General features: G+C 41.6%; 6 protein-coding genes across 21 annotated transcripts; 5 read left to right on the forward strand and 1 right to left on the reverse strand.

The window, feature by feature from the left end:
- Nucleotides 1–2,272: 2,272 nt before the first annotated feature.
- COL9A2 (collagen type IX alpha 2 chain) lies at nucleotides 2,273–137,418 on the reverse strand. Of its 5 annotated transcripts, XM_049878899.1 has the most exons (35): nucleotides 136,981–137,418; nucleotides 131,422–131,500; nucleotides 122,337–122,413; nucleotides 18,307–18,930; nucleotides 16,895–16,969; nucleotides 15,591–15,626; nucleotides 15,441–15,503; nucleotides 14,317–14,370; nucleotides 14,158–14,193; nucleotides 14,037–14,060; nucleotides 13,674–13,727; nucleotides 13,264–13,317; nucleotides 13,118–13,165; nucleotides 12,825–12,881; nucleotides 12,687–12,740; nucleotides 12,291–12,344; nucleotides 11,848–11,901; nucleotides 11,666–11,719; nucleotides 11,487–11,540; nucleotides 9,947–10,000; nucleotides 9,496–9,549; nucleotides 9,218–9,271; nucleotides 8,122–8,166; nucleotides 7,714–7,767; nucleotides 7,065–7,118; nucleotides 6,729–6,782; nucleotides 6,571–6,642; nucleotides 6,246–6,281; nucleotides 6,070–6,114; nucleotides 5,955–5,987; nucleotides 5,615–5,761; nucleotides 5,250–5,304; nucleotides 4,708–4,896; nucleotides 3,502–3,579; nucleotides 2,273–3,049 (listed from the first exon to the last, which is right to left on the reverse strand). In XM_049878899.1, the coding sequence occupies exons 4-35, from the start codon at nucleotides 18,376–18,378 to the stop codon at nucleotides 2,850–2,852; spliced, it is 2,067 nt and encodes a 688-aa protein (XP_049734856.1). In that variant the 5' UTR covers nucleotides 18,379–18,930; nucleotides 122,337–122,413; nucleotides 131,422–131,500; nucleotides 136,981–137,418; the 3' UTR covers nucleotides 2,273–2,849. The 5 variants fall into 5 exon arrangements, with proteins under 5 accessions (XP_049734856.1, XP_049734855.1, XP_049734857.1 ...); XM_049878898.1 differs by lacking the exon at nucleotides 131,422–131,500; XM_049878900.1 differs by lacking the exons at nucleotides 122,337–122,413; nucleotides 131,422–131,500; nucleotides 136,981–137,418 and adding an exon at nucleotides 19,173–19,321 and having other exon boundaries at nucleotides 18,307–18,627; nucleotides 18,772–18,930.
- On the forward strand, nucleotides 49,908–105,811 carry SMAP2 (small ArfGAP2). Of its 2 annotated transcripts, none has more exons than XM_049878912.1 (10): nucleotides 49,908–50,429; nucleotides 86,356–86,489; nucleotides 88,033–88,118; nucleotides 89,116–89,194; nucleotides 95,928–96,014; nucleotides 97,090–97,171; nucleotides 98,238–98,347; nucleotides 99,148–99,313; nucleotides 99,751–100,070; nucleotides 104,431–105,811. In XM_049878912.1, the coding sequence occupies exons 1-10, from the start codon at nucleotides 50,327–50,329 to the stop codon at nucleotides 104,554–104,556; spliced, it is 1,293 nt and encodes a 430-aa protein (XP_049734869.1). In that variant the 5' UTR covers nucleotides 49,908–50,326; the 3' UTR covers nucleotides 104,557–105,811. The 2 variants fall into 2 exon arrangements, with proteins under 2 accessions (XP_049734869.1, XP_049734870.1); XM_049878913.1 differs by lacking the exon at nucleotides 49,908–50,429 and adding an exon at nucleotides 74,552–75,355.
- On the forward strand, nucleotides 137,384–160,290 carry ZFP69B (ZFP69 zinc finger protein B). Of its 4 annotated transcripts, none has more exons than XM_049878905.1 (6): nucleotides 137,385–137,521; nucleotides 138,901–139,198; nucleotides 141,397–141,482; nucleotides 146,440–146,566; nucleotides 146,827–146,922; nucleotides 154,246–160,285. In XM_049878905.1, the coding sequence occupies exons 2-6, from the start codon at nucleotides 139,075–139,077 to the stop codon at nucleotides 155,403–155,405; spliced, it is 1,593 nt and encodes a 530-aa protein (XP_049734862.1). In that variant the 5' UTR covers nucleotides 137,385–137,521; nucleotides 138,901–139,074; the 3' UTR covers nucleotides 155,406–160,285. The 4 variants fall into 4 exon arrangements, with proteins under 4 accessions (XP_049734863.1, XP_049734862.1, XP_049734861.1 ...); XM_049878904.1 differs by having other exon boundaries at nucleotides 137,385–137,512; XM_049878906.1 differs by lacking the exon at nucleotides 138,901–139,198 and having other exon boundaries at nucleotides 137,384–137,512; nucleotides 154,246–160,288.
- A 16,784-nt stretch (nucleotides 160,291–177,074) lies between these two features.
- Nucleotides 177,075–195,792, forward strand: ZFP69 (ZFP69 zinc finger protein). Its single transcript, XM_049878903.1, has 6 exons — nucleotides 177,075–177,856; nucleotides 179,398–179,821; nucleotides 181,192–181,277; nucleotides 183,202–183,328; nucleotides 183,652–183,747; nucleotides 194,539–195,792. The coding sequence occupies exons 2-6, from the start codon at nucleotides 179,662–179,664 to the stop codon at nucleotides 195,675–195,677; spliced, it is 1,608 nt and encodes a 535-aa protein (XP_049734860.1). The 5' UTR covers nucleotides 177,075–177,856; nucleotides 179,398–179,661; the 3' UTR covers nucleotides 195,678–195,792.
- An 18,614-nt stretch (nucleotides 195,793–214,406) lies between these two features.
- On the forward strand, nucleotides 214,407–225,305 carry EXO5 (exonuclease 5). The gene is made up of 2 exons (XM_049878923.1): nucleotides 214,407–214,497; nucleotides 218,146–225,305. The coding sequence occupies exon 2, from the start codon at nucleotides 218,176–218,178 to the stop codon at nucleotides 219,307–219,309; it is 1,134 nt and encodes a 377-aa protein (XP_049734880.1). The 5' UTR covers nucleotides 214,407–214,497; nucleotides 218,146–218,175; the 3' UTR covers nucleotides 219,310–225,305.
- Nucleotides 214,411–242,818, forward strand: ZNF684 (zinc finger protein 684). 8 transcript variants are annotated; one of them, XM_049878917.1, is made up of 6 exons: nucleotides 226,849–227,196; nucleotides 229,318–229,577; nucleotides 232,653–232,691; nucleotides 236,496–236,622; nucleotides 238,690–238,785; nucleotides 240,734–242,818. In XM_049878917.1, the coding sequence occupies exons 3-6, from the start codon at nucleotides 232,677–232,679 to the stop codon at nucleotides 241,627–241,629; spliced, it is 1,134 nt and encodes a 377-aa protein (XP_049734874.1). In that variant the 5' UTR covers nucleotides 226,849–227,196; nucleotides 229,318–229,577; nucleotides 232,653–232,676; the 3' UTR covers nucleotides 241,630–242,818. The 8 variants fall into 8 exon arrangements, with proteins under 8 accessions (XP_049734873.1, XP_049734871.1, XP_049734874.1 ...); XM_049878922.1 differs by lacking the exon at nucleotides 229,318–229,577 and adding an exon at nucleotides 233,078–233,301 and having other exon boundaries at nucleotides 226,850–227,208; XM_049878920.1 differs by lacking the exon at nucleotides 229,318–229,577 and adding an exon at nucleotides 233,078–233,301 and having other exon boundaries at nucleotides 226,850–227,196.
- Nucleotides 242,819–254,669: the final 11,851 nt, after the last annotated feature.

A 254,669-nucleotide genomic window follows, 5' to 3' on the forward strand; every position in this document is an offset into this window, starting at 1 on the left:
GCCTGAATTTCTGGCAGTTCCCTGTCGATATACTGCTGCAGCCGTTTTTGAATGATCTTCAGCAAAATTTTGCTTGCGTGTGATATTAATGATATTCTATAATTTCCACATTCGGTTGGATCACCTTTCTTGGGAATAGGCATAAATATGGATCTCTTCCAGTCAGTTGGCCAGGAAGCTGTCTTCCATATTTCTTGGCATAGACGAGTGAGCCCCTCCAGCGCTACATCTGTTTCTTGAAACATCTCAATTGATATTTCATCAGTTCCCGCACGTGTCTGTCGGTTTGTCGTACTGTGGGGGCTTGTGTGTTGCTGTGATGCTGGAAGCTATGCCACCAGTATTCAGATACCAGCAGGGTCACCCATGGAGGACAGGTTTCAGTTGAGCTTCCAGACAAAGACAGACTAGAAAGAAGGACCCAGCAGTCCACTTCTGAAAAGCATTAGCCGGTGAAAACCTTAGGAATAACAGCCCTTTCTCTTAAGCATCCTAAATTCCCTTTTTCCTAATTGCAAGCAGGAGATTTGGGTTCCTACTTCATTTTTCGCACACTAAATTTTTGTTTTCCAAGGTCCGGTTGTCATGGGATGGGGTCCCCATTCTTGGGGGTAGAGGGAATAACCAGAATGCTCCAGGCCATCTTGGGACATGCCTCAGCTACACACAAGCTGAGACCAAATCCCTTCCTTCCTGGTTTGATGATTGGTGGGGCCTTCCTTTGAGTATCCTGAACACATTATTCGTCCATTTACTGAATATTGAGCACCTACTATGTGCCAGTGAAGGAGCCCTGGTGATGCAGTGGTTAAGAGCTTGGCTGCTAACCAAAAGGGCAGCAGTTCGAACCCACCAGCTGCTCCACAAGACAATAACTTGGCAGTCTGCTTCCGTAAAGATTTACAGCCTTGGAAACCCTATGGGGCGGTTCTACTCTGTCCTACAGCATCACTGAGTCAGAACTGACTCCTTGGCAATGGGTTGGGTTGGGTTTGGTATGTGCCAGGCACTGTTTTAAGTGCTGGAGAAAAGAGCGACAAGCAAGAGAACCCAAATTTCTGCCCTCATGGAACTTACATTCTAGTGTATGTTGAATAGTGGCGAGTGCTAGAAAGAAAGAATAAGGCAAGGGCAGGGGACCTGAAGTGAGCGGGAATGAGGAGGTGACTTTTGAGTAAAGACCTGAAGCAAGGTCATTGGCCATGATGGTGTTGGGGAGGAGTATTCCAAGCCCGCTGTGTGGCATGGCATGTTCAGGAGCAGCTTGTAGGGAGTGTTATCAAAGCACAAAGGTGAGGTTAGAAAAGCTTATGGGAGCCGTGTCGATCACAGTACACACCCGAGTTTTCCTGAGTGAAATTCACCCACCAGGAAGTCCTAGAAGGACTACCAGGACTACTCCAGGGGGGCTGGGGCTAGCAGAGTGCTTCATGTGGGGCAACAAATTCATGGGTCAGAGGTGCCTGCCATACCCTTCCCTGCTGCTGCTGCCACCGCTGCCTTAGCCCCCATGGAGCGGCCTACCTGACCGGCAGAGCTATGTGGCTGGGAGCCCCTAGGGGGTACAGATCTGATCAGAGCCAGCTTTACATCTGCCCTAGATGCACCCTTAGTGGATGTTGCTGAATGAATGTCATTTCTGCTCTTATCATCCACGTCCATGTCTGGTTTTCTCACTAGCCTGGGTACCCTTGGATGGCAAGGGCCAGGTCTTCCAGTCTTTCACCACCAGCTCCTGCCCCAGGGCCAGCACACAGTAGGTACTGAAACTCAGAGGACCTCTCAGGTGCCAGGCCCTGGCAAGACATTGAGTTGTGTAGTGGTTAAGTGCTACAGCTGCTAGCCAAAAGGTTGGCAGTTCGAATCCACCAGGCCCTCCTTGGAAACTCTATACGGCAGTTCTAGTCTGTCCTATAGGGTTGCTATGAGTTGGAATTGACTCTACGGCAATGGGTTTGGTTTATTTTTGGTACACCGCTGGGTGCTTGCCACAGTTGTACAAAGACTCAGAAGGGATTTGCCCAAAGTTACCCAGCAGGTCACTGTCCTGACTCCATCCCCGGGTCCTTCCTACAGATGTTCCTCAAACATGCCAGGCCATGCCATCTGAATGCTTACAACTCAGGATGTGCCCAGAAGGTGCCCCACACCCTACCCTCCCCTGCTGGAGCCCCTGACCATCCTGCCCAGGCAATGGAGACCCAAGACCAACCTCCCACCCTCAAACCACAAGAAATTAAGCCCAACAATTCACATCTTTGTTTGTACCCAAGTTGGGGGCTTTTATTTATAGAATTGCCTGGGTGGAACCAGGGAAGGGGGGCCAAGAAGGTAGTGCCAGAAAGAGAAGGGAGATGGGTGTTTAAATACTCAGATGGGAGGTAGGGAAGAAGTAGTGAAGCTGGCTTAAAGATGGCCTCCTCAGGGTAGATACCCATCAGCAGTCCCCCAGTAAGTCTAGGGGGTGGGGGTAGAGTCAGGAACTGGCAGAGACCTCAGTCCACCTGCCCCGAGAACAAGATGGTCAGTGGGAGAATGGTGCAGATTAAGGAGACATTTGGTAACATCTGAGTGGTGTTCTGTGAAGGAAAGCCACCTATTCTTCTCTTCGGAGCTTCAACTCTCCAGCAACACTTGCCCTGTCTGTTGGCCTCACCTGTTCACTCTGATGCCTTCCTTTCCCTTTCCCCATGTTTTAGAATGTTCTTTTCCTCAGGACTCCTGGGTCATAGACAGAAGGTCCTAGGAAAACTAGTTTCCTGGGCTGCAGGGTGGGGTGCACGTCCACCCAGAGGGGATCTAGTCCTTTCCGCCCAGGATGCCCACCGGGCTCTCTCCCGGCCTGATGCTCATGGCCCTTTGATGGATCCTGGCTCCGTAAGGCGGGCAGAGGCATAGGCTGAGGCTCCGAGGCAGGCTGCAGGTTCACAGAAGCCAGGCAGCCCCACGGGGCCCGGCAAGCCAGGGCGGCCTGCCTCTCCTGGAGCCCCTGGGGATCCTCGGTCTCCGTCCTTGCCGTTGATTGCCTGGCCAGGTCGACCAGGGAGGCCTGTGTAAGGGAGGAGGTCAAGACGTCAGGGTTTCCTCCAGTCTCTGCCCCAGAATTCTTAAGTCTCATGTTTCAGGTGGGGAAAATGAGGCCAAGGACACCATAGGAAGAAGGGATTCTGCCCCAGCCACGAGAGATTTCTGCGAAAGTCCTGTCTGATTGTCCATTAGTCCCAACTCCTACTCAGTGAGCCTTGGGAGCAAATGCCCCTTCCTTCCCCTCCATGAAGGAGATCCTAGTGCATCCCAGGAAGTTCTCAGAACCCCAGTTGTCCAGTTCCCAGTCCAATCTCACCCCAAGGCTCGTGGGTGCCCCAGAGGGATACAAAAGCTGGCTATCTGGGACTGAGATGGCTGAGAGTGCGGCCCCCATGAAGTGACCCAGGTGACCACGGGTCATTAGATCCTAGAGCTGAGGGGCAGAACTGTAGCTGGGCAGGGGTAAGGTCTTACCTGGGATCCCTGGTGGCCCAGGCATCCCGGGGTGCCCGCGTCCCACGTCTCCCTGATCACCTTTCTCTCCACGTTTTCCTGCAGAGAAAGAAAGGAGCCTTAGTTTTTCAAAACTGGAAGATGATTTTCCTACTTTGTTTGCTATTTAATTTCTATCACACACATACACAGAGCAATTATTCCTGTTTTTGCTAGTTTATAATAGAGGAAAGTTGGAAATGATCTTGTAGGACTGGCTAAATAAATAAAGCCCCAGACGTTGGATGGAAGACCCTGCAGCTGTTAACGGTTCTTACAGGAAAGTGTCTGACAATAATACCAGTCCAAACCACTTGCCATCGAGTCAACTCCGACTCATGGCAACCCCATGTGTGTCAGAGTAGGACTGTGCTCCACAGGGTTTTCAATGGCTGCTTTTTTGGAAGCACACTGCCAGGCCTTTCTTCTGAGTTGCCTCTAGGTGGGCTTGAACCTCCAACCTTTCAGTTAGCAGCCAAGCGCATTAATTGCACCATCTAGCAACTCCAAATAATAATAAAACCAAAACCAAGCCCATTGCCATTGAGTCAATTCCGACTCATAATAACCTTACAGGACAGAGTTGAACTGCTCCGTAGGGTCTCCAAGGAGCAGCAGGTGGATTGGAACTGCTGACCTTTTGGTTAGCAGCCAAGCTCTTAACCACTGTACCACCAGGGCTCCCCAAATACTAATAGCTAGCATTTATTATGTGCCAAGCAGTGAACTAAGAACTTCATGGAAATCACCTCTAAATAGAATCACCAATACGATGCTATGAGGTCGGTACTACTAACACCCCCATCTTACACATGATAAATCTAAGGCCCAGGGAGATTAACAGGTAACTTGTCCAAGGTCCACAAGGACAAAGTGGCAGCTCTGTGACTCCAGAACCTGCCCTCTTCACCACTTCACTAACCTGCCTCCCCTCCTCTAGAGCATGGAAAGATGTTTATGAGGTACCACTAAGTTAAACAACAAAACGAACAACGTTTGTGAGAAAACAGTATGTTCATTTCTGGCAATTTGCCACTGGGCAAGAAAGCCCATGAGTTTTTTCTTGAAAACCTGACTGAGGGGAAAGGAATAGTGAAGGGCAAAGGGAAACAGGAGGCTGAGCAGTCAGCCGGCCTGAAGCCCCTGCCGGGCCCCCACTCCACCCCCACCACACAACAGCACACTCACCCTTGGGTCCCGTGTTGCCGATCTGACCCACGGCTCCCACGATGCCAGGAATTCCCCGGGGGCCAGGGTGCCCGTGGCGTCCCTGTTTGCCTGGGTACCCAGGAGGTCCTGGGGGTCCTGGGGGACCCATCATTCCTGCTGCACCCAGGGCTTCTCGCTTGGCACTCACAGCCACCTCTGCTAATTGCTCTAGAGGGAAGGAGGAAAGGAGGGAGGTGGAGAGGTGACGGGTCTCACCTCGAAGTCATACTGGGGGAGACAGAGCACCCTGATGGCTCCTGACCCCTCGGTTTGCAGATAGAAAAGCCTCTCGTTTATTTAGCTTCCCCCTTCCTCAAGCCCTGCCTTTCTGAAGTCAGAGGTCCAGAGGGGGCTGAGATTTATTCATGGTCCCGTAGCTGCTTGGAGGCAGAGCTGGGATGAGCACCCAGGACTCCTGACTCTCCTGCCAGGAGACAACAAGGCAACAGGGAGGGGCTCCTGCAGGGTGGAGATGCCCTGAGATGGGCTGGCGGGGAGGGGGGTGCTGCCTCTACCCTCACCTTGCAGCATCTTCAGCACCACATCCACGATGTGCTGGTCACTGGTATCTCGGCCCTGAGAGCGGAAGGGCCTTTCAGGAAAAAAGCAAGCCCTGGGCTGCCGGGGCTGACCGCTCCTGCACCCTGTGACTCCCTCCTCCTGCCATCTGGAAAGTCAGAGAGCAGGCTCCTCACATGAAGTACTTTCCAGTATCTGACTGAAATCCTTGCTGCCCCCATACCTGTCCTCTCTGCCGATCTGGGGCTTGGAAGCAACCTCAGACAGCCAGCCAGCTTCAGGGAAATCCCAGCCTTTGGGGGATAAGCAGCGCCCCCCAAGACATTTCCTGCCTAGGAGAACTCCCCTTCCCGGAGGGCCAACTCACCGCCACGCCCTGTCTCCCGGGCAGCCCGGGTATGCCTCTGTCTCCAGCCAGTCCTCGAGGGCCGGGGAGCCCTGGGTAGCCCTGGGGCCCTGGGGCGCCCGCATCCCCGCTGGGCCCAGGGTAGCCGGGTTCTCCGCGGACTCCTTGCTGCCAGGGGGCGGGAGTGGATGCAGAAGAGATGAGAAGACACTCAGGCGGGAAAAGTGTGGGTGGAGGTGGAGGAAAAAGAGACGCCCCGGAGTGGGTGTGGGAGCCGTGGCGTCTGGGGAGTAGGAGGGGCCAGGGCAGCGCAAAGGGAAGGGGCGAGGAGGACCATGGCGACAGGACGGGCTGGACTCACCTGTCCCTTGGGCCCTGGTTCGCCAGATTCCCCCTACAGACACAAGGAGCCACAGTCACGAAGTTGTAGGGCCCAGAGCCAACCCGCCCGACCCGCCCTCACGCAGCCCGCTCACCTTCTCGCCTTTCTCTCCAGGGAGACCGGCCACACCCGGATCGCCCTGCGGAGAGAGAGCCACGGTCAGCGGCGCAGCGCGGCGGGGCGGGGACTTGGGGAAGGGGCGCGGCCACCCGCCCGGAGGCTCGGACCCCCGGAGGCATTGGCGCGCGGCAGGGGAGGGGCTGTACTCACCACGCTGCCGCGGGGCCCGGTCTTCCCTGGGGAGCCCTGCAGAAAAGCGGAGTGAAGGGCGTGGAGAGCTCCTTCTCCAGGGAGGGGCAGGGTTCAGGGGTCTCCCGCACCCCGGCCACACCCCCCTCTCCAGCTCTGGCCTCGACCACGCAGAGGGTCATTTGTTCCTCAGATTTGGAACGTTCAAGGGGTTAACTGAGCTCCAAGACCCCCTCCACCCTGCTCCACCTTTCCCACCTCCCTGTCCTCCCCACTCCCCCACCTTCCCATTCTCCCCCTCCCCCACCCCAGGCTCTGAGGCACTCTTTCCAGCCCCATTTGATACCTTTTCTCCCTTGATGCCTGGCAAGCCTTGGGGCCCTGGTATTCCAGGAGACCCCTGCTCTCCTTTGGGGCCCTGAGGAGAAAAGAAACCAGAGGGGATAAATCAAATGAGGTGCCCAGGTATGCTCCCCACCCCTACCTCCACTGTCCTAAACTCACCTGTCGACCTTGAGGACCTGGCTGCCCCACTGGCCCCCTCTCACCCTGGTCACCCTGAGATGGAAAGAGAGTCATGCCCAGGTTATCAGCTGGGGCAGCCAGGCCCCAGACCCTCCATGGTGTCCTCCATTCCTGCTGTCACTAGCATGAGGGTCTTTTGCTCCACTTCACAGACCAGCAAACTGAGGCTCAGGCTGGGGAGGCCTGACGTGGACTAGGAGGGACTGAGCAGTTGCTGGAGCCAATGAGAGGACCCAGATCTCAGATTCAGCAGTGCCAGCTGTTACAAAGTCCCCCAGGAAGGGACCACTTACCTTCTGTGGTCCAGGTACTTACCTTCTGTCCCATGATGCCCCGGGGACCAATTTCTCCTTGAGGCCCTGGCTCTCCCTGGGGCACAGAGAAACTGGGGGTAAACAGTAGTCCTGTCAGGACCCTCCCTTCCACACCTGCCTAGTCCCTGTCCACTCTTGGGTCTCAGCCTTCCTTGACCCCATGTTACATGGTCTTGGATCCCTGTACTTTTCCTTCAAGACACACAGAAAATTTTAATTAGTTGTTATGTGATCATTTATTTAATGTCTGTTTCTCCCACTCAAGTGTAAGCTCCATGTGAGTAGGAGACTATGTCTATCTCAGTATCTAACACAGTTGTGGCTATTTGGTGAATGTTTATAGAATGCATAAATGAATGAATGATTCTGTTGGATTCTCAGCCCCAGTCAGCTTGGCCATCTGGGTAGGCCACACCCCAGGACAGAACCAGCCCCAACTTCACCACATTGTACACAGGGAAACACAGGCTCAGAGAGGAGAGGGGACCATCCCTGGGTTAGTGCAGAGCCCAGACTGGCACCCAGGGCACCTTCCAGGCTGGGGCTCTAGCCCCATGACCTCGCCCTGACCATGTGCTGAGGGAACCACTCAGGGTCCTCAGGCCTAGGATGGCCAAAGCCCTGTGTCAGTAGAGTGGGCAGTCACTTACCTCTTTCCCAGGGGGACCAGAGAATCCAGGGAGGCCCTGTTGGCCTGGCTCACCCTACAGGAAAACAAAGTTATAAAGTCATTCTGGGTGGCCCTGTCAGGCCATTGGCCTTGGGGAAGCACAATGGACCCTAAACAGACTTTAGAACCAACTGAGCTGGGGAAGGGCAGAGGGCATTCTTGTTCATGGCTTCTGGGTTCTACTGATTTTCCATGCGTTCAGTCTCCAATGAGCTGAGTTTGCAGAAGGTTTGGGGTTATTAGGCCCAGGGGGCTCTGTCCAGGCTGAATCACCGAGCCTTAAATGAAGCCTGGGGCTTGCAGTCTTTAGGCCATGCCCCTGGTCCCCGCCCCCAGGCTCCCTTGCTCAAATGGGACCAATTCTGCCCCCAGCTTGGAGTCACCTCACCTTGTCTCCAGGGCCCCCTTTTGTCCCAGGCTGGCCTGGCACACCCTGCAAAAAGAAGTTGACATCAGTTTCTGTTCTAGCATGGGGTCCTCATGCATTGGCTGCTTTGCCTCCCATCCCCAATCCACATTTCCCCACCCTGTGGGAGCTGAATAGCAGAAGGCCTAGCCATTGCATCATGAAGTTGACTGTACCCTCCACCCCTGGCCTCCAGAGCCCAGGTGGGAGAGGAGCAGGGTCAAGGGAGACCTGCCTACCAGGACCTGTGATCTGTGGGGAAAAGATGAGCAAATGTGCTCATAGTCACCCAGGCTCACCCATGCACACATGAGTGCATCCAGGGACACAAGTCTGCACATGAGCATATAAGCAAGCTTTGGCCACTCAGTGCTCCTGGCAGGGAGGGAGAGAGGACTCCCATGCTGGATTCTTAGAAGGTGGGATAGAGATGGATCTGAAGTGTGAGAAGGCACAGAGACAGGGGAAGGCCATTTCAAGCAGAGAGATCAGCAAAGACAAAAGCTTGGAGGCAGAAAAGCCAAGGTACTTTTTGGCAGTGTGGAGAAGGGAGAAGACCTAGAGGGGCAGAGACTGTTGAAGCAGGAGGGGTAAGCTGGGGTCAGATTTAGGTAGTCCTTGAATACAAAGATGAGCTGTAAGGACAAAGATGGCATATGTCTTGTTCATAAATATTTCCCTATCACTTAAAGTACCTCAGGTACTCAATAACTATCAAATGACTGAACTGAATGACTTCTTTTTGCTGGAGGCAATGGGGAGCTTTGGAAGGTGTTTTAGCAGGGAAATGGTCACAGATTCCCATTAGGCGGCGTGGAGGGTTGGGATGACCAAAGAGAAGGCTGAAGCAATTATCCCAAGGATGAGGTTTAAACCAGGCAGGGACTGCAGAGGTGGTGATGAGGCCTGGGCTGGAGACAGGGACTATAGAAAGAATTCTGGGCGTGTGGATTTTAACCTCATCAGCTACTCATGCCATCGTGGGCAGGAGGGAAACAGAGTGCCTGGCCTCTCAGAGGCCAGGGAAGGGAAGCAACTTGTCTGTAAGGCCAGACCTGTGACTTCACCAGATACTCACCGCTAGACCCTGGTGACCTGGGTTTCCTGGCCGCCCCGCCTGTCCTACACTGCCCTGGAGGGACAAACAGTCAGAAGCCCAAATTACAGTTCCAGTCAGAGGGCCTATGGCTTCCACTCAAATGTAGGTAGGGAAGCTGAGGCCTGTCATGGGAAACAGGAAACCCCTGAGGATCCAAGGCTCCCGGGCCTATAGGAGCAGTGTGATGGGGCTCATGGTCCTGAGTTGGGTGGGGTCCTGACCTTTACCCCAATCCCACCACCAACCCCCACTCCTACCTTCATGCCAGGTGTGCCTGGCGTCCCATCCTTGCCATCGATGCCTGGGGGACCCTGATCAGGAGGAAAGTTCAGGAAAACTCATAATGGGAAGATGTCTGAGGTCAAGCCACCTACCCACGTCCCTCGGTGATAGTCTGGTCATCTTGGGAAGTCCCACCAGTCAACTAGGTAAGGGGAGCTGAAGTGGAAGGGGGGCCGCAGGGGGATGAGCCATGGTCCTTCCATTGTGTGGGTGATAAGTTCCCCAGACTGATGCAAGCTTCTGTTCCCATACATCATCACCCCTATTTTACAAGTGAAGAAACTGAAGCACAGAAAGGCAAAGGCATTTACCAAGGTTACAGAGTCAACCCGTCTGCAGCAGATTCCCAGGTCCCTCTTAGAGGTGGTTTCAACAAAGCTGACTGGGCCCTGCCCTCAGTCTGGTGGCCCTGGGCCTGGCACTTACGGTTGCTCCTTTCGGGCCTGTTATTCCCTGGGGTCCTTGAACACCTTGGCTGCCCTGCAAAGTAGATAGAGATCAGGTCGCGTTCGGGACACTGAGCCCCTGTCTGGCTGTTCAGAGAGGAGAAAAGCCGAGCAGAGTGACCTCTGGGTTTCAGGGTCCCTCTCCATAGTCCACACTGTGCAAGGGCTGGAGGAAAGGGGCCCAGAAGTACACTTTATATCCTGGAACCAGCAGGAGAGAGTAGAGGTAAGCTGGGCTGGGCTGGCCTGGGGGCAGGGGCAGGGGTGGGAGCCAGCATTCCCTGAGACCCCAGCCAATGCCTGAGCCCCACTCAGGTCAAGAGAGATAACAACCAAGCACAATGTGCAGACTTCGTTTGAGTCTTGATTTGAGCAAGAACTGTACAAAGATATTTTTTGAGATAATTGGGGAAAAAAATGAACCCAGGTGGTTTATTGTTAAGTGCTGTTGGGTTGATTTTGACTCATAGCAACCCCACGTGACAGAGTAGAACTGTCCTACAGGATTTTCTTGGCTGTGGTCTTTACGGAAGCAGATCACCAGGTCTTCTTCCCTTGGAGCCACTAAGTGGGTCTGAACCCTCAACCTTTTGATTAAGAGTGGAGCGCTTAACTGTTTGTGACACCAAACTAAAAAAAACAAACCCGTTACCATGGAGTCGATTCTGTCTCACAGTGACCCTATAGGACAGAGTAGAACTGCCCCATAGAGGTTCTAAGGAGCACCTGGTGGGTTTGAACTGCCAACCTTTTGGTTAGCAGCCGCAGCTCTTAAACAGTACGCCACTAGGGTTTTTGTTTGCAACACCAGGGCTCCTAAATGTTGGTTATTAGATGATGATAAGAAATAACTTAATCTGTTAGCTGTGATAATAATATTGTGATTATGTTAGAAAAATTCCTTATTTTTTAGATACACATACAGAAGTATCTAGGAGTGAAATGATATTAAGGATTTGCCTAAAATATCAGAACAAAACAATAACAACAAAGTGAAGGAAGGAAGGGAACGAAGGGATGAATGAAGTGAGGATGGCAAAATGTTAATGCTGGATTCTAGGAGACAGGTATATAAGGAATCATTAGGTTGTTCTCTCTACTTTTGTTTATGTCTAAAAACTTGCATAATAAGGAGCTAAACCCTAATAATAAAAATTAAATAAAGAGTTAAGAGAACTGGGATTCAGACCAAATCCCATTAACCTCATGAATAATTTGCTGGAATGTCATTGTCTGGCCCCAGTGACCGTGGGACCAGATCCCATGGCTTCTCCCAAATCTGAATTTGGTCCACAGCAGGCTAGGCTCAGAGGAACAGAGGCTGTCGGCTCAGCCTGAGTGTTGGTACGGACACTTCCCCTGCAGCAGTCCCCAACACACAGACACACAGGGTCACTCTCTCTATCTCTCTCTCTCACATACACACACACACACACACACACACACACACACGAAGGAGTCAAGTCCTGCCCAGTACTCCCCAGGGACCCTGACTGGACACAGAGTGGCTGAGGACTCACCACATCACCTTTCTCCCCGGCTCGGCCTGGGGGCCCCCGTGGTCCCTCCTCACCCTGGCAAGAAGGACAAACAGGAACCCAGGTTACCTGAGCTCAGGGAGAGCTGCACTCACTTTGCAGCCCCAGGAGCCCAGGCTGGAGGAGGTGGGTGTGGGTGGACCGGGCAGGAGCAGACTTACTGGGGACCCGGCGGCGCCAATGGAGCCCACCATGCCTTTGTACCCATGAGGACCCTGAGCAGATGAAAGGGTTGCAGGTCAGTTCTGGCTGCACCCCAGAGGCCAAGTGATCTCTAATCCCAGACAAGTGACAAGTGACCCTAGAGGTCAAGGCAGCTCTTGCAGGACACCCCCAGACTCACCGTCTCTCCCTTAGCTCCTGCCATGCCTGGGTAGCCCCTGATGCCCGGAGGACCCTGTCAAGACAGAAAAGTGACAGCAATGGCAATTAGAAGGCCCACTTCATGATGTTTCTCTAACACCCCCTCCCCCGATCTTCACAACACCCCTCTGAGGCAGGCAGCACCATCCCTATTCACAGATGGGATACTGAGGCTCAGAGCTGGGATGGGCTCGACAGGATCATGCAAAGTGACAGTGGCAGAACCTGAACCTCAGCTGGGTCTTCTGGCTGACAGCCTTGGTCCTGTCCCCTCATTTCTGACAGTCACCCCCTCTGTCCCCACCCAGAGACACTCCCAACTGGGCGCAAGAGTTTCTTCTACAAGGTAAAGCAAGGAAATGACACCATAAGGACATCCAGGAAGAGGGAAGAGGTGGGCCTCGGTGGGGAGGTGCTCCTTACCGGAGGTCCAGGAATGCCTTGTTCTCCAGAGGCACCCACATCTCCCTTGGGACCCTAAGGGACAGCAATAAGCTGTCAGACAGGCAGGCAGACGGAGAGACAGATATACAGGCAACCAAACATACCATCCTCCTTCCCCACCAAAAGCAGACAGGAAGGATGCTTAGAACTACACAGTCTCATTTAAAAAAAAAAAAAAATAGTGAAATTGAGGCTCAGCAAGGACAAGAGGCTTTCCTGGCACATTGACCTGGAACATAGGCCTCCTGACTCCCAGCTCAAGGCTCTGTCTCCAGTGACCCGCAGGAGAAGGCACAGGGATAAACGAGGGGGAGACCCCTTTAGGACCCTCTCCACATAACATGTCCCTCCCATGGCCCTCGCCGGCACACTCACCGGCTTCCCCTGGCGGCCAGGATCACCCAGAAGCCCGCGTTTGCCCGGATGCCCCTGGAGGAAATGAGAGCGCTCAGGGTGAGGCCCACTCCCAGTCACCTGCTCCACCCTCCCAAGACTTGGGCCAGGAGCTCTCACCTTCACTCCCTGCAGCCCTTGGGGGCCTTTCACACCCGCAGGACAGTTGGTTGGACACTGGAAAGAAAACCCCACAGGTCCTGTGGTCACTGGCCTGCCCCAGGCTGGGAGGGCAGTGCTCCCAGCACCCCTTCTCCTGCAGCTGCCCCCATCCCCCCATCTTGCCAACTCCTGAACTCTCCTCTCACCCAACCTGGAGGAACCCATCCCACTACCCTATCTCCATGACCACCCCTCTCCAACGGATCCAGCCCTCCCTGTACCAGCCCCGCACTAGGCCCCCCACCTCTCACCAGGAAATCAGCGCTGCCTTCGAGACCTGGGACAGTTCCTGGGCGGCCCTGAGTGGACATGTACAAAGATGGGGCCTGATGCAACCCTTCCCCACCCAGGCTTGCACCAAGGACCCTTCTCCTTCCCCAGGTCTGAGGACACATACCGGTTTGCCAGGGGGCCCTGGAGGTCCTGATGGTCCCTCTGGTCCAGGATCCCCCTGGAAGCAGGAGAGGCCCAAATCATACCCCGCTCCAGCCCTGCCAGGGTCACTCCAGCCCCCACCTCCAGTTCCTGCCACTGCCCTGCCCACCCTGCCCTCCAGGACACCTCCTGAGAACCAGAGTCTTGAGGAAATCAAGGCCTGATTGACAGGGGATGACCCCACCTCTTGGCCTCCCTGAAAAACTTGCTACAGGGTGGACTTAGCAGGTGGGGCTTCTGCACCAGAGATGGAGGAGCTTCCTGGTGGCCAGAAGCAGGCCCAGGAACACCCTGGAGCGAGACCACCCCAGCCTGCCAGCTCGGAGGAGGAAGGCAAGAAGCAGTGTGAGCAGAGGGGTGGCTGGGTCTCACCTTGGGGCCTGGGATTCCAATCTCACCAGGGAGGCCAATAGGTCCAGGTGGTCCCTGGAGAGCAGAGACCTCAATGACTGAGATGCCTCAGAGGGAGGGTCAGCCCATGCCAGACCTGAAGGAATGGGCACCAAAGGGCACCAAAGCTCCCTTCTCCACTTTTACTTTGTGACCAGTCCCCAAGAGATTGAGGCTTTAAGGACCAGAGATTTCCAGAGCCAATGGATAGGTCCAGAGTGGGCTGGCCCAGTGTCTCTGGCCAGTCTGACACCATCACAGCATGCTGCTCCCCACCATGACAGACATTCTGTCCCTTCCTTCCCTGGGAGTCCCTGGGACCCTGCCCCATCCCTGACGACTTACAGGAGGTCCAGTGAAGCCAGGGCCCTGGAACAGAAGGGAAGGGGATTAGGTTCATGGCTCCCTCCCCAGACCTTCCCTTACCTACAAAGGGTCCCTTGAAGCTCTTGTGGGGTATACTCACCGGCAGGCCAGGGGGACCTGGGAGCCCGGGTTGGCCCTGCAGGAGCAATGGGAGAGGCTCAGAAGGTAGGGTCTCCTGGGTCCCTGCTCCTCTTTACTGCAGCCCCTCCTGATCTCTGGCCCTAGAATGACCAGGCTGAGGCCCCGGCTGGCCACTTACCTTGACTCCAGGGATCCCCAGGGGCCCAGGCTCGCCCTTGGCTCCAGTTAAACCCTGTGGAAGGAGTAGGTAGGGTCAATGAGGGGCAAATCTGCTCTCTGACCCACGGGGCAGGGCAAGTCCAGGGGCCTTTTCTGGTTGGGCCCAGGCTCCCTTTCACCACGCTTCATGCAGGTCTAGGTGCCTCAACACCATCCCTTCCCTTCCATCAGTTCCCACAGTAACATGGGAAGCAGGACAGGCTTATCATCTCTTGAAAGATGAGATACCAAGGCTCAGAGACTTGCCATAGCCCAACCTTCAGACCCCCCAGTTTAGGAGTCTACAAGACCTAGATGTAGATCAGTCTGCCCTTGGAAACTTTCTGAGCCTTAGTTTTCTCATCTGCAAAATGGGCTAATCCTGCTTACCTCTCTGAGTGGATGTGAGAACCAGTGTGCTAGTGGAAAGCAATGTGTTTTGTAAACTTTGCAGGGTGCGGATGAGTTTGGAAGGGCTCTGGTGTCTGGTCACAGCTCTGGCCTCACCTCCTGGGTCAGCATGGCACATGCAACTCATGGAGGCCTTTGCCTCTTACCATCTTTCAGTGACTGACCCTGGTGTATCCCCCTAATCAGATGACTGTCCCAATGCCCCTGGAATTGGCTGTGGCCACAAACCCATGACCTTGAAAGCCCCAGGGACCTCTGCAGTATCAGCCAAATGATGTTTCTCTCTTGGGTTGTGCCTTGGGTAAGGGATGGGGGATAAGAGAGTGGGAGGAGAGGAGAGAGACCTTGAGGATGGGCATAAGGGAAGCCCCACTCAGAGTATCCAGTCTGATACTTGGAAGCCAGATATGTGACCTTGAGTCCTGACTGCTGCAGATGAGCAGGACATCCCTGCACCCTGCAGAAACCAGAAGCCCTCACTTGACCCCCATTTGCATGTGATTCAATGTTCCTGAGGGTATTGTGAGGTTCCAGTTAGGCTATAGGTTATATGAAGTGAGGGGGGCTCACAGCTGTGGATGATCCTCCATTCTGCTGCCCAGCTCTGAACAGATCAGCAAAGATGCCAGAACTCAGGCTCTGAAAGTCAGTGGGTGGAGCCCTAACCTGCACTCCCAGCACTCTGGTACTCACATCAATCCCAGGCTTCCCATCCGGCCCATCTGGCCCGGGTTTGCCAGGCTCCCCCTTAGGTCCCTTGAAAAGAGAGACGGGGCAATCATTAGCAAGAAGAGAGCAAGAACTGAAAGGGTCATAGGTCAAAGGGGAAAAAAAAGCACTCACCGGAGGACCAGGTTTTCCAGGGGGCCCCTTGTCACCCTGCAAGATAAGAGTTGGTGAGACAGCATTCTATGCCTCATGCTACCCCAAATGGGCACACAAAGGCCCTGGCTGTCCAGTCTCAACTGCCCCTCTCCTCACTCTGTCCTCTTTTCTGTCTTGGGTCCCCTCAGCCTTGCACTTTTTAGGAAAATATCCCCTTTTCCCTCATAAAGTCATAGGTGGATTGAGACTAACCCCAGCCAGGTTGAAGAAGATGAAATCGACATGTAAGTGGGTTTTAGATACCTGATGCTGGTGAGGTATTAGTTATGACACCTCCAAATGGGACTGTGGGCTCCAAGTTACCCCCAAGAGCTGTTGCCTCTTGAATTTAGGCAAGTGTGGGAAAAAACTTGGGGCTTTCAGAGGCACTTGAAGAGGAGGTGGCTGAGGTAGATTGTGGGTCAGGAAAGCAAGGGGCTGGGGCAAGGTCCAAGGACCAAGGGGCCTGTGAGAAGGCTTGGGGTTTGGGGCCCTGTGAAGGGGTTTGAGGGCTTATGAGGGGGCTTGTGAGAAGGCATGGAGTTTGGGGGCCTGTGAAGCGGCAGATTCAATCTCTTCCCAAGCTGGAAGAACCTGTCCCCCCACTGATAAAGGCCCCTTGGTGGAGGACAGGCAGGGCCTGTGGAGTCAGATCCACCCCAGAGAAGCCTCCAGGCATTTCAGAGCCTACAGTGGCCAGAGAGTCCGGTCCGGGCTCAGCCCCAGCGTCCTATGTTTGGGGGATGGGGGAATAGAAGTTGAATAGAAGTCTGTCCAGGCGGGTAAACATAGAGCTGACCTCCTGCGGAAGCCTCCAGAATGAAGTATTTAACCCTCACCATGCTATCGGGAAAGAAAAAAAAGCAAAGCGAAGAGACAAGAGTCTGGCCCCAGCTGGTCAGTGGTCTGGCCAAGGCTCCCGAGCTACCTGAAGAGACGTCCAGGCCTGCCAGGGACAGGGAAAGGAATTAAGCCGTCTCCACCTCGAAGGGAAGGGAGAGGAGGAGACGGGGATAAGGACACAGTGTGAGCTGTGGCGGGCAGGCAGAACAGCAGCTCCTTGTCGGCCGGAGGCTGTAAGGAGCTCTGCAGCTCAGGGATGGTTTGAGGTTTTTACCGAACAAACAGGCTGCTTGTGGTGCGGGCCGGTGCCGCCTACTGGCGACAGGGGGCACTGCGCCTCCAGCCCCCTATCCTTTAATCCCACCCCCAAACCCACCGCTCACAAAGCTGCCCTTTGTCCGCGGTCGCCCTCCCCCTGCGGTAGGAGGTTTCAGACTCACGTCGATGCCATCGGATCCAGGCACTCCCGGCGGTCCCGGGGGGCCCGGGGGGCCCGGCTCTCCCGGCGGACCTCTCTGAAAACACACACAGTGGTGCAACTCTCAGTGCTGGGAACGGGACGGCCTAGGGCCTGCAGGCGACTCGGGAGCTGGATCCCAGGGGTGCACCTCCTCCGAAGACAGGAAGGTCCGCACAGGGCTGCGAACTCTCCTTACTGAGAACCTAGTGCGTTCCGGGTGCTGCGCTAAGCCATCATGACATACTTCTCTTATTGAACACTCAGAACTCTGGGGCGGATACTATCAGGAGCCCCAGTACGCAGTTGAGGAAACAGGCTCAGGAAGATTAAAGGGCCCATTATGGTCACAGAGGAGTCCCTGAGTTAACGGTTAACGCCCTCCGCTGCTAACTAAATCTCAAGAGGCGCTTTGGAAGGCAGGACTGGCATCTGCTTCTGAAAAATCAGCCACTGAAAATCCTATGAAGCACAGCTCTACCCTGACACACACGAGGGGTCGCCATGAGTCTGCGACAGGCTTCATGGCAACTGGAACTGGAGCCGGTCACGGAGAGTAAGTGGTGGAGCCGAGATTCAGTCCTGGTCTGCCCCACTCCTTCCACTTTACCATGTTGCCCCTTACAGGGAATACATGGAGAGATTGATCGTTCAGACAAATCACAAATGGAGAGAAGGTGGTGCCCAGTATCATCAGCGAATGGTAGTCTTATTCCCGTTTTTAGACAAACATGAGGTATAGATGGTCAGTAGGGCCACCTTTCTTCTCCCACCCTGTCCCTCTTCCACTCGGTGCGGTAAAGGCCTGGGAAAGTGGGGTTGCGCAGTGGAGGGACCACAGGGTGGGGAAACCAGTGCTATTTTCCCATTCAGAGCACCCCTCCCCAGCACCACTCCTCAGCCGTCCCTTGGGAAGTTGTCCCACCCGCGCTCGCGTCGCGTCGCGTAGTCCTAGAAAGTCAGACGCCGGCTCGCGCCCTTGAAAGAGGCGGCTGCGAGCAGGAGCGGCGCCTGGCCGGAGCCGACGCCCCGGGGAGGCGGCGGGGGCGGAGGCTCGGGAGCCCGATGAATGGGCAGCATTGTCTCCCCCGCCACCTGGGCTCTCCTGTTTGCCAGGACCGGGAGCCAGCTCCTGCCCCATGCGGCCTGTCCCGGGCAAGGCCGAGCATCTCCGGACAGGGTCCCTCTGGCTCCCCGGCTCACCAACCTCCTTTCACAGAGCTGTGTACCATAGATGTCCCCACAGAGGGGACCTGAACAGCAGGACTGTCGCAAGCTGTTCCCTCGGATTAGAAGGTGTCACTAGAGAGTAGGAGACAGGCAGAGCCCTTCACCAGACTCCTGGGTCCTGACTCTGCCTCCTGGACACCGGCACGGGGTGGCCGCGGGACTTACGATTTGTGCCAGGGCGAGTCCGAGCACCTGGAGTAGAACAAGGAGGCTGCGGGTGGTGGCCGCACCGGCCATGGCGGGTCCGAGGGACGACGGTGCCCGGTCCACGCACGCACCGACGGGCAGAGGCTGCGGCGCCGGCTGCTCTGGGACGCGGCGGGCAGGGCCTCCCGAATATGCCGCAGGGCGGGGCGGGGGACTGTCACCTGAGAGGGTCCGAGGGAGAGAGGCCGCCCTCCGCCCAGCTCCGCCCAGCTCCGTCCAGCTGCCAGCGCCCACCCTCCATCCTCTCCCTGAGCTTCCTGGAGGCCCCCGCCTGGAAGTCTGAGGGGCGATAGGGGTGCCAGATGGAAAGCATCGTACAGTTTCTTTGTGAGGAGGCAGAGCGCGGTCCGAGGTTCGCCTCTGGGCCTGACTTCCAGGGCCCAGCACCTTCACTCCACCCTCAGCCCGCGCCCCACCACTTACCCCACTTCTTCAGACACCTCAGCCTGCGAGCCCCAGCCTGAATCCGTCCAGTCTCCTCCAGGGCCCAGGCGGAGCGGGCCTCAGGTTCTGCAGACCTTGTAGCGGGCTGTGCCCAGCCGCCATGCACCTTCCTTCTCTCCTCACAGGCACCTTCCCTCTCTACATATAAACACACACTCAGGCCTCTTCCATATTAAAAGAAACCGAAGCCCTTCCTGGATGGGAGGTGCTATGAACACCGTGTCCTACTCTCCCTTCACTGCCATACTCTTTAGGGGAGTTATCTGCACCCCACCTCTAAACTTCCTCACCTCCCTGCTTCTGCCCCAGTTGGGAGATGAGTCATCGGTGAGCCCCAATCCCTCTTCTGTCCTCCTGGCAGGAGGCTGGGGTACCTCTACCTGTCCTTGGCCATTTCCTCTTTAAAGTCATCTTCCACTATCTTGCCCCTCTCTTCTATTGTCAGTTCTTCTCTGCAGCTCCTTAAGCTCTGGTGTCTCTAGGATTGGGTCTTTTGCTCAGCTTCTGAGTGATCTCCTCCATGTTCATAGCGACAACCACCAGCTTATTGGCCAGAGTTTCCCAAACCTACCTGTCCAGTCTAGCCTCTCTCTGTATTTGCTCACCTGTCCTTTCATTCATTTAAGCAATATTGGTAAAGTACTTTGAAATCTGACTCTGTGACCAAAACCAAGAAACCAAACCTGTGGATTCCAACTCACAGTGGCCTTATAGGACAGAGTAGAACTGCCCCACAGAGTTTCCAAGGCTGTAACATTTACGGAAGCATCCCGATGGGTGGCTGGTGGGTTCAAACTGTCAACATTTCCTTAGCAGCTGAACTTTTTTAGTCATTTTGTCACCAGGGCTCCTACTCTGTGATGACAGGGACCTAAAACTATTTAAGTCTTAATTTCCTCTTTTGTAAAATGAAATATAATAGTAACACTTATTTTATAGGTGTGTGTGTGTGTGTGTGTGTGTGTGTGTGTGTGTGTGTGTGTGTGTGTGTGTGTGTGTGTGTGTGGACTGAATGAGATACTGCCTAACCCAGCATCACCACATAGTAAGTGCTGGATAAATTTTACTTCCATTGTGATTTATTGAGGACCCTCTGTTTACCAGGCCTGTGCCCAGTGGGGAAAGCTGGCCACAAGCAGATCTGCCAAAACAGTTAAGGAGACCAGGCTCTGGAATCTAGAAAAGTGCAGCCTCATTGGGCAGGTTAGCAAAGGGCCCTGGGCTTTGAAAGGTGATCCCGGAACCGAGTTTGGAGGAAAGGGCTAGAGAGAACTTAATTGCTCTGCCTAATAGAGTGAGAAAATATTTATTCCTCTTCTATTTTCTGAGGTTGTGTAGGATTAATATTATTTCTTCCTTAAATGTCTGATAGATTTATCAGTAAATCCACCGAGTTTTTTTTGGGGGGGGAATTACAAATTCAATTTTTAAAATAGATATAAGGATTCATATTTTCTATTTCTTCTTGAGTGAATTTTGATAGTTGGTGTCTTTCAAATAATTAATCTATTTCATGTTATTAAAATTTATTGGCATAAGATATTGGTAATATTCCCTTATTAGCCTTTAATTTTTGTAATGTTTCCTCCATCATTTCTGATATTGGTTATTAGTATCCTCTCTCTTTTCTTCTTTATAAGTTTAGCTAGGGAGTTAATAATTTTATTGACTTTGTTAAAGAACTAACTTGGTTTCACTGATTTTACTTTCCATTTTCTATTTCATTGTTTCTGTCCTTACCTTTACTATTTCCCTCCTACTCACTTAAACTGCTTTTCTTTTTCTACCTTCTTAAGGCTGATGCTTAGATCATTGATTTCAGAGCTTTCTTTCTTTCTAATATAAGCATTTTAAAGCTATAAATATCCCTATAAGCACTGCTTTAGCTGCATTCCACAAATATTGATATGCTATGATTTCATCATCTTTCAGTTAAAATTTCTCATTTTTTTGTAAATTTTTCTTTGATTCATCAGTTATTTAGAAATATGTTGTTTAATTTCTGAACATACGGGAATTTTCAGATATTTTTCTGCTATTGATTTCTAGTTTTATATTCTGGTAGTCAGAGAACAAACTGTAGGATTTCAGTTCTTTCAAATTTATTTAGACTTGTTTTATGGCCTAACATATGATCCATCTTGGAAAATGTTGCATGTACATATACTCTGCTGTTGTTAGGAGGAGTGTTCTATAAATGTCTTTTTTTTTTTTCCTTTAAAAAAAATTTATTTATTGTGCCTTAGGTGAAAGTTTACAAATCAAGCCAGTCTCTCACACAAAAAGCCATACACACCCCACCATGCACTCCCAGCTTCTCTCCCCTTAATGAGACAGCACATTCCTCCTCTCCACCCTGTATTTCCCGTGTCCAGTCAACCAGCTTCTGTCCCCCTCTTCCTTCTCATCTCAGCACCAGACAGGAGTCACCCACATAGCCTCATGTGTCTACCTGAGCCACGAAGTTCACTCCTCAACAGCATCATTGTCTATCTCACAGTCCAGGCCAATCCTTGTCTGTAGCATGGTTCTGTCGGGTATGGTTCCAACCTTGGGCTATCAAAGGGCCCAGGGACCATGACCATCAAGGTCCCCCTGGTCTCAGTCAGACCATTAAGCCTGGTCTTTTTACAAGAATTTAAGATCTGCATCCCACTGATACCCTGCTCCTTTGGGGATTCTCTGTTGTGTTCCCATCAGGGCAGTGATCAGTTGTAGCCAAGAACCATCTAGTTCTTCTGACCTCAGGCTGATGTAATCTCTGGTTTATGTGGCCCTTTCTGTCTCTTGGGCTCTTATTTACCTTGTGTCTTTGGTGTTCTTTATTCTCCTTTGCTCCAGGTGGGTTGAGACCAATTTACACATCTTAGATGGCCGCTTGGTAGTGTTTAAGACCCCAGACACCTCTCACCAAATTGGAATGCAGAAAGTTTTCTTAATACATTTTGTTATGCCAGTTGACCCAGATGTGTCCTGAAACCATGGTCCCCAGACCCCTGTCCCTGCTACTCTGGCCTTTGAAGCACTTGGTTGTATTCAGGAAACTTCTTTGCTTTTGGTTTAGTCCAGTTGTACTGATTATCCCTGTGTTATGTGTTGTGTTGCCATTTCCTTCACCTAAAAAAAATTTTGTCTACTATCTGGTTAGTGAATATCCCTCTCCCTCCCTCCCCACCCTCGTAACCATCAAATAATATTTTACTCTGTGTTTAAACTTTATTTAGAGTTCTTATAATAGTGGTCTCATACAATATTTTTCCTTTTGCAATTGACTAATTTCACTCAGCGTAATGCCTTCCAGATTCCTCCTTGTTATGAAATGTTTCACAGATTCATCGTTGTTCTTAATCCTTGCATAGTATTCCACTGTGTGAATATACCATAATTTATTTATCCATTCATCCATTGATGGACACCTTGGTTGCTTCCATCTTTTTGCTATTGTGAACAGTGCCGCAATGAACATGGGTGTGCATATATCTGTTTATGTGAAGGCTGTTATTTCTTTAGGGTGTATTCCAAGGAATGGAATTGCTGGATTGTATGGAAAAAAAATTTTTTTTTTTTATGGTAGTTCTATTTCTAGCTTTTTTTTTTTATATATAACTTTTATTAAGCTTCAAGTGAACGTTTACAAATCCAATCAGTCTGTCACATATAAGTTTACATACATCTCACTCCCTACTCCCACTTGCTCTCCCCCTCTTGAGTCAGCCCTTTCAGTCTCTCCTTTCTTGACAATTTTGCCGGCTTTATTTCTAGCTTTTTAAGGAAGTGCCAAATTGATTTCCAAAGTGGCTGTACCATTTTACATTCCCACCAGGAGTGTATAATTTTTCCAGTCTCTCCACAACCTCTCCAGAATTTATTATTTTGTGTTTTTTTTTGGATTAATGTCAGCCTTGTTGGGGAGAGATGGAATCTCATTGTAGTTTTGATTTGCATTTCTCTAATAACTGATGATCGTGAACATTTCCTCATGTATCTGTTAGCAGCCTGAATATCTTCTTTGGTCCCTGTTCATATCTTTTGCCCATTTTTTAATTGGTTATTGGTTATTTGCTTTTTTGTTGTTGAGTTTTTGCAGTATCATGTAGATTTAAGAGATCAGATGCTGATCAGAAATGTCATAGCTAAAAACTTTTTCCCAATCTGTAGGTAATCGTTTTACTCTTTTGGTGAAGTCTTTGGATGAGCATAGGTGTTTGACTTTTAGGAGCTCCCAGTTATCTGGTTTCTCTTCTGGTGTTTGTACATTGTTAGTAATGTTTTGTATACTGTTGATGCTATGTATTAGGGCTCCTAGCATTGTCCCTATTTTTTCTTCCATGATCTTTGTTGTTTTAGATTTTATATTTAGGTCTTTGATCCATTTTGAGTTGGTTTTCGTGCATGGAGTGAGGTATGGGTCTTGTTTCATTTTTTTGCAGATGGATATCCAGTTATGCCAGCACCATTTGTTGAAGAGGCTATCTTTTCCCCATTTAACTGACTTTGGACCTTTGTCAAATATTAGCTGCTCATATGTGGATGGATTTATGTCTGGATCTCAATTCTTTTCCATTGGTTATAAATGTCATTTAGAACAAACTGGTTTGTGGAGTTATTATAATTATCTATGTTTTGGGACCTTTTTCTAACTGATTCTAGCAATTATTGAAATATATATCTTTAGTTGTGAATTTGTATATTTTTCCCTTTAGTTCTGCTAAGTTTTGCTTCATGTACTTTGAAGCATTGTTATTAGGTACATGCAACTTTAGGGTTGCTATGTTGTCTTGTTACCATTATGAAATGTGCCTCCTTATCGCTGGTAACATTCCTCATTCTGAAGTTTATTTTGTGTGATATTAGTATCACCACTCAAGTTTTCTTATGATTAATGTTTGCAAGTGTCTTAGTGCTACTATAATAGAAATGCCACAAATAGGTGGCTTTAACAAACAGAAATTTATTTTTTCACAGTTTAAGAGACTAGAAGTCAGAATTCAGGGTGCCAGCTCTGGGGGAAGGCTCTGTCAGCTTGTCTTTGTCTCTTTTCAGCTTCTCTTCTTCAGTTCCTTGGTGATCTCCACGTGGCATCAGTCTTTCTCCATTTGTGCTTCCTTGCTTCTCTGCCTAATCAGCTCCTTTTATGTCTCAAAAGTGATTGATTTTAAGACATATGTTGTCCTGATATGGTCTCATTAATATAACACAGGAAATCTTATCCCCAAAAGGGATTGCATCCACATGTATAAAACCAAAAAAAAACAAACCACTGCCATTGAGCTGATTCAGACTCATAGTGACACTATAGGACAGACTAGGACTGCCCCATACAGTTTCCAAGGAGTGCATGGTGCATCGGAACTGCTGACCTCTTGGTTAGCAGCCGTAGCTCTTAACAACTACACCACCAGGGTTTCCTCCACAAGTGTAGGGATGAGGATTTACAGCACATATCTTTGGGGGACACAATTCAATCCATTAACAGCACGGTATACCTTTCTCTATACTTTTGCTTCTAACCTACTTGAAGCTTTATATTTAAAGTGAATTTCTCATAGAATGTAATTGGATCTTGCTTTTTGACCCAGACTGACAATCACTGCTTCTTAATTGAGGTATTCAGACCGTTTATATTTAATGTAATTATTGGTATGGTTAGATTTCAGCCTACCATCTTGCTATTTATTTTATACAGTATGTTCTTTGTTCCTGTTTCTTGATTTCCTGCTCTCTTTTGGATTAATTGGTAATGATTACATTTTATCCTCACTAATTATCTCCACCCCTTACTTTATCATTTTACTGATTATTCTAGGTTTTAAAATATTTATTTCTAATTTACCAGAGTCTCCCTTCACATAATATTATACCACCTCATGTGCAATGTTTGAACCTTACAACAGAATATTTCCATTTCCCTCCCTATCTTCTGTCCTATTGTTTATACAGTTTTCTTCTACATATGTTTAAATGCCTTTTAAGGCAAAAACACATTGCTATTGGTTTTGCTTTAAACAATCAGTTATCTTTAAAAGAAATTCAAAGTTGAGATAGAAAATGTCTTTTCTATGTATGTACATATTTACCCTTTCTGGTACCTTTCATTAGTTTATGCAGATTTAAATTTACATCTAGTGTCATTTTTCTTTTGTGTGATGGACTTTTTTATACATGTCTTATAGGTCTGTTGGTGATAAATTGCCTCAAGATTTGTTGGTCTGAAAAAGTTTTCATTTCACCTTAATTTTTGAAAGATAGTTGTTCTGGGCACAGAATTAGAGGTTGAATTTTTTCCCAGCAGTTTTTTCTAGCAGTGTTGCCTTGTGGTATGCATAGTTTGGGATGAGAATTATGCAGTAATTATCATCTTTGTCCTTCTGTATGTTATGTACATTTTTTTCTCTGACTTCTCTTAAGATTTTGTCTTTATTATTGGTTTTCAGCAATTTCATTATGATATGCCTTGGTGTGGTTTTCTTTGTGTTCATCCTGGTGTGGTTCCTTGAACTTTTGGCATCCATGACTTTATAGTTTTTATCAGATTTAAGAACTACATGGCCATTACTTTTCTATCCATCCCTTCCTCTCCTCTCCTTCCTGGACTCCAGTTACATGTGTTAAAACTCTTGTTATTATCCTACAGGTCATTGGAGGTTCTGTTTATTTATTTATTTTATGGTGCTTTAGGTGAAAGTTTATGGCTCAAGTTAATATCTCATACAAAAATTTATACACATATTGTTTTGTGACATTAGTTGCAATCCCCACAATATGACAGCACACTCCCCCTTTCCACCCTGGGTTACCTGTGTTCATTCAACCAGTTCCTGTCCCTTCCTGCCTTCTCATCCTGCCTCCAGACAGGAATCACCCTTGTGGTCTCATGTATGTGATTGAACTAAGAAGCACACTCCTCATGCGTATTATTTTTTGTTTTATAGTCCTGTCTAATCTTTGTCTGAAGAGTGGGCTTTGGGAATGATTTCAGTTCTGGGTTAACAGAGCATCTGGAGGCCATAATTTTGGGGGTTCCTCCAGTCTCTGTCAGAGCATTAAATCTGGTCTTTTTACGTGAATTTGAGTTCTGCTCCACACTTTTCTCCTGCTCTGTCCAGGACTCTCTGATGTGTTCCCTGTCAGGGTGATCATTGGTGGTAGCCGGCCACCATCTAGTTCTGGTTTCAGGCTGATGGAGTCTCTGGTTTATGTGGACCCTTAGTTTCTTGGGCTAATATTTTCCTTGTGTCTTTGATGTTTTTCATTCTCCTTTGCTCTAAGTGGGATGGGACCAATAGATGAATCTCAGATGGCTGCTTGTAATTTTTTAAGACCCCAGATGCCACTCACTGCAGTGGGGTGCAGATCATTTTCTTAATAAACTTTATTATGCCAGTTGACCGAGATGTTCCCCAAAACTTTGGTCCCCAGGCCCCAGCCCCAGCTATTCTGTCCCTCACAGTGTTTGGATATGTCCAGAAAACTTCTTAGCTTTTGCTTTGGTCCAGTTGTGCTGACTTCCCCTGTATCGTGTGTTGTCCTTGCCCTTATCAAAGTTGATCCTTGTCTACTATTTGGTTAGTGAATTCCCCTTCTCCTCCATCCCCACCCTCGTAACCATCAAATAATGCTTTTTTCTGTGTTTAAACCTTTTCTTAAGTTCTTAAAATGGTCTCGTTCAATATTTGTCCTTTTGTGACTAATTTCACTCAGCATAGTGTCCTTCAGATTCATCCATGTTGTGAGATATTTCTTGGATTCATCATTGTTCTTCATGGTTGCATAGTATTTCATTTTTTTTTTTTTTATGTACCATAATTTGTTTATCCATTCATCTATTGATGGGCACCTAGGTTGTTTCCATCTTTTTGCTATTGTGAACAATGCTGCAATGAACATGGGTATGTATATGTCTATTTGTGTGACAGTTCTTATTTCTCTAAGATATATTTCTAGGAGTGGGATTGCTGGATCGTGTGGTACTTCTATTTCTAGCTTTTAGGGAAGCACCAAGTTGTTTTCCAGAGTGGTCGTTATTTTTATTTTTTCATTAAACCTTTTATTTTAAGATAATTATAGATTCACATGCAGTTTTAAGAAATAATACAGAGAGATTCCATGTACACTTTACCCAGTTTCCCCCAATAGTAACACTTTCAAAGCTACAGTACAATATCACAACCAGGATATTGATATCAACACAGTTAAGATACAGAATATTTTCATCACCAAAAGGATCCCTCATGTTTTCTGTTTATAACTACACCACTTCTCTCCCATCTTTGTCCCTTCTTAATTCCTGACAACCACTAAATCTGTTTTCCATTTCTATAATTTTGTCATTTTAGAATGCTATATAAATGGAATCATATAGTATGTAAACTTTTGGGATTGGCTTTTTTTCATGCAATGCAATTCTCTGGAGACTCATCCATATTGTCGAGTATATCAATAGTTCATTGCTTTTTCTTGCTGAGTGGTATTCTTTGAATGTACCACAGTTTGTTTAACCATTCACCCATTGAAGAATGTCTGGGTTACATTGGGTGAAAAAATGAGGAATTTCAGGAGTGATTTAGAAATGGTAAAAAAAGAACCAAATGGAAATCTTAGAAATAAAAAATAGAATATTTGAAAGAAAAGTTTTATTGTATGTATTGACAGAAGATTGGACACTAGTGAAGAAGAAAATCCGTAAGTGTAAAGATAAGTTCATAGGAATAATCCAAACTGATGCAAAAGTTTTTGGCTACTGCAAATAAAGCTGTTATAAACATTTGTGTATAGGTTTTTGCATGAACTTAAGTTTTCATTTCTTGGAATAAATGCCCAGGAGTGGAATTACTGGGTGTATGACAGTGGCATGTTTAGTTTTTTAGAGAAAATTCCAAACTGTTTTCCAGAATGGCTGTACCGTTTTACATTTCCAGAGACAATGTATGAGTTATCCATTTGGGAGACTAATTCCTCCCACTTTATTCGTCTTTTTCAAAATTGTTTTAGCTATTCTATTTCTGTTGCCTTTCCATATACATTTTAGGATAATCTTGTCTACATTTACAAAAACCGAGAGGAATTGTGTTAAGCTGATAAACTTTCTTAACTTATCTAGAGATTATGTGTACCACCTTGTGTATAATGTAAGAACCTTACAACAGTATAATTCCACTAACACCCTTTGTGTTCATCGTGCTGGTTTATGTGACCCTTTCTGTCTCTTGGCTCATAATTACCTTGTGTCCTTGGTGTGCTTCATTCTTCTTTGCTCCAGGTGGGTTGAGACCAACCGATGCATCTTAGATGGCTGCTTGCATTTAAGACCCCAAATGCTCCAAAGTGGGATCCAGAATGTTTTCTTAATAGATTTTATTATGCCAATTGACTTAGATGTTCCCTGAAACCATGTTCCTCAAACCCCCGCCCCTGCTACTCTGAGCTTCAAAGAATTCAGTTTATTCAGGAAACGTCTTTGCTTTTGGTTTTCTTTCAATCTTTTGTGCTCATTTTTATTCCAATCTTTTTTTTTTTTTTTCACCTTGTGCATCAGTTTGGATTATTCCTATGAATTTATCTTCACATTTACGGATTTTTTTCTTCACTTGTGTCTGATCTTCTGTCAATACATATAATAAAACTTTTATTTCAAATATTCTATTTTTTATTTCTAAGATTTTCATTTGGTTCTTTTTTTTTACCATTTCTAAATCACTCCTGAAATTCCTTGTTTTTTTTCACACAATGTAACCATCTTTTTCTGTACAGTTTTAAACATATTTCTCAGTTATTTTAAAGTCCTTGCCTGCTGATTCTGATGCCCGGGTTGTCTATGGCTCTGCTTCTACTGCCTTATTTTTCTCTTGGCTATAGATCACATTTCATGTTTTGCACATATGGTAGTTTTTATTGTATACTGGACATGAGTGATATAGAGATTTCCAATTCTATTATATTCCTTTGAAGAGTGTTGATTTTTTTTTTTTTTTTAGCCAGAAGTTAAATTACTGATGGATCACCCCGAATTTGTGAACACTTGGTTTATTTTTTGATAAGATAGGTTCTCCTTTTGGTTTTGCTCCTAATGCTAGAGTATATCCCTTAGTCTTAGCATTTGGCTTTTCTTCTAGTATGTGCTCTTCTGGGGCTTTACTGGAAAGTCCTGGCATTTACCAAGCCCTTCTAACTTGGCAGAATTTGAACGCCACACTGTCTTCCTTGCAGTGGGCAGCAGCTAAAATCTTTGTTCAATTCTTTCATTCTTCCAGCTATTGGCTTCCCCCTGAGCTATTGGGAGTCCTGTCTGTGCATGTGCAGTTCAGGGTTTAGCTGAGCATTTGAGGGGAGTTTTACGTAGATTTGAGGACATCTCTTTTTGTTGGTCTTTTATTTCTGGGATTTTTCTCTCAATTTTCAGCCACTGTAGCAACCCTGAACTCTGTCCTCTGTTTCGTCAGATCAGAAGACTCTGGGTTTCTGGGTGAATTTTAGCTGCCCCGTACTGTGAAGACTGAGAAGTACCCTCTGTGGAAAAACCATAGAAATGTGGATAATATCTGGTTTGATTCCCTTATTGTAAATGCTGGGTCCTTCCTCCAATTTATGCTTGCTTTTGGCCACTTTCCTATGCCTTCATTCAGTTTTCTGTTACATATTTAACCAGAGTTTATAATCGTTGTCTATGAGAAGGTTGCTGAGATACAATCTTCTCTGTCACTAGCAGAACTGAAACTCAGTCCACTTTATGAATTTAACAAATATTTAGCAAGCACCTGCTTTGTACTAGGTATGTATAACATTGAACAGGTATATACAGCCGCTGCCTTCATAGTGCTCACACTCGGGAGTGAGGGTTCAGGTAAGAAGGAAGTGTGTTAAGGGCTGTAATGGGGGAAACTTGGGGGACTATGAGGATCAATATAATTGACGTCAACTCTCTAAGAGATCATATTTGCAGGCCTTGTCTCAGAAATCCTTAACTAAAAAGCCCCCTTGAGCTTTTCCTTCATCCCTTTTTTCTTCCTTTCTTTCTCCCTCCTTTCTTTCCTTCTTTCTTACCAAAATACTCACTGAGCATTTTCTCAGTACCCAGGCTCTGTTCTGTATACTATAATTGATTAGCCAACACCCTTAAAGACTCTACCTCCTGAAAGTGTTTCCAGGATCAACATGCTAGATTAGCCCAACATTTAAATTTTTCACTTCACAAGCATTTCTTGAGGATCTCTTATGTGTCAGGTGTGTGATAGGCCTGTGTGAGGAAATAATTAAATGAGATAACTATGAAAAGGGTAGCTAGGAACTACTATTTATTAATAACAATGTTTATAATTTATATATTCATCTATTTATATTATTGTTGTTGTTAGTTTATGACGAATTGGCTGACTTGTGGTGACCTTGTATATAACGGAATGAAATGTTGTCTGTTCCTGCACCATCTTCCTGATCATTGGTATGTTTGAGTCCATTGCTGTGGCTATTGTGTCAACCCACCTCATTGAGGATTTTCATTGACCCTCTACTTTACCAGACATAATCTCTTTTTCTAGAAAATCTATATTATTACTATACTTATTATAAAAACCAGAAAACCGAACCCATTGCCATTGAGTCAATTCTGATTCATAGCGAACCTATAGGACAGAGTACAACTGCTCCATAGGGTTTCCAAGCAATGCCTGGTAGTCAAACTGCCAACCTTTTGGTTAGCAGCCATAGTTCTTAACCACTACGCCACCAGGGTTTCCATACTTATTATATATATATATTAATATATATTAAGTGCTCACTATATGACAGATACTGTCCCAAGCGTGTTATGCACATTTTGTCATTAAATACTCACAACCACTCAATGAAGTAGGTAGCATGATTATTTACATTTAATGTACAAGAAGACTTAAAGGAAGTGATTTTCCCAAGGACATGGTTTCTGCTACATAGTAGGTACAAGTAATGTGCATTTCCTCCCTGTCCCACTAAGACCACAGCACAGCAACACTATGCACAACAAGCAGTTGGGGCTCTGCATAAAATTGGATGACAGAGGTGGGCAGTGGGGCTGAAATACAGCCCCATCCCTGCCACAGGTTTTTATTTTGCTCGTTCTAGCCCTCCTTGGTCAAAGACCATGGCCTTCAATGTGGGTTACACCTAAACATAAAGAAAGAAAAAATCCTCACAACTGGATCCATAAGCAACATCATGATAAATGGAGAAAAGACTGAAGTTGTCAAGGATTTCATTTTGCTTGGATCCACAATCAACACCCATGGAAACAGCAATCAAGAAATCAAAAGACGCATTGCGCTGGACAAATCTACTGCAAAAGATCTCTTTAAAGTGTTGAAAAGCAAAGATGTCACCTTGAAGACTAAGGTGCACTTGACCCAAGCCATGGTGTTTTCAGTCGCAGCTGAACAATGAATAACGAAGACGGAAGAATTGAATTGTGGTGTTGGCGAAGAATATTGAATATACCAAGGACTGCCAAAAGAACGAATGCATCTGTCTTGGAAGAACTACAACCAGAATGCTCCTTAGAAGCAAGGATGGCGAGACTACTTGTCACATACTTTGGACATGTTACCAGGAGGGATCAGTCCCTGGAGAAGGACATCATACTTGGTAAAGTAGAGGGTCAGAGAAAAAGAAGAAGGCCCTCAAGGAGACGGATTGACACAGTGGCTGCAACAATCAGCTTGAGCATAACAACGATTGTGAGGATGGCGCAGGACTGGGCAGTGTTTCGTTCTGTTGTGATAAGGTCACTATGAGTGGGAACCAACTCAACAGCACCTAACAACAGCCCTTCTTGGAGGAGAGTTCTTAGAATCTTCTATTTGACTTGAGGCCCCAGCTACTCCATCTTACACTCCTCAGACATCTAATCTAACCTTGCAACCTCTTGATCCTTTCCTCCCGACTCTAATAAGGAGGGGTGGGCAGTGAGGGGAGGAGCGAAAGGCCAGGCTCCCTTCCCCACCCTTCCTCAAACAGTCCGACTCCTTCAAATCAGCCCTAAAGCAAACTGCTTAGGTCTCTGGCGCCACCTAGTGGCTCTCTGCCACAACGCACCATGCTGACATCTTGACAAATTGAGTGAAGCTCTTCTGTTTTCCGGGTAGCAGGGAGATAAAGGAGCAGTGGTGGCGCAGCGGTTGAAAGCCCGGCCGCTCACCAAAAGGTTGGCGGTTAGACCCCATCAACCGCTCTGTGGGAGAAAAAATGGCAGTTCTTTGTCCTAGACAGTCGCTCTGAGTAGGAATCAACTCCACAGCACACAACAGCAGTTGGGAGATGAAGTGTGGAGAGGCGCTTAAAGCAGTGTGGGAACTCAGTGAGGGAGAGGTCATGGCTTCTGGGGAATTAGGGTTTAGGAGGTGGATTTCGTTAGGCCTGGATCCCGATTCTGCCACATACAAGCTGTGTGACCTCCGGAAAGTCACTTTCCTCTTTCAGCCTCTTTTGTCAGATGGGGAGAATACCAGTGTTTCCTGATGCCTGTGAAGTAGTTAACACCATGATCAGTACCTATAAACGCTGGATGAAGGACAAGCTGAATTTGGATATTTATTTATGGTAGAGAGGAACTATGTAAGCAAAGGCAGGGGCAGAGGAGAATATTGGGAAAACAGTTAGGTAACCGATGGATCCCTCTTTCCTGCTGGGGAAGGGGAGGCCCAGCTGATCAGTCCCATGGAGCAAGGTGCAGGGGGTAGGTGTCTCTTAACCATAACATCAACTAAATGAGCTAGAACTCCTTTCTAGGAGCCAGCTACCCAGTCCAGGCTGAGTCCCAGTCCTAAGCACGTTTGTTCACCTGTACTCTGACTGGGCAGAAAATGCGAACCTTTGGCTCCCGACTGATGGATGCCTCCTTCTCCAGAATAAAAATGGCATGGCAGGGGCATCTGACCTCCTCCTCTAACTTCACAAGGGGGAAAGGAGAATGAAGATCAACAGCTCAACACTGATTCCTGTGAGGCAGAGGTCTGACAGGCCTCCACCCTCCAGCCTTTTTACAATTTCTAACACCAACCATCCCTTCCACAGCAGTCTCTATCTCTGCTGTGTTCAATTCGTTGCGATAGCCACACAGAACTCTCAGACCATACTCACAGTTATGGGATTTATTAGGGAAGTAACAGGTTTAGGAACACTCAGTATACCATATTCAGGTTTAGGAACACTCAGTACACCATTCTTCCATCAGGACAGCCTCTTCTCAGCCATGTCCACAGGTACACCTCTCTCTGACTCCTCGGTCTCTCTCCTGCTCTGGCAAGGGTTACAAAACTCTTTTAGCTCTGGCAATAAGTGCCCTGAGGCACCCACTCTGCCAGTAAGCCCTGGCCCGAAGGGGCTCAGCTCTAGCTCCATGGGTCAACAAACCTAGCTCCATCAAGTGCCTGGAAGCACTCTACTCTGCCAGGGAGCCTGCTGCCCAAAGGCACTCAGCTTTCTCACTCTGTGAGCCAGGAAGCCCACTGCGTCATCCTCTGCCGGTGTTCCTGCCTCTGCTGCTGCAGTTTCTCACCATCTTCCATATTACAACTCTTTCTCTCGGTCTGATTCCAGGAGCTTGTCAATGCAGGGATCCCAGGTCCAAAGGACATGCTCCACTGCTGGCTCTTTTTTCTTGGTAGTGGTTAAATCCTCCTTCCTGCCTCGGGGATGGATGAAGCCTAGCGGGATGGCAAAATTGACCAATCCCCTCTTTAGGGTTCCATATACCTTATTTGCATGGTCTCACCCGCACAAGGGTGCCATGTACCTTATTAGTAAGCTATCCAATCTCCTTGGTGGGCCACGAGCATCTCATTTGCACAATCCCATCCAGTCCTTTGGTGGGAACTATAAGACTATAGTGAGCAAGGCCATATAAAAGCGATCCACTGCACCACATCTAGCTAGAACAGATCTCCTCCAAACCTCTCCAAATTGCCCAATTTTAACCCTGACTCTTTCTGACCCTTCATTCCTTCTGTCTGATTCTTTCCCAGTCCTGGTGCAACATTGATAAACTACAATGCTGGCTTCTATAATGCTATACTCTCTTGGCTTTCCTCTTATCTCTCTAGCTGTTCTTTTTCAGGCTCCTTTGTGAGTTTCTTTTCTCTGCACATCCCTCATTTAGCACTACACAAGGTCCTGTCCTTTTCTTTTTACTCTCCATGCTCTTCCTGGGCCATCTTACCCACACCAGTGACTTTACCTTTCACCTATATGCTTCCCCCAGAGCCTCAACCCTCCTTATCCAACTGCCTTTTGGACGTTCCGTAGGTACCACCAACTCCACATGTCTAAAATTAACTTATCTTCTTGCCCCCAAACCTGCTTGTCTGTCTTCCTGTATGGCCCACACACCCAATGGCACCACCCTTTGCCCTATTGCTTAAGCCAAAACTATAGGTGTCAGCTTTGACTCTTCCCTCTTTCCTCCCCGAGGACTATTGTCACCACATGCCAATGACTAATTCTCATATATGTTTATCTAAATCCATTCACTTCTCTCAATTCCTGATGCAACAACCTTACTCAGGATACCATACTCTTTTGCTTGGATTATTGCAACTGCGCCTAATTTGACTCCTTGCTTCCAGTTTTGCTTTCAGATTTGCCATCTGCATTCCCTTCTGGAGGTTCTAGGGGAGAGCCCATTTCCTTGCTCCCTCTGGCTTCCCAAGGCTTCCCACATTCTTGGCTCATGGTCCCCTTCCTCTGTCTTCAAAGCCAGCAACATTGCATTTCTCTGATCATTCTTCCATACTACATTCTCCCTCTGTTTCTCTCTTCTGCCTGCCTCTTCCACTTTTAAGGACCCTTGTGATTACATTGGGCCCACTCAGTTAATCTATACACACACACACACACAATTTGCTTTTCTTCAATATATCAGCGTATCATAGACTTCTTTCCTGATCAGTACATAAAGATCTCCCTCTTTTTAATATCTGCATCTGTTGTGTATTATAATGTTAGAACCACATCCCAGGAATGAAGGACATTTATGTTGTTTCCAACTTTTTGTATTTATCAAAATCTTAGCAACCAAATCCAAGTTTGTTTTTGCTGAGTGTATCCCCTCACACCGTCACTATCCTGCCTTCTAAAGAAAGCTTTGCCCTTTCCCAGGCTTTGTGTTTCAGAATCAGGAACAGGTAGAGAGAGAGGGCAGGTGAGGCAGGAGGAGAGGGGAACCAAAGTTAGAGCCTCGTATTTGGAGATTTGGCCAAGGAGAGGGCTGTAAGGAGCCTGGAAGGACCTCGAGGAGTCCTGCTGTGGCCCTTGAACTGGCTTCCCTTCAGTGCTATGTGAGACATACAAGTAAAGATTGGAATTCATTTTTGCTGACATTTAATTTTGACAGCTGAACTGTGCGTCTTTGAATGTGACTCCAAGTAGACACTGGGCTGCTTGAGGGCCCCAGAATATATTAGGATTCCACAAACAATACCACTGAATACTACATTATTTCTGTAGGATAGATGACCAGAAGAGGAGTTGCATGGTCCAATGATATGTATGTTTGAATGCGACTCCAAAAATTTATCAAATCATTTTCCAAAATGCTTGTATCAATTTGTACTCCCACCTACAGTTTATGAGATGGGCCATTTTTCTACACCCTCACCAACACCAGACGTTATCTTTCATGTGTTTGTTTCTGTCCTAGGCAAAAAACTTGTGACAGCCAATTAATTTACTTCCCTTTATTATTAGGAGAAACCCTGGTGGCGTAGTGGTTAAGTGCCATGGCTGCTAACCAAAGGGTCGGCAGTGTGAATCTGCCAGGCGCTCCTTGGAAACTCTATGGGGCAGTTCTACTCTGTCCTATAGGGTCACTATGAGTCGGAATCAAGTTGACGGCACTGGGTTAGGTTTTTTGGGGGGGTTTTATTATTAGAACGGTTGTGTAAGATATTTTGATTACACCATTTTGATCTAGTTGACATTTTCACTCTGTTTATGAATGTTGTTTTTTGCCTTTGAGTAGGCTCTGACTCATGGCGACCTTACATATAACAGAATGAAATGTTGCCAGATCCTGTGCCATTTCCGCGGTCTTTGATATGTTTGAGCCCATTATTGCGGCTGTTATGTCAATCCATCTCATTGAGGGTTCTCCCATTTTCACTGACCATCTGCTTTAACAAACATGATGTCCTTTTCTAACGTATGGTCTTTCCTCATGATTTGTCTAAAGCAAGCAAGATGAAATCTCACCATCCTCACTTCTAACGAGCATCCTGGCCATGCTTCCTTCAAGGTGAATTTGTTCATTCTTCTGGCAGTCCATGGTTATATTAAATATTCTTTGCCAGCACTACAGTGCAAATGCATCATTTCTTCTGTCTTCCTTTTTTGTTGCCCAGCTCCTGTATGCGTATGAGGTGATGTTTATGAGTACAAATGTTTTAATCAGAATTATACTAAGTGTTTTATAGACTTAATGCCTTAAACGCCTCCAGTGTTCTAATGAGCTGGCCAAAACTATACGCCAAGCAAAGGAGCTAGGTTGAGAAATCAGCTCTCCTGAATCCCAGGGCCATGCTCTTTCCACTGTGTAGCTGGGCCACCACTGCAGGAAGCTGCTGTGTAAGAACAGAAAGCCTCCTCAGACAGCATGGGCTTATTTCACATCATTCTTTTTGGGTTCCGTGTTTCCTTTTAAACTTATCTGAAATAATTAGTTATGCAACCATTCCATTCCATCCCATTGCTTATTTATTTTGTAAATATTTATTGAGTGCTCACTGCTGAGTCCACAGAAATGAACAGAACACATGTAATCCTCTGGGAGTTCACAGTCTGGTGGTGGGGCAGACAGTTAAGTAAATAGGCAGTTTGGAGCCCTGGTGGCTCAGTGGTTAAGAGCTCAGCTGCTAACCAAAAGGTCAGCAGTTCGAATCCACCAGGTGCTCTTTGAAAACCCTATGGGGCAGTTCTACTCTGTCCTATAGGGTCGGTATGAATTGGAATCGACTCGACAGCAACAGGGTTTTAAGTTCAGTGGTAAGACGGGAGGATTACGCAGTGCTGGGGACCATAGAGGGGTTTGGTTTACCCTGACTGGGGCAAAGGGGTCAGGGAAGGTAGAAGGAGAAAGTGACATTTGGGCTGCAACTTATAGATAAGCAGAAACACTTTGGACTAATTCCAATTGGTGTTTTGGGCAGACCATTAATTTGGCACTCACTTAAGTTTTAAATACTCATCAAAATTATTTAGAGGAGAGAATGAATACTACATAAGAGATTGGAGAAGAACACCTGCTGGGTTATTACTCTCTTCTCCATTATCCTAAGCAATTCAATTCTGGCCCCAAACTTGCAAAACAAAAGCCCTGCTATTGGCTAGACTCAGCCAACCTCTTTAGAAAACAGTCGCATCGCTATCAGTAGTTACTTGAGCGATCTCACACCCTCCATCCCCACCCAACAGTTATGTAGAGTATTCTCGAGAGGCTTTTTTTTTTTTTTTTAATTAAATAATTTTCACGTTTTCAGGGTTTGCTCTTGTGATTTGGGGTCTAGATCTGTGTTGGAGCTAGCCATGTGAAGAGAAGGGATAAAGTGGGGACGAGGAGTATAGGGAAGGCACAGTCTTCCAGGCTCGGGAAGCAGCAAATAGAGGCCTAAAGGAAGGAGAATCCTGTCCCTTAGAAGAACTGAAGTTGGGTCTGGCTGGAGGGTAAATCGGAGAAAAGCGATGCTTTTCTCTTTTCCCTTATATAGTACATCAGAAAAATAATCTTTAAACCTGTTATATCTATCACATGTCATACTTTTCAAGTCACTTTATCTGTTGGTGTCCACAGGAATATGCACTGAGAAGCTGGATGGTGTCAATGCAATTGGTCTCCCTGCCCACACCCTCCACGCCCACATAAATGTGTTATTTAACCAGTTTCCTGTTTTTTCAAAAATATGAATAATGTCCTGAGGAAAATTACCACACATAATTCTTTGTGGCTTTATTGCATCGTTTCCTTTGTATAGTGCTAGAATGGAATCTCAAAGGTAAAGTGTATACTTTTTGAAGGCATTTAATATACTGCTGTTGTTGTTAGGTGCCATTGAGTTGATTTCAGCTCCTAATGACCCCACGTGACAGAGTAGAACTACCCCATAGGCTTTTCTAGGCTGTGATCTTTACAGGTGCAGGTTGTCAGCTGTTTTTCCTGCAGAGCCACTGAGTGGTTTCGAACCGCCAAGCTTTCAGTTAGTAGTCAAGTGTTTAACTGTTGTGCCACCAGAGCTCCTGTTAATATACTGGTGGGGGGGTGCAATCAGTTAAGCGCTTGTTTCCTAGCCTTGAAAACCCTAAGGAGCACAATGCTCCTCTGACACACGTCGGGGGTTGCCACGAGTCAGAATCGACTCTAAAACAACTAACAACAAGAGATGATTTTCCAGGGAAAAAATTTTTAAGCCAGTTTATACTTCTAACAACAGCAAGTGAAAATGCACAGTTCCCCACATTCTCAAAAACACAGGGTGTTATAATTAAGCCTCTCTTGCTGATTTGATAAGCTTTTTTAAAATCTCATTTCAATATGCATGTGTTTCATTACTAATTAGCTTAAACACTTTTCTCATGTTTATTAGCCATTTATACTTTTTCTGGGAGTTTTCTTCAGATAATTCTTTGTCCATTTTTCTATTGGAGGACGTTTTTATTAATTCATATGAATTACTTAAATATTCAGAATATTAACAGTAACATATTTGTGTACATAACAGGTAAATATTTTTCTAGCCTATTGTGTTATTTCAAATATAGTTTTTTTTTTTTTTTACATATAGATTTAAATTTTGTGTGTGTGATTTCTTCTATGGCTTTTACTCTTAAAAAACTCTGTGGTGATATCCTATAAATTGTCACCGATTTTTTTCAAATTCATTTTGGTGTGTTTAAAATTTTTCAGTATTATAAATAGTGCTTAAAATATATCCTTGTACTCAACTATACCTATTGCCTCAGGATAAATTCCTGAAAGTGGAATCACGGTGACAACGCGTTATGGATGGAATTGTGTCCCCTCTAAATATAGGTAGTAGATTCTAACTCCTGTTACCTGTGGTTATAGTCCCATTTGGGAATGGGTTGTCTTTGCTATGTTAATGAAGCAGGATTAGTGTAGGGTCGGTCTTAAATCAACCTCTTTCGAGATATAAAAGAGATTAAACAAGCCAGCAAGCAGAGATAGGGGAAGACAGGTGCCAGGCCACATGAAGATCGCAGAGGAAGAAGCTGCAAAGAGACAAGGACCTTCCTTCCTCCAGAGCCAACAGAGAGAGAAAGTCTTCCCCCGGAGCCAGCTCCCTGAATTTGGACTTCTAGCCTCCTAAACTGTGAGAAAATGAATTTGTGGTTGTTAAAGCCATCCACTTTCGGTCTTTCCGTTACAGCAGCACTAGATGACTAAGACACAAGGAGTACGCAATACTCTAAGGCATGTAATACGTAATATACATTGCTGAATTTTTCTCCAGAATTGGGTTAACAAGCTACATGCCACCCCTCCCCAGCAGTCTAGAAGATTACTTGTTTTGTAGTTCCCAGCCCAAATGTGGTCATCGGCATTTAAAAATTTTTGCCAACATAATAGGTAAAAAGTAGTATTTTATTGTTCTGTTAATTTGTATTTCTTTGATTTCTAGTGAGAATAAATGCTTTTCATATGATTATTTACCATTTTTGTTTTTCTTTTGTTAAAGTGCCTGCTCATATCATCTGCCCTGTTTTCCTATTGGGATATTTTTAATTAAATTCTTCCACAATTGCATTTCTGTGCATTTTTCTGAGATTACTATTTTTGCTTTTTGTTGCTGATGTTGTTGCTATGTTATTTAACGCATAACATTTTGTGATTTTCTGTGATAAAACCACAGTCAAAAAATAGCCTGCTGTTCATAGTTAATAATGATGGTGCTACTTGTTAAGCATCTACGATATGCCAGACACTTCTCATATTTTGTTGTTGTTGTTGTTGGGTGCCATCAAGTTGGTTCCAACTTATAGCAACCCTGTGTACAACAGAATGAAACACTGCCCGGTCCTGAGCCATCCTCACAATCATTGCTATGTTTGAACCCATTGTTGCAGCCACTGTGTCAATCATCTCATTGAGGGTCTCCTTCTTTTTTGCTGACCACCTACTTTACCAAGCATGATGTCCTTCTCCAGGGACTGGTCCCTTCTAGTAATGTAACCAAAGTACATGAGACAAAGTCTCACCATCTTCGTTTCTAAGGAGCATTCTGGCTGCACTTCTTCCAAGACAAATTTGTCTCATATATTACTTCTATTTTCATGACCACCCTTTTATTACCGTGTTACAGATGAGGAAACTAAGGCACATAGATATTAAGTATCTTGCCCAAGGTCATGCAGTTAGTGGCAGAGTTTTTATTATTTTATTCATTATGACAACTTGTATGATATTTTCTCTGCAACCCAAGATCATTTTTCCATCCTTTCAGAGGTCACTTCCATCTAGTATATTTGGAAAGAAGGGTTTTTTTTTCCCTCTTATTTTCTTCCACCATCCCCCTGCCCCCCACCCGCAACAGTTACCTCTTAGCATCATGAGTCTTTTTATGGTCCCTAAAGCTCTGTGGCCTCTTGCCATTAGCTGCCCCCAGGGATTTCTGCAAATGTTTCCCTGAGGCCAATGGTATTTCCTCTCAAGGGCTCCAGCAGCACTAAATGCCAAACACTGGGCAAAGTACGTTCCCTGCACTGAACATTTGGATCAAATTAGCTCTAATTGCTCTCCTAACAGGCTTTCCTTTCCACACTAGCAGCCTTCTAGTGTCCAGGGTCCCACCCTCTGTCTCTCAGGGCAAATGTGTGTCCTAAGCCACTGATAGATTTATCCACTTGGGATCAGACAAATGGGGATTGAGTCCATTGGTGCCTCAAAAGGGCATCACACTAATGGGTGTGTTGGTGCTGGATGCTGGTGAGGGTAGGTGTTCACGGGATACTAACAGGATGGATCTTAGTGCTCCTTGGTGCAGACAATGTAGTACACTCACTTGGTGGAGGCTGGATGGTTTGTTGCTATGGACTCCATTGGCATGATTTCTGTGTTCTAGCCCTGGACAGTGTTCATTTACTCCAGGAGAAGCTGAGGGATCTCTGGGTCGGGATTTGTGCCCCTTCACACCATCCCTCCAGGTCCAGACCTTTGACCCAGACCCCACTGCCTTCTCTCCTTACCTCACATTCCTTGTATCCCCCCACCATCCCACCCTGGGTATCCCCGCAGTCTCCTGGGGCAGGAAGCTGTACTCTAGCTCTCATATCTCATTTTAAATACTACATTTCTTGGAGAATTCACCCCTAATTCTCCCTGAGGCTAATGAACTTGACAATCACCCAAAATGAATAGGATGTCTCAGAGGATGAAAAGCAGATTGGGGTAAAACATTGCTCTCAGGAAAGAGGGTCTGAAAGAAAAAGGAAGAAGGAAAAAGGGTCACACAGATATTCTGCTTACTCCCAAGTCTGGGGGAGCCCAGAGCAGTGGGGCACAGCCTAGAAACATTTTAAGTGCCCTTTAGAGAAGTACCTTGTTCAACATGGTATCTCCGAAGCAGTTGTTTGGAAATGACAGAGGGGCTGGTGAGTCAGATAGAAGGCAAGGATTGTTTCCTACTGTTCTACAGAGTCAAGGTTGGGGAGTGAAGCAGTAAAAATTTCTTCTGGGCCCAGAGAAATCCATCAAAGTTTGCTGGGGTGTAGGTCTGCTGTCCAGTGCTCCTCAGCTCTCTCATAGGCTGTGGGGTGAACCTCCCACCAGTGAAGGGGAGCAGGTGTGGGGTCATGGAATCCTCAGTGACAGGAAACTGTGGAGTGGCTGCCCAACTGGATGCTCTGAGTTGGTTGAATGGACCACATGATGAAGCCAACAGTTACACATCGCCAGTGCCAGAGACTAGGCCAGGTGAGCCAGCAGAGAAGAGGCCACTAATTTCCCAGGCCATGGCCTTCAGCAGGAGTCAGTGTGGCACCCAAATAGGATGAGCTTTACCTCAGGGTATGCCAGCATCAGAAGCAGAGGACCCACTACACCTTGTTGGAGATCAGCAAAGGATGAAGAGGTCAGCGTATAAACCTGAGGTCCCTACCTCATGACCCCGTGAGAAAGTGACCCGAAGAAGTTTAGGACTCAGTGAGGACTTCAAGAACAGAAGAAACTAGGCTGGCAAAGACGAGTGACACATCTGTTTCCTGGTAGGAAACAAATCCAAGAGGAAGATTCTATATTGATGCAACACTGAATTTATTTGGGCCACTTCCTGTCCAGGCACTAGTTGTGTGATATATTTGGGTAAGTAGGGCCCAAACCAGCTGAATCAAGAGAAATTCCTACCTTAATCAAGGGCCCTAACAAAGTTGCCTGAAGGTCTATTGAGTCTACCTGGATGGATATTTCAGATATGGGGCACCTAAAGGGCTTCATAAACTCAGGAATTAACTGAAAAGAACCGAAAAACACCGTTAGTGAACAGGTTTAGCCCTGTGAAGAGCACATCTGTATCTTCTTCTAAAATAAGCATTTTTCATTCAGTGTGATTTTTAGAAAGTAAGCTGTCTTTAAATTAAGAAAAATAAGTGATAATATTCTACCCGACTGTACTTGCTCACTCATTACAAATAAAATCGTAAAGCTCCAGAGTTGAGATTTTTTCTAAAGATTCAAACTTGGGAACAAGTCCCAACTGTCCTAATCTTTACCAGGAATCCCTGTGAGAAATTGTAAACAAGAAGTTCCCTTTTGCTTGTCCCACTAGCCTTGGAAAAATTCACTCCTGTTCCATTTTCTGGGACCTCCCTTGGGATGCCACTCTGCTTTGATGGAGAGTTGGTGGATCTCTCTTCACAGATGTCCTGTTGCCTTCTTTCTCATCATTTGGGGCTGGTGACAGAAAGCAGGAATATAAGGCTATTGGAGAGAAATGGGACACTGACACTTGACAAGTGTTCACACACCGGAGGGATACTTTTTTTCCTGGCATTTGTTGGAGATTGTCCATTGTAGAGATTTCCTGGTAAACGGCTCTGGACAGAGAGTTGGAACCCTGATTTTGTCTGAGCTCTGTCCTTTTCTATTTAACCTGGATCTAAAGTCGGGTCCAAGTTAATCGATTCTTTCAATTGATACCTTCAATCGATACATTGAAATGTGGTGTTGGTGACAGTATTAAATATACCATGGGCTTCCAGAAGAACAAACAAATCAGTTATAGGAGAAATACAACCAGAAATTCCTTAGAAGCAAGGATGGTGAGACTTCAACTCAATTACTTTGGACATGTCATCAGGAAAGACCAATCACTAGAAAAGGATATCATGTTTAGTAGAGGGCCAAGGAAAATTAAGGAAATCCTCAGTGAGACGGGTTGACGCAATAGCCGAAACAATGGACTCAAACACACCAATGATTACGAAGATGGCTAAGGACCAGGCGGTATTTCATTCTGTCATACAGAAGGTCGCCATGAGCGAGCCCCAACTCCACAGCAACTAACAGCAGCGAGAGTCTGGTGTGAGTCTGGTTTTGTCCTGGTGATGAATACAAAATTTAATGACCAACTGAATGAGGTGATTCTTAAGCTTTTTTTGGGTTATATACATCTTTTCCAATCCAAAGTTCTGTCCCCAGAAAAGTTCACATACCCACACATCTATGAAATTTGTCATTTTCAAAGGGTTGACAAGATGCTGGAGTCCAATTTGTAGACCCAGGTTAAGATGCCCTCCAAGCTTTAATAATACTTGGGACCGTGTGAGTCCCACCTTCTCAGCCCAGGACACAAGGCCCTTGGTGACCTGGCCCTTTGCGCCCTCTCCAGCTTCCTTCCTCTCCTAATACTCACCAACATACCCTCTCCAACAACTCGCAGTTCCCCTTTCTCATTTCTGCACTTTTGTGCAAACTAATCTTTCTGCCTGGAATGTTCCACTCCTTGATTGCCTGAAAGCTGACCCAACTTTCTTAGGGCAGAGCTAAGCAGTTCTTTTTTGTGTGATTTGCACCAAAACAGGCATTCCGATGGGCTGATAGGCTCATTGTATCAAAGTAGCCACAATGTTAAATCTTCATGTCAAAATGTAAAAACATATTTTCTTTATGCCAGTGTTGCAGGACAAGGATTTCTGTCCTCTCTTCCCTCCTTATCCCTTCCTGTGCTCATTCCTGATGGAAAAGGATTCTTTGAGCATGATGAAATATTGTCAGAACCATTCTACAATATTACCAAGGGGCAGACAATATTACCAAGAATGAGGGGCATAAGTCTTGTACAGTCTTCCATCTAAATAATCTAAAAGTTCTAGGCTACTTTAATAGATAAACGTCAAGATCTTCCCTGGCACTCCCGGGATAGAGTCAGGAATGATGTGGTCATGACCCTGACCACCATGGAGCCTGTGACAGCCATTGTCTGCTCTGCTGACTGCTCACAGCTCCCTTCTCTCCTGCTGCCTCTCAGCCTTAAGGCTGGGCAGCCAGATGCATGCTTTCCTGGCGTCCTTTTTAGTTAGGGTTGGGCCCTGTGACCCAGTTCTGGCTAAGGAGTTGTAAGAGGAAGTCTGCTGGGAGCTTCTGGGAAAACACTTTTTTTTAAAATTGTGTTTTAGGAGACAGTTTACAAAGTAAATTATTTTCTCATTAAACAATTAATGCACATATTGCTTTGTGACATTGATTGCCAATCCCACAATGTGTCAACAATCTCCCCTTATAGACCTGGTGTTCCCCATTTCCATTCATCCAGCTTTCCTGTCCCCTCCTGCATTCTTATCTTTGCTTTTGGGCTAGTGTGCCCATTTATTCTCTATATATGGTTGAACTACGTGTGTCATTGTTTGTTTTATAGACCTGCCTAATCTTTGGCTGAAGGGTAAACTTCAGGAGTGACTTCAGTACTGAGCTACAAGGTGTCCAGGGAGCCTCAGGTTTTCTCCAGCCTCTGTCAGAACAGTAAGTCTGGTCTTTTTTCGTGATTTTGAATTTTGTTCTGTATTTTTCTCCAGCTCTGTCCAGGACCCTCTAATGTGATCCCCGTTGGGAAAACTTTTCCTTTCCAGATGAAAGGAACAGTCAGGTTTGCGAACCCTCTTTTTCCCCTCTTCCTATTTTGAAAGAGGCTACGGTGACCATCTTGTGACCATGAGGTGATTAGCATGAGCAGTGATTCTCAAATCACCTGGAGGGCTTCTTAAAACCCAGATTCTTGGTCCCTAGTCCCCCAAGATTCTGATTCAATAGGTCTGGTGTGGGCCTGAGAATTTGCCTGTCTTATAAGTTGCCAGGTGATGCTGATGCTGCTGGTCTGGGGACCAGACTTTGAGAACCACTGAACATAAAGATGAAAATCTGACAGGCTGAGGATGATATAAAATGTCTGGGTGCTGATGGTCTTGTCAAGCAGCTGAATCCATGTAAGCAACCGTCCTACCTCTGGATTTCTTGTTCTTTGAGGAAATAAACCACTATTTGTTGAAGCCACAGTTAGTTGGATTTCATATGACTTACATTAAAAATAATTCTGAATTTACAGAGAACTGGATTCAGGGGAGTGGGGAGGGCAAAAGGGGAGGAAAGACCGAAGGAATGCTTGCCTGAGGCTGACTTAGTATGGAGTAAAAACTGCCTCAAAAGAAAGCGTTTTGCATCATTTCCTAGAGCAACTATAGCCAACATCCATTTCTATGGGTGTTGGTTGATAATAGTAAGATTGTATGTTTTTATATTAAGTTATATTTGAATTTTATCAAAGTAAAACTTTTACATGGTTGTAAAAGTCAAATAGTTCTACAAGGTTTATAATGACAAACAGTAAGCCCTGCCTCACCCCTTCTCACTCTGGCCCCCTTCCTCTGAGATAACCGCTTTCAACTCTTGTAGCTATTTCTTCTGGAATTTACAAGTTTACCTCTGTACTTCTAAATGATGTGCTTAATATTACTATTATTTACCTTTGCAGCTTTGCTTCTTTCCTTGCAACTGTTGAAGATGAAGATTTAGATTTCTTTAAAGACACCCCCACACATACTTCGTCTCCCACATTTTCCCAATACACTTAAATGACAATCTTTTTTGTTAAATTAGTGTTCAATGTTTATAATATCATGACTTTAAATGTTATTCAGGCGGTAGTGGTGGTTTAGAAACAGTGGTGGCGTAGTGGTTAAGTGCTACGGCTGCTAACCAAAAGGTCAGCAGTTCAAATCCACCAGGTGCTCCTTGGAAACTCTATAGGGCAGCTCTACTCTGTCCTATAGAGTCACTATGAGTCAGAATCAACTTGACGGCACTGGGTTTGGTTTTTGGTTTGGTGGTGGTTCAGGTAGAATTTTCGCCTTCTAAAATTTTTTTTTTATATATGGGAGACCTGGGTTCAACTCCTGGCCAGTGCACCTCAGTGCAGCCACCTCCCACCTGTCAGTAGAGGCTTACGTGTTACTGACACAGGTTTCAGTGGCGCTTTCAGACTAAGACAGACTGGTGAAAAAGTGATGATGATCTCCTTCTTAAAATCACCAGCAGAAACCCTGTGGATCACATTGGTCGGATCCCGCTGTACATGGGGTTGCCATGAGCTGGAGGTGGCCAGGTGGCAGCTAACAACAACAAGTGTTACGCACAGCTGATTCTTGTATTCATTTATTCCATTATTTTCTGGTTAAACTTTTTGTTTTCCTTGGAACCAATAATTGCTCTCATTTTTATTTGCTTAATAATCTATGATTTATCTATGAATCTATGATTAACTCATTCCCAGTTCTCTGCCAGAAGAGAATTCCTTCTTAAGAAGGTCTAACACATCAGCTGATCTACAAACTTCATTTTTTCTTGGCACTTTCCACTCTAAAACTTCTCTCCTCCTGCTCCAATCTGTACCAGGCATTCTGCTGCATAACGGTCATCCTGGAATTTCCCTTCACCATCATGCTGGGAATAGCCTTTATCTTTCTCCTGTGTTGAGTACCCTGTCTTCTGGATTTTTGTGTTTTCCCCTTTCTTGATTTACTGCCTCATTTTTGACAAAATGCACACGGGAGGTGAGTTGGTCAGGGTTCCGACAGGAAGCACATGGTCAATGCGAAAGAGGCAACTGAAGAGAGTTTAATGAAGGTACCATTTTACAAAGCATAGGTAGGGTTAAAGAAAATCAGCAAGGGACATTAAATAGAAAGCGGTTATCTCCAAAGTCTAAAAGGGCAAAGGGAGAGAGTATTATCAGAACCTGGTAAGAACCGTAGCTGTAGGAGATGGCCACCAACAGGCACTCTGGCTGTCACTTGAGGAATGCAGTGGCTTAGCCAGGCAGGGAGTGAGCAGAGGAAATAAATAACTCAACCTCTCTCTCCTCCTGCTCTCTGATTTCCTGCTTGTGCCTCCCATTGGCTGAATCCAACCAGAAGCCAATATGCAGGGGAGTCAAGCTGATACCTTCCATAGAAGTTGGCTCCCTGGGCACAGAACAGGGTGGAGAGCGGTGGGCAGTAGATTTTAGGATCTTGTGTTTTTCCCCAGAGTTCTGCTATTTCCAGATGATATGCTTTGTTGGGGGCAATTTTCTATCATTATGCTATGGGGAACCCTGGACTAGGACCTGCCCAGGTATACTTGCGCAGTCTCTCCTACACTCTGAAAATGTAGAAAATGCTGATACAGGTGCCCACTCTTCTGCATCATTACATTGTTGTAATTTGATCGTTCATGAATGATTCCTGGTCATTATTATATACCTGTGGACATGCAGGAGTCGTTAGGTGGTACAGTTAATACACTCAGCTGCTAACCGAAATGTTGGTAGTTTGAGTTGACCCAAAGGTACTTTGGAAGAAAGGTCTGGCGAGCTACTTCTGAAAAATCAGCCATTGAAAACCCTATGGAGCACAGTTCTACTCTGACACACAAGTTCCTCAGGTCCCTGGAATTGGGCCTGAGCCCCTATGGTTAGAGGAAGAGATTCAAAAGCCGACCAAGCTGTCTTCAAGAAAGACTTTATGAGATTTCACAGGTACTTCTAATATTATCATCATTCCCATTTTATAGATGAAATAAATGAGGAAGAGAGAGGTTAAGTAACCTGCTCAAAGTCACACAGAAGTAAGTGGTAGAGCTGAGGATTTAAACCCAGTCATTCTGGCTCCATAGTCTGTGTGCTTAACCAGAAGACTATGGTGTTTCTTACTAAATGCAAAAATTTGAGAAGCACTGTCATAGGTGAGGAAACCCTGGTGGAGTAATGGTTAAGTGGTATGGCTGCGAACCAAAGGGTCCGCAGTTTGAATCTGCCAGGGGTTCCCTGGAAACTCTATGGGGCAGTTCTACTCTGTCCTATAGGGTCGCTATGAGTCGGAATCGACTCGACGGCACTGGGTTTGGTCATAGGTGACAGAGAGCCACTGAAGGATTTTAAGCAGAAGAGCGTGAGTCAATTAGCTTTGTTATTTAGGAAGTTCTCCTAACAATGGTGACAGTGCAAGGGATCAATTTAACTAGGATTAGACTAAGACAGGATTTGCACAGTAAAGGTGTTAAGATGAGGAGGACTTGAACTAAGGTACAATCACCACAATTAACTGGGTAATCTTGAGCCTCTGTTTCATCAACTGACAAACACATATGGTGATGTCTATCTTGATGGGTTATTCTGAGGATCACAGCAGATGACATAAGCAAACTCCCTGACAACATTAAGGCTCTACAACCACAGAGATCTAGGTCAAAATCCCAGCTTTGCTACTTACTAGATGAGAGTGTTGTTTAGTAATACTTTAAAGTTTCAGTTTGCTCATTTATAATATGGGCGTTAAGGTAAGAAAAACTATTACAAACTGGTTGCAGGTTGGGACAATTAGCTTAGGAGGAAGGCAAAGTTCCTCTAGAGAAAGAACTAATATTTTGTTTAGGCAAAACACCTTAATGAACTTGTGTGTTTAGGAAAGGCAAGTCTCTTTGGGAATAGATAGAAAGGGAGAGGTCTAGGTGGAGAAGAATGAAATTGTTCTGCTTAATAAAGTAATAGAAAATTTTAGCTTTCCTCTGATGAGATAGAGATTTTGACATAATCCTGATCTTGGGAGAAAGTAGAGAGATGGAGAAGAGAGATTTACAAGAGGCAAGAAAATTCTGAGCATCCAATCTTGCCAGTTTCTATGATCCATTCTTTCCATGGCAGCCAGAGTGATCTTACAAAACTGAAAATTTGATCATGTTGTTCTCCCCTCTTCCAGTACAGTGCCTGTTACTGAGAAGTTTCTTGGTAACAATTTGCTGAGTGAATGAACAAATGAATGTATGAGCCATTTGGGAGATAGATCACTAAGGAAAAGGACAGCCACTGAGAAATTCTCTATAGGAGGGGTGGATTTGGACAATTATGTTTGATATTCATTTTTAAATAGTTGCCTATTCTGTGCTATGCTGTAATCTCCTCCCGCCCCCTAACCTTTAGTAAAGGCCTTTTACACAAAACTGCACTTTTACGGAGGGAATTTAAGGAAAGAAAGAATCTAGAACCAGGCAAAACAATGTCCAAAAATGGCAGTAGCCCAAGAGGAAAGCTGATGAATAGGGGGACTCAAAATTCAGTGGGAGCAGGCATTTTAAGTGAGAGGTGACCAGAATCCTCTGAAATTTGGGGAAGGGTGTGACGTTCCCCTTATTCTGAGTTAGAGGCTTAGTCCCTTCTAAATGGAAGAATAAGCTGGAGGGTTTTAGGGTACATAAGGATGATACATCAGGTTACATAAGGATGATAAGTATTTAACTCATAAAGTTGTAAGGATTAATTGGGGAAAATCGTGTAAAGCGCTTAGCAGAGTGCCTGGCACAAAGTAGGAGCTCAAAAAATGTTAGTTGTTCTCCCTCACTTTCTTCTACTCCCTGTGCTCCCTTTCTACCAGGCTCCATTCATTCTTTTCCAAGGACATTCAGGGGGCGTGTCCACTCTTCCCTCCGCCCCCCGTCAGTCCCCGCCCCTCACTCCTCCCGGGATTGGTTCCTGAGAGGCGGAGTCCAGGGAAGAGCCCAGTGCGAAGCGGTGGGGGCGGGGCGCATGCGCGGGCTGGGCTGGGTGGAGGTGGAGGGGAAGAGCTGCCGGAAGTAGGCGGCGGAGGTGGTGGCAGAGCAGGCGACAGCTGCCAGGGAAACCGAGGCGCGGGACCCACAGCCCGCGGATAGGCAGGTCGGGGGGCCATCTCTGTGCCCTGCACTCAGGAGCACCTAGAGCGCCCTTTGCCTGGGCTGAGGGGCCCTGGTCCAGCAGCCGCCTCTGGACCCTGGCCTTTCCTTAAGCCGCCAGGGGGCGCCGCGCTGAGGGGCTGTAGAGTGGGGGTCCGGAGGAGCTGACCAAAGAAGGGACTCCGGACCGGGTCTGAGGAGAGAGCTCTCCCCCGCTCAGGAGGTGCCCCTGGGCGGGGGACAGAGAGTTCTTACACCCGGACTGAGGCAGGGGCATTTGGGGGCGAGGAGGGCGCATAGCCCTCTGCCTCCTCCACCGGCACCCTGGCCATGACAGGCAAGTCGGTGAAGGACGTGGATCGGTACCAGGCGGTCCTGGCCAACCTGCTGCTGGAAGAGGATAACAAGTTTTGTGCAGACTGCCAGTCTAAAGGTAGCGCATCTCTCCCGGCGGGCGAGGGGTCCAGCTTCCGGGCCGCGCCGTGGGGGCGGCCTGTGTAGGGAGGGGGCTTCTGGAGCTTAGGCCGCCCAAATCCTCTTTAAATAGTAGCGTGCTCCTCTTGCTGATGAGCTGCTCGGTTGTCTGCAGCTCGGCGACTGGCGTGGGAAGAGGCTGCGAGGGCGAGAGAGGGGGCGGGGTGGTGGTGGCGGTGGTGGCGGCGTGGTGTGTGCCGGCGAGAATGTCAGTATTTCAGGGCTCTGAATGAGTTCTGTCAGTTCAAAGGTAGCTCAGAGCTCTCGGCCGCTCACTTGCAAACCTGGTGATGAACTGCAATGTGTGTGTGTGTGTGTGCCGCGCGCGCGCGCGCGTGTGTGTGAGTGTGTGTGTGTGTGTGTATGTGTGGGGGGGGTGGAGGGAAGTGAGATGACGAGGACAAAAACTGCTTAAATGATCTTTAAAGGTGGCGATTGTTGCTGCCTTGCTCTTTGGTTAGCAGCTACTTCTGTCATTGACAGAGGGCTCAGATGCCTTTCTCCCTGGATGTGTCGGTGGGAAACTGCCTCATGCAGTGACACAGTGCGGATTTCTTAGACAGCCTAGCCCTGGCTGTGGAGTGCGTTGGAGAGGCCTAATGCGTGTGTGGTGGTGGAAACTAGTAGATTTGGACTGTAGTGCAGGATCCCTTCTATCAGTGAAGAGAAAGAAGCAAGAGATGCACTGAATTTGTTGCTTCGTGATGGTTACACTTCTAAAGGTGAAATGTGTTCATTGGAAATTGGAAGAACCATTTAGCCTTTGTTTTCTGTACCCTGGAAGATTCATGGTTTGATACAATGAAAAATAAATACGATAGGGAAACTTGATTATTGATGAAATGTTTGCACTCGAAATTTAGAGATACAAGCTTTGATAAATATTTCGTTGCCTATTTTCTCTCTGAATTCTTTGGTATAAAATTGGAGAGTTGGAAAAATTCTTTTCCCTTTGGCTGAGGAGAAAGAGTTATGTTTTGGGGACTATTATTATTTTGGAAACCCTGGTGGCATAGTGTTTAAGTGCTGCGGCTGCTAAGCAAGAAGTCAGCAGTTCGAATCCACCAGGCGCTCCTTGGAAACCGTAAGGGGCCGTTCTACTCTGTCCTGTAGGGTCACTATGAGTCGGAATCAACTTGATGGCCATGGGTTTTTGTTATTTTACTTTTGTTCATAATGCAGTGGCTTTGCCAGTGTTGTTTGCCATACATCATATTGGGCATATAGTATAAAACAAAGATTCAAATGTATTTCTATTTATCTGTATTGAGAAAGGAGATATATACTTGATGCTTTCATATAAATACCTTTTATTTTAGAAAAATAATGTTATGTGAGGAGAACAGGGGAATGATACATCAATGCAGGCACCGAGTACTGTGTTTTAGTGACCTCTACCAATATATATATATTTTTTTACCAATAGGTACCAATAGGTAAATGGCATGTGGTCCATTGGGAAAGCAAGTCTCTATGAGTTCTTTCCAGAATTTTTGCATTAGCGAGAATTCATTTTAAAAAGTACTTTAGAGTCAGTTTATATTGAGCAGATTAATTTCCTAGAGTTGATTCTTGTTAGATCTTGTAGATCTATTGGAAGACCCGTTTTAAAGATTTGGAGTGCACATGCTTTACTCATAGTCCCTATGTCCTCAAGTTGACAGTTATAGTGAAGCAACCTATTGGAGTGAACATTGGTGCATTTGGGAAGTCAGAGGCCATTCTGATGATTAATGACACCCCCCTCCCCATTTCTCATACCACTCTCATGCTTACTCATATTCTAATAAAATCTAGCATGTGGGAGAGAGAGGTTGATTCACCACTTCCTCCAGATTTTCCATTCCTCTTTATCAATAGCATTACCCAGGTAATGAGACCTCAGTTAATTCTTAGTGAGAACTAGTAGCTGCTGACTGTAAACTTTACTCAGTTCATTTATCGTTAACTGCTGTCCTGGTTCCTGAAACAATTCCTTTTCAAAAGTTAGTTTTAAATTTTAGCTTGCTGGCTTCAGTTACTTGGCCATTGTATTACAAATGAGACGACAATGTGTGAGTGATCTCTCAATTCAGTTAAATAAGACAGTTGGTGAAGTCTCCATTTGTCTAGTTATGAGTTATCTAGCCCCTTCCTCCACTCTTTCAAACCCTCTCACTCATCCCTGCTCCCCACCTTTTTTCTAATTTTTGTTGTTGCAGTGATCATGTGAACAGCTATCAGATCATGGAAGTAAAAACTGTTGGCTAAAATGAGGTTTAGGTTTGAGTTTTTTATCTGTATATGTCATGCCCTTTATTACTTAGATAACTGAGATCTAACTGTATAGAACCTGCTGAGTGATTGTTAATCCATTAGTATTAACTCAGATGGTGTACCCCTGGACTACAGACCTGTGGGCAGGTATTTTTATAAAGTTCTAAAATAACTTTTCGACAGTGACTCTTCTTTAAAAATCTTATATTTAAGAGTGATTTTTTCTTTATTAATCGGTGCAGTGGTTAAGAGTTATGGCTGCTAACCAAACAGGTTGGCAGTTCAAATCCACCAGCAGCATCTTGAAAACCTTATGGGGCAGTTCTACTCTGTTCTAAAGGGTCTCTCGCTATGAGTCTGAATAGACTCAGTGGAAATGGGTTTGGTTTTGGTTTTTAATTTGAACATCAGAATAGAGAACAAACATGTATTCTCTTTATGGTTAGAAGTTTTGTTGATTCTGGGGTTTTTAATTCTCTTTTTTTTTTTTTTTTGGAGCACAGTCACCAGTTTCTGGGACATCTGAGCCATTAGAGTGATTCTAGTGTAGGAACGAAAGCTGCTTTGATACTGCCCTTTTAAAAATGCTGTCACTTGCGCTAGGCCCACAGATGGTATTTCTTCATCACCCGAAGCCCTCAAGTTAATGTGGCCTTTGAGGTAAACTTTTGGACTGATTTAACTAGTGATAGAATAGAGGATAAATATATTAAAAATTCTAGAAATGTCAGCCTGACTCTGGCTAGTTAACATCAAATTCCATTTTTGGGTAGACCCTTAGTGGGGTCATACTGGTCCAAGATTTGGTATTTAGCTCTGCAGTTCCAGATTTTATCAGTGTACCTAAAATAACTCATAAACAACCTCTTCAGAGACTGTAGCTTAAACTAGACATTATCTTATTTACCATGAAGGGATCTACTTTTCTAATGACCTGAATACTTGTGTCCACTATTGGGATACTCCTTTCTCGCTATCAATGTTTGTTAGAAATTGAGAGCAGTTTAATAAGCAAACAATTAGAATAGAAGAAATTTGATGGTCTTGAACTGTAAACCACCACGTGGAATTCTTGAGTCTGACAGGAACTTTGTAATAATTGTTTACCTGTCACCTATTCTACTACATCCTGTCTCTGACATGTTTCACGTCAAATTACCTAACCTCTGCCTTTGTTCCAACCCCCATTATATATATTTTTTTAATTTAAACTTACTTTTTGATAAGATAGTACTTTCATGTGTTTCAAAATTTAAAAGGTCCTGTCTTGGTTATCTAGTGCTGCTACAACAGAAATACCACAGGTGCGTGGCTTTAACAAACAGAAAGTAATTTTCTCACAGTTTAGGAGGCTAGAAGTCCAAATTCAGGGTGCTGGCTCTAGGGGAAGGCTTTTTCTGTCAGCTCTGTAGGAAGGTCCTTGTCTTTTTTCAGCTTCTGTTCCTCAGTTCCTTGGAGATCTCAGTGTGTCTTGGAATCCATTTTACCCCATCTCTCTTCTGCTCACATGTTTAATCTCTTTTATATCTCAAAAGAGATTGATTTCAAATACATCCTACACTAATCCTACCTCATTAACATGACAAAGACAACCCATTTCCAAATGGGATTCTAACCACAGGCATAGGGATTAGGATTTACAACACATACTTTGGGCGGACATAATTCAATCCATAACAGGTCCAAAAGGGAATATGCACGGTGAAAAGTTGTCAGCCACCATTTCCCTTCCCTGGAAGTAACTAATAGTAGTATTTTTTACTTTTAGGAGATAATCTATGCGTAGACAAACAACTACATTTAAATATATTCCTTTACAGTGCTTTTATGCAAATAGTAGCATACTAACCATAGTTCTTGATACATGGTGTTTTCAGTCAACAGTATAACATGGACAGCATGAAGATTCCCTCTCCATGTGCGTTGAAGAGCTTTTTCATTCTTTCAAGATGTTTTCTAAGGCTATATATACCCAGGCTATCTTAATTAAGTTCAAAGATGAATATTAAGATGAAGTTAAGTGATTTGGAATATATCTGTTCTCTTTAGGGCATCTGGGAAAGTATCCTAGGCCCGTACATAGCACACATAAGCCCATCTTTCAGGTGGCAAGGAAACAGAGTAGTGGGAGGGTCTGTAGACTCGATGTTGGAATATCCAATTAAACTCTTTTACTCTACTTATTGTAGCTGTGTGACCTTCAGTACACGACTTAACTTTCCCAGCTTAATCTTCCTGGTTTGAAAAATCAAAGTGCCTTGTACACTAATCCATTGCTGTGGAGTTGATTCCGACTCATAGTGACCCTATAGGACAGAGTGGAACTACCCCATCGGGTTTCCGAGGAGCAGCTGGCGGATTCGAAATGCTGACCTCTTTGGTTAGCAGCCAGGCTCTTAACCACTGTGTCACCAGGGATCCTTGTAAACTAAAAGTATTATACAAATGTAAGCATTATAATTACCATTCCTGATTTCATTTATTTTATCTTGGTTTTATTAGTTTCACTTTCTTACTTGGGTTCTAATTTAATTCAGAGTGACTCTCTGAAGGTAACAAAATCTTTAATGCTGTAAGGTTTTCATATTTCCTTTTGGTATTACCATAACTTGCTTATGTAATGGATGGAGACCTGGATGGTTAAGATGCCTAGTTGAGGGGGATGGGAGACTGGCATCGTCGCTGTTTTTCTTATATAGAAAGTTGGTAAAACTAGTTTGTTGTTTTATAGAAAATTGATAAAATAAATTGACTCAACAGTTCAGAGCCTTGCTTTCCAAATGAATTCCAAGTCAACTTAAGTTAAAAAAAACCCACTTTATTCCCTTGAGTCCTCTGATTACTGAAAGGCACACTTGGAATGACTCACTCAGTAATTCCCTAGTCTTTAAGCCAAAACCATTTCCTTTATAAGGGGGTTCTGGCATTTTTGCAGGTGTTCTTCATAGTACCCTTGAGGATGGTCTCTGGATGTTTGCTGACTTCCCAAACTTGTGTGAAATGTTAGATCAGGGAATTTCTTTGTATAGAAATTTTCTAATCGTAGTACTGAATTTTAACCCCTGTAAATTGATATCTAGCTTTGCTTTACATTTGTTTTCTGTCAATAGCTAGATCATTGCTTGTTAAATATCATTCCTTGGAACAGGAACCTTCCTATCAATTTTTAATTATTTTAGCTGTATTTTTGGCACCTTTTGAGAGGTAAAAAAAAAAAATGCCGTCAGAACATAAGGAGTTCTCCTTCTATTTCTAGTTGTTAAAGGCCTTTTCGAACCAAGATCAAATAACTTTCTGAGGTTTTACGGCTAATGCACCTTAACTCTGACAGTTGTGGTGAGTTTGACACAGTTTTACCGAAGCTAATTTATCAAAGTCCCCATTAGGATGCTTTTTAATATCAGTGTGTTAAGCCCGCTACCTGGGCGATACTTTCCTATTCATTCTCCTTGTGTTTAAATATAATCTTGTAGCAGCTGGAGAGAGAATATAAAAGGCCATATCCCTTAGGGAGAACTCTTTACAAGTCTGAGATCCCATGGTACTTATATTGAGAAAATGTTTCTTGAGCACCTACTTTGTGTCAGATACTATACCAGGGTATTGTTGTTGTTGTTGTTGTTAGGTGCCATCAAGTTGGTTCCAACTCATAGCAACCCTGTGTACAATAGAACAAAACACTGCCCGGTCCTGCGCCATCCTTATAATTGTTGTTATGCTTGAGCCCGTTCTTGCAGCCACCGTGTCAGTCCATCTCACTGAGGCTCCTCTTCTTTTTTACTGACCCTCTACCAAGCATGATGTCCTTCTCCAGGGTCTTGTCTCTCCTGATAACATGCCCAAAGTACGTAAGATGAAGCCTTGCCATCCTTTCTTCTAAATAGCATTCTGGCTGTACTTCTTCCAAGATAGATTTGTTCATTCTTCTGGAAGTCCATGGTATATTCAGTATTCTTTGCCAAACACCATATTTCAGATGCTTCAATTCTTCTTCCATCTTCCTTTTTCATTGTCCAGCTTTCACATGCATATGAAGTGATTGAAAATATCAGGGCTTGGGTTCTGTGCACCTTAGTCCTCAAGGTGACATATTTGTTTTTGAACACTTTAAAGAGGTCTTTTGCAGAAGATCTGCCCAATGTAATACGTTTTTTGATTTCTTAATTGTTGCTCCCATGGACCTGTACCAGGATATACAGATTAAAAGATAGAGTCCTTGGCCTCAAGGATTTTACAGTCTAGTGGGGAAGCAGATGTGTAAACAGATAAATGGTGCAGTGTAATAATTATCATTATGGCATTGTATACAGGGAGAAAGGAAAGCATTGAAGAAGGCCAAAAATCTGGCTTTGGAAGTCATGGCTTTAAAGAGACAATTAGGCTGTGTCTTAAAGGGTGAGTGTAAGTTTGCCAAATAAATTTAGGGCACTTTGCATTCTAGGCAGAGGAAATAGAAGGAGCCGAGGCTCCAAGGCGAGCTGTATTGTGTGTGTGTGTGTGTGTGTATGAAGGGGAGGGCAGGGGATTCTTTAGTATATTTTGACGACGTATTGGAGAGTGGTGAGAGGTAAGGTTTGACAGGTAGACAGGAGCCAATGAGGTCAAAGTCCTAGCTGTGCAGTTGACTTGCTCTGCAGCATGGAGATTAGAAATATGCATTATGCTTTAGAGTCCTGTTGTGTAAGAAGCTCATAGCATTGGAGGCCCACCAGCTACTCAAGTGGAATTATAATTATTGCAGACATGAAATGCTTCCTAATTGTTGAACAGTAAGAAAGGCCTGAGTACTGTGCCCACAAGACCGTCAGGGAAATATATTAAAAAACGTTCGTGGGTAAACTAAATTATCTTAGAAAAGCCTAGTGAAATGCCAGCAATAGATTTATGTCATTTCTGGAGTTAATGGCATTAATTTCTGAGGCTGATCATGCTCTTATGCTCAAGCAGGCCATCATTTTGAACATTTGATGCATGTTCTTAGTTGCTCAGTGCTTAGGATCACACACAGGTAGTTGGAGCCACATCTTTCGATACACTTTTCAGCAAACATATTGTTTCCGTGTAAAGCAGAAAACAACTTTCTTTCTGCATTTTTCATCTGATGTCATTATGGTATGTAGGTGGCAGCTTTCTTGGGCACAGTTATCTATATCACTATTTGCCACATGAGTCATTGTTTGGTTTTGTTCTTCTACCTGAAAATTCCATCTTGGAAATAATGTCATGCAGTTGGTGACTGCAACCCTTCACTCATTATAAATATCGCAGCTGCTTTGTATGTTATGTTGATGGATTCTTCCTGTGCCATAGAGAAGGGATAAAATTACATTGAGCCAGACTCAATGCCTCCAAATAATATCCCCCATGAAGAAGATACCAACCAAGAATTTGCATAAAACACACATATGTTCTACATTTTAAGGGTATAATGCCTAACTTTTGTTATTTTGGCTGCTTAAATCCTCATCACAGTTGTACTTCTTTTTGAGCAAGTGACCAGTTTAAGTAGATAATAACTTTGAAGAAGGTTTGTATTGATCCCTGGAGTGTGATAGTTCAGCATACCACATTGAAAAGGTAGGAACCAAGTGTGTGTAGAGTGGAACGCCTTAGGATTCACTCTTCCCTAATTCCTCTATTGTTAAAGCAGTCTTCTTGTATCAGTTAATTTTTTGGATCGTACTTTGCCACAATTGACATGTCCGCTAGAGTACAAGTTCCATGAGGGCAGGGGTTGGTGCTTGTTTTTGTTCACTACAGTATTCTCAGCACCTAGAACAGTGTTTGGCACAGGGCAGACTCTCAGTCTGTATTTGTTTGAATGAATGAATTTTCTCATCTGTAAATCTTTGGCTTCTTATTAGAAGAAATCTTTTACAGAGTACCTGAATAATTGTTTAATTCTTAGGAAAGCTATTAGTTTTCTGAAAAATAAGTTTTAAAATATGTTTTGAAGGCTATACCAGTCAGGGACTAGTCAGGGAAATAGAAACCACTGTAGGTCTTACAAGCAGATAGAATTTAATATAGGGAATAGCTTACATAGGTGATGTAAGAACTGAGAAGCTAACTGGGGACTGGTGAGGCAACCCAGAGATTAGCAACACCTGGGAGCTGCTATGCCCCCAAGGACCGTAGAAAGTGCTGGCGTCATCAGAGGCCAGAAGCCTGAGACATCTGATGTGAGCCAGAATAATGGAAAGACAAGCCGTCTGGGTAACAGCTGGATCCTAGGCAGAGTAAGAGAGGGAGCGTTACCCTGGCTTCCCTCCGCCCCTCCGCCCCCGCTTTATCCCCGCCAGTGCCTCCCATTGACTTATGCAGAAGTCAGTTCGCAAGGGAGCCTGGGAAATGTAGTTCCCTGTGATACAAAGAAAAGCAAGGCTAGATCTGAGCACAAACAGGCAAAGGCACAGAAGTACTTACAAAATCTCCAGGATATAATTCTTTCCCCTTATAATAGTTGTTTTGGACAAGAGATAAGAGGGTTTTTCTGGCAGATACAACCTCACGTGCTTCTAAAAGATCTTAACTGTTGCTGAAACAATAATTAGTCCTAGGAAGTAATATAACAATTCAGTTGTAGCCTATATAATTAGGGTGTGTGACTAGGCAAATTGCCTTCTGTTGTACCTACGCTTGACTGTTGGCTGCTGCCAGGAGTGATTTATCATTTGGTTACTCAGAAAATAAGTTCCCACCCTGTCAATTCTGGGAAGCCTGAGGCATGATATATCTACCCTGTCCCTCCTACGTCTGGACAACTCGAGTCAGTGACACATAAGATGTACCAAGAGAATTTTGACAATTGCAGCCTTAAGACATGATACAGATTAGTCTTTGCTTAATCGTTAGAGTAACTGTGGTAGAGCTAATATTCCTTGTGCCACACACCATTTTAATGCATTTAACACTCTTCACCCCCCACAACTTCACATAGGCTGTCACTAGGCAAGCGAGGTGAGATCACTGGATCTATTTTTTTCTACACTGGACCTGAGAAGTATTACGTGTTTTAAGGGATGTTGCTGCTGCTCAGCTTAAAGACAGAGCTTCCCAGGTTGTTTCAAGTAGTTTTCTTGACTATAAAAATGTTTAATGAGTTATATGGTATAAGTTCAGCACTTCTGGAATTGCTTTTTTTGTCAATCAGGTCATCTGCATTTGGGCCCTTGCTACATTAATGGAACGGAACTAGGCCAGCAGAGGTTTTAGTGGAGTGTGACTATGTTTGTTTTCAGGCTATTTTCTGTGAAGGCCACAGATAAAGAACTCTCATTGAGCAAAGTTATAAACTGTAAAAATAGCCGAGTTTTCATTGTTTTTCTCTTTTCCCCCCAAATTAACTTCTTGGCAAGTTATATTTATGTATCTGTGAAGCTACATTTCACAGATGTAATTAAAATGTCATTTGGTATTTCAAAAAGTATATCAGACTGCTTCCCAGAGTACCAGTTCTTTTTAACCAGTGTATTTCAACTTAAGAGGTACATCTATGCATTTTTGAAGCCTCATATTTAATGGTAATATTCCACTACTATATTTGACGCTTCCCTTTCCCAAACTTTCTTCTTCCCTACCCTACTCTTCTGGATCCTGTATTTCCTCACAGGCTTTGTGGATGCCGGTCCATTGATGGCTGAATAGCAGGTCTCCCCTCAGTGGAAAACCCCAGAGATAAGCCAAATCCACCTTCAGCTGTGGCCATCCATCAGCGTAAGGTCTCCCTGGTGGTTGTCTTCAGTTCGTCCAACTCTTTCCTCCACGCTCATCTCCCTCATGTGTGACTGAAACTTGCTCTGACATCCCACCCTTGTAACATTTCAGTAGGTAGTAATAGGATTTTATTTATTGTTGTTTCTTTTCAATTTCAGTTAATGTTAAGTAATTGTCTGACTGTTTTTTATTGGCCATAACCTTCTTTCCCCCAAATTTGTGTATTTCGTATAGGTATTCTGGTTTGCTTTTCATTACACATAGGATACAGTTTATTTAGAAAGTACTGGCTTTCATAAGCCCACTTGGAGAATGCTTTGTTAACACTTTTTTACTTCAAGTCTAAGATTTCAAAAAGAAATTTCTTTATCTGAAATATGAGAACCAAGCCCCCTCAGGCTTCATATCCTTTTTCCTCACCCAAAAACCAAATGTGTAAACATTCTCATTTTATGATGTATTGAAAATAGTAAAGCAGAGGGAGAGAGACCTGCCTTCAACTGTAGCTGATAAGCCCATCCTAGCTCAGTGTTTTTGAGCAAATAGAGCACCTTTTCTTCTCTTTTTCTCATTTAGCCACACTGTCTTCTGCAGCAGTTGCTAGTGATGGAAAGACCATAAGTCCCCAAGCTTCTAACCCAGAACATTACATCTTTAGATGTGGGTTTACATGTTAAGCCTACAATATTACTTCACCTTATTTGCCTGAAGTGCCATCAGGAAGTTTTCTGTTTAACTTCCTCTTTTCTTGCCTCGCGGGAAGTCCCTGATGTGTGGATTTAGAAATGAGTCCTCCAGTGTTTCTAGCTTTGAGTTAAAAAATGTTTCTTAATGTATTGTTTAGGTGGTGGTTTTTGTTCTTATGCCTTTGAAAAATAATTTCTTCAAGAATGTTCTCTGTGAACTGATAACATCTTATGCTATAGTATAAAGCTCGGAGTGGTGGTGGCTGTCATGGTGTCTTTTTTTTTTTTTGACACAGCCCTCAAATGAGAAATAGGAAGGAAACTCCCTGTTCTCACCATGGTGCTTCCCCCCCCCCCTCAAATAGCTATAAACAACAGAGCTAGTGGAAACAAATTTAAGTATGGCAGCTGATTTGAGAAAGAAGAGAACTAAAAGATTCAAGCCATTCTGCTGTGCTGAAAAGCATTTTTACTAAAAGAATAGCTGTTTGGAACTGGGGTTGGGCTTTGTCTCTCTGTAGGTAGGCATAAGGAGTTTGGTTAGAGTAACTGTGTCAGACTAAGGCAAAATTCAAGAAAATATCTTTCCTACAGTGTGGCTACTGTATTAACGTTCTCAGCTCGTACATGATAGAAAGGAAGCTCTACTAAATGCAGTGTTGGGATAAAAGGATTCCAACCCAGCTCCTCTTCTGAGCACTCTGACTTGGTTCTGAGCCTAGTCTGTGAACAGAAGCAGCCTGACACAAGTGACTCTAATCAAAAGTCCGAAATTATGGGCAATGTGAAAATAGGGCTTGGTTTCATTAGACTTCTCATACATTAAAGAAAAAGGAAGAGAGAGAGAGAGATTTATTGCCATAGGAACAGACTCCCAGACTAGTTCTTTTTTGTCTTATGGAGTTTTGGGGAGTGAGGAAATGGAGAAGTCCTTGTATTTATTATCATTAGATGCTGTGTCTTTAAAAAAGAAAAACTTTATTTTTACTGACTATGAAAGTTGTTCATATTCATGATAAAAGCATTGGAAAGTATGAAGAAGTATAATAATACAGAAGATATTTTACCATAATCCTTATCATCTATTTTTTTAGTTGAGCTTATACCATATAATAATTTTACATTATTATTGTTTTGCTTAACATTTACTATAAGCATTTCCCATGCCATTAGAAACATTTTAATACCTTTGTTGTATTTCATCATTTGAATATATCATTATTTACTTAAATCTTGCCCAACTCTTGGACCTTTTGGTTTCCAATTATTCAGTATCATAAATAATGCCGCAGTGCAAACTTTTATGTTGCTGTTAGATTGATGGGTTATTTATGTGTTCAGACTTGAGTACTCATGTGGGCCTCTTAATTTTAAAGAGTCGTCACGGGGGTCCTCTGGGCTGAGCCCCTGTAGAGATTGCCTTACTCATCTGTCGGTTTGTTGTACTGTGGTGCCTTGCATGTTGCTGTGATACCGGAAGCTATGACACTGGTATTGCAAATACCAGCAGGGTCATCCATGGTGGACAGGTTTCAGTGGAGCTTCCAGACTTAGACAGACTGGAAAGAAGGATGTGGAGCTCTTAGAGCTGAACAGAAGATTTCAAACGGTGGCTCAAGAAGACAAAGTAAAGTATTATAATGAAATGTGTAAAGACCTGCAGTTAGAAAACCAAAAGGGAAGAACACACTCAGCATTTCTCAAGCTGAAAGAACTAAAGAAAAAAATTCAAGCCTCAAGCTGCAATATTGAAGGATTCCATGGGCAAAATATTGAATGGCACGAGAGGCATCAGAAGATGAAAGGAATACACAAAGTCACTGTACCAAAAGGAACTGGTCCATGTTCAACCATCTCAGGAGGTAGCATATGATGAAGAACCGATGATACTGAAGGCAGAAGTACAGTCTGCACTGAAGGCACTGGCGAGAAACGAGGCTCCGGAAGTTGACAAATTTCAGATGTTTCAACAAACAGGTACAGCTCTGGAAGTGCTCATTCGTCTACGCCAAGGAATTTGGAAGACAGCTACCAGCCAACAAACCGGAAGAGATCAATATATGTGCCTATTCCCAAGAAAGGTGATGCAATGGAATGCAGATATTGAACAATATCATTAATATCACTTGCAAGTAAAATTATGCTAAAGGTAATTCAGAAATGGCTGCAGCAGTACATCAACAGGGCACTGCCAGAAATTTAGGCCAGATTCAGAAGAGGACATGGAACAAGGGAAATCATTTCTGGTGTCAGATGGATCTTGGCTGAAAGCAGAGAATACCAGAAAGGTTTGCCTGTGTTTTATTGACTATGCAAAGACATTCAACTGTGTGGATCATAACAAATCATGGATAACATTGAGAAAAATGAGAATTCCGAAACACTTAATTGTGCTCACAATGAATCTGTACTTAGACCAAGTCATTTGAACAGAGCAAGAGCATACTGCTTGGTTTAAAGTCAGGAAAGATGTGCGTCAGGGTTGTATCCTTTCACCATACTTATTCAATCTGTATCCTAAGCAAATAATTCGAGAAGCTGGACTATATGAAGAAGAACGGGTCATCAGGATTGGAGAAAGACTCATTAACAACCTGCGTTACGCGGATGACACAATCTTATTTGTTGAAAGTGAAGAGGACTTGAAGCACTTACTGATGAAGATCGAAGACCACAGTCTTCAGTATGGATTACACCTCAACATAAAGAAAACAAAAATCCTCACAAATGGACCAAAAAGTAACATCATGATAAAAGGAAAAAATACTGAAGTTGTCAAGGATCTCATTTTGCATGGATCCATAGTGAGCGTCCATGGAAGCAGCAGTCAGGAAATCAAATGGCATATTACATCAGGAAAATCTGCTGCAAAAGACCTCTTTGGAGTGTTAAAAGGCAAAGATTTCACCTTGTGGACTGAGATGCACCTGACCCAAGCCCTGGTGTTTTCAGTCACCTCATATGCATGCAAAAGCTGGACAATGAATAAGGACAACTGAAGAAGAACTGGTGCCGTTGAATTATGGTGTTGGCAAAAAATATTGAATATACCATGTGCCTCCAGAAGAATGAACAAATCTGTCTTAGAAGAAGTACAGCCAGAGTGCTCCTTGGAAGCGAGAATGGCAAGACTTCATCTCAGGTACTTTGGACATGTTACTAAGAGAGCCCAGTCCCTGGAGAAGGACAAGATACTTGGTAAAGTAGAGGGTCAGCAAAAAAGAGGAAGACCCTCAATGAGATGGATTGACACATTGGCTGCAACAATGGGCTCAACCATAACAATGATCTTGAGGAAGGTGCAGGACTGGGCAGTGTTTTGTTTTGTGGTACATAGGGTCGCTATGAGTCAGAACCAATTTGAAGGTGCCCAACAACAACAGAGATTGCTTTGCTATGGGGGTTGTCGTTCTGAACTGCTTTATTGTGGCGGACAGCTACCGGGGCAAGAAGTGTAGAGTTGTGGACTCCAAGCTTGGCCATAAAGAACAGCTTTCAGGGCATGATCGCAGCAAGATGGGCCAGTGCTCCCACATTATATACCTGATGTGTGGAAATATTGTTGTGCAACAAATATTGGTGTGATATATTGTTGATTAGCATCTTATGTTGTTCCTTCAGGCCTCCTTGACTTAAATTCAGACTGCTGGGAAAGCAGATTAGAGACCCTGTATTTGTCGAAACGGGATAATTATTGCATTTTTTTTTTTAAAAAAAAGGGGATTTTCTTAGCCTGTAAATTCCATGAGGACAGGAACCATGTCTCATGTGTAACTCTATACCTAATGCAGAGTGTCTGGTACACATTGTCCATGTCCCCATCATGGACAACATTATTATGCTAATGTGTGTTCAGATCATATTCTTTTGTTTTAATTTTTGACAATCACTGCATACTATTAATTCAGATGTTTGAAGATCTGTGATAATCCAGGAAGCTGGGCAAGTGAATCTCATAGTTACTTTGTGGTAATTGCCTCTTGGTGCCAGTTCATTTGTGTGCTTCCGACATCTGTGCCACATTAAAAGCTGGAGCCAGTCATGAAGCTAGTGCTGTGCCCTCTCAGTGGGAGATTTGACGTGATGCATCATCTTGGGAAAAATCTAGCGTGGGGTGTGAAACCAAAGGCTGAAATAGCAGTCCTTTAACCCTTTGTAGGGTGGGTAAGTATTTTGACACAGTTCTCGTGTGCTATAGAAATTAATAATAACCTTGCAGCAGTTTCAGAAGTTTTCTCTGTACCCACTGGAACAGGTTTGTTTAATTTGAGGAACCTTACTTTGGCTCTTTTGGAAGCTGTGATATTTTTTCCTCGAGGCCTGCCCTGGGTTCTTCTGCATAATGTTCTCTTTGCAGGATCTTTCTTTCCACAAGGCCGGCATCTCTGCCCCACTGCCTAGTGCACATCCCTTGACCTGCCCCTCATTATACCTAATTCTGAAATGGATTCCTCCTTTATCGGGAAACACCTAGGTTTTGAAACATTGTGGTGGATGTTTTCTTTTTTGAAAGGGCAAGTCGCCAACTTTGGCTCTCCTCCCTCAGCTGGGGCTGTTCTGATGGACTAACATTTAGCATGCCACTGTGCTAGCCATCCTGTACTTTGGTCTCAGAAGTCATTTCTGTTCTGTTGTTTGTTTAGAAATGAAAGATCAAGCTTGTTTGGATATGGTTGTGATCCAATTGAACTGGCACTGATTTTCAGACTTTGTTTGCCATGGGTTCCTCTGTCGTGTCAGGAAAGCTGTTGCAATCCTGGGGAGAAGTTCACGTGTACATGGTCTTGCACAAAGGTCCCTTTGCTGACTCAGAAGGTTTTGTATAAAGCTTCTGCCTGGGTGAAAGACACAAGCTTTCCTTGACACAATTGAGAAACAATTTTTTGCCTGGTCACTAGTTCTTGAGCTCTAATATGCTTTACTTTTCTCCCTTTGTGGGCTTCCTTAGAGGAAGGGGAGTGTGGGTGGGGAAAGGGTGTGAATAAGCTTTACACACAGTCTCAGATGTTGGGCTTCCCTGGAGCAGAGAGTGAATTGTACATTGTAATAACAGAGTACACCTAAAGTACAGGATCTTAGTTCAGTGACCATTCAATGAGCATCTACTAGGTGTAACACAGCTTTGGGGTGGGAGGTATAAAGATGATGCCAGTTCCAACTGGCTGATGACTTTGGCTATGAATTTGGGCAGATGACTTGACCTCTCAGGGCCTTAGTTTCTCCAACCATGCTTGGACTAGATGATCTCTAAGGTTCTTTCCAATTTTAGAATTCTGTACTCTAAATGTTTGTCTGTTTGTTACAGAATAAGAGAAGAAGCTTTTCCACAGAATTGAAATATTCTTATTATCTCACATGGTCTAAACTAAATGGCTTAAAAATGGTTCCTCTAGAGCAGGGTTTCTCAATCTCACACTATTGATATTTTGGATAATTCGTTGTTGTTGAGGGCTGTCCTGTGCTTTGCAGAATGTTTAGCAGCATCCCTGGCCTCTGCGTACTAGATGCCAGGAGTAGCCTCCCTCCCCAGCTGGTTGTGACAACCAAAAATGTCTCCAGACGTTGCCATTGCCCTGGAGAGCAAAATTGCCCTGGTTTAGTACCACTGCTCCAGAGGAAAAAGAGTGATACTGTTTGAATGTGGGCTATCTTTAATATCCATATTGATATTGTTGCTCTACTGCTTACTACCTATTTTATCAGCAAACATATATTAAATGTTTACCATATGTAAATGTGTCAACACTTGATTATGAGAGAGTTTAATTACAATGTTAAGTTTTGAAATACCAGGTCCACCTGGCAAGCTTTGAAATGATTGCTTAGCTGTTGGCTGAGCACTCCCTCCCTACGCACCAACTGCAACCTGCTGTTAGCTGTTGAGGTAGTGATTAAAATATATGAAAGCATTTACTTGCAAAGGTTATCAGGTCAGCCCCTGGCTTTGTGAGTTATAGATCAGGACTGGGCCTTGTATATCCAGAATTCAGTATCATGGCATTTATCCCTTCAACTACCTAGGAGAAAAAATTAATCCTGTAGTCAGTGTGATGGGGGTGGAGGTGGGGGGTGGGAATCTGTGCCCAGGATGGAGGATGAAGAGCAATCACCCTTTGTTAATAGGTTCTTCTAAAGATACCAAAACCAAACCCACTGCCATCGAGTCAATTCCAACTCATGATGACCCTATAGGACAGAGTAGAACTGCCCCATAGGGTTTCCAAGGCTATAAATCTTTATGGAAGCAGACTGCCACATCTTTCTCCCATGGAGCTGCTGAGGGATTTAAACCTCCGACCTGTCAGTTAGCAGCCAAGCGCTTTAACCACTGTGCCACCAGAGTGCCTCTCTTCTAAAAATATGCACCCCTAAAGTAGGCTGGCTCACTTTGCATCTTCAGTACCTTTTTCACATTATGAGTAGATGTTGGTTGTTGCAAAGAGGAAGTTAAGGCTTTAACCTGAAGTAACCTAAAAAATGTAAAGAACTAAATGTCCCCAGGGGGTGGAGGAAATAACTTTTATCGGACAAAGTTAAAATCTGTTACCTAAAGTGAGGTCATGATGGATAGGAAATTTAAAACAAAAACAGAGGCCTTTGAATCAGTTCCAACTCATGGCGACTCCATGTATGTCAGAATAGAACTGTGCTGTATAGAGTTTTCAATGGCTGATTTTTCTGAAGTAGATCACCAGCCCTTTCTTCCAAGGCACGTCTGGGTGGACTCCAACCTCCAACCTTTTTATTAGCAGCGGAGCATGTTAACCATTTGCACCACCTAGGGACTCTGATAGGAAATTAATTATAAAGTCAAGTTTTGAAATATGGAGCCCACCTGACAAACTATGAAATGATTTCCTAGTTGTTAGCCAAGAAATCCCTCCCTACGTACCTCCTTCCCCCCAAACCTGCTGTTAGCCATTGAGATAGTCACTGAGATAGTCATCTTCACTGGATCTAGTGCAGAATGGTGCTGTTTGCTGACTAGAGTATGTTCTGTGAGCATCCTTGCTGGGATGTTCTGGGACCCCAAAGCCATGAGTTAGACATGTAAGCTTGAATAGTCCCTATCCCGTGTCTCATTCCAACTGAGCCTTTACTGGAGTAATTGCCCACATGGAGACGTCAAGCCAAACAATTATTTGTACTGAGATAGCCTCACCGTTTAGCAACTAGTGAAATAATTTCCCTCCTAACCCAAATGAAAGCAACTATTTTTTGTTTCCTCCCTCCCCTTTTCAGAAAAGCCATGTCTCAGCCACCACTCTTCTAGCTTATTCATAAATGCTTTAAGCAGAGTCTTTGTGTAGCGGAAATTGGTTAGAGTCAAAGTATCGTGGGCTAACAAGGGGACAAGGAGCATTAAAAACACCCTTCCCCTTGGCTTTCTATGGACAATGTTTAAATTACCTTTGTGTAAATTTTCTAGAAGTGATTTAAACCTCAAATCCACATAAGGAAAATACTCAAACTAGGCTTTTAAAAAAGTATACTAAAGGAGACAGTTATTACTTAAAAGGGCTCACAAAAACAAAAACAAAAAAACCCCAATAAACAGTAACAACAAAACAACCATAGATGAGTGCCACAGAGAGGCAACAAAGTGCTGTGGGAGCCAGAATAGGAAGGAGGGAAGACTTCATAGAGAAAGTGAGTGGGGCAAGATTTTCACAGAAAAGTAGTTTGCAAATAGAATAACCCATGGAAAGCTATTTCTGAGAGATTGTAGGTAGATCAGGAAAGTTTAAGTAGTTCAGTGTTCCTTATTTGTCAAAACTTAGAACCTCCAAAAGTATGAATTTAGCAAGGAAAATCTACAAGTAGAGATGATCAGTTGACTGTATGGCCCCAATTCCATCCTGCTTCTCCGTCCCATTTTGAGTTGTTCCATCTGGATTATTGATGCTTTCCTCACATTACTGCCTGTGCTGTAAAACTCTGGCTCATATGTGGACACAAATGACTGCCTTTGATTCATTTTTCCCTTAGCCCTGTTGAGACCACTCAGAAATTTGATTACAAACAGGGAACAACAACAACAAAAAAAGTTTATCACAAAATATAAGAAACTAAAATGTAGTCACCTTTTCAAGGTTTAGGTTCCTGATCCTACCTTAGCTTGTTCCAGTCCGTGTTCCATTTCATAATCCTGAAGTCTCTGTGCATTAGCTTTTCAGCAGCAGTGTAACTCTTAGTCATCTTGGTTGATTTCTTTTTTTCTCACCTCAGGCCATCCTCTATATGAATGGTTTTATCTAATGACCTAAGAATTTACTCCCTATAGAACTTGACCTATAGAAGTAAAAGCCAAGCCAACCTTCTTATCCTGCTGCCCACTTAGGTCTCCTTCACACATTTCTCAGTAGATAGGAATACAGGCCTCTTCCCAGGGTTATTGGCATAATGAGGGCCCTCATTCTCAGAGTCTCCTCGTAGAAGCATTTATTTAACACAAATTGTGTACTTTTACTTTTAAGGGAAAACTTTTTTTTGACTGCATAAAATCTAGAAGCGTTTAAACAGCAAAGCTTATTCTAAACAAAAGAACAGAAGTTAAAAGAAATTAAAAACCAAGAAACAAATGGTTACAAAATGTCAGCTCTCCTAAATCAGGGCTTCCAACCTGTTTGGAATGGCTCAGTAATTGCTGACTTAAAGGAGGACAGTTTACACATTGCATAGCAACCAAATCCGTTGCCCTTCGGATTTTGACCTGAGTAGAAAACAGTGATGCTCCACTCAAAGATGGCAGCCGACCATGCTGCTTTGAATGTGTGTCACTCTCCACGGTCCTGCCAAAAATCCAGTCTCCTGCATGGACCCCAAATGAAGATCAGAGACTACAGACTTTGGTATGAATTGCAGCTCAACATACAGAAAAAGAATCCTCACAACTGGACCAATAAGCAACATCAAAATAAATGGAGAAAATATTGAAATTGTCAAAGATCTCATTTTACTTGAATCCACAATCAACACCCATGGAAGTCAAGAAATCAAACGAAGTATTGCATTGGGCAAATGTGCTGCAAAAGACCTCTTTAAAGTGTTAAAAAGCAAAGATGTCACTTTGAGGACTAAAGTGCGCCTGACCCAAGCCATGGTATTTTCAATTGCCTCATATGCATGTGAAAATTGAACAATGAATAAGGAAGACTGAAGAAAAATTGATAACTTTGAATTATGGTGTTGGCAAAGAATATTGAATATACCAAGGACTGCCAGAAGAATGAACAAATCTGTCTTAGAAGAAGTACAGCCAGAGTGCTCCTTAGAAGCAAGGACAGCTAGACTTCATCTCACATATCTTGGACAGTTTATCAGGAGGACCCAGTCCCTGGAGAAGGACATGATACTTGGTAAAGTAGAGGGTCAGCAAAAAAGAGGAAGACCCTCAATGAGATGGATTGACACAGTGGCTGCAACAATGGGCTCAACTATAACAACGATCATGAGGATGGCACAGGGCCAGGAAGTGTTCCATTCTGTTGTACATAGGGTCGTTATAAGTCAGAATCGACTTGACAACACCTCACAGCAATAATAATAGTGTCTGTAACACTAGAGGATTGGCCTCCACTGGCGGTAACTTGAGGGCTTCATTGTCAGTCTAATCTTCTTACTGGCTTCACAGTATTCTTTAACTAGGCAGAAAATCTTTTGGCTAGCTCTTTTCCTTTCTTTAAAGTATATTTGCTCTTTACTATAAAAATAATCATAGCAGCATGTACCAGAATCTCCCAGGAAACTCCAAGAGACTTGGGCCTTTTCTCAAGCTTTCAGATACCACCACTAGAGTACTGCACAGCTGCTCCAGGATCAGCTGGAAAGACATTTTTATGGCATTCATGAGGTTCTCTGTGGCTCCAAAGGGCACCATAGCTCTGCCTGTGATTGTCAGCGTCCTGTGGGCCACAACTGACCACAAGGAACCCTGTGGAGCGTTCCACCTCTAACGTAAACAAGTGCCTGGCAACCCGGGCAGACCATCAGTGAGGCTGAGGGAGGCCAGCCGGGTTCTATAAAACATGCTCTCTAACTTTGCTCTGCGTACTACACAAGTAGAAAGTGATATTATTTGTACATTTGGAGAAGAGAAGAGGGCTAATTGCAGCCAGGGTCCAGCTTGGAGCTCAGGCCACTTTAGGCCCCATTTGGCCGTACAGGAAACTGGAGATCAAAAGCAGTCCCGTGCCATAACTTTCTGCACATGAGTGTGTCAGGACATAGTGGTGGGACACGCTGCACTAGAGGGCTCGTGTGCCTGTATCCCTGAGTGAGGTTCATTCTCCTGACTTGAAGTCTCTTTCTGTAGCATGGAAACCTGATCCTGCCTACCAAGGTTACAAGGGTATCCCTCTCCTGAACATTCCCTCTCTCCTTTGTGCTGGTCAGTGCAGGCAGACAGGAGCAGAGGACTGGAGGGCTTCACCAAAAGTATTAAGTAAGATACCTGGATTTCAATCATAATTCAGGAGAAATCAGTTGGAACTGGCAATGCCTTAACATTTCATGGGTTTTCAGTGCAGCCAGTTTGTCCCCATTCAACTCAAGCATTTTTGGGCAGGGGAGACTATCCTCTAGTGAGGACTCAGTGACCCAGGCTCCTTCTGTCACATGGCCCTACCATTCAGCACGTGACTCCCAAGGTTACCCTGAGTATTATCTTCAATCCACCCAGTTATCTTCACAAGTATGGTTGCCTCTGAGGAGGGAATGAGTCCTTTCTTTGGCTGTATTTGCCACCTTTTATTTCTTTAAACAACACCTCCTTCTAGTATCTCTCTGGTAGACTCTGACCCAGAGCCTTCTTGTCCACCCCTGGGACTCTACTGTGAGCAACCTATCCCCAGCAGCTTTACCTGAGAGGTACCTTTACCGCACAGGCAGGCCTGGAGGTGGCCAGATTTTGGGTTGCAGGTCCCCCTTTGAAGGTGGAGAATAGAGGCTCTGGCCAAGCTTGGTGGTGAGGGGAGGAGGTGGCCACGTGCCTGAAGAAGTGAGAATTGGTGTTTTGTTTATAATTCACTTATTTATTTTAAAAGGAAATGGCCATGCAATTTAAAAGTTTATAACCTGTTCCTAGAAGTAAAGAATTCCAACATTATAGGGGGTGAAAACAAAAAAAGAGGCTGGGGAGTATTTTAGTTGGAACTCTTGACGTTGCAAGTGACAGACACACAACTGGAAGTAGCTTAAGCCAAAATAGGGATTTAATTTTTTTTTTTTTTTTTTATGGAGGTAGCTCACAGAACAGCAGATCTGCAGGACCCATGGCAGCCCTTGAAACTTTGGGTCAGAATCACGGATTCACTGTGCCCAGGAGACCCTCTGTCCCTGTCTAGGTGTCTGTGGGTAGGTAGAGTTCACCCTCTCATGTGTCTCCCTGTGGCAGGACCATAACAGCTGGTCTATGTACACAAAATTTTAAGGGACAATGATGTCATTGCTGGCATATAGAAGTGAGAAGAGTAATAAGAATTGATTTTAGAAAGGCCCAAATCATGGAAGAATTTAAGCAACACTTAGAAGTCTGGAGTTCAATTGATGGTGAGGGGCTAATTAGATGTCCTTAAATGGGGTAATGACATCATCTTCACATTTCTTTGGCCGAAAGTCCTTTTCAAAGCCTGTAACAAGTCCAGACGAGGACCTGGTCCTTTCCCTCCTAAAGTCTTCTGGGGAGTAGAGATGAATAATAATGCTGCAGGTTATTTGATTTGATAGTTTTTTGTTACCAAAAATATCACCTAAGTACACACTAGTTACCATTAACTGCTGGGATAGACAGAAAGGAAGAGTTACACCCTAACATACAGTAAATCCCTACCTACTAGTAATAAACCGGGAAAATAAGACTGGTGTTGAGCCAAAATTTACTGAAAGTTAATTGCCCTTCCTTCAGTCTTTCCAGAGTAGCTTAATGAATTTTGGAGGTAGAGTTACTGTCTTTTAGAAGTGGATTAGATTTTAGAGATAATCTAACCAGGTAAGGAAATTGACTCTCAGAGAAGTGAATGACTTGCCCGAAGTCACACAGTGGCAGAGCTTAGACAACCTCTATCTTTAACTGTAGATAACAGGGGCCAGGAAAATGACATGAGATATGTAAAAGCATCCTACCTGACGTGTTGTTGTTAGGTGCCGTTAGGTGCTGTTGAGTCAGTTCCGACTCATAGTCACCCCATGTACAACAAAATGAAACACTGCCCAGCCCTGTGCCATCCTCACAATTGTTGCTATGCCACCTTTGAGAGTCTTCCTCTTTTTTGCTGACCCTCTACCTTACCAAGCATGATGTCCTTCTCCAGGGACTGGTCTAGTTCAGGGCAAGTATTGGTTTTGCCAAAATTTAAAGGAAATGAGTAGCCAACGTATAAAGGACCTGAGGAAAGCTGCTGCACCCAACTGTGGACATGTGCCCTGTCTTAGCCCTGGCTCTTTGGTTGTTTTATTGCTTTGGATTTTTATTCCTTTCTCTTGGCCCTTTTTAAGTTGTATTTAATTTTGTGGTCCTCCCTTAGTCAGGGCTGAGCAAAGTCAAGGCCAGTCCACTGTCTGTGTAAGCATTGCTAACAACTAGAGAAAGATGAAGAATGTCTTTCTTTTCTTCCACTAGACCCCAGTTGGCTTCCCTGTTGCCTTCTGAGTGTACAGGCATAATGTCTTTAGAAAAAAGCCATTTTAAGTTAACTGCTAAGATGGGTTTAGATGTTGATCGATTAATCCTTTAATCAGTGAATACCTAGCAGCGTTCTACTTTACTAACCTCTTTTTTCTGGTTACCTGGTAGGAGGATAATATTGCTTTACTTCATCTATACTCAGTAGCAATCTGATTGCCGTACCTGTTATATTATCGATCTCCTGGATTAAGTTGGCTCAACTGGTTTTGCTCTCTTTTGCTAGAATCTCGAAGCCTCCATCTTTATCGTGCATACTTTGATATTTTATATAAATATGGGAGGAGTATAAAACCAGCACCAGGAAGTAGAAGTGGTAAGAAGGCAGGGACTCAGTCAGTACAAGTTTGCCTCGCTATCCGAAAGTACAGCATTCCTATGAAACTTTTTGTAAGCCAAAGTGCCATAAAGCCAAGAAGTAATTACCATTAATTTATACGAGGAAAAATTTTGAACGTTCCCAGACCCAAAAACTAACCTACCAATCATACCAGATGACACATAAAGCCTGGGCAGGAGCTGTGGGGGAGGATCCCGGAAGGGTGGACCACCAGGGACTGGTGGAGTGCACCCAGGGGCCATCGGGCAAGGGGGCGGCCGTCACTGCAGCGTCCTGGGCACTGAACACCTTCAGAGGATGGGGAGCAGGAGGACGAGGAGAAGGGGGAGGGAGAGGACGAGGGGGAGAGGAGGGGAAGGGGGAGGGGGAGGAGGAGGCAGCTGAGGGAGGCCTGGGGGAGGAGCTTCTGGGCTTTCTGACCAGGCTGCCCCCCAGCCTCGCTGGCCTGGACTGCATGCCGCCCCCTCAGGCATGTCGCACTTTGAGTTCCCAGACTACCACACCCCCCGAGGTTGCCAAGACGATCAAGGGGGACTGGCGCACCTCTAGCACCGCTGACCTGTTTTTCAACTACTGATCCCACTGTCAGCGGGGACACATGCCGCCAAACCAGCTGTTTACCTAGAGGAAAGCTGTTTTCTCTTTTCGCCTTTTTTCGTAAAGGCGAAAATCCTCTTCCGTTTTCTTTTAGTTAATGAATCTTTCGGTTATGGAAAACATGTACTAATGTAGATCTTTCCTAAAAGTGAAGTGGCAGAAATGAACTTTCAAATAGCGGGAGAAACCTATGTAAGGAAGGCATCTCTAACAGTGCCACCTAACAGCACAACTGGCCACCTTTTGAAATATGACATAACTGACTTAGCACTAGAGGTGTTCGAGGACGGTCTGGGTGCTCACCTAGAGAAGGGGCTCCTTCATTCAGTGGGAGGTTGGATTCAATGACTTCTAAGGTTCTTTCTACCTCTGATTTTCTAATTTTAAATTCTTTGGTATAGTATTTACCTTTATGCTTGAATTAATCTCAGAAATGTTTGAATTTGCTTCATCTCAAACATTTAAAAAGTTTAACGTTTGCTGTTTTTTCAAATGTATGACTGTAGACAGTGTCGCTTTTATGACAAACGGAAACAACATTCTTGCAAGATGGACCGGATGGGAATGGACTTCTCTTGCAGAGCACTCTAACAGCAGAGGTTGATTGAGTAAGCACTTAGTTTGGTCTTATGGTTCCTTAAAATGTTTGTACTTTCAGAAGTTTAAAGTATTTTTTATTGTTATTTTGAAATAGGGAACTGAGTGAATTCTCTTTTGGGTAGATGGAAATAGACTGGTAAACATACCTCTCAGCAGTCCTACTTGATTTCTCCAAGACGGCGCTAGTGTTTCTGTGTATTCCCCTTTGTAATGAATCAAGGAATAGAGGGGAATAATGAAGGGAACTGAGGTTACAAATTAGAATTGTTTTTCAAACAAATACTGCTTCTTTCTCACTTTGACTCCCAAATGAGTTATTAAGTGTCATAAGTCATGTTATAAGTCAAAGAGAGTCAACTTCTACTTTAAAATCAGAGTTGGTAAATTTTTCCTTATGTGGCTATCTCATTTTAAACCAGTTTTCAGTGCCAGTCACAGGCTCCATAAACTGAATGTGATCTCATTTGTTAGATTCATCAAGATCTAGCATCTTCATAAAGTGTTTATGATATTTCGAATTTTCAGAACCATTGACTGCTAAGATGCCCTGATGGCACAGTGGCTAAAGTGCTCAGCTACTAACCCAAAGGTCGACAGTTCAAACTCACCAGCCGCTCCTTGGAAACCCTCTAGGGCAGTTCTCCTCTGTCCTGTAGAGTCACTATGAGTTGGAAACAACTTGGCAGCAAGGGGTTTTATTGAAGGTTAAGCAGGAAGGGACCTAAAAATTACCTACTATCATGTTATAGATGGGAGCCCTGGTGGCACAGTAGCTAAGAGCTCAGCCACTAACCAAAATATCCACAGTTCGGATCCACCAGCCGCTCCTTGAAAACCCTATGGGGCCGTTCTGCTCTTATAGAGTCACTTTGGCAATGGGGTTTTTTATTTAATCATCTTATAGAGCTGGAGTAGTAGAAGGGCCCTTAAAACTCATCATGCACCCACCTATTATGCATGGATCATTTCTTTACCATCCCTGAGAGTTGATTATCCAGCTACTACTTGAATATCTGCCAACCAAAAAAAGAGAACCCATTGCTGTCGAGTTGGTTCCAACTCATAGCAACCCTACAGGACACAGTAGAACCGCCCCATAGGGTTTCCAAGGCTGTGATCTTTATGGAGGCAGACTGCCATATCCTTCTCCCATGGAGCAGCTGATGGGTTCAAACTGCTGACCTTTCACTTAGCAGCCGAGTGCTTAAGCCACTGTGCTACCAGAGCTCCCTTTGAACATCTGCACTTACTAGAATTTTACTATTTCTGGATATGCTGCATTTGTTTTCACACAACCTCAATTGTTAGAAAATTCTTCCCTAGAGTGTGCTAAAATGAACTTCTACTTATTGGTGCTAATTCTGCCTTTGGAGCTTTGCCAAACTAACCTAACCCCTTTTCTGTGTGATAGCTTAGCCTGTAAAGTGTTTGAAAACTTCTCCCTTCATTTAGCAAAACAAGGAAAATTGTGTAATTTTTTTTATGTTGCTTGTTGATGAACTCATTTAACAAATATTTATTGTATAACTATCTTCTGCTTGCTAGCATTATGTTAAATGTCTGAAATAAATGATGATGGGACCTGATATATTTAGGGCAAGAGAGACCTGTGAGCAACTAATTGAAATAAGATATTAAATAATGAAGCCACCACTCGTCTGTCAGTTTGTCATACTGTGGTGGCTTGCATGTTGCTGTGATGCTGGAAGCTATGCCACCAGTATTTCAAATACCAGCAGGGTCAACCATGATGGACAGGTTTCAGCAGAGCTTCTGCTAAGACAGACTGGGAAGAAGGACCTGGCAATCTACTTCTGAAAAAATTGGCTAGTGGAAACCTTATGGATAGCAGCAGAACATTGTCTGATATAGTGCCAGAAAATGAGCCTCTCAGGTTGGAAGGCACTCAAAACACGACTGGGGAAGAGCTGCCTTCTCCAAAGTAGAATCAACCTTAATGACACGGATGGAGTCAAGCTTTCAGGACCTTCATCTTCTGATGTGGCACAACTCAAAATGAGAAGAAACAGCTGCAGACATCCATTAATAATCAGAATGTGCAATGTACAAAGTATGAAGCAAGGAAAATTGGACATTGTCAAAAATGAAATGGAATGCTTGAAGATCAATATCCTAGGCATTAGTGAGCTGAAGTGGACTGGTATTGGCTGTTTTGAATCAGACAAACATATGGTCTGCTCTGCCAGGAACAATAAACTGAAGAGGAACAGCATTGCATTCATTGTCAAAAAGAACATTTCAAGATCTAGCCTGAAGTACAACGCTGTCAGTGATGGGATAATATCCGTACACGTACAGGGAAGACCATTTAATATGACTGTTAGTCAAACTTACACACCAACCACTAATGCCAAAGTTGAAGAAATTGAAGATTTTTACCAACTCCTGTCATCTGAAATTGATCAAACAAGCAGTCAAGATGCATTGATAATTTCTGGTGATTAGAATGTGAAAGTTGGAAACAAAGAAGAAGGATCAGTAACGGGAAAATACGGCCTTGTGATAGAAATGACATGGGAGATCCCATGATAGACTTTTAAAAAATCAGCAACTTATTCATTAGAAGTACGGTTTGCAACAACATAAATGGTGGCTATACATGTGGACGTCACTGAACAGAATACACAGGAATCAGATCAACTACATCTGTGGAAAGAGATGATGGAGAAGCTCGATATTACCAGTCAGAACAAGGCCAAGGACCAATTGCAAAACAGACCATCAATTGCTCCTATGCAAGTTCAAGTTGAAGCTGAAGAAAATTAAAATGAATCCATGACAGCCAAAGTATGACCTTGAGTATATTCCACCTGAATTTAGAGACCATCTCAAGAATAGATTTGACATATTGAACACAAATGACCAAAGACCAGACAGGTTGTGGGATGACATCAAGGGCATCATACATGAAGAAGCAAAAGGTCATTAAAAAGACTGAAAAGGAAAAAAAAAAAGAAAAGACCAAAATGGATGTCAGGAGAGACTCTGAAACTTACTCTTAAATGTACAGTAGCTAAAGCAAATGGAAGAAATGATGAGATGAAAGAGTTGAACAGAAGAGTTCAAAGGGCGGCTCGAGAAGACAAAGTAAAGTATTATAATGAAATGCACTAAAGACCTCGAGTTAGAACACCAAAAGGGAAGAACACACTTGGCATTTCTCAAGCTGAAAGAACTAAAGAAAAAATGCAAGCCTTGAGTTGCAAGATTGAAGGATTCTATGGGCAAAAAATTGAACAACACAAAAAGCATCAAAAGAAGGTGAAAGGATTACAGAGCCACTATATCAAAAAGAAATGGTCGATGTTCAACCATTTCAGGAGGTAACAAACGATCAAGAACCTACGGTACTGAAGGAAGAAGTCCAAGCTGTGCACTGAAGGCATTGGCAAAAAACAAGGCTCCATGAACTGACAGAATACCAATTAAGATGTTTCAACAAATGGATGCAGTGTTGGAAGCGTTCACTTGTCTATGCCAAGAAATTTGGAAGACAGCTACTTGGCCAATTGACTAGAAGAGATCCATATTTGTACCCATTCTGAAGAAAGGTTATCCAACAGAATGCAGAAATTACTGAACAATGTCATTGGTAACACACCAAGTAAAATTATGCTAAAGACAACTCAAAAACAATTGCAGCAGTACATCGACAAGGAACTGCCAGAAATTCAAGCCGGATTCAGAAGAGGACGAGGAATGAGGGATATCATTGCTAGTGTCAGATGGATCTTGGCTGAAAGCAGAGAATACCAGAAAGATGTTTACCCGTGTTTTATTGATTACACAAAGGCATTCAACAGTGTGGATTATAACAAATTATGGATATCATTGTGAAGAATGGGAATTCCAGAACACTTAATTGTGCTCATATGGAACGTGTACACAGACCAAGAGGCAGTCATTTGAACAGAGCAAGGGGATATTGCATGGTTTAAAATCAGAAAAGGTGTGCATCAGTATTGTATCCTTTCACCATACTTATTCAATCTGTATGCTGAGGAAATAATCTGAGAAGCTGGACTATATGAAGAAGAATGTAGCATCAGGATTGAAAGAAGATTCATTAACAACCTGCAATATGCAGATGACACAACTTTGCTTGCTGAAAATGCAGAAGATTTGAAGCACTTACTGATGAAGATCAAAGACCACAGCCTTCAGTATGGACTATACCTTAACATAAAAAAAGAAAAACACTCAAAAACTGGACCAATAAGCAACATCGTGATTAACAGAGGAAATATTGAAGTTGTCAAGGATTTCATTTTACTTGGATCCACGATCAAGGCTCATAGAAGCAGCAGTCAAGAAATCAAATGACATATTTCATTTGGCAAACCTGGTGCAAAAGACCTCTTTAAAGTGTTAAAAAGCAAAGATGTCACCTTGAGGACTAAGATGCACCTGCCTCAAGCAATAGTATATTCAGTCACCTCATATGCATGCAAAAGCTGGACGAATGAATAAGGAAGACCAAAGACGAATCAAAGTCTTTGAGTTATTGTGTTGGCAAAGAATGTTAAATATACCATGGACTGCCAAAAGGACAAACACGTTTGTCTTGGAAGAAGTACAGCCGGAATGCTCCTCAGAAAGGAAGATGGCGAGACTTTGCCATGTACTTTGGACATGTTATCAGGAGGGACGGGTCCCTGGAGAAGGACATCATGCTTGGTCAAGTGGAGGGTCAGCGAAAAAGAGGAAGACTCTCAGTGAGATGGATTGACACAGTGGCTGCAATAATAGGCCCAAACATAGCAACAACTGTGAGGATGGTTCAGGACTGGGCAGTTTTTTGTTCTGTTGTACATAGTGGTGCTAGGAGTCAGAACTGACTCAACAGCAGCTAACAACAACAACAAATAATGAAGAGGAAAGCGTACAGTGGATAATGAGCCATAGAGAAGATTAAGCTTTATCCCATCGGAGGACTTTGGACTGGGTTTTAAAAAGTTTGTCAAGCAGAGAATAGGGAAGAAGGCCACGTCAGGTAGGATGAATGGTGTAAGTAAAGACGTGGAGGTGTGAAGGCATGGCTTATTTCAGAATGACGACTTACTCACTGTGTATACAGCACAGACTCCTAAAGGGCTTTAGAGGTCATAGACGGAGTTTCAACTTATTCTGCAGTCAATAAGGAACCATAGAAGGTTGTGTTGTTTTGTTTTGAAAATGCCTGTATTGTTTTTTCTCATTACAAAAGTAATACAAGCTCATGCAAACAATTCAGAGTGTATAAAGATATAGAGAAGGAAATACATATTTCAAACCCCACTCCCCAGAAATAATAGCTTTCAATATTTTATGTATATTCTAGACATTTTTTCTGTGCATACACACATACAGTTATTAACATTTCTAAACAAAATTAAATTGTTCCATATATACTATTTTAAAACAATTAAAAATTACTATTTCATGGAGATATCTCTCTGTATAATAGAGAGCTACATAATTTTTCTCCATTGTAGGGAGATGCAATTTCTTGACATAATCTCCTACTGATGTTTCCAATTTTTATAAACATGTAGTAATTAAGTTACCTAATACATTTCTTTATGTTCTTGACCTGCTGCTTCCCTAGATGGATTCTTACAACTGAGTTGAAGAATTCACTTACTTTTAATTAAATTTTTAGCAAATTTTTCTTCCCTGCTATGTGCAAAAAACTGTGCTGTGCCCTGGGAATATGACAGTGAATGACACAGATCTGGTTTCTGCTCCTATGACACGTATAGTTTAGGGGGAAAGACAGATATTGAACAATGACACAAGTAAATATGTTATTACCGAATGTGGTAAGGATTAGGAAGAAAAAGTAAAGGGTACAGTGCAAGTTTATAACCTTAAAAAAAGCCCTTATCTTTTAGAGATATATACTGAAGTCTTTACAGGTGAAATGGTATGGTGTTTGGGATTTGCTTCAAAATAAGCCAAGGCTGAGGATGAGGAAAAATTGCTGGGAGTCTAGCTAAAACAAATTGGCCAGGAGTTGATAATTCCTGAAGCTTGTGGTCCATTATACTTTAGTTTTATATGTTTGAAATTTTCCATACTAAGGTGGTAAAAACCAAAAGAAAGAGTAGAAGAGAAGTTATAGTCTGGTTTAGTTTGTGGTGGGCCAAAGGAAGACATCTTTGAGAAAGAAACATTTCAGCTTAGACCCTGGTGATATATAGGAGTTGGCCAGTGGTGAATGATGGTTGCGTAAGAGCTTTTTAGGCAGTAGGAACAGCATGTACAAGGCCATAAGGAAGGAACATGTTGATGCTTTGAGGAAATGAAAAGACCAGTGTCACAGGAGTTGAGGCTGGAGAAGTAGGCATGAACCAGATCATAGGAGGCTTTGGAGACCATGGGTTAAGGGTTTTGTTCTTTATTCCAACAGTAATAGAAGGAGACCTTCCATAGAAGGATATTAAGCAGCAGAGTGACAAGGCTGCTTTTGTTTCTTTAAGAGATCAAGCTTACTGTTTTGTGGAGAATGGTTTTGGTTGGGGGCCAGGGAAGAAGTGAATGTAAAAGTAGAGAGACATTAGGAGCTTATTGTACTAGTCTAAGAGAGATTCTGGTGACTTTGGTTTAGAGAGATAGTGATATAGATAGAGAAAAAAGAGATACTGATTTGAGAGAGGTTTTAGTCTTGGTGATGATACTGGTGTGGGGTTTGAAGGAGGAAGAGGTATCAAAGATGATGCATAAATTTCTGATGTATGGCAGTGTAAATTACTAAGGTGGAGAATAATGGAGAAAGAGTAGATTTTGTGGCAAGAGCTCAAGAGCTCAATATGGAATATGCCCTTCAGAAAATTTGTGCCAATTTGAGAGTACATGTAAGATTTACATTTAGGGATGTGATCTGTACAGATTTGTGTTTTAAAAAGATCATTCTGATGAGAGTTTGGAGACCAGTTTGTTATTAATCTGTGAGTTCTTTAAAAAAAGGGACTCTCATCTTTATTATCTCAGCTTTTGTATCCCCAGTACCTAGCAGGCGAATGTTGGCATATAGTACCTAGCAGGCGAATGTTGGCATATAGTAGGTATTCAGTAAATAATGCTGAAAGAATGAACGCTTGTAGGCAAGAGATGAGAAGGTCTTGGGTAGAGATGGAGAGATTCTGGAAAATTTTTCAAGGTAGAGTCAATAGGACTTGGATCTAAGATGGAATATATTTTCTCCCCCTTCCTTTACCCTTTTTTTTTTTTCCTTTACCCTTTCAATTGAGAGATTTTCAACAGCTCCACTATGTTGGAAAGTCTAAATATGGTAACATGGGTAGCCATCATTTATCAAATTCTTTTTTCTGCAACATTTATTTGCTTGGAACTCCATGAGAGGTTAGGGTCAACTCACAAAATGGTTGATTATTAAAGGAGCAGTAATTATTATAATAGTAGCTTTAAACCATCTGATACTCCAGGTTTCCTCCTCTCTGCTGAGTTTTCAGGCCCACAACCCTTCTAAGTCTGGCAGCTCCAGCGGTAGGAGAAGTTTTTTTTTTTTTTTTAATTGTGCAGGGAAGTTTTAACAGCAAGGCAAATTTGTAGGAGACCAGTAGTAGTCATTCAGTATCTAAAAGCTTTCCAGAAGCTGAGTAAATTGGAAATTACCTACGTGCTTTCCATTTTATTAATGGAGAAGTGAGCCCCAGAGGGACTTGTCAAACCCATGCAGTGAGCTCAGGTTTTCCTGATGCTGGGCTGGTACTTAGAGTAGTTGATTTCTTGACTAATCAACCAAATCCATATACTTTCTTCATTTTCACTGATTCCTTATTGCAGGGTGATTACATACATATTAATTTTAATATTGCTTAATGCTGCCTCAGGCTACTGTTGAATATGTTCAGTTAGCCATTACCTTGTATTTGCATTGTGCTAACACTGATGGTGTAGTGGTTAAGTGCTACAGCTGCTAACTAAGAGGTCGGCAGTTCAAATCCAACAGGCACTCCTTGGAAACTCTATGCAGCAGTTCTGCTCTGTCCTATAGGGTTGCTATGATTCGGAATCCTCTTGACAGCAGCGAGTTTGGTTGGTTTTTTGGTTTTATCGGTGGAGAAGATGAATGGGAGATAGGTTCTAGAAATCTCATTCTATACCATGTTCTTATATGTTGCTGTTGTTTTTTATTGTCCCTCTACATTCTAGGCACTGCGAGGTGGATATTATTGTACACATTTTGTAGCTGAGGAAACTGAAGCTTAGGAAGTTGAAGTAGCTCTCCAAAGGTCACAGAGCTGATCACTGATGGAGCTCCAACCAAGCCTAAGTCTTTTCTGACTCCAAAGCCTCTACTTTTAATAACTACATATTTCCCCACATTTCCAGCCATAAAGTAACTTTGGTCTCTTGTATTTTTCTCTTCTCCAATTTCAGAATGTTTTATGGAGCCTGCAGTTATTGACTAAAAAACCCAGCGGCTCAAAACTAAAGGAGACTGAGTGTCTGAGATAGTACTGTCACTGTTTCACTGGAAGAAGGTTGGAGGAGGGATGACAGATATGGGGGCAAAGGAGGATCCCCCCCGGGCTTTCCAGGAGAGTGTCGTTGCCTGTATTTCTGTACCAAGACCTCGTCAGTGGCTCCAGATCAAGTCTTAATTTAATATTCCTCAGAGGCAAAACCTGTTGCTGTCAAGTCAATTCTGACTCATAGTGACTTTATAGGACAGAGTAGAACTGCCCCATAGGGTTTCCAAAGCTGTAAATTTTTACGGAAGCTGACTGCCACGTCTTTCTCCTGTGGAGAGGCTGTTGAGTTCAAATTGCTGACCTTTCGGTTAGCAGCCAACAACTTAACCACTATGCCTCCAGGGCAAAAACCAAAAAAACCCAAACCCACTGCCTTCGAGTGGATTCTGACTCATAGCAACCCTATAGGACAGAGTAGAACTGCCCCATAGAGTTTCCAAGAAGCACCTGGCAGATTGAAACTGCTGACCTCTTGGTTAACAGCTGTAACACTTAACCACTACACCACCAGGGTTTCTACCAGGGCAAAAGGACCTTAAATACTCTGGAATGTGGTCTGGAGAATTTCCAGTGTGACAATGTTTTAGATAATTGGGGATTCCCTACTCTGGATTTAGGGCCAAGAAGCAAACAGGCTAACATTCCATAGCTAACTTTTAGTGTTTTGGCTTCTGGACTTTGTTAGCAAACAAATACATTTTAACAATCTTATCATGAGTTCTAGACTCTAGAATCTAGAGCAAAGGAAAAATGGTAAAGAAATATGAAACATTAACTTTTGGCCCTATTTTTAGTCTCATATAGGTCTTTTCAGAATTCCTTTCTGAAAACTATAACTTAATAATGTACAGCACTTTAGGAAACCTCATTCATACCTGTTTAGGTTTTTCATTTTGTGTTTATATAACTCCCTACCATCCGAAGAAAGTGTGTGAGTTGCATGCGGGTATATCAGCTATATGGCTGAACTACTGTGCAACCTGTCTACAGATTTGGAGGTACCAAAGGTCTTTTTAACAGATCTGAGCCTGTGTGGAGAGTAGCAATAAGAAGGTTTTGGGATAACATTTCAGGCAGAGAACACCACCTGGTGGTTATAAGGAGGATTTAAACATTCGGTATCTGCAGTCTTTGTCACAGAACATGAGTGATATCTTTATCCACAAAAAATTACCTTTTCACTTATAATAACTGTGAATTCAAATTTCTCAGAATGATTTCCTGCCATATGACTCTAGCATTCCTGTTTTAAAACTGCCGTCAAAACCTCTGGCTAAGCAGATCCTTGCCTGTGCCCTGCAGAAGTGAAGCCTCCTGCTCTTTGATGATCCAAGCACAAGTCTTGTTTATGTCTGTAGAAACCCAACTGTGTCTTTTCACCTCTTTATTGCAACCTTCACCTGTGACATCATGCTTATTTTATGTGGTAAATTTCTGCCTAGTAGAATGCTGGAGAAGGAAATGGTTTTGGTTTTCAGCAAGTCTTTAGCAGGTGTCATATAAAAGTAAGTCACTTTTTTCTGTTACAGGAATTATGAAGAAGAGTTTGATAATATTCCAGGGTGATTAGCAGGATGAGCAAAGGTGACGGGGACGGGAGATTCTGTAACAGTTTTTTATTAACATACCTGAGATTTTTTTTTTTTTTTTGTAATGGGCATCTTCATTATTTAGCCACCTTGAATCTAAGTAATTCTGTAGTTGGGTAAAGTAGGGACATCAGCCCAAGGGGAAAGGATCCTATTAAGCTAATCTGGATGCATGTTTTATAGGCCTGGGGGGAACGGAGGATAAACAACGTTTTAAGTTTCAGGTTGAGCCTTGGGCTGGCACGGCAGGGCTATATCCTTTTTCCTAGGAGGAAAATTGAATCCAGGCCACCACTCTTGAAAGGTTTCTTGGGGGAGGGGTATTCATGGTAAAAGTGCTGGGCAGAATAGAATGTGACACAGCTTTGCACTGTTCTCCTGCGATTTCTCTTTATATGAGTAATGGAGTATTATAACATCTAGGTTTCAATACTCATATTATCAGGCATTGCAAACACTGCTCCATATACAAAAGGCCACATAGTGTATGATTCCATTTATATGAAATGTCCAGAATAGGCAAATCTATGGAGACAGAATTTGTGGTTATCAGGAGCTGGGAGGGATGGGAGGAAAAGGAAAGTGTCCGCTGATGGGTACAGAGTTTCCTTTTGGAATGATGAAAATGTTCTGGAATTAGATAGTAGTGTTGGTTACACACTGTGTGAATATAATGAAAACTATGAATTGTACACTTAGAAATTAAAAATAAATAAAAACAAAAGCTGCTCATGGAGGAATGAACAATAAAAAGTGGTAAAAATCCTGTCTCTTATGTTCTAGTGGAAATGTTGTCTGGTAATCTCACTTGGTGCTTCCTGCTATGCATGGTGAGCAGATAATAGTACAGCTTGGGCCTGGAGTGCCTGGAGTATTGTTATAATACGTACCTTATTACCCTGTTCCTGATCTTCACAGGACCGCGATGGGCCTCCTGGAACATTGGTGTCTTCATCTGCATTCGATGTGCTGGAATCCACAGGAATTTGGGGGTGCACATATCCAGGGTAAAATCAGTTAACCTTGACCAATGGACTCAAGAACAGATTCAGGTACTTGCATAGCCCAAGAGTCAGCTGCTCCCATATTTCCATGTAAAAGTACTTCCATGATGGTGGCATACTGGTTAAGAGCTCAGGCTGCTAACCAAAATGTCAGCAGTTCAGATCCACCAGCCGCTCCTTGGAAACTGTATGGGGCAGTTCTACACTGTCCTATAGGGTCACTATGAGTCGGAGTTGACTTACCGGCAACGGGTTTGGTGTATTTTGCAGGGGGACAGAGTTGAAGATAAAGAAACTTCTAATTGTTAAATACTTAAAATTAATAAATACTTAAATTATCACCCCTTAATAGAGAACTTTTAGATCTTTTTTATTTAAGATGTGAGTTATTCTACTTATATTTTACCTCCTTCAAAACACAGTGTATAGGCTTTTACACCATGGGCCAATGAAGGTATTAAGGAGAATCTTTGGATTATTTTCTAAGACTCATAGCATTTACAGATTTAACATTTTAGTTTTAGATATTTACACACACAGAACACCCAAATCGTAGACTTATAACAATATCTTATTGCTAAAATGCGTATGGAGCCCTGGTGGCATAAGTAGTTAAGAGCTCGGCTTAGATAGTGGTGTTGGTTGCACACTGAGTTCTGCTACATCTTGTAGCTTCATTATTCTCTATTCTATTCCTGCATTGAAACTTTTTAAAGTGATAAAAAACAAAACAAAACAAAAAAACTTTCTTTTGGGGGCAGGAAAAGAGGTCCGAAAGAAAACCAGTTGCTAATGTTGGTGATGGAAAGAAGAGGTTATTCTTAGCCACAAAATGGCTTAAAAATTACTTTAGACTGTGTTTATAGATTCAGTAAAGATCTAAAAAGGTGAGTTATATTTTTCAGTTATACTTTACTCTGTCTTATAAAGAAATCACATGCTATGGGGTTATTCGAGGATTTGAAGATTTAAAAACATCTTTGATGTTATCCCTCACAGGTGTTGAGGGCTGTACTGTATGCTAACCTAAAAGTTGAAGATTTGAACCCATTCAGCAACTTTGCCAAAGAAAGGCCTGATGAACTGCTTCCATAAAGATTATAGCCAAGAAAACCCTATGGAGCAAATATACTCTGTAACATGCTGAGGTTGTCATGAGTCAGAATTGACTCTATGGCAAGGGTTGTTTTTTTTTTTTTTAATTAAGAAACATACGTTTATTGGCAATAAAGCTGAGTAGGTTTATTAATAGTATAAACTCAGAATTGTAATAATGATTATTGCCTGCCAGTTAGTTTGATGGGTAGCTATGTGTCTTGGATTTCCAAATGAGATCTTGAATTATTATTGAATTAAATGATTTCTAGAGGCAAATCTTTCAGTACAAGGGGGAGGGAGACAGCTGTGGAGGCAAATGGTTGGAGACTCCTAGTAGAGTAGAGAGAATCATGAATTTAAACACAGGTTTAAATCTTGGTTCTGCCACTCTATAGACTGGTTCTTCATCTGTAAAATGGTGGAATTAGGTGAGAATTTTTTCTGTTCTTTCCTGCTCTGACATTCCATATTTCCATATTCTCTTTAACTGCAGTGCATGCAAGAGATGGGGAATGGAAAAGCAAACCGCCTTTATGAAGCCTACCTTCCTGAGACCTTTCGTCGACCTCAGATAGACCTGTATCTTTTCTGGAGCAATCTAGAAAGCTGAATGGTATTTTGATGTTTTAGGAGAGTCACATATGACTTGAGGCCTGTGATCTGACTAAGCCATCTCTGTGTAGATTAGTCAAAGTCATTGCCTATTTTCTTCTCCTATAACCTAGACACACAAAAAGCACATATATACTTCCTGATGTCACAGGTGTCATGTTGTGTCACATGGAACAATCATTTAGGAATTAAGAATGCAGTGGTTTCACTGTGAATTCTTCTATAAAGTGATATCTCCAATAGTTTTTGGATCTCTGAAACTATTGTTTGATGAAAAGAATAGCTCACTGTGCTCTGTTGAGCCCTGGCAGTCAGCAAAGCTGCCATTCATTTTCATTGCCTTTTTATGTCCTGTGTGAAAGAATGAACAGTTGTTGACTGATTTATCAATAACTTTCTCCCCCTGCCCTTCAACAAGAGATGGTACCCAGCAAACAAAACCAACATCCCTAAGGCCATGTTTCCCAAAATGTGATTTGCAGATAATTTTGTCAGAGTTTTCTTTCTGGTGAGTGCAGGTAGAACCTGCTAAAATCAGATTTGAGCACCCTCTAGAAGACCCCAGGTCAGAATCTGACAATGGGGCACAAAAGTTTATGTTTTTAAGGGGAATTTAGGTGGCTTTTTTTGAGGCCCTTTGACCTAAAGGCTTTAAAATAGATAATCTACTGCTTTAGTTGTGTTCTAGAACAGCCACAGCCACCTCTGATGTCAATGTGAAGGTTAATCCCTCTGCTGCTCTCATCGCTCTAAGGAAAATCATGGGAAATAATGATTCCCTGCAGGAACCATGAAGGAGGCATTCTAAGGTTTTGGTCAGGGAAACTGCATATGAAGAGACATGAGCCATATGGGAAAACCAGGGAGGGAGGGAGAACAAAGCTCCATGGGATACCAACTGACCTTTTTTTATTCATAGTGTTGGTAAGACTTGTTTGATTCCTCCTTAATAAGCTTTTTGCAGAGCTGTTGAAGGATTTATCCGAGATAAATATGAGAAGAAGAAATACATGGACCGAAGTCTGGACATAAATGCCTTTAGGGTTGGTTGTAAATCTTTCAAGTTTTGTTCATAATAAGTAGCTTACTTATAAATCAAGCTAGAAAAAAAATTGAAGAACAGCTACCAAAATACCATAAAGCCATTTAAAAATTGCAGAAGTGGAAAAGAGCCAGTTATTGAATCAAGACCATGAGATATCATGGAATAAAGTTTTGCCTACACGATAGGCAGGGCAAACCATTAGTGAAATTCTTTGCCTTGATCTCTATTTAGATGTTGTTAGTGATTCCCAGTTCCAAATTATTTCTTGACATGGACATGTTGGGTATACTAGATCAAACAGAATAATATATGTGTAGAAGGTATGTATGTACACATGCATGTATACTTTTTTTTTTTCTGTAAATGAAGTCAATAAAATTAGATGTAGCCAAGTCACCAAAGTTCCTTGAGTATGGCCAAAGTATATTTCCAGTATTACCTGGCAATACCCATTGTACTGATGGATCGATTGCCAATGGGACCCTTGTTCAGATCAGAGAAGGGTTTCAGAGGGTTCCAGTTGTGAAGTACACTTTCCATCTTAGGCATATGGTTAGAATCTGAAATACAATGTATGATAACCTGAACAAGTATAATGCACAGGAGAAAATATAACACGGTTTCTGGAAGAAGAGAATATGCCTGACTAATGACAGCTAAAAGAGAACCACTAAATAATGACTAGACTGGTCAGGATCAACTCAACAGCAATGGCTTTTAGATCAAAGGAATCCCTAGCTGGTGCAAATGGTTAACATGGTTGGCTACTAACTGAAAGATTGGAGGTTCAGGTCCACCCAGAGGTGCCTCAGAAGGAAGGCCTGGCAATCTACTTCTGAAAAATCAGCCACTGAAAACCAAATGGAGCAGAGTTCTACTCTGACACACATGGGGTTGCCATGAGTCAGAATTCACTCAAGGGCAACTGGTTTAGACTATCAAAAAGTCTTTGACAAGAGTCTACAGTAAATAAATGTCTAAATGCAAAACAGAACCACAAAGTAAACTTAAAAATACAGAAAAAAAGGAAGTATAACATACATAGGAAAAAGTGTTAACTATTTCTCTTAGAAATGGTTGACTACTTCTTCAGCCATGTAAGTATAGAGAATATGGGATTCTTTAGTTCTAGCACAGGTCCTATCTGTCTGTCTGTGTATTTATTGTTTTTTTTTTAGTGGAGGATATACTAGCCAGTGAAAACACTGAGTTTGCAGGGGCTCTAAGCCCTTTCGGGTAATTAAAAGTCAAGCTAATTAGAATCAGCTCCACAGTGATCTTTTTCAGGTTGTGTGAAAAGAGGTATTAAACAGGTGAGTTTCATTATAGACAAGTACGTGTAAAATAATACATGCGTTGTTGTTAGGTGCCGTCGAGTCAGTTCCGACTCATAGCGACCCTGTGCACAACAGAATGAAACACTGCCCAGTCCTGCGCCATCCTTACAGTCATTGTTATGCTTGAGCTCATTGTTGCAGCCACTGTGTCAATTCCACCTCGTTGAGGGTCTTCCTCTTTTCCGCTGACCCTGTCCTCTGCCAAGCATGATGTCCTTCCCCAGGGACTGATCCCTCCTGACAACATGTCCAAAGTATGAAAGACACAGTCTCACCATCCTTGCTTCTAAGGAGCATTCTGTTTGTACTTCTTCTAAGACAGATTTGTTTGTTCTTTTGGCAGTCCATGGTATATTCAATATTCTTCACCAACACCACAATTCAAAGGCGTCAACTCTTCTTCGGTCTTGCTTATTCATTGTCCAGCTTTCACATGCATATGATGCAATTGAAAATACCATGGCTTGGGTCAGGCACACTTTAGTCTTCAGGGTGACATCGTTGCTCTTCAACACTTTGAAGAGGTCCTTTGCAGCAGATTTGCCCATTGCAATGCGTCTTTTGATTTCTTGACGACTGCTTCCATGGGTGTTGATCATGGATCCAAGTAAAATGAAATCCTTGACAACTTCAATCTCCTCTCCGTTTATCATGATGTTGCTCATTGGTCCAGTTTGTTTTGTTTACGTTGAGGTGTAATCCATACTGAAGGCTGTGGTCTTTGATCTTCATCAGTAAGTGCTTCAAGTCCTCTTTACTTTCAGCAGGCAAGGTTGTGTCATCTGCATAACGCAGATTCTTAATGAGTCTTCCTCCAATCTTGATGCCCCGTTCTTCTTCATATAGTCCAGCTTCTCATATTATTTGTTCAGCATACAGATTAAATAGGTATGGTGAAAGAATACAACCCTAACGCACTCCTTTCCTGACTTTAAACCAATCAGTATCCCCTCGTTCTCTACAAACAACTGCCTCTTAATCTGTGTAAAGGTTCTTCATGAGCACAATTAAGTGTTCTGGAACTCCCATTTTTCACAGTGTTATCCATAGTTTGTTATGATCCACACAGTCAAATGCCTTTGCATAATCAGTAAAACACAGGTAAACATCCTTCTGGTATTCTCTGCTTTCAGCCAGGATCCCTCTGACATCAGCAATGATATCCCTGGTTCCACATCCTCTTCGGAAACCAGCCTGAATTTCTGGTGGTTCCCTGTAGATATACTGCTGCAGCCGTTTTTGAATGCTCTTCAGCAGAATTTTGCTTGCGTGTGATATTAATGATATTGTTCTATAATGTCCACATTTGGTTGGATCACCACCTTTCTTGGGAATAGGCATAAATATGGATCTCTTCCAGTCAGTTGGCCAGGAAGCTGTCTTCCGTATTTCTTGGCATAGACGGGTGAGCACCTCCAGTGCTGCATCTGTTTGTTGCAACATCTCAAATGATATTCCGTCAATTCCTGGAGCCTTGTTTTTTGCCAATGCCTTCAGAGCAGCTTGGACTTCTTCCTTCAGTACCATCGGTTCCTGATCATATGCCACCTCTTGAAATGGTTGAATATCGACTAATTCTTTTTGGTATAATGATTCTGTGTATTCCTTCCATCTTCTTTTGATGCTTCCTGCATCATTTAATATTTTCCCCATGGAATCCTTCACTGTTGCAACTCAAGACTTGAATTTTTTCTTCAGTTCTTTCAGCTTGAGAAACACCGAGTGTGTTCTTCCCTTTTGGTTTTCCATCTCCAGCTCTTTGCACATGTCATTATAATACTTTATTTTGTCTTCTCGAGAGGCTCTTTGAAATCTTCTGTTCAGTTCTTTTACTTCATGAATTCTTCCTTTTGCTTTAGCTGCTCAACGCTCAAGAGCAAGTTTCAGAGTCTCCTCTGACATCCATCTTGGTCTTTTCTTTCCTGTCTTTTCAGTGACCTCTTGCTTTCTTCATGGATGATGTCCTTGATGTCATTCCACAACTCGTCTGGTCTTAGGTCACTAGTGTTCAATGCGTCAGATCTATTCTTGAGATGGTCTCTAAATTCAGGTGGGATATACTCAAGGTCATATTTTGGCTTTCGTGGGCTTGCTCTGATTTTCTTCAGTTTCAGCTTGAACTTGCATAGGAGCAATTGATGGTCTGTTCCGCAGTCGGTCCCTGGCCTTGTTCTGACTGATGATATTGAGCTTTTCCATCGTCTCTTTCCACAGATGTAGTCAATTCGATTTCTGTGTGTTCCATCTGGCGAGGTCCATGTGTATAGTCGCCGTTTATGTTGGTGAAAGACGGTATTTGCAATGAAGAAGTCATTGGTCTTGCAAAATTCTATCATTCTATCTCTGGCATTGTTCTGTCACCAAGGCCATATTTTCCAAATACTGATCCTTCTTCTTTGTTTCCAACTTTCGCATTCCAATCGCCAGTACTTATCAATGCATCTTGATTGCATGTTTGATCAGTTTCAGACTGCAGGAGCTGATAAAAATCTTCTATTTCTTCATCCTTGGCCCTAGTGGTTGGTGCGTAAATTTGAATAATAGTCATATGAACTTGTCTTCCTTGTAGGCATATGGATATTATCACGGACAGCGTTGTATTTCAGGATAGATCTTGAAATGTTCTTTTTGATGATGAATGCAACACCATTCTTCTTCGAGTTGTCATTCCCAGCATAGTAGACTACATGATTGTCCGATTCAAAATGTCCAATACTAGTCCACTTCAGCTCACTAATGCCTAGGATATCAATGTTTATGCGTTCCATTTCATTTTTGACGATTTGCAATTTTCCTAGATTCATACTTCGTACATTCCAGGTTCCGATTATTAATGGATGTTTGCAGCTGTTTCTTCTCGAGTCGTGCCACATCAGCAGATGAAGGTCCCGAAAGCTTTACTCCATCCACGTCATTAAGGTTGACTGTACTTTGAGGAGGCAGCTCTTCCCCAGTCATCTTTTGAGTGCCTTCCAACCTAGGGGGCTCATCTTCCAGCACTATATCAGTCAATGTTCTGCTGCTATTCATAAGGTTTTCACTGGCTAATGCTTCTCAGAAGTAGACTGCCAGGTCTTTCTTCCTAGTCTGTCTTAGTCTTGAGGCTCAGCTGAAACCTGTCCTCCATGGGTGACCCTGCTGGTATCTGAATACCGGTGGCATAACTTCCAGTGTCACAGCAACACACAAGCCCCCACAGTATGACAAACTGACAGACACGTGGGGAATATATGTAGTTAGGTTAAAAAAATTCCTCCTCTGTTAGTATAAAGAACTCTTATCTCTCAGTCATCCAGAAAAGGGACCTGAAACCTATCATAATTGTTCCTACAAGGAATTAATCCAGTGTTTAAAAAAAAAAAAAAAAAAAACGCTCACATGATATCATCAAAAAGAGTTTGGAAACAAAGCGCACACATTTCCCTCTATTTGTAGACAACTGGTGTCAATCTACCCAACTCTGTTCATTTTACCTGAGATATGAAATCAGATGAGGTCCAGAGGAGGGTATCTGAGGTAATCCAGAATATGGAGGAGGAGGGGAGAGTTGGTGAATGGAGATAGAGTCCTCCAGGTGTTCTTTCATAATTGTATTACCGGTGGACCATACCCATGAAGACAAATCTCTTTTGCTAACAGGATGTTTTCATTTAGGAAGGAAATACATCCTGTTTACCAAAAAGTTATTTCAAATTTTTTATTTGATGTGCTCAGACTTTTAAAAATATTCTTGGGAAGATATTTATATTAAGAATTAATATTTGCTAAGTGAAGACATTTAATATCAAACTGAAAAGAAACTGGCTTTGTTAATTAAAGAATATCTTTTTTTAATGGACAGTTAAAACTTTTTGACTTCAACATGGGAAATTTTTAATGAGTTTATTCCGAAAGACAGATAATGAATATTAAGTGCTACTCTATGTATGAAACAGATACAGTTGCATGTGTTCTTTGTGATTATAAAATTATTTTATAGAAAATATGCAAAATAAAGGGAAAAGTCCATGCAATTTCACCATCTTTACTAAATGATTATCATCTTAGTGTGTTCCTTTTTTTTTTTTTTCTATATAGTTACTTTTGGGGGACGTAATTATAACAGTTACATAGAATGTCTTCTGCTTTTATTCCATTCAACATGTCATGCATTCCCATGTTACTTATAGGATTTTCATAATTTTTAATTGTTACATCTTTTTTCAGTGAGTGGCTGTTCTGTGGTATATAGGTTGTTTTTTAAGTTCTTCTTTAGCATGAATAATTCTGGGGTGAACTTCAAGACACATACAACTTTTTCTATCTTTTGGATTAACTTCTTAAGATATATTCCCAGATATGATATTATTTAGGGCAAAGGGTTTCAGTATTTGTGTCTTCATACCTTTGCCAATATACTTTTCAGAAATTACACCATTTCACACTGCTTTGTTTGTTTTTCCAGCATGTATAAGAGCACTGGTTTTACTTTAACTTTGTGGACATTAGATTATGTTATCGTTGTTAGTTAGATCCATCTGGGCCCCCAAAATACATTTTAAAGTACATTTTTTTAATCACTAGCAAGGTTGAACATTTTTTCATACATATGTTATACCTTTTATGTGTCCGTATTTTTAAGTTTAGTTTGTAGTTCTATTTTACATTTAGAAGTTTATTTGATATTAAAAATGTGACTAATAATGTTATAATCTGTAAAAGTATTGTGAAGCTTCCTCTGAAAGTAGCAAAAACTGAGAGAGACTTTCTAATATTTTGTTTTTATGTGCTTTTTGGCTTTATTAGGTGGCCCATGCAGGACACCCTTAAAAGGATACTTTAACCCTTTTGCTGTTTTTTACCTTATTTCCTTGTGTTTTTTTTTTTTTTTTAATTTTAAGGGGCTCAAAATTGAGGTTTATTTTAAAAAAGGAGATGAAAATTGAGAGACCCTATGATTGAATTTATAAAATTGTGAAGGTTACATGCTGAATAAGATGAATAGGAACTTCTTTGCCGATATACCAAGATGAGGGGAGACCTCTCAAAGCATGAGCAAGTTAAATTGGGGCAAAAATGGACAGCAAACTGGTGAAATTTTTTAGCTTCTGTAGATAGCCTAATCTGAAAATGTCAAGAATCACAAGTGGGTTAGACAGTACCTAGAGGCAGGGCCATTATGGGTTGCTTAAGATGTTGATGCGTGCCTCTGACAGCACTGAGGCTCATGTGGAAGAGGTCAACTCTCGTGCCCCCACACCAAGAGCTCCCCCCCTACCCAAGTTTGTCAGACTCTTGCATCAGAATCAATAGGGATGTTTTGTGTCCTTTTTGGGCACTTGGGATTATAATTTATCGAACTATTAGTTACCAAGGGGCCTGAGTTCTTTGTTTTGTTTGTCAAATTATTAATAGAAAGAAAAAGATGACAAGTGGAAAAGAGGGAGTGAACCAGCTCCAGAGAAAAAAATGGAACCTGTTGTTTTTGAGAAAGTGAAAATGGTAAGTGATAAAGTGTTTATACCGTGTGGACGGCCTCAGGTATATTTATATATGTTCAGGGAAGAGGCGGGAGTCTCTATGGGGAGGTGGTTTGGGAATTATACCATATTTCACCATTGTACCTGGCGCTAAAGGGTTCCACAGTTAGATTAAATTGCCTGATGCCATTCCTGCTTCTTTCCCATTGCCTTGCTGCTGCCTAATCTACTCTGTAACACTTCTTTTTGGGGCCAGATGGGAGCTTTGGAACTGCATCTGTGCCAGCTAAGCAGCAGACATGTTCCATGCCACAATGCTAAGGCTATGTGACACTTCTGAGAAGATGCTACCCCTACATTAGTCCTTCTCTGTGTTAGATCTTTTGTACTTCATTTCCTTTTGCAGTTAAGAACAGTCTAGAAGCCAGGCCACACTAATCCATTTTAAAATGATCCCTTCTTGTATTCTTGCTTTGTCATATTGAAGTGGACACCATTCTTTTTTCACAGGAGATATTGTGGCTGTAGTAGTAGATACTCTTATCTAAGAGCTTGGAGTCTTGGGAGAGAGGACTTTTTACTATTTCTTAAGGAAGAGTCTTCCATCATTCTGAATCCCACTGTATGCAGAACACAGTCATTAGTGATACTGGCAGAGCGAATTAGGTAATCTTTAAACTAATCTCCCTTTTGGTATGAAAGTAAAAAGTTTTCTAACCATTGGGAGATTTGTTGGCTCTTGGCTTTTGTGCCATCAGATATCTATCTTTCTTCTTGGCTTTTCCTGGGACCAAAAGTTGCTACTTCTGTTGGATCCCCCTGATCTGTGGTTGACTTGGTTTCAGAAATGTCTTCTGTCTCTTCAGAAAGCCAAACAAGCACAGAGGTTATCCTCACTTATCACTTGAGGTTTGGTTTATACACTTGTGCCTCCTGGCTTGATTCTTTCATCTTTCACCTGACACTTCCTGAGTTTTGTTTCTTCGGTAGCCCTCTTTAAATGACAGCAACCATAGCACATGGCTATAGAGTGGTGAGGGGAGAAAAAGTTTAAAAAACACCTGTTCATTTCTCTCTGTAACATATTTTCACCTTAGCCACAGAAAAAAGAAGATCCACAGCTACCTCGGAAAAGCTCGCCGAAATCCACAGCACCTGTCATGGATTTGTTGGGCCTTGGTAAGGGTTTTTGTTTTTTTTTTTTTGGTAAGGGTTAAAGACTTTTCAGCTCCTGTATTCTTAAAAATTACCATGAAGTCTCAGTGACCCTGGGAAGATAGACAGAAATGGGATTCTCCAGTTTGTAGCTTCTTCACTAAGATTTTTCTCTCACATTCTTCCTGTATGTTTTACATCTAAGCAGTGGCTCTGAGGAAGTGTTTACTGTGACGTTTTTCAGAACAACAGTACAGTATAGTGGTTAAGAGCATGGGCTCTGCCACTGACTCTCTGTGTGACCTTGGTTTAGTTCACTTAACCTCTAAGCATCACTTTCCTGATCTATACAATGAAGATGGTAATAGCCTCTACTTTGAAGATGTTATTGGAGGGATTAAAGGAAATAATACCTGTAAAACTCTTAGCCCAGTGCCTGGTACATACTAAGCGCTCAATAAATGGTAGCAGTTTTCATTAAACCAGCACCTGTGAGCCCTGTGCCACTTCCGTGTACTTCACCCCATTCCCTACCCCTTTCATTTTTCATGGGTGAATTTTTTCTGAGATGGCCTATTACCTTGTGGACATTTTTCTCCAAACTTCGAAACCCTAAACTAGAGATTCTGCCCCTTTCAGAAACAGAACCTACCCCTTAGCTTTCACAATGCCAGTCGATTGACTTTGTCTCAGTCCAGTTCTGCTGATTTAGGTTATTGGCTATTAGGTGTCTAATTTCTGAACCTTTCATTTCTCTCTGAAAATGAATCCTACACAGCTTTGCCCTTCAAATAGCCAGAAAGGAGATAGCCAGCCCCCCTGCGCAGTGCTGATATATCCCTTCAGGCCTGGGTTTCTGCTGCTTTATGCCTCAGAGCTGGACTGCAGGCTTCCTACAGAGTACTCTGGGGAATGTGAGGTGAGGCCTATTTTGAGGAGCTTCATATAAGCTAGACTGCTCCGGAAGTTTAGGTTTCTAGGTCTGTGATGGAGCATGATGGGCCTTCTCTGTATGCCTTTTGTCTAGTATAGAAGGAAGGCGTGGGCTTAATGAGCAGTGCTACACTTTAACTTTCATCTCTCTTTTCAGATGCTCCTGTGGCCTGCTCCATTGCAAATAGTAAGACCAGCAATACCTTAGAGAAGGATTTAGATCTTTTGGCCTCTGTTCCATCCCCCTCTTCTTCAGTTTCCAGAAAGGTGAGTCTTAGGGGCTTCCCAGGATTAAAGAACATTCTGGAAAGGGTGATTTTGATAACTTAACCATGGAACCAAGTCATGCTTCCTTGGTGGAATTGGACTTTGGTTTTCTTGATTCTTCCCTTAACACTGTGTCATCTGAGTCACAGTTTAGTATTACTGTTCATTCTATTTTTTTTCCTGCCCTAAATGGGTAGGCCCTTTTAATGAGCTTCTAGCAAAAGTGTGTCAAATTGTAAAGGCTGATACTTTTGGGTCAGCTCCTCAGCCTGACCTACTGCCAGAGAATTCGTAGGTATGAAAGACTTGAAAGTTTTTATGGCTACCACTTGTACAGTGCCTGCTATGTATCAGGCACAGTGCTAAGTGTTTTTTTGTATCATTTTGTATATTTCATTTATAATTTCAAATTCTCACCATAACCCTGCAAAATGGATATTCTGTAGATGAGGAAACGCTGGTTCAGAAAAGTTATGTGAGTAGCCTATGGTCATACAACTAGTAAATGGTTGTACTAGAATTTAAACTTAGTTCTTTCTGGTTGCATCCTTTGTGGAGTTTTATTTTGTTTAGCTCTGTTTTTGCACCAAATCACATTGCTTTCTGGAGAACAAAGAACTGTACCAGAGCTTAACTATCAGGTATTTTCAGATATTTGGATGGTAAAAATGTCAGGAAGCTATGAATTTGAGCCATGAATTCTTATTGCAAGTGTTAGAAGCAGCAGAGATGTGAGGGAGGTCCTTAAGAGACCCCCATGAGGACTATTCCAATTCACCCCCTGCCCTCTTTGCCCTAAGGTTGTAGGATCCATGCCAACTGCAGGGAGTGCTGGCTCTGTTCCTGAAAATCTGAACCTGTTTCCTGAGCCAGGGAGCAAATCAGAGGAAACAGGCAAGAAACAGCTCTCTAAAGACTCCATCCTTTCGCTGTATGGATCCCAGACGCCTCAAATGCCTGCCCAAGGTAGATTTCATGGGGGAAAAGAGTTATGGCAAAGTGCCAGGTAGAAACATGAGGACTTACATGCAGGAATTATATGTTGTAATAGAGTGCTGTTGCTTTGGGATCCAGGACATCATATTCCAAACAAGCATGACATTTCTCATGAAGCTACAAAGTGTCAGCAGATAGATATTAGCGTAACTCAGAGCCATACTTCTGTGGGGTCTGGTGTCACACCTCTGTGAAGTCTGACTCAAGGTCTGGATCTGGACCCTAAAAGGGAAGTGGCCAGGTCAACGACCTACATAGCAAATATTGTAGGAAATCAGCCTAGTTGCTTTGCTTTATAAAAGAAGAGTTCCGAGAAATTCTAGCTGGAAAGGAATAGCCAGTGAGGGTTTGGGTTGACCTTGTATTCTTTCCTCTTTAACAAATCTGTATGTATGCTTTCTTGGCAGCAATGTTCATGGCTCCAGCTCAGATGGCATATCCCACAGCCTACCCCACCTTCCCTGGGGTTACACCTCCTAACAGCATAATGGGGAGCATGATGCCCCCACCAGTAGGCATGGTAACTCAACCAGGAGCTTCTGGGATGGTTGCTGCCCCCATGGCCATGCCTGCAGGCTATATGGGTGGCATGCAGGCATCAATGATGGGTGTGCCAAATGGAATGATGACCACCCAGCAGGCTGGCTACATGGCAGGCTTGGCAGCTATGCCCCAGACTATGTATGGAGTTCAGCCAGCTCAGCAACTGCAGTGGAACCTTACTCAGGTAAGCTACCCCATTTTACTCAGGACAGAGTTTTGAGCCTTTTTAAAGATTGTCTCACTTCTGAGACCATTTGTGGCTCTCCTTTATCCTTCGAGTCCTTTCAGTATAGATGAGATAATGCCAGAAACATTCTTAGGTTTGCTTGTTTTCCTGAAACGTTTATCTAAAGTGACACTTCCTGAGGAGTTCTGGCTTCCTGTAGAATACTGATAGCTGCCTAAATCTGCATCCCTCCACACATTCTTAGAAACAAAACAAAACAAGCTATACAGGTAAACAAGGGAAGCAAATAAATCACCTATAACCCATGACTACCACATCTAGTAGACAGATACTACAAACTTCAAATTACATGGCAGTAGGCATGTAAATACCCAAATCCAACAGAGCCAGCATCAGAGTGGAGAGTTCAGAGGAGACTGGTGAAAAGAGGAGAGGAAGTAGGGAGCTAGAGGTGACAAAACACGGAATAACTTAATCTCCAGAGATAGAAAGAGCTGCCCTTAGTGGAGACATACTGAGAACAGGCCTGAAATCTGATAGGTTAGAACTCTTGTTCCTTGGGGGATCAAAAATAAGGGATTGTAAATATATAGGATTAGAGGTGGTAGTTTTGGAAAAGAATCACTTCTTGGGGAGATAGGGAGAAGGAGCAGGTGCTCCTTGGAGACTTGATGGTGAAGGGAAAGAAACAAACAAGAGGTTGAAACGAGAATCACAAAACCAAAAGATACACCATCCTTCTACCCCCAAATAATCATTTCACTGTACTAACAGAAGAGGGTGCTCTTAAACTAAAAAATCTAGTAAGCCTCTCCAAATGCTCACATCTGTCTGTATTATTGCTGATTCAGAAGAATAAGGAAGTACAAAATGAACAGAAAGTGGCAGGTGACATTAATACAAAATTACTATAAGAAAAAATAGGAAAATCAAAACATTCAAGTAATGAACATCCTCCCTCCAAAACAGAAAACTGTTACACAGTCCATCAGCCTGAATTAAATGTCCTTAAACAAGCATTTGCAGATAAGACATAATATCTTGAATCAGAAATTCAAAAATTCAGAACCCCAAAATGGACAAAAAACTAAAAGTTGTAAAATGAAAGTATATTGAACTCAGGAAAGAAATTGAAGAAGAAGACAAAATTATCTTAGATAAAGCCTGAATTAAAAGTTAGCCAAGGGAGAATAGATTTATGGGCTCAAACATAGCAACAATTGTGAGGACAGTGCTGGACCAGGCAGTGTTTCGTTCTGTTGCATATGGGGTCACTGTAAGTCAGAACTGACTCGATGGCACCTAACAACAACAAAGTATATGGCATTGAGGAAAGGCATAAAAAAAAAACTAAAGTATGAAAACCAAATTCCCGAAAGCAGTAAAAAGGATCAAAGAGAAAGGGATATAGAAAGTAGGCAAAGAAGGTCTAACATACATATATTTGGAGATCCTAAAGAAGAAAAGCAAAATAGTGGAACCAAACTAATATATTTAAAACTATAATACAAGAAAATATTCTAGAAATAAAAAACCTAGACCTATGGAAAGAACCCATGGTGTACCTGGAAAGATGGACCCAGAACAGTCAACCCTAACGCATATCCCAGTAAACTTTTAGGCTTTAAAGTATACGAAAAGTCCTCAGGGCTGGAGCCCTGTCCAACCTCCCACCCCACCACCCAAAACCTAAGTCATGTATTACAAATAAAAAAGAACACAGACATCAGGCTTCTCAACAACAACATACAAAACAATGGGAGTAGTATTTTCCCGAGACAAGTACACGTGAGACAAGAATTTTATAGTCAGCCAGTCTTTGGGTATTAAGGCTATAAAAAAACAATTTTAAACAAGCAAGAACTCAGGGAATATTATACTTACAAGCCCTTCCTGAGGAATCTACCAGAAGATAAGCTTCATCCATCTAAGAGATGACTGGAAACATTTTGACAAAAGGACTGATGGTCAGCATTCAATGTTTAATTGAAAATCTAAGACTAAAATGAAGATGGTAACAATGGTGGAAGATTATGTGTTATATTCTGACAAAAAGAAATCATACAACTAAAAAAAAGAGGGAGGAAAAGGTGAAAATAGGATAAGTTAATTGATTATTGCATAGGAAACAGGTGGACGTCAAAAGATATAATAAGCCGACAAACCAAATAGTAGGAACTTTAGTAAGGAAAAAGGAGAACAAGGACATTATAAAAAAGTATTAGTATAAAGGTAATCACTAGAACTAAAATATGAACCTTTCTAAATAACAAAAGAATTTTTTTTATTGTGCTTTAAGTGAAAGTTTACAAATCAAGTCAGTCTCTCATAAAAAAATTTATATACACCTTGCTATATATACTCCGAATTGCTCTCCCACTAATGAGACAGCATTCTCCTTCCCTCCACTCTCTCTTTTCGTGTCCGTTTGGCCAGCTTCTGACCCCCTCTGCCTCTCATTTCCCCTCCAGACAGTAGATGCCAACATAGTCTCCTGTGTCTACTTGATCCAAGAAGCTCATTCTTCACCAGTATCATTTTCTATCCCATTGACCAGTCTAATCCCTGTCTGAAGAGTTGGCTTTGGGAATGGTTCCTGTCTTGGGCTAACAGAAGGTCTGGGGGCCATGACCTCCAGGGTCCTTCCATTCTCAGTCAGACCATTAAGTCTGGTCTTTTTATGTGAATTTGGGGTCTGCATCCCACTTCTCTCCTGCTCCCTCAGGGGTTCTCTGTTGTGTTCCCTGTCAGGGCAGTCATCGCTGGTAGCCAGGCACCATCTAGTTCTTCTGGTCTCAGGCTGATGTAGTCTCTGGTTTATGAGGCCCTTTCTGTCTCTTGGGCTCATAATTACCTTGTGTCTTTGGTGTTCTTCATCCTCCTTTGCTCCAGGTGGGTTGAGACCAATTGATGCATCTTAGATGGCTGCTTGCTAGTGTTTAAGAGCCCAGATGCCACTCTCCAAAGTGAGATGCAGAATGTTTTCTTAATAGATTTTATTATGCCGATTGACCTAGATATCCCCTGAAACCATGGTCCCCAAACCCCTTCCCCTGCTACACTGGCCTTCGAAGTGTTGAGTTGTATTCAAGAAACCTCTTTGCTTTTGGTTTAGTCCAGCTGTACTGACCTCTCCTGTATTGTGTGTGGTAGGAAAGCCCTCCTTACAGAAGAATGCCAACCAATGAGTGTAGGAAGAATAGGGTATTCACACATTCTCAAAGAAATATCCCCAGATTACATATTAATTACAATGAAAAAAATATGATCAATATCTGCATTTTACTGTCATTGCTCATCAAAAAACTTTAAAGTGTGTGTGTGTGTTTATATATATATATATAAACGCATTGCCGTCGAGTCAATTCCAACTCACAGTGACCCTATAGGACAGAGAAGAGCTGTCCCGTAGGGTTCCCAAGGAGTGCCTGGTGGGTTTGAACTGCCGACCTTTTGGTTAGCAGCCGTAGCTCTTAACCACTATATCACCAGGGTTTCCCCTGGTGGCACAGTGGTTGAGGAAGGAATATGTGAGTTTCTTTGTACTATCCTTTCAACTTTTCTATAAGTTTGAAATTTTCTTAAAAAAAAGTTGGTGGGAGAAAATACTTAGACTTCCTCAAAAAAGAAAAAAAGAACCTATGCAGAAAAATGTACTAGGCTCAAGAAATTTAAAGCATTTTTTTTCCTTGATAAGTTGTGTCTTCTGTTAGTTGTTGGGCTAGTTTTTCAATCTAGTTCATAAAGAGGACCCCACCCTCCATCCAGGCATTAGCCCACTGACTTTTCTCCCATCTCTTCCCTTCTCCTACAGTGAAGATACTTTGGTTTTACTTTGCTTTCCTTTATTCATTCTGAACAGTCTAGTTTCTTTCTTTTTTTTTTTCCTTCTCTCCGCAAACAGATGTGCACGAGCACCTTCAGTGACACTGACGGTTAATAAGTCGCTGCTGGAGGTGAGACAGAGCACTGGACAGGGGCTTTTCTTTATGCTGTCAGGGCTGGCTGTGACAGGTTAACAACAGGTCCCTTCTGTTTAGGGTGAGGGACTAGGAAAGGAAAAAGAGAATAACGTCTCCGCTGTTTTTTCATTGGCTAGATCAGGATTCCTTCTTTCCCTCCCTGAGCATTAGTCTCTGTCTGCATCTTACTCTTAAAAAGTCCGTCATTTACATGATCTCATGTCCTTGAAATGATCTGACTATTAAGGCCCAGGGCAGTTTTGTACTTACTATAACAAAGTTTCCCTTTGTGTTGTTCTCCCCCTCCCTACAGACAGAAGGACTCTACCCTGCCTTTTGCACTACTTGGCTGAATGCCCACAGCCTGGTCTGAAAGTCTCCTCTCTTCCTTTCAGATGACCCAGCAGATGGCCGGCATGAACTTCTATGGAGCCAATGGCATGATGAACTATGGACAGTCAATGAATGGCGGAAATGGACAGGCAGCAAATCAGACTCTCAGTCCTCAGATGTGGAAATAAAAACTAAGCACCTGTATGGCTACCACTCCCCTCAGCCCTCTGTCCCTCCCTTTCTCTTCTTTCCCCAACTCCTCCCACCTCATCCCCTTTTCCTACCTCTCTCTGTTTGGTTTAGAAATCACTCAATAAGTCATCTGAGGCTTGGCATTCTGCCTAGTCCTGCCAGTTCCCAAACACACAGACCTCTCTGTTGCTTTATGTTGCACATGTTCTGTAGCCATCCGGACTTCCCTCCCCAGCCTCAGCCCCTGGCCATCTCCTGGCACCAGCACCTTAGAAATTATTGGCAGAGGGCACTTAACTGCAGGATAAATGTGAATTACCTTCCCTAAAGAATTTTCTTAAAAAGTTGATGGAAGAAAATAAACCTCCCGTCAGACTCTGAGAAAGGTCTGTAGGTGTTTTAGGTGAAGAAGGGGAGGGATTAAAGGTCCTTTTATATGTCAGTAAGCTATTTCTAAGTTTTTAAATTTATGGTTGAAGAGGGAGGCATTATGCTCCTGTGATTTATGGGAATGAACAAAATACTGAAACCAAATTAAATACTCCTTGCATCCTGAATCAGGTTGTCACTACCCCTGGGGCGAAGCAAGACTCCTTCCATGAGGATGAGCAAAAATACGGCTCTACTTTGGCCTGAGTAGCTTTCTGCATCTGAGGCTTCTAGGCCCGCTCCTTCAGTCAGCCTTTATCAGCACCAAAGACTTTATGAGGGCCCCACACAAACACACATGCCTACCCAACTCCTCTCTGCCTTCAGTGGGAGACGGGCCCATAGCTGGAGAACCAACCCCCTCAATGGGAATGCAGAACTTAAAGTGTGTACTTCTTGTGTGTGTGTGTGGATTCTGCCTCCCACTTGCTCTGCATCTACCCTGGGTGTTTTTGTTTAGTTTTAGTTTTACAACAGAGAGGAGTTAATTTATCAACAGCTTAAAACTGTTGCCAGTTTTTCTTATAGTTAAAAAAAAAATTGCAATGTCATTTATAGCTCTCTTCTTCCTTTCCTCTCTCCCAACCTGCCAATCACACTTTTATGCCCCTATATCCTGGGGTATTCTATTTCCTCACCTTTTCCAGGTGTATGAGGCAGAGAGCCTGGACAGCTTTCCTATCAGTCATTCTTCACCCTACTTGAAAATTAAAACAAGAAAACTTTGCTTAAAAGATTTCATCTGTGGGAACCACAATTCCTGGTTGCCTTTCTCCTGTGTATGTGTAAATCCCTTAATAAATATTGCAGGGAAGGACTGTTTGCTTGACTCTTACTGTGTGTCACTCTCGGAGGAGGGTAAGCTGTGCCCAGGTTTTTTGCCTTTCAGGAGCAGTTCCTTCACTTCCTGTCCTTTAAAAAAATCCTATATTGTGCATATGCAAGGGCCAGGTCCAGGTTCAAGTAGTCAGAAAGGGGGTCTCTCTCCAATGTTGTCTAGAGTCGTGGGTTGAATATTCTAGACAGATAGTAAGTAGTGCATAAACAAAGATATAGAGAGCTGCAAGAGCACAGAACATTTGGGGAAGCAAAAGCACCTCAATGTTTCTAAGGTATGATGTGAGTCAGGGTGTTTGTTGTGACAGGTGACACTGGGAAGGGGCCAGGACCAGGTCATGGGGGGCTTCCTATGCCCTAAAAAGGAGTTTAGCCTCAAGAGTTGTAAACAGTGAACTGACATAGTCAGATCTGAGTTTTAAGTAGCTCACTCTTGCATCACTGTGAAGAATGTGCTTGAGGGAAGAAGCCTAGAGCTGGGGGACCAGAGAGATGGCAAGTGCTGAATTAGGTCCATGGTAGCAAAGTTAGGAGAGAACAGAGTGGCCAAGAGCAGCAACTCATGAACTGTTTATGAGGCACATGAGATGCCGATAGGTGTTCCACAAAAATGCTTAAATAAGTTTGGGAAAGATTGAATGTTATATTACCTCTTGTATACCTCTTGTATATACAGAACATAATATCCACACAGTAACAGTCCAGACTCATAGTGACTCTATAGGACAGAGTAGAATTGCCCTATAGGGTTTGCTAGACTGTAATCTTTATGGAAGCAGACTGCCACCTCTTTCTCCCATGGAGCGGCTGGTAGGTTCGAACCACTGACTTTTCAGTTAGCAGCCAAGCACTTAACCACTGTGGTAGGGTTGCTGTGAGTCAGAATCTACTCCACAGCACACAACAACAACAACAACAATGGCTCTGAAAAGACCTGCAGGAAAGACTTTTTTTATGGCTTGCTAACTTATTTTAACATTTTTTCCAAACTAATAATCACAGAATACTATTTGGGAAAAATATCCAGAAAAATATTGTAGAAGGGTAAGTTGGGAGTGCTCAGTAATGGATGAGATGTGGGAATGGAAAGGAAGCAGTTGAATTCTCCTATGTTTCACTTGTCCAAGGCAAGGTCATGGAAGCTCCATAGAAACATCGAGACTCCCTGAGGGACTGAATTACTGGGCCGAGGGCTGTGGGGACTATGGTCTCAGGGAACATCTAGCTTAATCGGGATAACATAGTTTATAAAGAAAATGTTCTACATTTGGTGAGCAGTGTCTGGGATCTTAAAAGCTTGTGAGCAGCCATCTAAGATACTCCACTGGTCTCACCCCACCTGAAGCAAGGGAGAATGAAGAAAACCAAAGACATAAGGGAGAGATTAGTCCAAAGGACTAATGGACCACAACTACCACAGCCTCCACCAGGCTGAGTCCAGCACAGTTAGATGGTGCCCAGCTACTGCCACTGACTGCTCTAACAGGGATCACAATAGAGGGCCCCAGATAGAGCTGGAGAAAAATGTAGAACAAAATTCTAACAGAAAAACACCAGACTTACTGGCCTGGCAGAGACTGGCGAAACCCCCAGATTATGGCCCCCAGACACACTTTTTGCTCAGTAATGAAGTCACTCCTAAGGTCCACCCTTCAGCCAAAGATTAGACAGGCCCATAAAACGAAACGAGACTAAAAGGGCAAACCAGCCCAAAGGCAAGGACTAGAACACAGGAGGGGACAGGAAAACTTGTAGTAGGGAACCCAAGGTCAAGAAGGGAGAGTGTTGTCACGTCATGGGGTTGGTAACCAATGTCAGAATACAGTATGAGTACTAGTTGTTTAATGAGAAGTTAGTTCTATAAACTTTCATCTAAAGTACAATGAAAAAAATTATTGTTTCAGAGAGAATTAGGAGGAGGAGAAATTGACTTTTCTCTCTAGAAGGGAAGAAGTGGATGATTAGGGGTTCTATTTTAGGCATGTTTAATTTGTGGTTCCTGTGATATATCCAGGTCTGATTGATTGATCAGCTGGAAATTGCATTTAAGAGTCTGAAGTTCAAGGAAGAGGTCAAGCTGGAGAAATAAATTTGAGAGTCAGCCCCATGGAGGTGGTAGTTGATGCCATGGCAGTGGATAGGATCACATAGGGTGGGTTTGAAAAATAAGAACAGTGGGCTTTGGACAGAACCTTGGGGGAAACAATTTTTAACAGGAGTTAAAGGGGAAAGGCCCAAGAAGGAGAGGAGGTAGAGTAGGGATGAGGAGAAATAGTTATGGGGGAAAAAAAACCCAGGAAAATGCAATGTCAAGTAACCTAGGACTAGAGTATCAAGGAGGGGGGTGATCACAAGTATCAAATACAGCAGGGAAATCTAGTGAGTGAGATAAGGACTGATAAAAATGACTATTGAGTTTGGCATTTGGAAATTTCTGCAAAAGTCGTTTCAGTGAAGTGGTGGGATGAGAAGCCAGATTATACTGTGCTGAGGAATGAATGGGAGTTGAAAAAGTGCAGAAGCAGGCTCTATTAAATATACACAGTAAGGTTTTATACTTTAAAGAATAGAAATAGGATGTATAAGTTTCAACCCAATAAAGAGAAAAAATTGGAATAAGAAAATGCAAGTAAACAAAAATTTCAATGAATCCTCCCTCCCCAAGAAAAAGCCAAGATAAGAAGAAAAAATGAGCATAGAAAAGTGGAGCAAATACAGTTTCTTGTCTCTCTCTACCTCCCTTCCCTTCCTTCCTGTCAACCACCTGGCATCTTTTTTTCCTTTATTTTCTAGGTTTCTTATCTCTACATTCCTTCTGTTTCTTTCTCCTAACCACCTAGCCACGTGTGCTTTTCCCCTTCTTTTTTGATTTTTTATTTAGCTTATTATTCTCCCTCTCCCTTCCTCCCCTTTCTCCTTTCAACCTAGCTGCATGTGCCATATCTGCCCCTTCTTGATGGGCTGTGCCTCACTGCCTGGTTAGAAAACCACCAACAAACAGCTTTCCCAGGTCTGTGCCACTCCAATGGCAGGTTCCCTCAGTGCTTTTTTTGGGGGGGGGTCCTGTTTCTCCTCTTTCTCTTCATTCCCACACCCACTTAGCTACACACATCAAAACCTACCCCCTCCCTCCTGCCTATCTGCACCGTACACTGAGCATCACACCCCCAAGCAGCACAGGCACAATCTACCAGAACCTGCCCTGCACTGACCCTCAGCCCCACCCTGTTGGCCCTAGTATATGCCACAAACAACCCATCCCAGCCCCTCCCCTTCTGCTAGACCTGTCCTGCTGCACGATAGCTGAGCAACTGGCCCTGCCCATTGGACAAGGTGGTGAGAAGTGTCATCCCCACAAACAACACCTGGCCCATCTGCTTAGACATAACCAAATAAAACAAAAAAGCAGGATAAAACAAACAAATCTACAATCAATAAATGAAGAAAATAACTACCAAATGTCCCAAAGACAACAGAAAATATCAAGACATATTAAAAAGAAAAAAGAACAGCATGGTTCCAGTATGCGTCCAAAATAAAACATCAGATGACCTTCCAGTAGAAGAAAAGTCACTGGAACTACCTGATAGGGAATTCAAATCTCTAATATACAGAACCATCCAAGAGTTGAAGGAAAAAGCAGACAAAAATATGAAAAAGGCAAAACAAGGGAGAACGCAGGAAAATAATACAGGAACAAAATGTCAAAATAAATTCACAACTAAAAATCATACAAAAACAGCAACTAGAAATTCAAAAGATCAACAACAAGATTTCAGAAATGGACAGTGTCATAGAAGGTCTGAGGAGCAAGTTTGAAACAATGGAAGATAGGATCAGTGAAATTGAAAACACATACTTGGATACTACTCTGTTTAAGGAAAAATCAGAGAAAAGAATGAAGAAAAACAAAGAAACCCTGGGAATGGTGTGGGATACAATTAAAAGCAAAAGTTTGTGAGTGATTGGAGTTCCAGAGCCAGGGGGAGAAAACAGAAAACACAGAGAGGATCATTGAAGAATCACTACAGAAAACTTCCCTAATATCATGAAAGATGAACAGCTGACTGTCCAAGAAGCTCAATGAATCCATATAGTGTAGACCCCAAAAGAAAATCACCAAGGCATATAACGCTCATTAAAACCAAAGACAAAGAAAGAATCCTGACAACACTTCAAGAAAAACAAAAAGTCCATACGGGGGGAAACAATAAGACTAAACTCTGATTATTCGACAGAAACCATGCAGGCAATAAGGCAATGGGATGACATATATAAAACCTTGAAAGAAAAAACTACCAACCGAGAAAGAAAAAAACTATTCTACAAAACTCTCAATCAAATATGATGGTGAAATTGGGACATTTGCAGATAAAAAAAAATTAAGGAAATATGTAAAAACAAAACCAAACCTACAAGAATTATTAAAGGGAGTCCTTTGGTTTGAGAACCAACAACATCAGACAACAGCCTGAATATAGGACACAAGGCCATATCAGCCAGAAACCAACCTAAGTAATGAACTCTCAAGGGTTAATCAAAACCAAAAGATTACAAGAGGGAACCAAAGAGGTTAATCTGTAAATGACAACATCAGAACAATAAAAGAGGGAACAAGCAGTGTAGATATAGAACTTTCTAATGGACAGGAAGGCAAGATGCCACCAAGTAATAAAAGACTGGTTCAAACTTAGGAAGATAAGGGTAAAATTGAAGGCAGCCACAAAGAAAGTTTACCAACCCACTAATCAAAATAAAGAAGAAAAACATAAAGTCTCAGTAAACACAAAATCTACGAAAACAAAAGAAATGAAAAAAAAATCCACAAACAAGGAATTCAGCACAGGAGAGTAAGTGGAACAAAGAAAGCACCGTACCACAAAAAAAAAAAAAAAGAAAGAAAGAAAAAAAAAAAGCACTACAAAATAACAGCAATAAACTCATAAAAAAAATAAACCCATACCTATCAATAATTACACTAAACATAAATGGCCTAAATGCACCCATAAAGAGACAGAGGGTGACAGAATGGATTAAAAAAAAAAAAAAAAAGCAAGCAGGATCCATCAATATGCTGTCTAAAAGACACACACCTTAGAAACGAAGACATAAATATATTAAAAATCAAAGCATGGAAAAAAAATATATCAAGCAAACAGCTACCAAAATAGAGCAAGTAGCAATACTAATCTCAGATAAAATAGATGTTAAAACAAAATCCACCATAAGAGACAAAGAAGGGCATTATATAATGATTAAAGGGATAATCCATCATGAAGACATAACCATAATAAATATCTATGCACCCAATGACAGCACTCCAAAATACATAAAACAAACTCTAACAGCACTGAAAAGAGAAATTGACAGTTCCACGATAATAGTGGGAGACTTCAACACAAAACTTAGTAAAGGACAGAACATCTAGAAAGAAACTTAACAAAGATACAGGAGATCTAAAGGCCATAATCAGCCAACTTGACCTGTAGACATACATAGAACACTCCAGCCAACAGCTGCAAAGTGTACATTCTTATCCAACACACATGGAATGTTCTTCAAAATAGACAACATCTTAAAACACTAAGCAACCCCCAACAAAATCCAAAACACTGAGATAATACAAAGTACCTTTTCTGATCACAATGCCGTTGAATTAGAAATTAACAACAGGAAGAGCAAGGGGAAAAAATCAGTTACATGGAAACTGAATAAAAATCTGCTTAAAGATAACTGGGTAATAGAAGAAATCAAGGGTGGAATAAAAGAATTCCTAGAATCAAACAAGAATGAAAGCACATCATACCAAAATGTTTGGGACACAGGAAAGGCAGTGTTCAGAGGTCAATTTATAGCAATAGATGCACACATCTAAAAAGAAGAGAAAAAATCAAAACATTAGCTACACAACTCAAACAAACAGAAAGAGAACAGTAAAACAAGTACACAGCCACCAGAAGAAAGGAAACAATAAACATCAGAGCAGAAATAAATGAAATAGAGAAGAGAAAAACAATAGAGAGAATCAAGAAAACCAAAGGTTGGTTCTTTGAAAGGGTCAACAAAATCGATAAACCACTAGCCAAACTGACAAAAGAAAAACAGGAGAAGATGCAAATAACCCAAATAAGAAATGAAACAGGGGACATTACAACAGACCCAACTGAAATAAAAAGGATCATAACAGAGTACTATGAAAAACTATACTACAACAAATTTGAAAACCTAGAGGAAATGGACAAGTTTCTAGAAACACACTACCCAAACTAACACAAAATGATGCTGAAAATCTGAACAGACCCATAACAAAAGAAGAGATTGAAAAGGTAAAAAAAAAAAAAAAAAGTCCCAACAAAAAAAAATGCCCTGGCCCAGATGGCATCACTGGAGAATTCTACCAAACATTCAGAGAAGAGCTTACACCAGTCCTACTCAAACTATTCCAGAGCATAGAAAAGGAAGGGATATTTCTGAATTCATTCTGTGAAGCCAGCATAACCCTGATACCAAAACCAGGCAAAGACACCACAAAAAAAGAAAATTACAGACCAATATCTCTCATGAATATAGATGCAAAAATTGTCAACAAAATTCTAACCAATAGGATTCAGCATCATATCAAAAAAAAAAAGAATACACTACAACCAAGTGGGATTCATACCAGGTATGGAAGGATAGTTCAACATTAGAAGATCAATCAATGTAATCCACTACATAAATAAAATAAAAGAATCACATGATCATCTCAATCTATGCAGAAAAGACATTCCAGAAAGTCCAACACCCAATCTTGTTAAAAACTCTCTATAAAATAGGTATAGAAGGGAAATTCCTCAACATGATAAAGGGCATCTATACAAAACCAACAGCCAACATCATTCTTAATGGAGAGAGGCTGAAAACATTCCCCTTGAGAACAGGAACAAGACAAGGATGCCCTTTATCACCACTCCTATTTAACATTGTGCTGCAAGTCCTAGCTAGAGTAATAATGCAAGAAAAAGAAACAGAAGGCATCCAAATTGGTAATGAAGAAGTAAAACTGCCCTTTTTGCAGATGATATGATACTATACATAGAAAACCCAAAAGACTCCACAAGAAAACTAATGGAACTAATAGATTCAGGAGAGTAGCAGGATACAAAAATCAGTTGAATTCCTATACACCAATAAAGAAACTGATGAAGAGGAAATCAGGAAAACAATACCATTTATAATAGCCCCTAAAAAAAAAAAGCAAAACAGTTAGGAATAAATCTAACCAGGGATGTAAAAGACCTATACAAAGAAAACTCCAAAACACTACTTCAAGAAACCAAAAGACATCTACATAAATGAAAATGTATCATGCTCATGGATAGGTAGGCTCAACAGTGTGAAAATGTCAATTCTACACAAAGCAATCTACAAATACAATGCAATCCCAATCCAAATACTAACAGCATTCTTTAAAGAGAGGGAAAAACAAATCATTAACTTTATATGGAAAGGGGAAACACCCTGGATAAGCAAAGCACTATTGAAGAAGAAGGGTAAAGTAGGAGGACTCACACTACCTGATCTCAGAACCTACTATACAGCTACGGTAGTCAAAACAGCCTGGTACTGGTACAATGACAGACACATTGACCAAAGGAACAGAACTGAGAAACTAGATGTAAATCCATCCACCTACCATCACCTGACCTTCAACAAGAGCCCAAAGTCCATCAAATGTGGAAAAGACAGTCTTTATAACAAATCGTGCTGGCAAAACTGGATGTCCGTCTACAAAAAAATGAAGCAGGACCTATACCTCACGCCATACACAAAAACTAATTCAAAATGGATCAAAAACCTAAATATAAAACCAAAAACTGTAAAGATAATAGAAGAAAAAAATAAGATCAACACTAGAGGCCCTAATACACAGCATTAACAGGATACAAACCATACCTAACAACACACAAACTCCAGAAGATAAGCTAGATAACTGGGATCTTCTAAAAATTAAACACTTAAGCTCATCAAAAGACTTCACCAAAGGAGTAAAAAGAGAACCTACAGACTGGGAAAAAATTTTTGGCTATGACAAATCTGACAAAGGTCTAATCTCTACAATCTACAAGAAAATCCAACACCTCTACAACAAAAAGACAAATAATCCAATTAAAAAATGGGCAAAGGAAATGAACAGACACTTTACCAAAGAAGACATCCAAGCAGCTAACAGACACATGAGAAATGCAAAATAAAATCACAACGAGATAACATCTCACCCTGGCATTACTGGCACGAATCAAAAAAACAAAATAACAAACGTTGGAGAGGCTTTGGGGAGATTGGCACTCTTATGCCCTACTGGGGGGAATGCAAAATGGTACAACTATTTTGGAAAACAATATAGTGCTTCCTTAGAAAGCTAGAAATACCATATGATCCAGTAATCCCATTCCTATGAATATATCCTAGGGAAATAAGAGCTGTCACATGAATAGACACATGCACACCCATGTTCATTGCAGCATTGTTCACAATAGCAAAAAGACGGAAAAACCTAGATGCCCATCAACAGATGGATAAACAAACTCTGGCACATACACACAATGGAGTACTATGCAACGATAAAGACTAATGATGAACCTGTAAAGCATCTCACAACATGGATGAACCTGGAGGGCACTATGCTGAGTGAAATAAGTCAATCACAAAGGACAAAGATGGTATGAGACCACTACTATAAAAACTCATGAAAATGTTTACACACAAAAAGAAATAATCTTTGATGGTTATGAGGGAGGGCAGGGATGGGGACAGAAAAAACACTAAATAGGCAATAGATAAATGGTAACTTCAGTGAAGCAATAAGACAGAACACAAACCAAGGCAAGGTCATGGAAGCTCCATAGACACACCCAAACTCCCTGAGAGATTGAATCACTGGGCTGAGGGCTGTTGGGACCATGGTCTCAAGGAATAGCTAGCTTAATTGGGATAACATAGTTTATAAAGACTAAAGGGGCACATTAGCCCAAGGGCAAGGACTAGAAGGCAGGAGGCGACAGGAAAACTGGTAATAGGCAACCCAAGGTCAAGAAGGGAGAATGTTGACATATCATGGGGTTGGTAACCAATGTCGCAAAAGAATATGTGTACTAGTTGTTTAATGAGAAGCTAGTTTGCTCAGTAAATCTTCACCTAAAGTATAATAATTAAAAAATCAATTAGCCATAATAAAAGAGAATTCGTTCACAACAGCAGTCAAAAAATAAAGTATGGGGCAGGTGCGTACAGTGCAACCTTAAAAGAAGTGGAGCATATAGAATTTAAAAGAAAGATGTGTGAAACAAGTCTAAAAATACAATAAATATAAATAAAAAATACACAGTTAAAATATTGAGATTTTCAGGTTGGCTTTTTAAAACCCATTCCTTCTTGCATCTCAGAACTTTCCTTTAGGATCACGTTCATTCACCCTGAAGTATATCCTTTGGAAGTTCCTTTAGTGAAGCTCTCTTGCAGCCTTGCCTGAAGTGTAAGGCCACAAAAACGTTTAAAACAAAAGAATGGAAAAAGAAAGATCAGATAAATATTAACAAAAAGACATTAGAAATATTAACAAAATAGACTTTAAGACAGAAAGCATTGTTAGAAATAAGATCTCTATGTAATAATAAAATGTTTAATTCACTAGGAAAATATAACAATTCTAAACTAGTATGCACTTTTTTTAAAGCCCCAAAATAAGTAAAGAAAAAAATGATAGAATTTCAGGGACAAAGAGACAATCTACCATGATAGTAGGAGGTTTCAACACACTGCCTTCAAATATTGATAGATCAAGAAAACAAAAAGGGTTAACAGAGATATGGAAGACTTAAAACAACACAATAACAAGCTTGTTTTATTGGCTATGAATAGAATTCTCACTCAACAATTAGAGAGTACATATTCTCCTCAAGTACACATGGGACATTAATCAAAATTGTTCCCTGTGCTACAAAATAAGTATCAACAAAATTTAAGATTTGTTATCAAAAGGCCAAATTCCATGCCCACATACAATTAAGTTAGAAACCAATTATACATATAAAAAAAAAAAATAGAAAATCCCCACACATTTGAAAACCTGCTGATAAGTAATGCCAGGTCCAAGAAGAAATCATACTGGTGGGAAAAAGGACTAAATAATAATAAAAAGCTACATACCAAAACTTGTGGGATGCAGTGTAAGTATAGAGGTATAATGCTTGTATTGGAAAAGAAGAAAGGCTGAAAATTAATGAGTAAATTGTCAAACACCAAAGAATTAACCCAAAGTAAAAGAAAGAAGTTATAAAAAGAAGTATGCATCAAATAAATAAAAAACATAAATAATAAAATACAAAATTATATATATATGATCAACAAATCCAAAATTTGGTTTTTAAAATGTTCATCTAATAAAATAGACAAATCTCTACAAAGACTAATCAAGAAAGAGTGTTGTTTCTGTCAAATACCTGGAAAAACTCTCTCACAACAACTAATAATTCTGGATTAAAAATTTTAAATCTGTTCAAATGAATCCTAGAGAGGTAACAAAACAAAACAATACTGTAAATCTAAAAACAATCGTAAATCTAAGATAGCCCTTACGTAGGTTAGCAGCCTGAAATCACACGTCCTAAAGAAATGTAAATATTTTTCAGAATGAGATCTGAAAAAATTCCGGATAAGAATTTAGCTTTAAGTAATCCTGAACTAGGAGTATTCCCAGGTGCCTGATAGAAGCAAATGCAAATCTTAATTCTTCTTCATTCCAGGCTACAAAGAATTTTCACAGATAAAATCACCAGGAAAATGATCAAATTTAAAAAATAACTGAAAAGTTACTAATCCAAGAAGCAAGTTGTCATGCATGTGAACTAATATAAAAGACAGCAGAATCTGAAAAAAAAATTAGATATTGGAATTATGAAATGTAGAACATAAATAAGTATGAGTTTAACATGCTTCAAGAAATAAACATAAAGCAGGAAGATTAAAAAAAAAGAAACATCTCTTAAAAAAGAAAAGGATAATAATTGAAATTAAAACTCATTGGTTAGGTTTAACAGTATGTTAGACACAGTTGAAGAGAGAACTTGTGAACTAGATTATAGCTCCATTTTTCCCTGGATGTAGCTGAAAGAGACAAACAGATGGGAAATATGAAAAAGAGATTAAGGACATGCACGAAAGAGTGAGGCGATGTAATAATCTAATTGGAGGTCCGGAAGGAAAGGAAAAGAGTTGAGGAAAAGGCAATATTTGAAGAGATAACAGCTGAGAATTTGTCAAATATCAGATCCAAAAATAGGATGAAATTTCATTTATCCTACAAATATTTATAGTAAATAAATATTTACCCTACAAATTCCAAGTAGGATGAATAAAAATAAATTCTCACCGAGACATGGAACACCATAGATAAAGAGGAAATCTAAAAGGCAGGAGAGAAAAAGATTACCTTCAAACGAGTGGCAGTTAGTCTGACAGGTGACTTCTTAACCATAAACTATACGACTCAGCTTCTAAGCCAGCGTGCTGCCAAACTAGAGTTTTATGCTCACTGAAAACATATCTTTCATGAGTAAGGGGGAATAAAAGTACTTTTAGACAGGCCAAAAGTAGAGAAAATTTGTTACCAGAAAAACCTAAATAAAAAATTCTAAAGGATATATTTCTGATGGAAGAAACATGAATCCAGATGAAAGGTCCAGTATACAACAACGGTAAATGTGGGTAAATCAAGCAAATGAAACTTAATTATTTAAAGCATAATAATAATAAACTGGGGAGAGGGAGATAAAGTTAAAATGTAGTAAAAAAAAAAAAAAAGCACAGAATTTGGGAAGGGATGATTGGAATTAAAGTGTTCTAAATCTTTGTACTGTTTGACAGAATCACAAATATATTGATTAATTTTAACTGATAATTTAAGTAGCATGAATTCCACTATAAGAGAAGAAACATGATTAAAAGACTTGGTAAACTAGTTATAGAAGGCAATTTCTTTAATCTGATCAAGAGTATCTGCAAAAATTGTATAAGCATCAAACTCAATGGTATAATATTAAGAGTTTTTTTGGGGGGGGCTCACAAAGCATCCAGTGATTCCTGCAATTGCCATTTCCATTCAACATTACTCTGGAGATTCTAAACCAGTGCATAAAAAACTACCATCAGGTTTTTCTGTTGAAATTGAGAAGGTAATCCTTAAATTATTACAGAAATGCAAAGGACCTAGAATAGCCAAGACAGTCTTGAAAAAGAACAAAGTCGGCGGGGGCGGGGGGGGGACTGCACTAGCAGATTTTAAGATTTATTATGAAACAACCATGATTAAGGTAGTGTGGAAGTGGTGCAGAATAGATATATAGACCAAAGGAATAGACTACAGAGCCCAGAAAGAGCCCCGTGCACATACTGATTTATGATAGTAGCAATGCAGAGCTGTGGGTTACGGAAAGTCTTTTCAATAAATGATTCTGGAATATTAGATATACATATAGAAAAATGTGAAAGGTGGCCCCTGTCTCACATCATAACAAAAATAAATTCTAGGTGGATTGCAGATCTAAATGTGAAATACAAAATGATAAAGCTCCTAAAAGAGAAAGTGAGAGTATCTTCATGACCATGGTATAAAGGAAGGTTTCAACAGGAGTTAAAAAGCACTAGTCATAAACAGAAAGACTGATAAAGTTGATTAGATTAAAATTAAGAACTTCTGTCCATCAACAGGATAGCTATAAGTTGAAATCAACTCAATGGCAAGGTTTTTTTGGGGGGGGGGTTCATCAAAACAGTCCATTAAGAATGTGGAAAGGCTTATCACAAAGTAACAGAAGCATTCAAAACACATATAAAAAAGGACTTGTTATCCCCATTGTATGAAGAACTCCTGAAAAACAATAAGAAAAGCTCAGATGACCTAATAGAAAAACAGGCAACAGAGACCTGAATAGGCTCTTCAAGAGGATACACAAATGACTCACAAATATATGAAGAGATGCCCAATCTCACTAGTAATTACATAATTTAATAATTGTATTTAGAAATAAAAATTTAAACCACAATGTTATGTCACTAAACATCTACCAGAATAGCTAAAATGGAAAAAGACAGTCCAAGTGTTACCAAGAATGTGGAGTTATTGAAACTCCCATACACAGCTGGTGGGAGTGTAAATTGATGCAACTGCTTTGGTGAATGGTTTGGTATTATCTATTAAGGTTGCTGATAGACATACTTAGGACCCAGCAGTTCCACTCTTAAGAATACACCAAATAGAAATGCATACACATGAACACTAAAAAACATGCACAAAAGTGTTCATGGAAGCATTATTCATAGTCGCTCTAAATGTTCACAGTAAAAAAATGGATAAATTGTGGTATATCTATATAATGGAATATTACACAGCAATGGAAATAATCAAACTACAATTATATATCACCACATAGAGAAACCTCACCAATTTAATGCTGAATGCAGGAAGCCCAACACAAAAGAATACATATTGTATAATTCTGTTTGTAAATAAGATATTTGAATAATCCAATTAAGCTTGATGAAAATTGAATGTACTAAAATACAATTCTTGGGAATTCCTGAGATCATAAGTTATTCTTAAAATACTTTCAACATTTTTCATACTCTTTAGTCATTACTATGAGGATCTAAAAATTGTTTAATGAATAAGAAATATAAAGTTTACTAGTATTTGCAAATAACTGTAGCCTATAGCAAATATCAATGAATAAGGAAGACCGAAAAAGAACTGATGTCTCTGAATTGTTGTGTTGGCAAAGAATATTAAATATACCACGGACTGCCAGAAAAATGAGCACATCTGTCTCGGAAGAAGTGCAGCCACAATGCTCCTTAAAGCAAGGATGGTAAGGCTTTGTCTCACATCATGCTTGATAAAAGTAGATGTTGTTGTTGTTAGGTGCCGTCAAGTCAGTTCCGACTCATAGCAACCCTAGCGCAACAGAACGAAACACTGCCCGGTCCTGAGCCATCCTTACAATCGTTGTTATGCTTGAGCCCATTGTTGGAGCCACTGTGTCAATCCACCTCATTGAGGGTCTTCCTCTTTTCTGCTGACCCTGTACTCTGCCAAGCTTGATGTCTTTCTCCGGGGACTGATCCCTCCTGACAACATGCCCAAAGTATGTAAGACACAGTCTCGCCATCCTTGCTTCTAAGGAGCATTCTGATTGTACTTCTTCCAAGACATATTTGTTCGTTCTTTTGGCAGTCCATGGTATACTCAATAGTCTTCGCCAACATCACAATTCAAAGGCATCAATTCTTCTTCGGTCTTCCTTATTCATTGTCCAGCTTTCACATGCATATGATGCGATTGAAAATACCATGGCTTGGGTCAGGTGCACTTTAGTCTTCAGGGTGACATCTTTGCTCTTCAACACTTTAAAGAGGATTTCAAGTCCTTTTCACTTTCAGCAAGCAAGATTGTGTCATCCGCATAACGCAGGTTGTAAATGAGTCTTCCTCCAATCCTGATGCCCCGTTCTTCTTCATATAGTCCAGCTTCTCGGATTATTTGCTCAGCATACAGACTGAATAGGTATGGTGAAAGAATACAACCGTGACGCACACCTTTCCTGACTTTAAACCAATCAGTATCCCCTTGTTCTGTACAAACAACTGCCTCTTGATCTATGTAAAGGTTCCTCATGAGCACAATTAAGTGTCCCGAAATTCCCATTCTTCGCAATGTTATCCATAATTTGTTATGATCCACACAGTCGAATGCCTTTGAATAGTCAATAAAACACAGGTAAACATCCTTCTGGTATTCTCTGCTTTCAGCCAGGATCCATCTGACATCAGCAACGATAGCCCTGGTTCCACGTCCTCTTCTGAAACCAGCCTGAATTTCTGCCAGTTCCCGGTCGATATATTGCTGCAGCCGTTTTTGAATGATCTTCAGCAAAATTTTGCTTGTGTGCGATATTTATGATATTGTTCTATAATTTCTACATCCAGTTGGATCATTTTTATTGGGAATAGGCATAAATATGGATCTCTTCCAGTCAGTTGGCCAGGAAGCTATATTCCATATTTCTTGGCATAGATGAGTGAGCACCACCAGCGCTGCATCTGTTTGTTGAAACATCTCAGTTGATATTCCTTCAATTCCTGGAGCCTTGTTTTTCTTCAATGCCTTCAGAGCAGCTTGGACTTCTTCCTTTGGTACCATTGGTTCCTGATCATATGCCATCTCTTGAAATGGTTGAACATCGACTAATTCTTTTTGGTATAATGACTCTGTGTATTCCTTCCATCTTCTTTTGATGCTTCCTGTGTCATTTAATATTTTCCCCATAGATGGTCAGCAAAAAAAAGGAATACCTTCAGGAAATGGATTGACACAGCAGCTGCAACAAAGAGCTCAAACATAACAACGATTGTGAGGATGGTGCAGGACCGGGCAGTGTTTTATTGGTCATTTGTATTTCTTCTTTGGTGGAATGAATGCCTATTTAAGTCTTTTGCTAATTTTTCAATTGGATTATTTTGTTGTTGAGTTGTAGGAACGCTTTATATATTCTGGATATTAAATCCTATTCATATATATGGTTTCCAAACATTTTCTCCCAATCTGTAGGTTGTCTCTTTACTTTGTTAATAAAGCCCTTTGATGCACAAAAGTTTTTAATTTTGGTAAAGTCCAATTTGTCTATTTTGGCCTTTTGTTGCTTATGATTTAGGTGTCATAGTCATGAATCCATTGTCAAAATCTAGGTCCCAAAGCATTACTCCTATGTTTTATGGTTTTACTTCTTATGTTTGGGCCTTTCATCCATTTTAAATTAATTTTTGTATATGGTATCACATTTGGCTCTAGCTTCATTCTTTTGCACGTGGAGATCCAGTTGTCCCAGCACCATTTATTGACGAGATTGTTCTTTCTCCATTGAATAGACTTAGCACCCTTGTAGAAAATCAGTTGGCCACAGATGTATGGGTTTATTTCTGGACACTCAATTCTAGTCCATTGGTCTATATGTCCATTATTATACCAGTACCAGACTATTTTGACTACTGTACCTTTATAGCACGTTTTGAAATTGGGAAGTGTAAGCCCTCCTACTTTGTTCTTCTTTTTAAAGATTGTTTTGGCTGTTCAGGGTTCCTTGCAATTATATATAAATTTGAGGACTGGCTTTTCCATTTATGCAAAGAAGGCTGTTAGAATTTTGATAGTGATTGCATTGAATTTATAGATCATTTTGGGTAGTTATTGACATCTTAATAATATTAAGCCTTCCTATCTGAATATGTTTCCATTTATTTAGGTGTTCTATACTTTCTTTCAGTAATGTTTTATAGTTTTAAGCATACAAGTCTTTCACATGTCTTAATTTTTGATGTGTAAGAGATATAACTGGTACATTAAACATGAAATGTCAAGGATATTATTGCTTGGGGTGAGGGGTGAGGGCGATGTGGGCTGGTAAGGCATGATACTCACCTTACAAGGACTGCACGACTTACAAGCTCATTGTTCACGCAGTCAGTGACTGATTCGGATTCTTTCAGAAGCAAACCCTGAAACAAGGATTGGAGTGCAAATAATTTATTTGGGAAAACAGGAAGTACCAATATGGAAGTGGAGGAAGTGAGACTGGGAAATGATGCTATCCAGTAAAGGGTACTGTATTAAGCTAGTTACCACCGTATAAGACTGGAACTTAAACTCAGGGAAACTCTGGGAAATTGCCAAACACACATCTCAGAATTATGGCATCCAGAGGCAAGCAGGCTGGATATTTACATACCAATTTCCAAGAGTCATTGGTTGAGGGCTCTTGGTGTTGGGGGGGCATGGTTACGGTTAATTCCTTGGCACTTGGGACAGCCTAGCTTCAGACACAGAGATGCAGATACTGGCAGCTGGCAGTTGCTAGAGCACACTGGAAGTTCTGAAGGATATGCACAGGAAGGAATTTGAGTTCTGCACCCCACTTTTCTCCTGCTCTATTCCCTGTCAGGGCGGTCCTTGGTGGTAGCCAGGCACCATCTAGTTCTTCTGGTCTCAAGCTGCTGGAGTGTCTGGTTTACATGGCCCTTTCTGTCTCTTGGGCTCATATTTTCCTTGTGTCTTTGTTGTTCTTCATTCTCCTTTGCTCCAGGTGAGTTGGGACCAACTGGTGCATCTTAGATGGCTGCTTGCTAGCTTTTAAGACCCCAGACGCTTCTCACCAATGTGGGATGCAGAACATTTTCTCAATAAATTTTGTTATGCCAATTGACCTAAATGTCCCCTGAAACCATGGTCCCCAGACATCCATCCCTGCTACTCTGTCCCTCAAAGGTTTGGTTGTATTTACGAAACTTCTTAGCTTTTGGTTTAGTCCAGTTGTGCTGACTTCCCCTGTATTGTGTGTTGTCCTTCCCTTCACCTAAAATAATTCTTGTCTACTATCTAATTAGTGACTACCCCTCTTCTTCCCTCCCCAACCTTGTAACCATCAAAGAATGTTTTCTTCTGTGTTTAAACCTTTTCTTGAGTTCTTATAATAGTGATCTCATACAATATTTGTCCTTTTCCGAATGACTAATTTCACTCAGCATGATGTCTTCCAGATTCATCCATGTTATGAGATGTTTTGCAGATTCGTTGCATAATATTCCCTTGTGTGAATATACCATAATTTGTTTATCCATTCATTTGTTGATGGGCACCTAGGTCGTTTCTATCTTTTTGCTATTGTGAACAGTGCTGCAATGAACATGGGTGTGGGTGAGGGCTCTTATTTCTCTAGGTTATACTCCAAGGGGTGGGATTGCTGGATCAGATCATACTTCTATTTCTAGCTTTCTAAGGAAGCACCAAATCTATTTCCAAAGTGGTTGTACCACTTTACATCCCCACCAGCAGCGTATAAGTGTTCCAGCCTCTCCACAACGTCTCCAACATTTATTATTTTGTTTTTTGTATTCTGTTTATGCCATGTATTAGGGGCTCCTAGTGTTGTCCCTATTTTTTCTTCCATGATTTTTATCATTTTAGATTTTATATTTATGCCTTTGATCCATTTTGAGTTAGTTTTTGTGCATGGTGTGAGGTATGGGTCTGGTTTCATTTTTTTGCAGATGGATATCCAGTTATGCCAGCACTGTCTGTTAAAGAGACTGTCTTTTCCCCATTTAATGGACTTTGGACCTTTGTCAAATATCAGCTGCTCATAGGTGGATGGATTTATATCTGGATTCTCAATTCTCTTACATTGGTCTATGTATATGTTGTTGTACCAGTACCAGGCCATTTTGACTACTGTGGTGGTATAATAGGTTCTAAAATTAGGTAGTGTGAGGCCTCACACTTTGTTCTTCTTCTTTAGTAATGCTTTACTTCTCCAGGGCCTCTTCCCTTTCCATGTGAAGTTGGTGATCTGTTTTTCCATCTCATTAAAAAAAATGCCCTTGGAATTTGGATTGGGGTTGCATTGTATCTGTAGATCACTTTGGGTAGAATACACATTTTCACAATGTCGAGTCTTCCTATCCATGGGCAAGGTATGTTTTTCCGCTTGTGTAGGTCTCTTTTGGTTTCTAGCAGTAGTTTCTTGTAGTTTTCTTTGTATAGGTCTTTTATGTCTCTGGTTAGATTTATTCCTAAGTATTTTTTTTTTTATTTTATCTTCTTGGGGGCTATTGTAAATGGTATTGTGCTGGGAGCCAGGCTGCAAGGGCGGCCCCTCTGCACCCACTGCCCCCAGCATAAACATCGAAGAATTCCTGAAAAGTCAGGAATATCTCTGTCATCTGTGTTATGTTTCTATTTCATTTTCAGCCTGTATATAGCAGAATGTATAAGCATAAAATTCCATTATAGATTTAGGGACCTTTGGACGGGGGGCGTCCTACTCATAATCCCCTGGTGAAATCTCGGGTAGGGACAGCCCGTGTGTTACTTGGGGATCAACATGAAGTTGTCTTAGGGGAAAAACAAACAGCTCGACTATGGAAAATAAGAATAGGATGGTGAAATCCTGGTATTTACCAAGGCCCTTTTTGTGATTAAACCACCACCCACACATGACCCCATAAAAGTGGAAAAACAAAAGGCAGTGAGTTCTCTCAGCCAATTTCTCAGCCAATTACAGCTCAACCTTCTCGTCTACCCCGCTCACTGCTGCGCTTGACTGGTCTTTGGGTATAGAGATTGGGCTAATTGTCCTTGGCATAATCGTGGACAATATGACGTAACCCAAAGTGGCTGGACTTCAAAAATTTGGCCACCCTGGACAAAATGGACAAAGCCTATGTGGCAATGGTTTTTGCAAAAAGATTAATTATTATAAAAACTGTGGAAGGAATTGCAAGATTAAGCATAAAGTGTAAAGCAGTATGAAGTCAATTATTACTTTGTGTAAAAATATATCAACAAAATATTCTCTTCAATTAAACAAAAAACTCATTGTACTTGTGTATGTATGCGGAACTGTACTATGTGTCACTTGGAAAATTATGTCTCTGGGAAATGATGTTTATGATTATATCTTGTACTGCCCCTTTATTGATCATGCGATGTTATGCTTTTGTAAGCTTATGATATAAAAGACCATGTAAAAAATAAAGAGAGAAGCCTTCTTTTTCTGCAGAATGAAAATATAAGACACTCTACTGCTCATTCTTTTTTCGCCGAACTCTACCCCCCCTCTGGTAACCCTGTTCATTGCTGAGGCTGGCCCCCGGCAGTATTGATTTGGTAATTCCTCCTCGAAATCCTCTTTGTTCGTGTAGAGGAATCCAATTGATTTTTGTGTGTTTATCTTGTATCCTGATACTTTGCTGAAATCTTCTATTAGTTCCAGTAATTTTCTTGTGGATTCTTTGGGGTTTTTTTTGTGTATAAGATCATATTATCTGCAAATAGAGATACTTTTACTTCTTCCTTACCAGTTTGGATTCCCTTTATTTCTTTTTCTAGCCTAATTGCTGTGGCTAGGACCCCCAGCACAATGTTGAATAAGAGTGGTAATAAAGGGCCTTCTTGTCTGGTCTCCATTCTCAGCACGAATCCTTTCAGACTCTTTCCATTTAGTATGACGTTGGCTGTTGGCTTTGTATAAATGCCCTTTATTATGATGAGGAATTTCCCCTCTATTCCTATTTTGCTGGGAGTTTTTATCATGAATGGGTGTTGGACTTTGTCAAATGCCTTTTCTGCATCAGTTGGTAAGATCACATGGTACTTGTCTTTTATTTATGTGATGGATTACATTGATCATTTTTCTAATGATGAACAATCCTGCATACCTGGTAGGAATCCCACTTGGTCATGGTAAAATTTTTTTTTTTTTTGATATGTTGTTAAATTCTATTGGCTAGAATTTTGTTGAGGATATTTGCGTCTATGTTCATGAGGGATATTGGTCTGTAATTTTCTTTTTTTTGCGGTGTCTTTACCTGTTTTTGGTATCAGAGTTATTCTGGCTTCATATAATGAGTTTGGGAGCATTCTATCCTTTTCTATGCTCTGAAATACCTTTGTTAGTAGTGATGTTAACTCTTCTCTGAAAGTTTGATAGAATTCTCCAGTGAAGCCGTCAGAGCCAGGGCATTTTTTTTGTTGGGAGTTTTTAAATTACCTTTTCAATCTCTTCTTTTGTTATACGTTTATTTAGGTGTTCTACCTCTGTTTTTGTTAGTTTAGGAAAGTAGTGTGTTTCTAGAAATTTGTCCATTTCCTCTAGGTTTTCGAATTTGTTGGAATACAGTTTTTCATAGTATTCTCTTATGATCCTTTTAATTTCAGTTGGGTCTGTTGTGATATCACCCGTCTTGTTTCTTATTCCGGTTATTTGCTTCCTCTCCTATTTTTCTTTGTCAGTTTGGCCAATGGTTTATTGATTTTGTTGACCTCTTCAAAGGACAAGCTTCTGGTCTTGTTAAACTCTCTCAAATTGTTTTTCTATTCTCTATTTCATTTAACTCTGGTCTAATTTTTATTATTTGCTTTCTTCTGGTACCTGAGGGTTTCTTTTGCTGCTCTCTATCTGTTCGAGTTGTAGGGCTAGTGTTTTGATTTTTACCCTTTCTTCTTTTTGGATGGGTGCATTTATTGCTATAAATTGATCGCTGAGCACTGCTTTTGCTGTGTCCCAAAGCTTCTGGTAGGATGTGTTTTCATTCTTATTTGATCCTGTGAATTTCTTTATTCCATTCTTAATTTCTTGTGTAACCCAGTAGTTTTTGAGCAAGGTGTTGTTCAGTTTCCATGTGTTTGATTTTTTTCCCTTGCTTTTTCTATTTTTGATTCCTACTTTTATGGTCAGAAAAGATGTTTTGTAATATTTCGATGCTTTGGATTCTGTTAAGGTGTGCTTTATGGCCTAATACGTGGTCTATTCTGGAGAATGTTCCATGTGCACTGGAAAAGAAAGTGTACTTGGCTGCTGTTGGGTGGGGTGTTCTGTATATGTCTACGAGGTCAAGTTGGTTGACTGTGGCATTTAGATCTTCCGTGTCTTTATTGAGCTTTTTTTGGATGTTTTGTCCCACACCGAAAGTGGTGTGTTGAAGTCTCCTACTATTATTGTGGAGCTGTCTAGCTCACTTTTTAATGCTGTTAGAGTTTGTTTTATGTATTTTGGAGTCCTGTCGATGGGTGTGTAAATATTTATTAAGGTTATGTCTTCCTGGTGTATTGACCCTTTAATCATTATATAGTGTCCTTTGTGGTAGATTTTACTTTAAAGTCTATTTTGTCAGAAATTAATATTGCCACTCCTGCTCTTTTTTGATTGTTGTTTGCTCGGTATATTTTTTTCCATCCTTTTAGCTTTTTTGTGTCTTTAAGAATAAGATATGTCCCTTATAGGCAGCATATAGACAGATTGTGTTTTTCAATCCATTCTGCCACTCTCTGTCTCTTTATTGGTGTATTTAGTCCATTTACATTCAGCATAATTATTGATAAGTCTGAATTTAGTGCTGTCATTTTTGTCTTTTTTCGTGTGTTGTTGACAGTTTCTTTGTTCCACTTAATTTTCTGTGCTGAGCCGTTTTTCTTTTGTATTTTCTTTTAATCCTTTTCATTGTTGTTGCTTTTGTATTTACTGAGTCTTTATGTTTTTCTTGTTTTTTATGTTGATGTGTAGGATTATAAATTTCCTCTGTGGTTACCTTAATATTTACCCCTATTTTTCTAAGTTTAAACTCATCTTTTATTTCTTTATATCACCTTGACTTCCTCTTGACATGAAAGATCTATGACTACATTCTTTAGTCCCTCTTTTTTGTTTTGATGTTGTCATCTTTTACATATTGATGTCTCAGTTTTCCTATTTTTAGTATTTTAGCTTTTCTTTATTTTTGTAACTTCCCTATCTGGGTTGATATCTGGTTGCTCTGTCCTGTGTTCTAGTCTTGGGTTGTCATCTGATGTTTTTGATTTTTTAACCGGAGAACTCTCTTTAGTATTTCTTGAAATTTTGGTTTGGTTTCTACAAATTCCCTAAACTTCTATTTATCTGAAAATGCCCTAATTTCACCATCATATTTGGAGACAATTTTGCTGGATATATCATTCTTGGCTGTCAATTTTTTCCTTCAAGGCTTTATATATGTCATCCCATTGCCTTCTTGCCTGCATGGTTTCTGCTGAGTAGTCTGAGTTTAGTCTTATTGACTCTCCTTTGTAGATGGTTTTTTGCTTATCCCTAGCCCCTCTTAAAATTCTCTCTTTATCTTTGGTTTTGGCAAGTTTGATTATAGTATGTCTTGGTGACTTTCTTTTGGGATCTACCTTGTGTGGGTTTCGATGAGCATCTTGGATAGATATCTTCTCATCTTTCATGATTTTCAGGGAAGTTTTCTGCCAACAAATCTTCAACAATTCTCTCTGTATTTTCTGTTATCCTCTCTGTTCTGGTACTTCAATCACTTGTAGGTTATTCCTCTTGATAGAGTCTCACAAAATTCTTAGGGTTTCTTCATTTTATAAAATTTTTTTTATCTTATTTTCCTCTAATAAGTTGGTGTCAAGTGGTTTTTCTTCAATCTGACTAATTCTGACTTCCATTGCCTCAGTTCTGTTCTTATGGCTTTCTAATTCTGAAATTTTATTGTTAATCTTCTGGATTTTTGTTTTCTGTCTCTCTATGGATTCTTGCAGCCTGTTAAATTTGTCATTATGCTCTTCTATAATCTTCTTAAACTCCTCTATTACTTTGTCTTTGTGTTCCTTGGCTTGTTCTGCATTTTACTTGATTTCCTTCCAGATCTCTTGAAGATGTCTGTATATTAATCTTTTGTGTTCTACCTCCAGTATTTCCAGGAAGTTATCTGTCTCTGGAAGATTTCTTGTTTTGAGGGCTTGCTGAAGCCATTAGGGTCTGCCTCTTTATGTGATTTGATATTGACTGTTGTCTCCAAGCCATCAGTAAGTTATTATATTTATTTCATGTTTGCTTACTGTGCCCTAGCGTCTTGTTTTGTTTTGATACGCCCACATAGGCTGCTTGTGCAAGCTAGTTTGATTATTGATGCCTTTGAATCTCTAACGTCCTGTCACCAGGTAGTTAGATCTGTCACTAGGTATGTGAGCCCAGGAGTCCATTTACTTTTCTTGTATGAATTCAGCTCAGGTGTCCATGTAGTTGGTGTACAAGCTCTTACCTACAGTCCTAGATGGGCAGGGGTGATTGGTGTAGGCACAGGTATCTGGCTGCAGTAGGGGGTCTAGTGCAGAGCAAGGCAGGGGGCTGACAGCCATCCTTGAGTGTCTGGGAGGAAGCATGTACCTATTCCCTACAGTGCATAGGTAGGTGGGTTTTGCAGCTGCACTATGGGCTCCCAATGCTGTTGACTATAAGAACTGGGGGCACCACTTATTCCTGGACCCCTGTTGCAGGTGAATATGTGGCATGGGTGGAGCCATCAGTCCTTAGGCCCCTGATGTGGGTAGGTGAGGATCCTGCTTAATAGGTAGAATGATGTCAAATGTCATGAACCTACCACTCCACCATATAGCTGATACAATTGAAGTTAGGCTTCAGGTATATACCCTGTTGTACTGTGCTAACGAGGGCCCAGGCTGTTGAAATGGGCCCACGCAGATTTACGCAGGTGTGAAAGGCATTCAAAGTCTGTGGACTCCTGATACCTGTGCCTAGGAAAAGGTGCTGTGCCTGTCCTGAGTTCCCGTCTTGGGGGAGCAGGCAGATTACTTTTTCCTATTTTTTAATTTGTTCCCTCTCCAAGGCTGGGAGAATGGCTCAGGACATGTGACGGATCCTACTTCCAGCCCAGGGGAGGAAGAAATCTCTGAAGCCAGCCTAGGACCTGGTGCAGACCAGGGAAGGGGCAGGTAAATGGGAGAGAGGTTTTTCTGAAAGGGGTGTTTTCTGATCCATGTGGAAGGTTAGACACATGTTCTTATCTTTTGCCAATTGAGCTCCACTTTTCACTGGTTCTGGAGGCTTGAATAGACTTTGCCATTCAGTCTTTCCCGATGTGGAAAATGCATCCCAAGCACCACTGCTTGCCTCACCACTGGCACCAGCTGACCCGGCCTCAGGGTGCCGGTTCCTGCTGGGTGAGGTCTGGCAACTCCTTGCTGCTTCTGAACTGTCTCTCCCTCCTCCTGCCACTCAGTCCAATTCCTCAACTTCGTCTTTGACGTTCAGGGCTCTTAGACTGTATTATATGATTGATTCACTTGTTTTTTCGGGTCTTTGTTTTTAGAGGGACCACAGGAAGCATCTGACTATTCCGCCATCTTGGCCCCACCTCCTGAATTTTAAGATCTTTTTATCTAGTTCCAAAATCAAAACAAAACCCTATTAGTATTCTAATAGAAGTTGTAATAAAACTTTTTTATTATTTGACATTTTTATGATATCAAATCTTCCCCAAGAATACTATGCCTTTTCATTTATTCAAGGTGTATTTTATGTCTCATAATAATTTTTTCATTTTCTTCACCTATAGCATATCATTATTAAATTTATTCTAAGTATTTTATAGTTTCTGGCTGCTATTGAAGAGGAAATATTTCCCCCCATTGCATTCTAGATGTTCATTTCTGGAGCAATAAAGATATTTATTTTCATGTATTTCTTATAAGACCACTACTTCACATCAAATTCACCTTTTAATTCTGGTAGTTTTTATCAGAGACTTGGACTTTTCTAGATATGAAGTCATGTCATCAGCAAAAAGAGATAGCTCCATCTCTTCCTTTCCAAAATTTGAGCTAGCTTCCTTTTATTATTGAGTTTGATAAATCCTCCCAATGTTAAAAAAAAAAATGCAATCATTAAATAGAATACCAAACATAACTAAAAATGCACAAAAGCAGAAGATAAACCAGATAATTGGGATCTCCTAAAAATAAACACTTAAACTCATCAAAAGGCTTCGCCAAAAGAGTAAAAAGAGAACCTACAGACTGGGAAAAAAATTTTGGCTACAACATACCCATCAAGGGTCTAATCTCTAAAAGTTATAGAAAACTTAAACACCTCAACAACAAAAAGATAAACAATCCAATTTAAAAATGAGCAAATGATCTGAACAGACACTTCACAAAAGAAGGCACTCACCCAGCTAATAAACACAGGAAAAGATGAGATGCAAATCAAAACTGCAATGAGATACCATCTCACACCAGGAATAATGGCACTGATCAAGAAAACAGAGAACAACAAATGCTGTCAAGGCTGTGGGGAGATTGGAATTCTTATACATTGCTGATGGGACTGCAAAATGGTAAAACCACTATGGAAAATGGTATGGCACTTCCTTAAAAAGCTAGAAATAGAAATACCATATTATCCAGCAATCTCACACCTAGGTATATATCCTAGAAAAACAAGAGCTGTGATAAGAATAGACATACATACTCTGACTTTAAACCACACAGTATCCCCTTGTTCTGTCTGAACAATTGCCTTTTGATCTATGTACAGGTTCCTTATGAGCATAATTGTCTGGAATTCCCATTTTTCACAATGTTATCCATAATTTGTTATGATCCACAGTCAAATGCCTTTGCATAGTCAACAAAACACAGGTAAACATCTTTCTAGTGTTCTCTGCTTTCACCCAAGATCCATCTGACATCAGCAATGATATCCCTGAATCTGGCTTGAATTTCTGGCAGTTCCCTGTCAATATACTGCTGTAGCTGCTTTTGAATGATCTTCAGCAAAATTTTACTTGTGTGTGATATTATGTATACACACACACACACACACATATATAGTAGAGCTTAAAGAGGCACAGTTATAGAAACTATTTAGATATCAAGACTGAACTACAAGACTTGAAGGCTAAGGACCACAGTCTTGGTGGATATCTAATCAATTGGCAAAACAGTTCATACAGATAATGTTCTACATCCTAGTGTGGTGAGTAGCATCTGGGGTCTTAATAGCTTTCCAGTGGCCATCTAAGAAGCAACTATTTGGTCTGTTTCCACTTGGAGCAAAGAAAAATGAAGATTCAAGGAAGCGATTAGTCCAAAGGACTAATGGCCCACATGAACCACAGTCTCCTCTCACCTGAGACCAGAAGAACTAGATAGTGCCTGACTACCGCTGCTAATCACTCTGACCAGGACCACAATGGAGGGTCCTGGTTAAAATGGGCAAAAATTCTAGAACAAAATTAAAAAAAAAAAAAAAAAGACCAGGCTTACTGGTCTGAAAGAGACTGGAGGAAGCCCCAAGACTACTGCCCTGAGACAACCTTCTAACTTAATACTAAAGACAATCCTGGAGACCACCTTTCAGCCAAATAATACAAAGGACTATAGAATAAACAATAACACCCAGGAAGAATGTGCTCCTTAGAGCAATCAACTATACAAGACCAAAAGGGCAACACAAAACTAAAGATAAGAAGGTAGGGAAGGACAGTAAACTGGAAGAATGGAAATGGGGAACCCCGGGATGAAATAGCAAAAAAAGTGCTGACACATTGAGGGGATTGCAGCCAATGTCACAGAATGATTTGTATATGAATTATTGATTGGAAAACTAATTTGCTAGGTAAACCTTCACCTAAAGACAATAAAATTCATTAAAAAGTATTCAATAGCAAGTTCCTGATTTTAATCAAATGGTTTAGTGTTGCACAAATTAGGGTACTATTTACTATTTTTTGTAGTCTTTGTTATAAGTAGTTTCCTTCTATTCATATTCTGTTTACAGTTTTTAGTATATTAGAACAAAAACTGGTAAATGGTCAGTGCTCTATAACTATTTGTTTATTAAACAAATATAAATATATTAGTAATGACTGCTGAAGTTTATTAATGTCCTTTTCAGTAACAATTGACATGATCACATGGTTTTTCCTCTTCAATCTGATGTAATAGGTTTATGTTACCGTATTTCCTAGTTTTGAACCGCCCTTATTGTCTTAGTGATCCAGGGCTGCTATAACAGAAATACCACAAGTGGATGGCTTTAACAAAGAGAAATTTATTTCCTCACAGTACAGTAGGCTAAAAGTCCAAATTCAGGGCGTTAACTCCAGTGGAAGGCTTTCTCTCTTTTGCCTCTAGTGGAAGGTCCTTGTCCTCAATCTTCCCCTGGTCCAAGAGCTTCTCAGTCACGGGGACCCCGGGTCCAAAGGACAAGCCCTGCCCTGGTGCTCTTTTCTTGGTGGTATGAGGTCTCCCACTCTCTGCTTGCTCCTCTTTCCTTTTATCTCTTAACACTGCCACAGGCCACGCCCCAGGAAAACTCCCTTTACATTGGATCGGGAGGTGACCTGAGTAAGGGTGGTGTTACAATCCCACCCTAATCCTCTTAACATAAAATTACAATCACAAAATAGAGGACAACCACACAATACGGGGAATCATGGCTTAACCAAGTTGATACATACATTTTTGGGGGGACATGATTCAATCCATGACACTTATATTAGAAAAAAACTTGCTTGATCATACGTTTTATATGTATTATTCATTTAATGCATTGTTAATATTTCATTTAGATTATTTGTATCTATAGTCAGAAATGAAGTTTATGTACAGTTTTTTTTTTTACTTAAAAAATCATGTTTTAGCGTTAAAGTTCTATTTATGTCATTATAGGAAACCCTGGTGGCATAGTGGTTAAGAGCCACGGCTGCTAACCAAAAGTTTGGCAGTTCGAATTCACCAGGCGTTCCTTGGAAACCCCATGGGGGCAGTTCTACTCTGCCCAGTAGGGTTGCTATGAGTTGGAATCAACTCGATGGCAACGGGTTTGGTTTTGGTTTTTTTAATATAATTAAATGATTTAAGAAGCACACGTCTTTTTCCTTAGTCTGGAATATTTTAAAAACATACTGTTTTTGTTGTTGTTTTTTAAAGCTTAGATAAAATTCATCAATGAATCCATCTAATCCTTGGCAATTTTCCATTGTAAATTTCTAATCACTTTTCTAATCACTGCTGTTATTTGGTCTATTCAAGCTTTCCACTATTTTGGTCAATTTTAGTAAATTATATTTTGCTAAGAAATAATCCATATCCTCTAGGTTTTAAAATTTGTTGCCATTGAGTTGCCTGAAGTATTCTTATTATTCTTTTAAAAGTTCCTACACATAGGTAATTTTTTAAGTATGAATTGCTTATTTGTTCATTGACCATTGTTTAGGTGTTTATTTTTTTCTTAAAGATTTAAAAGAATTACTAAAATACTAGTACTTTGTCAAGTTGTTCTGATAGCTTATTCCCAAATTTCACTTCTCTTTTATTTAACTTTATAATATTTTTAAGATCACAATTGAAAATTTCCTGTAACCCATGCCATGAATCTTTTCCTTTATCTTTTTTTTTTAGGGGAAGAAGGTTGTGCCATTCTCAGAAAGACTTCTGTGAGGTAGACGCCTCTTGGAATGATTGAGTGGCTCACAATGATTTTCCCCTTCATTGAGAACTGTCCCTCTTCCCCTCCCCAATCCACAGGGATCTCTATCATGTCTATGCCTGATCACAGCTAACTGATCAATGGTCTCACCAAGATTCGGAATTTTGAATTGAATAACACAGACAGGAGTTGCTAGAACGGAGTCATGTTAAGGGTGATGGTTTAGAGGGCACCTTACTTTCTGGTGGAAACCCTGATGGCATAATGGTTAAGTGCTACAGTTGCTAACCAAAAGGTCAGCAGTTCAAATCCACCAGGTGCTCCTTAGAAACTCTATGGGGCAGTTCTACTCTGTTCTGTAGGGTCACTATGAGTTGGAATCACTTGATGGCAACAGGTTTGGTTTGGTTTTGGTTTTACTTTCTGATGCCTAGAGATACACTGGTTCCTAACCTTCCACAGACTGGCAGATCATATCTTTTTGAATTCCTGAAGACACTCTAGAATCCTTCCAATAGATGCCCTTTTAACTTAGAAACCGACTCGTGCAAATAAGACCCTTAATCAAAAAACTATGTATAGCATAGTTTCTTATCTCAAAATTATGTATAGAACCACCTTTCTTTAGACATTTTAGTAATTCTTTTACTTTAAAATAAAATTTTACTGGAATTGCGTGACATATAACATGTTCAGTAGGAACCCAACTTGATCAGCTAACTAGTTGTCCTAATGTCACTTATTGATTAATTCATCATTATTACTTCACTGTTTTGAAATGCCACCTTTATAATATATTAAATTTAAATAATCAAGTCTGTTTCTGGGCTTGGGATTCCTTTTCACTAATTTATGTGCATATATTGGCACCAACCAAACCAAACCCATTGTCATACAGTCCGTTCCTACCCATAACAGCCCTATAGGACAGTGTTTCCAAGGAGCGGCTGGAGGATTCAAGCTGCCAATCAGCAGCTGTAGCTCTTAACCACTGTGCCTCTAGCGCTCCAGTGTGGCACTAGTCGTATCTTATTTTGATTACTCTGCATCTGTAATACAAGATAATATTCGATAGGACAAATTTACCTTCTTTATTGTTGGAAAGTATTCTTGGCTGTTCTGGAATATTTACCATGACTGCTAAACTTTAGAATTATTTAGTTTAAAGGAAGAGTTGAGATATTGATTGGGGTGAACTAAAGTTTATGTTAGCTGGAGGAAAGCTAACATATTTGGAATGTTTTCTTGCAGTCCATGAATATGGTACATCTCACTATTCTCTACACTTAAACCAATAACTTTCGTAGTTTTATTTAGTGTCCTGAATATTTCTTGTTGTTTATTCTTAGCTATATTTTCCAACATTTTATTACGAAAATATTAAAACATACAGAAAAGCTTAAAGAATTTTACAGTGAGCACCCATATACCGCTACCTAGACTCTACCACTAACATTTTACTATATTTTATGCTGTATTTTTGTTGATTAGTGATTAAGAGCATAGATTGCCTGGATTCCCCACTTGCACACTGTATGACCTTGGGCAAGTTAATGTCTCCAAACCTCAGCTTCCTCATCTGTAAAATAAGAATAATCATAATACTGACCTCGAGAGGTTGTTATGATGATTAAATCAATGGAAATATGTAATGCACTTAGAAAAAAATCTCATACTCTATAAATACTATATGAGTATTAGCAATTACTATAGCTCTATTCTGTTTCGTAAATTGTTATTTTTATAAGTTATTGATGTAGAAAGAGCCCTGGGGTCGCAGTGGTTAGCCGCTGGCTGACAACCCAACAGTAGTCTCAACCCACCAGCCACTGCACGGACAAAAGTGTGGCAGTCTTCCTGGCAAAAAAATTGACAGCCTTGGAAACCTTATGAGGCAGTTCTACCCTGTCTATAAGGTCGCTATGAGTTGGAATTGACTCCACTGAGTGAGTGGTGGGTACCGATGTAGAAGTATATTTGGAATGATGCAGTCCTATGTTTTCGAGGGGAGAAAGCCCAGCAATAAAACATCATGCACAGTATAACCACACTTTTGTAGAAAATATATAAAAATGCATGAAAAAGCATAATTTGTGTGTGTGGGGGGTGTGTGTGTGTAGGAAAGGCTGTGCACCAAATCTTAAGAGTGATTATCTATTTGGTGAGATTATGGGTAATAATTATTTTGTTTTTATTTTCCGGCATTTCAGAACTATAAGAAAAGCAGTAAAGGTAAGAACTTCCAATGAATTCTAAAACAAAAAACCCATAACAAGCAAACAAACAAAAACCTACCCGATAGTGGTATTCTTTTAGTAAAAGCCTGGATTCCATTCCATTGCCGGTCTTTTTCTACGTGCATATTATTAAAAGAAAAGTGGTATGGATTCTTTAACACTAGTGTTGTCTCAACAAAAAAGGGACAGTTCTTTTCCTTTTGTCAAAGGTTTCAAATCTCCATAGAAACAACCTCTTTCATAATCTCGGCAGAACAAAGTGGTTCTATTCGGTAATCTCTGCGGACACAAAAAGCAAGCTACCCCTCCTTCCGCAGAAGGCCGGCTGGTTCAAATTGGGTTCGGACATCCGGACGCCCCGACGAGAAAGTGCCGCAGCAACCTCCGGCACCCGGGGAGACGCCTCGGAATCCGGAAAGCCTTCCCCCGGAGGACACTGGGAACGATGCTCGGAGGCCGCTGTCGCGCAGGCGCACCGGGCTCTGGGCCGCCCTCCCCGGCGCGATCCGGGAGCGTTCCCCGCGGCGGCCCGGCGTTGTGCGAAGACTAGCTGGCCGCAGCGGAAGGGCAAGGTTGTGCGGCCCGAGCCGGTAAGAGGGGTGAGTGGGGGGCTCTCCGCAGTTTGGGAGGCGGGGTGAGCAGGAAAGCGCGAGCCCCACCTCGCCTGCTGTTAGCCTGTCGCTTGCGGTGCGCCCAGCGGCCGGGAGTCGGGCTCAGACAAAGGCCCCGAGGGCAGGGCTGGCCCGCCCAGCCCTGGGAGAAAGGTTTATCCTGGCCACTTAAAAAAAAAAAAAAAAAAAAACCGTTGTCATCGAGTGGATTCTGACTCATAGCGACCCTATTAAAAAAAAAAACAACAAAAAAACCTGTTGCTGTCGAATGGATTCTGACTCATAGCGACCCTATAGGACAGAGTAGTGCTGCCCCATAGGGTTTTCAAGGAGTGGCTGGTGGATTCGAATTGCAGACCTTTTCGTTAGCAGCCAAGTTGTTAACTACTGCATCACCAGCGACCCTGTACCAAAACCAAACCAATCCCATTGCCATCAAGTCGATTTCAACTCATAGCGACCTTATAGGACAGAGTAGAACTGCCCCCATTGAGTTTCCAAGGAGCACCTGGTGGATTTGAACTGCTGACCTTTTGGTTAACAACCGGAGCACTTAAGTATTACGTCACCAGGGTTTGTGAAGGAGCTGGGATTCAACCCCAGACCCTTTTTTATTCCAAGTCTTGGTACTATTTTAAACATAATACTGCTTAAATCAAGCAATTGGGGTGTATTCACCTCTTTATGCTTCATGACACCAGCATAGTATTTTGGACCATGAAACCAAACATAAAAAAAACCAAACCCATTGCGGTGGAGTTGATTCTGACTCATAGCGACCCTATAGGACAAGGTAGAACTGCCCCATAGGGTTTCCAAGGAGCGCCCGATGGATTCGAACTGTTGACGTTTTGGTTAGCAACTGAACTTTTAATCACTACACCACCAGGGTTTGGACCGTGAGGGCTGTGTATATCTGCAGTCTTCTGAAAAATTTTTTGAGTGATTTGTGCGGTTTTTTGAATTCTGACTGTATGACTGAACCTTTGAGGTCCCTAGGTGATGCAAAAAGGTTGTGCTCCTCAGCTGCTAACCTAAAGATTGGCAGTTCCAACCCACACAGCGTTGTGGAAGAAAGGTCTGACAATGTGCTTCCTTAAAGATTACAGCCAAGAAAACTCTATGGAGCAGTTCTGCTCTGTAACACGTGGCATCCCATGGCAATGGTTTTTTTTTTTTTTGGTTTTGACTGAGCCTTCTGATATTTTCTGCCCAGCATCTCCAGAGGTTATCTGCCTAGTATGAACACCTGGAGCCTCTGGCTGCCTGCTGAGGAGACTGATGGAGTCCAGGATGGGAGATGGTCCTTGAGGGTCGTTGACTGAAAAAAGTTCAGATGCCAGATTTTGGTATTGTATGGTCCCCAGGTCCCTGAGAGTGGAGGACATTGAGGAGCAGGAGTTGATGATCAGAGGAGACTGTATATCTGTGAAGCCTCTGTCTGGCCAGAGGTTCTGGCAGTGTCCTAATCATAAGTGGACACGCACAGTCGGAGTGCTTTGCCTTGTGGGCTGAGGCCAGAGAGGAGTGTGGGTTTCATCATGCTGCAGCAGCTCCTGATCACTCTGCCCACCGAGGCCAGCACCTGGGTAAAGTTGCACCATCCAAGGAAGGCCAAGGAGGGGACACCCCTGTGGGAGGATGTGACGAAAATATTTGAAAGAGGTAAGAATTATGCTGACGGGTGGGAGAGAGGAAAGGCAGTTTCCTCATGTGTGAGAAAGAAGGTAGATGCCTGGGTGGAGGCATTCTTGGGGAGACAACTGGGGAAAAGAAGGGGTCTAGAGTTCTTGATTATGGCTCCTGCTCTGAGGTTTTCCTGGGTAGTTGTGGTCAGTTCAGTCTGAAATCAGTATTTCACCGTCATGGTCGTATGTGTTACTTTTCATCTTCCTCGTGGGCATGTGGAGCAGGAGGGACTTGCCTGATTATCCTTATTTTACAGAAAGGAAATGTGAACCTGCCCAGGGTCACATAGGTGCTTGGACAGAAGTAGAGGACAGCAGGGAAATTACCAGGAGAGTCTAGAGTATTTTATGCAGGAAAGCAAGGAGGACATCAAAGACTAACCAGAATTTATCAAAAGAATGCAGGAGCCAAGTGCTAGGGGCTCCCGCTGGACAAATTTGGGACAGTTTTAGTGTCCAAATTGATTGTAACACCTTGAATAAGCAAAATTTCACAAGTTCATGATGACACTTAAAATAAAAGAGAAAGGAAAACTCATTTGTCAGCATTGTCACCAATTCCTTACTTTGAAAATAGATTATTATGGGAGTAACCGATGCATCTGCCCTGCCTTTTAGTTCATCTCCCATTGGTGAGGGAAAGCACTTTGCAGAATACACCTGTCAGTAACTGCAGAAGAAATTGGTCGGTAACAGGATATTCACGTGATGTCAGAGTGTTGCCCCCACAGATGGCTTGCTAAATGCAGAGGAAAGCTCGTACTTTTCCAGTGGTGAGATCTGGTGGTCACCATCTTAACTGTTTTGGTATGGGACAACCTGACATTTTGTGCCTTCTGGTGATAAAATATAAAGCACACAGTATCATCCATGAAGTATTTCTACCAAAATGTTTAACCTGAATCTAAGGTTAAAGACCAAACTTTTGGTTTACAGAAAATACAGGAGATAGAGAACTAAGGTAAACCCCACCATGAGCATACAATCAGATTGTACTGGTCTCTTAAAAAGTTAATGTCATGAAAAAAGGGGAAGTACTGTTCTAGAATAAAAGAGACCAGATATAACAACCCATTTGGATGTGTGAATCTTACTGGTTCCTGGTTTGAAAAAATTCCAGAATAAAAGGCAGTTTGGGATAATAGGGAAAATTTGAATGTGGATTGAGTATTTAAATGATACTGTGTTAATTTTCTTAGGTGCTGTAAATATAATGTAGGAGACGATCCTATTTGAAGTATTTAGGGGTAAAATATCGTTATGTCTGCAACTTTGAAATAATTAAAAAAATACCTATAGGTAGATATATGTGGCAAAATTTTAATGATTGTTGAATCTAGATTTATGGGTGTTTAGTATTCATGATAAAAAGTTATAAACAATACAAGGACAGCAATTGGTGTGCTTTAATTCCTAGTTTATACTTCTAATACCTCGAAATCAGCCAGTATTTCTTTAATTCTAACAATCCAGCCAAGTGTTATACTTAGCACTTCCGCAGATGGAAAAAAAGCAAACAAGATATACTTTTGCTATATAGTATACTAATACTCAGTTGAGGGAGATAATTATAGTAGGCAGCCTGAGAAAGATACGGGGGATAAAAACTAAGCTTTTTTGGGGAGTATAGGGGAGAAATCTTTTGCTCATTAAGGGTTCTGAGAAGATTTCACTTGAACTGATCCTGAAGGGTATTACTCAATTTTTCACCAGGTAAGACTTAGGGAAAAATACTGAGGTGGGTACTATCAAGGTAGTTCGGTTTTCCTGAAGTTCAGGATGTGTGTGGGTGTGCGTATCCAGTGATGAAGGATATCATTTAGAGGGAGATAACACTTAAAGAAAAAGCTCAGGCCTGGTTATGCAGGATCTTGAAGTCCATGGTGAAGTGTATGGATTTGCCTTTCTTGTTGGTAGGGAACCACTGAAGATTTTTGAGTAAGGGCCTGATAAATCTTTGCTTCTGGACCAGCATTGACCACTGGGAAATAGTGAAGCCCAGAGCAGCATGCTGCAGGTCTTGCACATTGAGAAGGCTTCAGGCTGCCATTGTCCCTCTAAATGTCTGTCTCTCTGTGTGTGTTGGGGAGGACCCACATTCACCAGGGCTGCAGACAGTTTTTCCGTTCGGAGGATTTGGGAGATGCAAACCTTATGGCTCTTTTCCTTCCCCAGCTCTGCTACCTGAAGATGCTGATGAGACTCAGGGAGAAAGTGTAGAGAATAAAATGACCTCTGGGCCCCCAACAGCAGAATACCAGGTGGGTTGGAGTTTTGTGTCACTACCTTGGAATTGTTTCTCAGATTTTAAGAGTCCTGGACTTTGGTTTTCTTTGACTCGGCTTCCTGGAGTAGATTTTCTTAGCCTGACATTCCTCAGGAAACCGGGCCACATGGTTGAACTTCACAGGTAATTTCCCCTACTGTTAGTGACCTCCCTCAGCAACCTTCTTGTTCCTAGTCAAACCCTGTCCATTTATCCAACAAATTTAGAAATTATGCCAGTGCTGGGGCTATGTGTGAATAAGGTATGCGGTGTACTTCTTGCCCTTAAAAACATATGGATATCATCTGGGAGAAGGGCAAATGTAAAATACTTTAAGCAACATTTAAAAATGAACAGTCAGGTTCTGATATTCTTAGAGATTTATATAGATCACTAGTGACCTTTAAGAGAGGACTTTTGACTGAGTCCTGGAGCAGAACTCAAAACTAGCTGAAAAGGGCAATGAGTAGAGAATATACTGGCAGGTCATGAAGGGCACAGACTAGGCTGAGCAGAGAAGGAAGGGGAACGTCTAAGAGCAGTTTAATAATGTGTCATGTGTCATAAATAAGCTAAACAGAAAACTAGTAGCACAGGTAAAGCTCTACCACTACCAAACCCCAGAAGTGTTAAGAGAAACAAAAGGAAAATTATACTCAGAGAAAACCTGTATAGAAAACCTGTTATGGATTGAATTGTGTCCCCCTAATATATGTGTTGTAAATCCTAATCTCTATCTGTGCCTGTGGTTATAATCCCATTTGGGAATGGGTTGTCTTTGTTACGTTAATAGGAAGGATTATCATAGGTTGTGTCTCGAATCAGTCTCTTCTGAGATATAAAAGAGATTAAATAAGCAAGCAAGTAAGCAGAGATGGAGGAAGAAACATGCCAAGCCATATGAAGATCTCCCAGAAGCAGAAGCCCAAAGAGATAAGGACCTTCCTGGAGAGCATAGAAAGAGAGAGACAGAGAGAGAGAGTCGCCCCCTGGAGCCAACACCCTGCATTCGGACTTCTAGCCTCCTAAACTGTGAGAAAATAAATTTCTGTTTAACAGCCACCCATTTATGGTATTTCTGTTAGAGCAGTACTAGATAACTAAGACAGGGCCTTTTGAGGTTTTTTTTTTTTTTTTTTAATTTTTAAAATAATTTTTATTGTGCTTTAAGTGAAAGTTTACAAATCAAGTCAGTCTGTCACATATAAGCTTATGCACAACTTACTACATACTCCCATTTACTCTCCCCCAATGAGTCAGCACGCTCCCTCCTTCCAGTCTCTCCTTCCGTGACCGTTTTGCCAGTTTATAACCCTCTCTACCCTCCCATCTCCCCTCCAGACAGGAGATGCCAACACAGTCTCAAGTGTCCATCTGATACAAGTAGCTCACTCTTCATCAGCATCTCTCTCCAACCCATTGTCCAGTCCCTTTCATGTCTGATGAGTTGTCTTCGGGAATGGTTCCTGTCCTAGGCCAACAGAAGGTTTGGGGACCATGACTGCTGGGATTCTTCTAGTCTCAGTCAGGCCATGAAGTCTGGTCTTTTTATGAGAATTTGGGGTCTGCATCCCACTGTTCTTCTGCTCCCTCAGGGGTTCTCTGTTGTGCTCCCTGTCGGGGCAGTCATTGGTTGTGGCCGGGCACCATCTAGTTCTTCTGGTCTCAGGATGATGTAAGTCTCTGGTTCATGTGGCCCTTTCTGTCTCTTGGGCTCATAGTTATCGTGTGACCTTAGTGTTCTTCATTCTCTTTTGATCCAGGTGGGTTAAGACCAGTTGATGCATCTTAGATAGCCGCTTGTTAAGACCCCAGACGCCACACTTCAAAGTGGGATGCAGAATGTTTTCGTAATAGAATTTATTTTGCCAGTTGACTTGGAAGTCCCCTTAAGCAATAGTCCCCAAACCCCTGCCCTTGCTCCGCTGACCTTGGAAGCATTCAGTTTATCCTGGAAACTTCTTTGCTTTTGGTCCAGTCCAGTTGAGCTGACCTTCCCTGTATTGAGTATTGTCCTTCCCTTCACCTAAAGTAGTTCTTATCTACTAACTAATCAGTAAATAACCCTCTCCCACCCTCCCTCCCCCCTCTCGTAACCACAAAAGAATGTGTTCTTCTCAGTTTATACTATTTCTCAAGATCTTATAATAGTGGTCTTATACAATATTTGTCCTTTTGCCTCTGACTAATTTCACTCAGCATAATGCCTTCCAGTTTCCTCCATGATATGAAATGTTTCACAGATTCATCACTGTTCTTTATCGATGCGTAGTATTCCATTGTGTGAATATACCACAATTTATTTACCCATTCATCCGTTGATGGACATCTTGGTTGCTTCCAGCTTTTTGCTATTGTAAACAGTGCTGCAATAAACATGGGTGTGCATATATCTGTTCATGTAAAGGCTCTTATTTCTCTAGGGTATATTCCGAGGGGTGGGATTTCTGGGTTGTACAGTAGTTCTATTTCTAACTTTTTAAGAAAACGCCAGATAGATTTCCAAAGTGGTTGTACCATTTTACATTCCCACCAGCAGTGTATGAGTTCCAATCTCTCCGCAGCCTCTCCAACATTTATTATTTTGTGTTTTTTGGATTAATGCCAGCCTTGTTGGAGTGAGATGGAATCTCATCGTAGTTTTAATTTGCATTTCTCTAATGGCTAACGATCGAGAGCATTTTCTCATGTATCTGTTAGCTGCCTGAATATCTTCTTTAGTGAAGTGCGTGTTCATATCCTTTGCCCACTTTTTGATTGGGTTGTTTGTCTTTTTGTGGTTGAGTTTTAATAGAATCATATAGATTTTAGAGATCAGGTGCTGGTCGGAGATGTCATAGCTGAAAATTTTTTCCCAATCTGTAGGTGGTCTTTTTACTCTTTTGGTGAAGCCTTTAGATGAGCATAGGTGTTTGATTTTTAGGAGCTCCCAGTTATCTGGTTTCTCTTCGTCATTTTTAGTAATGTTTTGTATTCTGTTTATGCCTTGTATTAGGGCTCCTAATGTCCCTATTTTTTCTTCCATGATCTTTATCATTTTAGTCTTTATGTTTAGGTCTTTGATCCACTTGGAGTTAGTTTTTGTGCATGGTGTGAGGTATGGATCCTGTTTCATTTTTTTGCAAATGGATATCCAGTTATGCCAGCACCATTTGTTAAAAAGACTATCTTTTCCCCAATTAACTGATACTGGGCCTTTGTCAAATATCAGCTGCTCATATGTGGATGGATTTATATCTGGGTTCTCAATTCTGTTCCATTGGTCTATGTGCCTGTTGTTGTACCAGTACCAGGCTGTTTTGACTACTGTGGCTGTATAATATGTTCTAAAATCAGGTAGAGTGAGGCCTCCCACTTTCTTCTTCCTTTTCAGTAATGCTTTACTTATCCGGGGCTTCTTTCCCTTCCATATGAGGTTGGTGATTTGTTTCTCCATCACTTTAAAAAATGTCATTGGAATTTGGATTGGAAGTGCATAGTATGTATAGATGGCTTTTGGTAGAATAAACATTTTTACTATGTTGAGTCTTCCTATCCATGAGCAAGGTATGATTTTCCACTTATGTAGGTCCCTTTTAGTTTCTTGCACTAGTACTTTGTAGTTTTCTTTGTATAGGTCTTTTACATCTTTGATAAGGTTTATTCCTAAGTATTTTATCTTTTTGGGGGCTACTGTGAATGGTATTGATTTGGTGATTTCCTCTTCGATGTTTTTTTTGTTGATGTAGAGGAATCCAAGTGGTTTTTGTATGTTTATCTTGTAACCTGAGACTCTGCCGAACTCTTCTATTAGTTCCAGTAGTTTTCTGGAGGATTCCTTAGGGTTTTCTGTGTATAAGATCATGTCATCTGCAAATAGAGATAATTTTACTTCTTCCTTGCCAATCCGGATGCCCTCTATTTCTTTGTCTAGCCGAATTGCTCTGGCTAGGACCTCTAGCACAATGTTGAGTAAGAGCAGTGATAGCCTTTTGAATTTTGAACCACATGATTGCGACTCATAGCGACCCTATAGGACAGAGCAGAAATGCCCTATAGGGTTTCCAGGGAGCAGCTGGTGGATTCGAACTACTGACCTTTTAGTTAGCAGCCAAGCTCTTAAGCACTGTAGCACCACAGCTCCTTACTAAGGCAGAGGGAGATATTATTAGAGAATAAGAGAGTTTTAAAATGATCTTGGCTTCCAAAATCACATAGTACAGGGTTTAATACCATGTATTTAACCTTACACAAATTCCATTTCTTCATCAGTTAAATGTGAATGCTAATGTCAGCCTGATAGGCCTGAAATGCATTCTAGAATTATTTACAGTACATAAGAAGTTTTTAAAATACTCTCCATACTTAAGGAATTTGTTATTTCTCAGCCTTCTGGCCTTTTCCTTTCACAAAATTCCAACAGCTAATGTATCTCTTTGAAATGAGAGTAGATCAAATATAAAAAGTTCTCATTATACTTCATGACACAGGGCATCTACTTTGGTCAAGGGATCTTCCATACGAGGTAGAATTCATGCTTCCTCCAAGTACTATGTTCTCTCATACTTTTCTCATTAACAAAAATACCCAACTAAGGACTCTTAGTCAAGTGTTCTGATTTTAACCAATTCTTTCAGCCCAAAAAAGGTCTCTGGCTTCTCTTGTGGCCTTGGCCCCTTTAGAACCGCCCCCTTTCTGAAATACTTCTGAACTTTTTCCTTAATCGAAATTACTATGTACTGCTCTGTGACCTTCTTTAATATTTTATGACTGTTTTCCCTTTAACCAAAATTGTAAGTTGCAAAAGGCAACTTACATGTTCTGTGAATTGTTTTGTTAACTTCCAGCAGAGAATCAATCAAACAATTACAGAGGAGTGTCCAGGGAAACTTGACCAGAATCTTTCAGCATCTAGACAGGGTCAGAACAACTTGCTGAACTTTGGCTGAACAGGAACATGTTTGATGTTCTAGGAACTGTTAACCTTCAAGGACATATCTGTCGACTTCACCCAGGAGGAGTGGGGGCAGCTAGCCCCCGCTCACCGGAATCTGTACCGGGAGGTGATGCTGGAGAACTATGGGAACCTGGTCTCAGTGGGTAAGGATGGGCTCCCCTTGTACAAAGAACATGCCTTTTGAAGAGAATCTTTATTTCTAAATAAGTGCTATGCTTGGGCTTCGGGTTCTGTGTTAGAGGTTTCGCACTCCTTCTGAACACCAGGTCAGGATTGCTGTGGTCCTTTCTGCACTGGTCTTTCTATTCTATCCTTCAGAGAGCCTAAGTACCAAAGGACTATGAAAATTCTTGGGATGTCTCCTTGACCTCAGTGCATACAGTCTCTTTTTGTCTTTGAGCAGGATATCAGCGTTCCAAACCTGGTGTGATTTCCCAGTTAGAGAAGGGAGAGGAACCATGGCTGACCGAGAGAGAAATTTCAGGAGGTCCAAGTTCAGGTAAGAGCAAGGGTCTTTGTGTTGTTTTCCAGAGAGTTCCCCTCAAAGGCTTCCCCAGGCACTGGACACACAAGAAACCTGATTCCACCACCTCTGTTACCCCTTCCCTGCACTTGCATCTCCTAATTACTAGTCTTCCTGGAGTGGGAGGAAAAGAGGTGCCTTTCTCATTAAGGTTAACCTTCTTCATCATTTTTCCTGACTATCATGATTTTTGGAAACCCTGGTAGCATAGTGGTTAAGAGCTATGGCTGCTAACCAAGAGGTCGGCAGTTCAAATCCAGCAGGTGCTCCTTGGAAACTCTATGGGGCAGTTCTACTCTGCCCTGTAGGGTTGCTATGAGTTGGTAATCGACTCAACAGCAGTGGGTTTGGTTTTTTTTTTTAATCATGATTTTCCCTCTTTCTCTAGCATTGAGACCTTGCCCTGATCAAAGTTTCCCCTGTGTATTCAGATATACATGGGTCTGTCCTCATTAAATACAGTACCTTTCAGTGAATTCTCATGTCCTTTTAACATGAATCTCACTTTCTCTCAATCATTCCAGTTTTTTCGTACATCTTGTTCTGTGAGTAAAACTTCAATTCTGACTCTCTTTTTAATTTGTATAATTTAACTTTTTGTATCAGATAATTTATGACTCTTAAAAATCACCACAGAATGCCTTCTTATCAAATCTAATGACTTATAATCGTTTTCCTCAGCTTCTAATAACAATAATGTTATTGTTGTTACCTGCTGTCAAGTTGGCCCCCAACTCACAGTGACCGCATGCACAACAGGATTGGACCATTGTGATCCATAGGGTTTTCATTGACTGATGTTCAGAAGTAGATCAACAGGCCCTTCTGCCTAGTCTGTCTTAGTATGGAAGTTCTGCTGAAACCTGTTAAGCATCATAGCAACTTCCAAGCCTCAACTGATAGAGGAGTAGTGGCTGCACTTTAGGCGCATTGGCTGGGAATTGACCCCATATCTCCCAAATGAAAGGCAAGAATTCTACTGCTGAACTATCATTGCTCCCAAAAACAATAATAATGACAACTCTTCACTGAGCTGGCCTCTTTGTAAGGTCCTGTGCCTACATTATTCCGTTTTATAAATGAGGAAAAAAAGGCTCATAGGTTAAGAAAGTTGTAGAGTTACTTAGCTACTGTTGGTGGAGTTCATATTTGAATTCCCATCATTCTGATGCCACAGTTTGTGTTCTTCCGGTGTTGTTCTACTCGGCAGCATTAGATTATGCAGACCTCACCACCTTCTTGGGATTCTTTCCTTAACCGACTAGTTTAATAATTTGTGTCTATTCATCTCTCCTTTTGGTTTTTCATTGCTTCTCATCAATATCCTTTTTAATGCAGATATATCATCTGCCTTTGTTAAGGTAGGCTCACCTACTCTAACAAGTGGACTCTAAAATTTGGCTTAAACAAAATAGGAGTTGGCTTTTCACTCATATACTGGTCTGGGGGAGCTGTTTAGATCAGGGCACAGTTCTCCAGCTGGGGAGTCAGGGACCCAGCCACACTGTAGCTCCACCATCCCTTAGGGTCTCCTCATCATCTGCATTTAGCCAGCAGTAGAGGAGACAGAGGAGCTTGTTTGGGAGGTTTTTATGAGCTTGGTCTGGAGTGATCCACATCACTTTTACTCTCATTCTCATACAGGGGAGACTTTTGTCACTTTGCTCAACCAAATTTAACGGAGATTAGGAAATACAATCTAGTGTGTATCCAAAAATGGGGAGAACAGATTTCAGTGGTGAAGCAGCAGTCTGTGCCACAATCCCTGAGGAACCTCTGTCTCTTACACTGCTGTTCTGTTTCTGTACAGACTTGCTCCGTGCACTATGATGGTTTCAATTGTCCCTCCGATGCCTGTATTTCCATCTCGGTCTTATATACCCATATGAACTCTCTTCCTGCATATCCCCGGCATTTAGGACACCTCTATGTAGATGTGCTGCTGTCACTTCAAACCCAGTATGTCCAAAAATGGAAACCATCTTCTGTCACAGACAAGTTTCTGGTCCTAACTTCCCTGTTCCAAGACTAGAAACCGTGGTATCAGCAAGAATGTGTCATGTTTTTGGCTCTCAGTCTTTCCCTCATTCCCCATGGTTTCTTCTTTGACATGACCTGTTAGATCCACCTCTACTCTTCATTTCCGTTGATGCTAAGCCAAATTCCCATCATTTCATGCCTGAATTACTAAAATTTAGTTGCACTTGTTGGTGTTCTTTTTCTGAAGCATCGTGAGTACTACTGTCAGATTTGAGCACTTGAAACATCACATTTATCTTGTTCTTACTCTGAAAGGTGACTCCCTGTTCTCTGCAGTAAGCAATGTAAACATCTCTGCTTCCTTTTTAATTCTACTCCAAAGTTTATCCAGTGATTACTGTGCACTTTCTATGTGCTATTGCTGAAGCGAGGTTAAGAATCCTGGGGCATAGAATTTTGCTGTGAAAAGCCTTTAGCCAAAGCTCATCGTTTATTTTCCACATCAGAGAACCCAGACTGGCAAGAAGCCCTGTGGATGTAAGGAATGGGGCAAAACCTTCAGACATTTTTCATCCTTTACTAAAAAAACTGATGCTTTAGAATGGTAGGGTCCAAAATGAATGAATAGGAATGGGAAGAGAGTAAAAATGAGGGCGATCACTCATCCAAAAATGTTGTGCCAGATACACTATGGATAGAAAATATAGCCCTTATACTCAAAGATTTTACAATATAGTTAATATTTTATCTCAATTAAGAAATAATTTTCTACTTCTATAAAGGCAAAAATTATGAAGATTGATAAGATCCAGTAAGTATGCAGGGAAAGCCACCCTCATTCACTCGTGCACATACCCTTCAACCCAACAATTCCTTTTCAGTAAATCCTATGAAACACTAACAAGAGTGCAGAAGAATTTATGTATAATGATGTAGATTGCAGTGTGATTTGTAATAATAAAAAGTTGGAGACAACCTAAATATATCTCAGTAGGAAAAAGTCAAATTAGGGGATGTCCATACAATAGAGTACAATGTAGTTATTAAAAAGAATGAAATAAAATGTACAGACATGGAAGGGAGCACATAAGATAAAAACTGTTTTGAGTTAAAAAACAAAACAGATGCAGAACTGTATCTATACCATGATCCCTTTTATTGTACAAATGTGTATTTACAACGACCTGTGCAAATCCACAAATTGATACACGCATATTGTTGGGAAATGTCTGTCTTAGTTATCTGGTGCTGCCGTAAGAGAAATACCACAGTGGCTGGCTTTAACAAACAGAAATTTATTTTCCCACAGTTTACAAGGCTGGAAGTCCAAATTCAGGGTGCTGACCTAGGGGAAGCCTTTCCCTCTGTTGGCTCTAGAGGCAAGTCCTTTTCCGAGCTTCTGCTCCTGAGCGATCTTGATCTCTCTCCATCTCTGCTTACTAGCTTGTTTGTTTAAACTCTTTATATCTCAGAAGAGACTGACTCTTCGGTATACACCCTACACTAATGTTGCCTCATTAACATAACAAACAGCCCATTCCTAAATGGGATTCTAACCACAGGCATGTTGTTGTTAGGTGCCATCAAATCTGTTCCAACTCATAGCACCCTGTGAACAACAGAATGAAACACTGCCTGGTCCCGCACCGTACTTAGAATCAGTGCTATGTTTGAATCCATTGTTGCAGCCACTGTGTCATTCCATCTGGTTGAGGGTGTTCCTCTTTTTTTTCTGACCCTCTACCAAGCATGATGTCCTTCTCCAGGGACTGGTCCCTCCTGATAACATGTCCAAATACATAAAGCAGAGTCTGACCATCCTCACTTTTAAGGAGCATTCTGGCTGTACTTCTTCCAAGACAGATTGGTTCTTCTGGCAGTCTGTGGTGTATTCAGTGTTCTGCGCCAGCACCATAATTCAAAGGCATCAATTCTTCTTCAGTCCTCCTTATTCATATGCATGCTTTTACATGCATTGAGGTGATTGAAATACCATGGTTTAAGTCAGGTGTGCCTTAGTCTTCAAAGTGACATCTTTGCTATTGGATGCTTAAAGAGGTTTTTTGAAGCACAGTTCCCAATGCAATATGTTGTTTGATTTCTTAACTGCCAATTCTTTGGGTGTTGGTTATGGATCCAAGTAAAAGGAAATCCTTGATAATTTCAATCTTTTCCCCATTTGTCATGATGTTACTTATTAATCCAGTTGTGCAGATTTTTGTTTTCTTTATGTTGAGGTGTAATCCATACTGAAGGCTGTAGGCTTTGCTCTTTATCAGTAAGTGCTTAATGTTCTCTTTATTTTCAGCAAGCAGAGTTGTGTCATCTGCATATTGCAGGTTGTTAATGAGTCTTCCTCCAATCCTGATGCCCCATTCTTCTTCATATAATCCAACTTCTCAGATTATTTGCTCAACATACACATTGGATAAGTATGGTGAAAGGATACAACCCTGATGCATACCTTTCTTGATTTTAAACAATGCAGTATCCCCTTGTTCTGTTCAAATGACTGCTTCTTGGTCCATGTACAGGTTCTTCACGAGCACAATTAAGTGTTCTGGAATTCCCATTCTTCTCAATGTTGTCCGTAATTTGTTATTATCTACACAGTTGAATGCCTTTGCATAGTCAGTAAAACACAGGTAAACATCTTTCTGGTATTTTCCACTTTCAGCCAGGACCCATCTGACATCAGCAAGGATATCCCTGGTTCTATGTCCTCTTCGGAATCCAGCTTGAATTTCTGGTGGTTCCCTGTCCATGTACTGCTGCAACTGTTTTTGAATGATCTTCAGCAAAATTTTACTTGCATGTAATGTTAACGATATTTTTTGATAATTTCCACGTTCTGTTGGATTTCCTTTCTTTGGAATGGGTCCAAATATGGATCTCTTCCAGTCAGTTGGCCAGGTAGCTATCTTCCAAATTTCTTGGCTTAGACTAGTGAGCGCTTCCAGCATTGCATCCATTTGTTGAAGATCTCAGTTGGTACTCTATCAATTCCTGGGGCTTTGTTTTTCACTGATAACTGCAGTGCAGCTTAGACTTCATGCTTCAGTACCATCAATTCTTGATCATATGCTCCTTCCTGAAATGGTTGAATGTTGGCCAATTCTTTTTTGTACAGTGACTCTGGGTATTCCTTCCATCTTCCCTTGATGCATCCTATGTCATTCAGTATCTTGTCCATAAAATCCCTCAATGTTGCAGCTCGAGGCTGAAATTTTTTCTTCAGTTCTTTCAGCTTGACAAATGCTGAGTGTGTTGTTTTCTTTCTCCAGATATTTACACATTTCATTATAATACTTTACTTTGTCTTCTAGAGCTTCCCTTTGAAGTACTCCGTTCAGCTTTTTACTTCATCATTTCTTCTGTTCGCTTTAGCTACTCTATGTTCAAGAGCAAATATCAGAATCTTTTCTGACATCCGTTATAGCCTTTCCTTTCTTTCCTCTTTTTAATGACCTTTTGCTTTCTTCACATATGAGGTCCTTGATATCATCCTACAACTCATCTTGTCTTCAGTCATTAGTGTTCGGGGCATCAAATCTATTCTTGAGTGGTCTCTAAATTCAGGTGGCATATACTCAAGGTTGAGCTTTGGCTCTTGTGCACTTGTTTTAATTTTCTTCAGCTTCAACTTGAACTTGCACATGAGCAATTGATGGTCTGTTCCACAGTCAGCCCCTGGCCTTGTTCTAACTGATGATAGTAAGCTTCCCCATCGTCTTTTTCACAGATGTAGTCTATTTGATTCTTGTGTATTCCATCTGGTGAGGTCCACGTGTATAGCTGCCGTTTATGTTGGTGATAAAAGGTATTTGCAGTGAATAAGTCATTGGTCTTATAAAATTTTAGCATGCAATATCTGGCATTTTTTTCTGTCACCAAGGCTGTATTTTCAAACTACTGTTCTTTCTTCTTTGTTTCCAACTTTGCATTCCAATCACCAGTAATGAACAATGCATCTTGATTGCATATTTAATCAATTTCAGACTGCAGAAGTTGGTAAAAATCTTCCATTTCTTCACCTTTGGCATTAATGGTTGGTGTGTAAATTTGAATAATAGTTATATTAACTGGTCTTCCTTGTACATATATGGATATTATCCTATCACTGACGACGTTGTACTTCAAGATACATCTTGAAATATTCTTATTTTACAATAATGCAAAGTCATCTTTCTTCAATTTGTCATCCCCAGCATAGTAAACTATATGAATGTCTGATTCAAAATGGCCAGTACTGTTCATTTCAGCTTGCTAATGCCAAGGATATCAACGTTTATGCATTCCATTTATTTTCTGACAACTTCATTTTCCTAGATTCATTCTTTGTACATTCCACATTTCAATTATCAGTGAATGTTTGCAGCTGTTTCTTCTCATTTTGTGTAGTGCCACACCAGTAAATGAAGGTCCTGAAAGCATTTATTCCAACCACGTCATTACGGTTGACTCTACTTTGAGGAGGTAGCTCTTCCCCAGTTGTATTTTGTGTGCCTTCCAACTTGAGGGGCTCATCTTCTGGCACTATATAAGACAGTGTTCTGCTGCTATTCATATGGTTTTCACTGGCCAGTCTTTTTAGAAGTAGATCTCCAGGTCCTTTTTCCTAGTTGTCTCAGTCTGGACGCTCTGCTGAAACCTGTCCATCATGGGTGATGTTGCTGGTATTTGAAATACTGGTGGCATAGCTTCCAGCATGACAACAACACGCAAGCCTCCACAGTATGACAAACTGACAGATGAGTGACATAGGAGTTAGGATTTACAGCACATATTTTTGGGGGACATAATTCAATCTGTAACAGTGTCCTAATAGATACATTCCAAATCTAGAGATTGAGGGGAATGGAAATGGGATAGGAAGAGGCTTTCCCTTTTTAGTGAACACATTCTTGTATCATTTAGTATTTTATTTTAATCAGTATTTGAGATAAAATTTTGGCATAGAAATGTGGGCTTGGGATGATGTGGTACTAGAATCCCATATTCCTTAATTTTCTGCCTTGATTTTGCCTTTACAACAGTCCTCCTTCTTAGTCCCTTTCCCCTTCCAATTCACACAGATGTGTTCCTCCTAATTTCTTTAAGTCACCTCATGTCCTTTTAACAGCTTCTTTCTCACCACCACTTCTTTACCTCCTTTCGTATCAGCTGTGTAGGTTGCAGGATCATATGTGAAGGTACTCCAAGCCTCCTGAACCTAGTATATGTTATTTTTTTTTCCCTCCCATTATCATCGTGACAATTTATTTTTTAAAGTGCACTGAATAGGAGTTACTTGTATTTTTTCTTTTTTATTTCTTTCAGACTTGGAGAGTGAAACAGAAACCAAAGAGTCAACCTTAAAAAATGACATTTCATGGAAAGAGTTACACGATGGCCTGATGATGGAGAGGTCCACAAAAGGAAGCACTTTATATTCCACGTTGGGAGAAGTCTCCAAATGTGATAAATTAGAAAGTCACCAGGAAAACCAAGGAATGGGGGAGGTGCGAGTCCTCCTGGTCCGCAAGAAAGCCCTCACTCAGGAGAGAGGCCAGGAATCAAACAGATTTGAGAAAAGTGTTCATGTGAGCTCAAAAGTTATTTCAGGACCTCTAAGAAAAAGAGATCCTAAATATGACACATCTGGAAAGAGAAGCAGACACAATTTAAATTTGATTAATCATACAAGGAGTTATGCAAAATTGAAACGGTTTGAATGTAACATTTGTGAAAAAGTCTTCAAACAGCTCATTCACCTTACTGAGCACATAAGAATTCATACTGGAGAGAAACCTTTCAGATGTAAGGAATGTGGAAAAGCCTTTAGCCAAAGTTCATCCCTTATTCCACACCAGAGAATCCATACTGGCGAGAAACCCTATGAATGTAAGGAATGTGGCAAAACCTTCAGGCATCCTTCATCCCTTACTCAGCATCTTAGAATTCATTCTGGGGAGAAGCCCTATGAATGTGGTGTATGCGAGAAAGCCTTCAGCCAGAGCATTGGGCTGATCCAGCATCTGAGAACTCATGTTAGAGATAAACCTTTTATATGCAAAGATTGTGGAAAAGCATTTTTCCAGATTAGACACCTTAAGCAACATGAGATTATTCATAGTGGTTTGAAACCCTATATTTGTAACGTATGCAGTAAAACCTTTAGCCATAGCACATACCTAACTCAACACCAGAGAACTCATACTGGGGAAAGGCCATATAAATGCAAGGAATGTGGTAAAGCTTTTAGCCAGAGAATACATCTTTCTATCCATCAGAGAGTCCACACCGGAGTGAAACCTTATGAATGCAGTCATTGTGGGAAAGCCTTTAGGCATGATTCATCCTTTGCTAAACATCAGAGAATTCATACTGGAGAAAAACCTTATGATTGTAATGAATGTGGAAAAGCTTTCAGGTGTAGCTCATCACTTATTAGACACTGCAAAACACATTTAAGAAATAACTTCAGCAATGATATATGAAATATATTCAACATCAGAACAGCCACATTGGAGCAAAAACCTCTAAATCAGTGGCTCTGACTTGAATTTTAAGAACCCACAATATTGTTTAAAAAGATGTTTTGACACAGTGTTTCCAAGTATAGATTTTGCATATTAAGAAACTACCATCTATTACCAGCATTGTTTCAGAAAAAGGGCACTTAAATATTTAAAAATGTAGGAAGGATATAATCAGTATAAAGAACAGCCCTTTGCATTCACTTAAGTCAGCTTTATGAAATTCTTCCAAATTTATCTTTACTTTTGTCATTTCACTGTAGGCCAGTGAGAACTTCATTGTGACTGATCAGTTTGTGGATTGGCTTTCTAAAAAATCATGGTTTTAAATATCCCTTTAATGAATCAATACAATAAAGTACAGCCTATTACTATAGTCCTTTACATGGCTAGAAAGGGTATAAATAAAAATGTTAGTTGACTCAGTTCTAGACAAAGTAATGTTAAAGGTAGTTTTCAAGAATTGATAATCTATACATGAAATACTTTATGTTTTGTGGTTTCTTATAGAACGATACTTGGCAAACTTTTTCTGTTAGGTTCACGTGGTAAATATATTAGGCTTTACAAGGCATATGGTCTTTGTCACAACTACTCAACTTTGCCATTGTAGTATGGAATCATCCAGAGACAATAACATAAACCAAAGTATCAACCTTGGTACCATTGACATTTTGGGTGAGATAATACTTTGTCCTATGCATTGTGTAGGGTGTTTAGCAGCATTCCTGGCTTCTACCCACAATATGTCAGTGCTGTATGCCAGTAGCACCTGCCCCCCAATTTTGACAATCAGAAATTGTCAGATGTCATTTGGGGGGCAAAATTGTCCCTAGTTGAGAACCACTGACATGAATGAATGGGTATGGCTGTGTTCCAGTAAAACCTTTACTTACAAAAGCAGGTGGTGGGCTGTGTTTGGCCTGAGGGCTGTAGTTTGCCACCTCTGCTATAGAGTATGTAAATTTATTAAAAATAGCAACAGAATAATTATCATTTAATGTTGAATTAAAAGGAGCCCTGGTGGTGCAGTGGTTAAGCACTGGGCTGCTAACTGAAACGTTGGCAGTTCAAACCCACCAGCAGCTCTTTGGGAGAAAGATATGGCAGTCTGCTTTTCATAAAGATTACAGCCTTGGAAACCCAGTGGGGCAGTTCTGCTCTGTCCCGTAGGATTGCTCTGAATCAGAATTAACAGCAACGGGTTTGGTTTTGGTTAATGTTGAATTAGTATATAGTTATGGCACAAATCTTACTCCCTTAACAATTCTTTTACTATTTTGTTGCAATAATAATTTTAAAAATACACTTGTAATGCCATCATGGGGACCTAGGAGTTACACCTCCTCACTTATCGACTATCTTGTTATCCGACACTTCTCATTTACCACAATAGTAAAAAATTTACTGACTATTTTGCACATTAACATGTCTGGCAATAACCAATGCCAGGGTACGGGCTTGGATGGTTGAGTTTATGTGTCAGCTTGGCTGGGCCATGATTCTTAGTGGTTTGGCTGTTATGTAATGATGTAATTTGGCAATTATATAATGATGGTAATTATCCTCTATTTTGCAATCTGATGTGGCCATCCTCCATTTTCAGATAACACTGATGTCACCTAACAACCTGGTCTTTGGAACCTAACCATGTCAATAAGTGAGGAGAGGGTGTATTTATGGAGACATTTATGCAGACTTTGGTCCATAATGATGCTTTTTTGCTCATCCCTAAATACCTTGGGATGTATCTGTAAAAGCATTCTTTTAAAACATAACCACAATGTAATTATTACACTTAAAAATATTAACCATTTTGAGGATAGATATATTACGGTTGGTGGCTGCAGTTTTAATAATTTTTTTTTTTAACTTTGCCTAGCATATAATGTTAGATTTGCAAATGCTCTTTCTGTTAGTAGAAGAGTCTCTAAGTTACTGGCCGGAACAACACATCAGAAGGCCCATCAAAGAGGGTCAGGCACCAGGAAAAATGTGACTGTAAGTGCCATGTTGAGGCAGGTAAGTATGAGAAAGGAAGTAGAGGAATTGACCTATAGTAAGTGAAAGAGATACTGCATTCTTCCAAACATAACTAGAGATGGGTCAAGTTTAACTTGTTACTGATACAGTAAACAGCCGGAGTATTGTTAGTGCAAACTCAAAATCATAAATTCAGATATATACCATTATGTCTAGGTTTTCCTATTATATTTTTTACTGGCCTGTCTAAATCTTCAGTCCTTATATGAATTTAATGGACAAAATGGCAGAGGGGGGATACACACAGTTTCTTGTGTTCATTCTACTGTATTTCTGTGGTCTTAGATTCCCCAAGAATTTTAATTTCTTTGCTTCTTCCAGCGAAAGGCATGACCACCACTCTTCTCTCTCTACCTTCCCTGCCTCAATGATCTCATCTAGTCTATGGCTTTAAAGACCATCGCTATGTTAATAACTGTCAAAGTGTGTCTCCAGCCCAGAGCTCTTTTCCTGAATTTCAACCTCACTCCTGCTTTACGGCCTTTGCACTGGCTGTGCCTCCAGATGCCCTACACTCTTCTCATGTTTGCTTGTATGTTGCCTTCCCACTGAAGCATGTCCTGACCATGTTACCTAATACTGGCAGCCCGTTCCTTACTCTCCAACTCCAGTACTCCAAAACTCCCCTAACCTGCTCTACTTTTTGTAATAGCATATATCATCTAACATACTAAATACATATTTATTATGTCTATTGTTTACTCTTTTCTCCCCCTACTAGAATGTAAGCTGCATAAGGGCGGAGATCATTGTTTTGTTCACTGATGTATCACAAGTGCCTAGAACAGTGCCTGGCACACATTAGGGACTCAATAAAGATTTGCTGTATTGATTTGAACTGAATTGAACTATGTAGCCATGATGAAAATAGAGAAATGCAATTCCTGTGCTTTACTACCTGAATTTTATAGATGAGAAAATCTTAACTCTTTTAGGTTCTGCTTTTTTCCCCCCTTGCAGAAGAACTGAGATTTATAGGCCTCTAAGAACAGAATTGTAGCTGACATAATTTTAAGATAGAAGAGTATTTTTTAAAGTTAGTTTGCTAAAAAGAAAAAAGTTGATTAACCACATGAGTTTATTTTGTCTTGCAAACTTTATTTTTTAAAAATGGGAAGATAAAAGACAATGTGTGAGGATACGTCAGTAGACACAAGATGTCAACAGCTTTTTTGTGGTGAGAAAACAGAAGAGTGGTGACTGCTTTAGAAGAGTGTGTCAAAGAGTATATGGACAAGAGGAGGTCCCTTGTCCACATAACAATACTTGTCAATTCACAATTTTTTGTGTGTACAATTCAGGGGTACCAATGACATTAATGATGTGAAACCAATCATGTGAGTATATCAAATCCACTTTTTCCTGACACCAAGTATGTAACAATTCTCCACTTTCTACTTCTCTGTTCAATTCTGACACCAGCTGCCCGTTCAGCACTTCTTCCATTGACTCTAACTGCCTGAAGTTAGGTCAGAGCTGATGTTAAAAGGACAGCATCTGTCTTAGGTTGGGTTCTCTAGAGAAGCAAAACCAGTGAAGTGTCTGTCTGTACACACAAACATATGTATATATGTTGTTGTAAGGTGCCGTCAAGTCAGTTCCAACTCATAGCGACCCTATGCACAACAGAAGAAACACTGCCCCATCTTGCACCATCCTTAAATCATTATGCTTGAGCCCATTGTTGCAGCCACTGTGTTAGTCCACCTTGTTGAGGGTCTTCCTCTTTTCCGCTGCCCCTGTACTTTGCCAAGCATGATATCCTTCTCCAGAGACTGATTCCTCCTGACAACATGTCCAAAGTAGGTAAGACGCAGTCTCGCCATCCTTGCTTCTAAGGAGCGTTTTGGTTGTACCTCTTCCAAGATAGATTTGTTCATTCTTCTGGCAGTCCATGGTATATTCAATATTCTTCGCCAACACCACAATTCAAAGGCATCAGTTCTTCGGTCTTCCTTATTCATTGTCCAGCTTTCACATGCATATGATGTGATTGAAAATACCATGGCTTGGATCAGGTGCCCCTTAGTCTTCATGGTAACATCTTTGCTCTTCAACACTTTAAAGAGATCCTTTGCAGCAGATTTACCCAGTGTAATGCATGTATATATATATATAGAGAGAGAGAGATTTATCTCAAGGTCATGGCTCATGCAGTTGTAGAGGTTGGCAAGTCCCAAGTCTGTGGGTCACGTATCAGGCTGGAGGCTTCTCCTGACTTAGGTAGCTGCAGGGGCTGAGGAACCCAAGGTCTGCAGGTCAGACAGCAGGAAGGTGGCTCACAGGCTGTGAAGAGTGATGAATCCAAGATTGGCAGGTAAGATGCCAGGCTGCTGGTTCATAGGCTGTGGAGGCTGACAAATCCCAAGATTGGCAGTCAATATGGCAGGCCACTGGCTCGAGTCCTAAGAATTGGAGGTCAGATGATGAGCCAGATGCAGGATCCAGAGCAAGCAAGCAAGCTTTGTCAGAATATCCATATATATGTGTTGGATGCAGACCACACTCCTGAAGAAACTCACAACTGATTGGCTGATAACATCAGAGCACATCTTGGAGGATGACTATATCACTACATAACTGCCAGATTACATCATTACCTAAATGCTAAACTACATCATTACATAACTGTCAAACCACTGAGAATCATGACCCACCAGACTGACATGACCTTAACCATCACAGGCCACCACTTGTCAACTTTGCGCCTGTACACATAAACCATACACAATCTCTAAATAAAGACAATTACAAATTGGCATATTTGCACCTAATATGTGTACAACTGAAAATACACTAGTCCAGTTCACATCTCATACTTTATAAATTAAGAAAACAAAAATATTTGATGCACACATACAAGGAGGAAATATAACAATTATAGTCCTGCTTTCTGCAACTGGTCACATGGTGGTATTTAGAACTCCTTCTTCCACCATCCATTCCATATTCCCTTTACCCTCAGTAAGCACCTCAGCTGGTCATGGTTCTTTGCCTGGTGGGGTGACCCAAGCCTGAAGGTCTGGGCCATTAGTCATGTTGGAATTGGGTTGCTGTAGTTTCCCACTGACTAATCACAGAGCATGGTAGTACTAAGAGACACCCTAAGGGGTCTTCTGTATTCCAGACATATTCTTTCATACCTCCATTATGAAACATCAGTCTGATTTGGTAGTCACGGTCAATGATACCAGTCAATAGCGTAGCTCCCTTCTTTGCCTGTTGATCCAGAGGCACGAAGAGCCCAAAGAGGCCAGGTGGCATTCTAAACTTCCAGTTCAATGGAATCTATATTGTGTCTCCAGGTTGGGACACTCCTCCCTTTGGAATTAAGACCTGTAGACATGCAAAGCATAGGGTCGTGGGGACAGGAATCAAACATTCTGTGAGTGTGTAACTAGGGGTAATAGTGAGTAGTGCGACTCTCATCTGCACCCCTTGATTCCTGAAACCATGAATCCTGGCTATGAGAGAAACATCACCATATACTGGATGGTGATTTAGAGCATATTCAGCCTCCCGGAAAACACTACCCCAACCCTGGAAAGTGTTGCCACCTAGCTGGCACCGTAATTGTGTCTTTAGAAGGCTATTCCATTGCTCTATCAAGCCAGCTGCTTCAGAATGGTATGGAATATGGTAAGACCAGTGAATTCCATGAGCATGTGCCCGTTGCTGTACTTCATTCACTGTGAAGTGAGTCCCTTCAGCCAAGGCAATGCCGTGTGGGTATCACGACAGTGGATAAGGCATTCTGTGAGTCTTTAGATGGGAGTTTTGGCAGAGGCATTGCGTGGAGGGAAGGCAAATCTGTATCCAGAGTAAATGTCTACCCCAGTAAGAATTAAACTGTGACCTTTCCATGCTGGAAGCAGTTCAATGTAATCAACCTGCAACTAGGTTGCAGGCTGATTGCCTCAGGGAATGGTACCACATCAGGTACTCAGCATTGGTCTCTGTTGCTGGTAGATTGGGCATTCAGCAGTGGCTGTAGCCAAGTTGGCCTTGGTGAGTGGAAGTCCCTGTTGCTGAGCCCATGTATAACCTCCATCACTACCACCATTGCCAGTTCATGAGCTCACTGGGCAATAACAGGAGCCGCTGGGGAAAGAGGATGACTGGTTTCCAAAGAATGCATCATCCTATCCACTTGATTGGGGTGAGTATTCACATGAAACACAAATATCTTCACTTCTTTGGCCCATTCAGAAAGATCTATCCGCATACCTCTTCCCCATACCACCTTGTCACCAATTTTCCAATTATGTTCCTCCTATATTATAACAGGGCTGGAGAGTTGATATATTCCTGAGGTAGGACAGTGAAAGTGTATCTCTGGTCATGCAGCCAAACCATTGGCCACAGCCTATGAATCAGTATACAATTGCACATCTGGCCATTTCTCCTTCCAAGTAATGTGAACAACCAAGTGCACTGCTCAAAGCTCTGTGCACTGGGAGGATTTTCCTTTATCACTGTCTTTCAGGGAAGTCCCAGAAAGGGGCTGCAGTGCTGCCGCTGTCCATTTTCGAGTGGTGCCCACATATTGAGCAGAACTATCTGTAAAGCAGGCTCAAGTCTTCTCTCCCTCAGTCAAGTGATCATAAGGAAATTCTCATGAGGTCATAGGTGAAGACTGGGAGAGGGCAGGTAATGTGACAGGAGTGGGGACCATGGGCATTTGGGTCACTTCCTCATGCAATTTATTCGTGCCTTCAGTTCTTGTTAGAGCCCAATCTCATATATACTACTTCCATTTAATGATGAAGTGCTGCTGTGCACATCTGTCTTTATGACTTTTTGGGTCAGACAACACCCAGTTCATGATGGCCAGCTCAGGTTGCATGGTGATTAGGTGGCCTGTGGTTAAGTGTTCACTCTGTAGTAAGGCCCAGTAATAAGCCAAAACCCATTTCTCAAAAGGAGAGTAGTTATCTGCGGAAGATGGCAGGGCTTTGCTCCAAAATCTGCATTGTGACGCACCAATAGAGGCCTGCCAAAGATTCTGAATGGCATCTCTAGCTGTCAATGACACTTCAAGCACCATTGGATCAGCTGGACCATATGGCCCAAGTGGCAGAACAGCTTGCACAGCAGCCTGAACCTGTTGCAGAGCCTTCTCTTCTTTTGGGCCCACTCAAAACTAGCAGCTTTTCAAGTCATTTGATAGACAGGCTGAAGTAGCACACCCAAATGAGAGATATGTTGCCTCCAAAATCCAAATAGACCCACCAGGTATTGTGGCTCCTTTTTAGTTGTAGAAGGGGCCAGATAAAGCAACCTATCCTTCACTTTAGAAGGAATATCTCAACATGCCCCACACCACTGTACTAGAAATTCACTGAGGTAAAAGGTGCCTAAATTTTTGTTGGATCAATCTCCCACACTCTAGCAAGCAAATGTTTTACCAGTAAATCCGAAGTCATTGGCCCTTTTTCCTCACTGGGTCCAATCAGCATAATGTCGTCAATGTAATGGACCAGTGTGACATCTTTTGGAAGAGAAAGCCAATCAAGTTCCCTGCAGACTAAGTTATGACATAGGGCTGGGGAGTTGATATACCTCTGAGGTAGGACAGTGAAAGTGTATTGCTGGCCTGCCAGCTGAAGAAAAATTGCTTCTGATGTTCCTTCAAAACCAAAATTGAGAAAACGCATTGTCCAAATCAATAGCTGCATACCAGGTACCAGGAGATGTATTAATTTACTCAAGCAATGAAACCACATCTGAACAGCAGCTGCAATTGAAGCCACCATCTGGTTAAGTTTATGATAATCCACTGTCATTATTCAAGATTCATCTGTTTTTCCCACAAGCCAAAGAGGCGTGTTGAATTGGGATGTGGTGGCAATAACCACCCCTGCATCCTTTAAGTCCTTGATGGTGGCAGTAATGTGTGCAAGCCCTCCAGAAAAGAGGTACTGCTTTTGGTTTACTATTTTCCTAGGTAGGTGCATTTCTAAAGGCTTCCACTTGGCTTTTCCTACCATAACAGCCCTTACTCCCTTTGTCAGTGATCCAATGCAGGGGTTCTGCCAGTTGCTGAGTATATCTCTTCCTATTATGCATTCTGAAGCTGGGGAAATCACTACAGGATGGGTTCAGGAACCCACTGGACCCACTATGAGATGGACATGAGCTAAGAATTCATTAATAACCTGACCTTCATATGCCCCCACTCTGACTGGTGGGCCACAATGACGTTTTGGGTCTCCTGGAATTAATGTCATTTCAGAGCTATTATCCAGTAATCCCCAAAATGTCTAATTATTTCCTTTTCCCCAGTGAACAGTCACTCTCGTAAATGGCCATAGATCTCTTTGAGGAACACTGGGAGAAAGGTTAATAGCATTAATTTTTGTCAGTGTAGTGGTGTGCTTCCTTAAAGGCACCTGGCCTCCTCTTCATTTAAGGGGTTAGGGTCTGTAAACTCCTTCAAGTCTGCGAATTGATCGAGGGGGAATGAGTCCCTATTCCGATAATTGGAGTTAGATTGCCATTCACTTGAAACCTAGAATTCTTCTACTTGTCCTGATCAAGTAAATATTTAGTAGTTTTCCCATCTATTTCACCCCTAGGGACACCATGACTAACTAGGCAACACTGTAAGTCCACACCAGTCAGACTATTCTGATTAATGCATTGACTCCACTGTCCATTACAGTAACCACACCCACCTTGTCTTTGTTGACTGAGTGCCACCACTTGGCCCCTACCACCTGGAGTCCAATCAGCCCCATTGTAGTTAGGTGTCTTAATTCAGTTAGGGCAGTTCCCAATGTCAAACCTGATATACATAAAATAGCAAGCGCAGCAGTCTTCAAGGATGCTGGGGCTCCCTTCACAAATTTGTTCCTCACTGTTGTGGTAAAAGGGTGTGTTCTCTGAGCACTCCATGTGTGGGTCTGTGAGTCTAGCCTGATAAATCCACTCTAAAATGCTAATTTTCCTAAGTCTTTGTATACCTCCTCCTACAGTATACCAAGGCTGGACTGGTACTTCAACTTGATTTAGTGTAGGCCACTATGTAATCAATGCTCCAGTGAACCAACCAAATAAACTATTAGAGCCTTTCCTAACCTCTTGAGCTAAAACATTGAATGAAGAATCTGTGGTTAGTGGGCCCGTATCAATAATCTCAGGCTGATCTAACTTTATGTTCCTTACATCCTTCCCGCACCCTTAATGGCCATTCCCATCCATATTCCCCAGGTTTCTGTTTGTGCATATTAGAAAAGTCAAGCAGTTCTTTTGGAGTGTAGCATACATCCTCCTGGGTCACATTTGTTCTCCACTTTTTGGGGCTCGCTGGGATTTAAGTCTAGTTATAGGTCTAAAATCAAAATTGGGTGGTAGGGTAGGTCCTGGGAACATTCAGCAATGTCTTGTAAAGCATCTTCCTCAGGCAATGCCCCAGGCAATGTCTCACACAAAGACTCTTCAGGCACAGCTGGGTTAATTTCATCAGGTGGGGGTGGAAGGGATAATGGTTTTACTGAGGAGAGTGGCTTAGTAGAAAAAGATGGAGTGATCTCTTCAGATGGGAGTAAAAGTGCTGGTTCATTTGCCAGAATGATTCAATGGAATTTATGGGCCCAGTGACCCCAGCTTCCCAATTATCTGCCCATATGTCCACATCCCAAGTTTCAGGATCCCATTTCTTCCCAGTCAATGCCCTCACTTTAACTTCAGACTCCATTTGAAGTTGGGAATTTAATTAGCATTGTAATTCAGCCACTCTTAGGAAAAAATTCTGGGTTTGGTTTTTGGCAATATCTGCTCTGTTACTACAAGAAATAAGGCTTTCTTTCAGGGCACAAAAGGAAACTTTGAGGTATTTTATATGGTGCTTGAGCTATGACTCTGAAGTTGTGAGCTCATCTCACTACTTTGTCTAGTGAAAGTAGGACCAACCAACCAGCTTCCTTATACTTCTCATTATGACAAAATTGTAGAAAGGTATCAAACATGCCATTTCCCAGAGCCTTGCCTCTCACCAATACCTGATCTACTGGTGGTGATATTTTCATATTTCTATTGTCACCTCAGGCCATGGATAAGCAGCATGCTCTTTACTACTTGAGGCAGAGTCATCAGCACTTTAAGACTTGTCAGACTTGAGAACCAATTTGGAAAACTCATCCTTACAATTTTATTTCTCTAGAACCACTCCTGGTACCAAATGTCATAGGCTGGGTTCCCTAGAGAAGGAAAACTAGTGATGTGTGTATACATACACACACACACACACACACAGATTTATCTCAAGGAAATGGCTCACATGGTTGTAGAGGCTGGAAATTGCCAGTTCCGTGAGTCAGGCATCAGGCTGGAGGCTTCTCCTGATTTACATAGCTACAGAGGCTGATGAACCCAAGATTATCAGGTAAGACAGCAAGCTGCTGGCTCACAGTTTACACAGGCTGACGAATCCCAAGACTGACAGACGAGACAATGGACCTCTGGCTCAAGTCCCAAGAACCAGTGGTCAAATGATGACAAGCCAGATGCAGGACCCAGAGCAAGAAAGTAAGCTTTGCCAGAACGTTCATATATATACTGGAAGCAGGCCACACTCCCAAGGAAACTCACCTTACAACTGATTGGCTGATTACATCAGATACATCATGGAGGATGTGGTCCATGGGCATGCCTTATGTAAGTTACTTGTGCCTTCAGGGCCTGTTGAAGCCCAATCTCATATTTACCACTTCCATATGATGATTAAGTGCTACTGTGCACATCCAACTTTATGGCTTTGTTGGTTAGACAATACCCAGTTCATGATGGCCATCTCAGGTCACATGGTAACTCGGTGGCCCTTGGCCAGGAGCTCAGTTGCTACAGAACCAGTAGCAAACCAAAATGCTGTTTCTCAAAAGGACAGTGGTTATCTGCAAAGGAAGACAGGGGCTTATTCAAAAATTCTAAGGGTCTGCACTATTATTCATCAAAAGGGGCTAGCCAAAGGCTCCAAACAGCATCTCTCTATGCCACTGACACTTCCAAGCACCACTGGATCTGGTGGATCATATGGCCCAAGTGGCAAAGCATCATGCATGAGAGCCTGGACCTGTTGCAGAGCCTTCTTTAGTTCTGAGTCCCACTCAAAATTAGCAGCTTTTCAGGTCACTCTGTAAATGGACCAGAGTGGCACATCCAAATGAGGAATACATTGCCTTTAAAAGCCAAAGAGGCCTCTAGGTGTTGTGCTTCCTTTTTAGTTGTAGGAGGGGTCAGATGCAATAACTTATCCTTCACCTTGGAAGGGATGTCTTTACATGCCCCATACCATTGCACCCCTGGAAATTTCACTGAGATGGAAGTCCTTTGAATTTTTGTGGGATTTATTTCTCATCCTCTGGCACAGAAATGGAAACCCTGGTGGCATACTGGTTAAGAGCTATGGCTGCTAACCAAAAAGGTCAGCAGTACAAATCCACCAGGTGCTCCTTGGAAACTCTATGGGGCAGTTCTACTCTGTCCTATAGGGTCACTATGAGTTGGAATCAACTTGACAGCAATGGGTATGGTTTGGTTTTGGGCACACAAATGTTTTACCAAAAGGCTAGAGTAGTTGCTATTTCTTGCTCACCAGGTCCAATCAGCAAGATGTTATCAATGTCAGGGACCAGTGTAATGTCTTGTGAAGGAAAAAAGTGACCAAGGACTCTGCAGGCTACATTATGACATGGGGTTGGAGAGTTGATACACCTCTGAGGTAGGACAGCAAAGGTGTACTGCTGACCTTGCTAGATAAAAGCAAACTCTTCTAGTAGTCTTTACTAACAAAAAACCAAACCCACTGCCATCAAGTCAATTCCGATTCATAGCCACCCTATAGGACAGAGAACTTCCCATAGGGTTTCCAAGGCTATGAATCTTTACAGAAGCAGGCTACCACATCTTTCTCCCATAGAGAGGCTGGTCGGTTCAAACCACTGACCTTTTGGTTAGCAGCTGAGCACTTTAACCACTGCACCACCAGCACTTACCAGATCTACAGTTGTGTACCAGGCAGCAGGAGATGTATTAATTTGCTCAAGCAATGAAACCAAATATGGAACTGGACCACCTGGTTAAGTTTAAAATAATCCACTTCCATTATCAAAGATCTACCAGTTTTCTGTACACGCCTAACAGGCAGGTTGAATGTAGATGTGGTAGGAATCACCACCACTGCACCCTTCAAGTTCTTGATGGTGGCACTAATCTCTACGACCCCTCCAAAAATGTGATATTGCTTTTTCGTTTACTATTTTCTTGGTAAAGGAAGTTCTAGTGGCTTCCACTTGGCATTTCTTAGTACCAACTGCCTTCACTCCACAGGTCAGGGAACCAGTTTCGGGATCTGCCAGTTGCTGAGTATTTCTATCCCAATTATGTATTCTGACACTGGGGAAATCACTATAGGATGAGTTCAGGGACCCACTGGACCCACTTTGAGATGAATTAGAGCTAGAACTCCATTGATAACCTAGCCTCCTATCATGGTTAATGTCATGTGTCAACTTGGCCAGGCTATGATTCTCAGTGGTCTGGCAGACACTATATAATCATCTTCCATTTTGTGATTTAATGTGAGCAGCCAAACAGTTGAAAGGGCAATTTCCTTAGGGGCATGGTCTTCCTCCAGTATATAAATGGATGGCCTGGCAAAGCTTATTCTTTTCCTTGATCCTGCGCTCTTCTCATTGCCTGTCCTCCAGTTCTTGGGACATAAGCCTGCAGAAGTCTCTGGCCTGCTGCCTGACTGCGGATTTTGGATTCACCAACCCCAGCAACCTCGTGAGCCAGCACAGGTCTTCAGCCTGTTGCTTGACCATGGATTTGGGACTTGCCAGCCCCCACAATTGCATGAGCCATTTCGTTGAAGTAAATTTCTCTTTCTATATATATCTTCACTTCATATATTATATAGGATAATATTCACACACCTACAAGGAAGACCAGTTAATATGGCTATTATTCAAATTTACACACCAACCACTAAGGTCACAGATGAAGAAATGGAAGATTTTTACTAACTTCTGCAGTCTAAAATTGATCAAACATCCAATCAAGATGCATTGATAATTACTGGAAATTGGAATGTGAAAGCTGGAAACAAAGAAGTTGTTTTCAAACAGTAGCAGAAACATGGCCTTGATGACAGAAACGTCAGAGATCATATGATAGAATTTTGCAAGACCAACGACTTCTTCATTGCAAATACCTTTTTTTCAACAACATAAACAGCAACTATACATGTGGACTTCATTGGCTAGAATACACAGGAATCAAATCAACTACATCTGTGGAAAGAGATGATGGCAAAGCTCAGTATTATCAGTCAGAACAAGGCAAGGAGCTGACTGTGGAACAGATTATCAATTGCTCATATGCAAGTTCAAGTTCAAGTTGAAAACTGGAACAAGGCCATGACAGCCAAAGTACGACCTTAAGTATATCCCACCTGAATTTAAAGACCATCTCAAGAACAGATTTGACGCATTGAACACTAATGACCAAAGACCAGACAAGTTGTGGAATAACATCAAGGACATCACACATGAAGAAAGCAAGAGGTCATTAAAAAAGACAGGAAAGAAAGAAAAGACCAAAACGGGTATCAAAAGAGACTCTTAAAGTGACTCTTAAACACAGAGTAGCTAAAACAAAAAGATGAAATGTTGAAGTAAAAGAGCTGAACAGAAGACTTCAAAGGGCAGATTGAGAAAACAAAGTAAAGTATTATAATGAGATGTGTAAGGACTTGGAATTAGAACATCAAAAGGGAAGAACATGCTCAGCATTTCTCAAGCTGAAAGAAGTGAAGAAAAAATTCAAGCCTCAGGTTGCAATATTGAAGGATCCTACAGGAAAATACTAAATGATGCAAGAAGCAACAAAAAGAAGATGGAAGAAATATACAGAGTCACTGTACCAAAATGAATTGATCAACATTCAATCATTTCAGGGGTAGCATATGATCAAGAACTGATGGTACTGAAGGAAGAGGTCCAAGATGCACTGAAAGGATTGGCAAAAAACAAGGCTCCAGGAATTGAGATGTTTCAACAAATAGATACAGTGCCGGAAGTGCTCACTGGTCCATGCCAAGAAATTTGGAAGATAGCTACCTGGCCAACTGACTGGAAGAGATTCATATTTGTGCCCATTCCAAAGAAACGTGATCCAACAGGATGCAGAAATTATCAAACAATATCATTAATATCACCCACAAGTAAAACTTTGCTGAAAATCATACAAAAGTGGTTGCAGCACTACATCCATAGGGAACTGCCAGAAATTCAAGCCAGATTTAGAACAGGACATGGAACAAGGGTTATCATCGCTGATGTCAGGTGGATCATGGCTGAAAACAGAGAATATCAGAAAGGTGTTTACCTGTGTTTTATTGACTATGCAAAGGCATTCGACTATGTGGATCATAACAAATTGTGGATATCGTTTCGAAGAATGGGAATTTCAGAACACTTTACTGTGCTCATAAGAAACCTGTACTTAGACCAAGAGGCAGTTGTTTGAACAGAACAAGGGGATACTGTGTGGTTTAAAGTCAGGAAAGGTGTGTGTCAGTGTTGAATCCTTTCACCATACTTATTCAATCTGTATACTGAGCAAATAATCCGAGAATCTGGACTATATGAAGAAGACCACAGCATCAGCATTGGAGGAAGACTCATGAACAACCTGTGTTATGCAGATGATACAACCTTGCTTGCTGAAAGTGAAGAGGACTTGAAGCACTTACTGATGAAGAGCAAAGACCACAGCCTTCAGTATGGATTACACCTCAACATAAAGAAAACAAAAATCCTCACAACTGGACCAATAAATATCATGATAAATGGAGAAGAGATTGAGGTTGTCAAGGATTTCATTTTACTTGGATCCACAATAAATGCCTGTCTTGGTTAGCTAGTGCTGCTATAACAGAAATACCACAAGTGGATGGTTTTAACAAAGAAGTTTATTCTCTCACAGTCCAGTAGGCCAGAAGTCCAAATTCAGGGTGCCAGCTCTAGGGGAAAGCTTTCTCCGTCCTTTGTTCTGGGAGCATCTCAGTGGAGGAACCTCAGGTCCAAAGGATGCACTCTGCTCCTGGCACTGCTTTCTTGGTGGTGTGAGGTCTCCCTGTGTCATGGATTGAATTGTGTCCCTCCAAAATATGTGTCAACTTGGTTAAGCTATGATTCCCAGTATTGTGTGGTTGTCCTCCATTTTGTGATTATAATTTTATGTGAAAGAGGATTAGGGTGGGATTGTAACACTCTTACTAAGTCACATCCCTGATCCAATGCAAAGGGAGTTTCCCTGGAGTGTGGCCTGCACCACCTTTTATCTTACAAGAGATGAAAGGAAAGGGAAGCAAGCAGAGAGTCGGGATCTCACACCACCAAGAAAGCAGTGCCAGGAGCAGAGCATGTCCTTTAGACCTGAGTTCCTGTGCACAGAAGCTCCCAGACCAAGGGATGACTGATGACAAGGACCTTCCTCCAGAGCCAACAGAGAAAGAAAGCCTTCCCTCGGAGCCAACGCCCTGAATTCAGACTACTGGCCTACTAGACTGTGAGGGAATAAACTTTTTGTTAAAGCCATCCACCTGTGGTATTTCTGTTACAGCAGCACTAGATGAGTAAGACACCCTGTCTTTCTGCTTGCTTCTTTCTTTTATATCTCAAAATAGATTGGCTTAAGACACTAACTAATCTTGTAGATCTCATCAACATAACTGCCACTAATCCAATCTCATTACATCATAGTGATAGAATTTACAACACATAAGGAAATCACATCAGATGACAAAACGGTAGGCAATCATACAATACTGGGAATCATGACCTGGCCAAGTTGACAGATATTTTGGGGGGACACAATTCAATCCATGACAATGTCTATAGAAGCTGCAGTCAAAAAACCAAATGATGTGTTGCATTGGGCAAATCTGCTGATAAAGATCTTTTTAGAGCGATGTCACCTTAGGGACTAAGGTGTGCCTGACCCAAGCCAAGGTGTTTTCAATTGCCTCATATGCATGTGAAAGCTGGACAATGAATAAGGAAGACTGAAGAAGAACTGATGCATTTGAATTAGGGTGTTGGCAAAGAATATTGAATATATCATGGACTGCCAGAAGAACGAAAAATCTGCCTCGGAAGAAGTACAGCCAGGATGCTCCTTAGAAGAGAGAATGGCGAGACTTTGTCTTTCATACTTTGGACATATTACCAGGAGGGACCAGTCCCTGGAGAAGGACATCATGCTTGGTAAAGAGTCAGTAAAAAAGAACAAGACCTTCAACGATATGGATTGACACAGCAGCTGCAACAACAGGCTCAAGCATAACAACTATTGTGAGGATGGCATAGGACCAGGTATGTTTCATTCTACTGTATACAGGGTCACTATGAGTCGGAACCAACTCGACAGCACCTAACAACAAACAACAACATACGCTTCACTGGTTTTGCTCTGCTACAAAACCCAGGCTAAGACCCCTACATATACCCCTACTCTTACTGGTGAACCATAGTATTGTTTTGGGTCTCCTAGAATTTGTATGAGTTCAGAGCCAGTTTCTTATAACCCCTGAAACGTCTGATTATTTCCTTTTCCCCAAAGTACAGTCACCCTATTAAAAGGCCATAAAGGGTCCTTCAGGGAAGCCTAGGAGAAAAATTAGTAATATACATTTATACATTTTTCGCACAATGGTGGGATCCTTACTCAAGGGGAACTGGCATCTCCTTCATTCAAGGGGTTATGGGTCTATAAAGTGGCTCAAGTATGTTGTTGTTGTTGATGGATGCTGTCAAGTCGGTTCCAACTTATAGCAACCCCATGTGACAGAGTAGAACTGCCCTTCAGGATTTTCTTGGCTGTAATCTTTACCGAGCACATTGTCAGGTCTTTCTCCTGTAGAGCTGCTGGGTAGGTTCAAACTGCCAACCTTTCAATTAGCAGTCCAGCACTTAACTGTTTGCGCCACCAGGGCTTTGGCTCAAGTCTAGGGATTGATTTAGGAGTAGTAACTCTGTTATGGTGATTCAAGGTAGACTTCTGCTCACTTGACTTAAAACTCTTCCACTTATGCAAATCAAGTAGGAATTTATAGATTTCCCATTTATTTAATTCCTAGTGACACCATAAGCAGTTACCCAGTGCAATTAGACTATTCTGATTACTGCTTTGATTGTGTCATTCATTATGGTAATCATGCTTACTTTGTCTTCGGCAATTAAGTGCTGTCACTTGGTCCCTGCCACCCCATGATCCAATCCCCACCATTGCATTTGTTGTTGTTGTTAGCTGCTGTCGAGCTGGCCCAATTCATGGTGACCCCATGCACAACGGGGTCTGATTTTTTGGAAGCAGATAGCCAGGCCTTTCTTCCTAGTCTTTCTTAGTCTGGAAATTCCCCCTGCAACCTGTTCAGCATGATAGAAACACACAAACTTCCACTGATAAATAAGTGGCGGTTCTGCTTGTGGTGCATTGACTGGGAATTGAACCCAGGTCTCCCACATGGAAGGTAAGAAGTCAATTCAATGGCAGTGGCTCCCACTGTAATATCTGAGTTACAGAAAAGAGTGATCACAACTCTCTTCAAGGATGCTGGGGCTCCTCTCAAAAATTTATTCCTCACAGTCATGGTGAAAGGTATGTCCTCTGGTAGCGTGAACGATTCAGACATGACAAATTTATTCTAACATTCCAGACTCCCTAAGCCTTCTTCTACTGCATACCTAGGCAGTTCTGGCATTTCAACTTTATTTAGTGTAGGCCACCTTTTTTTTTTTTTTATGAATACTATTTTATTGTTTTCTTTTTTTTTAATAATTTTTATTGAGCTTTAAGTGAAGGTTTACAAATCAAGTCAGTCTGTCACATATAAGCTTATATACACCTTACTCCATACTCCCACTTACTCTCCCCCTAATGAGTCAGCCCTTCCAGTCTCTCCTTTCGTGACAATTTTGCCAGTTTCTAACCCTCTCTACCCTCCTATCTCCCCTCCAGACAGGAGATGCCAACACAGTCTCAAGTGTCCATCTGATACAAGTAGCTCACTCTTCATCAGCATCTCTCTCCAACCCATTGTCCAATCCCTTCCATGTCTGATGAGTTGTCTTCGGGAATGGTTCCTGTCCTGAGCCAACAGAAGGTTTGGGGGCCATGACCGCCGGGATTCCTCTAGTCTCAGTCAGACCATTAAGTCTGGTCTTTTTATGAGAATTTGGGGTCTGCATCCCACTGATCTCCTGCTCCCTCAGGGGTTCTCTGTTGTGCTCCCTGTCAGGGCAGTCATTGGTTGTGGCCGGGCACCATCTAGTTCTTCTGGTCTCAGGATGATGTAAGTCTCTGGTTCATGTGGCCCTTTCTGTCTCCTGGGCTTGTAGTTATCGTGTGACCTTGGTATTCTTCATTCTCGTTTGATCCTGGTGGGTTGAGATCAATTGATGCATCTTAGATGGCTGCTTGTTAGCATTTAAGACCCCAGACGCCACATTTCAAAGTGGGATGTGGAATGTTTTCATAATAGAATTATTTTGCCAATTGACTTAGAAGTCCCCTTAAGTGTAGGCCACCTTTTGATCCATGTTTTGGTCAACCAAACAAACAAACATTAAGGTCCCTTTCTAACTCCTCAAGCTGAAACACTGAATGCAGAATCTCTGCTTAGTGGACCCATATCAATAAATATGTTCCTTCTACCATTATCCTATACCCTTAATATATATTACCACACATATTCCCTGGATTTCTGTCTGTATAAATTAGAAAAATCACGTAGTTCTTTTGGAGTGTAGCACCTTCTCGTGGGACACACTTTGTACCTCATCTTTCAGGACCTGCTGGAAATTACGTCTAGTTCTAGGTCTAGAAGCAAAGATCAGTGGTGGGGGTGGATCCTGAGGACGATCAGCAGTGTGTCGCAAGGCAACTGCCTCACAGGAGGCCATTACAGGTTGTTCAGGCAAAGCTGGGTTAATCTTTTCAAACAGAGGTAGAAGGGCAGTTTCTCTGGCAAAAAGACTCAGAATTTAGGGGCTCAATGTCATTAATATCTGTCCATATATCCCTATTCCAATTTTCAGGATCCCATTTCTTCCCAGTCAATGTCCTGACTTTAACAGACACCTTGTGAGGTTGGGAATTCAATTTGCATCGTAATTCTGCCACTCATAGGATGAGACTGTGGGTTTGGTTTTCGGCAATCACAGCTCTGAGGCTACAGGACATAAGGTTTTCTTTCAGGACACACACAGCAAATTTCAGGTCATTTATGTGGCACATGAGGTGGAAATTAGAATCCCTGAGCTCATCCTTTTCTTTTCCCATTTTGACTAGCAAAATTAGGAGCAACCAGCCAATATCATTATACTTGTCGGTTTGACAAAAATGTTTTAAGTTATCGAATCTATGATCACCCAGAACTTTGTCTTGTAAGTATTTGATTTGGAGTGTTCAGTGCTGATATTTTGCATAACTCTATTGCCACATCACACCAGGGACTATCATTGACCTCTTTACTACCAGAAATAGAGTCATTACCCTCCCTACCTGCCAAAGAAAACAAAAGACAACCTGTTGCCGTCAAATCGATTCTGACTCATAGCAGCCCTATAAGACAGAGTAGAACTGCCCCATACAGTTTCCAAGGAGTGGCTGGTGGATTTGAACTGCTGACCTTTTGGTTAGCAGCCAAACACTTAACCACTGTAACACCAGGGCTCCAAGAGAATCATTAGTGCCTTTAACTCTAAGCAGATTTTTTAAAAATTCCAGAAACCCAAAAACCAATTCAGAAAACTGATCTTTAAGATTCTGTTCCTCTAGAATCATTCTTAGTACCAACATGTCTTAGGATCCTCTAGAGAAACAAAACCAGCAAGATAGATAATAGATACACAGATATGCATTCACTTATCTGAGGAACTGACTCATGAGATTGTGGGGGCTGGCAAGTCCAAAATCTGTTGGTCAGGTTTTGGACTGGATATTCCAGCAATCTTGTTCCCAAAATCTGTATGTAGCTCAGGTGGTGGTGGTGGGGTTTGGGGGAATGTGAGGAATTCTGGCAAAATGTCTATTTATAGTCTGGAAGCAGAATACTCCCTGGGAAATCTCTCTTTTTCTTAAGAACTTCAACTGATTGGTTGAGGCCCACCCACATTACAGAGGGTAACCTTCTTTACTTAAGGCCAACTGACATCATCATATGTAAGTGTTGTTGTTAGGTGCCCTTGAGTAGGTTCCAACTCATAGTGACCCTATGCAAAACAGAACGAAACACTGCCCGGTCCTGCATCATCTTCACAATTGTTGCTATGCTTGATCCCACTGTCTCTTCCCCAGTCGTATTCTGAGTGCCTTCCAACCTGAGCGGCTCATCTTTTGGCACTATATCAGACAATGTTCTGCTGCTATTCATAAGGTTTTCACTGGTTAATGCTTTTCAGAAGTAGACCTCTGCATCCTTCTTCCTAGTCTGTCTTAGTCTGGAAGCTTAGCTGAAACCTTTCTGCCATGGGTGACCCTGCTGGTATTTGAATACCGGTGGCATAGCTTCCAGCATCACAGCAACACACAAGCCCCCACAGTACAACAAACTGACTTAATGCAACATCTAGGCTAGTGTTTGACAAAACAACTGGGCACCATAACCTAGCCAAGTTGACAAGAAATTAATCATCACGAACAGCTTCCAAGTTGGATTACCTTCCTGGATTCTGACTGTCCAGCATTTGTTCTGGTAATTCCCCACTATCTTCTCATCTCTTAGATGCCTTTATAAACATTAAAAATATGTATTTCAGATTTTTACTTTTTTTAATTTTGTTGTTTTCTGAGGTGAACTGATATAACTACCCTAGCCTACCATTACCAGAAAGGAGCCCTGGTGGTACAGTGCTTAAATGCTGGGCTGCTAACCAAAAGGTCAGCAGTTCGAACCCACCAGATGCTCTGCAGTGAAAAGACGTGGTGATCTGCTCCCCGTAAGGATTACAGCCTTGGAAACCCTATGGGGCAGCTCTATACTCTGTCCTATAGGGTGTTAGGAGACAAAACCGACTCCGCAGCGAGTTTCCCATTACCAGAAAGATAAACTTTAGTCATTCTCTGTCCCCCTTCCCCATTTCATTTTTTTCATAGCCCTTACCATTCACTGGAGTAAACCAAAACCAAACCCAGTGCCGTCGAGTCACAGCGACCCTATAGGACAGAGTAGAACTGCCCCGTAGAGTTTCCAAGGAGCGCCTGGCGGATTTGAACTGGTGACCCTTTGGTTAGCAGCCGTAGCACTTAACCACTACACCACCAGGATTTCCATTAACTGGAGTATTATCTATTTATTTTCCTATTTATTATTATCTATTTAATTTCACCAGAATTAAGTTCCAAGAAAGCAGGGACTGTGTTTTGTTTGCCGCTGTCTCCTCAGAGCCTGTAAGAACGCGTGGCAGATGGCTGCCACTCAGTGAGCAGCTGTTGAAGGGATGGATGGATGGAAGGCAGAAAAGGGGTTTACCCACCGGAAGAGCTGGCAGACCACGTGGTCTTGCGGGACCACAGTCCGTAACGGGGGTTGGTCTGACTGGGCGGCCACTACCCACTCAAAATGGGCAGCACTCTTGGGGGAGCGTGTGCCCGGGGACTTGCTTCGCTTCCTTCCGGGTTCCGGGTTTTCGCGAGGGTCCTACTTCCCCGGAGAGGGCTGGCTCCCCCGCGGCGCTTTGTGGGCGGAGCTGGCAGCGGGGATTTCGGAGCCCCCCGGAAGACACACCCGCGGTGGGCCGGCTTCCTATTGCGACCACGAGGGGCTGGGCGGACAGAGGTCCGCACCAGGGCTGGGGGGAAGGAAAGGGGTGTCGGGAGAGCAGAGGTGCGGGAGACCCCAGGCAGGGTTTTAGGTTTAAGAGGCCGGAGCGCTGGGGGCTGAGAGAAGGGCGGCCTTGGTCGCTGCAGCCGGCGAGTGAAGCCGGTTCAGGGGACCCCTCCCATTCCGGCCCTCAAAGCTCCGCTCCTGAGGGTGCGGCTGGGAAATCCCACTTTAGTCAGTGGTCTTGAGCTTATGCAGGACTACCCACCCAGGCCGGCTCTTGATGGGAATTTGGAAAAGGCCCCCATCCAGTACGGAAGGCTGGGGTCCTCTGGGCTTCCGAAGCCTACGTGAACGTTGGACATTTTTTGAAGAATGATTGTTGAGTGGGGGTGTGATATGTCCTTAAAAGGCTGGCAAAGAACAAAATCTGTTACGACCTAGTCTTTCTTTTAAGGAGACACTGGAGCTTAAAGCTTCAAGAGCAAGCCCTCTCACACCCCCATCTCTGGTTCTTCCTGCGTTCAAGCTCCATCTGGTGAGTAAGAGACAACTCTGCCCATGTCTAATGTCTTTGACCCGAGGCCCAAGGGTGACATTTCTGGGAGCACTGTAAGAAGGGGCATCTTAAGAAATGCAGCTTGTCTGTCGTTAACCGTTTTATAAGTAAGATTCGAAGGTTTCTTCACTTTGGTTGAGGACGTTTACTTTTTATACATTCATGGCAGGTTATTTTCCTCAAGCTCCAGTCCCAGGATGCAGCTCCTTTTTCTGCATGTTAGTCACCGCTGACCCAAACAGCCTGTGAGCCACATGCCCCTCCTACAGACTTCAAAAAGTTGGGCTGTCTCCCTTTCTACGGAGCTAGGACTGTTCCTTGGGGCCCCAGATAAACCAGTCTGGACCAAGTCTTGGTAGAGAATCTGCTCAGATGCCAGAGGGTTGGATGAGATGATGGATTTGGGTTTTTTCCAGATTATCCTGTTAGAAACAATTCTACAATGGTCCTCATTGTATTGAATTACTATATTTCCTCCATTGGAAGACATGCCTCCTCCAGTTTTCACATTTCTGAAACTAGGACGCATTTACCTGTCAGGTTAAAAGAAATTTGCCAGCTTCTGGGTATCCACATGGGTGGTGATGTGTCTGTTACTACTTGCTTATGTGAAAACCCAGCCATGTGATTATTTCATTAGTTGAGAGACTTGAAATAAATTTTAAGTTAGGATCTCGAATTACTTTTTCATGAATTGACACAATAGCTGCAACAATGGGCTCAACCATAGCAACAATTATGAGGTTGGTGAAGGACTCAGCAGTGTTTTGTTCTGTTGTACATAGGGTCACTGTGAGTCGGCGGAACGAACTCAATGGCACCTAACAACAATTATTTTTTAAATGACTTAAAAAGATAATGCTATGATGTAGCATTCAAATAAAAGTTTTATAATAATCTTTATTAAGGGTTTGGTAAATGCCTGGCATTGTCTCATTTACTCAGCATTACAACCCTATGAAGTACAATTTCTATTCCCATTTTATAGATGAAATCTCAGAGAGGTAAAGTGCCTCAGAACTTTTACATGGCAGTATCAGGATTCTAAAAGGAGCCCTGGTGGCACAATAGTTAGATGCTTGGCTGCTAACCAAAAGCCCTGCAGTTAGAACCCACCAGTGGCTCCTCAGGAGAAAAGACTTGCCAATCTACTCCCATAAAGATTACAGCATAGGAAACCCTATGGGGCAATTCTGCTCTGTCCTGTAGGGTCGCTATGAGTCAGAATCAACTTGATAGCACATAACAACATCGCGATTCTAACCCGTGCTGTCTGATTTCAAAGCCTGCCCTGTTAACCATGTAGTATGCTGACTCCCAAGTCTATATCCAGACAGAAGATGCACACAGCTTGCAAGGGGGGAAGTCAGGGCGGGGTCTGTGTGTGTTTGTATATCTTAGTGTGTTTATGTATCTTCAGATGTTTGTGTAGGGAACTGGGAGATAGAGCTACATCTAGGGGCACTGGTTATACTTATTCCTGCATTGATACCAAGTCTTTATTTTTGGATCTTTTGCAGTTTTAAATATATTTCTGTGTGTTACGGAGCTCTCCTGCCTTTGGCCCCTTTAGAAGAGTTTAAGGCAGCTACTCAAGCCTACCCTGCCAGCTGCCTCCTTCTAAGAGTTTTTTTAGAGTTGTTGAAGTCACACTGTCCTCTAGGAGCCTCCAGGTCCTAGTGCTGCAGAGGCAAGCCAGAGTCCTGAGGGCAGGATATTGTGGTCAGAGGAGGCCCACACAAGCCTCTTGCCAGAGACTCCAGCACTTTCCTCATCAGAGGTGGATGAGGTGGGCTGAGACCAGAGAATCCTTCATCATGCTGCAGCAGCTCCTGATCACCCTGCCCACCAAGGCCAGTACCTGGGTGAAGTTGCATCATCCAAGGAAGGCCAAGGAGGGGGCACCTCTGTGGGAGGATGTGACGAAAATGTTCCAGGGAGAAGGTGAGGATAGACCAATGGGGGAGGAGGGTAGAGGGATAAGAAGAAGGTCTCCTTGTCATGTGAAAAGTAGGTAGACACTTCATTGAGAACCTCTCAGGGAGAAAATTGGAGGAAAGAAGGCCTTTGGGATTCGTGCTCTGGCTTCTAGGAAGGAGAGAGCTGTGAGAGAAAATGTTGGGCTCTTAGCATGGGCTTCTTATGCCATGCCCTCTATACTGTGCTTGTCTCCCATCCTGTATACAACACAGAACAGGAAGACCAAAAATACAGTGTTCCCTACCAGTAGCTCTTGAGTGTGTAAGTCATGTTTTCTTGGGGTGGGGAGGAGCTTAAAGATTTCTGCCCCCTTAAGCCCTCTAAAGGTTTTCCTTTACAAGTTTCAGTCATTTCAATCTAAAATCAGTATTTTTCGGAAGTATCGTTGCTGTCTTTTCATCTTATGCTGAAGGCTGAGAGGCAGGAATGTCATGCTGATTACTCTGATTTTACCTTGAAATATGTGGGTTCAGTGAGAGATATACCAAGATAGCACATTACCCAGTGGCCTGGTCAGGAATAGATAGACAGGCAGGTGAATTCATGTGCCTCATGTGATTGCTTAGTTCATACCTTTAACACTTCAAATTCAGCCTGTATTTATTGTGTGCCAGCTGTGTCGGGCTGTGCTAAGCATTTTAACAGATGGAAAAATGAATAATTATCAGTAATGCTGATTATTAATTGATGGAGATAGGCACGTACCCAGATAATAATAATAGAAGGTAGCCTAAGACAATGCTATGGTAAAGCTCTTTTGGAATATAGGGGACAGGAAACCTTCTTCTGTTTGTATTTCAGAAAATTTCACAGAGCAGATAGCATTGAATTGGGCATTGAAAGATGTGTTAACTTTTTTATAGGAGACTTGGGAAAGAACGATATAGAAGTGGGTACCTTCAAGGGTGGTTCAAAGAGTGAAGACAATTGTAGTCTGAGAGTTAAGAATGTGATGGGTGGTATGTCCCGTGTATAAAGGGTGGTGGCTTAGAGGAAAATACTGTTAGGATGAGGTTTGGGCAGGTTGTAGAGTTTCTTGAAGTCCATGATATGTTTTTCTTCCATGGCGCTGGAAGCCATTGAGGAGTTTCGAGCTGAGGAGGGATATGAGTAGAGCTGTTTGGGGGAGGCCAGCCATGAGCACAGGGACAGTGTCAGGCCCTAGAGCAACACACTGCATGCTGTTCTCATCTAAGGAGGCCTTGGGTTACTCTCGAGTCCCTCTCAGTGTCTGTCTTTGTGGGTATGTTGGGGGAGGAGCAGTGGACATGTGAGGGTTCTCTAGTTGGAGGATCTGGGGAGACACAAACCTTGTGACTCTTTTCCTTCCCCAGCTCTGCTGTCTCAGGATGCTGATGTTAGCGAGAGAAAAGGTTTAGAGGACAAAGTGGCCCCTGGGCCCTCAACAGCAGAATCCAAGGTGAATTTCCTCTCATTTTCTTGACAGTGCTTTTTGGTGTTTAAGATTATAGCCTTGCCTTTTTGGGGAGTTGGGATTGAGGGGCAGGGAAGGAGACTAACAAAATTCAACCTAGGGGGCTCAATGTAAGTTATTCTTCTCTAGAAAACCAGGCCTCAGTGGTGGCAATTATCCTGCTCATAGTAGCCTCCCTCCATGTAACTCTTGTTTCTAACCAACATCTAGGTCTAATATTGAGCTAGCTTCTGTAGAAAAAGCAAAATGAGTTCTAGGCCCTCAAGACTAACAGATATACCACTTGGCAGATAAGATATACCTCAATAAAATGCCCAAAAACAATGTTTAAGTGAGAAGAAAGTTCTGATATACTTTGTGATGTACACGTATTACTCGTGAGCTTGAAAAGACAGCTCTTGGTATAGTATTGGGAGCAGAGGTCAAACTGCAGCCAAGGGAGAAGTGAGTAGAGAAGAAATGGTCAGGCTACACTGTGCGCATGCAAGCTGGGGGCACAGAAAAAGGGGCGCACTCTCTGAGAGCAGTTATAACCGGGTGTCAGACATGGGGTGGTCCTCCCCGCCAGGCAGAAGCATAGGTGAAACGGAAGAGAAATCATAGAATAAATGAGAAAGAGCAGTTTAATGGTGTGCTGTGTATCCTAAATGAGCTAATCAGAAAACCAGTGGCACTAGCAACTGTCAGAGCTCTACTGCTGCCAAACCCCAGAAGCATAGCAGAAACAAACCAAAAAGAAAAAGAAAAAAAATGTATAGTCAAAGAAAACCTATATAGAGGGAGATATTACTAGCAAACAGAAGAGACGCAGTGGTTAAGAGCTCGGCTGCTAACCAAGAAGTCGGCAGTTCAAATCTACCAGCCGCTCCTTGGAAACCCTATCCGGGAGTTCTACTCTGTATCGTAGGGTTGCTATGAGTCAGAATCTACTCAGTGGCAATGGGTTTGGCAGCTGGGTTTAATCCCATGTCTTTAACCTTCCTCAAATTCAGTTCTTCATCAGTTAAATGTGGGTACTAATAAGAGCCTAATAGGTCTGAAATGCATTCCAGAATTATTTATAATATATAAAAAGTACACTTAAGGAATTTATTTGTTATGATCTCAGCCTTCTGGCACTTTCCTTTTAGAAAATTCCAAACAGCTAATGTCTCTTTTTGCATTGAAGTTTTTTTTTCTTTAAACATAACCATCAAATGGTGATTTAATTTGTGTAGATCACACATACAAGGCTCTCGTCATACTTCTCAACTCAGTGTCTGCTTTGGTCAAGGGATCTTCCTTACTAGGCAGAGTTCATGCATTCTTGAAAAACATTGTTCTCTCATACGTTTCTCATTAACAGAAATACCAGTCTAAAGAATGTTGAATTGTTCTCATTTTGACCAATTCAGTCCAACAAAGGTTTTCTCTTGTGACTTTAGCCCCTTCTGAACTCTCCTGTTTCTCAAATATGTCCGAACTTTGTCCTTAATCTAAATTACTGTACACTACTCTGTCCCCGGAATTCCAAAGGGGGGTAAAAAACCTGTTGCCATTGAGTTGATTCTGACTCATAGCAACCCTATGACTCATAGACAGTGTAGAACTGCCCCATAGGATTTCCAAGGAGTGGCTGGTAGATTTGAACTGCCGACCTTTAGGTTAGCAACCATAGCTCTTAACCACTACGCTGCCAGGGAATACCAGAGGACTGGAGCCATGAATGTTCTCCCTTCAACCAAAATTATAAATTGCAGAAGGCAACTTAGATGCTCTATGCATTGTTTTATAACTTTCAGCAGAGAATCAGTCAAACAATTACTGAGAAGAGTATCCAGGGAAACTTGACTAGAATCTCTCAGCATCTAGACAGGGTCAGAACAACTTGCTGAACTTTGGCTGAACAGGAACATGTTTGATGTTTTAGGAACTGTTAACCTTCAAGGACATATCTGTGGACTTCACCCAGGAGGAGTGGGGGCAGCTAGCCCCCGCTCACCGGAATCTGTACCGGGAGGTGATGCTGGAGAACTATGGGAACCTGGTCTCAGTGGGTAAGGATGGGCTCTCTGTATAGCCAGAAATCTGCCCACTACAGGCGAGTCATTATTTCTAAACCATTAAACGTTGTGGACTCCCTGTAGTTGGATTCTATATGGGTGATGTCTTGTTCTTTTGAAAACTAAGCCAGGACACATCTGATTCTCCTTTCTTGGAGAAACAACCTTACTTTTTAGAGCTAGAAATAGGAAAACACACTGTGTCTTCCCCTTTCCATTTTCAAAAGCTACAAATACCAGAGGACTGGAGCCAAATTCTGGGGATGGATTTTAGACATCAGCATAAGCATTCATACTCCTTTTTACTCTACAAACAGGATATCAACTTTCCAAGCCTAGTGTGATTTCCCAGTTGGAGAAAGGAGAAGAACCATGGCTGACAGAGAAAGAAGGCCCAGGAGATACCAGTTCAGGTGAGACCAAGCCAGGTGGTAACTTTTAATATGTACCTTAAAGTCTTCCCAGGCTGTGGGCACTGAATAGGGCATGTACTAAACCTGATTTCACTTCTCCTTCTGTTACCTTTTTCCTTCTCTTAAATACTTGCAAAAGTCTCTCTGGAGTCAGAGGGAAGAGAGGTCTTGCTCTCATTAAGATTAAACTTAATTTTCCCTCTTTCTTCAGTATCGTAAGGCTCTGGTAATCAAAGGCTCCTTTCCCACAGATACATGTGGTCTCTTCTGCGTTTCACAAATCTTTAATTTTCTCTCTTTCGTCTATTGCCACATTTTACCAACTTTCATTCTATAACCCCAGCTTCAACTCTCATTCTCTTTTTAACTCATATATTTAACTTCCTTGCAACAACAACTTTATGAAAACTGCAAGAAAAATTTCCACAGGATTCCATCTCAGTCACATCCAGTGGTGTTTACCAATCTCCTTAAGCTTTGCATTTATTGTGAAATATTTTAGGATTCAGAAAGGCATAGAGAACATTATAATGGACTCCTGTGTAGCTTTCACTTAGGTTAAGAAATAAAACAGAGTTGAACCTCCCCTGTGCCCCTCCCACCCCCTCCGAAATAAGTCTTCTAAATTGAATTATTACCATTCCCATATGTGTTTTCTTACTTTTACTAAATATGTGTATAATATCCCTAAACAATATGTAGCATCATTTTGCATGTTCTTATTCTTTAAATAAATGGTATTTATACTTCTTCCACTTATTTTGTTCACTCAACACCATTGAGATTTATCTGCGTTTCTCCAGTTCATTAATTTCCATTGAATGAATAAAGCACAATTTATTTATCCATTTTCCTGCTGATAGATACACTGTTTCAGAATTTGGGAATCAAGAAATGCTGCAGTAAACCTTTGTGTACACCTTCTTTTGTACATACACAAGTATCTCCCTAAAATGTTTGCTAAAAGTATAATTGTGGGGTTGTGGAGTTATATGTACCTTTATTTTGCAGGGTATTGCCAAATTGCTTTTAAAGCAGTTGTACTAATTTGTGCTCCCACCGGCAGGTTTTGAGAGTTTCCAGAACTCAGTGTCTTTGTCAAACTTTAGAATGAGTCCTACAGTCCAGGAACATGATACAGTATTCTATTTTATTGATACTAATTTTTTTTTTTCAATTAAATTTCAGGGTTTTCCCCATAAAACCCTTTGTCAGATTTTAAATTGTTTTCTGTTGCTGATGTCTAATAACAGTTGGTTTTGAGTATTGATCTTATATCCAGTTGTCTTATTTTATTCTCTTATTAATTCAAAGAAGTTATTTGTACATTCTCCTGGGTTTTCTCTTCTTCAACTTATAATAATGAAAATAATAGTAAAAGCTATCATGAGTGTTCTTTCCTTGCACCTGGATGAAATCTCAGAGTGGCCCTATGGCTGGTCCAGCCCCTTTAAATAAGAAGAACAATCTGATCATTGGAGGCAGAGCCAAGATGGCGGAATAGACAAACGCTTCCAGTGAGCCCTCTTTACAACAAAGACCTGAAAAAACAAGTGAAACGAGTATATTTATGACAAGCTAGGAGCCCTGAACATCAAAGGCAAGCTTTGAAAACAAACAGAGGGGCAGGGGGAGGAAGAGACGGTTGAGAAGCGGTGAGGAGTAACCGGACCTGAATCATGGGGAGCCCCCAGACACCATTCCCGGAGCAGTGGCGGTTGGCTGGTACTAGCATTCAGCCACAGTTTCCTCAGGGAGAAGCAGCCAGCCACACAGCCTACTCACACCTCCGGAACCAGAGAAGAACAGCACTCTTGGCAAAAGCTAAGTACTTCCATATATTTTACCACGCGCCCCCCCCCCCCCAAGCCGGTTTCAGTGGCTGTTGATTTCCCTGGGCCTGAGATAGGTCCTGTTGAGTGCCTCGAGCCATTCTCCCACACTTGGAGAAGGAATAAATTCACAACTGGGGAAAAAATAATTTTCCAGCTCCACTAACCGGGGGAGCTCCTGTCCAGGCATAAACAGTCCGTGGACTGTTAGTACTTTTACCCTCTGCATGGACCTGTGTGGGCCTATTTCAGGAGAATAGGCCCTTGATGGCAGACTCCAACTGTTTCAGCGGTGTGGCAGAGAGGTGGGTGTTTCATGTTTGACATTGCTTTGCGTATTAAACAGGGTCCTCACCTACCCACATCAGGGGCCTAAGGACTGGTGGCTCCACTCAGGTCACCCAGCCACCCACGACAGGTCCAAGGATAACTGGTACCTCCCACTCCTTACAGCTAAAAACACTGGGTATCCATGATCTGTCTGCAGAAACCACCCCCCTGTACCCTCTAGGGAACAGGGACACACTTTCCTCAGAGACATGTAGGGGATGATTTTCAGCCCCTTGCCTTGTTCAGAGTGTGACACCCTGCTGTAACCAGGTACCAGTACCTACACCAATCACTCCTGCCCCTCTAAGACTGTAAGGCAGAACCTGTACCACACACTTGATGATCAGCTATCTGGACACCTGAGCTGAATTCATACAAGAAAAGTGAATGGACTTCTAGACTGATATACCTGATAACAGCTCTAGCCATATGGGGACAGGACCTCAGAGTTCCAAAGGTGAAAATAATCAAGCTAGCTCACTCAAGCAACCCATTTAGGCATATCAAAACAAAACAAAGCAAGAAGCTATGACAGTAAGCAAACATAAAATAAACTAATATGATAGCTTATAGATGGCTCAGAGACAATAGTCAATATCAAGTCACATAAAGAAACAGACCATGATCGCCTCAACAAGCTCTCAAAACAAAGAATCCAGAGATTTTCTAGATAAAAGTGCCTTCCTGGAATTACCAGAGGCAGAATACAAAAGATTAATATACAGAACCCTTCAAGACATCAGGAAGGAAATGAGGCAATATGCAGAACAAGCCAAGGAACACACAGATAAAGCAATTGAAGAAATTAAAAAGATTATTCAGTAACATAATGAAAAATTTAATAAGCTCGAAAAATCCATAGACAGACAGCAACCAAATTCAGAAGATTAGCAGTAAAACTACAGAAGTAGACAACTCAATTGAAAGAGAAGCAGATCTGAGCAAATGGAAGGCAGAATTTGTGAACTTGAAGATAAAGCACTTGGCACTAATATATTTGAAGAAAAATCCAATAAAATAATTAAAAAAAAGAAACCTTAAGAATCATGTGGGACTCTATCAAGAGAAATAACTTATGAGTGATTGGAGTACTAGAACAGGGAGGGATAACAGAAAATACGGAGAGAGTTGTTGAAGATTTGTTGGCAGAAAACTTCCCTGATATTATGGAAGATGAGAAGATATCTATCCAAGATGCTCATTGAACTGCACATAAGGTAGATGTCAAAAGAAAGTCAGCAAGACATATTAAAATCAAACGTGCCAAAACCAAAGATAGAGAATTTTAAGAGCAGCTAGGGATAAACGGAAAAGTCACCTACAAAAGAGAGCCAATAAGAATAAGCTCGGACTACTTGGCAGAAACCAGGCAGGCAAGAAGGCAATGGGATGACATTTCTAAAGTCAATTTTATAAAAAATTGAAGGAAAAAAATTGCCAACCAAGAATCATATATCCAGCAAAACTGTCTTTCAAAAATAAAGGTGAAATTAGGACATTGCCAGATAAACAGAAGTTCAGGGAATTCATAAAACCCAAACCGAAATTCCAAGAAATACTAAAGGGAGTTCTTTGGTTAGAAAATCCACAATATCAGGTATCAACCCAAGATTAGAACACTGGGCAGAGCAATCAGGAGTCAACCCAAAATAAATCAAGATTAAAAAAAAAATGCTTAAAACAGGGTAACTGCAATGTTATTATGTAAAAGAAGACAACATTAAAACAAAAAAGAGGGACTATGAAATGTAGTCGTAGATCTTCCATATGAAGAGGAGGATAAGGCGATACAGAGAAATAAAAGTTAGGTTTAAATTAAAAAAAAAGGGGTAAATAATAAGGTAACCACAAAGGAGACAAACTATCCTACGCATCAAAATAAAATACAAGAAAAAAATAGAGACTCAGCAGAAACAAAATCAACAACAATGAATATGAGGAAAGGACAATATATAAAGATAATCTACTCAGCACATAAAATTAAGTGGGAAAAAGAAACTGTCAACAACACACAAAAAAAGACATCAAAATGATACCTAGCCATAATTATGCCGAATGTAATTGGACTAAATGCGCCAATAAAGAGACAGGGAGTGGCACAATGGATTAAAAAACACGATGTATGTGCTGCCTCCAAGAGACACACCTTAGACTTAGAGACACAAACTAAAACTTAAAGGATGGAAAAAATAGATCAAACAAACAAAAATCGAAAAAGAGCAGGAGTGGCAATATTAATTTCTGACAAAATAGACTTTAAAGTTAAATCCATCATAAAGGATAAGGAAGGATATTATATAATGATTAAAGGGACAATATACCGAGAAGATATAACTATATTAAATGTTTATGCACCCAGTGACAGGGCTGCAAGATACATAAAACAAACTCTATCAGCATTGAAAAGTGAGATAGACAGCTCCACAATAATAATAGGAGACTTCAGCAGACCACTTTCGGTGAAGGACCGGACATCCAGAAAGAAGCTCAAAAAAGACACGGAATGTCTAAATCACACAACCAGCCAACTTGACTTCATAGACATATACAGAACCACTCCATCCAACAGCAACCAAGTATACCTTCTTTTCTAGTGCACATGGAACATTCTCTAGAATACACCACATATTAGGTCATAAAGCAACCCTTAGCAGAATCCAAAACATGGAAATATTGCAAAGCATCTTCTCTGACTGTAAGGCCATAAAAGTAGAAATCAGTAACAGAAAAGGCAGGGAAAAGACATCAAACACTTGGAAACTGAACAATTCCTTGCTTAAAAAAGACATTATAGAAGTCATTAAGGATGGAATAAAGAAATTCATAGAATCCAATGAGAATGAAAACACTTCCTATCAGAACCCTTGGGACACAGTGAAACCAGTGCTCAGAGGCGAATTTATATCAATAAATGCACACATCCAAAAAGAAGAAGGGACCAAAATCAAAGAATTATCCCTACAACTTGAACAAATACAAAGAGAACAACAAAAGAAACCGCCAGGCACCAGAAGAAAACAAATAATAAAAATTAGAGCGGAACTAAATGAAATAGAAAACAGAAAAACAATTGAAAGAATTAACAAGACCAAAAGCTGGTTCTTTGAAAAACTCAACAAAATTGATAAACCATTGGCCAAACTGACAAAAGAGAAACAGGAGAGGAAGCAAATAACCCAAATAAGAGATGAGATGGGCGATATTACAACAGACCAAACTGAAATTAAAAGAATCATATCAGATTACTATGAAAAATTGTACTCTAACAAATTTGAAAACCTAGAAGAAATGGATGAATTTCTAGAAACACACAACCTACCTAAACTAACAAACAGAGGTAGAACAACTAAATAGACCCATAACATAAGAAGAGATTGAAAAGGTAATCAAAAAACTCCCAACAGAAAAAAGCCCTGGCTCTGATGGCTTCACCGCAGAGTTCTACCAGACTTTCAGAGAAGAGTTAACACCACTACTTCTAAAGGTATTTCAGTGTATAAAAAAGGATAGAATACTCCCAAACTCATTTTATGAAGCCACCATATCCCTGATACCAAAACCAGGTAAAGACACCACAAAAAAAGAAAATTACAGACCTATATCCTTCATGAACTTAGATGCAAAAATCCTCAACAAAATTCTAGCCAATAAAATTCAACAACATATCAAAAAAATAATTCACCATGACCCAGTGGGATTCATACCAGGTATGCAGGGATAGTTCAACATTAGAAAAACAATTAATGTAATCCAGCATATAAATAAAACAAAAGACAAGAATAACGTGATTTTATCAATTGATGCAGAAAAGGCATTTGACAAAGTTCAACACCCATTCATGATAAAAACTCTGAGCAAAATAGGAATAGAAGGAAAATTCCTCAGCATAATAAAGGGCATTTATACAAAGCCAATAGCCAACATTATCCTATATGGAGAGAGCCTAAAAGCGTTCCGCCTGAGATCAGGAACCAGACAAGGATCCCCTTTATCACTGCTCTTGTTCAATATTGTGCTGGAGGTCCTAGCCCAAGCAGTTAGAGAAGATAAAGAAATAAAGGGCATCCAGATGGCAAGGAAGAAGTAAAAGTACCTCTATTTGCAGATGACATGATCTTATACACAGAAAACCCTAAGGAATCCTCAAGAAAGCTACTGAAACTACTAGAAGAGTTCAGCAGAGTATCGGGATACAAGATAAACATACAAAAATCAGTTGGATTCCTCTACGCCAACAAAAAGAAATCGAAGAGGAAATCACCAAATCAATGCCATTTACAGTAGCTCCCAAGAAGATGAAATGCTTAGGAATAAATCTTACCAGAGATGTAAAAGACTTATACAAAGAAAAGTATAAAACACTTCTGCAAGAAACCAAAAGAGACCTATGTAAGTGGAAAAACACACCTTGCTCATGGATAGGAAGACTTAACATTATAAAAATGTCTGTTCTACCAAAGGAAACCCTGGTTGCGTAGTGGTTAAGTGCTGTGGCTGCTAACCAAAAGGTCAGCACTTCGAATCCACCAGGCATTCCTTGGAAACTCTATGGGGCAGTTCTACTCTGTCCTATAGGGTCGCTATGAGTCAGAATCAACTCGACAGTAGCAGGTTTGGTTTGGTTTGGTTATTCTACCAAAAACGATCTATAGATTTAATGCAATTCCAATCCAAATTCCAACGACATTTTTTAATGAGATGGAGAAACAAATTACCAACTTCATATGGAAGGGAAAGAGGCCCCGGATAAGTAAAGCATTACTGAAAAAGAAGAACAAAGTGGGAGGTCTTACTCTTCCTGATTTTAGAGCCTATTATACTGCCACAGTAGTCAAAACAGCCTGGTACTGGTGCAATAGATATGTAGACCAATGGAACAGAATTGAGAATCCAGACATAAATCCATCCATATATGAGCAGTTGATATTTGACAAAGGTCCCCAAACAGTTAAATGGGGAAAAGACAGTCTTTTTACAAATGGTGCTGGCATAACTGGATATCCCTCTGCCAAAAAATGAAACAAGACCCATATCTCATACCATGCACAAAAATGAGCTCAAAATGGATCAAAGATCTAAATATAAAATCTAAAATGATAAAGATCTTGGAAGGAAAAATAGGGACAATGTTAGGAGCCCTAATACATGGCATAAACAGTATATAAAACATTGCTAACAATGCAGAAGAAAAACTAGATAACTGGGAGCTCCTAAAAATCAAACACCTATGCTCATCCAAAGACTTCGCCAACAGAGTAAAAAGATTACCTACAGATTGGGAAAAAGTTTTTAGCTATGACATTCCCGATGATCACCTGATCTCTAAAATCTACATGATACTGCAAAAACTCAACTGCAAAAAGACAAATAACCCAATTAAAAAATGGGCAAAAGATATGAACAGACACTTCAGTAAAGAAGACATTCAGGTAGCTAACAGATACATGAGGAAATACTGGTGATCATTAGCCATTGGAGAAAGCAAATCAAAAGTACAATGAGATTTCATCTCACTCCGGCAAGGCTGGCATTAATCCAAAAAATGCAAAATAATAAATGTTGGAGAGGCTGTGGAGCCATTGGAACACTTATACACTGCTGGTGGGAATGTCAGATGGTACAGCCACTTTGGAAATCGATTTGGAGCTTCCTTAAAAAGCTAGAAATAGAACTACCATAGGATCCAGCAATCCCACTCCTTGAAATATATCCTAGAGTGATAAGAGCCTTTACACAAACAGATATATGCACACCCATGTTCATTGCAGCACTGTTTACAATAGCAAAAAGATGGAGGCAACCCAGGTGCCCATCAACAGATGAATGGATAAATAAATTATGGTATATTCACACAATGGAATACTGTGCATCTATAAAGAACAGAGATGAATTTGTGAAACATTTCATAATATGGAGGAATCTGAAAGGCATTATGCTGAGTGAGATTAGTCAGTTGGAAAAGGACAAATATTGTGTAAGACCACTATTATCAGAACTGAAGAAATAGTTTAAACAGAGAAAAAAAATATTCTTTAATGGTTTCGAGAGAGGGGAGAGAGGGATATTCACTAATTAGATAGTAGATAAGAACTTCTTTAGGTGACAAGAAAGGCAACACACAATACAGACGAGGTCAGCACAACTGGACTAAAGCAAAAGCAGTTTCCTGAATAACTGAATGCTTCGAAGTCCAGCGTAGCAGGGGTAGGGGGTTGGGGACCATGGTTTCAGGGGACATCTAAGTCAATTGGCATAATAAAATCTATCAAGCAAACATTCTGCATCCCACCTTGGAGAGAGGCATCTGGGGTCTTAAATGCAGGCAAGAGGCCATCTAAGATGCATCAATTGGTCTCAACCCACCTGGATCAAAGGAGAATGAAGAACACCAAGGACACAAGGTAATCACAAGCCCAAGAGACAGAAAGGGCCACATAAACCAGCGACTACATCAGCCTGAGACCAGAAGAGCTAGATGGTGCCTGGCTACAACCAATGACTGCCCTGACAGGGAACACAACAGAGAACCCCTGAGGGAGCAGGAGAGCAGTGGGATGCAGACCCCAAATTCTCATAAAAAGACCAGACTTAATGGTCTGACTGAGACTAGAATGACCCTGGCGGTCATGGCTCCCAGACCTTCTGTTGGCCCCAGACAGGAACCATTCCCAAAGCCAATTCTTCAGACAGGGATTGGACCAGTCAATGGGTTGGGGAGGGATGCAGGTTAGGAATGATCTTCTCGGAACATGTGGACACTTGAGACTATGTTGGCATCTCCTGTCTGGAGGGGAGATGAGAGGGTGGAGGGGGTTAGAAGGTGGCGAAATGGACACGAAAAGAGAGAGTGGAGGGAGGGAGTGGCTTGTCTCATTGAGGGGAGAGCAATTGGGAGCATGTAGCAAGGTGTTTTTGTGTGAGAGACTGACTTGATTTGTAAACTTTCACTTAAAGCACAATAAAAATTTAAAAAAAGAACAATAATCTGATTTTAGTAAAGTATTTAGTTCAGTGCAGTAATAAAAATTTCCAGCCTCACTCAGAGTTAAATCTTCTGTTCTTCCCTAGCTTGGGCCTGCTTCAAGCTTGGATACTGAACTGGGGAGGAAAACATAGGTGGTTTCTTCTCTCTTTCCCTGTCTTCTTATCTCCTTTCTTCCCTGTTGAGAACCTAGATCAGAGTCCTGCAGAGCATATACTTTATTATTGTCTCCATTCATTCAGAATTTGAAATTTGAAAGTGCCAGTGATCCTTCTGTGATAATAAAAAAGCCTTGCAAGTAATTACACTTTTCAGGAATACAGAGCTGTCAACTGAGACATGAGTACTGCTGCAATACATTACAGTCACACCTGTGAAAGCTGGAAACTTGTCAGAGAAGGAAAACTCAAGTATTTTCCACTAAAATGAGCAATAGAAAAGTGGTAAGACTGCACCCTATCAAAAGCAGAAAACTTGTAAGATGAGAAAAAGCAAGGCAGTCTCATTCAGTTCTGGTTCTCACAGGTTTCACTGTATTAAGTAAGAAAATCAGTCAGAATTTTAAAGGTTAAAGGAACTGTTATACAGCAGGAACCATTATAGCAGTCTGGGTTTTTTACAAGTCTCCTTTGTATGAAGAACACTTCCAGGGACAGATTAATTACTACAGGAAGCAGAAAAATATGTAAATATTAATACAAACCAGTAAAAGACAGCTTAATGTTCCTGTGCATGTTCTCAGTTCAAAACTCTATTTTTTGAACTAGTGTCTCCCCTTCTGCTTGAGCAGGGAGAGAGGCATCCTCTTTGTCATCCTTCTGAGATTGTTTTCCAAAAGTAGATGTGAATTGAAAAGACCTATACCCTTAAGATACAGCTCTGAAACTTCGTTACTTAGTATTGTTAGAAAGAGCAGACTTGCAAGGCTCAATTTTTACTGTAAGAGAAAAGGTAAAGGAGGATTTTCTTTAAAATAGGAACAACGGCATGTATGACTTTTCCACCCCTGGTGGGAGGTGTACAGTTACGAACTTTCTTTCATTTCACTCCTGAGAACCTTCACTAGCTTTCCAGTGACTCCCACAGTGCCTCCTCAAGCTGGGCACAGGCTAGTCCCTTCCTTCAGTCCCTGGGCATTTGGTGGATGTCTTCTCTGATGGGTCACTCTGGCGTGCTTTGCTGGGTCACTCTGGCTGTTCTTTACTTCTCATCTCCATTTTTATTTCTGGACCCTCCGTCTTCCTGTTTCTTGGTTTACTCCCTCATTTTGCTAGGATTTTTCCTTCATTAATATATGCATGAGATAATAGTATGTCAGAACCTGATCTGCCTCTGTATTCTTTCTAATAGTTACCCCCACAACCCTGCTCTCTTCTTATTATCCTTTTCCTATGCAATCTAGATGCATAGACTCTTCCCTCACCTCCTGCATTGTCCCTCTTGATACATGATGACATTTTTAACCTATTCACTATTGTTAATTTTGCTTCCCATTACCTCTCCAAGCTGCGTGACCATATTTAAATATAGTCAAAATCTCATGTACTTTATATGTGTTTTTTCAGTCTCCATTCCATACCCGTTATAGTAATTGATTTTTCAGAGGATAATGAATATGAGTTATTTGCATTTTTTCATTTCTTTCAGACTTGAAGAGTAAAGCAGAAACCATTGATGCAACCACAAAGGGTGACATTCCACAGGGACAGCTGTATCATAGCATTATAATGGAAAGGTCCTTGAGCGATGACATAATTTATTCCACATTGAGAAAAGTTGCCAAATATGGTGATACGTTAAAAAGGCACCAGGAAATCTGTGGGAGAGATGTGAGGCAAACCATCTTGACCCACAAGAACAGTGGCCTAGAAACTAACAGATTTATGGAAAATATTATAGTGAGTTCAAATGTTGTTAAGGAACAGAGACATTATAAATGTGACACACCTAAAAAGAGGAGCATATACAATTTAGATTTCATTAATCATCCAACAGGTTATATGAGAACAAAAACCTTTCAATGTAACATATGTGAAAAAATCTTCAAACAACCCATTCACCTTACTGAACACATGAGAATTCATACTGGCGAGAAACCTTTCAGATGTAAGGAATGTGGAAGGGCCTTTAGTCAAAGCGCATCCCTTAATACACACCAGAGAATCCATACTGGTGAAAAACCCTATGAATGTGAGGAGTGTGGCAAAGCCTTCAGACATCGCTCATCTCTTAATCAGCATCATAGAACTCACACTGGGGAGAAGCCCTATGTATGCGATAAATGTCAGAAAGCTTTCAGCCAGAACGTTAGCTTGATCCAACATTTGAGAACTCATTCTGGAGAGAAACCCTTTACGTGCAACGAATGTGGAAAAACCTTTCGGCAGATTCGACACCTTAATGAACATCTGAGAATTCATACTGGAGAGAAGCCCTATGCGTGTACTGCATGTTGTAAAGTCTTTAGCCATAGAGCATATTTAACACATCACCAGAGAATCCATACTGGGGAGAAACCCTACAAATGCAGGGAATGTGGGAAATCCTTTAGGCAGAGGATACACCTTAGCAACCATAAAACTGTTCATACAGGAGTGAAAGCATATGAATGCAATCGCTGTGGAAAAGCCTATAGGCATGATTCATCCTTTAAGAAACATCAGAGACATCACACTGGAGAAAAACCTTATGAATGTAATGAATGTGGAAAAGCATTCAGCTATAATTCATCGCTTAGTCGACATCATGAAATACACAGGAGGAACTCCTTCACAAATAATGTGTAAAAACAGATTATCCAGCGTAAGAACTAAAAAATCCAAATCTAAATCTAGGCTTTTAATTTTAAGACTCAGGACTCACGTATGAATTTGAGGGACTTACATAACAATGTCAACTTTTCATTTTGCCAATTCCATAAATAAAAACTGCAATGATAAGTACTATCCACTAACAAACACCATAAAAAAAAAAAAAAAACATACAAAGTACTTAATCAAGAATAAAGGATGGTCTTTCAGATTAAATAAATTCAGTATTATGAAAAATTCATTGTGGATTAACAAATTTTCTTCATGGGCATTCCCTGATTCACAGACCAACATTTGTGAACCACTGTTTAAAATATCACTACCCCTAATTTTTTTAATAAAAATTTTTAATGGAAAAAAATTTCACATGGTATAAAATTCAAAAGGTATGGAAGGTTGTATACAGTGAAAAGCCTCCTTTCTGTATTCCCCTACCACCAAATCTTAACCAGAGGCAACCGTTTTTTTCAAACCAATTTTTTTCTGTACCTTTTGAGAGATTTTCTTTTTAGATCCAAGATGACACAAATACAGTTTTTAAGGAGATATGGCAGATTACTAAAAAACATATCTGCACATTACTTTTATTAATGATACATATGGTCACTCCATATCCGTATATAAAGTACCTTCTTTTTTTTTTTTTACAGCAGCACAGTATTCCATGGTATGGATATACTTTATTTAGCTGGCTCACTGTGGATGGACTTTTGGGTCATTTTCAATCTTTTGTTTATGTAATATTACAATGAATCATCTTTTCATTTTCATCTCTCACACTTTTATGTATATAAGTGCTACGGCTGCTAACCAAAGTGTCTGCAGTTGGAATCCGCCAGGTGCTCATTGGAAACTATGGGGCAGTTCTACTCTGTCCTGTAGGGTCGCTACGAGTTGCAACTGACTTGACAGCACTGGGTTTGGCTTGGTTTCTTTTTATGTAGGAGAAATTTCTAGAACTGGAATTTCTGCGTTAGAGGGTATATGTATTTGTATTATGGATATTGCCAAATTGATCATAGAAGTTGGACCAATTTATTCTCCCATCAGCAAGATATGGGACTGTAAGGGCCGTATCTGTGCTGAAGAAGCATCTCTTGGAGAAATAGCTCTGTCAGCCACCAATGAAGATCAATGTTTCAAAAAAATGGACTAGAGTCAGCAGAGCTGCATCAACCAGAGACAGCAGAATTCACCATCCCTGGAGCCAGAGAGGAATCTGCATCTTCTTGAATGGCAGCCAGGCCTACCAAAGTCTCAACTGGAGAAGGAGACACTTCTCTACCCACTGCTCCAGTCTCTGACTTCTGAGATTGGACCTGTCTGATCAATGAGAGTATTTTTAAAGTGACTGATCCACCTGCCTGTGTGAATATAATCTTGGATGCAACCCTCTTTGATTGGAATGTAGGAGAACTGACAATTGAAGCAGGGTACTTAGGATGGCAGAGTTTACCATAGGTGATTAACTGACCATACATAGCCTTTTTTTTTTTAATTTTCATTGTGCTTTAAGTGAAAGTTTACAAATCAAGTCAGTCTCTCATACAAAAATTTGTATACACTTTTTTTGCTATATACCCCTAGTTGCTCTCCCCCTAATGAGACAGCACACTCCTTCCCTTCACTCTCTATTTTCGTGTCCATTCAGCCAGCCTCTGACCCCCTCTGCCATCCCATCTCCCCTCCAGACAGGACCACATAGTCTCATGTGTCTACTTGATCCAGGAAGCTCACTCTTCACCAGTCTCATTTTCTATCCCATAGTCCAGTCCAATCCCTGTCTGAAGAGTTGGCTTTGGGAATGGTTCCTGTCTTGAGCTAACAGAAGGTCTGGGGACCATGACTTCCGGGGTCCTTCCAGTCTCAGTCAATTAAGTCTGGTCTTTTTATGAGAAGTTGAAGTCTGCATCCCACTGCTCTCCTGCTCCCTCAGGGATTCTGTGTTGTGTTCCCTGTCATGGCAGTCCTCGGTTGTAGCCAGGCACCATCTAGTTCTTCTGGTCTCAGGCTGATGTAGTTTTTGGTTTATGTGGCCCTTTCTGTCTCTTGGGCTCATGATTACCTTGTGCCTTTGGTGTTCTTCATTCTTTGCTCCAGGTGGGTCATGCATAGCCTTTTACAGATGACTGTATTAACTAAAGGAGCCCTGGTTGCACAGTGATTAAGCACTTGGCTGCTAACCAAAAGATTGGCAGTTTGAACCCACCAGCCATTCCCTGGAAGAAAGATTATAGCACTGGGAACCCTAAGGGGAAATTCTACTCTGTCCTAAAGGGTTGTGATGAGTCAGAATCGACTCCACAGCAATGGGTTTGGTTTTGGTTTTTGTATTAACTAGTTATATTTAACACATGAAGGAAGACAGAAAGAAGTGATGTAATTTTCTGATTAATAAATATTAGTTAATGAATAGGAATTAATTAACATTGCTTGTTATGTTATGGAACCCTGGTGGTGCAGTGGTTAAGAGCTAACGGCTGCTAACCAAAAGGGTGGCAGTTTGAATCCACCAGCTGCTCCTTGGAAACCCTATAGAGTAGCTCTACTCTGTCTTATAGGGTCACTATGAGTTGGAATCGTCTCAATGGCAGTGGGTTTGGTTTTTGGTATTATGTTGTAGCAGAGCCCAAGGCCAGTGCCACAGTGATTTTGTACATTTATTTTCCAGTCTGATAAAGCTTTATGATTTACATTTTAATGTTTCTGTGAAATGTTAATGGAACTCTCCTCCATCTCCACAGCCACTGCTATAGGTATAATCTGAAGCCTGACACTTAAAATGCTTTGTTATGGCTAGTCCTGCCTTACAGCTTCAATTCCAACTTACTTTTCCTCTTCCCATGTAGGGTCTGACTAAACTCAATGTATCAGATAAGACTCTTTAGGTTGCAAATAACAGAAGTCAACTAGGACTAGTTCAAGTCTCAAAGGGGGACATATTAGAGGGGTACTGGGGCATCTCACGGAATTCAAGGGCTATGATACATGCTAACAGTGGATTAGCACCAGGGCCTGAAGCATAATGGAGGTTGTTAATGAGTCTTCCTCCAATCCTGATGCCCTGTTCTTCATATAGTCCAAATTCTCAGATGATTTGTTCAGCATACAGATTGAATAGGTATGGTGAAAGGTTACAACCCTGACGCACACCTTTTCTGACTTTAAACCACACACTACCCTCTTGTTCTGTTCAAACAACTGCCTCCTAATCTATGTGCAGGTTCCTCATGAGCACAATTAAGTGTTCTGGAATTTCCATTCTTTAAAATGTTATCCATAATTTGTTACGATCCACACAGTCAAATGCCTTAGCATAGTCAATAAAACACAGGTAAACATTTTTCTGGTATTCTCTGCTTTCAGCCAGGATCCGTCTGACATCAGCAATGATGTTCCTGGTTTCACATCCTCTTCTAAATTCGGCTTGAATTACTGGCAGTTCCCTGCGCATATACTGCTGTAGCTGCTTTTTAATGATCTTCGGCAAAATTTTGCTTGCATGTGATATTAACGATACTGTTTGATAATTTCCACAGTTGGCTGGATCACCTTTCTTAGGAATAGGCATATATTTGGATCTCTTCCAGTCGGTTGGCCAGGTAGCTGTCTTCCAAATTTCTTGGCATAGACGAGTGAACATTTCCAGCACTGCATCCGTTTGTTGAAACACCTCGATTGGTATTCCATAAATTCCCAGAGCCTTGTTTTTTGCCCATGCCTTCAGTGCAGCTTAGACTTCTTCCTCAGTACCATTAGTTCCTGATCATGTGTTACCTCCTGAAATAGCTGAACGTTGACCAGTTCTTTTTGGTATAGTGACTCTGTGTGTGCCTTCCCTCTTCTTTTGATGCTTTGTGCATTGGTTAATATCTCCCCTGTAAAATCCTTCAGTATTGCAACTTGAGGCTTGAAATTTTTCTTCAGTTCTTTCAGCTTGAGAAATGCCGAGAGTGTTCTTCCCTTTTGGTTTTCTATCTCCAGTTCTTTGCACATATCATCAGAATACTTTACTTTGTCTTCTCGAGTCACCCTTTGAAATCTTCTGTTCAGCTCTTTTACTTCATCATTTTTTCCTTTTGCTTTAGCTACTTGACGTTTCAGAGTCTCTTCTGATATCCATTTAGTTCTTTTCTTTCTCTCCTGCCTCTTTAATGACCTCTTTCTTCGTGTGTGATGTTCTTGATGTCATTCCACAACTAGTCTAATCTTCGATCCTTAGTGTTCAACGAATCAAATCTATTCTTGAGATAGTTTCTAAATTCAGGTGGGATATAGTCAAGGCTCTACTTTGGCTCTCGTCGGCTTGTTCTAATTTTCTTCAGTTTCAACTTGAACTTGCATGTGAGTAATTGATGGTCTGATCTGCATTCGGCCCCTGATGGTACTGAGCTTTTCCATTGTCTCTTTCCACAGATGTAGTCGATTGGATTCCTGTGTTTTCCATCTGGCGAGGTCCACATGTATAGTCCCCGTTTATGTTGTTGAAAAAGGTATTTGCAATGAGGAAGTTGTTGGTCTTGCAAAATTCAATTGTGCAATCTCAGGCACCTTTTCTATCACCAAAGCCATATTTTCCAACTACTGATCCTTCTTCTTTGTTTCCAACATCTGTATTCCAATCACAAGTAATTTTCAGTGCATTCTGATTGCATGTTCGGTCAATTTCAGACTGCAAAAATTGGTAAAAATCTTCAGTTTCTTTATCTTTGGTCTTAGTGGTTGGTGAGTAAATTTGAATAATAGTTGTATTAACTGGTCTTCATTGTAGGCATATGGGTATTATCCTATCACTGACAGCATTGTACTTCAGGGTAGATCTTGAAATGTTCTTTTTGACAATGAATGCAATGCCATTCCTCTTCAAATTGTCATTCCTGGCATATTCGACCATATGATTGTCCAATTCAAAATGACCAGTCCATTTCAGCTAATGCCTAGGATATCAATCTTTATGCATTCCATTTCATTTTTGATGATTTCCAATTTTCCTAGATTCATACTGCATACATTTCAGGTGCTGATTATTAATGGATGTTTGCAGCTGTTTCTTCTCATTTTGAATTATGGCACATCAGCAAATGAAAGTCCCCAAAGCTTGACTCCATCCATGTTGTTAAGGCCAACTGTACTTTGAGGAGGCACCTCTTCCCCAGTCATATTTTGAGTGCCTTCCAACCTGAGGGGTTCATCTTCCAGCCCTATGTCAGACAATATCTCACTGCTATTCGTAAGGTTTTCACTGGCTAATTTTCAAAAGTAGACTGCTGGGTCCTTCTTCCTAATCTGTCTTAGTCTTGAAGCTCAGCTGAAACCTGTACACTGCAGGTGACCTTGCTGGTATTTGAATACCGGGGGCATAGCTTCCACCGTCACAGCAACACACAAGCCCCCCACAGTACAACAAACTGACAGACACGTGTGGGTAGTAGAGAGTCATCAAAAAAGAGGAAGACCTTCAATGAGATGGGTTGACACAATGGCTGCAACAATGAGCTCAAACATAGCAAAAGATTGTGAAGATGGCATAGGACCAGGCAGTGTTTCATTCTGTTGTACATAGGGTCACTCTGAGTCGGAGCCAACTGGACAGCACCTAACAACAACAAGAGTTTCTAATGATCACGAGCATTTCTTCAGGTGCCTGTTGGCCACCTGAATGTCTTCTTTGGTGAAGTATCTGTTCAAATCCTTTGCCTGTTTTTTAATTGGATTATTTGTCTTTTTGTTATTGAGGAGTTGAAAGTATTTTGTAGATTTTAGAAATTGGACCCTTGTCGGATATGTCGTAGCCAAAAATTTTTTCCTAGTCTGCAGGTTCTCTTTTTACTCTTTTGGTGAAGTCTTTTGATGAGCATAAGTATTTAATTTTTAGAAGCTTCCAGTTATATAGTTTTTCTTCTAGTGTTTCTGCATTGTTAGTTATGGTTTGTATACTATTTGTATATCATGTAGTAGAGCCCCTAGCATTGTGCCTATTTTTTCTCCCATAATCTCTATTGTTTTAGATTTTATATTCAGTTCTTTGATCCATTTTGAGTTAGTTTTTGTGTATGGTGTGAGCTATGGGTCTTGTTTCTTTCTTTTCTTTCTTTCTTTTTTTTTTTTACAGATGGACATCCATTTATTATGCCCACACCATTTGTTAAAGAGACTGTCGTCTCCCCATTTAATGAACATTGGCTCTTTGTCAAATATCGATCACTTGCAGATGATGGATTTATGTCTGGGTTCTCAATTCTGTTCCATTGGTCTATGTGTCTGTTGCTGTACCAGTACCAGGCTGTTTTGACTACCATGGCTGTTTAATAGGTTCTAAAATCAGGTAGTGTGAGGCCTCCCACTTTGTTCTTCTTCTTCAGTAATGCTTTACTTATCCAGGGCCTCTTCCCTTTCTATATAAATTCGGTGATTTGTTTATCCATGTTGTTAAAGAATGCTGTTGGAATTTGGATCAGGATTGCATTGTATTTGTAGATCGCTTTGGGTAGAATTGGCATTTTCACATTGAGTCTTCGTATCCAATAACATGACATATTTTTCCACTTAGTTCTCTTTTGGTTTTTTCCAGTAGTGTTTTGGAGTTTTCTTTGTATACATCTTTTACATCTCTGGTTAGATTTATTCCTAAGTACTTTATCTTCTTGGGGGCTCTTGTAAGTGGCATTGATTTGGTGATTTCCTTTTCAAAGTTCTTTTTGCCGATATGGAGGAATCCTACTGATTTTTGTATGTTTGTCTTGTATCCTGATACTTTGCTGAAATCTTCTATTAGTTCCAGTAGCTCTCTTGTGGATTCTTTGGGTTTTTCTGTGTATAAGATCATATCATCTGTGCACAGGGATAGTTTTACCTCTTCCTTGCCAATTTGGATGCCCTTTATTTCTTTTTCTTGCCTTATTGCTGTAGCTAGGACTTCCAGCACGACGTTGAGTAAGAGTGGTGATAACGGGCATCCTTCTCTGGTTCCTGTTCTCAAAGGGAATGCTTTCAGTCTCTCTCCATTCAGAATGATGTTGGCTGTTGGTTTTGTATAAATGCCCTTTATTATGTGAAGGAATTTCCCTTCTACTCCTATTTTGCTGAGAGTTTTTATTAGGAATGAGTGTTGGACTTTGTCAAATGCCATTTCCGTGTCAATTGAGATGATCATGTGATTTTTTTCTTTTGTTTTATTTATGTGGTGGCTTATGTTGATTGATTTTCTGTTTAGCCATCCCTGCATACCTAGTATGAATTCCACTTCATCAAGACGTATTATTATTTTGATATGCTTTTGAATTCTATTGGCTGGAATTTAGTTAAGAATTTTTGCATCTATAGTCATGAGGGATATTGGCGTGTAGTTTCCTTTTTTGTGTTGTGTCTTTCCTGGCTTTGGCATCAGGGTTATTCTGGTTTCATAGAATGAGCTCGGGAGTACTCCTTCCTTTTCTGTGCTCCAAAGTAACTTGGGTAGTATTGGTGGTAGCTCTTCTCTGAAACTTTGATGGAATTCTCCAGTGAAGCTGTCCAGGCCAGGGATTTTTTTGTTGTTGGGAATTTTTTTTTTTTTAATTCTCTTCTTTTGTTATGGGTCTGTTTAGTTTTTCTATCTCAGTTTGTTTTAGTTTAGACAGGTAGTGTGTTTCTAGAAGTTAGTCCATTTCCTCTAGGTTTTCAAATTTGTTAGAGTATAATTTTTTATAGGATTCTATTATGATCCTTTTTGTTTCAGTTGGGTGTGTTCTGATATAATCAGTCTCATTTCTTATTTGGGTTATTTGCTTCCTCTCCTATTTTTCTTTTGTTAGTTTGACCAGCGGTTTTTTGATTTTGTTTATCTTTTCAAAGAACCAACTTTTGGTCTTGTTGATTCTTTCAATTGTTTTTCTGTTCTCTATTTCATTTATTTTTGCTCCAAAGTTTACTGTTTCCTTTGTTCTGGTGCCTGAGGGCTTCTTTTGGTGCTCTCTGAGTTGTAGGGTTAGTGTTTTGATTTTATCCCTTTCTTCTTTTTTGGTATATGCATTTATTGCTATAAATTGGCCTCTAAGCACTGCTTTTGCTGTGTCCCAAAGTTCTGGTACAATGTGTTTTAATTCTTATCTGATTCTATGAATTTTTTAATTCTAACCTTGATTTCTTCTGTTATCCGGTAGTTTTTACACAAGGTGTCATTCAATTTCCATGTATTTTTTTTTCCTTGCTGTTCTGTTATTGATTTGTATTTTTATGGCATGATAATCAGAGAAGATACTTTGTATTATTTTAATGTTTTGTATTTTGTTAAGTCTTGCTTTGTGGCCTAAAATGAGATCTATTCTGTTATTGATTTGTATTTTTATGGCATGATAATCAGAGAAGATACTTTGTATTATTTTAATGTTTTGTATTTTGTTAAGTGTTGCTTTGTGGCCTAAAATGAGATCTATTCTGGAGAATGTTACATGTGCTTTGGAAAAGAATGTATGCTTTGCTGCTGTTGGGTGAAGTGTTCTGTATATGTCTATGAGGTCGAGTTGTCTGTGGCATTTAGATCTTCTGTATCTTTATTTGTTTCTAATTTTTATTGTGCTTTAAGTGAAAGTTTACAAATCAAGTCAGTCTCATACACAAAAACTTATATACACCTTGCTACATACTCCCAATTGCTCTCCCCATAATGAGAAAGCCCTCTCCCTCCCTCTACTGTCTGTTTTCACATCCATTTCGCTAGCTTCTAACCCCCTTCACCCTCTCATCTCCCCTCCAGGCAGAAGATGCCAACATAGGCTCAAGTGTCCACCTGATCCAAGAAGCTCACTCCTCACCAGCATCCCTCTTCAACCCATTGTCCAGTCCACTCCCTGTCAGAAGAGTTGCCTTTGGGTATGGTTCCTGCCCGGGGCCAACAGAAGGTCTGGGAGCCATGACCGCCAGGGTCCTTCTAGTCTCAGTCAGGCCATTAAGTCTGGTCTTTTTATGAGAATTTGGGGTCTGCATCCCACTGCTCTCCTGCTCCCTCAGGGGTTCTCTGTTGTGTTCCCTGTCAGGGCAGTCATCGGTTGTAGCCGGGCACCATCTAGCTCTTCTGGTCTCAAGCTGATGTAGTCGCTGGTTTATGTGGCCCTTTCTGTCTCTTGGGCTTGTGATTATCTTGTGTCTTTGGTGTTTTTCATTCTCCTTTGATCCAGGTGGGTTGAGACCAATTGATGCATCTTAGATGGCCGCTTGCTAGCATTTAAGACCCCAGATGCCTCTCTCCAAGGTGGGATGCAGAATGTTTTCTTAATAGATTTTATTATGCCAGTTGACTTAGATGTCCCCTGAAACCATGGTCCCCAAACCCCTGCCCCTGCTATGCTGGCCTTTGAAGCATTCAGTTTATTCAGGAAACTTCTTTGCTGTTGGTTTAGTCCAGTTGTGCTGACCTCACCTGTATTGTGTGTTATCTTTGCTGTCACCTAAAGTAGTTCTTATCTACTATCTAATTAGTGAATACTCCTCTCCCAAGATTTTCTGTACCTTTATTGACTTTCTGTCTAGATGTTCCGTCCTTCACTGAAAGTGGTATGTTGAAGTTTCCTACTATTATTGTCGAACTGTCTATTTCTCTCTTCAGTGCTGTCATTGTATTTTGGAGCCCTGTCATTGGGTTCATGTATATTTTTTATGGTTATGTGTTTCTGGTATATTGACCCTTTAATCATTACATTGTTTCCTTCCTTATTCTTTATGGTGGATTTTGCTTAAAAGCCTATCAGTGATTAATATTGCCACTCCTGCTCATTTTTGGTTATTGTTTGCTTGATACACATTTTTCATCTTTTGAGTTTTAGTTTCTGTCTTTGTGTCTAAGATGTGTCTCTTGTAGACAACATAGAGTTGTATTGTGTTTTTTTAATCAATTCTGCCACTTTCTATTTACTGATGATTTACCTTCTGTATAGAAAAAATTTTTTTTTATAGTTATTGATATGAATTTACTGTTGTCATTTTGTTTTTATTATTTTTTGTGGTGTGGATGGTTTCTTTGTTTTCCTTAATTTTCTGTGCTGAATTGTTTTTATTTACGTATTGTCATCTCTTTCATTATTGTTGATTTTGTGTTTGCTGAGTCTTTTTTTTTTTTTTTTTTTTTTTTGATGGGTAGGTTTGTTAGCTTCCTTTGTGGTTACCTTGAAATTTTATTTCTTGATGTCACCTTCACTTCCTCTCCATATGGAAGGAAGTTCTATGACTATTTCATTTATTCCCTCTGTTTTGTTTTGTGAATTCCTTATCTGGGTCGGTATCTCGTTGATCTGTCCTGTGTGCTAGTCTTGGACTGTTGTGTGATGTTGGTTCCTTAACTGAAGGACTCCCTTTTATCTTTCTTGTAATTTTGGTCTTGTTTTTACATATTCCCTTAATATCTGTTTATCTGGAAATGACCTAATTTCACTGTATTTGAGAGATAATTTTGCTGGATATATAATTCTTGCCTGGCAATTTTTTCCTTTAAGGCTTTATGTATGTCATCCCATTGCCTTCTTGCCTGCATGGTTTCTGCTGAGTAATCATAGTTTCGTCTTATTGGTTCTCCTTTGTAGGTGACATTTCATTCCTAGCTGCTCTCAGGATTCTTTCCTTGTCTTTGGTTTTGGCAAGTTTGATTATGATTTGTTTTGGTGACTTTCTTTTGGAGTCTCTCTTGTATGGGGTTCTTTGAGCTTGTTGGATATATATCTTCTTGTCTTTCATAATATTAGGAAAATTTTCTGCCAGGAAATCTTCAACAATTTTCTCTGTATTTTCCAATATCCCCCCCGCCCCGCACCTGTCCCTGTATTCTAATCACTCATAGGTTTTTCCTCTTGATCAGTATCCCACATAATTCTTAGGCTTTCTTCATTCTTTTTGTGATTTTTCCTCAAACAAATTGCTGTCAAGGGATTTATTTTCAGTCTCACTAATTCTGACTTCCATTGTCTAAATTCTGCTCCTATAATCTACTGGATTGTCTAATTGTGACATTTTATTTTCAGTCTTGTGAATTTCTCGTTGCTGTTTTTGTATGATTTATAGCAACCTGTTTATTCTGTTGTTTAGTTCTTGTATTGTTTTCCTAAATTATTCTATGGCTTTGTGTATTCTCTGGTTTGGTCTGATCTCCTTCCTGATCTCTTGGAGAGCTCTGTATATTAGCTTTTTGGATTCTTTATCAAGTAGTTTCAGTACCTTTTCTTCCTCCGAAATTTTCTCGTTCTTTATTTTCATTGCTTGCTGGAGCCATCTTTTCCCACTTCTTTATGTGATTTGATATTGACTATTGTCTCCAAAGCATCAATAAGTTATTATATTTATTTATGTGTTTTATTTTTGTATACTGCATCCAGAATTATGGGTTCCTATTACCCAAAAAAATTTTTTATAAAGAGGCTTAATTCGTCTGACAATAGAAAAGATGATCTTCTCATGTTTATCAAGGTCTTTGCCACTTCTGGGGTCCCTGAGTGGTGCAAATGGTTAATGTCCTTGGCTGCAAACCAAAAGGTTGGAGATTCAAGTCTACCCAGAGGCACTTTAGAAATAAAGCCTGGCGTTCTACTTCTGAAAAATCAGCCATCGAAAATCCTATAGAATATGGTTCTATTCTGACGTACATGGGGTCACCATGAGTGGAATTGATTCTATGGCAACTGGGACTGAGTTGTCTCTTCTACCAACTGGAGGATAATGATGGTGGCCTTGGAACTTCAGGATTTGTTTATATTTCCTAACATTGGTTCTGAGTGCCAGTGGGTAGAAAAATAAATGAGTAATGGGCCTTCAAAAGGGATTTAGTTAGTTATTGAAGGAATTTTTAATAAATAACTGGCCTTTTGATCCTTTGGCAATGAACCTTGTGGAAAGAAAACATAATGACTAATCTGATTGAGGTCATGTGGAATTTCACAAAGTGGCTTGGCTTATTCAAATGGGCCCAACAAATGCATCTTGAACAATTGCTACTTAAAAGTTCTTTTATAAATTAATGTAATAAAATCATCAGTTTAACTGGGACATTGTTAAGGGAGTTCTAGAGATTCTGCTATATTTAATCCAACTTGAATTGGCAATGTATCGAGACCTGACTAGCTCAAGGTTACATGGCAGGATCCCCTTTTGCCTTTTCCTTGATGGTTTTCACACTGAGCATTCATTACCTTGCAATTCATTCCTCTGCAGTGACTTCCCACACCTATTCATGACATGTTCCTCTCCAGATTCTGATCTCTCATCAGGAGAGTTGGGAAGGGTGAAAAATTAATCTAGAGAAAGGGATCAAATGAAACATAGGGACACCCATAGAAGACTCTATCTTAGTTATCTAGTACCACTATAACAGAAATACCACAAGTGGATGGCTTTAACAAAGAGAAGTTTATTTTCTTGCAGTAAAGAAGGCTAAAAGTCCAAATTCAGGGCGTCAGCTCCAAGAAGAGTTTTTCTTTCTCTGTTGGCCTTCTCATCAATTTTCCCCTAGACTAGGAGCTTCTCTGTGCAGGGACTCCAAATCCAAAGGATGCACTCTGCTCCCAGCACTGCTTTCTTGGTGGTATGAGGTCCCCAACTCTCTGCTTGCTTCCCTTTTCGTTCTTGTCTCTTGAGAGATAAAAGGTGGTGCAGGCCACACCCCAAGGAAACTCCCTTTACATTTGATCAGGAATGTGACCTGGATAAGGGTGTTACAATCCCACCCTAATCCTCTTTAACATAAAGTTACAATCACAAAATGGAGGACAACCACACAATACTGTAAATCATGGCACAGCCAAACAGATACACACATTTTTGGAAGGACAAAATTCAATCCATGACAGACTCCTAGCAGAAATTCAAGAAAACTGACAAAATAGAGGTTTTCTGACTTTATACTCACACTCTGGTCTTACTGTACTTGAATCTTTTTAAGATTGGCTTGGACCCAAGTCCCAGATAGTTTATTACTAAAGCGGAAGACATGTGTGACATTAAAAAAATCATGTCCGTAAGAGGAAGTGTTCAATCATAATCTTGGAAGAAAGAGGACCAGGGAAATGGAGAATTTAGGATTTTCTAACAATATTAAAGCAGGAGGATAGCATTCATAGCTTGTGACTTATAGTGTTGACACCTACATATTGTATAATCATAATGCTATACAGGGCCACACATAAAGCAAAGAACACAAGGCCTGTGAGTTGTAGAGAAACCTGAGTTCCAGTTCCTAAGAGAATGTAAATGGAAAAATGCCCTACACACTTAGTCCTCAAAAATAAAGTTTTTATTACAATTCTAGAATGCCCAGAGTGAGATGTGTAGTTCTATAAGATCTGCTGAGTCTTACAGAGAACAAGCATTTCCACTCCACACAGCAGAGTACATTCATCTATAAAAATAGTATGATCCATCTTTAATGTGTCGTAAGAAAAGTATCTGGCTTGTGGTAGTGAGACAGATAGGGTTAACTGTGCTGGTGGAACAAAAGAGCTTTTAAAAAGATTACCACCTAGAAGTTGGGTAAACAGGAACCCACCCTGTCAACATGAGATAGGATTGGGGCAGCCCATATATTACTGTCTCCTTCTTAGTATCTTTCTAGTCCCCTCCTCCTTTGCAGGCTCCCTGTATGCAAAGGAGCAGAGTGTGACTGCTGTTTGACCTTCCTTAGCTCTCCAAAGATGGTGATGTAGTGCGGAAGATCAAGTGCACTTGCGCTATATCCCATAATAAGTGATGCCAAGGGCTGCTGAGAGGACTCCATCTTGAATATCTGTGGGTTCCATCTTAGATTCCAGATGCAAGTGCAACCTAATTAACACACACTGCCATTCTGAATGAAGCCCATTGAAAAGAAGCCCACTAAATATTCATTATTGTCTCCACTGAACACATATAAGCCCTAGCCTTGCTTCCCTTTTGGAGTCAGTCTTTTGGAGAGGCTTAGATCCCTGCTAACTCCTTTTGCTTGACTCAAGCAAAATAAAGCTTGCTGAAGATAAAGTTTGTCTTTAGTGTGTATTCTACTCAGGAAAAGACAAGGACCCTTTGTGTCAGACTGGCAATTGGTAACAGTAGCCTTTCAACACATGAACTGTTGAATGAATAACATTTAATGAAAGAAAAATATATATTAATTTAATCATCAAGGATAATTCATGTTTTATTTTGTGGAAAATTGGAATGGTAGGTAATTTAAATGCTGGTGAGAAAAAATACACCCAAGAAGGATGCCAGAGCCAAAAGGAGACCAAAACTTGAGATTAAATGGCCCTAAGAAGAATTTTTTTTTTTTTTAAGAAGAATTAGGAAACCGTGGTGGCGTAGTGTTTAAGTGCTACGACTGTTAACCAAGAGGTCGGCAGTCTGAATCCGCCAGGCACTCGTTGGAAACTACAGAGCAGTTCTACTCTGTCCTATAGGGTTGCTATGAGTTGAAATCGACTTGACAGCAGTGGGTTTGGTTTTGGTTTTTAGGAAGAATTGTATCAGTTAATTCTGAAGAGTGTGGTTTTATAGACTATGACTAGAATAGGTTGGAAGCTTAGTCCCTAGATTCCAAATGTTTGTAGGTGGTAGAAATTGGATTCAGGATTGTCGGAGAAAGAAGACAAAATATGCAGAGAGATCATCAGTTAATTCCTGTTATCATGATGGATATTTTCAATACTTGATTGTTATTTATAATTGTCTTTAGAATTTCTTTTCAAATGTACCGTAGCTACTTCATGAATAGGATAGGGTGAAAGGAGAAAGGCAAAGGAGACATCAAAGCAATCAGAAACTTGAATTGAGAGGGCAAGGAACAAAATAAACCCATTATTATGACAGGTTGTAAAGACACTCTGAAATTAGTTCTTATCCTTGATACTGGAAGCCCCTGGCCTTCTGAGGGTTGTTATTCATGTCCATGTCTGAATAGCAGTATTTATAGTAGTGAACTAAGGGGCAGGTGAAAGATAGTTCTCAAAGAAAGATGATCGTTTTGTCCACCAGAGTAAGATATTGCTAAAACTCAGGAAATAAATGGAGATGGTGAGAGATCATCTATCTATCTCATAAAGAAATAGCTCCCTATGAGGAACTCAAGAACCAGTCCTATGCTTATAAAGATTTCGAATTAAGTTGTGATGGTGGATCATAAATGAACTTCTAATGAAAAAGGAATAGAAGCACATGCATGCATTCTTATTGATTTCTGGTTTAAGGGAAAATTTTCAGGTGTATGTGAATGTGCCAAGTACATTCACACACCTAAGGCCTAAGGTTATCAATAGTCCCTCAGTTAGCTAGAAGAATAAGAGGGATGGCAAATAACACCTTAGCCTAATCCTTCATCACTCACCCATATGGGCTTATTAAAATAAGATCTAAACTAGATTTTCAAGGCAGTGACCTGTTTGTTTTTAAATCAGAATGTAGTAAACAAAGAGGTAGTGTCACACTCTTCCAATTTCTTACCCTTGATCCAAAAGCATGTTACTCCCATGATCTGAGGATCTTCCTTTGGGAGAGATGTCATTTTAACAGTGGGCTCAATGATGGTAACTCTTCATGAACCGTGGCTTGGCTATGGCTGAACAATCACCTCAAGTGCTTGTTCAATCAAACAGGCAAGTTAGTTCTCAAAGCATTATCCAAAGACGGATGAGCAGTGTAGTACACTTGCCCTTTTGTTATGTGGGAATACTTATTCCCCACTCTCATGTCTCCATCTACATTGTTGTTGTTGTTAGCTGCCATCAAGTGGGCCCCCAACTCGTTGTAACCCTCATACACAATGGAACAAAAAGCTGCCTGGTCCTGTGCCATCCCCACAATTGGTTGTAGATGGGAACATTGTGATCTATAGGGTTTTCACTGGCTGATTTCCCAAAGTAAATTGCCAGGTGCTATATTAATTAGTATAACATTCTCATCCCATCTCCTCTCCCTCATTCATTCTTCCCTAGGGAAGGGGAGTGACTTATATGACTGCTTAGGTTGGGAAAAAGACATGGTAATGTGAAGCTCCATCTGTCCTTTCTCTTGGGAGTAAGCTATCCAAAGCGCCCATTTTAGATTGGTGCTCACACATTTTACAAGGGGCAGTCCTCTACATGTGAAAGTCTGTTTTTAGTGGTGTTTATGACTAGCTGGGTAGATTTAATTCTCAGATTCAGAATTAGAAAGGCCAATTTTCACTGCACATCTAAACTGTGTTTTATGATTTAAGTTATATCAGTTATGAAGCTGGTATTTTGCTCTCCTTCTGTCTATCCCTGTGGTCTTATCTCTCAATTGATTTAGAACTCAAAACCTGTAATAATCATTGCTTAATTTGTGGTAGTTCTATTACCCCACTCCCAAACTCTAAAGCAAGGACAAGCTCCTCATAAAACCATCTCCTCAATCAGAAACAGGTATTTATTTCCCATTGGCTCACTCAGTCCTCCAATTGCCACATTGGAAATGGTGGCTTACTTATTAACCTAACTTCCTTTATTTTTTCCTTAGTACAGCAAAAAATAGCAACAGAAAAAGTATACACAGAAAAAAATACTCATAGGTAATGAACATGCTGACATTCTTCCTTCTTTCCATATCTCTCAGGGCAAGACAGTCACAATTAGAACAAATCCTCTATACAGTCCATTTTAAAATTTAACTATGCTTTTTGTATACCTTTCACAACATAAACATAAAAATATCTTTCACCATAATAGACACTTAAGTCTTCCACATCCACTGCGGAAAACAGTTTGGTGAGTCCTCAAAAAGTTAAACACAGAATTACCATATGACTCAGCAATTCCACTCCTAGGTATATATACTCAAAAAACTTGAAAGTAGGGACCCAAACAGACACTTGTACACCAATATTCATTATAGCTTTATTCACAACAGCCAAAAGGTGGCAGCAACCCAAAAGATGAATAAACGAAATATGATATGTACATACAGTGGAGTATTATTCAGCCATAAAGACAAATCAAGTTGCAAAATAAGTCAGACGCAGAAGGACAAACGTTGCATGGATCCACTTACAGGAATACCTAGAATAGGCAAATGCATATAGACAAACGCTTATTAGTGGTTTACCAGTGACTGGGGGCAGGAGAGAATGGAGGAGGGTCATTGCTTAAGGGGTACTAAGTTTCTGTTTGGGGTGATGAAAAACTTTTAGAAATGAATCGTAATGGTGGTCACACAACATGGTGAGTATAGTTAATGTCACTGAATGCTATACTTAAAAATGGTTAAAATTGCAATTTTCTGTTATATATAGTTTAACACACACACGTAAAACTGAAAAAAGAAATTGATGACGGCAACGCCAACATCTTTGAAAAGTGAGTTCATAGTTGTTTTCTTCGGTCGGAAAGCTGGTGTGTGGTGCTAAAATGGGGATAAAGAATCCAAAGATGTCAAAGAAAGGACGCAGCACTTAACCGTGAGAAGCCAGGTGCAATCGGGAAAGGGAAATGGCCAAATCTTTCTCGGTAGGACACTAGCCTTACCATATCTCTCACTAACGCAGGAAGACTTCGCCAGAGTGGGAGCTTATAGATCAGGCGACAACGTAGTTCCGCTCCGATTGAAATGACACGCACAAACACTTAAAATGCACACAGTGAGGCCCTTTACCAAGTCCTCAGAAGCTGATCCTTGCATTACGTCCCTCCCCCGCCTCTCAGTCAGATGTATTCACGCGACAGCAGCCACAGCTTCGCGAGAACTGAGTGGCGCCGCGGAGACCCCTGGGAAGAGGTGGTGCTGGGGCAGGCGCTAGGCATCATGGGACTGCGCTCTTGGTGCGTTCTTGCGAAACCCGGATCGGAAGATGCCAGTGGCAGCTGTTTCTGTTCAAACTGCGCATGCTCGGTGGAGAAGAGCCCGGGAGCAAATCCGAGGCCACAGCTGAACCGGGTGGAGTCCGGGGTTGGTCGGAGCGTCTGAGGTAATGCCGGCACGTGGTGAGGGACTGAGGGTGCTGCGTTTCGGAGCCCAAGGTTCAGCCCCCGCAGTCACCGTGTCCCCTCAACCGCCTCCCCGGGAGGAAGTGCCCGGAGTGGAGCGGCTCATCTTCCTTCGCAGGTCAGGACCCCTTGGATTCTGGACTTCCTGCTCTCGGAAAATCCTGCAGACGGCCGGAGCCCTTTCCGGGGCTGGTGACCCCTCATTCTCATTCCTGGCTCCTGCAGAACATTGTAGGAAGTGCTCAGTAAACTTTAGGGACTTCACAGAGCTCCCGGGGAGAAGGTGGTTTGGGGTCGGAGTGAAGGTTCCCGCTGACGGGAAACTCAGAGCCCACTAGTGTGGGATTCACCGAATAGGATGTTGAGTGTGAAGGTAGTGGCAGTTCCACAGGCCACAGGAACCCATAAAACAGAAAACACCCTCTGACCTGAGGTGTTCTGCCTAAGCTTGTGGGGTAGGGCTGGAACTGGAAGAGGAAACTGATATCGTAGCCCCGGGGGGAACCTCAGTTATTTTTTTACCCTTTTACTTTCAGGGAGCAAGGTTCGGATCAGCTGACTGTAAACAAGGTGTGGGGAAAACGACGAAGTCATGGAAAATTTGGCCCAGGAGACAAGGGAGCGTTACCTAGAATCTGGAGTGAGCTGCAGTTTGTGTAGTGCGGAACGAGAGGAGGAAACAACACAGCGTGAGAGAACGGTTCATGTGAGAAAAGACCAAAAGTCTTTGTCCTACCATAGCAAGGCCCAGAGTTGCTAGCCTGGGTGCCTCGATGAAGATTTAGGCTCTCAGAGCTTGTTTGTTGTCCCCTAGCGTTGTCATCTCAGCCTTCTGCCCTTCCCCCTAAGGAGGAAGATAAACTAAGTCTCAGGTGAGTAGGAGTTTCTTTTTTTTTAAACTTTTATCTGTCAGAGGGAATGGATACACCATCTTATCTTTTCCTTGGGAAGGGGAAGGAGATCTACATATATTAAATGCTAATATAGGTATTACATATTATCACTTGATTCTTTTGGTAGCTGAGTAGAGTAGGAAGGAGTACCCTCATTTTAAAGATGTGTAGCCTGAGGAAAACTGAAAACTCGCTCTAGATTACGCGAAAGGCAGGTAACTACTGCACGAGTAAGGATTCTGATCAGAATCCAGAGCTATAAACCAAAAAAAACCAAACCTGTTGCCATCGAATCGATTCCGACTCACAGCGACCCTATAGGACAGAGTAGAACTGCCCCATAGAGTTTCCAAGGAGCGCCTGGTGGATTCGAACTGTCAGCCTGTTGGTTAGCAGCTGTAGCTCTTAACCACTACGCCTATAAAAAAGGACTCCCAAATTGGACAGTATGCCAGTGTTTCCCAAACATCTCATCCACTTGCCACCCAACGATTTTTGTCAAACCTATATACTACTTGTATTGTTATTCTCATATTTTTTTCTTTTTTGCTTACATCTCTTTAAAAATCAAACTTGTCCTAAGAAACAGTATCTATGAAATTATGCATTTGATGGACCTAAATAAAAACATTTAGATGTATCTTAGAATAACATATAGCTAATATATAGCTATTAAAATTTAAAAAATATTGGTCAATGGTACCGTGTGTAATCATTGCATGTATCCAAGAGATACAAATGACATTTGGGGACACCATGCACTGCATTATGTTCTCTATTTTCTCCTGAAATTTTTTCTCATAGGAAAATCCAGGCCACTCATCTGTATCTTAATTGTCCGTCCGTAGGATATTTGTTTACTTCTTTTATAGAAATAATTCCATGGGAATGTACCTCTAAGTGTCTTCTCCATAAGACATTTCACTTTTACCTGTTTAAAAAAAAAGACTCATAGCAACCCTGTAGTACAGAGTATAACTGCCCCATAGGGTTTCCAAGAAGCAGCTGGTGGATTTGAACTGCTGAACTTTTGGTTAGCAGCCATTGCACTTAACCACTGGGCAACGAGGCCTCCTTTACCTGTTCAGGGCTATCATATTTTTGATATTGTATGCAAAACAAGTAGAAAGTCTGTACTTTTCAGGAACTTACTCTCTCTTGGGGAGTAAATACATACACATGAAATTATTTAAGTCAATGTTGTCCAATAGAACTTTTTGTGATGGGAAAAATGTTCTGCATTTGTGCTGTCCAATATGGTATCTACTAGCCACATGTGATTACAAAGCATTTGAATTGTGGCTAGTGTGACTGAGGAAGTAAGTTTTAAATTTATTTAATGTACGTTTAAATAGCCACACGTGGCTTCATTGTTCGGTGCCATCAAGTCGGTTCTGATTCAAAGCAACCTATGTACAATAGCACGAAACACTGCCAGGTTCTGCACCACTCACAAATGTTGCTATACTTGAGCCTGTTGTTAGAGCCACTGTGTCAGTCCATCTCGTTGAGGGTCTTCCTCTTTTTCAGTGATCCTCTGCTTTACCAAGCATGATGTCCTTATCCAGGGACTGATGCCTCCTGATAACATGTCCAAAGTATGTGAGACGTAGTCTCACCATCCTTGCCTCTAAGGAGTATTCTGGCTGTACTCCTTTCAAGACAGATTTGTCTGTTCTTTTGGCATTCCATGGTATAATCAGTATTCTTCACTAACAACATAATTGAAAAAAGGTGTCTCTTATTCTTCGGTCTTCCTTATTCATTGTCCAGCTGTTGCGTGCATAGAAGGTGATTGAAAATACCATTGCTTGGGTCAGGCGCTCCTTAGTCTTCAAGGTGACATCTTTTCTTTCAAACACTTTAAAGAGGTCTTTTGCAGCAGATTTTCCCAGTGCAGTGCATCTTTTGATTTCTTGACTGTTGCTTCCATGGGTGTTGATTGTGGATCCAAGTGAAATGAAATCCTTGACAACTTCAGAGATGTTTACTTGTGTTTTATTGACTATGCAAAGGCATTTAACTGTGTGGATCATAACAAATTATGGATCATAACAAATTATGGGTAACATCGCAAAGAATGAGAATTCTAGGACACTCAGTTGTGCTCATGAGGAACCTCTTCTTAGACCAATAGGCAGTCGTTTGAACAGAACAAGGGGGTAGATACTGTGTGGTTTAAAGTCAGGAAAGGTGTGTGTTAGGGTTGTATCCTCTCACCATACTTATTTAATCTGTATGCTGGGAAAATAACCCAAGAAGCTGGACTCTGTGAAGAAGAACATGGCATCAGGATTGGAGGAAGACTCATTAACAACCTGCAACATGCAGATGACACAACCTTGCTTGCTGAAAGTAAAGAGAGTTTGCAGCTCTTACTAATGAAGGTCAAAGACCACAGCCTTTAGTATGGATTGCACCTCAACGTAAAGAAAAACCCTCACGACTCTACCAATAAGCAACATCGTGATAAATAGAGAAAATATTGAAGTTGTAAAGGATTTCACTTCACTTGTATCCATAATCAACGCCCATGGAAGCAGCAGTCAAAAAATCAAATGACACATTGCTTTGGGCAAATCTGCTGCAAAATATCTCCTTAAAGTTTTAAAAAGCAAAGATGTCACTTTTAAGAATTATGGTGCACCTGACATAAGTCACGGAGTTTTCATTCACCTCATATGCATGTGAAAGCTGGACAATAAGGAAGACTGAAGAATTGATGCCTTTGAATTATGATGTTGGGGAAGAATATTGAATATACCATGAAATGCCAGAAGAATAAACAAATCTGTCTTCGAAGAACTATAGCCAGAATGCTTCTTGGCAAGGATGGTGAGACTTTGTCTCACATACTTTAGGCATGTTATCACGAGGGACTAGTTCCTGGAGAAGGACATCATGCTTGGTAGAGTAGAGGGTCAACAGAAAAGAGGAAGACCCTCAACAAGCTGGATTGACACAGTGGCTGCAACAGTGGGCTCAAGCATAATAATGATTGTAAGGATGGCAAGACCAGGCGGCGGTATGTTTTTTTGTGGGTGGGTTGTTATGAGTCAGAACCGATTCAGTGGCACCTAACAACAACGACAAGGTAATTCGGTTGAAGTTACATGGTATGTTAGTGTCTGATTGAGGAATATAACTATTTTTCTACTTAAACTTCTTTCACCTGGGAATATATGGATAACACTAATACAAGATAAAACAGAAACACCAACCTTATTGCCATTGAGTCAATTCAAACTCATGGCATCCCATGTGTTTCAGAGTAGAACTTCTCAATAGGGATTTCTTCACTGTAGTCTTTACGGAATTAGATCGCCCGGTCTTTCTTCCACCGTTCTGTTGGGTGGGTTCAAACTGCCAATTTTTAGTTTAGTAAAGCACAAACCATTTATGCCACCTAGGGCCTCTTATGAATAACAGAAGCCATCCTATTGTAACTCTATAGTTAACTCTATAGAGTTGTAACTCTATGGCATTACTAATTGCTTATAAGTAAAGAAGCTTCTACAAAGCCTTATAAATAACTAGCCACGATCCTTTTTTACCTCCTTGGTATTTGAATGTGCTTTTGAGAAATTTTTTATTTGTATAATACATTCTTTTTAACCTGTTATGTAGGACGTACCTTGCCCTATCCAGAGTTGTGCCATGGCAGAGACTGGTGAAGAGGAGAAGGTGTCAGCAGAGGCCTCAGGGTTCTCAGACCTGAGTGACTCAGAGTTCCTGGACCTGGAAGATACCGAAGTGTCAGATGCTTCACTTAGCAAGCCTGGCCCTTCTTCTGAATGCTCAGGGACGGATAGAAAGTCTATAAGCTTACAGAAATGGAAAAGAGGATTGGATGTCTCATCACCCATGGAGCGATTCCATTTTAAGTACTTATATGTCACTGACCTATCTACCCAGAACTGGTGTGAACAGCAAATGGTCTATGGGAAGGAGTTTCCTGGCTTCTCGACACCTGAGAAAGCAACTCTTTTGGACACTGGTGCTAGCATCCACCTAGCTAAAGAACTAGAAGTTCAAGATCTTGTGACTATCCCCATCACCACTAAAGAAGATGCTTGGGCAATAAAGTTTCTCAATATACTATCAATGGTTCCTACGCTGCAGTCAGAGGGGCGCATCAGAGAGTTTCCGGTGTTCGGGGAAGTGGAGGGTGTGCTTCTTGTTGGGGTGATTGATGAGCTGCACTATACCGCCAAGGGGGAGCTGGAACTGGCTGAACTCAAGACACGGAAGCATCCTGTGCTCCCTGTGGAAGCTCAGAAAAAGAAAGACGGTTTTCAAGTCAGCCTATATAAATATATCTTTGATGCCATGGTAAAAGGGAAAATGACCCCTGCTAGCCTAATCCACCATACAAAATTGTGTCCAGAAAAGCCACTGGGTCCCTCAGTCCTGAGGCATGCTCAACAGGGAGGCTTCTCTGTGAAGTCGTTAGGTGACCTGATGGAGCTGGTATTTTTGTCTCTGACACTGTCTGATCTTCCGGTCATTGACATCCTGAAGATTGAATATATCCACCAAGAGACTGCTACTGTGCTGGGTACAGAGATTGTTGCCTTTGAAGAGAAGGAGATGAGAGGCAAGGTGCAGCACTACGTGGCCTACTGGATGGGGCACCGAGAACCTCAGGGGGTTGATGTGGAGGAGGCTTGGAAGTGCCGCACCTGCGACTACATAGACATCTGTGAGTGGAGGAAGGGTGGTTGGGTGTCCAGCTCTACGCTGGAGCCCAAAGCCAAAAAAAAAAACACACAAATGAACGGAAGTTATTGAAGGCAATTTGATCCTGTTCCTTGTGTATTCGGCAGAGTAAAAGGATCAGTGTCTGGGCTTGGCTTTCATGAAGAGTGTTTTTATTTTGCTTATTTTCCTATTTCCTCAACCTGAAATCATACTCAAATCTTGGACCAAGGCTCAGGGATGAGTGGGAGAGATCTCCCTGAAGCTTTGCTATGGATTGCCAAGAAGACAGATATTCATCATGGCCAGAGCAAAAATATCATTCAGCAAATACTGCTTTCCTGAGAAAATTGGTATTTAATAATTCCCTTCTCTATTTTTCCTCAGTCAAGGTTTTCTATATTTTTATAATGAAATGCTGTCCAGAACAGTTGAACTGATGTTTTTTTTTCATAATCTCAGCCCTTCAAAAATGATCCCTATTTTTCCTCAATCAAGGTTTTCTATATTTTATAGAATAAAATGAACAATGACCAGGACAGTTGAACTGATGTTTTGTTTTTCCATAATGTCAACCCTTCAGAAATGACCACTCTAAGGAACTGTGTGTATATTATCCAGATTTTAAATCATTTCTCGTTGTTAGTAGCTGTTGAGTCAGCTCTGACTCTTGGCGACTTCTCAAGCAGAATTAGTGTAATGGGTAGACCAAGAATTTAAATAAATAAGTATTCTCAAAGAGATAAGCAAAACTGAAGCAGTAACAGGAAATTTTAAAGTAAAAATATTAGATATGAAAAATACATGAATGTAAGATAGCATGTAAAGTTGAACATTTACATGCTGTACAATCTAGCAGTACCACTCCTAGGTATATACTCAGAGAAACCTTTATATGTACAACAAGAAATATAGGCAAGAATATACATTATAATGCTTTTGTAATAGCAAAAACCTAGGAGCTACTCAGGTGTCCGTCATCAGAAGAATGGGTGATGTGGTACAGCAGCCAAAACAAATGAGCTACGATGACACAACTATATGGATGAATCTTAGCAATACAATATTAAGTGAAAAAAATAAGTTCCAAAAGATTACATACAACATGATACCCTTTTTATAATGTGAAAAAAAAAATTCTTAAGGAAATTATAAAGGTAGTGGAGAGGAATCACGATGCCTCTTAGAAGACAGTAGAGCCCTTAGCTACAAACCTCACCAAAGGGGCCAGAGGAAAGAATTATATGAATACCACCTGGAAGGTAAGGACTTGGGCACGGAGACATCTATTGGAAAATTCGCAGAAGTAGATGGAGGGGCAGGGGAGCTGGCACGGGTGGAGTTTTCTTTATTAATTGGAATGTCAAGAGCCAGAAGAATGTCGAGCCAGAATATTGTTGATGTGACTCTTGTTACACATGAGTTGGTAAACCCTGAGTATATATAGAAGGTACAGTAAGTTACCTCTGGAGGTCTTCCAAGCTATGCATACTCTAAAGGACATTGGAAATCATGTAATAACACTCTGATTTACTGATTGTTGTGTACCAGGCCCTGTGCTAAACACTTTGTGATTAAATCTGTGTAGCCATTAATTAACCCCAGTGACAACCGAGACTTGGGAGGGTCCCGCAGTTCAAAAGTGGTAGACTCCAGCCTGGATATGTCTTGACTGCAGTGCTGTGGTCTTAATCATTCTGCTGTAAAATTTTCTTGCTGCTATTAAACTTCCTGAACTGTATTATTCTAGGCTTCAAAAACCGGCAAAATAGTCTGTTATTGTAATAGAATAACGGTCACTTTTGAGAAGGGTTATGATTGAGCAGTAAAAGGGAGGCTACCAAGATGCTGGTAATATAATTTAAACTTCGTGGTGATAACATGGGTGTGTTCACTGTGTAGAAAACTGAGCTGTACCCTTAAAATTTGTATACTTTACTGAATAAAAATATACTTTAAATTCAAGAATTTATAAAAAATGCAAACTGTTTTAGTTATCTAACCCATTGCCATCAAGTCGATTCTGACTCATAGCGACCCTATGTGACAGAGTAGAACTGCCTCATAGGGTTTCCAAGGAGGAGTGGCCGGTGGATTCCAACTGCCAACCTTTTGGGTAGCAGTCATCATTATTAACCACTGCGCCACCAGGGCTCCATCTTAGTTATCTAGTGCTACTATAACGGAAGCCATAAGTGGTGGCTTTAACAAACAGAAGCTTATTTTCTCATAGTTTTTGAGACTAGAAGTCCAAATTCAGGGCACTAGCTTTAGGGGAAGGCCTTCTCTTTCTGTTGGCTCTGGGGGAAGTCCTTACCTGTTTTCAGCTTCTGTTCCTTGATTCCTTAGGGATCTTCTTATAGCATGGCATCTTCCGCCATCTGTGCTTCCTTGCTTCTGTGTCTAAACTGCTCAAAGGAGATTGAAGAAGTACACAGGATTACTGGACAAACAAGAATTGGTTGACGTCTAATCATTTCAGGAGATAGCATATGATCAAGAACTGATGGTAGTGAAGGAAGAAGTCCAAGCTACACTGAAGACATTGGTGAAAAACTAGGTTCCAGGAATTGATGGAATACCAACTGAGATGTTCAACAGATGCAGTGCTGGAAGTGCTCACTCACTTATGCTGAGAAAATTGAAAGACAACTACCTGGCCAACTGACAGGAAGATACCCATATTTACGCCTGTTCCCCAAAAAGGTGATCCAACCAAACGTGGAAATTATCAAACAATATCATTAATATCACATGCAAGTAAAATTTTGTGGCAGTACATCAACAGGGAACTGCCAGAAATTCAAGTCGGATTCAGAAGACGATGTGGAATGAGGGATATCATTGCTGAGGTCAAATGGATCCTGGCTGAAAGCAGAGAATACCAGAAAGATGTTTACCTGTGTTTTATTTATTATGCAAAGGCATTCCACTGTGTAGATCATAAGAAATTATGAATAACATTTTGAAGAATGGGAATTCCAGAACACTTAACGGTGCCCGTGAGGCAGAACATGTACATAGATCAAGGGACAGTCATTTGAACAGAACAAGGGGATACTGCTTGCTTTAAAGACAGGAAGGGTGTGCGTCAGGATTGTATCCTTTCAGCATACTTATTCAATCTGTATGTGGAGCAAATAATCCAAGAAGCTGGACTGTGTGAAGAATAACACGCCATCAGGATTGAAGGAACACTCATTAACAACCTGCAATATGCAGATGGCACAACCTTGCTTGCTGAAAGTGAAGAAGTCTTGAAGCACTGATGAAGATTAAAGACCACAGTCTTCAGTATGGATTACACCTCAAAACAAAAATCCTCACAACTGGACCAATAAACAACATCATGATAAACAGAGAGAAGATTGAAGTTGTGAAGGATTTCATTCTATCTAGATCCACAGCCAACACCTATGGAAGCAGCAGTCAAGAAATCAAAGGAAAGGACCCCGGTGGTCATGGCCCCCAGACCTTCTCTTGGCCCAGGACAGGAACCATTTCTGAAGCCAACTCTTCAGACATGGATTGGACTGGACAATGGGTTGGAGAGGGATGCTGGTGAGGAGTGAGCTTCTTGGATCAGGTGGACACTTGAGACTATGTTGGCATCTCCTGCCTGGAGGGCAGATGAGAGGGTGAAGGGGGTTAGAAGCTGGCGAAACGGACACGAAAAGAGAGTGGAGGGAGAGAGTGGCTGTCTTATTAGGGGGAGAGTAGTTGGGAGTGTGTAGTAAGGTGTATATGGGTTTTTGTGTGAGAGACTGACTTGATTTGTAAACTTTCACTTAAAGCACAATAAAAATTATAAAAAAGAAAAATCAAAGGAAGGCCACATAAACCAGAGACTACATCAGTCTGAGACCAGAAGAACTAGATGGTACCTGGCTACAACCGATGACTGCCCCGACAGGGAACACAACAGAGAACCCCTGTGGGAGCAGGAGAGCAGTGGGATGCAGACCTCAAATTCTCATAAAAGGACCAGATTTGATGGTCTGACTGAGACTGGAAGGACCCCAGAGGTCATGGTCCCTGGAACCTTCTGCTAGCCCAAGACAGGAACCGTTCCCAAAGCCAGCTCTTCAGACAGGGATTGGACTGGACTGTGGGATAGAAAATGATACTGGTGAGGAGTGAGCTGCCTGGGTCATGTAGACATGAGACTATGTGGGCAGCTCCTGTCTGGAGGGGAGATGAGAGGACAGAGGGGGTCAGAAGCTGACTGAATGCACACAAAAATAGAGGGTGAAAAGAAGGAGGAGTGTGCTGTCCCGGGGAGAGCAACTAGGAGTATATAGCAAGGTGTATATAAATTTTTGTATGAGAAATGGACTCGATTTGTAAACTTTCACTTAAAGCACAATAAAAATTTAAAAAATCAAAGGACACATTGCATTGGGCAAATGTGTTGCAAAAGATTTCTTTAAAGTGTTGAAAAGCAAAGATACCCCCTTGAAGACTAAGGTGCACCTGACCTGACCCAAGCCATTGTGTTTTCAATAACCTCATAGGCATATGAATGCCAGACAGTGAATAAGGAAGACCGAGGAAGAATTGATGCCTTTGAGTTGTGGTCTTGGCGAAGAATGTTGAATATACTATGGACTGCCAAAAGAATGAACAAATCTGTCCTGGAAGAAGTACAGCCACAATGCTCCTTAGAAGGAGACTGCATCTCACATACTTTGAATGTGTTATCAGGAGGGACCAGTCCTTAGAGAAGGACATCATGCTTGGTAAAGTGGAGGGTCAGCAAAAAAGAGGAAGACCCTCAAGGAGATGGATTGATCTAGTGGCTGCAACAACGGGCTCAAGCATAACAATCATCAGGATGGTGCAGGACCTAGCAGTGTTTCGTTCTGTTGTGCATAGGATCTCTATGAGTTGGAACCGACTCAACATCACCTAACAACAAGAACAACAGCAACATACAATGGGTATTTAAAGCAGTGGAACTGAATGAGATCATTTAGAGAAATTTATAAAAGGCTCAAGGCCGAGCCCTTGAGCATTCCAACATTGGAGGTACAATAGAGGAATTGTGTTTAGTAAAGAAAACAGAAACAGTTTAAATGATATGGGAGAAACTAGCTACATGAGACGTTTTAGAAGCAAAGAGAAGGAAGTATTTCAATTTTGTTGAATGCCGCTGAGGTGAAATATGATGAGGACAAAGAAAGTCCACGTAGAATTTCATTGATAAATTGACAAAAGTGTCAGGAGAGTAGTTAGCACCAAGAAGCCCAGTTGGAGGGGTTTGAGGAGAGAATTGGAAGTGGGTAAATATAGGCAGCAACAATAAGCAACTCCTTAGAGAAAGTTTTCTGTGAAGCAATGCTGAGAAATGGAGCAATTGCTGGAGTGGGCCATAAGTCGAGAAAGGATTTTTTCAAGATTGCAGATAAATATCTTTATGACATTGAAAATGCTAGCAAATTCTCTCACATTCCTAAATTACTAACATTTTATAGAATCTAGGATACTATCAGAAGACCTGGTAGCGAAGTGGTTAAGTGCTCAACTGCCAGCCAGTAGGTTGGTGGTTCTAACTCACCAGCCACTCCATGGAGAAACAGATGGCAGTCTACATAGTACATATTTACATCCTTGGAAACCCTGTGGGCGGATGTGCTCTGTCCTATAGGTCGCCGTGAGTCGGAAGAGACTTGTCGGCAACAGGTTTGGCTTTGGTTTTAAGATGCTATTGCTTATAAGATGTATCATTATCTGTGTTACCACTAAGAAAAAAATGCTGCCAGTTAAACTAAACGATCATTTGTAAGATAGCAATTTCACAGATGTTGAAATATGAAAAAAGTGTGTATCACGACCAGTGTAATACAGTATTTTGTATCTTTTCTGTCCTTAAACCTCCAATACCTCCTCCCTATCCTCACGTTCAGCTCCCTATTTCACTGAGAAAATAGAAGCCCTCAGAAGAGGATGTCCTCATTCTCCTACCAAATCTGTCCACCTGTCTGCATCTATACCTACGTACTCTGCCATCCCTTCTATTCCAGTGGATAAATTGTCCGTGCTCCTACTTTGTTTTTTTTCATTATCTAATTTTATTTTTCATTTATGCTGCAAAAGCCGTTTAAACAGACAGGCTATTTTTTTTTAAATAAAAGTATATTGTTTTGCTTACAATTTTTAGCCCAACAAATTTAAAATATTTAACGAGAAATCCCTGGTGGCATAGTGGTTAAGAACTACAGCTGCTAACCAAAGGGTCAGCGCTCCTTGGAAACTTGACAGCAATGGGGTTAACTATAACAAATACATTAATGATTTCTAATTGGGTGGTGGAATATATACCTTGGAATCTAGTACATTCTCAGTCTGCTCTGCCATCTGTTTCTGTGAAACATTGCTATCCTGAGTGACTGCTATTGTTTATTTTCCTGCTGATCAATTTGAATTTTAACACTGTATTCCAAGGGTAACATCCTTTAAGATCAGTCATTGTGATCCAAGGTAGGCACATTAGGCATACTTCTCTACTTTGATCTAATCCCTCCAGTTATGTACTGGGTTCCATCCATCCCTTCTCTCCTCAAGGACTTGCTCTTGAAACTATCCTGTCTTTCCCTTATTATCAAAATTTCTCTTTCTACTAGATCATTTTAATTAGGATACAAACATGCTGTAATTTCTTCCACCTTTAAATAAAAAATAACCCTCAACACCAAATCCATACCCAATTACAGCCTTATTTTTCTGTTCATCTTAAAAGCAAAATGTCTTAGAAGTGTGTCTGTCGGCCGTCTCCCATATCTTCTTCCCCCATTCTTTCGTCCAACTCTTATCAAGTAACCAAACTCATCAAACTTTACTAAACTTCAACTATTGTACCCACACTGCCTGAGTCAACATAAACAGTGACTACCATGCTGCTGGAAACCCTGGTGGCTTAGTGGTTAAGTGCTACAGGCTGCACTTGGGTGGGACCACACTGCTAAATTCTTAGCTGTCATCTTACTTGGCCTATCAGCAACATTTGATACAGTGATCACTCTTTCCTCCTTGAAACATTTTCTTTTCTTGGTTTTGCAGATCCAAACTATTTTTTCATGTACCTATGGATCATTCTTTCTCAGCCTTCTTGGTCGGATCCTCTTCATCTCCCTGACGTAAACTAGTGCGTTGCTAGAAGAAACTATATTGGGTAAGGGTAAAATATTCTTTTAGCATACAGGTGGTTTCAATTTTCTAGTATGTATACATTCTGATGGAAACTGGTGGCGTAGTGGTTAAGTGCTACCGCTGCTAACCAAGAGGTCAGCAGTTCGAATCCGCCAGGTGCTTCCCTAGAAACTATCGGGCAGTTCTACTCTGTCCTATAGGGTCGCTATGAGTCGGAATGGACTTGACGGCAGTGGGTTTGGGTTTTTTGGTTTATACATTCTGATCAGTCGTTATGCTTGAGCTCATTGTTGCGGTCACCTCGTCGAGGGCAGTGTTCCCTTCTGTTCTGCATAGGGTCGGAACTGATTTGACAGCACCTAACAACAGCATACATTCTGATAACCTTTTAAACAAAAAAATTATGTATACACTTCCCTTTTTAAAATGAGCGCGGCTCTCAGAGCACACCAGAGATACTAAGCTGATAATCTCCCCCAAAAGGAGGAACATCTGACACCTTCCGGAAATGAGCTCTACAGGTCTTATGGGAAATGTAGTCTCCCGGTGGAGACCCTGGTGGCGTAGTGGGTAAGGGCTACGGCTGCTAATCAAGAGGTCAGCAGTTCGAATCCACCAGGCGCTCTTTGGAAACTATCGGGCGGTTCTACTTTGTCCCATAGGGTCGCTATGAGTCCGAATTTACTGGACGGCAGTGGGTTTGGTTTTAGTTTCCCGGTAGTGGGTTTACATTCGGGAGGAGTCTGGAAATCTCGGTGAACAGTTACTTCCGCACACGCGCAGTGGGGAGGTATTCGGTATTCTGCAATCTTAAGACGCGGGATGCGCGAGGTGAGTTCCAAGGTACGGCCCTAGTTTCAGGGTTGGGCGACGCTGTTACCCGATCTCGGCCTTAGTGCCAGAACTGGGAGTTTGGCGGCGAAAGGGTGGCAGGTATGATTCTGCGGGACTTGGGAGCGGAAGGGAAGGGCGAGGAGAAAGGCGGAGACCGGTTTGTGGATTTAACAAGCCAAAGGTAAAACTTCACACACTCACATGTGGTGATCCCGTGATTTGGTGTGTGGGGCTGTCCAAATCTGCAATACTTAAGAGAAAACACGATCAGGGCTCCGACTAGCACTGGACAAGTACCCACAGCCCGGGTGGGGCTAGAGCAGGCTCTGTTTGCATTCTTGCCCTTGTATGTAAAGGTCACTGTGTAGGAATCCTGTTTGTGCATCAAAGCGTTACTTTTCCAGGTTCCAAGAGCACCATTGGCTCCACTGGAGTCTGCCACGGGAAATTTTAAGCAATTTCAAGGGAGCGGGGAAGACAGAATTTTGAGAGAAACTGTCATGCACTCTTCTTAGGGTACTTTCACAGTAATCATCTGAAGTTAATTTATCACCATTTTTCATAAGAATTAACTGAAATGGAGAGATGAAGTTACTTGTCTAGACGCATACAACTTGCCTAGTAAGTAGAAGAGCTGAGATTCAAATCCAGATGAGTTTTTGTCTAACTTTTTTTTTTCATTGTAGTTTAGGTGAAAGTTCACAGCTCTAGTTAAGTTCTCATACAAAAATTTATACACATACTGTTTTGTGACATTAGTTGGCAGTCTTCACAGTGTGGCAGCACACTCCCTGTTTCCACTGGAAGTTCCTGTGTCTGTTCGTCCAGTTCCTGTCCCTTCCTGCTTCTCATCCTGCCTCCAGAGAGGAGCCGCCCCATTTGGTCTCATGTACCTGATTGAACTAAGAAGCACACTCCTCACGTGTATTATTTTTTGTTTTATAGGCCTGTCTAATCTTTATCTGAAGAGTGGGCTTCGGGAATGGTTTCAGTTCTGGGTTAACAGAGCGTTCCGGGGGCCATAGCTTTGGGGGTTCCTCCAGTCTCTGTCAGACCAATAAATCTAGTCTTTTTAGGTGAATTTGAGTTCTGCTTTGCACTTGTCTCTGACTCAGTCTGGACCCTCCGTTGTGTTTCCTCTCAGAGTGTTAATTGGTGGTAGCCAGGCACCATTTAGTTCTTGATCTCAGGCTGGTGGAGTGTCTGGTTTATGTGGTCCTTTAGTGTCTTGGGCTAATATTTTCCTTGTGTCTTTGGTGTTCTTCATTCTCCTTTGCTCCAAGTGGGTTGGGATCAATTGATGCATCTTAGATGGGTGCCCGAAAGCTTTTAAGACCCCAGTTGCCACTCACCAAAGTGGGATGCAGAACATTTTCTTAATAAACTTTGTTATGCCAGTTGATTTAGATGTCTCCCAAAACTGTGGTCTCCAGGCCCCAGCCCCAGCTACTCTGTCCCTCGAAGTGTTTGGATGTGTCCAGGAAACTTCTTAGCTTTTGGTTTAGTCCAGTTGTGCTGACTTTCCTTGTATTATGTGTTGTCCTTCCCTTCACCAAAGTTGATCCTTGTCTGGTTAGTGAATTCTCTTTCCCCCTCTCTCCCCACCCATCAAAGAATGCTTTTTTCTGTGTTTAAACCTTTTTTTCAGTTCTTATAATAGTGGTCTCATACAATATTTGTTCTTTTCCGACTGACTAATTTCACTCAGCATAACGCCCTCCAGATTCATCCATGTTGTGAGAGTTTCACAGATTCATCGTGTTCTTTATTGTTGCATAGTATTCCATTGTGTATATGTACCATAATTTGTTTATCCATTTGTCTGTTGATGGTCACCAAGATTGCTTCCATCTTTTTGGTATCGTGAACAATGCTGCAGTTAACATTCGTGTTCATACATCTATTCATGTGACGGCTCTTATTTCTCTCGGATATATTCGTAGGAGTGAGATTCCTGGATCATATGGTACTTCTATTTCTAGCTTTTTAAGGAAGCGCCAAATTGTTTTCCAAACTGATTGTACCATTTTACATTCCCACCAGCAGTGCATAAGTGTTCCAGCCTCTCCACAACCTCTCCAACATTTGTTATTTTGTGGGTTTTTTTTTTTTTTTTAGTGCCAGCCTTGTTGGGATGAGGTGGTCTCAGTCATCTAGTGCTGCTGTAACAGAAATACCACAAGTGGATGGCTTTAACAAAGAGAAATTCCTTTTGTCACAGAAGTGCAAATTCAGGGCATAAGCTCAAGGGGAAGCCTTTCTCTCTCTGTCGGCTCTAGAGGAAGTCCTTCTTATCAGCCTTCGCCTGGACAAGGAGCTCCACCCAGGAACCTCAGGTCCAAAGGACACGCTGTGCTTGCAGCACTGCTTTCTTGGTGGTATGAAGTCCCTGACTCTGTTCACCTCCCTCTTCTTTTATCTCTTGTAATATAAACAGTGGTGCAGGCAACACCCCAGGGAAACTCCCCTTACATTGGATCAGGGATGTGACCTGAGCAAGGGTGTTAAATTTCACCTAATCGTCCTTAACATGATCCAGTCTTGCCTCATTAACCTGCTGGCAGCAATTAGGATTTACAACACAAAGAAAAATTACAATCACAAGATGGAGGACAACCATACAACTCCCAGATTCACGGCCTCACCAAGTCGACATATATTTTGAGGGGATACAATTCAGTATATGACAGATGGTATCTTATTGTAGTTTTGATTTGCATATCTCTAATGGATAATGATTGTGAGCATTTCTTTATGTGTCTGTTAGTTGCCTGAATGTCTTCTTTGGTGAAGTGTCTATTCATATCCTTTGCTCATTTTTTAATTGGGTTGTCTTTTTGTTGTGAGATGTTGCAGTATCTTGTAGATTTTAGAGATTAGACCCTTATTGGATGTGTCATAGCCAAAGTTTTTTTCTTTTTACTCTTTTAGTGAAGTCCTTTGATGAGCATAAATGTTTGATTTTAGGAACTCCCAGGTATCTAGTTTCTCTTCTGGTGTTTGTGCATTCTTAGTTATGGTTTGTATACTATTTATGCCATGTATTAGGGCTCCTAGCATTGTCCCTATTTTTTCTTCCATGATCTTTATCATTTTAGATTTTATAATTAGGTCTTTGATCCATTTTGAGTTGGTTTTTGTGTGTGGTGTGAGGTATGGGTCCTGTTTCATTTTTTTGCAGATGGATATCCAGTTATGCCAGCACCGTTTGTTAAAGAGACTGTCTTTTCCCCATTTAATGGACTCTGGACCTTTGTCAAATATCAGCTGCTCATAGGTAGATGGATTTACATCTGCTTTCTCAATTGTGTTCCGTTGGTCTGTGTATCTGTTGTTGTACCAATACCAGGCTGTTTTGGCTACTGTGGTGATATAATAGATTCTAAAATCAGGTTGTGTGAGGCCTCCCACTTTGTTCTTCTTCTTCAGTAATGCATTACTTATTCAGGGCCTCTTCCCTTTCCATATGAAGTTAGTGATTTGTTTTTCTATCTTGTTAAAAAATGCCATTGGAATTTGGATCAGGATTGCATTGTATCTGTAGATTGCTTTGGGTAGAATTGACATTTTTACAATGTTGAGTCTTCCTATCCATGAGCATGGTATGTTTTTCCATTTTTGTAGGTGTCCTGGATTGAACTGTATCCCCCAAAAGTATCTGTCAACTTAGCTGGGCCATGAGTCCCAGTGTTGTGTGGTTGTCCACCATTTTATGTGATTTCCCTATGTATTGTAAATCCTATTACTATGATGAAATGAGATGGATTAGTGGAAGTTATATTGATGAGATATACAAGATTAAATAGTGTCTTAAGCCAATCTCTTTGAGATGTAAAAGAAGCAAGCAGAGAGACATGGGGACCTCATACCACCAAGAAAGCAACACGGGGAGCAGAGTGCGTACTTTGGACCTAAAGTTCCTGCGCTGAGTTGCTCCCAGACCAAGGGAAGACTGATGACAAAGACCTTCCTCCAGAGCCAGCAGAGAGAGAAAGCCTTCCCCTGGAGCCTGAGCCTTGAATTCAGACTTCTAGTCTACTGGACTGTGACAGAATAAACTTCTCTTGTTAAAGGCATCCATTTGTGGTATTTCTGTTATAGCAGCACTAGAAGACTAAGGCAGTAGGTCTCTTTTGGTTTCTTGCAGTAATGTTTTGTAGTTTTCTTTGTATAGGTCTTTTACGTCCCTGGTTAGATTTATTCCTAAGTACTTTATCTTCTTGGGGGCTATTGTAAATGGTATTTATTTGTGAATAGGGATATTTTTACTTCTTCTGTACCAATGTGGATGCCCTTAGTTTCTTTTTCTTGCCTGGTTGATCTGGCCAGGATCTCCAGCATAATGTTGAATAAGAGTGATGATAAAGGGCATGCTTGTCTGGTTCCCGTTCTCAAGGGGAACGCTTTCAGACTCTGTTTAGAATGATGTTGGTTCTTGGCTTTGTATAAATGCCTTTTATTATGTGCAGGAATTTCCTTTCTATTCCTATTTTGCTGAGTGTTTTTATCAGGAATGGGTGTTGGATAAATTTCATTGTTTCTTACGTCATTGCACTCTTCCTAAAACAAAGAGTTGGGTTTATTCTCCTTTTGAAATATTTGCACAATGAATGCAGAGTAAATTTCAGTTTGTGGTCATTTCTTTCAGGGTCTTTTGGTGTATTGTGTTGGTTTTGGTGTATCTGCATATATTCCAGTGAAAACTGAATTGAAGCTATGATCCCTTCTTGTACATTTTGACCTCAGCAGTGCTGGTTAGAACTTCAGAAAGCTCAAATTTGGCTTGTAGGAGGTAGTGAGCTCCCAGAGAGAGGGAACCAGATTAATTGTTCCTGGGCCCTTGGATCCAACAGTCCCAGGAAAGCCTATTCTGAGATCTCTTGTGGTTAAGAGCTCAGCTATTAACCAAAAGGTCAGTAGTTTGAATCCACTCACTGCTCCTTGGAATCCCTATGGGGCAGTTCTACTCTGTCCTATAGGGTCACTATGAGTCGGAATCAAGTAGACAGCAACGAGTTTTTTTTTTTTTTTTTTAAATCCCAGTTGCAGTGCAGAGACCAGAGAATTACCGGAAGAAATAATTTCTAGAACTACTGAGTTCCAGAGACCAGGCTTTTTGTTAGTCTTTTGACATATCCATTATTATTTCCTTAGGACAAATTTCTGGGAAAGAAAGAAAATCACTAATTCAAAAGTTAATGACTAGCTGTTAGATCAGTAGGACAGAAATGTACAGCACCCTTGTCCAAGTTCCATATATTCATAATGGAATCATGGTAGATAGTGGTGCTTATAGAATATGGACTTCTCTGACTTACTGAAAGGACATTCTTCCACTAGGTGGCATTTTCTGAGGCTGCAGTGTGGGTACTTCTGGTCTGATAGAGCAGGGTTCTACATTAGTACTGGTTTTTCATGTCTCTGTATTCTCCTCCCCATTTCTACTTTCATAGATCTCTGTCCAAGAGCTGCAGAAAATGATCAACTTCCAGGTAAGGCAGTCATCTATTCATTTAGTCACTTAAATCTCCCTAAAACCCGTATGATAAAAAGGAAATGTATAATGAGGGAAAATGTAGATTGATGAGAAGATTTGGTCCAACAGGACATTTTTTAAATTGATATGTTGATATCAGGTCATAGGGTTTGCACATTGCCCGTTGCTGTCAAGTTGATTCTGACTCATAGCGACCCTACAGGACAGAGAAGAACTGCCCTGTAGAGTTCCCGAGGAGTGCATGGTGGATTCGAACTGCTGACCTTTTGGTTAGCAGCTGTAGCACTTAACCACTACGCCACCAGGGTTTCCATAGTTGGATAATTCGAGCTGCAAATGTGTACTCAGTCTTCCTGTTGTTGTTGTTGTTGTTGTTGTTAGGTGCCATCGAGTCAGCTCCAACTCATAGTGACCCTGTGTACAACAGAACGAAACACTGCCTGGTCCTGCGCCATCCTTGCAATCGTTGTTATGCTCGAGCCCATTGTTGGAACAACTGTGTGAATCCATCTCGTTGGGCGTCTTCCTCTTTTTTGCTGACCCTCTACTTTACCAAGCATGATGTCCTTCTCCAGGGACTGATCCCTCCTGGTAACATGTCCAAAGTATGTGAGACGTAGTCTCGCCATCCTTCCTTTTAAGGAGCATTCTGGCAATCATATAAAATGGATACCCAACCAGTTAAAAGTATTGGCATTGTACATGAGATAAAGCAAAATAATTCCTCTGAAGAAAATATCTTCTGATGGCTTTTTATACAGATAATGTTGGAAACAACATTCACAGCAGTAACCCTGTGATTAAACATAACATCGGGTTTCCTATGACTTTCTTAGAGTAAGTAGAGAACATAGTGCCAAGCAGCACTAAATAAACACATTTTGTTAAGTCCAGGTACGTAGCCTTTTTAATGTCACCTGGATCCGTAGGTAAATCTTACGCCTTTTCCAAAATTGGCAGCTATTCTTGAGCATTTTCTCTTCCGCGTCAATTTTAAAAGCAGCTTGTTAGGTATTTTTACTATGATTGTATTAAACTTATAGATTAATTTGGAGAGAATTCATAACTTTTCAGTAACTCGCTGGAGTCCTCTCCATTTAGTTTTTCTTATAAATTCCTCATTGCAGTTCTATAGGTTTATTACTATAATTCTTGTATGTTTTTTGATATGTTTATTCCTATATATGGTTTAAGTTGTTACTGAGAATAGAATGACTTTTTTATCTTCATTATATTTTTAATTGGCAATTCTGGTTTATAGAAGAGTATGGATTTATCTGTGTTGATGTCCTATCCAGCCAGGAAATTAGGTCCAGGAGTCTCTAGTTGATTCTTAAATTTTCCAGGTAGACAGTCAAGTATTCTCAAATGGAGTTTTGTGTCTTCCTGTTCAATATCTATAGCTCCCTCTTCCCTTTTTTTTTTTTTTTTTGTGTTATTGCAGTGTCCAGGACTTCCAGTAACTACAATTTCGAATGATAATTGCTAGCTAAAAATCTTCTTCTGGTACCAATTTTAATGGGAATACTTCCAATGTTTGTTTCTTCTCGTATTCTGGTAAATTTTTAAAAAATCAAGTTAAGGATTTTTTTTAGCTTGTAAAGGTGTTTTTTCATAAATTGGGATTTTTTTCTCATGACTTTTTTTATTACCTGTTAATAAAATCATATACTTCTTTAATCTACCTGTTCAGAGAATTCCTAATACATTTCCTGGTTTTGAACTATCTATACATTCCTGGGATAAACCCTACTTGGTCACCTTTTCGGCTCTATGCCAAGGGTTGGTAAACTTTTTCTTAAAGAACCAGATGGTAAATATTTTAGGTTTAAAGGCAATACACCATCTGTTACAACTACTTAGCACTGCCCTTGTAACTGAAATAAATGAATGGGTGTGGCTGTGTTACAGAAACATTTTATTTACAAAAACAGGTGGCCAGCTCATAGGTTGTAATTTGCTGATCGCTGCTCTTTATGGTCTTAACTGTCTCTTTTGTGGTAGACGTGTAGTCAAATGATTTTAATTTTAGTGCTCTAAATATTTATCCATTAAACATGATCTGGCTTTTTGGTTGCGAAGATATATTTTATCATGTAAAAAAGAAATTATCCATGTGTTTCTGTTTTATTTTGCTTATGTGGTGTCGCATGTAAATCTTTCATAGCCCTCATAACGTCTTACTGCACTTATACATTTGCTTTGTAGAGTCTGATTGTAAGATCTCTGAGAGCAGTCATGATTTTATTCCTTTTGTATCACTGATAACAGTGTCTAGTAGGTCCTCGTTAAATATTTTGAGTGAATGAATAAAGAATGTATAAGCAATATTTTTAATAACTTTATTGAGATATAATTCGCACCACAAAATTCACCCATTTAAAGTGCCCATCAGTGGTTTTCAGTATATTCAGAGTTGTGCAGTCGTTACTGCTATATAATTTCAGAACATTTTCATCACCCCAAAAAGAAATCCCATGCTCACTAGTAGTAACTCCCCATCTTCCCCTTCTCTAGTCCTGCTTTCTTTTTCTGTGAATTTGCCTATTATGGACATTTCATACAAATGGAATCATACAATATGTGGTCTTTTGTGACTAGCTTCTCTCACCCACCACAGTATTTTCAAGTTTCATCCATGTGGTAGCATGTGTCAGTACTTCATTCCTTTTTATAGCCTAATAATATTCCATTGTATGGATATTACACATTTTGTTTATCCATTCCTTGGTTGAAGGACACCCAAGTAGTTTCTACTTTTTGGCTATGAATAATTGTGCTATGAACATTTATGTACAGGTTTTTTTTGTGGACGTATGTTTTTAATTCTCTTGGGTATATCCTTAGGAGTAAAATTGCTAGGTCATATGGTGACTCTGTTTAACATTTTGAGAAACTGCCAAACTGTTTTCCAAAATGGCTGCACCATTTCAGAGTCCCACCAGCAATGTAGAAGAGTTCCAGTTTCTCCATGTTTGCCTGTACTTGTTCTTGTCTTTTTTATTTTAGCTTTCTTGTGGGTGTGAAGTTGTATCTCATTGTAGTTTTGATTCGCATTTCCCTAATGACTAATGATGTTGAGCATCTTTTTATGTACATCTTGGCCATAAGTATGTCTTCTTTAGAGAAATGTCTAATCAAATCCTTGTCCCATTTTTTAATTGGGTTATTTGCTTTTTTATCATTGAGTTATAAGGGTTCTTTATATATTCTAGATACAAGTGTCTTGTCAGACATATGATTTGCAAATATTTTCTCCCATTCTGTGGATTGTCTTTTCATTTTCTTGAGGGTGTCCTTTGAAGGACAAAAGTTTAACTTTTTAAAGTCCAATTTTTTTTCAGTTTAACTTTTGAAGTCCAATTTACCTGTTTCTTGTCACTTATGCTTTTTCTGTGATACCTAAGAAACCACTGCCTAATCCAAGGTCACAAATATTTACTCTTATGTTTTCTTCTAAGGGTTTTAAAGTTTTAGCTCTACCATTTATTTTTGTCCATTTTTTGTTGATTTTTGTATGTGATATGAGGTAGGGATTTAACTTCATTCTTTTGCATCTGAATATACACTAGTCCCAGCACCATTTGTGGAAAAGACTATTCTTTCACCCACTGAATTGTCCTGGCACTGGTTGGATATTTTTAATATGATCTTTGTTTCTATCACAAAGTTTATGTCTGAGTCAAGTGTATAGTAATAATCATAATACAACTTTCTAAAATCTCAACAACGAACATGATTATCTTGCAAGTCCCCTAGTAATGCACACTTTAGTTTGAAGATGAATGTGCTGTTACAGGGATCGATGACATTCCAGGATGTGGCCGTGGACTTCACCCCAGAGGAGTGGCAGCTGCTTGATTGTGCTCAGAGGAACCTATATTGGGATGTGATGTTGGAAAACTTTAGAAACCTCATCTCAGTGGGTAAGGCAATGGGTAATTTTTCAGTATAACTCAAAGTCTACTACTAGTGTCTTTCCTTTAAGACTTCTGAAAGTTATGAGCATTCTGAAGAAGCATTAAATTTGGCTGTAGCCAAAAAAAAAAAAAAGAGAGAGAAAAGCCTGTTTTTTGTAACTGATGGAGAATTCCCTCCACATCGTTGTAGGGGGTAGTATTCTAGGTAAAATAAAAATAGTAGCTAGATTCAGATATGAAGAGCAAAATACGAATTTTCCTTTGCCCTCTCGTTTGGCCATGATCAGCCTTACCTACAGGTGGAATAGGCACCTAATAAGTGGTTTGATCTGAGGTTGAAATAACAGCCACCACGTACTGAGCACCTACTGTATGCTGGGTGCTATATTGTTGTATCCCACCAGACTGGCGCAGGAGTGGCTTCAAAGCGCACAGGTTGAATTTCGAAAAAAGAGGCAGAGAAGGCCAGATTGATTGGATATAGATTTATTAGGGAACTTAAACAATTCAGACAAAGGTCGATGCCAAGATTCTCAGGATGGACAGCTGTAGTCCTGAGAGTCACCCAGATAAAGGTCTGTGCAGGGCAGTACAGGGTGTGGGTTTATATACTTAGTGCTTAGGTGCAAGAATACGGGCAGGCGAACCAGGGAAAAAACATGTCTAATATATGATGGATGGTGTTGTTTTTGTATAATGGGTTCCAGTTGATGTTACCATGGAGTCAGGTATTTGGTCTGTTTTTTTTTTTTCCTGGCCCAGGTAACAGCCTGGTTAGGTACTCTGGTTCTCTTCTAGAGTCCTTTGCGGGCAGGATCCATCTTGTACTGTTCATCGCCCTCACATATATGTATTATTTACATATGTTAACCATTTAATCTGGAAGTAGATGTTCTTTTTGCATCTTATAGGTGAGAAAACTAAGGCTCAGAAAGTGAAGAAAATTTGCTCAAGGTCACACACTTGTAAACGAAAGAGCCAGAATTCAAATCCAGAGCTTTGTAGTACCAAAGCCTATATTCTTTTTATTCATCTACAAGGCCAGAGAGAAAAGAAGCACAAGGATGAGCTAGCTTAAAGTCGAACAAAATCAGATACACAGAATGAAGGTTGTTAATAGTTGAGTCTGTGCTGGAGCCCCCTTCTCTCTGAAGAAGGTAGCCTAGTGCAAAGCTGCACAGTATAGGAGCAGGTATGGCTGTTCAAAAGATCTGCTCTCTAGGATCTTGACCTTTCAGATTAGTGACCTAGACCATCTTCATCTAAGTTCCTTTGACACTGCCAAGGGATCCCCAGACCCTGGTGGACGGCTCTGACTATATGGATCTGGCCTGGTTTCTAAGAGTCAGTTTCACATTTGGTGTGAGGGATTGAACAATAAAGTTAAATAACTAGAGCTACTTAATGACTCTAGAAGAAAGTGAAGATGGGATGTATGGAGTGGGGAGGAGCCGGAGTGGTGAGCCCTAGCTGTTTCCAAGGTTTCTTCCAGAGCCTCACAGGAAGATTAAGAACTATGATTCACTCACGTCCACCAGTCCTAACCAAGAAACAGGAGAACTTTCACCTAGGATGGAAATAAAGGATATTTTGTCAGAGGCCTAACGGGGTTGGGAGGGGGGGCAAGCAGGTAGGGCACAGCTTGAGGCGGGGTGCCAATTAGCTGTTTCTGTTGGCCATCACAGTTTCCGTTGCCACTTGAATGAGAGATCATTCAGCAATTTAATACTAATTGCCCTAGGCGTTATTTTCTGTAGTTAGGCCCCCGTTTTATAAATTATCAAGAGAAGGACTTAGGCCCAAGTTCAGGAAAGGTGGGAAAAAGGCAAGGCTTCAATTATTAAAAAAAAAGTTTGGGCCTGAATTTCAGTGGTCAAAAACTCACAATTTCCTTGGGAGTCAGAGAATCTGTTCATGCATCTTTCTCCCAAGTGGAGGAGAAGGGTCTTTTCTGTTCTAAAGCCCATCGGTCATGCTGTAAAGGTCCTAAGACTCAAGGAGGAACACGTGAGTTGTGAGGAAGTTGTTTGCCTCTAGCACTTTGTCCCCAGTTCTGTTGTTTGCCATCAACAGGGTGTCCAGTTACCAATCCAAAAGTGATCTTCAAGTTGGAGCAAGGACAAGAGCCATGGATGGTGGAGGGAGAGGATCCACGTTGGAGCTATCCAGGTGAGTGACAGAAAGCCAGGTAGATGGGAGCCTTTGGAAATTAGATTGCCATTGATCAGTGAGGGACAGATCTTTGAAATACTTCCTCAGACTCAAAACAACTCTATAAAGAAATGTGTGCTGATGCCTACCACTCAGTCCAGCTCTACAGAGGAGAAAAAGGCATGGGGCAAGAGGCCAGCAATGTTATACCAACACTCCACATAAAAAAAACCTCAGGAGTGGGGAATTATAACCCTCCCCAGCAATCTTTTTTTTTTTTTAATTAACTTTTATTGAGCTTCAAGTGCATGTTTACAAATCAAGTCAGATTGTCACATATAAGTTTATATACACCTTACTCCGTACTCCCACTTGCTCTCCCCCTAATGAGTCAGCCCTTGCAGTCTCTCGTGACAATTTTGCCAGCTTCCAACTCTCTCTATCCTCCCATCCCCCCTCCAGACAGGAGACGCCAACACAGTCGCAAGTGTCCACCTGATAAAAATAGCTCACTCTTCATCAGCATCTCTCTCCTACCCACTGTCCAGTCCCTTCCATGTCTGATGAGTTGTCTTCGGGAATGGTTCCTGTCTTGGGCCAACAGAAGGTTTGGGGACCATGACCGCCGGGATTCCTCTAGTCTCAGTCAGACCATTAAGTATGGTCTTTTTGTGAGAATTTGGGGTCTACATCCCACTGATCTCCTGCTCCCTCAGGGGTTCTCTGTTGTGCTCCCTGTCAGGGCAGTCATCGGTTGTGGCCAGGCACCAACTAGTTCTTCTGGTCTCAGGATGATGTAGGTCTCTGGTTCATGTTGCCTTTTCTGTCTCTTGGGCTCTTAGTTATTGTGTGACCTTGGTTTCTTCATTCTCCTTTGATCCAGGTGGGTTGAGACCAATTGATGCATCTTAGATGGCCGCTTGTTAGCATTTAAGACCCCAGACGCCACATTTCAAAGTGGGATGCAGAATGTTTTCATAATAGAATTATTTTGCCAATTGACTTAGAAGTCCCCTTAAACCATGGTCCCCAAACCCCCGCCCTTGCTCTGCTGACCTTTGAAGCATTCAGTTTATCCTGGAAACTTCTTCCCAGCAATCTTTTTTAAAGGGAGCAATGGATTTGGGATTTGTAGGGTTCTGAGAATAGGAGTGAAAGAATATGACTTCAGGAGCAAAGCAGCTTTCTGGGGACTAGTGTGTTAGTTAGATTGAAAGGGGATATAAAAACAGTACTTGTCAAAGCACTTTCATATACAGAAACTCAGCGAGAATAAAATGATAGTAAACAGACAGAATCTGTGCCTAGGATAAGAATGACTTGCCCGTGAATGACCTGCTGGTCATTTGTGCTCCTGGACTTACAAGTACATGAAAGAATGAATCCTAGCTGTAAAAAAGAATTGGAACCCTGTCTACAGATATGCCTCAGCTATGGTTTGGATGGGGTGAAAGGGCTGGAGATACAGGAATTCTCCTAAAAGGAATTGATGTTGTGCAGGGTGACTAAGAGGAAAAGAGATGTGAATGCGGGAAGTAGGAATATTCTAGGAATTAGATAGTGAAGACTCTGATCTGCCTCTTTGAAACCTAGTCTGTCCTCTGATACTTTCCCTTAATTCCTTGTCTCATTGTTCCTCTAGTTACCCTATCCCTTAACTAGATCTCCAAGATGGGCACTGTTCATTCTGTTAGCTAACCCTGGACTGAGCAACCTTTTGACTTCCTTTGTACCCTACCTCATATACCTTGTTCCTATTTTACTGTCTTCCTGTAGGTCACATATTAAACCATTTGTTCTGATTATTATCGTTTGCACGCATTTCCTCTTCAGCAGTTTTAGTCTTAGACAGAAAAATAAAGAATTTGTTTCAGAATGGAAGACTAGATTTGAAACCACAGAAGTTTCTTTCTATAACATGTTCATGGAAAAATTAACTAGGAATGTTTTATTGTACTCCTTTTAGAAGCTGACTGCCAACTTGTTGAGGAATCAGAGAGACACCAGGAAAGCAAAGACAGTTTTTTGAAGTCAGTTGCATTCACATTCAGTGAAATTCTGACTATGGAAAGACTCCACCATACTGTGAACACAAGTCTTAATCCTATGGTACAAAAATCATATAAATGTAAATCATGTGGGAAGAGTTTGCAACTTAATTTAAACCTACTTAATAGTGGTTATTCTGGAGAAAACTCTTATGAATGCAGTGAATGTGGTAAAGCCTTTAAAAACAAGTTTCATTTCATTAGACATGAAAAAAAACATGCAGGAATAAAAGCCTTTGAATGCAGTGACTGCGGGAAAGCCTATAGGAGGAAGACACACCTTGAAACTCATCAGAAAATTCATAATGGAGAGAGACCCTTTGTCTGCAGTGATTGTGGAAAAGCTTTTGTGCATAAATTTCAACTCGTGATCCACCAGAGGCTTCACACTGGAGAGAAACCTTATGAATGCAATGAGTGTGGGAAAACATTCACTTGGAACTCCTCCTTTAATCAACATGTGAAATCTCACACACTTGAGAACTCATTTGAATGTAAGGAATGTGGGAAGACCTTCAGGTATAGCTCATCCCTTTATAAACATTCTAGATTTCATACAGGAGAGAAACCCTACCAGTGTATTGTATGTGGCAAAGCCTTTGGCAACACATCAGTGCTTGTTACACATCAAAGAATTCATACAGGAGAGAGACCCTATGGATGTATTGAATGTGGCAAAGCCTTCATCAAGAAGTCTCATCTCCTTCGACATCAGGTAACTCACACGGGAGAAAAGCCCTATGAATGTAACAAATGTGGGAAAGCATTTTCCCAGAGGTCAAATCTGATTGTACATCAGAAAACTCATCTATAGTGTTCACTTTATAAACTTGAAAGTCTTAAATATAAGGTAATTCTTATTAAATAGCAGAGAATACATAGGAGAAGGCAACAATGTGAATGAATTTGGTTCCCATTTTTTTAAAAATCTCAATGCGAGCCATGTTCTGAAAGTAATATCAAAATTATTACAGAAAACATTGGATTATAAATAACAGAGCTTAGAAAGGATAATCAAGGAATCAATGAAGAATCATATTTATCGTTCTGATTTTTATTTTTTTAACCAATTATGTAATTACGCAAATGTGAGTGTAAAACATGTCATATATTATTAAAAATTTCTGAAATATCACCTTCTCTTCCAGTCCTAACAGTAAGCTGTATAATGGGTCAATTGAAATTAATCAGTAATTTCAATTAATAAATTGCATAGTAATAAATTTCAATTAATCAGTTGGAAAAAATGTGGTTTAATATGTAGTATGAAGTTCAGTGATATATTCATCCATTTGTTGGCACTTTTATTGGGCATGGCAGTGTTAATAACTCTTAGTCTCTTTAATTACAGAAATGAAAACTTATAAAACTTCTTGTAAAGTTTTCTTATGTATGTAAAACACCAAAACAATTTTAAAAATTAACAAGATATCTAATTGAGGAAAAGGAAGCACTTGTATTCTGTATTCAGTTCAGGAAAAGAAGTATTTAAATAAGTATGTAAATAAAACATTTGCACTTCAAATATTCCTGTTCTTTTCCATTGGTGTGTCTACATAATATATAACCATAGCTCAGGTAGTATTTGGGGGTGTCTTCTGTGTTTGAGTTTAAGAAAGTAGGGTGCTATGATACTTTGCAACTTTTAGGGAGAGATATTTTGGGGTTCTTTTTCAGATTTTGGTTTTGTTCGGCTGTTTAAAAAAAATTGATACAGGTTTAGCTCCTAGGAGTGCCTGGAATTATTTAACTCATGGTGACCTGATGTATATCAGAGTAGAATTGTGCTTTGTAGGGTTTTCAGTGGCTGATTTTTCAGAAGTAGATTTCCAGGACTTTCTTCCAAAGCACCTCTGGGCCGACTCGGCATTAACCGTTTTCACCACCCAGGGACTCACAGACATCATCAATCAAGATGTTTGAAAAGAGTAAGTTTTTCTGCTTAGCAAGTTCACTTTGGATTGTGACATTTTTTAAGTTCTACATATCTTTTATAAAGATGAGTCAGCCATTATTTAAGGTAAAGTTTTTATTGCTCTCCACAATGTTCCTTAATAATGTCAAAAGCCTTTAAGCCTTTTCTTAAGTGATGAGAGAACATACGTTCAGCATTGAGCTTAAACCTAAATTCAGAAATCAAGTCTTTTCCTTTCAAGCTTAAACTCAGTTATAACTATGTTGCATTATTTTTCTTTATCATTAGCCATTTTCTGAAGAGTACTGTTGAGTGGCAATTAACAATAACAGCAATGTTGAATAATAACTTAAATGATAGTGCTTTTTTGAACATGCATACTAGAACTTAAAGAGCTAAATTAAATCTTTCAAAGTTATTTTATGAGGCTATATACTAATTTCACTTATGCAGTCATTCTAAAATTTCTGGAACCTTCTTTGTTTTGGAATTGTCTGCAGAATCAGTTTGCCAGACACACAGGATAATCTTAAGTATTTATACTCACATGACTTGCCTTTTTTCAGTTCAACTCTTATTTCCTCCATGAAGTCCTCTTTTTGCCCTACCTAATGCTTTTTTTTTTTTTTTTTGTTTAATGCTTACCATTCCTACCCTTCTCCCTCCCTTTCCACTGCTGATGCCCCTTATCTGAGAAACTCCAAACTGTAGTTAAGACTGAGGAAGTGGACACCTTTTAGAAAAGGGCAGTGCAGCTTTGAAAGAACAGCTTTGTAGTCAAGATGACAAAAAGTATGCAGTGGTCTACTTCAGCTCAGTGGGAATAAGGTGGAGCTGGGGGTGTTAACTGCAGTATGCAGTGGTCTACTTCAGCTCATTGGGAATAAGGTGGAGCTGGGGGTGTTAACTGCAGTATGCAGTGGTCTACTTCAGCTCATTGGGAATAAGGTGGAGCTGGGGGTGTTAACTGCAGTATGCAGTGGTCTGCTTCAGCTCATTGGGAATAAGGTGGAGCTGGGGGTGTTAACTGCAGTATGCAGTGGTCTGCTTCAGCTCAGTGGGAATAAGGTGGAGCTGGGGGTGTTAACTGCAGTATGCAGTGGTCTGCTTCAGCTCAGTGGGAATAAGGTGGAGCTGGGGGTGTTAACTGCAGTATGCAGTGGTCTGCTTCAGCTCAGTGGGAATAAGGTGGAGCTGGGGGTGTTAACTGCAGTATGCAGTGGTCTACTTCAGCTCAGTGGGAATAAGGTGGAGCTGGGGGTGTTAACTGCAGTATGCAGTGGTCTGCTTCAGCTCAGTGGGAATAAGGTGGAGCTGGGGGTGTTAACTGCAGTATGCAGTGGTCTACTTCAGCTCATTGGGAATAAGGTGGAGCTGGGGGTGTTAACTGCAGTATGCAGTGGTCTGCTTCAGCTCAGTGGGAATAAGGTGGAGCTGGGGGTGTTAACTGCAATATGCAGTGGTCTACTTCAGCTCAGTGGGAATAAGGTGGAGCTGGGGGTGTTAACTGCAGTATGCAGTGGTCTACTTCAGCTCAGTGGGAATAAGGTGGAGCTGGGGGTGTTAACTGCAGTATGCAGTGGTCTACTTCAGCTCATTGGGAATAAGGTGGAGCTGGGGGTGTTAACTGCAGTATGCAGTGGTCTACTTCAGCTCAGTGGGAATAAGGTGGAGCTGGGGGTGTTAACTGCAGTATGCAGTGGTCTGCTTCAGCTCAGTGGGAATAAGATGGAGCTGGGGGTGTTAACTGCAGTATGCAGTGGTCTACTTCAGCTCAGTGGGAATAAGGTGGAGCTGGGGGTGTTAACTGCAGTATGCAGTGGTCTACTTCAGCTCATTGGGAATAAGGTGGAGCTGGGGGTGTTAACTGCAGTATGCAGTGGTCTACTTCAGCTCATTGGGAATAAGGTGGAGCTGGGGGTGTTAACTGCAGTATGCAGTGGTCTGCTTCAGCTCATTGGGAATAAGGTGGAGCTGGGGGTGTTAACTGCAGTATGCAGTGGTCTGCTTCAGCTCATTGGGAATAAGGTGGAGCTGGGGGTGTTAACTGCAGTATGCAGTGGTCTGCTTCAGCTCAGTGGGAATAAGGTGGAGCTGGGGGTGTTAACTGCAGTATGCAGTGGTCTGCTTCAGCTCAGTGGGAATAAGGTGGAGCTGGGGGTGTTAACTGCAGTATGCAGTGGTCTGCTTCAGCTCAGTGGGAATAAGGTGGAGCTGGGGGTGTTAACTGCAGTATGCAGTGGTCTGCTTCAGCTCAGTGGGAATAAGGTGGAGCTGGGGGTGTTAACTGCAGTATGCAGTGGTCTGCTTCAGCTCAGTGGGAATAAGGTGGAGCTGGGGGTGTTAACTGCAGTATGCAGTGGTCTGCTTCAGCTCAGTGGGAATAAGGTGGAGCTGGGGGTGTTAACTGCAGTATGCAGTGGTCTGCTTCAGCTCAGTGGGAATAAGGTGGAGCTGGGGGTGTTAACTGCAGTATGCAGTGGTCTGCTTCAGCTCATTGGGAATAAGGTGGAGCTGGGGGTGTTAACTGCAGTATGCAGTGGTCTACTTCAGCTCATTGGGAATAAGGTGGAGCTGGGGGTGTTAACTGCAGTATGCAGTGGTCTGCTTCAGCTCAGTGGGAATAAGGTGGAGCTGGGGGTGTTAACTGCAGTATGCAGTGGTCTACTTCAGCTCAATGGGAATAAGGTGGAGCTGGGGGTGTTAACTGCAGTATGCAGTGGTCTACTTCAGCTCAGTGGGAATAAGGTGGAGCTGGGGGTGTTAACTGCAGTATGCAGTGGTCTACTTCAGCTCAGTGGGAATAAGGTGGAGCTGGGGGTGTTAACTGCAGTATGCAGTGGTCTGCTTCAGCTCAGTGGGAATAAGGTGGAGCTGGGGGTGTTAACTGCAATATGCAGTGGTCTACTTCAGCTCAGTGGGAATAAGGTGGAGCTGGGGGTGTTAACTGCAGTATGCAGTGGTCTACTTCAGCTCAGTGGGAATAAGGTGGAGCTGGGGGTGTTAACTGCAGTATGCAGTGGTCTACTTCAGCTCATTGGGAATAAGGTGGAGCTGGGGGTGTTAACTGCAGTATGCAGTGGTCTGCGTCAGCCCATTGGGAATAAGGTGGAGCTGGGGGTGTTAACTGCAGTATGCAGTGGTCTACTTCAGCTCAGTGGGAATAAGGTGGAGCTGGGGGTGTTAACTGCAGTATGCAGTGGTCTGCTTCAGCTCAGTGGGAATAAGGTGGAGCTGGGGGTGTTAACTGCAGTATACAGTGGTCTGCTTCAGCTCAGTGGGAATAAGGTGGAGCTGGGGGTGTTAACTGCAGTATGCAGTGGTCTACTTCAGCTCAGTGGGAATAAGGTGGAGCTGGGGGTGTTAACTGCAGTATGCAGTGGTCTACTTCAGCTCAGTGGGAATAAGGTGGAGCTGGGGGTGTTAATTGCAGTACATCAGGAGGCAAGTAATCTGGACTAATTTGTTTGCGTCCTTTCTTAAATGGAGCAATACAGTACAATTGGCTTAAGTGGAAAACAGTTAAATTTCCAATACTGGACAAATACAGACTGCCACCTAAAGAGCTACTGGAGCTGTGGTGGAGCAGTGGTTAAGAGCTTGGCTGCTAACCAAATGGCCAGCAGTTCAAATCTACCAGCTACTCCTTGGAAACCCTATGGGGCAGTTCAACTCAACAGGATCAACTCAATGGCAGTGGTTGTTATTATGGTTAGAGATCTGTCACTGATCTCATTCTCAGGTTGTGCAAGATTTTGGCAAGAAGAAAACAAAAGCTCTATGCTCAGTCCCATCCAAACATCTCAGATTTCCAGAACCCCATAGTCTATTTGTGCTCTGGCTAAAACAACAACGCACAACCTAAGTGAGAAATCCCTCGATTTTTCCCACCTCTTATGTGTATGTCAGACCTTGAGATTGTCTTTTTTTTTTCCTATAAAAAGATCACTCCAGTTGCCATCTTTTTTATATACATAGATAATGGACTGGCATTTTCTCCCAATGAAATGTCATTTTTTCCCGATTATATCATATATGCTATTTTTTAAACCACATACAAAAAGTATAATGAAAAGAATAACAAAGTAAAATCCTACTTTTTCTGAGGAAAAAACCATTTAGTGGCCATTTTGTTATGCACTGTTACGACTATATACACATAATCTTAAAGAAACTGCATCATTTTATGTCTTTTATTTTGAATTTTTTTAATGCAAGGTGTTTTCCTTCACTAACTTCCTCCTCCCTGAATTCATTCCCTCACAGTTTTCACAGTGATCATATAAACATGACATATTACATATACACAAGCCTATTGGAGTCAGAATGGACTCGATGGCATGCAACAACAATATTGGCTGTTACATAAGAAAAGTGAGATTGTACACTGCTACAAAAGCTACCATTATCTCAGAAGTAGGGAGGTTGGTCAGTTGGTCAGTCAACCTTAGAGGGTGGGGTGGGGTGGGGGAAGGGATCCAGGAGGGATTTAGGGGAGGTTCCTCAAAGATTTAGGGATCTCCATGAACCAAACCTTTCACCATCTACCACATTCTCATCCTTGCCTCACAGCTCTTTGCTACTGGTTCCCAGGCTGTCCTGCTACTTAGGAAGTTCCTGTACCAGCAATCTTTCCTGACCCAGATTCACAGTTTTTAGTCTAATGTTTACATGTGGGCCTTAGGTGGTAAATTAGGTCCTGGGCTTACCACTCACTGACCTGCTTTAAACTGGTAAATCTAAGTAAGTAGTGATAATATATAATAATAATAATTACCAATTTGGACCAGTAAGAAATAAGATAAAACAAAAACACTAGATAGCACAGGAAAAGTGGAAAAGACAAATGAGTTTAGGATTCCTTGTGTTGTTCTGGAAGACAATGGAGATAAACTTTTAGGCCTTGTTAAGGATAGATGTAAAAACTTATTAGAAAAGCACAGAAATACAACGTGTAACTTAACAGACCTGAAGAGGGAAATAATGAAAACTCAAATCCAAGAGAGTAGGAAAGGTAAAAGTCGTAAAAAAAAAAAAAGTATGGTAAATAGAAAACAAAAATAAAAGCATAAATAAGTAACAACATATCAAAAAATCACATTAACTGCAAATGGGTTAAACTCCCCTATGATGAGAAATAAACAATGGTCTAGTATATTTTTTTCAGAAGCACTTTAATCTTCTTATAATTTCCTTTGCAAACTGAAATCTTCTGATTCCCAGTGAGCTAGAGCAGAACACTGCACATTTCTTGCCACCTTGACCTACTAAGCAGCTCTTTCAAGGGGATTTCACACTACAGCAAACAGTGGAGTCCCATACACCCTTTCAAAGGGGGTGCTCTTCCTATTAAGTACAGTTTGGAGTTCCTCAGATGAAGGACAGGAGCAGGGGATGAACTAACAGTACCATTATTGCTATATGATTTTGTACTGTGTTCAAAGTTACTTGAATTGCTTCTTTGTGTGTTTGTTACTGATTTAATAACTCAATTTTTTTTTGTTGGTTTATATTCAATTTTAAGGATGGGGGCAGTCCAAGTACAGCCTGCCATCTTTCCCTGTGACCCATGAATGAATCTGTGCTTAGGCCCAGATGTGTTGGCCTAGTTTGTTGGACAGGATATGAGTGTAGGATGACTCCCTTCCTGGGGTGTCTTGACCCAAAACACATTCCATAGCAGATAGCAAGTAATGGTCTGTCAGCACATTCCTTCCCTTTTGCCCTGAGCACATGTCAACGTTTTTAGGAACTGCTTACCTAAGTATGTGCATTATCTAGCACCTGGCCAACCCCACTACTGTATCTGTTTCCAGCAGGAACACCTGCAGCACAAGAGGGGTGTGTGCTATCTCCCTGCTGTTGGCTGCGGAGTAAAATCTGGTGGTCATGGGGGACAGACACCCACTATTGAAGCTGATCTTACTCTGTCTCGTCTCTATTCAAGTGAAGTGTTGTTCTATCCAGTGTGTCTGTGAGTTGTGTCTTTCTTGGTGACCCTGACACCCCCCTGTAATGTAGCCTCAGAACTCGTCTACATCCATGAGGGATAAAAATCAGGATCAGCACAAAGCTGGCTTCAATGAGGTAGAGGTCAAACATACCTCCACCCTCCAACTTTTCCACCATTTGATACCAGCTGCCCCCTACCCCCAGCACTCTCTACTCTGCTGGGTTTGATAATTCATTGCAATGGCCACAAAGAACTCACAGATCATACTCACAATTATGTGGTTTATTAGGGAAGTAACAGGCTACAACTCAGGATCAGGATCAACCTGGAAGTAACAGGATACAACTCAGGAGACAGGATCAGCTTTGACAATCAAGGCAGCTTCCAACCAGAACATCTCTCTTAGCAACTCGGCCATGCTCACAGACAACCCTTCTTGGTCGTGCTCACAGGCAGGTCACCTTCCTTTCAGCAGTGCCTACAGGTAGGCCACCCTTCTTTCGACTATACCAGGACCTTCTCTTGGCCATGCATGTGCCCTTCTTGGCCATGCACATGCCTTTCTCTGCCTTCAGCCTACTCACCATTGGCCTCTTCTCTACTGACTGGCCAGTGTAGCATCCCACTTGGCCACTGCCCTCCTAGCAGCAGCTTTCTGCCATCACTGCTGGCTCTGCTGCTGGGCCCCTTCCTGGGCCATTCTGCCACCAGGCCCCACTAGGCCTCTGCTCTGCTCAGGCAATGGTTGGAACTCTTTTAGCTCTGCTGACAAGTACCCGGAGGCACACTGTTCTGCCGGCAAGCCTCCTGCCCAAAGGCGCTCAGCTCTCTCTCTCCATGGGCTGACAAGCCCACCACAGCTGCTTCTCTCTTTCCGTGGGCTGGCAAGCCCACTGTGCCATCTTGTGCTGGTCTCCTGGTTTCTGCTACTCATACCATTGCCACCATTTCTCTGCTGCTGGGCTCTGCTGTGCTTGCTGCCATTTCTTGCTGTCTTGTACCATCTTCAGTGTTATGGCTTTATCTTCTAGGTCTAGGAGGTTCTCATTGCAGAGACCCTGGGTCCAAGGAGTGTGCTCTGCTCCAGACTCTTCTCCATGGTAGTGAGGTCCTCCCTGAACCTCTGTGGGATTGGCCTTATATAAATAAGCAAACTCCCTGTCAATTTTAAGGCATGTCCCTCCCAGCAAGGCCACAAACTGATCAATCCCTGCAAGTCACTCAATCCTACTGGGTGGTTTTATACACCAGTATTTGCGTAGTAAATCGACCAATACCTGCAAGGTGCATAAAATAGACCAATCACAATACAGACTGCGGCCCAAACAGTCCTTTTTGGTAGAATTATAAACCCAAGGCCAGAAACACCATACATAAAGAGAAACCCATTGCAGTGCATCCCCCAACACATGGAGTGGGTTGACATCCTCGGGCTGCTGCTCCTGGTGACAGGCGTTGTTATGGATTGAGTTGTGCCCCCAAAATATGTGTTGTAAATCCTAACCCCTATACTTCTGGATGTAATCCCATTTGGGAATAGGGTTTTCTTTGCTATGTTAATGAGGCCGTATCAGTGCATGGTATATCTCAGGCCAATCACTTTTGAGATAAAAAGAGCACATTATGGACAAACAGGGAAGATTGATGGCACATGACAACTGCCAAGGAATCAAGGATCAGAAGCTGAAAGACACAAAGATCTTCTTCCACAGCCAATAGACAGAGTGCCTTCTCCTAGAGCTGGTGCCCTGAATTCAGACGTCTAGCTCCTAAACTGAGAAAATACATTTCTGTTTATTAATGCCATCCACTTGTGGTATTTCTGTTATAGCAGCACTAAGAAACTAAAAAACAGACATTATTGTGCTCCTTGCTATCCTCCATGTGCTAGGACTTCTCCCCTGGAGGTAGCAGCAGGTGTCACTTACTCAACACATGAACTGTATTTTTACACAAATAATGCATGCCTTCTGCATTTGTTTGCCAGTCTTGCTTTCCTCCTGTGAGGCACCTTTGCAAGTGCTGCCATGCCAATCCTCTTCCCCATGTTGCTGTAAAAACAAAATTAGTATAGTACGCTTACAAAAATACCTCGTGGGGTGGTGAAGAGGGCATGGCCGTCAAACAAATGAAGGCACGTTCGTTTTGTAAAAATAAGGTAATTATGGAAAATTTCAAATGTAAACAAAAGTAGACAGAAGAATATAATGAATTCCTATCCATGTACATTATTACCTATTTCAAGTATCAGCAATTCAAGCCCACTCTTACTTCTATACGTTCCCAGTACCCACCCACTCCCAGATAATTTTTGAAGTATCCCAGACACCAGATCATTTTATTCATGAACACTTTAGTCCGTATGTCTAAAAGTTAAGCATTCTTTTGAAAACACATGACAATAATACCAGTATGTCTACTAAAAATTTTATAATGATCCATTATAATAATATAACTATCCAATCAGTATTTGCATTTCTTTTATTTATTGTGGTAAATATATATAACAAATTTGCCATTTTAACAATTTTTAAGTGTACAATGCAGTGGTATTATATTCAAATGTTGTGTAACCATCACCACTATTTCCAAAACTTTTTCATCACCCCAAAAACAAACCCATTAAGCTGTAACTCCTCGTTTCCTCATCTCTCCAACCCCTGATAACCACTCATCTACATTCTGTCTCTATACATTTGCCTATTCTAGATATTTTATATAAGTGATGTCATAAAATATTTCTCCTTTAGCGTCTGGCTTATTTCATTTAGCGTGCAAGGTTTATCCATGTTGTAGCATGTGTCAGAACTTCATTTCTCTTTATGGCTCAATAATACTTCCTTGTATGTATAAACCGGAAGAAAGGCCTGGCGATCTGGTTCCAAAAGGTTGCGGCCTTGAAAACACTATATAGCACAGACCTACTCTGCAACACATGGTGTCACCATGAGTTAGAACTGCCTCAACGGCAACTGGTTTTGGTTTTGGTATGTATAGACCACATTTTGTTTATCCATTTGTTCATTTACTGATGAACATTTAGGGTGTTTGCACCTTTTGGCTATTGTGAATAATGCTGTAATAAACATTGTACAATTATCTATTTGAGTCCCTGCTTAAAATTCTTTTGGGTATGTACCTAGGAGTAGTAGTACTGCAGGGTCATATGGTAATTCTACATCTAAATTTTGAGGAAACACCAAACTGTTTTCCAGAACAGTTGTACCATTTTACAATACCATTAGCAATGAATGTGGGCTCCACTTTCTCCACATCCTCACAAAGACTTGTTATCTTCAGCTTTTTTTGATAATAGCCATCCTGGTGGGTGTGAAGTAGTATCTCCTGGTTTTGATTTGTGTTTCCCTTGTGACTAACAGTGTTGAACACCTTTTCATGTACTTATCGGTCATTTCTATCTCTTCCTTGGAGACATTTCAAGTCCTTTGCCCATTTTTTAATTGGGTCATTTGTTTTTGTGGTTTAATTGTAGGAGTTCTTTATATATTCTGTGAGAGAAAGATGTGGCAGACTGTTTCCCTAAAGATAACAGCCTTGGAAACCGTATGGGGCAGTTATACTCTGTCCTATAGGGTCGCTATGAGTTGAAATTGACTTGATGGCAGTGGGCTTGGGTGGGTTTATATATTCTGGGTTCTAATCCTTTATTAGATATACGATTTACAATTACTTTGTCCCATTCTGAGTTGTTTTTCTACTTTCTTCATGGTGTTTTTTAAAGTACAAAACTTTTTATTTTGACAAAGTCCAGTTTATATATTTAATCTTTTGTTGCTGGTGGTTTTAGTACTGTATATAATAATTCATTGCCAAGTAAAAGGTCCTAAAGATTCACTCCTATGTTTTCTTCTAAGAGTTATATTGTTTTAGGTCTTATATTTAGGTCATTGATCCATTTTCAGTTAATTTTCATATATGATATGAGGAAGGAGTCCAACTTCATTTTTCTTACACGTGATGATCGAGCTTCCCAGCACTATATGTTGAAGAGGCTACTCGTTCCCCGTTGAATGGACTTGGCACCCTTGTCAAAACTCAATTGGCCATAGATGTGTGGGTTTACTTATTTCTGGACTCTCATCCTATTGCATTGGTCTATATTTTTATTTTTATACCTGTACCACACCGTTTTAATTACTATAGCTTTATAGTACATTTTAAGACCTCTGGATGGCACAAATGGTCTGCATTCAGTTAGGAATCAAAAGTTTGGCTGTTTGAACCCAGCAGCACCACAGAAGAAAGGCCTGGCAACCTGCTTCCATAAAGATTACAGCCAAGAAAACCCTATGGAGCAGTTCTACTCTGTAACACATGGGGTCGCCATGAGTCGGAAACGACTCAGCAACAGGTTTGGTTTGTTGAGTTTTAATAAGCATTTTTAAAATGACTTTTAGTGGGCTTAACATTTGTTCTGGAAACTAGTCACCCATCCTAATACCTGTCAGGTAAAAGACAAAAAAACAGATATACCCTCCTTTTTGTGGCTAGCCAACAATGACTAACCATTCTCTTTTTGGGAAAAGAATATAAAGTCCCTTCCCTGAGTGAATATCGGAATTGGCCTGTTGCTGTTCTCTTACAGCATGATTGTAATACTTTGAAACATGCTAACTAAATTTAAAAAAATAAAGTTTTTAACAGAGCTCTGACACAGCAATTTACAGTTTATATTTTTAAATTATTTACAATTAAGATATATTTATGTTATACTCGTGTATTAAATTCAATTCTTTTTAAAAAGAAAATAAAAGAAGAAATGCTACTTGGTCATGGTATGTTAAGGATGTTAAGGTACAGTTTCCTTAATAAACTATTTTCTATTTGTATTTTTTTTTTTTAATTCTCATGTCCGTTTTAAAAGCGAAAATTACATACGTGTTTCCTTTCAAAATGACCAGTGCCCTCCTTGAAGTCCCATCGATTCCAAACTGGAAATCTCCCCTAGGCAAAAAGGAAATCCCTGAGGCCTTCCGGGAATAAGTTCCAAGCGCCTTATGGGAAATAGTGTCTCAGGTGACTGGACTACACTCCCAGAGAACTCTGGGAAATCTGGGAGGACAGCTACTTTAGCACACGCGCAATGGCGATCAGGAGGTAGACTTGTTATTTGGTGCACTTCGGTGCCTCGCAGTCTGTAACCCTTAAGTGCTTGGGGTACAGTTGAAGGGTAAAGACCAATTTTTTGGTTCATGGGAAGGAAATAAAAGTTTAGGTAACCCCTACCAGCGGCTACATTTGACTCAGAGGAAGCCGGGAAAGGGCAGGGCTCTCAGTGCCGGGCCATGGAAGACCGTGTTCCAGATGTTGTCCCAAATGTTTGAGAAGAGGTGAGAATTACAAAGGAATGGAGGCTGTGGACTATGTGGTTAGGTTCCATATGAAAGGAAAACTTATTGGAGGGGAATAAGGTTATGGCCAAAGCAAGGAAGAATCAGAAACTACTACTGAAGAAAACATATTCATTCTCTCTCTCTCTCTCTTAGTTTCTGTCTAAGTCTTTTGTGGCCTCTCACAAACACACTCACACTCATGTTCCCTTTATTCCCCATTGGTTCCTACAAAATTAAGCTGGCTCCCTACCATTTCTATTGTCACACTTGGCCTCTGGGGATATGCTGATTCTCCTCTTAACCTAATGCGGAAATAGTTTGCAGAATCACAGACTGATAGTGCTAGAAGAACTTTTAGTTACACTTCTATAACTTCTAGTTATACTTCTTCATTTTCAGGAGGGATAAAACTAGCCCTGAGATGGTAATTGAGTGCCTAGTATCTCACAGCTTGCTAGTGGATAAGTCAGGCCTAAAATCCAGTCTTCAATTCCCAGACCATTACTGTTTTCCCTGTAACACAGTTCAGTTGGGTCAAAGTTGCTTAAATCTCTTTTGAAAAAGTATAATCGGGACAGACTTGACAATAAAAGAGGTTCATTCATTAATTCACTCAGCAAAGACTTGTTGAG

The sequence above is a fragment of the Elephas maximus genome, chromosome 3 (assembly GCF_024166365.1).
Source record: "Elephas maximus indicus isolate mEleMax1 chromosome 3, mEleMax1 primary haplotype, whole genome shotgun sequence".
In the NCBI taxonomy this organism is placed as follows: Eukaryota; Metazoa; Chordata; class Mammalia; order Proboscidea; family Elephantidae; genus Elephas; species Elephas maximus.

Excerpts from the sequence above, each read along its gene's own strand:
- ZFP69 (XM_049878903.1), top strand. The coding sequence starts at position 179,662 with ATGAGGTGGGCTGAGACCAGAGAATCCTTCATCATGCTGCAGCAGCTC. Across the intron at positions 179,822-181,191 it reads GAAAATGTTCCAGGGAGAAG|CTCTGCTGTCTCAGGATGCT; the intron begins GTGAGGATAGAC and ends TTCCTTCCCCAG. Across the intron at positions 183,748-194,538 it reads CCCAGGAGATACCAGTTCAG|ACTTGAAGAGTAAAGCAGAA; the intron begins GTGAGACCAAGC and ends CATTTCTTTCAG.
- ZFP69B (XM_049878905.1), top strand. The coding sequence starts at position 139,075 with ATGCTGCAGCAGCTCCTGATCACTCTGCCCACCGAGGCCAGCACCTGG. Across the intron at positions 141,483-146,439 it reads CCCCAACAGCAGAATACCAG|GAACTGTTAACCTTCAAGGA; the intron begins GTGGGTTGGAGT and ends TTGATGTTCTAG. Across the intron at positions 146,567-146,826 it reads TGGGAACCTGGTCTCAGTGG|GATATCAGCGTTCCAAACCT; the intron begins GTAAGGATGGGC and ends GTCTTTGAGCAG.
- COL9A2 (XM_049878898.1), bottom strand. The coding sequence starts at position 18,378 with ATGGCCGGTGCGGCCACCACCCGCAGCCTCCTTGTTCTACTCCAGGTG. Across the intron at positions 14,194-14,316 it reads TGGGGATCCCTGGAGTCAAG|GGCCAACCCGGGCTCCCAGG; the intron begins GTAAGTGGCCAG and ends TTGCTCCTGCAG. Across the intron at positions 14,061-14,157 it reads CAGGTCCCCCTGGCCTGCCG|GGCCCTGGCTTCACTGGACC; the intron begins GTGAGTATACCC and ends CTTCTGTTCCAG.
- ZNF684 (XM_049878914.1), top strand. The coding sequence starts at position 227,188 with ATGCGCGAGGTGAGTTCCAAG. Across the intron at positions 227,209-232,652 it reads TGCGCGAGGTGAGTTCCAAG|ATCTCTGTCCAAGAGCTGCA; the intron begins GTACGGCCCTAG and ends CTACTTTCATAG. Across the intron at positions 232,692-236,495 it reads AGAAAATGATCAACTTCCAG|GGATCGATGACATTCCAGGA; the intron begins GTAAGGCAGTCA and ends GTGCTGTTACAG.
- EXO5 (XM_049878923.1), top strand. The coding sequence starts at position 218,176 with ATGGCAGAGACTGGTGAAGAGGAGAAGGTGTCAGCAGAGGCCTCAGGG.
- SMAP2 (XM_049878912.1), top strand. The coding sequence starts at position 50,327 with ATGACAGGCAAGTCGGTGAAGGACGTGGATCGGTACCAGGCGGTCCTG. Across the intron at positions 96,015-97,089 it reads TTTTTGAGAAAGTGAAAATG|CCACAGAAAAAAGAAGATCC; the intron begins GTAAGTGATAAA and ends TTTTCACCTTAG. Across the intron at positions 98,348-99,147 it reads CTTCTTCAGTTTCCAGAAAG|GTTGTAGGATCCATGCCAAC; the intron begins GTGAGTCTTAGG and ends CTTTGCCCTAAG.